At 43.9% G+C, this 233669-nt stretch overlaps 9 protein-coding genes and 1 long non-coding RNA gene across 18 annotated transcripts in view; 4 read left to right on the top strand and 6 right to left on the bottom strand.

Moving 5' to 3' along the window:
* Window positions 1–12947: 12947 nt before the first annotated feature.
* Window positions 12948–22099, bottom strand: si:dkey-219e21.2 (nuclear factor 7, brain). Its single transcript, XM_038995745.1, has 7 exons — window positions 22075–22099; window positions 19388–19527; window positions 18916–19014; window positions 17155–17436; window positions 16380–16508; window positions 13768–13873; window positions 12948–13480 (listed from the first exon to the last, which is right to left on the bottom strand). Exons 1-7 carry the CDS (start codon window positions 22097–22099, stop codon window positions 12948–12950), a joined length of 1314 nt encoding a protein of 437 aa, XP_038851673.1.
* Window positions 22100–25337: 3238 nt separating this feature from the next.
* LOC120049223 (macrophage-capping protein-like) lies at window positions 25338–42109 on the bottom strand. Its single transcript, XM_038995458.1, has 9 exons — window positions 42023–42109; window positions 33059–33252; window positions 30482–30636; window positions 29913–30074; window positions 27630–27779; window positions 26935–27021; window positions 26571–26703; window positions 26265–26356; window positions 25338–25912 (listed from the first exon to the last, which is right to left on the bottom strand). The coding sequence occupies exons 2-9, from the start codon at window positions 33249–33251 to the stop codon at window positions 25847–25849; spliced, it is 1038 nt and encodes a 345-aa protein (XP_038851386.1). The 5' UTR covers window position 33252; window positions 42023–42109; the 3' UTR covers window positions 25338–25846.
* Window positions 42110–51694: 9585 nt separating this feature from the next.
* On the bottom strand, window positions 51695–52734 carry LOC120049608 (DNA-directed RNA polymerase II subunit RPB1-like). Its single transcript, XM_038995911.1, has 2 exons — window positions 52612–52734; window positions 51695–52395 (listed from the first exon to the last, which is right to left on the bottom strand). Exons 1-2 carry the CDS (start codon window positions 52659–52661, stop codon window positions 51924–51926), a joined length of 522 nt encoding a protein of 173 aa, XP_038851839.1. The 5' UTR covers window positions 52662–52734; the 3' UTR covers window positions 51695–51923.
* Window positions 52735–57223: 4489 nt separating this feature from the next.
* Window positions 57224–78755, bottom strand: LOC120049607 (DNA-directed RNA polymerase II subunit RPB1-like). Its single transcript, XM_038995910.1, has 28 exons — window positions 78414–78755; window positions 77402–77534; window positions 77090–77226; window positions 76368–76544; window positions 75900–76181; window positions 75639–75800; window positions 75074–75294; window positions 74809–74941; window positions 74564–74688; window positions 74068–74278; window positions 73642–73851; window positions 73345–73513; window positions 73043–73137; window positions 72648–72851; window positions 72096–72318; window positions 71649–71832; window positions 70987–71158; window positions 70641–70746; window positions 69424–69629; window positions 68928–69191; window positions 68588–68795; window positions 68259–68464; window positions 65447–65629; window positions 63278–63481; window positions 62961–63147; window positions 62535–62648; window positions 61520–61669; window positions 57224–61360 (listed from the first exon to the last, which is right to left on the bottom strand). The coding sequence occupies exons 1-28, from the start codon at window positions 78498–78500 to the stop codon at window positions 60201–60203; spliced, it is 5913 nt and encodes a 1970-aa protein (XP_038851838.1). The 5' UTR covers window positions 78501–78755; the 3' UTR covers window positions 57224–60200.
* Window positions 78756–79167: 412 nt separating this feature from the next.
* Window positions 79168–81483, top strand: LOC120049609. The gene is made up of 3 exons (XR_005477124.1): window positions 79168–79573; window positions 79675–79728; window positions 81003–81483. It is a non-coding gene; the product is annotated as an uncharacterized LOC120049609 (long non-coding RNA).
* A 2330-nt stretch (window positions 81484–83813) lies between these two features.
* Window positions 83814–109890, top strand: LOC120049606 (zinc finger and BTB domain-containing protein 38-like). Of its 3 annotated transcripts, XR_005477123.1 has the most exons (3): window positions 94921–95156; window positions 100333–107447; window positions 107492–109890. XR_005477123.1 is itself a non-coding variant. In XM_038995909.1 (2 exons), exon 2 carries the CDS (start codon window positions 100349–100351, stop codon window positions 106076–106078), a length of 5730 nt encoding a protein of 1909 aa, XP_038851837.1. In that variant the 5' UTR covers window positions 83814–83890; window positions 100333–100348; the 3' UTR covers window positions 106079–109890. The 3 variants fall into 3 exon arrangements, 2 of the variants coding, with proteins under 2 accessions (XP_038851837.1, XP_038851835.1); XM_038995909.1 differs by lacking the exon at window positions 94921–95156 and adding an exon at window positions 83814–83890 and having other exon boundaries at window positions 100333–109890; XM_038995907.1 differs by having other exon boundaries at window positions 100333–109890.
* A 3762-nt stretch (window positions 109891–113652) lies between these two features.
* On the top strand, window positions 113653–185762 carry LOC120049605 (equilibrative nucleoside transporter 2-like). Of its 6 annotated transcripts, none has more exons than XM_038995905.1 (13): window positions 113780–113879; window positions 166754–166810; window positions 167910–167991; window positions 171597–171742; window positions 172097–172236; window positions 172449–172583; window positions 180889–180986; window positions 181194–181263; window positions 183339–183517; window positions 183681–183783; window positions 184075–184160; window positions 184410–184609; window positions 185038–185762. In XM_038995905.1, exons 2-13 carry the CDS (start codon window positions 166779–166781, stop codon window positions 185147–185149), a joined length of 1383 nt encoding a protein of 460 aa, XP_038851833.1. In that variant the 5' UTR covers window positions 113780–113879; window positions 166754–166778; the 3' UTR covers window positions 185150–185762. The 6 variants fall into 6 exon arrangements, with proteins under 6 accessions (XP_038851834.1, XP_038851830.1, XP_038851833.1 ...); XM_038995903.1 differs by having other exon boundaries at window positions 113784–113879; window positions 166720–166810; XM_038995904.1 differs by lacking the exon at window positions 113780–113879 and adding an exon at window positions 134127–134208 and having other exon boundaries at window positions 166720–166810.
* On the bottom strand, window positions 115425–119994 carry LOC120049604 (UDP-glucuronosyltransferase 2A1-like). Its single transcript, XM_038995900.1, has 6 exons — window positions 119146–119994; window positions 116955–117103; window positions 116712–116843; window positions 116376–116463; window positions 116055–116274; window positions 115425–115940 (listed from the first exon to the last, which is right to left on the bottom strand). The coding sequence occupies exons 1-6, from the start codon at window positions 119867–119869 to the stop codon at window positions 115658–115660; spliced, it is 1596 nt and encodes a 531-aa protein (XP_038851828.1). The 5' UTR covers window positions 119870–119994; the 3' UTR covers window positions 115425–115657.
* A 4984-nt stretch (window positions 185763–190746) lies between the features above and the next one.
* Window positions 190747–229755, bottom strand: LOC120049603 (serine/threonine-protein phosphatase PP1-beta catalytic subunit-like). Its single transcript, XM_038995899.1, has 8 exons — window positions 229623–229755; window positions 195554–195685; window positions 195199–195429; window positions 194723–194827; window positions 194283–194354; window positions 193097–193248; window positions 191777–191911; window positions 190747–191379 (listed from the first exon to the last, which is right to left on the bottom strand). The coding sequence occupies exons 1-8, from the start codon at window positions 229672–229674 to the stop codon at window positions 191275–191277; spliced, it is 984 nt and encodes a 327-aa protein (XP_038851827.1). The 5' UTR covers window positions 229675–229755; the 3' UTR covers window positions 190747–191274.
* Window positions 229756–233472: 3717 nt separating this feature from the next.
* LOC120049602 (transcription factor p65-like) overlaps window positions 233473–233669 on the top strand; it is a 19001-nt gene continuing 18804 nt past the window's right edge. For both annotated transcript variants that reach the window (XM_038995897.1, XM_038995896.1), the window contains exon 1: window positions 233473–233622. In XM_038995897.1, the coding sequence (XP_038851825.1) occupies window positions 233616–233622 (7 nt within the window). In that variant the 5' untranslated portion in view covers window positions 233473–233615. The remainder of the gene's footprint in view (window positions 233623–233669) is intronic.

Below are 233669 nucleotides of genomic sequence, written 5' to 3'. Positions count from 1 at the left end.
TTGTTAGACAAAGGGAAAATTGGGGTCGACTAAGAAGTCACTACAGAGTTCATAATTATAACAATTGACATGCTAATCCTTTACACATGAACGCTCACTCATTCGGGAACAATTGCAATCAATATATATATATTTACGCTCAGTGTGTCGTCTTGATCGCTGGAGAAAAGTTAGTTTCTGTTGGAGTTTCTTCTGTCTCTGTCTTGGTTATTGTGGATAGTTCAGAGTGACATTCGTTATAGAATGGGTGTTTCGGTGGTTGTCGTTCTTCGCGTTCAATGATACCGAATTCCTAGCTGCAGACTAGTAGTCAATATCAAAGACTTGTTCTTATTCTGTCGGTATAGTCTTTGAGTTTAACCACGTGGTGTGGTTAAACGATTCAGCACTGGTACACAACCTTCGTTCTCCTCCTATGGAGAAAAACATGGTCTCCTGATAATTTCTCAGAGTTGGGTTTTTATTCGGATTGCAGAGAGGGGCTGTCCCAGGATGTCTGACCCAACTGGCTCAGGGGCGGGTCCTCGGATTTAGTTCAAATCAAAAGGGATTTGTATTTTTCTTCATTAAACAGTCCAAAATCATATTACACAATTATACAAACAGTATCATACTCACTCATTCATTTTATACAACAATCAGATGTAAACCTCATATCTGAGGTTATTATATAAACAGCGGTATGGTAATGTAGCCACACAGTCTCCCATGAGTTTCCCACGTGGTGACAAACGGACATGTTAATAGCTGGAATCTACACCGATCTTTTATACTTTTTCCCGGAACATGAAATCTGTTCGTACCTCAAGCTCTGTGAGGTGGAAGAAATTTCCTTTGTCCTGAAAGTTTACCCTCTCTCTAATACTGTTTGGCCATGAGGAGATTCTCAGGAATTTACGACATCTCTCTGTGACCACAGCATGGGTTGAAGGAGGAAAGGGGGAGGCAGGGAGTGGCAGGGAGAGGGGAATGGGCTTTATGTACCTAAACAGGCAACGTCATGACACACCTTTGGTAGCGATTACAGCGCCTCGGGTCTTGGCACACCTGTATGGCACACAAGCTCTTTCAGGTTGGATGGGGAGTGTCGCTGCACAGCTATTTTCAGGTCTCTTCAGAGATGTTTGATCGGGTTCAAGTCCGGGCTCTTGCTGGGCCACTCAAGGACATTCAGAGACTTGTCCCGAAACCACTCCTGCGTTGTCTTAGCTGTGTACTTAGGGTCATTGTCCTGTTGGAAGGTGAACCGTCACTCCAGTCTGAGGTCCTGAGTGCTCTGGGGCAGGTTTTCATCAAGGATCTCTCTGTACTTAGCTCCGTTCATCTTTCCTTCGATCCTGACTAGTCTCCCAGTCCCTGCCGCTAAAAAACATCCCCACGGCATGATGCTGTCACCACCATGTTTCACCGCAGGGATGGGGTCAGGTTTCCTCCAGACATTACGCTTGGCATTCAGGCCAAAGAGTTCAATCTTGGTTTTATCAAACCAGAGAATCTTGTTTCTCATGGTCTGAGTCTTTAGGTGCCTTTTGGCAAACTCCAAGCGGGCTGTCCGTTGCCTTTTACTGAGGAGTGGCTTCCGTCTGGCCACTCTACCATAAAGGCCTGATTGGATATGTGATAACCTTCCAGAAGGACACCAAAGAGGAACTCTGGAGCTCTGTCAGAGTGACCATCGGGTTCTTGGTCACCTCCATGACAAAGGCCATTCTCCCTAGATTGCTCAGTTTGGTCGGGCGGCTAGCTCTAGGAAGAGTCTTGGTGGTTCCAAACTTCTTCTATTTAAGAATCATGGAGGCAACTGTGTTCTTGGGGACCTTCAATGCTGCAGAAATGTTTTGGTACCCTTCCCTAGATCTGTGCCTCAACAGAATGCTGTCTCGGAGCTCTACAGACAATTCTTTGGACTTCATGGCTTGGTTTTTGCTCTGACATGCTCTGTCAACCGGGGGACCATTATATAGACAGGTGTGTGCCATTACAAATCATGTCCAATCAATTGAATTTACCACAAGTGGACTCCAATGAAGTGGTAAAAACATCTCAAGGATGATCAATGGAAACAGGATGCAGCTGAGCTCAATTTCATGTCTCATAGCAAAGGGTCTGAATACAGGACAACGACCCTAAGCAGACAGCCAAGACAACACAGGAGTGGCTTCGGGACAAGTCCCTGAATGTTCTTGAGATCCAGCCAGAGCCCCGGACTTGAACCCGATCAAACATCTCTGGAGAGACAGCTCAAGGACAGAACTACATGTAATGTGACCTTGGTATGCACCATGACCATCACCACTATAAACTGTCAATAAATGGTTGGATAAAGATAAGCTAAAGGACATATACATGAGTCTAGGGCTGTCCCTGACAACAAAAAAATCCTGTTGAACCAAAAGTCCTGTTCTTTCGACCAATTTATTGAACATTTTTAAACTTGTATTTTTCCGTATATAGACATATGTTTGAATAAAAACAACTTTATTCATTGAGCTTGTCTGATGCTTAAAGCTTACAGTTTGATGAAATAAGACAAATGCATCGAGAGTGTGCCACGAGATATAGATATAAAGAAGAAAAAACCTTAACTGTTCTCGTGCTGGCTTTCACAGATTCTGATGTTACTCTCCAGAAGTTGCCGGTGGTAGGCTACACGTGGAGTCGGCAACCTTTCTCATGTGGAATGACAATTTATTTGACAATTTCTACCAATCTGTGTGCCAGTTATGGTTTTTATATGCACATTTTCATTAAACAGTCTTCATATCTAAAAAATCATTGCAATGTGTTTAATCAAAATTTTATCCAAATCTAAATTAAAATGATAAACCTAAAAAGTTACTTTGCCAAATATGTAAAAATAGCCTACATAGAGCCAAAAAATAAAAATATTGCTATTTGCACAAGGGATAAGAAGCAGTGCTTGACTTTGGCAGGAGCTCACCAGAGCTGAGTACTCTCACCTCAAATGTTCTACTGCTTGAGCTCCTGTTCCTCTTATTAGCTCAAAATTATTGTAGAGCTCCTGCACCTACATATAAACAGTACCAGCACCCAAAATGAGAACCGGAACCTATTTCAGTCCAAGTCAAGCACTGATAAGAAGTAATCAGGTAGGCCTATTTTATGAAGTTTCCACCGGATCAAATCATGACATTTTTCCCTTTCACGCTGAGTTGTTATGGAAAGGGAGATAGCTGGAAAGTTTTTCTAATGCATTGAGGAACTGTTGTAATTTTCAATGGATGTAAAAATAGACTTTGTTTGCTGAGCTGAAGAAAACATTACTTTGAGAAGCTCCACAGGTCATTAGCGGTGGGTCATTAAGCCAATCAGAAACACAATCAGATCCCCAAATGGACACATTTTTATGCACCTTTTCAGGTTGGATATTCGCCTGTAGTTTTCCTTACGTCCACCAACAGCAGTTAGGGACCGTCAACATAGTGACAAATTGTAACGGCAGTCTACGTCGTCCTCCTCCTCAGACGAGGAGAGGCGAGAAGGATCAGAGGACCAATGTGCAGCGTGGTAATTAGACATAATGAATTTAATCAAACAAAACAATACACTATACAAAATGACAAAACAAACTAACCGTCACAGTCCCGTGTAGCACACCAACACTGACACAGGAACAATCACCCACAAACAAACAGTGAGAACAGCCTACCTTAATATGGTTCTCAATCAGAGGAAACGTCAAACACCTGCCTCTAATTGAGAACCATATCAGGCAACACCTTAAACCCAACATAGAAACACAAAACATAGAATGCCCACCCCAACTCACGCCCTGACCAACTAAACACATACAAAAACAACAGAAAACAGGCCAGGAACGTGACACAAATCCAATTTTTCTAATTTCAATAGCTCTTTAACCATTACTCCTGACACTTTCAAAACAGGTTGTAGCTAACCCGATGGCATAGACACACATTACACACCCTTTAGTTTGTCCATTTTCATCTCACATGGTTTTACAGGAATTTTTCTAAATTTAGAATTTCAATAGCTCCTTGGTCATGTGACCTAGTGACTTCAAACAAGTTTCTGAATGTCCACTCAGTGGGCCTACACATTGCACACCCTTTAGTTTGTCCTTTTTCATCTGAAATGGTTTTACATACATTTTTCAAAATATAACATTTCAATAGCTCCTTGGTCATGTCACCTAATGACTTCAAACAAGGTTCAGAATGTCCACTCAGTGGGCCTACACATTACACACACTTTAGTTTGTCCATTTTCATCTCACATGGTTTTACATACATTTTTCAAAATGTAAAATTTCAAAAGCTCCTTGGTCATGTGACCTAATGTTCGCTGACTACCCTTCTATATTGCACACTCTTGTTTGTGTACTGTAAAATCACGCAGTGTAACGTACATTTTTCATAGTTTCAAATTTGCAGGAGCTCCTTGGTCATGTCAATTACACACCTAAGAAGCGTGCAGTGGATATACACCCATATTGCATAACCTCTAGTCATGTATCTTCTATATTGTTGTACATTAATATTAGTTTGACAATTAAGGGGTTCAGTCCAGTGTTGTGTTTACCCTTTTCTTTAATATTTATCTATAATAATTGGTAGTTCTAAGTACTTATTTCCCCTGTTTTTTTATTTTCTCACAGTATTTAACAGTGGTACGCAATAGGAGAGAGACAGATAATATCTCCTTTTGTCGTTAATATCAACCATAAAGGAAAAGGGCAAAGTACAGGAGTCATGCTATTAATTGTCCAAAGCAGGGATGGAGAGTGAGCTAGTGAGGTAGGCTGCAGTGGGTTTGCTGGTCAATACATATACTGAACATGTAACCACAGTAATGGTGGCCAGTAAATAAATTAATAAAAATGTAATATTGACAAATTAAACAGAAATTGTAGACCTTTAATTTTTTTCAACATGTCAACAGACACTGAACTTCAAATAAGTATGAAACATTTCAGTGTTAACTTTCTCTTTATCCCTGGTTGATGTACATGTCAGAGCCTCTTCAGTGTGGATGGGGTATAGCATACATTTTCAAAAACAAAGACAGCACTTCCAGTTTGTGTTCATTACTCTGTTGTACTCTTTTGTCTTCATTCCTAGACACAGCACATGGAACCACCGTTGGCATGCAAAACATTCAATCTAAAACAAACCAAAGCGTAACACGTTATAAATAATATCAAATATCAATGCAGTATGAAGAATGACGAATTAGCCATCCATTGTGTTATATCATAAATTGTCTTACATACCGTCACTGTTAAAAGATTATAAACATGTTAAATAAAGTTACTAACCCAGTCAGTCTTTGGGCCACATCCAGGTTCTTTATCAGTGGCACACATGAAGCAGTTGTTGGCTTTGTTGAACTCTGAAATCATAGGCATGAACTGAACATATGGCTGTCCCACACTACTACATAAAAATAAAGAATTTACATTTACTTTGAATTAAATGTCATTACATACCAGACATTTTTAGTATATCCTCAGCCATTTATTTTCGCAGTTTCTCTATGTGTTTTTGAAGGTTCCACATCAATTTGGGAGGGGATGTATGGGAAGTTCTGTGCAACTTCCTTGGCCATCTACACCAAAAAATAAAATAGAGTTTTGACCTAATTGTCACATAATAGCTAACCATTGTCGTATCTTTGGCTATGCCGGATTAGGTGATATGACATGCTATTCTATAAAATAATTTCTCTGTAATTAATATTACCTGATTAAACTAATCATGTAAATGTAAATAACTAGAAAGTCGGGGCACCACGAAAGAATGTTTATAGAGCTGTTATCTTCCGAATAAACTCTTAAAGACCTGGTAGTCTTTTACATCAGTAGCAGTCAATTATTAATCGTCACCTTATTCAGTCTCATCTGAAAGTTGTAAATTATTGGTTATCTTCACAAACCCTGGCTAACATGTTGAATCAGCAATCCAAAATTTGGTTTCATTATTTATTTACTAAATACCTAAATAAATCACACAGAATTACATATACAGAGAATGTATCATACATTGATTACAAATGATGTCATAAAGGATAACGTCCCTAGCGGACGGAACAGATATGATGGCTGGTTACACAAAGAAAGGTGGTTGGGTTTTGAATGAAAGAGCGGGAAGACTGAGTAACAAAGGGAGAAGCTATGCTATCGTAAATACAGAATCTTATGCATTCTAAATAACTGCCCATTTGGAGAAAAAGAAATGCAAGGAATATTTACTCTGAGCTGTGCTTCAATAGGTTGGTCGTAGATGGATGGCTGTGTTGCTCAACAGAGATCTTCCTTGTCCTCTGAAGAATGTCTCTGGTGGTAAACTGGATACGTTATAGTATCGTCGTTGTGTGTTAGACTGGATACGTCGTCCGTCCTTTCCTAGCCCACGTTTACAGTTGCTGCGGCTAACTCAATCGGCTAGGAGGTATCACTTCTTTCGTGAATAAGAGTTCAAAGTTCATACCAAGTTGCCATACTTTAAGCTCATGCTATATTCTGGCTGGTATAGTCAAAATTCATCCTTTCGGCGTGTTGATCGTCATCTTCACGTTGAAATTAGATTCTAATTTCGTTAGGTTCTTGTCGTTCAACCAGAGCTCATGCTGAGGTTGGCTTAGTTCTGTAGGTGATCTTGTCCTTTTAACGCAGGGACCGCAAGTCCTCACGTCCTTGGAACAGAATATTTCATTCTCGTCAACGGGTTTATAAAGTGGTGAAGAGAAGGGCGTGTTTCATAGTTTACAACCAATGTCTGTTCACTTGGGCGGGGCCTCTGAGTGAGCAGAGTTTACTCTATGACAAACCAATTCTCTCATTTTAGAAGCTAAAATTACATTTAATCTTTTCACAAAGAGTTTCATATTTAAACATTTAAATTGCACAACAATTCCATGTGAATCTGATAACTAGAATGTGTAGACTTTCCAAGATACAGTTTATGTCATACTATCATTAGTAGTAATGTCTCAGACAACAACTGATCTGACATCATATTCATTAAGTACCAACACATATTTTCAACTGATTGGACTACTGAGATATGGTTCCGTTTCCCACCTTTTGATGTTACCAGACTCTATGTTAACAAAGGCTTTCCAAGAGTCAACTCTATAAAGTAGAGAGAGAGAAAAGGGAAAGGTATTTATGGGGGTCATAAACCTCCCCCAACAGGCCAATGTCATGACACCATTCATTATTGAAAATATAACTATCAAACCTGCATTACAAAGACCACACAGCTGAAGGTGTCCTGCTGCATGGTGTGAGTTATTTCCCCTCCTTTCCACTTTATGTACACCCAGTCGTCTTTTCCATGGAAGGATCTTCTCATTTTGAAGTATTCTCTTTTTTATGAATGAATACACAAGCCAAATTTGTATGCTGTTTTCCTTATCACTATAATCTAGTAGTAATTTATTAGTAGAGGTAATGTCCTTTATGCCCCATTCCACACACAGCCTAAATTATAGGCACTGAACCATTTACAGGACAATAATAAAAGTAGCATATAGGATCCAACCCTATCACAGAGTGAATAAATGTAGAGTTGTAGACTTTAAGAAGAAAATATGAAGTGACAGTTTCATCAGTACGTGCTTAAAGAAAGTCATATCACAAAGATCACAGATGACAGTGCCCACCAAATCTATGACAATAGAGAATGAATTGTAAGCACCAAAGTGTGTTTGTCAAAATAATATCTGAAAATGTCAATTGTTGAACATAATACTTCTATTTGCAATAGCAATTTATGATATATGCAGCTGAGGAATATTCCATGTACCAACACTACATGTAGGAAGGACATAAGACATTCCCGTATACAGTATTTAAAAATATATATATTTCACCTTTATTCAACCAGTTGAGCCAGTTGAGAACATGTTCTCATTTACAACCGCGACCTGGCCAAGATAAAGCAAAGCAGTGTGATACAAACAACAACACAGAGTTACACATGGAATAAACAAACGTACAGTCAATAACACAATAGAAAAGTCTATATACAGTGTGTGCAAATGAAGTAAGATTAAGGAGGTAAGGCAATAAATAGGCCGTAGTGGCGAAATAATTACAATTTCGCAAATAAACACTGGAGTGATCGATGTGCAGAAGATGAATGTGCAAGTAGAGATACTGTGGTGCAAAGGAGCAAAATATATATATATAAATAAAATAAATAAATAACAATATGTGGATGAGGTAGTTGGATGGGCTATTTACAGATGGGCTACGTACAGGTGCTCTGCTCTGCTCTGATAGCTGATGCTTAAAGATAGTGAGGGAGATATGAGTGTACAGCTTCAGTGATTTTTGCAATTCGTTCCAGTCACTGGCAGCAGAGAACTGGAAGGAAAGGCGGCCAAAGTAGGAATTGGCTTTGGGGGTGACCAGTGAAATATATCTGCTGGAGCGCGTGCTACGGGTAGGTGCTGCTATGGTGACCAGTGAGCTGAGATAAGGTGGGGCTTTACCTAGCAAGGACTTATAGATGACCTGGAGCCAGAGGGTTTGGCAACGAATATGAAGCGAGGGCCAGCCAACGAGAGCATACAGGTTGCAGTGGTGGGTAGTATATGGGGCTTTGGTGACGAAACGGATGGCACTGTGATAGACTGCATCCAATTTGCTGAGTAGAATGTTGGAGGCTATTTTGTAAATGACATCGCCGAAGTCAAGGATCAGTAGGATAGTCAGTTTTACGAAGGTATGTTTGGCAGCATGAGTGAAGGATGCTTTGTTGCGAAATAGGAAACCGATTCTAGATTTCATTTTGGATTGGAGATGCTTAATATGAGTCTGGAAGGAGAGTTTATAGTCTAACCAGACACCTAGGTATTTGTAGTTGTCCACATATTCTAAGTCAGAACCATCCAGAGTAGTGATGCTAGGCGGGTGGGCAGATGCGGGCAGCGATCGGTTGAAGAGCATGCATTTAGTTTTACTTGCATTTAAGAGCAGTTGGAGGCCACGGAAGGAGAGTTGTATGGCGTTGAAGCTCGTCTGGAGGTTAGTTAACACAGTGTCCAAAGAAATGCCAGAAGTATACAGAATGGTGTCGTCTGCGTAGAGGTGGATCAGAGAATCACCAGCCGCAAGAGCGACATCATTGATGTATACAGAGAAAAGAGTCGGCCTGAGAATTGAACCCTGTGGCACCCCCATAGACACTGGCAGAGGTCCGGACAACAGGCCCTCCCATTTGACACACTGAACTCTATCTGAGAAGTAGTTGGTGAACCAGGCGAGGCAGTCATTTGAGAAACCAAGGCTGTTGAGTCTGCCGATAAGAATGCGGTGATTGACAGAGTCGAAAGCCTTGGCCCGGTCGATGGATACGGCTGCACAGTATTGCCTTTTGTCGATGGCGATTATGATATCGTTTAGGACCTTGAGCGTGGCTGAGGTGCACCCATGACCAGCTCGGAAACAAGATTGCATAGCGGAGAAGGTACGGTGGGATTCAAAATGGTTGGTGATCTGTTTGTTAACTTGGCTTTCGAAGACCTTAGAAAGGCAGGGTAGGATAGATATAGGTCTGTAACAGTTTGGGTCTAGAGTGTCTCCCCCTTTGAAGAGGAGGATGACCGCGGCAGCTTTCCAATCTTTGGGGATCTCAGACGATACAAAAGAGAGGTTGAACAGGCTAGTAATAGGGGTTGCAACAATTCCGGCGGATAATTTTAGAAAGAGAGTCCAGATTGTCTAGCCCAGCTGATTTGTAGGGGTCCGGATTTTGCAGCTCTTTCAGAACATCAGCTATCTGGATTTGGGTGAAGGAGAAATGGGGGAGGCTTGGGCAAGTTGCTGTGGGGGGTTGTTGACCGGGGTAGGGGTAGCCAGGAGGAAAGCAAGGCCAGCCATAGAAAAATGCTGTAAAATGAAGGCCTGCAAAGCTTACAGATTTAAGTCGAATAGCATGAGATGAAAGTAGACAAATATCAGAGTGTGCGATATGAAGGTATAGTCAGTGGATATTCTGAACCTTGTTTGAGGTCAGTAGGTCACATGACCAAGGAGCTATTGAAATTTTACATTTTGGAAAATTCATGTAACACCATGTGAGATGAAAATTGACAAACTAAAGGGTGTGCAATATAGAAGGGTAGTCAGTGGACATTCTGAACCTTGTTTGAAGTCAGTAGGTCACATGACCGAGGAGCTATTGACATTTGAATGTAAAAAAGGTTGTACTTTGTTTACGCTCCCTAACTAATTCAACTAGGAATACAAAATGCTGCTCACATTTCCACATGTTTATTAGCTTTGGAAAGCGAATTAATGTCCAAATCGTGAAAATAAGACATGTGCAATGTTGTGCGCAATTTTTCCAGCATCATGACACTTATTTGGAGTCTGTGGCTCAAGCGGTTTGAAAGCGCGAACATCCGTCGAATATCCAACTTGAAACTGTCTTTACCTCGGTTTCATATGCATACATTAGGAAGCCTATAGGCCTACTTCTATGCGTGTGCATCCTTACTCCGACAATGAAAACGGGAAGACTGGAATAATAATATTGAATACATTAACAAATTCCCAGGAAATTATAGGAATTAAAGGTAAATGTACTACTTGTGATATGTAATGAGGAATTGATATACACTTACAATCAAACACAAACAATTTACACAATTAAGTTGGCGGGAGAAAGCGCATTCTGGAAAGAGAAGTCCATTGTGCATCTGGGCATGGTCAATCGAGGTCTGCATTGGCCATGCAGCACTTACGATGGGCGATACCGCCTCAACAGAAGTCAGGGCATTCATTCATACTTCTTGCGCTTTGCGGAGCAGTGCCGAGCTGTTGTCAATGAAGTGAGTTTGTTTTCTAAAGGATGTACCGCCCTATACAGAGCCCTCCGCATTGTTACAAAATGTAGAAGGCGCATGGCGATGTGGTACGGAGCTCGATTTGGCCTATGTCTGCCTCTGGAGGCTCCGCAAATGCATCACACCCTCCATATGGAGCCTCTGAACACATTTTTGGATCAAGCATAAATTGTTTTTAGTCTAGGCCTCCGCAATGGATTAATCAGTGGTTCTCCACCCTGGTCCTGGGACCCAAAGGGGGGCACATTTTAGTTTTTGCCCTAGCACTACACACCTAAATCAAATCATCAAAGCCTTTTGATGAGTTTATCATTTGAATAAGCTGTGTAGTGTTAGGGCAAAAACAAAAATGTTCCCCCCTTTGGGTCCCAGGACCAGGATTGAGAACCAGTGGATTAGTTCACTGAGATGGGTGCAAATATATATATATATATACATTTGTTACTGATAGACTAAAACAATCTTGGTTTACCAACAGCCTAATGCCTAAACAATCGACCAGTCGACTAATTAGGGTCAGCCCTACTTGAGTCAGAGAGAAAATGTGATGCACACAAATATATCCATGTTTTGTAGACAAAAATATTCGTACTTGGTGACAATTTTGTATTTGCAGATTATGCCAGTGCATTATAAAGTTCATAAATATAGACATACATATTTATATAGGTAGATTGATACACAGTAATATATAGGTTGATTTAAACAGTTGTGGAAAAAGTACTCAAATGTCATACTTGAGTAAAAGTAAAGATACCTTAATAGAGAATGACTCAAGTAAAAGTGAAAGTTACCCAGTAAAATACTACTTGAGTTAAAGTCTGAAATTATTTGGTTTAAAATATACTTAAGTATCAAAAGTACATGAAATTGCTCAAGTATACTTAAGTGTCAAAAGTTGAAGTATTAATAATTTAAAATTCTTTATATTATGCAAACCAGACGGCACAATTTTTATTAGATTTTTTATTTACGGATAGCCAGGGGCACACTCCAAAACTCAGACATTAATTTACAAATGAAGCATTTGTGTTTAGTGAGTCCACCAGATCAGAGGCAGTAGGGATGACCAGGGATGTTCTTTTGATAAGTGCGTGAATTGGACCATTTTCCTGTCAAAATGTAACGAGTACTTTTGGGTGTCAGGGAAAATGTCTGGAGTAAAAAGTATATTCTTTTCTTTATGAACATAGTGAAGTAAAAGTTGTCAAAAAAATAAATAGCAAAGTAGAGTACAGATACCCCAAAAAACTACTTGAATACTTTAAAGTATTTTTAAGTACTTTACATCACTGGATTTAAAATAACTAGTTCTCCTCATTGTACATTTTCCATCTTCCATTTAGCTAGCTGTTTTAGTGTCATAATGCAATTTATATACATACAGTATTTTACAAAAAGGTTATAAAAACGTGGGGCTGTTCAAACATTTGATGTTTAAATCTAACTTGTCAAATGTGCTTGTTAACAGACACACGTTTTATTAGAGTGTGAAGTGCCTTCCTTTTTGATTCTATCCATTTAGTTATTTCAGATCTATAAGGGGCCGTCCAGAAGTGTCTAGGCCAAGGCTAGGGATTGATGTGGGAACAGGGCCCAAGCTCAACCCAAGTCTGTGATGGTCAGTGTCAACTGCTTCTCCTAATGTTTTCTCTTCTTCTTGGCACTTCCTTGATTAATTCATGTTATTGATTGGCCGGACAGTTAGTTTGATGCTGGAGAAGAGGAAAAGGGGGGGGGGGGGGGGGGGGGGGGGGGGGGGAGGAGAGGAGAGAGAGAGAAAGAGAAAGACAAAGAGAGAGAGAGAGAGAAAGAGAGAGAGAGAGAGAGAGAGAGGATAAAGGAGGGAAAGTAATGATTTAGGAGAAAACCCTTGAGGGAGAAAGTTGTTGAAGTAAGTTTCTGCAGAAGGTGCAGTTCGGACAGAATGTCACTGGAGCAAGCTGCTCATTACACACACACATACATACACTTGCGCGTAGAGGCACATGATGACACACCTGGTTTTTCAAGTCCAAATCAGACAGTGATTGAAAGTCAAAGGAAAATAAGCTAACAACAGAGCTGATGTTTGGGGAGAACCTACGAACCAAAGGAACCTGATGTCTTCAAAACGTAGAGACCTTATGCGGCGAGATGACGGTGATGAGTGTGCGCCCGTCCAGTGGGGAAAACACCGGGTACAGCTTCTCCTTGAAGTTGTCTGTAAATGTATAGATGTGTGACTTGGTTGCTGCGTTGTAGAAGGAGATCTGTCCTTCCTCATAGTCTAGATAGATCCCCAACCGGCGGGCCACCAGACCCAGGGGCAGGGGCGTCTCAGGCTTGGTGCAGGCGTAGAATTGGTGGGTGCTGCGCCACAGGGTCCAATAGCCCATCTGGGGGCTCATGGGGAAGCGGCCGTGGCGTTTGGCGCCCGCCGTGGTCAGGCCCACCCGCCAGTAGCCGTTGTTGGCTATTTCAACCTCCCAGTAGTGGCGTCCAGAGGCGTATCCCTCCCAGCCCAACACGCCAGGCCAGGCGTCAAAGCGCTGGGGACTAAAGGGCAGGTTGGACTCGGATATGCCCTCCTGGACCTTTCGGTGGTCGTCGGAGAGCTGAAGCCATGAGTGGTTGGTCATGGGGTCAAGGGTCACGTCAGCTTTATGGAGGAGGGGGGAGAGATTTGGTTGAGTTGGTAGCTTTCTGAAATGTGCTGCACATTTTTTACTTTCATAATTTTAAATTAGATTCTGTCATCTGTTTTCTATTCTATTCTACTTTTCTATGCTAGTAGCTATTACCATTATGTAAGCTGTAGTTCAAGGTTTGGCCAGAATGTATGGAAAATGCTTTATATTTAATATTCTATTCATTCTTATTTTCTGTGCTTTTTAATTTGATGAATATTTTAAATTAAAGTACATTTCCAAATAGAAGGATAGTTACCTGATGCACTGAGCATCCAGTTCCACACCGAGTTAGGGATGTATCTTGCAGTGCCTGCATTCCAGGTGCGCTGCTTTGCTGACAGCCACAGATGAGCAATAACACCCTGAAAATAGGAACACAGGCAAAGAATTGGCATTAAGCGTTTCATTTTCACCTTTATTTTTTACTGTGACTTGAAATGTACTGACCAAAGTGACGCAGACCAGATCAACAGATTCAAATGCATACATGTTCTTGTCAACCCTGACCAACAGGCAGATCACACCTACATAATACACTATGCTGATACAGAGGAAAAGTATGACGTAAATGACATGCTAGACTGGCAGTTTTCTCGACATTGTTTTATTGCACTATATCAAATGACCTGGGGCCTTATCACAACGAAGGTACAGCGGACGTGAAGTTTAGACAAGACAACGGTCAATCATTCACTGTATGGGTGATGAGATAGATAGGGCTGTATGGAGTTTGGTTTTGGGATGGCTGTCTTGTGATGTTCATTTAAAATGTTTTGTATTGTAACATATCCCAATATTATTACTAGATATTGAATTGAAAAAAAATACTTTGATATGGTGGTTTAAATAGTACAGAATGTCATTTAAAAAAAATACCTCTTATCTAATCCATCATGATCTTGCCAAAGAACTTTACTTTTGCTCCTAATTTCCCTACTATTATGAATAAAGAAATAGTACATTGAGCAAATATTATGAAACAGAAACATGGAGAAAATAGATTATGATTGGTTGAATCCTAGATTTCCTGTGGACCAGGTAGGGAGCTAATCAGTTCTATCTGATAAGCCCTACAGATCCTGGTGGAGCATTGATCTGTCCACCCAGTTATGATTTTACAGCTTTATTAGTGGAGTGGTATATCACTGGTTATGTAAGCTGCTTTCATAACACTTTAGGTAAGTAGGTGGGTAGAAATCAAATCAAGCTTTATTTATACAGCACATTTCAGACATGGAATGCAACGCCATGTGCTTTACACACACAAAAAAAGAAACAATGAAAATAAAAGCGGAAATATTTACTACACAACAAACATAAAACATATATTTTTAGCTTTGCTTTTCCTTAGGATGTGGTTTTTAGTTGTTCCGTTTGTCATTTTGTTTTTATATCTTAAGATTTCTTAAATATGTCCACAGTTCCAGCCCCACCCAGGTTCTCTGGCAGGCTATTCCAGAGGCTGGAGGCATAATAACTAAAGGCTGCCTCTCCATACCTCTGTCACACCCTGATCTGTTTCACCTGTCTTTGTGCTTGTTTCCAACTCCCTCCAGGTGTCGCCCATTTGCCCAATTATCCCCTGTGTATTATACCTGTGTCTTCTGTTTGTCTGTTGGCAGTTCGTCTTGTCTCGCCAAGCCTACCAGCGTTTTCCCTTACTCCTGTTTTCTCTCTTGTCCCCGTTTTCTTGTTTCCCCAGGTTTTACCTGCCCTGACCCTGACCCTGAGCCTGCCTGCCGTTCTGTACCTTTCGGACTCTGCTCTGGATTACTGACCTCTACCTGCCCTGACCCTGAGCCTGCCTGCCGTTCTGTACCTTTCGGACTCTGCTCTGGATTACTGACCTCTACCTGCCCTGACCCTGAGCCTGCCTGCCGTTCTGTACCTTTCGGACTCTGCTCTGGATTACTGACCTCTACCTGCCCTGACCCTGAGCCTGCCTGCCGTTCTGTACCTTTCGGACTCTGCTCTGGATTACTGACCTCTACCTGCCCTTGACCTGTTGTTTGTCTGCCCCCTGTTTTTGTAATAAACCTGTGTTACTTCGAACTGTCTGCATCTGGGTCTTATCCTGAGGTCTGATACTCTTGGTTCTAGGCTTTGGGATAGTTAAAAGGCCAGTGCCAGAGGACCTGAGGGACATACTGGTTTCATAACTTAAAAGCATGTCTGACATGTATTGGGGTGCACAATCGTAGATTGATTTAAAAACCAATAGAAGAATTTTAAAATGAATTCTAAAACTCACAGTCAGAGACTTTAAAACCGGTGTAATGTGTGCTCTCTGTCTGGTCTTGGTCAGTACCCATGCTGCAGCATTCTGTGTGTTTTGTAGTTGACCAATGGCTTTCTTGTGTAGACCAGACCGTAGAGCATCACAGTATTCAAGCCTGCTTGTAATAAAAGCATGGATGAGTCTCTCTGTATCAGCCTGAGAGAGAAAAGGCCACACCATGGCAATGTTCCTCAGGTGGTAAAAAGCAATTTGTCACATTCCTAATGTGTGACTCGAAATTTAGTACAGAATCTAAAATAACACCTAGGTTTTTAACCTGGTGAAGGTATGCATATTTGAGCATGTATAGACTATATGATTGTATTGCTGATTCTTAAATCAACAGAAATGTGAATGTTTAAGAGGGAACATTGCTAACTAATTATAATGGATTCAGGTGAGGGTACGACTTCAGAAAATAAAACGCTGTAGGCATAACATCACGAGTTGTGTTATGTTTAATGAGAAGACCCCTAATAAACTATGAAACTAATAAACTATTAAACTAGTTCGCCAATATATGATGTTGACCTCTTTTTTTTGTTCTTTTTTTGTGTGTGCGCCTGCGTGCGTCGGTGTCTGTAGCTCACCTTGCAGTCCTCCTTTAGCAGTGACCAGGTAATGAACTCCAGTAAGGGCAGGAGGTTGACCAGTCTCTTCTTCCTCAGGCCCAGCAGACGCAGAACCTTGCCGAGCTCATCGCCTTGCACCCCACAGCTCTGTGTAGACACAGACACATGGACGTTAATACCAAGTCATCTCTATGGGTCTTCTATTAGGCTCCCGAGTGGTGCAGCGGTCTAAGGCACTACATTTCAGTGCAAGAGGCATGACTACAGACATCCTGGTTCGATGTAGGCCGGCATTGTAAATAAGAATTTGTTCTTAACTGACTTGCCTGGTTAAATAAATGTAAATGTAAAAAAATGGTCCCGTGTGGCTCAGTTGGTAGAGCATGGCGCTTGCAACGCCAGGGTTGTGGGTTCATTCCCCACGGGGGGACCAGGATGAATATGTATGAACTTTCCAATTTGTAAGTCGCTCTGGATAAGAGCGTCTGCTAAATGACGTAAATGTAAATGTAAAAATGAATTACACTTTTTTGACCTTTTACCCCTTATGCTAAATGGTCTGTTTTTGGTAGCAAATCTGCAAATAGCAGATATGTTCCCACCTGGCAGTCATACGCCAGAGGCCAGCTCAGCACTCCCGACCCCGCCTTACCTCCAACCCCCACCTGGCCCAAGGCTGTTTAGGTTGTAGAAATGACTATCATTAGGGAACACGTATTTCCCCCATTTCTTTTCTCAGTGGTGTTCCTTTAACTCTTATATACATTTGTATCCTTGACCCCTGATCTCTCACCTCTGAGGCGCTCTGCAGCTCCTTGGCCCACTCCATGATCCTCTGCTGCACTTCCTCGTTAGGATCCTCCTCTCCATCCCTGTTTTCTTCCTCCTCCTCCACCTTCTCACTTCTCTCCTGTACCCAGGGGCTTTTCTTCAACTCCTTGTCGACACTTGTGAGCTCATTGGCCCACAGCAGAATGAGTTTCCTGCTCTCCTCCAGACTGCGTTCTGTTCTTGGGTCTTTCAGTTCCTCAGGGGTCTCTCCTTTACTGGTGCCTTCCCTCGCATCACTGCCACTCTGCAACAACACAAAACAGCAACAAGGTCAATATCATGCTGTACATTCTCAATAGTGTGTATAGCTATGTCATCTCAACCATCTTACTGTTGTCGTAGCAATACTGTGTTGTCCATTCATAGAGTACAGCATGTGATTTTGCGTATAATATAGCTTGATTCACAAAGAAAACAGGCACAAGGCGAACATCTAGCCATGCGTTGCAAAACTAGATCAAATAAATGCAAAATGGGATGGTTGTATGTGTTTTTCGTTTAAGTAACCCTGTTCCCACCTGGCAGTCATACGCCAGAGGCCAGCTCAGCACTCCCGACCCCGCCTTACCTCCAACCCCCACCTGGCACAATTGTAAAAATCTCCTGTCCATGTAATCCTGTAACCTCCCCTCCCACCCTGGAGGGGTATCTGCCTAAGTTACATGGTTTGACTATAACCCTGTATGTTCCAGCTCAGCCCCACGGGGCACTGGGATGGGTTACCAGAGCTGTAAAGGGTGATAAGAACCCCTGTATCAGTACCCTCCTTACCCATCACCTCATTTAGCTGTGTCATCTGTCTTGCTTAGCAACGCTTATCCAATATCGGTGAACCAACACTTGCACTTGACTTCCTCCCTCCCCCTTCTAGCTCTGACTTTGCCGATAGCTACTTTATTGAGGAATAATTTATATGACAGAGATATGTGGTTGTCCCACCTATCTTAAGATGAATGCAGTAACTGTAAGTCACTCTGGATAAGTGTGTCTGCTAAATGACTAACATGTCAAATGTAAAGGTAATAAACAAGCTAAGTTTGTCCCGCTAAGAACAATTTGGTTATGAGAATCAATACTTTTTCTTTTAGGAGGGAAAGTATTAAACGGTCCAACTGTCAACGTGTCAACCCAGGTGTTCAAGCTATATTAACATGGTGATCAACCCAAATGGGTAATTTCACCCTGTTTTACTCAAGAGACAGTTCTAAAGTCCCTTTGGGGCCAACAAATTCCTTTTTTTATATAAAAAAAATATATATTCCTTTCTCTGTAAAGGCACTAAATTAAATGTTGCATAATTTTTGTTAACGTGAACAATCCCTGACCTACAGACAGGCCTTATTCACTATCTAGGCTTCATTCAACACCTGTCTCATAGTTCCCCAATGATTGACGCCATCCTCACTAAACCAGGCCTACTGTTTCTCCTTCATCGCACTTCCCTGTGCATTTACTTGTCCTTTGCCCTCACAATCCATAATTCCAGAGGCATTTAGCAATACAAAATATGGGGCAAATGAATACTACCGCTAATAGAATCGTTAATGCTATCGCTAATACTATCATACTAACATTGGAAATCAATGTGCTTCCCTGGTCTGTCGGGGCTGTCTCAGTTACTGCTTTTGTTTCCTCATCCTCTTACCACATCCCTCTCCCCTTTTTATTTCTATAAATGTATGTCTCCCCTGTCCCCCACTCTCCCTCTCAGGGGTCTACTTACCTTACAGACGTCGGCCACCTGCTCCTTCCAGTGGTTGATGAAGCGGACACACTCCTGCAGGCTGCGCAGGTTCTTCAGGCCGTTTTGACGAGGATGTTGCTACAAGAGACACATACATACAGGATGAGCAGGCAAATGTAGAAAAAGAGTACAAACAAACACACATACAGGTAGAAGAGTACACAAATGAATAGAAAGACTTTTAAATGGACTGGATGCTCCCGAGTGGCGCAGTGGTCTAAGGCACTGCATCTCAGGGCTGGAGGTGTCACTACAGACACCCTGGTTCGAATCCAGGCTGTATCACAACTGGCTGTGATTGGGAGTCCCATAGGGCGGCGCACAATTGGCCCAGGGTCGTCCGGGGTAGGCCGTCATTGTAAATATGAATTTTTTCTCAACTGACTTGCCTGGTTAAGTAAACAAATAAAATGTGATGCTGTGAGTGGATGGAGGTTTGTGTGTAACCTACCCGTAAGCGGCATGTGGAGGGGGTGCAGCTCTTGGAGGGTTTGGTAGGGGCTGAGCTGTAGGCCTGGAGGTCTTCTTCAGGAAGGTTCCATCGCACCGCCCCGATGGAGTGACTCTGGGTAGAGCTCTCCAACTTCAGCTCTGGAGGTGAAACAGTGATAAAATGAGATTAGAGGGGTGGGGGGACACAGATACATTTCAGAGTTAATTACAGGGGACCCTGGCATGGGTGTGACATCCGGACTTTTCGGATTAAAACATTGTGAACCGACCCTTTTATGTACAGACCTGTGAATGGTATGAATGATTAGGAGACAGATTACTGACCTAGTTCATTAGAGGAAAAGTCTCTGCTCTTCCCTACACTGGCAGTGCTATATAGTACACAGAAAGTAGTAGATAGTGTTCTAAAATTGATTGATCTATGCTTGTTTTTAATGATTGCCCCACTATTGGACGGTTGTGGTGTGTTTCGATAAAGATTGAATACCAGTTTGGAATCAATTCTAGATTCATATTACAACAATAAATATCTACCAATGTAGTCACGTTTAATACGATGACAGGCAATTTCTGTACAGCACTTTGAGATATCAGCTGATGTAAGAAGGGCTATATAAATTGATTTGATTTGATTCAAAATAGTTCTAAACAAAGATTACTTGATTTATGGTCAACTAAAAAAGTCACATAAAAAACTAAATATATATATACACACACACGTCCTCAACTGCAGTGATGCCAATTTAACAATTTTGTTGCTAGATTTATCAACTTTTCAGACTACCCTGGCAACTTTTTTTTCAAACAGCACCTAGCAACAAATGTTGCTACTTTTAAAAATTGATTTTGAACTTTTAGCAACTTTTGAGAAGTGCATCAAATACTAAAATGCACGCATTTTCCTTCTAAATGACACAAAAACGATTTTCTCTGTCAAACACTCAGTCACAACACACGTGCCATGCTGCAAAGGTGCATTGTGAGTGACGTCAGCAGCAGGCGCTCAGCTCGTGCACAGGCAGCAGCAGGCCAGCAGCAATTTCAGCAAATTGCAAATCATTGTTGGCCGACTGCAGCAGCAGTAGTACGGGTTCGACGAGCCAAACCCAATGAATATAGTTGGTCACGAATGTTTGATCTTGAATAGAACTTACAACATCAATCAACATGTCTCAATCAAAATTGTACAGAAAAGAGTGGGAGTCTGTACCTGAACAAATGTCAAATCATATTTTTCGCTGAGATGGCCAGTCAATTTGAGTAACGTTATTGTGTATTTTACGTAATGACAGCAGTTTAAGTTAACACGCAATGACATCACAACATCATTTAGCAACTTTTAGCAACAAATCAACCTGCCTCTAGCAATTTACCCTGAAAATGAGTTGGCAACACTGCTCAACTGGCAGCTTCATTAAATAGTACCCGCAAAACACCAGTCTCAACGTCAACAGTGAAGTGGCTGACCTTCTAGGCAGAACACTTTTTTCCAATCTTCCTCAGTCCAGTGTCTGTGTTCTTTTGCCTATCTTAATCTTTCATTTTTAATCGGCCAGTCTGGGATATGTTTTTTTCTTTGCAAGTCTGCCTAGAAGGCCAGCATCCCGGAGTCGCCTCTTCACTGTTGACGTTGAGACTGGTGTTTTGCGGGTACTATTTAATGTAGCTGCCAGTTGAGGACTTGCGAGGTGTCTGTTTCTCAAACTAGACAAACAACAGCTCAAGACATCAGTCAAGAAGTTAAAGCTTGGTCACAAATGGGTCTTCCAAATGGACAATGACCCCAAGCATACTTCCAAAGTTGTGCCAAAATGGCTTAAGGACAACAAAGTCAAGTTATTGGCGTGGCCATCACAAAGTCCTGACCTCAATCCTATAGAAAATTTGTGGGCAGAACTGAAAAAGCATGTGCTAGCAAGGAGGCCTACAAACCTGACTCAGTTACACCAGCTCTGTCAGGAGGAATGGGCCAAATTTCACCCAACTTATTGTGGGAATCTTGTGGAAGGCTACCCAAAAGGTTTGACCCAAGTTAAACAATTTAAAGGCAACGCTTCTAAATACTAATTGAGTGTATGTAAACTTCTGACCCACTTGGAATGTGATAAAAGAAATAAAAGCTGAAATAAATAATTCTCTCTACTATTATTCTGACATTTCACATTCTTAAAATAAAGTGGTGATCCTAACAGATTTAAGACAGGGAATTTATACTATGATTAAATGTCAGGAATTGTGAAAAACTGAGTTTAAATGTATTAGTCTAAGGTGTATGTAAACTTCCGTCTTCAACTGTATATACACACACATATATATATATCTATATATATACACAAATACATATACATATATATATATATATAAATATACACACATATGTATATATATATGTGTGTGTGTATGTATATGTGTATATATATAGATATATATATGTGTGTGTGTATGTATATGTGTATATATATAGATATATATATATGTGTGTGTGTATGTATATGTGTATATATATAGATATATATATATGTGTGTGTGTATGTATATGTGTATATATATAGATATATATATATGTGTGTGTGTATGTATATGTGTATATATATAGATATATATATATGTGTGTGTATGTGTATGTATATGTGTATATATATAGATATATATATATCTCAGTAAGGAAAAGGGACAAATACTTACTAGACACCTTCAGAATGCTCTTCATTTCGAAAGTTGCCATCCTTAGTCCTGTATGAACATAAATCGACTCCTTACAAAATATTCCATATGACAGTTGAGGCCACCAAAGATTTAACTTATTTATCCATATCCACATGTTGAATTGTACAAAATTTCTAATTTGACGGAATTTGAAATGCAGAACTAAAAACAATGACAGGTGACATTGTTGAAGCTATGAAAAATGCTTCAGTAGATAAGGAAATATCAGAAATACAATCTTTATCACAATTAAAATGAAACATGACAATGGGTTTATCATTACATTAGATCAAATGACAAAGAATAAAACATTTGAGATAAAAATGAAAAAGAAACCAAAATCCTACCCTATGCGTGAAGGTCAGTCTGGTGCGTGTTCTTGGTAGTTGGTACAGCAAACACTCCCAAGTCTGCTGTTTTTGTTACAGTGCTTGCAGTTTGATCTTTGGACTTTTTTATGGTCCTTGGCACTAAGATGGAGGGGGGGACTTTTCTGCAAGGATATAAAGTATAATCAGTCTACCTCCCTAGCAATCACTGTTGGCTTTACCAAGGAGAGAGCGCGAGATATTATAGCGATAAGGGGTCACGAAGGTCACACTTTGATGCTATATTAGTGGATCAATCATTAGCAACTATACACTTATGCCTGTACAGAACAGTATCCCAACTTTCATGGCTAAATTAAAGTATTGTATTTTGTATGAATCTCTGCTCTATCCCTAACATAGTCTTATTTAGAGATGGCATATACATTTAGGATTTGAGTCATATTCTGGTATTGGAAAAGAGGGTCCCTTATCTTGTGTACACTCATACTTGATTCTCCCATGATGTGGCTTCCTTCTCCATTCATCCATCCATTTCAGCGACAAGTAATACGGTTGGTTAGAAACGAGGGAGAGCCACACAAACAAACACTCCTGCCAGCTCACACAATAATAGGCGTATCACAGTCCATTCATTTAATAGACCTTACACGCATCTTTACATCATCGGTGCCGCATTGTGACGCAAACTATAAGCTACCTATGATAGAGTAAGGTTTAATGTTGCTTTATGATGGGTATCTCTCTGTTGAATAAACAATCATATAGCTGCCACGTTGGCATTCCCTGATCTGAACTGCTAAATAATTGCCCTACTGTTACTAAGACCAAAAGGTAATAGGGAGCATACATTTTAAATCATATGGATTACAGTTGAGAATTTGCTTTGGCTCTTCGCATCATACTGACCAAACATCACACACCTGAATATTTCACTGTTGCCAGGCAAAGTGTCAGGAATGGCCCAGAAATTGATCAAGGTCTTGTGGATATGTTTTTCCATAAGTGAAAATTGTCTCTGTGTGTGTGTGTGTGTGTGCGCATAGCCGTGGGAAGGACTAGGAAAGGTACTACTTTGTGACGAAAAAATAAATACAAATCTTTAAAAAATAAGATTTTTCAGGGGGTGCTGCAGCAGCGTCAGCACCCGCGGGCGGCTATGTGTGTGTGAGATCTATCCATCTGAGAGAGCGGGAGTGCGTGTCGCTCATACGTCAATGGAATAAAGATCATTATTAGCCTAATAATCTCCAGAGTCCAATGTTCCAACTGAGACCAACGGTCACCTCCATTTCAGGACAAACACTCAGTCCCCAGTCAAAGACAGTCATTCAGAAAGTATTCACACCCCTTTAGTTTCCACATTTTGCTGTTTTACAGCCGGAATTTACATTTAAAAAAAAAGTTAGATTGGGTCTCATTGACCAACACAAAATACACCATAATGTCAAAGTGGAATTTTGTTTGTAGAAAATGTTAGAAACTCATTTTTAAAAATGAATCGCTGAAATGTCTTGAGTCAAACACCTTTCTTATGGCAAGCCTAAATAAGTTCACAAGTAAATATGTGCTTAACAAATCACATAAGTTGCATGGACTCATTGTGTTCAATAGTAGTGGTTAATATGATTTTTGAATGACTACCCCATCTCTGTACCCCACACATACAGGTAATTGTAAGGTCCCTTAATTGAGTCATGAATTTCAAGCGCAGATTCAACCTCAAAGATCTGGGTGTGAAAATGAAGCCTGCACAGCATAAAAATATTCTAAAACATGCATCCTGTTTGCAACAAGGCACTAAAGTAATACTGCAAAAAAATGTGGCAAAGAAATGAACTTTTTCTCCAGAATTCAAAGCATTATGTTTGAGGAAAACCCAACACATCACTGATTACTATTTATTTTTAAGCATAGTGGTGGATGCATCACGTTATGGGTATGCTTGTCATTGGCAAGGACTAGTTTTGGGGGGGGGGGGGTAAGAAATGTAATACAGCTAAGGACAAGCAATATCCTGGAGGAAAACCTGGTTCAGTCTTCTTTCCAACAGACACTGGGAGATTCACCTTTCACCCGTGTGGCTCAGTTGGTAGAGCATGGCGCTTGCAACGCCAGGATTGTGGGTTTGATTCCCACTGGGGACCAGTACAGGAAAAAGTATGAAAATATATCCAATCACTACTGTAAGTTGCTCTGGATAAGTGTCTGCTAAATCACAAGGAAATTAAATCAGGACAATAACTTAAAAACACATCAGTTGCTTACCAAAACTTCATTGAATGTTCCTGAGTGGCCTAGTTAAAGTTTTGGCTTGAAAATGGCTTTCTAGCAATGGTCAACTTCAGAGCTTGAAGAATTTAAAGAATAAAAATAGGCAAATATTGTACAATCCAGGTGGGGCAGTATTTTGTGTAGATCGTTGACCAGAAATTACAATTAAATCCAACTTCCCCCCCCCACATTTTGTAGTGTTACAGTCAAGGGTGTGATTACTTTCTGAAGGCACTGTGGATACACAGCTTTAGAACATGACATTAACATCGGCTCTCTTCGACAACCCCAACGTTTTACAGAAGGTTACTTAAATAAACTGTTGAGTCTACTGGTAGTTCCCTCAGGTGTAGGCGGGTTTAACCTGTTAAGTGTTTATCCAGGGAACTATGGGAAGAGGTTTAACAACCGAAGCAACGTCATCTCACCGGGTGAAAGGTGAAACACATTGATTATTTCAGTAATGAAAACAAGCAGGAGAGAATTGAAACAAGTAATTACAACTTAGTCAGTCATTGTTACGTCCCAAATGGTACCCAATTCCTTTTTTAGTGCACTATATAGGGTACCGTTTGGGACACAGACAATGACATGCCATAAAGTTGTCAGGAACCAAAGCACGAAGCCACACACTGTACGTGTTGTTTCAGTTTCCATTTATTTTCATAATCTGTAGCCTACTACATGTATTAGTAGAATATGTCCCGTTATTCTTAAACAAATGTAAAAAAAGTAAAAAAGAAAAAGACTAAACCAAACAAATTCAATTTATAGGATTTGTGGAATGTCATCTTGGCTTTAAATGAGAGTAGTAACAGTAACCAGTGAGTACACGTTTTCCTTCCCAGTCAGAACCAGAAGTAGTGACTTAGGTGTGACATGATGTCACATTTGGTGTGACATAAATGCTCTTATTATTTGGAGTTTATTTGACCTAAGCATGACTAAATAATTGTTTTCTGTGAGTATAGTACCTTACAAATATATACATATAAGTAAACCCATTTAAAAAAAGATATGTTTTTGAATTTGAGATGCTGTCACTCCCGAGAAGACTTAAAACATTGAGATCTTCTATTTTCCAGGTTGCAATTTCATAATATTTTGCGAGGGCGTCATTGAGACCCTTTTCCGATAGCCATTGTAGTTCAGTTCCAGTTTTTGAAGAACTGCTTGAAGATGATCGTCTCCCTCCCTTGTGGTAGTATCTCCACCTGTAAGAGAGTACAGAGATTTGACTACACGGTCATGACTGTATCTACTGCGTCACACACATAAACCACCCCATTGCATATGCATAAAACATTTATGATACTGGGTTCATGACCTGCTAGTTAGTGGTTACAAAACACAATGGACATTACAGTGTGACAATGGAAGAAGACATACATGGGATTCGGTTTGACTAAATGGAATTAAAAACGCGCAAAATTATACTGTTTTCAGGTATAATAAAATCATGATGCTATCATTTGCTGACGTTATGTTGCTGGGTGGAGTTAATGGCTGGACAATGAGGACATAATGTCTGGGTTTTTGCCATTTGTGAGATCCTGCTTGACTCACCTGCGTTTTCATCCTGGGGTAGTTCATCTGTTGGATGAAGTTATCTGCCATTTTTAGGGACTCCCTCTTCTCCTCTGCATTTGCTCCCATACCTGTCAATCAGTGGGATAATGGCTTCACCATGTTTTACCTCAGTCTGACCCATAGAGGTCTCAGTAAGGCCTCGACACAATAATGTATATTCACTTTATTCAATACAAACCCTGATTTAAATTAGTATTTCATGAGACATTGGATATCTCAGACATTCTAGGGATACATTTCACAGAGCAGAAATGTTAGTCGAGGTTCACGTGCTTTCCTCACCTTTCCAAACAAAGATCTTTCCGTTGGCCCCGTTATCCAAAATAAAGCAGTCGTCGCGCACCAGAAGGTCCTTGGCAAATGGGCTCTTTTCCGAGACATTGGTCAGTTTCATCTGACCTGTCGCATCGGACACCTGTGGAAGACAGCAACACAGGCCATGACTTTCAGTTCATTTGTGAACTAGTTTGCCCCAAAAATCTTGTTTATCTTGGAAAAAAAGATCTCCAAAGTATAGCTGTGCAGTCTATAATCCAAAATCTCTCAATTTCTGTTATTGGGGTGAACTATCCAACAGTAATGATGTGATGCAATAGAACAGTTCTGGAGAGAACTGTTTACCAATGGAATTGTACTGTCCAGCTACCTTGTAGAGGGAGGCGGAGTTGGAGACGTCTGTGCGACTGTCCTCCTCTGGAGTGCTCTCTGCCAGCTCTCGCATTGGTCCCAGCACCTGTCAGTCACAGGGCAGAGTGGAACATGGATTGTGGTGAGGTTTCTATCAGTGGAGGCTGCTGAGGGGAGGACGGCTCAAAATAAATGGCTGGAATGGAGTAGAATGGAGTGGTAAACAAATTAAAACCATGTTTTTGATACCATTCCATTTACTCCATTCCAGCGATTCTCCCCTCCACTGGTTTGTATATATTTTTAAAGTTAGATACTCAAATTATATCAGCAACCTCAGCCCACAAAACAAAGTGTAAGGAGACCAGTCAGTTAACAAAATTGAAGAAATAGTTGCATGACTAACTATCGACCCATTACCTTCCTATACTCGATTTCAAAGTCTCTAAATATGCTTAGACATTACAGGATTGACAAGTCTCAAGGTCACAGGAGTTTGTTGGCACCTTAATTGGGGAGGAGTGTCATGGTAATGGATGGAGCAGAATGGTATCAAATAGATCACACACACTGTAGCTTGCATGTGTTTGCCATTCCATTCGCCTCTTTCCGCCCATTATTATGTGCTGTCCTCCCCTCAGAAGCCTCCTGTGCATTAGGTCTGACTTTGTTTTCATTTGCTTTGGGAGTAAAGGACTAAGCCGGCGATTTTACCTTGAGCATCTCCGGCGTCTCCTCCCCCTCATTGATGTCAGTGATGCGTGCTTTGCCATGTCTCTCAGTGTCACGGATCAGGCTAGCGATCTCACGCGACTTCTGCTTCTCAAACATGTTGGCCTGCGAGCCGATCCAGGAAAATATGGTCTAAAGACATAAAGACGTTTTTTTATTGTCTCATCTGAAGTGAATCATATACAGTGCATTCAGAAAGTATTCAGACCCCTTGACTTTACCACATTAAGTAATGTTACAGCCTTATTCTATAATTGATTAAACACATTGTTTTCCCCTCATCAAGCTACACACAATACCCCATAATGACAAAGAGAACAGGTTTAGAAAATGTATAACTTAAAAACAGAAATACCTTATTTACATAATTATTCAGACCCTTTACTATGAGACTCGAAATTGAGCTCAGCTGCATCCTGTTTCCATTGATCATTATTGAGATGTTTTTACAACTTGATTGGAATCCACCTGTGGTAAATTCAATTGATTGGACATGACTTGGAAAGGCACACACCTGTCTATATAAGGTCCCCCGGTTGACAGTGCATGTCAGAGCAAAAACCAAGCCATGAGGTGGAAGGAATTGTCCGTAGAGCGCCGATACAGGATTGTGTCAAGGAACAGATCTGGGGAAGGGTACCAAAAGAATTCTGCAGCATTGAAAGTCCAAGAACACAGTGGACTCCATTCTTAAATGGAATTAGTTTGGAACCACCAAGACTCTTCCTAGAGCTGGCCGTCTGGCCAAATTGAGCAATCGGGGGAAAGGGGCCTTGTCTAATGAAATACTAATTTAAAATCAGGGTTTGTATTGAATAAAGTGAATATACATTATCGTGTCGAGGCATTACTGAGACCTCTATGGGTCAGACTGAGGTAAGACATGGTGAGACCATTATCCCACTGACTGACAGGTATGGGAGCAAATGCAGAGAAGAGGGAGGCCCTGAAAATGGCAGATAACTTCATCCAACAGATGAACTACCCCAGGATGAAAACGCAGGTGAGTCAAGCATGATCTCACAAATGGCAAAAACCCAGACATTATTTCCTCATTGTCAGCCATTAATTCCACCCAGCAACATAACGTCAGCAAATGATAGCATCATGATTTTATTATACCTGAAAACAGTATAATTTGCACTAGAGATCCTCTGTGTAGATGGGAAAACCTTCCAGAAGGACAACCATCTCTGCAGCACTTCACCAATCAGGCCTTTATGGTAGAGTGGCCAGACAGAAGCCGCTCCTCAGTAAAAGGCACATGACAGCCCACTTGGAATTGACCAAAAAGCACCTAAAGGACTTTCAGACCATGAGGAACAAGATTCTCTGGTCTGATGAAAGCAAGATTGAACTCTTTGGCCTGAATGCCAAGCGTCATGTCTGGAGGAAACCTGGCACCATCCCTACAGCTACAGTGAAGCATGGTGGTAGCAGAATCATGCTGTGGGGATTTTTTCAGCAGGAGGGACTGGGAGACTAGTCGGGACTAAGGGAAAGATGAATGGAGCAAAGTACAGAGATCCTTGATGAAAACCTGCTCCAGAGCGCTCAGGACCTCAGACTGTGGCAAAGGCTCACATTCCAACAGGACAACAACCCAAAGCACACAGCCAAGGCAATGCAGGAGTGGCTTTGGGAAAAGTCTCTAAATGTCCGAGTGGCCCAGCCAGAGTCCGGACTTGAACCCAAATTGAACATCTCTGGAGAGACCTGAAACTAGCTCTGCAGCAATGCTCCCCATCCAACCTGATAGAGCTTGAGGCTCTGCAGAGAAAAATGGGAGAAACTCCCCAAATACAGGTGTGCCAAGCATGTAGCGTCATACCCAAGACACGTAATCGCTGCCAAAAGTGCTTCAACACAGTACTGAGTAAAGATGTCTGAATACTTATGTAAATGTAATATAAAATAAATATAAAATAAAATAACATTTAAAAAATAAATGTTTTATACATTTGCAAACAATTCTAAACCGGTTTTTGCTTTGTCATTATGGGATATTGTGTTGAGGGGATATTGAGGGGAAAAAAAAAAAAAAAAATCAATTTTAGAATAAGGCTGTAACAAAATGTGGAGAAAGTCGAGGTCTGAATACTTTCCAAATGCACAGTACGATTTAGTAGGTCTACTTTACTGATCACTAATTAAGGAATGTGCCATTCAAGGCAACAATGTAATATAGTTCTCCAAGCCCTCACTGCTAAGAGCCTCCCGCAGGGAATTAGTAACACACACTCTCACCTCCCTCCCCCCGCTCACCTCTCCCAGGTCCAGGATGAAACAGTCTCCCTTGTTGAAGTTCTCCCAGCTCAGCTCCACCTCCTTGGCACGGATGTTCCGCTTCCCTTTGATCTGGTACAGCCTGTGAACCGGCCCTGACCCGCCTTGGGGGCGCCTGAAGCCAGACTCCACACCACCCTCCTACACGTGTGATTGAGGGAGAGAGTGAATAAAAGGAAAAAGGTAACAATATGAAAATGTTAGATTTTCTCAACATCTGTATCTAACCAGGAAGTCTAAGGATTTACTAGCTATCGCTTCAACGAGAGAGATGTGGAATGATATGACGAATCAGAAGCATGTGATGAGGTCATGAAAAGTAGTGCTTGTTAAGTCATGTCAATCACGGATTTGAAAAAAATAAAATAAAAAATCCATGACTCAGTGGGCCCAAATCTAATGTGGGAAACACATGGATTACAGGAAATCACGCATTGATGTCCAAGAGAAACACAAAAGTTTGCACAAATTCCCATGCAAGTACATTTCTTAAACAGATGGGCCCTGTGTTGTCAGTAAGTATGAACCAGGACTATTCTCCTGCTCACCTTGTAGCTGACCCCCCTGGGGAAGAGGTTCATGAACTCCGGGGACTCGTAGCCCTGGACCTGCCGGTGCTGGATGGGGTCACCACCCAGGAAGCTGTCCAGCTGGGTGGCCAGCATGGCACACGCCACCTGCTCATCGCGAGATGACTTCTCACCTGGAGGGAAAGGAAGTTAGGGGAGGGGTGAGTTCTGTGATTCTGAGGTGGGGTGACGGACACATAGCGGAGGGAGAACAGCGGTTTGTGGAAGGGAGAAACGGGAGAGTTAAAGAATCAGGAGGTCAAGGGAGCGAGAAAGATGAAGGAAGCCTGCCTACATAACAGAATTGAAAAAGGAGGAGGACAGAAAAGGAGAAAGGTACATGCATAAACCGAATGAGTGAGCTACAGGTAAATAAAATGTATACTACGTTATTATATTCTGTACTTATCATGTGATCTTGCAGACATTCAGCTTTGATCTAACTTTATTAAGCGAGCAGCCTAGAGCAGAGCATGTGCGTTAGTAGAGAATCCCGCCCATGCGCAGAAACGTCGGGACCTTTAGCCAGTGCAGAAAAGTGGACCACAATAATAAAGGCCATATAGGGGTCGGGCCAGGGTCATGTGAAAGGTGGGTGTAGGGGTCACAGAGGACAGGGAGAGGGTAGAGGGGGGGCTTTTAGAGAGGAGCACTGACAATCAGCTTAGTGTTACTCAAGCACCAGATACATGCTGGAAACAGCCACATTTGAGTAGTAAAAGCCCTAATGCATTTTTTTATGAACACACACAACCCAGCCCTTCTTCCTTAGGGAGCTCTTCTTTAATCCCCCCCATCCTTCTTCTGTCATCATCCTTCCATCTGTCAGTCTTAGTCTCCTCCCTCACATATTGTTGGGTCAGTGTCATATCATCACGATTAGCACACAGGTTATTCGCTTGTCAACCGCACAGAGGTTAATATGGTGTGGACACAGTGGGTTGGCTAGTACATTACATGACCAAAAGTATGTGGACACATGCTCGTCGGACATCTCATTCCAAAATCATGGGCATTAATGTAGATTGCATGGCTGTGTGCTCGATTTAACACATGTCAGCGACGGGTGTGGCCGAATCCACTTATTTGAAGGGGTGTCCACCTACTTTTGGCATGTAGTGTAGTTTGGATTTACAGAGCAATACTGGATACAAGCTTACACTCTTAGCAAATTATTTTCTAACTAGAACCTAAAAGGGTTCTTTGGCTGTTCCCATAGGAAAACCCTTTGACGAACCTTTTGGTTCCAAGTAGAACTGTTTTGGGTTCCATGTAGAACCCTTTCCACTGAGGGTTCTACATGGAACCCAAAATGGTTTTACTTGGAAACAAAATGTTTTTTTTCGCCTCGTAATCTTCAATTGGTAGTTAGTCTTTTCCCATCGCTGCAAATCCCGTACAGACTCAGGAGAGGAGAATGTAGAGATCCATGCATCCTCCGAAACACGACCCTGCCAAGCTGCACTGCTCGCTTAACCCGAAAGCCAGCCGCACCAATTTTTTGGGAGGAAACACTACAACTTGCAACCGAAGCGTGCATGCACCCACCCCGCCACAAGGAGTCACTAGCGCGCGATGGGATAAGGACATCCTGCCCGGCCAAACCCTCCCCTAACGATGCTGGGCCAATTATGCCCCGCCTCATGGGTGTCCCAGTCGCGGCCGGCTGCGATGCAGCCTAGGTTTGAACTTGGGTCTGTAGTGATGCCTCAAGCACTGCGATGCCTTAGACAGCTGCACCAATCGGGACCCAAAAAGGATTTTACCTGGAACCAAAAAGGGTTCTCCTATGGCACAGGTGTCAAACTCATTCCACGGAGGGCCGAGTGTCTGCGGGTTTTCGCTCCTCCCTTGTACTTGATTGATGAATTAACATCACTAATTAGTTAGGAACTCCCCACACCTGGTTGTCTAGGGCTTTATTGAAAGGAAAAACCAAAAACCTGCAGACACTCGGCCCTCCGTGGAATGAGTTTGACACCCCTGTCCTATGGGGACAGCCAAAGAACTCTTGAAACCTTTTTCTAAGAGTGTAGGAAACACCATCCATAAATGATAAAAGACTCTTATCCCAAGAGACAGACAGTTTTCCATTCCACTCATGTACACACTTACTAATGTACACAGAGATCCCCGTCCTCCCCCGTCCTCCCCATCCCCCATGATGACCGCAACTCACCCAATGAATAACAGATCGAGGAGTAGCACCCTCAAAGGCTCCAATAGCGGTTTCTATTGAAGTTCTGGCAAATATCAGTATGGATCAAAACATTGTCTTGTACTTCCATAAAGGTAAATGGTGGAGCATTCTATTACAAAGTTCTACAGCTTTTTATGCCCAATACCTTATTAGTGGGGCACAAAGTTTATCATGGCCACGTGAGTCTCTATCAGAGAAGGAGTGCTGATCTAGGATCAGTGTAGCCTTTTAGATCATAATGAATAAGACAGGGGAACCTGATCCTAAATCAGTACTTCTACTCTGTCAATAGAGACCCTGGTCAAGTAAAACTACTTATTTGACAAATAACATGCATCCATTTTCCTTCATCTCACCTATCCACATGTGTAGGTCGGCCCCCTGGTCCCCCCTGTGCTCCAACACCAGGTAGGAGTCGCCGTTGAAGAAGGCTCCAACCTCAGCTTGCTTCAGCAGCACCGCCTTCATCTTCTCCACCCGCCACACCTTCAGCCCCGGCTCCTGCGTCTCTGGCCCAAACTGTCCGGGTGCTGCCATGTTGGGGAACATTCTGTACGGGGAGAGGGAGAGGAGAGAGTGAGTCAGTGGAGGTGGGGGATGGATGTAGGAGTATGGGGAGGAGGGCTGCCTGGAAAGGGAGCATTCTGCACTGGGTAGAGGGAGATGGGAGAGCGGGTCAGGGGAGGTGGGGGATAATACACACAATATATAAGTCTAAAATATATGGATGAGCAGTGAAAGCGGCTAAGATGCAATAGATAGTAAAGAAGTAGAGTGTTTTATTGTTTGGGGTGGGGAAAGAGGTGTATTTCTTTGCTATGAAATGAGTGAGACAAATAGACATGGGGAGTTGTTGCCGCTAGAGGTGGCAGAAAGTCAACTAAGGGAAATTGCTTTTACTTGTCGTGGCAAGAATACTTATTTCCATATTGGAGTCCAGACAAGAAACACAGAAAGCGGCAGTGGAGGATGGGTGAGAACTCATAATCATGTCATGACATGAATAACTATTTCTGCAGGAACTCAGAAGCAGGAAAATAAAAAAGGTAGAAATGACTAGAAGAGAAGACCCCAAATGAGGGGTCAAGTTATTTTTATTTCAGCTTTATTTAACTACGTAAGCTAGTTGACAACAAGTTCTCATTTACAACTGGGACCTGGCCAAGATAAAGCAAAGCAGTGCAACAAACAGAGTTACACATGGAATAAACAAGCGTACAGTCAATAACACAATAGAAAGTCTATATACAGTGTGTGCATGTTGCTTGATAAAAGACCATAAGGGTAGATAGGCTACATCATTGTTCGGTAATACAATACCATAGCAGGCATACCGACCCATAATGCACTAGTCATTAATTGTACAAAAGAGGGTGTGTCTATAGGGCAGGTCTTATCACGTCTCACATGCCGACACTGAAAACGAAGTATCTTCCCCTCTCTCTCTCTAGCCACAGTTGCCAAAGCTATATTATACTTTATTGATTTGTAGCAGGGCATGTTTAAGCATTCCTGATGTTACTCAGACAAAAACAATCACTTAAGATTCCTCCGAACACCTGTGTCAATGTTACTTCCCTGTAACAATCGGATTCAATGAATTAGTCATATTCAAAGATAAATCAATGTTGAAACATTTGATAAAGGCTATACTCAAGTCACCAAGCCTTACACGCTGATTTTGTCTATACTGTAGGTGCACAGGGTCCCTTGCCAGGCATTTATTTTTCTATGAAACAGCAGGCAGGTGGAATCATTTGAGAGACAGGTAGTATTGATGCTGTCCATTAGAAATAATTCACCCTGAATCACAGCGCCATGTTGATTGTTTCTATGGTCTATCCACATTCAATGGGATATGTCACTGTAACGTCCTGACCAGAGTTCTTATGTGTTTTGCTTGTTTAGTGTTGGTCAGGACTTGAGCTGGGTGGGAATTCTATGTTGTGTGTCTAGTTCGTCTGTTTCTGTGTCCAGCCTAATATGGTTCTCAATCAGAGGCAGCTGTCAATCGTTGTCCCTGATTGAGAATCATATATAGGTGGCTTGTTTTGTGTTGGGGATTGTGGGTGGTTGTTTCCTGTCTCTGTGTTTGTGTTCTGCACCAGATAGGTCTGTATCGGTTTGCCACTTTTGTTATTTTGTATTTGTTCACAGTAGTTTTGTTAATTAAACATGTTGAGCACTGGCTACGCTGCGTGTTGGTCCGATCCCTGTTTCTAGTGAAGAGAGGGAAGGCCGCCGTTACAGTCACATTATACGCCAAACAAATAAGTGTACGGTGTAGATGGGTTAATAAGCATGCAGGTTCTGCCTACTATGTGGTGTATTACACCTGTAGTAAGTGCACTGGTAGACGTTTGAAATGGAGTAGGCTATGGAAAACAGAACAAATATAACACACAAAAGCCTTTAAGGGGGATCACAATGAAATAAAGGTTTGAGATCCACCTGTACTGTACATACACACACGCCATGCAGACTGACCTTTTAGTGTCCTATAAACTATTTAGAGCAAACAAAACTACAACATTCGGAGTTAGTACATTCTGGAAACCTTTTGGCCAGCTATGTGACACTCACCAAAGAGAACACCCAACTCTTACAGAACATGTGGTGCTGCACTATAATTACACTGTAGGTAACCCTAACAGTAGGTAACCCTAACAGTAGGTAACCCTAACAGTAGGTAACCCTAACAGTAGGTAACCCTAACAGTAGGTAACCCCCTAACAGTAGGTAACCCCCTAACAGTAGGTAACCCCCTAACAGTAGGTAACCCCCTAACAGTAGGTAACCCTAACAGTAGGTAACCCCCTAACAGTAGGTAACCCCCTAACAGTAGGTAACCCCCTAACAGTAGGTAACCCTAACAGTAGGTAACCCCCTAACAGTAGGTAACCCTAACAGTAGGTAACCCTAACAGTAGGTAACCCTAACAGTAGGTAACCCTAACAGTAGGTAACCCTAACAGTAGGTAACCCTAACAGTAGGTAACCCTAACAGTAGGTAACCCCTAACAGTAGGTAACCCCCTAACAGTAGGTAACCCCTAACAGTAGGTAACCCCCTAACAGTAGGTAACCCTAACAGTAGGTAACCCTAACAGTAGGTAACCCTAACAGTAGGTAACCCTAACAGTAGGTAACCCTAACAGTAGGTAACCCTAACAGTAGGTAACCCTCTAACAGTAGGTAACCCCCTAACAGTAGGTAACCCTGACAGTAGGTAACCCCCTAACAGTAGGTAACCCTGACAGTAGGTAACCCCCTAACAGTAGGTAACCCTGACAGTAGGTAACCCCCTAACAGTAGGTAACCCTAACAGTAGGTAACCCTAACAGTAGGTAACCCTAACAGTAGGTAACCCTAACAGTAGGTAACCCTAACAGTAGATAACCCTAACAGTAGGTAACCCTAACAGTAGGTAACCCTAACAGTAGGTAACCCTAACAGTAGGTAACCCTAACAGTAGGTAACCCTCTAACAGTAGGTAACCCTCTAACAGTAGGTAACCCTAACAGTAGGTAACCCTAACAGTAGGTAACCCCCTAACAGTAGGTAACCCTAACAGTAGGTAACCCCCTAACAGTAGGTAACCCTAACAGTAGGTAACCCCCTAACAGTAGGTAACCCCCTAACAGTAGGTAACCCTAACAGTAGGTAACCCTCTAACAGTAGGTAACCCTCTAACAGTAGGTAACCCTCTAACAGTAGGTAACCCTAACAGTAGGTAACCCTAACAGTAGGTAACCCTAACAGTAGGTAACCCCCTAACAGTAGGTAACCCTAACAGTAGGTAACCCTAACAGTAGGTAACCCTAACAGTAGGTAACCCTAACAGTAGGTAACCCCCTAACAGTAGGTAACCCTAACAGTAGGTAACCCTAACAGTAGGTAACCCCCTAACAGTAGGTAACCCTCTAACAGTAGGTAACCCTAACAGTAGGTAACCCTAACAGTAGGTAACCCTAACAGTAGGTAACCCCCTAACAGTAGGTAACCCCCTAACAGTAGGTAACCCCCTAACAGTAGGTAACCCCCTAACAGTAGGTAACCCCCTAACAGTAGGTAACCCTAACAGTAGGTAACCCTAACAGTAGGTAACCCTAACAGTAGGTAACCCCCTAACAGTAGGTAACCCTAACAGTAGGTAACCCTAACAGTAGGTAACCCCCTAACAGTAGGTAACCCTAACAGTAGGTAACCCCCTAACAGTAGGTAACCCTGACAGTAGGTAACCCTGACAGTAGGTAACCCTAACAGTAGGTAACCCTAACAGTAGGTAACCCTAACAGTAGGTAACCCTGACAGTAGGTAACCCTAACAGTAGGTAACCAGCATGCAAAATGGGAGCCAGACTGACAAAGAGGTGGCAGGTAGCCTAGTGGTTAGAGGTGGCAGGTAGCCTAGTGGTTAGAGGTGGCAGGTAGCCTAGTGGTTAGAGGTGGCAGGTAGCCTAGTGGTTAGAGGTGGCAGGTAGCCTAGTGGTTAGAGGTGGCAGGTAGCCTAGTGGTTAGAGGTGGCAGGTAGCCTAGTGGTTAGAGGTGGCAGGTAGCCTAGTGGTTAAGATTGTTGGGCTAGTAACGGAAAGGAGGCTGGTTCAAAGCACCGAGCCGACTGTTGATGTCAAAGGCACTTCACCCTAATTGCTCCCGTTAGTCACTCTGGATTAAAAAGCCTGTTAAATGTAAATGTATGTATTTATAATAACATAAAGGGAAATGGCCTGGGTATTGGGTAACCTTGAAAGAAGCCTGTCTGAAATGGAAACATTCTGTAAAATGTTCCCCCCAAAATAATGAAAATGCTCTCAATTCATTTCAGTTTTGCACTCACAGGGGCCAGTGAAAAACCCAGTACTGATAAAGTTTGATTGGCACAACGACATAGTATTGTGAGGCAAGATGATGGCTACTACAGGGAGTAGCTTCAGACAATAAAACTTCAATCTGCAGCTTTTTTAGTTAAAGGGAAATTGACAAAGAATGTGGCTGTTTGATCAGCTTCTATGGAAACTGCAACTCTGCCTCACACTCTCCCTCCAAACACTCACCTAGAGGTTAAAACTCCACTGTGTCTTTACCAATGGTTCTTACTGAGAAAGATAGCGGTGCCAACAAGCTAAAGCCCTCCTCCCTATCCTCAATCTTTAGATGAAATGTATCCGGTTGAGCAATTTCTCAAGAGCAATCTTTCACAATTGCATATTTCATCACAAGGCATTGAAATGCATGGTTACCAGGTTCAGAAATGCTTACTTAAAAAGGAGACATTTCACTTGTGGCCAGACAGTTTCTCCTAGCCACCATGCTTCTACATCTGCATTGTCTGCTCTCTGGAGTTTCAGGCTCAGTTTCTATATAAGCACCTGTGACAACTGCTGATGTCAAAAAGGGCTTATAAATACATTTGATTGTTTCAGTGTTGGTGAGCCACAGTGGTGTAAAGTACTTTAAATAATTTTTTACTACAGTCATTTTTTTGGGTATCTGTACTTTACCACTACATTCCTAAAGAAAATGTACTTTTTACTCCAAGCGTTTGACACCCAAAAGTACTCGTTACATTTTGAATGCTTAGTAGGACAGGAAAAGTCCAATTCAAGCACTTATCAAGATAACAAATCCATGGTCATCCCTACTGCCTCTGATCTGGCAGACTCACTAAACAGAGAACATCCCTGGTCATCCCTACTGCCTCTGATCTGGCAGACTCACTAAGCACACATGTTTTGTTTGTAAATGATGTCTGAGTGTTGGAGTGTCCCTGGCTATTAGGAAATAAAAAAATTAAATTGTGCCATTTGATACATAAGTATATTTTCACAATTGCATTTACTTTTGATACTGAAGTATTGTATATTTAAAACCAAATAATTTTACTAGGTGACTTTCACCTGAGTAATTCTCTTTACTTTCAGGTATTTTCCCCACCTCCGGGTAGCCACATCACAGGATACCATAAGCACAACCTCTTTCCTTATACTACTATAGCGGAGCCAATCACACTAAAACTTTAACATATTCACCTAAACCAATAAAATATCTCTACGTCACAGGTAAGGATGTAGGTATAAAGAAGTGCAGGTAAGGAAGTTCATGCACGTAGCAACAACCCAGTGAAAATAGAGCCTGTCCTTCAATGCTATCTATCAGCAAGGCCATTAGGCCCTCGTAAAAAACAGAAGCGCTCTAATTCCAATTAGCAAAACAGATCGAATATATTGGCCAGCTCCAAATAATCAATAAACAGAACAAAAACAAGCTGGTAAAAGTAACCAGTCAGAGAAAGATTGATAGATACAAAAATAGAAAAAGTAAATATTTGAACACACATGCTAGCCTATGTAGGACACATAGCCAAGGGGACACCAACCACCGCACATAGGGCTGCAGGTGTCCGGCGGTAGGGTTTAGGGTTACAACGCTTAGACAGCGTGGTGAAGAGGTTAAGACGAGAGAAACTTAACTGCATGATCCCCTCGGCTAGCTCCGGCACCGCACCTGACTCCAGCTCCATTCTGCCTGATGGCTGCTCGAGTGTTTGTGACTGTAAGTGGACAGAGGAGGCCTGGGCGAGGCAGAGTGTATCGTTGCTCCTCAGCTGGCCTGGTTAGATTATATGAGGAAGGCAACGTGAGCCCGGAGAGTGATCTGAGCAGCCTTGGCAAGGGCGCCCTATGGGGGAAGAGTCAGGTTCCTGACAAACGCTAAACACCACGGTGACAATGATGACTGCTGGGCTGGCTCCCCCATCTTCCCTCTCCCCTCTTCAATGCCTAACCACTTTGCATGGGCCAGAGCAGGGTAATGAGAGAGGGGAAAAGAAGATGCGTCTTGACACTGACAGATGTCTAACTGGTGCGACAGGCAATTTGTACACAGTCCCTGACAAATCAACAAATGAGCACCCTCCTTTCCTCATCTCATGTCTCTCATGAGCATTGATTGGACAGGACAGGACAGGACAGTACAATTGGGGTGCATTTACACAAGTCCAATTATGATATTTTTTCCACTAATTGGTCTTTTGGCTAATCACATCAGATCTTTCCACATCAGCTCTTTTTCAGAGCTGATCTGATTGGTCAAAGACCAATTAGTGTAAACACATCCTTAGTCTCCATTGCATCTCCCAACCAGATCAGTGATAAACAAAAATAAACAAGGTTACAAGCAAAGGAGACCATGTAAGATAATTGGGATGTAACCCAAGAGACAGGAACCTCCCAGCTAGCACATTTATTTCCTTGGAAGTTGTGGGAACGAACATTTTTGGTTTCCCATTATTTCTGGAAACAAAGCCATATGCTTCCTGACCGGTAAAACTGGACATTTTTTAAAGGTTCTGAGAATGGAAGTGAACATTTAGTTTCTTCTGGGAACATACATTTTTAGGTTGCAGGGAGGTTCTGAGAACATTTTGCCATGGTTTCCTGAAAGTTTTCCTGGGAGGTGTTATTAACGTTCTGAGAAGGTAATTAAATAAAGTTTTTAGAATGTTTCACTATGACTTTTAATAACACTGCTAGCTTAGTTGAACTGTTTTGAACTTCAAGCACTCGTAAGACACACAGAAATGCATTCGCTTAGGCATTAATCATGCAAATACAATTCCTTTTTATTTTGGAATGGCATCAGTGGGATTCAAACCTATGATCTTCTGTTCTCTGTCCATGGAATCAATCCATTGCACCACTAGGATAGATCTAGCATGCCAGTTTTTTAAAACTCATGCAAGCTGTTCATTTTAGTCTATTCTAACAGGCCCCGTTTCAAAGAAAAAACACTCATTAAGATCAGGTGTGAACACACTTAACAAGATAGAGGATAGAGAGAGTTTTGTTGATGCCGAGAACAGAATGTGTATGTTTTTAAATAACATCCTTAGAACTTTCTTTGAACATTACTAATGTTGTGTTTTTTCTGGAAAGTTTTCTTAATGTTATGAGAAACTGTAGGAAATGTTATACTGAAGTACTGACATTCTCACTTAAGAAAGATATGGTTCTTAGAACATTATGTGCTAGCTGCGTTTAGAACTTTATGAGCTATCTGGGTATCCTGTACCATTCCCAGAATATTGTGGGTAGTTTGTATGCAAAATAACCATAGGACAACCACGCTCTCACCAACATATGGTTCTCAGAACATTATGTGTTAGCTGGGCTAGGCCTTTGGCCCTGGGCAGCAGAGGGCATTTGGCTTCAGGTTAAAGAGCGAAACGGGGTCAGAGATAGGGTGCTGGGGTCACTGAGCCAATCAGGTCATTCATGCGTTCTTAATCAGAGGGAGTGACAATACACAGACAGACAGAGGGAGATATGAGTGTAATTATTCTTTTTTTGCCTTTATTTAACTAGGCAAGTCGGTTAAGAATAAATCATTATTTATAATGACAGCCTACCGGGGAACAGTGGGTTAACTGCCTTGTTCAGGGGCAGAACGACAGATTTTTACCTTGTTAACTCAGAGATTCGATCCAGCAACCTCCAACACTCTAACCATTAAGCTACCTGCCGCCCCTGTAGTGTAGTGACTGTAGTGACGCCTCTTGCACTGAGATGCATTGCCTAAGACCGCTGCGCCACTCGGGAGCCCAATTTGCCAATTGACAGTGGGTGTGTGTGTAGATTGACAGTGTGTGTGTGTGTGTGTGTGTGTGTGTGTGTGTGTGTGTGTGTGTGTGTGTGTGTGTGTGTGTGTATGTGAGTCTGCGTGCCAGTGGAGGCTGCTGAGGAGAAAAACGGCTAATAATAATGTCCGGAACGGAGCAAATGGAATGGAATCAAACACCTGGAAACCATGTGTTTGATGTACTTGATACCATTCCACCAATTCCGCTCCAGTCATTACCACAAGCCCGTCCTTCCCAATTAAGGTGCCACCAACCTCCTGTGGTGCGTGCTTGAGTGTGGGTGGAAGGTGTGTGTGAGGGAGATAGAGAGGGATGAAATTTAAGGGAGAAATAATTACATTGAGATAACAAGTGATAAAGGAATACGTGCAGAGCAGAGTCCATAAACAATATGTACACAGAGAGAGAGAAACAGAGAGGAGAATGAAGAGATAGCTAACAATATGATTGATAGAGATATCGAGAGAGTATGGAGGGATGGAGGGTGTTAAAGTCAAGGGTGGAAAAGGGAGGTAAGTGAAGTGTGACTAGTTTCAGTGTTCCCTCAGATTCCTCGGCTAATTTGAAGAAAGAATGCAAGATTCAGTACAAGTTGGGGAGAAAAGTTGGGGAGAAAAGAAAAAGACAAAGACAAGAAGTGAAATGTGAAGAAAAAAAGTACAAGTTATTTCGTAGATCTTACCTTGTAACTTTAGTTGAGGAGGTAGTGGATTAGGACACGTCTGTGGCGAGAGAGAGAGAGGAAATGTAGTCATGCAAAGGGTACGTCTACACACACACACACGCACGCACGCACGCACGCACGCACGCACGCACGCACGCACGCACGCACGCACGCACGCACGCACGCACGCACACACACAAACAATCTCAACCACACATTCTTCCTGTCTCTGTCTCATACAGTCATAGCCCAGCCCCTTGGTTTACAGAAAAAAATTAACTGCAGAAAAAGTAATGAGAGAGAAAAGCTAAGGAAGCAGAGAGTGAGAGAAAGGCTGAAAAGAGTAAGAACGGGGTGTGAGAGTGTGGCATTAGTGAGACAAAATGATCAGAATAGAATAAGAAAGAGTTGTGAATGACTTTGTGGCATGAGTATTTGTTTATCTTAATGATTAACTATTCAGCCACTATTCCTTCACCATAGCAACATAACCAAACTAACCAGTATTCATATGGCCTCTCCCATAGACACACCTTGTATGGGGAACACTTACCTGACTGAGTGCCCATTATATAGTGATATGACCTCCTACACAGTGACACACTGCATTATCACCAGCCTGGAAATTCTTATGTGGTTCTACAGGGACCTAATTACACTTTGACCCTTGGGGATTCCTTAATGATGATAGTGGGCTGGGCTGACGTTACTATTTCTTAACACTTACATTTTGACTTATGTGGGGCACTGATTTTTAGGAGTGGTGTCCAGCAAACTCCATAACTTGAACCTTGTTCCACATAGTACGTTTTTTGTAAAGTCAGTCCGGACAATGGTGTCTGCTAAATGTGTACATCTGTAGTTTCTCTCATTTGGTCAATATTGCAGACTGTTATATTGATATGTATTGATTTAATCAAGGCAATCTAAATTGGCACATTTTGAGGCCCGTCTACATCCTCAGTACTTCCCTAGAACATCCCATTTTGGTTGCGGTGAGGATGCAGGGTTTGATTACCAAATACACCAACCAAGATGGAAAAAGAGAAGTCCACATTCTAAATAGACTCAAGTGTGTGACTGTGACTCAGTGTACTATATCAGGTGACTGGAAAATAGTCATCTTTGGCATTCAATCAGTATTAGGCTCCAGTTCCATTTCAGCCTCTACACTTTGTGTTCACAGATCTCAAATAACTAATGGTCTCACCAAGCCCTCTCATAGGCTTAATGGAGTGTCTACCATGTTTCTTTCACCTATTCATATTTTCCAGATCTTTTGACACTGAATGTTTAGGGGCTAGGGTTAGCGGCTAATGTTTGAAATGGAACTAGGCCCTAACATCTGTAGCCATGGTGACAGCTGGCTCTATGTCACTAAACCACAAACCAAGGCGAAGATGTGTAAGGAAATGAAGCAAGCTCTCCTGTCATGCAGGGTTGTTAACTAGATGAGATTAATTGTATTGCAGTAGCTATGATATCTATAGTGATGTGCCCTGAAAAAGAAACCAATAGCCCTTATAGCGGTTTTATTGTATAGTCATATGGGGTTTATTGATCAAAACTTCAGATCCAGAATGTGTTCTCCCTAACCTCAAATACTAGTTTTACCCAGTAGAAGATAAGATCTATGGAATACTTCCTCTTATACATATCCACTTATATAAAAGGGATTTGTTAAATCACTCAGTTTACAACAACTCTTACAAATAAGACACACAACCTGTAGTAAAACTTTATTTTTTTCTCAAGTCAAAAAAACAAAACATACAGAGAATGACATATTGGATTGATTTCAATACAGTGGCAATTTATTTTAATCATTCCTTTTCCCCAGACACCCTGTCCAGTCTTTTCTCCAACTCAAGAAAACCCTGTCTCTCCTACAACACACACACACACAAACACACACACACACACACACACACACACACACACACACCCACACAACCAGGAGTCCTGGTATGTTTGAATTGATGACACAGGTAAATCAATGGGATATGATGGTAGTGGACAAAGTCACCATGTCATGAGGCGATGATGGGAGAGACCAACTGCATGGATTTCAACAGTGTATTGCCAATACCTGTATCCAATGCAGGTGGTACAGTCCAGTCAATTCAAAATCCCTCCTGTTGAAACACATTTGGTAGACAGGGCGAGTTGTACCAAATACGTTCCCGACCATGAACCAGATTAAGATCCCGACAACTCCAGACTGCATCCGAGTACCAGTCCCACCATGGAAGTCCACAGGGATCGAATTCCATTCCCTCAGGACTCCCAGTTCCATACAGTACTCCACCCCCTTCCCTCCCACCCACGCCGAGATTCCCAATCACAGGTACATACACTGGTAGGAAAAAGGACAAACACGGATTTCAGAAAATAATCAGTATCACTTGTGGATGAAGAGGGGGGAGGGAAAGCCAGCTAGTCCAATCAAATGCCTGTCCTATTGCTTGGAGGGAACACCAGAGGAAACTGAACAATCTGTGTTCCATAGTCATACAGGCAAGAGAATCAAACACTTGTCCACTTCATCAATCAAACTAGGCCTAGTAAAGTGTAAGAGCACCCGGAAGTGAATGTTAAGTTTGTCTATGCTTGGTCCGTGGTTTTCATAAACTTCAAGGATTCACTGACGCACTAATGTAGTGGGTAGGGGGATGTAGAGGCCAAAAGTGCTCCGAAATGGCTGGTCTCCTTTGTTAAAAATCACTGAACTGAAACTGACGCTTCTAGAGAAGTTTTGTCAACTCAACTGAGGGCCTATGTCGCCCTCCAGTGGCCAAGAGCGTAACTGAAAACACTAAGCTGAATATTGAATTTTCTACCTTAACTGTAGTAGAGCCACTTAGCGGAAGCCTCACGAATGGACTGCATGCAAAATGTTCCTTTCTACAACTGAACGAGAACGCGGCGGCCATCTTGGGCCAAATTGGAGCCGGAATGGCAGAAACTGAACAAGTCGATTGGGAAACAGAATGGAAGAGACCCTTAGGGGGAGAAATCGAACATACCCCCCTCCGTTCCCTGCCCCTTCATCCAAAGTACCTGAACACAGACCCTCTTTGCAAACAGCTCTTCTTACCAAGTCAGAAGCAAATGAGAAAAAAATACTTAAAAAAAAAATCATTGGATTCTCAATTTATCCTCTATACTGATTCACACAAGTAGTACGTTTCTCTTTTCTTTCTTAAATAAATTGATCGAGTATTGAACAAAGTATTGAGAACTCATTTACATTTGCTAATTAGAATTATGGAACACATTATTGAAAGGTGGGAGGGATTTCAAATAAGAGCGCTTCAACCTAAATCTGGATGATTAAAATGTATTAACAGGTTGCTACTCATTCATAAACAATGACAGAAGCAAGGACACCGACCAACTAGTATCCCTCTTCCAATTAGAAACGCCCCATTCTCTCCTAAAACCAAACAGAATCAAATAGTAATATTATCTCATTATTCCATTCTAAGTCTTTCATAAACCTCATACTTCCCAGTGTTTTAAGAAAGAAGTGGTTTGCTGGAAAAATCTGCTTTTTGCTGTTGTACACAAGTCTCATCTAATGGTGAAGAGCACAGGGATGCTGGTGGCTGTTTTTTGACATCTTTCAGGCTTGTCTTTGGGGTGAGGGTAAAGGGGTTTATTTGGAATGTCATAGAAAGGTGACAGTACGTCAACATCTCCCTTTCGGCTTTCTGCATCCATGACCTGACCATCTGTCGTCCTAGGCAGTCTTCATTGTGCTGCAAGGAATACAACTATTCATTATCACCTGCAGTATCATGGCAACCCTTTCTACTACTCTACTTCCACTGTTCTGAACTGCACATTTGTAATCTTTTATGCTGTTCATCTCAACGCTGGCCAGCCTTCTTTAGTTTATTTAGTAAATATTTTCTTAACTCTATTTCTTGAACTGCATTTGTTATGCAGATGAATGAGGACCCAAAAGCGACTTAACAAAAACAGAGTCTTTATTCCAAACTTAAACAAAACGGTACTCCTGGATATATCTTAGATGACACCTGCTCACACGCAGCATCTGATGAAGGCAAAAACACGACAGGGCGGAACCAGGACACGGAACAGCAAACATCAAACAAAGATCCGACAAGGACAGAAGCGGAAAACAGAGGGAGAAATAGGAACTCTAATCAGAGGGCAAAATAGGGGACAGGTGTGAAAGATTAAATGAGGTAGTTAGGAGAATGAGGAACAGCTGGGAGCAGGAACGGAACGATAGAGAGAGAGCGAGAGAGGAAGAGAGGGAGGGGAAGAGAGAGGGAAAGAACCTACTAAGACCAGCAGAGGGAGACAAATGGAAGGGAAGCACAGGGACAAGACATGATAATCAAAAGACAAAACATGACAGTACCCCCCCACTCACCGAGCGCCTCCTGGCGCACTCGAGGAGGAACCCTGGCGGCAACGGAGGAAATCATTAATCAACGAACGGTCCAGCACGTCCCGAGATGGAACCCAACTCCTCTCCTCAGGACCGTAACCCTCCCAATCCACTAAGTACTGGTGACCACGTCCCCGAGAACGCATGTCCATGATCTTCCGTACCTTGTAAATAGGTGCGCCCTCGACAAGGACGGGAGGGGGGGAGGGAAGACGAACGGGAGCGCGAAGAAAAGGCTTGACACAAGAGACATGGAAGACAGGGTGGACGCGACGAAGATGTCGCGGAAGAAGCAGTCGCACAGCGACAGGATTGACGACCTGAGAGACACGGAACGGACCAATGAACCGCGGAGTCAACTTGCGAGAAGCTGTCGTAAGGGGAAGGTTACGAGTGGAAAGCCACACTCTCTGACCGCGACAATACCTAGGACTCTTAATCCTACGTTTATTGGCGGCTCTCACAGTCTGCGCCCTGTAACGGCAAAGTGCAGACCTGACCCTCCTCCAAGTGCGCTCACAACGTTGGACAAAAGCCTGAGCGGAGGGAACGCTGGACTCGGCGAGCTGGGACGAGAACAGAGGAGGCTGGTAACCAAGACTACTCTGAAACGGAGATAGCCCTGTAGCAGACGAAGGAAGCGAGTTGTGAGCGTACTCAGCCCAGGGGAGCTGTTCTGCCCAAGACGCAGGGTTTCGAAACGAAAGGCTGCGTAAAATGCGACCAATCGACTGATTGGCCCTTTCTGCTTGACCGTTAGACTGGGGATGAAACCCGGAAGAGAGACTGACGGAAGCCCCGATCAAACGACAGAACTCCCTCCAAAACTGTGACGTGAATTGCGGACCTCTGTCTGAAACGGCGTCTAACGGGAGGCCATGAATTCTGAACACATTCTCAATGATGATTTGTGCCGTCTCCTTAGCGGAAGGAAGCTTAGCGAGGGGAATGAAATGTGCCGCCTTAGAGAACCTATCGATAACCGTAAGAATCACAGTCTTCCCCGCAGACGAAGGCAGACCGGTAATAAAGTCTAAGGCGATGTGAGACCATGGTCGAGAAGGAATGGGAAGCGGTCTGAGACGACCGGCAGGAGGAGAGTTACCTGACTTAGTCTGCGCGCAGTCCGAACAAGCAGCCACGAAACGGCGCGTGTCCCGCTCCTGAGTAGGCCACCAAAACCGCTGGCGAATAGAAGCAAGCGTACCCCGAACACCGGGGTGGCCAGCTAACTTGGCAGAATGAGCCCACTGAAGAACAGCCAGACGAGTAGGGACAGGAACAAACAGAAGGTTACTAGGACAAGCGCGCGGCGACGCAGTGTGAGTGAGCGCTTGCTTTACCTGTCTCTCAATTCCCCAGACAGTCAACCCGACAACACGCCCTTCAGGGAGAATCCCCTCGGGGTCGGTAGAAACCACAGAAGAACTAAAGAGACGGGATAAGGCATCAGGCTTGGTGTTCTTATTCCCCGGGCGATAGGAAATCACGAACTTGAAACGAGCGAAAAACAACGCCCAACGAGCTTGACGTGCATTAAGTCGTTTGGCAGAACGGATGTACTCAAGGTTCTTATGGTCAGTCCAAACGACAAAAGGAACGGTCGCCCCCTCCAACCACTGTCGCCATTCGCCTATGGCTAAGCGGATAGCGAGCAGTTCGCGGTTACCCACATCATAGTTGCGTTCCGATGGCGACAGGCGATGAGAAAAGTAAGCGCAAGGATGAACCTTATCGTCAGACTGGAAGCGCTGGGACAGAATGGCTCCCACGCCCACCTCTGAAGCGTCAACCTCGACAATAAATTGTTTAGTGACGTCAGGAGTAACAAGGATAGGAGCGGATGTAAAACGCTTCTTGAGGAGATCAAAAGCTCCCTGGGCGGAACCGGACCACTTAAAGCAAGTCTTGACAGAAGTCAGAGCTGTGAGAGGGGCAGCCACTTGACCGAAATTACGAATGAAACGCCGATAGAAATTAGCGAAACCGAGAAAGCGCTGCAACTCGACACGTGACTTAGGGACGGGCCAATCGCTGACAGCCTGGACCTTAGCGGGATCCATCTGAATGCCTTCAGCGGAAATAACAGAACCAAGAAAAGTGACAGAGGAGACATGAAAGGCGCACTTCTCAGCCTTCACGTAGAGACAATTCTCCAAAAGGCGCTGGAGTACACGTCGAACGTGCTGAACATGAATCTCGAGTGACGGTGAAAAAATCAGGATATCGTCAAGGTAAACGAAAACAAAGATGTTCAGCATGTCTCTCAGTACATCATTGACTAATGCCTGAAAGACCGCTGGAGCATTAGAGAGACCGAACGGCAGAACCCGGTATTCAAAATGCCCTAACGGAGTGTTAAACGCCGTTTTCCACTCGTCCCCCTCTCTGATGCGTACGAGATGGTAAGCGTTACGAAGGTCCAACTTAGTAAAGAACCTGGCTCCCTGCAGCATCTCGAAGGCTGACGACATAAGGGGAAGCGGATAACGATTCTTAACCGTTATGTCATTCAGCCCTCGATAATCCACACAGGGGCGCAGAGTACCGTCCTTCTTCTTAACAAAGAAAAACCCCGCTCCGGCGGGAGAGGAAGAAGGCACCACGGTACCGGCGTTGAGAGAAACAGACAGATAATCCTCGAGAGCCTTACGTTCGGGAGCCGACAGAGAGTAAAGTCTACCCCGAGGGGGAGTGGTCCCCGGAAGGAGATCAATACAACAATCATACGACCGGTGAGGAGGAAGGGAGCTGGCTCTGGACCGACTGAAGACCGTGCGCAGATCATGATATTCCTCCGGCACTCCTGTCAAGTCACCAGGTTCCTCCTGAGTAGAGGGGACAGAAGACACAGGAGGGATAGCAGACATTAAACACTTCACATGACAAGAAACGTTCCAGGATAGGATAGAATTACTAGACCAATTAATAGAAGGATTATGACATACTAGCCAGGGATGACCCAAAACAACAGGTGTAAAAGGTGAACGAAAAATCAAAAAGGAAATGGTCTCACTGTGGTTACCAGATACTGTGAGGGTTAAAGGTAGTGTCTCACATCTGATACTGGGGAGAAGACTACCATCTAAGGCGAACATGGGCGTGGGCTTCCCTAACTGTCTGAGAGGAATGTCATGTTTCCGAGCCCATGCTTCGTCCATAAAACAACCCTCAGCCCCAGAGTCTATCAAGGCACTGCAGGAAGCAGCCGAACCGGTCCAGCGTAGATGGACCGACAAGGTAGTACAGGATCTTGATGGAGAGACCTGAGTAGTAGCGCTCACCAGTAGCCCTCCGCTTACTGATGAGCTCTGGCCTTTTACTGGACATGACATGACAAAATGTCCAGCAGAACCGCAATAGAGACAAAGGCGGTTGGTGATTCTCCGTTCCCTCTCCTTAGTCGAGATGCGAATACCTCCCAGCTGCATGGGCTCAGTCTCTGAGCTGATGGGAGAAGATGGTTGAGATGCGGAGAGGGGAAACACCGTTAACGCGAGCTCTCTTCCACGAGCTCGGTGACGAAGATCTACCCGTCGTTCTATGCGGATGGCGAGTGCAATCAAAGAGTCCACGCTGGAAGGAACCTCCCGGGAGAGAATCTCATCCTTAACCTCAGCGTGAAGTCCCTCCAGAAAACGAGCGAGCAACGCCGGCTCGTTCCAGTCACTGGATGCAGCAAGAGTGCGAAACTCTATAGAGTAATCCGTTATGGATCGATCACCTTGACATAGGGAAGCCAGGACCCTGGAAGCCTCCTTCCCAAAAACTGAACGATCAAAAACCCGTATCATCTCCTCTTTAAAGCTCTGATAATCGTTAGTACACTCAGCCCTTGCCTCCCAGATAGCTGTGCCCCACTCCCGAGCCCGACCAGTAAGGAGTGATATGACGTAGGCGATCCGAGCTCTCTCTCGTGAGTATGTGTTGGGCTGGAGAGAAAACACAATATCACACTGGGTCAGAAAGGAGCGGCACTCAGTGGGTTGCCCAGAGTAACATGGTGGGTTATTAACCCTAGGTTCCGAAGACTCGGAAGACCAGGAAGTAACAGGTGGCACGAGACGAAGACTCTGAAACTGTCCTGAGAGGTTGGAAACCTGAGCGGCCAGGGTCTCAACGGCATGACGAGCAGCAGACAATTCCTGCTCGTGTCTGCCGAGCATTGCTCCCTGGATCTCGATGGCAGTGTTGCGAGAATCCGTAGTCGCTGGGTCCATACTGGTCGGATCTTTCTGTTATGCAGATGAATGAGGACCCAAAAGCGACTTAACAAAAACAGAGTCTTTATTCCAAACTTAAACAAAACGGTACTCCTGGATATATCTTAGATGACACCTGCTCACACGCAGCATCTGATGAAGGCAAAAACACGACAGGGCGGAACCAGGACACGGAACAGCAAACATCAAACAAAGATCCGACAAGGACAGAAGCGGAAAACAGAGGGAGAAATAGGAACTCTAATCAGAGGGCAAAATAGGGGACAGGTGTGAAAGATTAAATGAGGTAGTTAGGAGAATGAGGAACAGCTGGGAGCAGGAACGGAACGATAGAGAGAGAGCGAGAGAGGAAGAGAGGGAGGGGAAGAGAGAGGGAAAGAACCTACTAAGACCAGCAGAGGGAGACAAATGGAAGGGAAGCACAGGGACAAGACATGATAATCAAAAGACAAAACATGACAGCATTGTTGGTTAAAGGCTTGTAAGTAAGCATTTCACCGTAAGGTCTACACCTGTTGTATTCGGTGCATGTGACAAATAAAATTAGATTTGATATATCAAAAACATTAGCTCAATTTTTTCTTCCAACCAAAACAGCAACTGTAGATTTAGAAAAACTGAAAAACTAAAGATAAGTTTTAGTAAAATATGCAATACAGATCACCTCAACTCTTCTACTCTGTTTTTTTTTTTTTGGAAGCTTAAATGCTTTTTAAGGAGAGAAATACAATCCACTGGTAGATTTTTCAAGGCTTTTGGCAATACTCTCCCCTACAACTATACATCCAACAGTGAAGTTCAGAGAGAGACTGGGTGCTGGGAAACAGGGGGGTGAAAAGGAGGGAGGTTTTTGTCAACGTGGTAACCACATCTCCCTCCCCTCTGCTTTCCTCTAGGTACTTAGAACTCTGCTTCAACCCCCTGCATGAAAATTAATAACAGAAACAAAACTTCTAGCTCAAAAAGGCAGCCATTTCTCCTGGCTAAACTGTTCAAGTCTATCAAATACAATAGTAGGAAATATTTTTCGGGACCCCCCCACCCCCCAAGTTGGACAAGGCCCAAAGCCATATGACAAGGCCCTACGCCCTACGTACAATGGTCCCCAAAATATAAAATTCACAAGTGGGATGCCCAGGTTTTTTTTCTTCTTCTTTGTCCACCCAAACCACCGACACCTCTAGCAGAGAGGCTATCCTTCAGTTATCCAGCCCAGGGGCTTGGATTGGGGCAGGGAGAGGCTCCTCAGCCCCCTCTTCTCCTCCTGGCTCCCTCAGTTGTTCTCCTCGTCACTGTCGTCTGGGCTGATGGCCGGGCTGGTGAAGGTGAAGCTGGGCGAGGGGTTGCTGTAGCCCGGAGACAGGGGGCTGTAGGTGGACCCTTTGGGGCTAGTTGGTGAGTAGGTGGGTGAGGTTGGAGAGTATGTTGGGGAGGTAGGGAAGTACTTGGGGCTGGTGGGGGTGTAGGTGGGCGAGGTGGGCGAGTAGGTGGGCGAAGTGGGGCAGTACTTGGGCGTCGTCGGTGAGTAAGTTGGGAAGGTGGGTGAGTATTTGGGAGAGGTCGGAGAGTACTTGGGCGAGGTGGGGGAGTATTTGGGGGAGGTGGGGGTGTACTCTGGAGAACTGGGGGAGTAAGAGGGAGACGTAGGGGTGTATTTGGGCGAGGTGGGTAAGTAGGAGGGCGAGCTGGGGCTGTAAGAGGGGGAATTGGGGGTGTAGGTGGGCGACTGGGGGGTGTAGCGTGGGCTGAAAAAAAAAAAGTAAAAGTAACCAGTCAGAGAAAGATTGATAGATACAAAAATAGAAAAAGTAAATATTTGAACACACATGCTAGCCTATGTAGGACACATAGCCAAGGGGACACCATCCACCGCACATAGGGCTGCAGGTGTCCGGCGGTAGGGTTTAGGGTTACAACGCTTAGACAGCGTGGTGAAGAGGTTAAGACGAGAGAAACTTAACTGCATGATCCCTTCGGCTAGCTCCGGCACCGCACCTGACTCCAGCTCCATTCTGCCTGATGGCTGCTCGAGTGTTTGTGACTGTAAGTGGACAGAGGAGGCCTGGGCGAGGCAGAGTGTATCGTTGCTCCTCAGCTGGCCTGGTTAGATTATATGAGGAAGGCAACGTAAGCCCGGAGAGTGATCTGAATAGCCTTGGCAAGGGCGCACTATGGGGGAAGAGTCAGGTTCCTGACAAACGCTAAACACCACGGTGACAATGATGACTGCTGGGCTGGCTCCCCCATCTTCCCTCTCCCCTCTTCAATGCCTAACCACTTTGCATGGGCCAGAGCAGGGTAATGAGAGAGGGGAAAAGAAGATGCGTCTTGACACTGACAGATGTCTAACTGGTGCGACAGGCAATTTGTACACAGTCCCTGACAAATCAACAAATGAGCACCCTCCTTTCCTCATCTCATGTCTCTCATGAGCATTGATTGGACAGGACAGGACAGGACAGTACAATTGGGGTGCATTTACACAAGTCCAATTATGATATTTTTTCCACTAATTGGTCTTTTGGCTAATCACATCAGATCTTTCCACATCAGCTCTTTTTCAGAGCTGATCTGATTGGTCAAAGACCAATTAGTGTAAACACATCCTTAGTCTCCATTGCATCTCCCAACCAGATCAGTGATAAACAAAAATAAACAAGGTTACAAGCAAAGGAGACCATGTAAGATAATTGGGGTGTAACCCAAGAGACAGGAACCTCCCAGCTAGCACATTTATTTCCTTGAAAGTTGTGGGAACGAACATTTTTGGTTTCCCATTACTTCTGGAAACAAAGCCATATGCTTCCTGACCGGTAAAACTGGACATTTTTTAAAGGTTCTGAGAATGGAAGTGAACATTTAGTTTCTTCTGGGAACATACATTTTTAGGTTGCAGGGAGGTTCTGAGAACATTTTGCCATGGTTTCCTGAAAGTTTTCCTGGGAGGTGTTATTAACGTTCTGAGAAGGTAATTAAATAAAGTTTTTAGAATGTTTCACTATGACTTTTAATAACACTGCTAGCTTAGTTGAACTGTTTTGAACTTCAAGCACTCGTAAGACACACAGAAATGCATTCGCTTAGGCATTAATCATGCAAATACAATTCCTTTTTATTTTGGAATGGCATCAGTGGGATTCAAACCTATGATCTTCTGTTCTCTGTCCATGGAATCAATCCATTGCACCACTAGGATAGAGCTAGCATGCCAGTTTTTTAAAACTCATGCAAGCTGTTCATTTTAGTCTATTCTAACAGGCCCCGTTTCAAAGAAAAAACACTCATTAAGATCAGGTGTGAACACACTTAACAAGATAGAGGATAGAGAGAGTTTTGTTGATGCCGAGAACAGAATGTGTATGTTTTTAAATAACATCCTTAGAACTTTCTTTGAACATTACTAATGTTGTGTTTTTTCTGGAAAGTTTTCTTAATGTTATGAGAAACTGTAGGAAATGTTATACTGAAGTACTGAAATTCTCACTTAAGAAAGATATGGTTCTTAGAACATTATGTGCTAGCTGCGTTTAGAACTTTATGAGCTATCTGGGTATCCTGTACCATTCCCAGAATATTGTGGGTAGTTTGTATGCAAAATAACCATAGGACAACCACGCTCTCACCAACATATGGTTCTCAGAACATTATGTGTTAGCTGGGCTAGGCCTTTGGCCCTGGGCAGCAGAGGGCATTTGGCTTCAGGTTAAAGAGCGAAACGGGGTCAGAGATAGGGTGCTGGGGTCACTGAGCCAATCAGGTCATTCATGCGTTCTTAATCAGAGGGAGTGACAATACACAGACAGACAGAGGGAGATATGAGTGTAATTATTCTTTTTTTGCCTTTATTTAACTAGGCAAGTCGGTTAAGAATAAATCATTATTTATAATGACAGCCTACCGGGGAACAGTGGGTTAACTGCCTTGTTCAGGGGCAGAACGACAGATTTTTACCTTGTTAACTCAGAGATTCGATCCAGCAACCTCCAACACTCTAACCATTAAGCTACCTGCCGCCCCTGTAGTGTAGTGACTGTAGTGACGCCTCTTGCACTGAGATGCATTGCCTAAGACCGCTGCGCCACTCGGGAGCCCAATTTGCCAATTGACAGTGGGTGTGTGTGTAGATTGACAGTGTGTGTGTGTGTGTGTGTGTGTGTGTGTGTGTGTGTGTGTGTGTGTGTGTGTGTGTGTGTGTGTGTGTGTGTGTGTGTGTGTGTGTGTATGTGAGTCTGCGTGCCAGTGGAGGCTGCTGAGGAGAAAAACAGCTAACAATAATGTCCGGAACGGAGCAAATGGAATGGAATCAAACACCTGGAAACCATGTGTTTGATGTACTTGATACCATTCCACCAATTCCGCTCCAGTCATTACCACAAGCCCGTCCTTCCCAATTAAGGTGCCACCAACCTCCTGTGGTGCGTGCTTGTGTGTGCGTGCAAGGTGTGTGTGAGGGAGATAGAGAGGGATGAAATTTAAGGGAGAAATAATTACATTGAGATAACAAGTGATAAAGGAATACGTGCAGAGCAGAGTCCATAAACAATATGTACACAGAGAGAGAGAAACAGAGAGGAGAATGAAGAGATAGCTAACAATATGATTGATATAGATATCGAGAGAGTATGGAGGGATGGAGGGTGTTAAAGTCAAGGGTGGAAAAGGGAGGTAAGTGAAGTGTGACTAGTTTCAGTGTTCCCTCAGATTCCTCAGCTAATTTGAAGAAAGAATGCAAGATTCAGTACAAGTTGGGGAGAAAAGTTGGGGAGAAAAGAAAAAGACAAAGACAAGAAGTGAAATGTGAAGAAAAAAAGTACAAGTTATTTCGTAGATCTTACCTTGTAACTTTAGTTGAGGAGGTAGTGGATTAGGACACGTCTGTGGCGAGAGAGAGAGGAAATGTAGTCATGCAAAGGGAGCGTCTACACACACACACACACACACACACACACACACACACACACACACACACACACACACACACACACACACACACACACACACACACACACACACACACACACACACACACACACACACACACACACAAACAATCTCAACCACACATTCTTCCTGTCTCTGTCTCATACAGTCATAGCCCAGCCCCTTGGTTTACAGAAAAAAATTAACTGCAGAAAAAGTAATGAGAGAGAAAAGCTAAGGAAGCAGAGAGTGAGAGAAAGGCTGAAAAGAGTAAGAACGGGGTGTGAGAGTGTGGCATTAGTGAGACAAAATGATCAGAATAGAATAAGAAAGAGTTGTGAATGACTTTGTGGCATGAGTATTTGTTTATCTTAATGATTAACTATTCAGCCACTATTCCTTCACCATAGCAACATAACCAAACTAACCAGTATTCATATGGCCTCTCCCATAGACACACCTTGTATGGGGAACACTTACCTGACTGAGTGCCCATTATATAGTGATATGACCTCCTACACAGTGACACACTGCATAATCACCAGCCTGGAAATTCTTATGTGGTTCTACAGGGACCTAATTACACTTTGACCCTTGGGGATTCCTTAATGATGATAGTGGGCTGGGCTGACGTTACTATTTCTTAACACTTACATTTTGACTTATGTGGGGCACTGATTTTTAGGAGTGGTGTCCAGCAAACTCCATAACTTGAACCTTGTTCCACATAGTACGTTTTTTGTAAAGTCAGTCCGGACAATGGTGTCTGCTAAATGTGTACATCTGTAGTTTCTCTCATTTGGTCAATATTGCAGACTGTTATATTGATATGTATTGATTTAATCAAGGCAATCTAAATTGGCACATTTTGAGGCCCGTCTACATCCTCAGTACTTCCCTGGAACATCCCATTTTGGTTGCGGTGAGGATGCAGGGTTTGATTACCAAATACACCAACCAAGATGGAAAAAGAGAAGTCCACATTCTAAATAGACTCAAGTGTGTGACTGTGACTCAGTGTACTATATCAGGTGACTGGAAAATAGTAATCTTTGGCATTCAATCAGTATTAGGCTCCAGTTCCATTTCAGCCTCTACACTTTGTGTTCACAGATCTCAAATAACTAATGGTCTCACCAAGCCCTCTCATAGGCTTAATGGAGTGTCTACCATGTTTCTTTCACCTATTCATATTTTCCAGATCTTTTGACACTGAATGTTTAGGGGCTAGGGTTAGCGGCTAATGTTTGAAATGGAACTAGGCCCTAACATCTGTAGCCATGGTGACAGCTGGCTCTATGTCACTAAACCACAAACCAAGGCGAAGATGTGTAAGGAAATGAAGCAAGCTCTCCTGTCATGCAGGGTTGTTAACTAGATGAGATTAATTGTATTGCAGTAGCTATGATATCTATAGTGATGTGCCCTGAAAAAGAAACCAATAGCCCTTATAGCGGTTTTATTGTATAGTCATATGGGGTTTATTGATCAAAACTTCAGATCCAGAATGCGTTCTCCCTAACCCCAAATTCTAGTTTTACCCAGTAGAAGATAAGATCTATGGAATACTTCCTCTTATACATATCCACTTATATAAAAGGGATTTGTTAAATCACTCAGTTTACAACAACTCTTACAAATAAGACACACAACCTGTAGTAAAACTTTATTTTTTCTCAAGTCAAAAAAACAAAACATACAGAGAATGACATATTGGATTGATTTCAATACAGTGGCAATTTATTTTAATCATTCCTTTTCCCCAGACACCCTGTCCAGTCTTTTCTCCAACTCAAGAAAACCCTGTCTCTCCTACAACACACACACACACAAACACACACACACACACACACACACACACACACACACACACCCACACAACCAGGAGTCCTGGTATGTTTGAATTGATGACACAGGTAAATCAATGGGATATGATGGTAGTGGACAAAGTCACCATGTCATGAGGCGATGATGGGAGAGACCAACTGCATGGATTTCAACAGTGTATTGCCAATACCTGTATCCAATGCAGGTGGTACAGTCCAGTCAATTCAAAATCCCTCCTGTTGAAACACATTTGGTAGACAGGGCGAGTTGTACCAAATACGTTCCCGACCATGAACCAGATTAAGATCCCGACAACTCCAGACTGCATCCGAGTACCAGTCCCACCATGGAAGTCCACAGGGATCGAATTCCATTCCCTCAGGACTCCCAGTTCCATACAGTACTCCACCCCCTTCCCTCCCACCCACGCCGAGATTCCCAATCACAGGTACATACACTGGTAGGAAAAAGGACAAACACGGATTTCAGAAAATAATCAGTATCACTTGTGGATGAAGAGGGGGGAGGGAAAGCCAGCTAGTCCAATCAAATGCCTGTCCTATTGCTTGGAGGGAACACCAGAGGAAACTGAACAATCTGTGTTCCATAGTCATACAGGCAAGAGAATCAAACACTTGTCCACTTCATCAATCAAACTAGGCCTAGTAAAGTGTAAGAGCACCCGGAAGTGAATGTTAAGTTTGTCTATGCTTGGTCCGTGGTTTTCATAAACTTCAAGGATTCACTGACGCACTAATGTAGTGGGTAGGGGGATGTAGAGGCCAAAAGTGCTCCGAAATGGCTGGTCTCCTTTGTTAAAAATCACTGAACTGAAACTTCTAGAGAAGTTTTGTCAACTCAACTGAGGGCCTATGTCGCCCTCCAGTGGCCAAGAGCGTAACTGAAAACAATAAGCTGAATATTGAATTTTCTACCTTAACTGTAGTAGAGCCACTTAGCGGAAGCCTCACGAATGGACTGCATGCAAAATGTTCCTTTCTACAACTGAACGAGAACGCGACGGCCATCTTGGGCCAAATTGGAGCCGGAATGGCAGAAACTGAACAAGTCGATTGGGAAACAGAATGGAAGAGACCCTTAGGGGGAGAAATCGAACATACCCCCCTCAGTCCCCTGCCCCTTCATCCAAAGTACCTGAAAACAGACCCTCTTTGCAAACAGCTCTTCTTACCAAGTCAGAAGCAAATGAGAAAAAAATACTTAAAAAAAAAATCATTGGATTCTCAATTTATCCTCTATACTGATTCACACAAGTAGTACGTTTCTCTTTTCTTTCTTAAATAAATTGATCGAGTATTGAACAAAGTATTGAGAACTCATTTACATTTGCTAATTAGAATTATGGAACACATTATTGAAAGGTGGGAGGGATTTCAAATAAGAGCGCTTCAACATAAATCTGGATGATTAAAATGTATTAACAGGTTGCTACTCATTCATAAACAATGACAGAAGCAAGGACACCGACCAACTAGTATCCCTCTTCCAATTAGAAACGCCCCATTCTCTCCTAAAACCAAACAGAATCAAATAGTAATATTATCTCATTATTCCATTCTAAGTCTTTCATAAACCTCATACTTCCCAGTGTTTTAAGAAAGAAGTGGTTTGCTGGAAAAATCTGCTTTTTGCTGTTGTACACAAGTCTCATCTAATGGTGAAGAGCACAGGGATGCTGGTGGCTGTTTTTTGACATCTTTCAGGCTTGTCTTTGGGGTGAGGGTAAAGGGGTTTATTTGGAATGTCATAGAAAGGTGACAGTACGTCAACATCTCCCTTTCGGCTTTCTGCATCCATGACCTGACCATCTGTCGTCCTAGGCAGTCTTCACTGTGCTGCAAGGAATATAACTATTCATTATCACCTGCAGTATCATGGCAACCCTTTCTACTACTCTACTTCCACTGTTCTGAACTGCACATTTGTAATCTTTTATGCTGTTCATCTCAACGCTGGCCAGCCTTCTTTAGTTTATTTAGTAAATATTTTCTTAACTCTATTTCTTGAACTGCATTGTTGGTTAAAGGCTTGTAAGTAAGCATTTCACCGTAAGGTCTACACCTGTTGTATTCGGTGCATGTGACAAATAAAATTAGATTTGATATATCAAAAACATTAGCTCAATTTTTTCTTCCAACCAAAACAGCAACTGTAGATTTAGAAAAACTGAAAAACTAAAGATAAGTTTTAGTAAAATATGCAATACAGATCACCTCAACTCTTCTACTCTGTTTTTTTTTTTTGGAAGCTTAAATGCTTTTTAAGGAGAGAAATACAATCCACTGGTAGATTTTTCAAGGCTTTTGGCAATACTCTCCCCTACAACAGTGAAGTTCAGAGAGAGACTGGGTGCTGGGAAACAGGGGGGTGAAAAGGAGGGAGGTTTTTGTCAACGTGGTAACCACATCTCCCTCCCCTCTGCTTTCCTCTAGGTACATAGAACTCTGCTTCAACCCCCTGCATGAAAATTAATAACAGAAACAAAACTTCTAGTTCAAAAAGGCAGCCATTTCTCCTGGCTAAACTGTTCAAGTCTATCAAATACAATAGTAGGAAATATTTTTAGGGACCCCCCCACCCCCCAAGTTGGACAAGGCTGGGGGTACAATGGTCCCCAAAATATAAAATTCACAAGTGGGATGCCCAGGGTTTTTTTCTTCTTCTTTGTCCACCCAAACCACCGACACCTCTAGCAAAGAGGCTATCCTTCAGTTATCCAGCCCAGGGGCTTGGATTGGGGCAGGGAGAGGCTCCTCAGCCCCCTCTTCTCCTCCTGGCTCCCTCAGTTGTTCTCCTCGTCACTGTCGTCTGGGCTGATGGCCGGGCTGGTGAGGGTGAAGCTGGGCGAGGGGTTGCTGTAGCCAGGAGACAGGGGGCTGTAGGTGGACCCTTTGGGGCTAGTTGGTGAGTAGGTGGGGGAGGTGGGAGAGTATTTGGGTGAGGTTGGAGAGTATGTTGGGGAGGTAGGGGAGTACTGGGGGCTGGTGGGGGTGTAGGTGGGCGAGGTGGGCGAGTAGGTGGGCGAAGTGGGGCTGTACTTGGGCGTCGTCGGTGAGTAAGTTGGGGAGGTGGGTGAGTATTTGGGAGAGGTCGGAGAGTACTTGGGCGAGGTGGGGGAGTATTTGGGGGAGGTGGGGGTGTACTCTGGAGAGCTGGGGGAGTAAGAGGGAGACGTAGGGGTGTATTTGGGTGAGGTGGGTGAGTAGGAGGGCGAGCTGGGGCTATAAGAGGGAGAACTGGGGGTGTAGGTGGGTGACTGGGGGGTGAAGCGTGGGCTGGAGGGAGAGTAGGACGGGGAGGTGGGGGAATAAGAGGGGGAGGTCGGGGAGTAGTTGGGGCTGGTGGGGGTGTAGTTTGGGGAGGTGGGGGAGTAGGAGGGGGAGGTGGGGGAGTAGGAGGGGGAGGTGGGGGTGTAGTTGGGTGAAGAGGGGCTGTAGCTTGGAGAGGTGGGGGAGTAAGAGGGAGATGTGGGGGAGTAGGAGGGTGAGGTGGGGGAGTAGGAGGGTGAGGTGGGGGAGTAGGAGGGTGAGGTGGGGGAGTAGGAGGGTGAGGTGGGGGAGTAGCTAGGCGAGGTGGGGGAGTAGCTTGGGGACGTAGGGCTGTAGCTTGGGGATGTAGGGCTGTAAGAGGGGGACGTGGGGGAGTAACTAGGGGAGGTTGGAGAGTACGAGGGGGAGGTTGGGGAGTAGGAGGGGGACGTGGGGGAGTAACTAGGGGAGGTTGGGGAGTACGAGGGGGAGGTTGGGGAGTATGAGGGGGAGGTTGGGGAGTACGAGGGGGAGGTAGGGCTGTAGTTGGGGCTGGTGGGGGAGTAAGAGGGGGAGGTTGGGGAGTACGAGGGGGAGGTTGGGGAGTAGCCCGGGCTTTGGGGGGTGTATCCTCCAGGAGAGCGGGGCTCGTAGGCCGGGGAGGTGGGCGAGTAGTTGGGAGACATCGCACCTCCTGGAAAAGTAAAAACGTAGAGACATGAGAAATAAAGAAAACTTGTACACAGAACATCAAGCTTCAGTGTTATTCTTATAACATGGAAAAAGGTAATGCAGTCACTCCTGTGTCAGTTGGTATTTCGAACCAAACTGGTTGTTTTGTATGGTGACCAACCTGGAGAGGGGATGTAGGGGCTGGCTGGCCCTGGGGACCCAGGAGATCCAGGGGTAGGGGACCAGGCCGGGGAGTAGCCCGGAGAGAAGCCACTGGCGTCGGACGCTGCGCTGGGAGAGAAGCCTGCTGCTCCGGGAGTCATCCCGCTACCTGGGGGTCAGAAAGAGTCAGGGCATGAGTCAACGGAACAGTAGAGAGTCAGGGCATGAGTCAACGGAACAGTAGAGAGAGTCAGGGCATGAGTCAACGGAACAGTAGAGAGAGTCAGGGCATGAGTCAACGGAACAGTAGAGAGAGTCAGGGCATGAGTCAACGGAACAGTAGAGAGAGTCAGGGCATGAGTCAACGGAACAGTAGAGAGAGTCAGGGCATGAGTCAACGGAACAGTAGAGAGAGTCAGGGCATGAGTCAACGGAACAGTAGAGAGAGTCAGGGCATGAGTCAACGGAACAGTAGAGAGAGTCAGGGCATGAGTCAACGGAACAGTAGAGAGAGTCAGGGCATGAGTCAACGGAACAGTAGAGAGAGTCAGGGCATGAGTCAACGGAACAGTAGAGAGAGTCAGGGCATGAGTCAACGGAACAGTAGAGAGAGTCAGGGCATGAGTCAACGGAACAGTAGAGAGAGTCAGGGCATGAGTCAACGGAACAGTAGAGAGAGTCAGGGCATGAGTCAACGGAACAGTAGAGAGAGTCAGGGCATGAGTCAACGGAACAGTAGAGAGTCAGGGCATGAGTCAACGGAACGGAACAGTAGAGAGAGTCAGGGCATGAGTCAACGGAACAGTAGAGAGAGTCAGGGCATGAGTCAACGGAACAGTAGAGAGAGTCAGGGCATGAGTCAACGGAACAGTAGAGAGAGTCAGGGCATGAGTCAACGGAACAGTAGAGTCAGGGCATGAGTCAACAGAACAGTAGAGTCAGGGCATGAGTCAATGGAACAGTACAGTGGCAGGTGGGATGGACCATGCTGTACCCCCTGGATATTGTCAAAGTCCACCCAGGTTGAGCCTTACCAATGCTGGGGGACCAGGCACCATAGGCGGGGGTGGCTCCAGTGTTCCAGGGGGTCATGGCTGGGGACATGCCACTCATGGGGCTGGGCGCCGAGCCAAAGAACATTCCGGTGGCTGTGGAAAGGAAGACACATTTTAGACCACATTTCATATGCGCATACTTTATAATCTATCTTCATTGAGATGTATCCATATACATGAGTTGATAAATGCATGGATACTTTGAAGTCAAACAGACATTCTGAGAACATACATGTACACATTTCCTATGTTGTCTATGTTGTTCAATGAGTCAACACCAATACATTTCAACATACAATCGAAAATGTAAATCTGGTGATTAAAAATGTCCACAGGGTGAACAATTCCATTTCAATTCATGCTTAATTTTATTATTCACTGTGTGGAATATTTGTGGCCACTCACGTCCAGCCACGCTGATACCGGGGATGTTGGTGGGGATCTCCATGCCGTATTTGCACTTCTCAGCGTCCAGCAGCAGGTCAAAGCAGCCCGTCCCGCAGGGGGCCAGCTGGCCCAGCATAATGTTCTCAGACACACCCTTCATTGGGTCACTCTCCCCGTGGGATGACGCCTCCATCAGCACATCCACCTGGGACAGGGAGGGAGTGTAAGAACAGGAGGCCCCCTTTTCTCAAAAAAATTCAAAACTTACACCAATACCTCTGCAACATCCTCCCCCCGCCCTTCCACTTCTCCCTGTCCCCCCACGTGACTCTTACCGTCTCCTCAAAGGAGCACTTCATGAGAGGTCCCGTGTCCTGTCTGTTGATGCCATGACGTGTGATAGCCATCAGGTGACCGCGGCACGTCATGGTGTCGCAAAGCAACGACAAGTGGCGGTAGTTGACGTAGGAACCGTCAAAGGAGATGACGTGGTTCAACTCCCTCTCCAGCGCCTTACGTACAGCCTCAATACCCAGCACCTAGAAAGGAGGAGGGGAATGAGTTATGAATATCGCAAAAAATACTGACATGTTTACGCTATGCGGCAATTCATGTACTTTTCAGGTTTAGCAGTGGAGTAACATTTTTTATATATACAGTGCCTTCGGAAAGTACTCAGTAGACTTTCTCCACATTTTGTTACGTTAGAGCCTTATTCTAAAATGTATTAAATAAATAAAAATCCTCAGCAATCTACACACAATACACCATAATGACAAAGTGAAAAGAGATTTTTTTGAAATGTTTGCTCATTTATTAAAAATGTAAAACAGAAATACCTTATTTACATAAGTATTCAGACCCTTTGCTATGAGACTCGAAATTGAGCTCAGGTGCATCCTGTTTCCATTGATCATTCTTGATGTTTCTACAACTTGATTGGAGTCCACCTGTGGTCAATTCAACTGACATGATTTGGAAAGACACACACCTGTCTATATAAGGTCCCACAGTTGACAGTGCATATCAGAGCAAAAACCAAACCATTAGGTCAAAGGATTTGTCCGTAGAGCTCCGAGACAGGATTGTGTCAAGGCACAGATCTAGAGAAGGGTACCAAAAAGGTTCTGCTGAATTGAAGGTCCCCAAGAACACAGTGGCCTCCATCATTCTTAAGTGGAAGAAGTTTGGAACCACCAAGACTCTTCCTAGAGGTGGCCGCCCGTCCAAACTGAGCAATCGGGGAAGAAGGGCCTTAGTCAGGGCGGTGACCAAGAACCCGATGGTGACTGACAGAGCGCTAGAGTTCCTCTGTGGAGATGCGATAACCTTCCAGAAGGACAACCAACTCTGCAGCACTCCACCAATCAGGCCTTTATGGTCAAGTGACCAAGCCACATGACAGCCCGCTTAGTTTGCCAAAAGGCACCTGAAGACTAAGACCTTGAGAAACAAGATTATCTGCTATGATGAAAGCAAGATTGAACTCTTTGGCCTGAATGCCAAGTGTCACGTCTGGAGGAAACCTGGCACCATCCCTACAGTGAACCATGGTGGTGGCAGAATCATACTGTGGGGATGTTTTTCAGAGGCAGGGACTGGGAGACTAGTCAGGATTGAGGCAAAGATGAACAGAGCAAAATACAGAGATCCTTGATGAAAACCTGCGCCAGAGCACCCAGGACCTCAGATGGGGTGAAGGTTCACCTTTCAACAGGACAACGACCCTAAGCACACAGCCAAGACAATGCAGGAGTGGCTTTGGGAAAAGTCTCTGAATGTCCTTGAGTGGCCCAGCCAGAGACCGGACTTGAACCCGACCTGTAATCGCTGTCAAAGGTGCTTCAACAAAGTCCTGAGTAAAGGGTCTGAATACTTATGTAAATGTGATATTTCTGTTTTTTCCCCCTTCTAAAACCTGTTTTTGCTTTGTCATTATTGGGTATTGTATGTAGATTGATGAGGGAAAAAAAACAATACGATCAATTTTAGAATAAGGCTGTAACCTAACAAAATGTGGAAAAAGTCAAGGGGTCTGAATACTTTCCGAAGGCACTGTGTGTGTGTGTGTATATATTTATTTATATATATATATATATATATTTTTTTTTACTTTATTTGTTATCATTTAAGATTGTGAGTCAATGTCCCAGCTTGCAAGCTGTGAGTTTGGTGGCCATTAGACCTTTTGTTAGATTTTTTAGGCATGCCTGTTTGTAGTTTTCCTTGGCCCTGGACACAACAGAAGGTTGCTGTCTCCCTGGGCACATGTGCATCCAACACGGTCCTCAAATGCTGATTTCTCACATTAATGCACACATTTTGGTTACAGACCATGTACCTAGGCCTACGACCCCTAGTCTTAGCGAGTGCAACAATATTAGCAGGCTAGTTAATCGGTTTCGTAACGCCATCATAACTACCGTAGCAATCGGTTTCCATCATAGCTATCGGTAACTATCACAACTAGTGTAGGTATCGGTAACTATGGAATCTATCCGTACCGTGAAGATCTCTACAATATCGTTGGAGGTGGTCCTGACAGGGTCCACGTCCTTCTCACTGAGGACCCTCATCAGACCCACGCCATCTGTCTCCAGGATCCACTCCTGCAGGGCCTTGAACTCTCCCTCCTCTGTAATGATGATCTTCTTCTTGTTGTCGGTCTGGGGCAAGTGCATGTACACCTAGGGAGAAGAGACAGACAGGATGAAGATCAATAGCTGATGGGTTAACGATCTGGATAGGTTTCAGCCATATTGTTTAGGTCAACCAGTGTGTGTTAAGTCAGTGATAATGTAGTAACAGATAAGGGAGGTAGCTTAGAGTATTAGATGGTAATGTAGTAAAGGATAAGAGAGGTAGTAGCTAAGAGGTAGATAAGTGAGGTACGTCTGGTAAGACAAGGGGTGGGGGTGTGTGTCTATTTGTCAATAACAGCTGGTGTGTAATGTCTAATATTAAGGAAGTCTCGAGGTAGACCACACTATCTATATTTTTCGTAGCCGTCTATTTACCGCCACAAACAAAGCTGACTGCTTATGGCTTTATACAGCTCGTTGAGTGCAAAAGCCTATAAGCAAACAAGAAAATGCTCATCCAGAAGCGGCGCTCCTGGTGGCCAGGGACTTTAATGCAGGTAAACTTAAATCAGTTTTACCTCATTTCTACCAGCATGTCACATGTGCAACCAGATGAGAAAAAAAAACAACTCTAGACCACCTTTACTCCACACACAGAAACTTAAGCTGGCCCTCCATTTGGCAAATCTGACCATAATTCTATCCAAAAACTATAGCAGGAAGTACCAGTGACTCGCTCAATATAGAAGTGATCAGATGACGCGGATGCTACGCTACAGGACTGTTTTGCTAGCACAGACTGGAATATGTTCCGGGATTCATCCAATAGAATTGAGGAGTATACCACCTCAGTCACCAGCTTCATTAGTAAGTGCATCGGCGACGTCGTCCCCACAGTGACCGTACGTACATATCCCAACCAGAAGCCATGGATTACAGGCAACATTCGCACTGAGCTAAAGGCTAGAGCTGCCGCTTTCAAGAAGCGGGAAACTAATCCGGACGCTTATAAGAAACCTCGCTATGCTCTCAGATGAACCATCAAACAGGCAAAGCATCAAAACAGGACTAAGATTGAATCCTACTACACCGGCTCTGACGCTCGTCGGATGCAGCAGGGCTTGCAAACGGATACAAAGGGACACCAGCCGTGAGTTGCACAGTGAAGCGAGCCTACCAGACGAGCTAAATGCCTTTTATGCTCGCTTCGAGGCAAGCAACACTGAAGCATGCATGAGAGCACCAGCTGTTCCGGACGACTGTGTGATCACACTCTCTGTAGCCGATGTGAGCAAGCCCTTAAAACAGGTCAACATTCACAAGGCCGCGGGGCCAGACGGATTACCAGGATGTGTACTCAGATCATGCACGGACCAACTGGCAAGTGTCTTCACAGACATGTTCAACCTCTCCCTGACCGAGTCTGTAATACCTACATGTTTCAAGAAGACCACCATAGTCCCTGTGCCCAAGAAAGCGAAGGTAATTTGCCTAAATGACTCTCGCCCAGTAGCACTCACGTCAGAAGCCATGAAGTGCTTTGAAAGGCTGGTTATGGCTCACATCAACACCATCATCTCGGAAACCCTAGACCCACTCCAATTCGCATCCACATCACCAACAAACTATCATGGTCCAAACACACCAAGACAGTTGTGAAGATGGCACGACACAACCTTTTCCCCCTCAGGACACTGAAAAGATTTGGCATGGGTCCCCAGATCCTCAAAATGTTATACAGCTGCACCATCGAGAGCATTCTGACCGGTTGCATCAAAGCCTGGTATGGCAATTGCTCGACATCCAAACATAAGGTGCTACAGAGGGTAGTGAGTACGGCTCAGTCTATCATTGGGGCCAAGCTTCCTGCCATCCAGGACCTATATACTAGGCGGTGTCAGAGGAAGGCCCCAAAAATTGTCAAAGACTCCAGTCACCCAAGTCATAGACTGTTCTCTCTGCTATCGCACGGCAAGCGGTACCGAAGCGCCAAGTCTAGGTCCAAAAGGCTCTTAAACAGCTTCTACCCCAAGCCATAAGACTGCTGGACAATTAATCAAATGGCCACCCAGACTATTTACATTAACCGACCCCCCCCCTTTGTTTTTACACTGCTGCTACTTTCTGTTTATTATCTATGCATAGTCACTTTACCCCTACCTACATGTACAAATTACCTGGACTAACCTGTACCCCCGCACATTGACTCGGTACCAGTACCCCCTGTATATAGCCTTGTTATTTTATTGTGATCATTTTAATTTTATTTTTTTAACTTTAGTTTATTTAGTAAGTAAACTATGTCTTGAACTGCATTGTTGGTTAAGGGCTTGTAAGTAAGCATTTCACGGTAAGGTCTACACCTGTTGTAATCGGCGCATGTGACAAATAACATTTGATTTGATTTTGAGAGTATTAGATGGTAATGTAGTAAAGGATAAGGGAGGTAGCTAAGAGTATTAGATGGTAATGTAGTAAAGGATAAGGGAGGTAGCTAAGAGTATTAGATGGTAATGTAGTAAAGGATAAGGGAGGTAGCTAAGAGTATTAGATGGTAATGTAGTAAAGGATAAGGGAGGTAGCTAAGAGTATTAGATGGTAATGTAGTAAAGGATAAGGGAGGTAGCTAAGAGTATTAGGTGCTTAGATGTAAAATGGTGCCCTAGTGAAGTTAAGAAATCAGACCTGATGGTGTATTTTGAGTGTGTGTGTGCGCATGTGACCCCTCGGTTACCTTGCTGATCTGCTCGATGCCCTGCAGTGTCATGTCCGTCAGCATGTTGGACTCGATGCACCTCAGGAACACGTCGTCGTCCATCTTGTCCACCACTTCCTCATCCTCATGGAACTTGTTCTCGTCGCTGTTCATGATGCGAATTCGCAAGACCAGCTTCTCGGCGTTGTCGTCATTGAATATACAGTTCAGATCATCTCCGAAACCTTCAGGGAGAAAAGAGGTTGCATTTTGCAATAGGTTGTATAGGGATTATATGGTCCTTTTTACTTACAACACTTCATTATAGATCCATCAAGCGGTGTTTGCTTGTGTTCACTCATCCCCACCTGCATTGATCTTCTCTGCGATCTGCTCCATGGTCAGCTTGCGGTCAGTCATGTGTTTGCGGTCGAGCTCGATGCGGAGGAGCCAGGGGGAGATGCGAGTCACGTCAAAGTCAGGCATCTCATAGTAGACGTTGACCCACTCCTGGTCCTCCGTCACCACCGTGCTCTGGGGGTTAGGGTCATAGTAGATGGCTGTGTTGGCAGTCACCTGGAGAGAGGAGGTGAGCGTTGTTAATTGTTGTAAAATCAGTACGCAAAGAAAAGGAACAACCTAAGAAAGGAGATAGTTGGCCTAAAGTTGTTGACTGTGGTCCACCACATCACATTCTCCACTGTTCACCTTTCTGAGGGTGGTGTGTTCCAGCCGACAGAGGATATCCTTGGCCCTCTCGGCGTCGCGGGCCGCCTGGCCTAGCAGAAACACGGTGAGGGAGGGGGTCTTGGGCCTCTTAGAGATGTTGATCAACTCCTTGAGACGCGGCACACCCAGAGTGACGTTCTTGGCCGACACACCAGCGTAGTGGAAGGTGTTCAGGGTCATCTGGGTGGCGGGTTCTCCCAGCGACTGGGCGGCTAACGCCCCCACCATCTCACCCGGATGGGCCTAGAGGACAGAGAGGGAGGTAGAGAAGTAATTACATTAAATTATTATGATTTAATTAGATTACTGAAATAAAAAAATATCCCATCAAGCTCTAGGCTTGGTTTTCTACACCTTTACACTGTCCATTTCAATCTAATAACATCTTTAGTTCATAGCAGACAGTTTTGGTGTTGACCCTCCCCCTTCCAGTGGGGAAGGTCCCAGCATGCTGTGCGTGTATAGCTCTACTCACAATAGACTGGTTGAACTTGCTCTCGATCTCCCCCAGTAGCCAGTCGTAAGCCTCAGTGCTCAGTCGGAATTCATCTGTCATGCGTCGGGAGCTGAGCGTGGAGCGCAGGTGGATGTTGAAGAGGAGGGTGGCGTTCTGCTGGGCCTGTCTGCTCAGGTGGTCCTCGCCGTTCACAATCACCAGCTTCTTACTCAGCTCCTGGACACCTGCGGCGTGTAAAAGAGCGGGGAGACGTTTTAGAATGTCAGACCGTGTCATTTTATTTTATGATTATTTAGCATGGCTTAGTGGGCGAGTTAAAATTGCTTTTTGCGAGAGAAATTTGGTACCAAGATGGCAGATGTGTCAACAACATTTACTTAGTTACTGAACGAAGTGCAGCAAGTCTTTATTTTTTAGACTCTAGATAGATGCATTGTACACCAAAAGGTTAGTCATTGGAATGACAAAATTAATCGGGTAACCTCTTACTGTGGCATATCAAGTGCTATGGTCTTCTAACACGTCTTTGTCTTCATGACAACAAATGTCACTGTGACCGAGGCACTCGGTGCCCAATTCAGGCATGAGATACGTAGACTTAACGTGGATTTAAGTTAATAAAACATGGACTTAAGTCCAACTTTTTCTGACTTCAGTACATCTCAAGTCAACTTACTTCCAAGTCTGAATAGGGCCCTTGATGCACAATACTGTACTCCTTGTAGTGCAGTACTGAGTAAAGGATCACACCATCTCTCAGCACCCTAGTCTTCATAGCGTTAGGAATATGGTCGGGCACCAGAAGTTTTATATAGCCGTCTGTACGGAGTGCAGCTTGGGGGCAGGCCACAGGCCAGACTAGAATCACTTTGTCCACATGATTTGTCAATCATTCCAATGAATGACATGGTTGACAATGGGTGTGATCAACTTTCACCTATCACGGTCACTTCATGTGATGGTGTGATAGCTCAGAGGCCTATTCACAATCCAAGTGGCCATAGAAAATGAATGGCATCAACCTTTTACAACTTAGACCAGGGCTAATCAATACCGGTCTGCTTTGCGTTTCTAACTATAGTTATAATTGCACTCACCTGGTGTCCCAGGTCTGAATCAGTCCCTGGGTTAAAAACAGAAGTGTTCTGGCTCTGACTTTGACTATATGGCACATCTTTAGACGGTCTACAATATGGGTCTATGGTGGCTGCAGAGTGTATGATTGTGGTACCAACCCTCTACCACTCGTAGGGGGTTGAGGTCTGTGGGGGTGCGGGGGTTGATCCTGAAGATCTTCTGGGCGTTCCAGATCATCCTGGCCAGGTTGCATGGAAGCACCACCTAGTGGGGAGCAGGGACATAGGTCTTTACAATACTAAAGAAGTTAATGCATTGGGCTGAATCAGTGGGATATGCTTGCAGTGGTGACATGTGGGAGTGGGAGAGTTCCTGGGAGTACATGGAAGTGAATGAGTGTGCATGTGTGGAGATGTGTACGTGTGTGGAGAATCTGGAGATGCGCAAATAAGCCATTGTGTGTTAATATGCTTGTGTGCGCGTGAGTCTCAGTCTCCCTCTCACCTTGCTGTCCCCAGTGGGGAAGATGGCCCTCAGAATCTCTCTGTCATCCTTCATCTTTTCATACTCTCTCTCCAGGGCACTCTGCACCTGGGCATTGGTCATCACGTCCTTCACAACGTCCTCCTGCAGGGTGCGCCGCAGCGCGCGCTCATTGGTGCAGTCAAACCTGAACCTAGTGGTCAAGGGAGGAGATTTAGCGAGGGACGAGATAAGAGGGGAGACCGACAGACTGACAGTGGAGAGTTAAGCCAGTTGACCCTGGATGTGTGGCCTGTGGACAGTGAGCTGCTGTCCTTAAGAGCGTTGGCATTAGTGATAAATAAGATGGTCGTGGAGAGGTGGAGACTATGAAATCCAGTGTTTGGGGTTGTCGTTACACTGTCAATCATTACGAGAAGAAGGGCTTGTACTAGTTCAAGAACCTTAGTGAATCCTCAAATGACTAAGATGCAATATGACATTAACACAGAATTCAGTGAGAGCCCCAGTCTGGTCCCAGATCTGTCTTTCCCATACAGCCAACTCCTATGCTTGTTGCCATGACCTTAGGCGTTGGCAAGGCAGCTCAAACAAATCTGGTACCGGGGTAGGTGAGCCGAATTACACCACACCCAAAACTCTAGCAGTCCTCCCCGGCAATCCCACTTCCCTTCACCACTCACTTCTTCTCGAAGGCCTTGTTGGAGGGTTTGAGCGTGGCCATGTTCTGGAACTCCACAGCCTCCCCGGCCAGGCCGTCCTCTCCGTAGCGCAGCTGTACCACCTGGTTGATAGAGTTCCTCACGGTGGCGTCGTACTTCACCATCACAGACTCCATGGACTTGATCAGACGACGCTGGATGTAACCTGATGGAACCAGATGAGGAAAGAGGTTCGAAGAGCATTTCAACCACCGAGTCAACTAGCTATGTGATCACGTTGCTAGTCTCCTCTCCCTAATCGTGCCGGGGTCGTAACCTTCACCCCTTCATTAACCAGTGCTTCTAACCAGCTTAAACACGGCACCTAACTTCTAGCCCTTCCCCCCACCAGTCTGACCCTAACCCCTTCCCCTTCCCTCTCCCCGTCTCTGTCCCTAACATCTCTCATGCCTCAGCCCCTTCACTCACCAGTTTCGGCGGTCTTCACAGCCGTGTCAATAAGCCCCTCTCTGCCTCCCATGGCGTGAAAAAAAAACTCAGTGGGCGTGAGGCCAGCCAGGTACGAGTTCTCCACGAAGCCTCTGCTCTCAGGGCCGTAGTCATCCTTGATGAAGTGGGGGAGCGTGCGGTGCTTGAAGCCGAAGGGGATACGTTTACCCTCCACGTTCTGCTGCCCCACCACAGCAATAACCTGAGAGCCACAGAGAGAGAGATGATTAGACAAAGAAGACAATTGAAGTTAGTGGGTGTAAATTGAGGACTGTTTTCTGCCGTCAACCATACAGGAATAAAGTGCCAATGATTCTGTGCCAATCAAAAACCCATTGATGTCTGAAACAACCCTGGGTCGTGTTCGGTAGAGCAGACCCTAGTGAAACGTTTTAAAACATTTGTAATGGGAAACAAAAATGTGCATTTTTTATTGGATAGGTTGAGGTAGTCCCTGCCCGTTTCAAAATGTTCTCCCTACTGAACACAGCCCTGTTTTTTTTTTTTTTTTTTAAAGACCCCTGGGCATACCTGAGAGATGTTAATCTTGGAGCCTTTGGAGCCGGCCACCACCATGGACTTGAAGTTGTTGTACTCAGACAGGGACTTCTGGGCGGAGGAACCCGTTTTGTCACGGGCGTCGTTCAGGATGCGATTCACCTGGTTCTCAAAGGTCTGCCTCAGCGTGTTACCAGGGGTGGGCTCCAACTCGTTGTTGTGGGCCTTCTCAATGACCTGGAGAGGAATACAGGAAGAAAATGTGACGGAGTTAGATAGCGGAGCTTGGCTAGGGATCACATCTATTCTATTCTATATTTTTTCCAAGGAATTTTCAGTGGATTTCCCCATCATGAGTACAAGAGGAATTATTTTCAAGGAATATTCTGGAACTTTGAAGAAAGCTACCGATGGGAGAAGGGACTTACTTCTATTACATCCTGCTTGGCCTTCTTGATGGTGTTCTGAATGTCAAGGTAAGTCTTTGCGTCAGCAATAGAATCACCAATACCAATAGAGGCACCTAGAGAGTATATGAATATTAAGAACAAATGGAGGTAATATTGACTAAAATATCTGCATTTAGATTAGTTTAACCACAAAATGGAACCAGTTAATTTTTTTTACTTCAAGTGGTTTTAAAATGAGTTGCCTTTTCCTAATCTGACCATTCCACCCACTGATGCCCTCTTCCAGTGCCCACCCAGCTCAGCCCAACCCAGGTCCTTACCCTCAATGAGCAGCCAGTTATTGACCACCGTCTGGATGTTGGAGTAGAAGAGGCGGGTGACGTCGTGGCCCATCTCCAGGAAGCAGATGTGGACCAGGGAGCCAGCAGAGGTACCCAGGGACTTCTTACACAGGATGCCCATGATCAGCTCTCCATTCTCCACTATCACCTGGGATGTACACAATGACAGAAATAAGACCCTGGATTCTACACACACTAACAATACAAGAGGATTTTTTCCTATAAATCCTCATTGCATTTCAGGGTGTTTAGCCAGCTGAGTGTTCAGTATTTTACCTTGGTGTCCCCAGGGGAGATGTGTTTGTATGGCCCACTGTCCTCCTCGTCTGGGTGGGTGCTGTGTGTTCGGATGGCGTTGATGTGGCCCGGGATGATGAGGCTGAAGATCTGCTTGCCCGTCCAGAGCGGCCGGGGCTTCAGGATGGCTGGCTGGGGCACCTTGCCGTCCCACGTGGACAGGAACATCAGGAGGTTCATCACATCGCCCTGGGGGACAGATCATGTTCCAGAATGTGTGTAGGAAGATGAGTGTTTTTTCAAAGTGTGTGTGTTGTTTGTGATCGTCTTCAACAATCTTACTCCAACTTTTACAATTGTTCCATTTTTGTTCAACATGTACAACATAGTGCTGTGTATTGATGTCTAAAATTCCTGACAAACATTGACTTTGAGCTGATCGATCCCTAACGTGGCCCTCCTTACCCGCTCTAGGAAGACATCCCTCTTGGTGAACTTGCGCACCGCGGTGAGGGTGTCCTGCACGATGCCCATGACGGGCCTGTTGGACTGGGGGGTGACGATCATCCGAGGCACCATGGCAAGCTCCTGGATCTCAGCTCTCGTCTCCAGGGACTGGGGTAGATGCAGATTCATCTCGTCCCCGTCAAAGTCAGCATTGTACGGTGTGGTTACACTGTGGAGCAAGAGGGAGGAGGGGGGGGGGACCAGAGTGGTTAATGTCACCATCCAGGGTCTGTTTGATGTCATCTGTTCAATGATATGTAATGTGTCTTATGCGTTAACATTTGCTTTTCATTTGAGAAAATTTAAGTTGAGAAATTATATTTGCTCGATAATAGGTTCCTTATCAATTTTCTACCCAACATTCTTGTCAGTGTTTACTGTGGCCTGTAACTGGGCGTGGCCTGTAACTGGGCGTGGCTGACAGAAGGGATCATTCAGGACTTGATAGTAGTACCTGAGGTTCATTCGAAAGGTGGACCAGGGCAAGATTCGGACTCTGTGCCCCATCATAGACATTTTATGTAGCGTGGGCTGTCTGTTGAAGATAATGATGTCACCGTCGCACATATGTCTTTCCACCTGAGGGTGACAAAAATGAGTTTATAAAAGTGATATTGCATTACATCAAGTTCATGTCAATCATATTCCTTAGTAAACATTCCATGATAAATAACGACCATCTTGTCTTTTGAGGGTTACCTTGTAGCCAATCTGGAGGTGAAGGTCACTTGGTTTGGGGTGAAACCGCAGGTCGATTCTGTCCCCGTTGTCGCGGATGATATATTTGGCTCCGGGATACTGGCTGTTGCCTCTGCGCACCAGCTCCTGTAACCTGGAGACATATAGGACAGCCAGCATTATAACCAATACACAATTCTGTCAGTTTAATCAATGACTTTATCTCAATTAAATATAGGTAGATGTCAACGTTTCAGGGTGTGCCTGTCAACGTTTCAGGGTGTACCTGTCAATGTTAAAGGGTGTGACGATTTCTGGGAAGGTCATGTTGGCTGCGATGGAGCGCGGGACGCCCACTTGGTCGATCTGGAGGTTGGGGTCGGGGGTGATGACGGTTCGGGCGGAGAAGTCCACACGTTTCCCCATCAAGTTACCTCGGACTCGCCCCTCCTTCCCCTTCAGACGCTGTTTGAGGGATTTGAGTGGGCGGCCCGATTTTTGCATCGCCTGGGAGTTGAGATTAAGTCAGAGATCAGCACAGGCATATTCAGAACAGATTATCCTTTACAACTATCAGTAATCATTGAAAATGAAATAAACCCAGTTATTGAATAGTTGTCTGTCTTTTCAGTTTAACAAAATAACACTTTTAAAGCATCCAATAGTCTGAATTTATTTTTCTATGTGTTCTGAAATGTTATTTGGTGTTAGTTCTAATTTAATAGTCTTCAATTCAAACAAAAACAGTAAGAGTACATCTTTATAGTAACACGACAAATCGGCAAGGGTAAGAAGTACAGTAATGTTGTGCCAATTGGTGCCCTCTCAAGTGTCACTGCAGCTGTGCGTACCCTGGGCAGGCCTGGCAGCTCATTGTCCACCATGGTGGCCACGTGGAACTGCAGCAGCTTCACGTCCTCAGCGATGACGTGGGCCGCCGCGCCGCTCTGCTCGTTCCGCCGCAGCTGGTTGTTGATCTTGACGATGTCGGCCAGCTTGTGTGTCAAGTCGTCCTGGGCGAAAGAAACAAAAAGAACACAATGTGGTTAAACAGAGGTAAAACTTAAACAATCTCAAACTTTCTCTTTAACAGTTAGTCTTTCCAGGCTCACCTGGTTACGAGCAGAGCCCTGCATGACGACGGCGGGCCGGACAGCCAGTGGCGGCACGGGGAGTACTGTGACGATCATCCACTCGGGCCGGGAGAACTTGGGGTCCAAGCCCAGGATGACATCCTCCTCGTCCGAGATACGCTTGAAGATCTCGTAGACGCGCTCTGGGCTCAGCAGGATCTTCTTCTCCTGTGAGTCCTCGTTCACGTGCTTCCACTCAGCGTACAGCTCCAGGCCCGACCGGCGGATACGCGGCTGGTAGCGCCCACAGCCACCGTGGCCCTGGGAGTGTCAGGGAGAGAGTGTGTGTGCATGGGAGAGAGTGAGAGGGTGTGTGTTACAAGAGGAAACAGAATCAGACAGATGTTACTAAGGGAGATGAAGCAGACAAAGAGAACAAAAAAATACATGTTTTAAGTATCGATGGCCTACAAATGACATGTCGACAAGCATCACAGGTGAAAGTACCTTCTCCTTAGTGATGTCCTCACTGTCGTGCTCCTGCTGGTCCACTCCAAACTTGTTGTCCATCTCCTCTCCGCCCTCGCAGATGTTCTTGCCTTTACACAGGTCGTACACGTGGGTCAGACGCTTCCTGGGCTGCCCCTTGGACTTCTGCAGGATGTCTTTGATCTTTGGGTTATTCTAGAAGGAAGGAAAGACCATCACATCATCACATAATTTAAGGGGCGGCAGGTAGCCTAGTGGTTAGAGCATTGGGCCAGTAACCGAAAGGTTGCTAGATCGAATCCCGAGCTGACAAGGTAAAAATATGTTGTTAGGCCCCTGAACAAGGCAGTTAACCCACTGTTCCTAGGCCGTCATTGAAAAAAAGAATTTGTTGTTAACTGACTTGCCTAGTTAAATAAAGGTTAAATAAAAAAATATATAAAATAAAAATCAACAAGTCATTGGAATATGTGTAACGCAATTCCCAGGACTAATATGCAATCATTAGCGTGATTTATTCCATAGTGCTTATACCCATAAAATGACAATCAATTAGATATATCAGGAGTTAATGTAGTGCTATATATTGTGTGTATGCTGTGCTTGGAGGTATAGTGCTGGTCAATTTCCGTTAGCCTCACAAGAGAATCGAATGCTGGAGCGGATTAGTAAATGTTACAAATAGGTTGCGTAGCTGCACTGTAGGTAGTGATATGAGTTAGGAATGGAGGGTTACTGACCGTGTCGACCAGAAGCTTGGAGCACGAGTAGCAGACACATCGGAGGACCTTCATGATCTTGTTGACGAAACCCACGTGGAAGACAGGCTTTGCCAGCTCTATGTGGCCGAAGTGGCCCGGGCATTCTGTCATGTTGCCTGAATAGCAAAAACAACAATGCTTTGTTGACAACATCCCAATACAGTAGTGGTGACCTAACCTTACACACAACTGTTTGGGTTTGAGAATACATTTACAAAAACACTATCAAATTCAAAACAAGTGTTTTATTATCATTGAGATGAAAATTGACTGCCTGGTAACTTTCGGTACCTGCACACGTTTGACACCTTCCGGATCGTTCGATGACCCCTTGTCTGGGGTCCATCAGCCCACCAAGTTTAGGACGTCCTCCTTCTGTGGTCTCGGGGTACTTGATTCCCCCTTCTGTGACCGACATCCGTTTCTACAGTGACACATCCATGGTCAACATCAAATCCGGTTCCAAAATATGAACAGCCCAAGTACATACACAAAACAGTAAAGCTGTCACAAGTTTACGCAGACATTGGAAAATGGCTTACATATTTGTCAAACCAACCTCTTTCAGGCCACATGGGAATCTAATTCAAATAAATAACTGCTACAAAATCAGTAATTGAATCAAGATATGACAGTACCTACACTTCAATTAGAACATGGTGGTACACTTCGATCAGTTGCATTTCTAAACCAATATTGGTACTATCTGACAAATCACTTGTGTGAGGACCAACTCATTAGATGAAAATCAATTGGAGGCGAGGAAATTGACAATGCAATGATTAAGGACTGTGTAAAGAACGTATTATATTATACCAAACTAATAAAACAAAGTAAAGAAAACATGCATAACTTTGACTTTATTGACGTGACCTTTTATTACGATGTAGCTCCAACATATATAGTAGGTCATAACAAGAGGGAACATCTAGACTTGCTAATGTTTGTGCATTTAACTTTTAGGGAACAATATAGCAGAGCAAAATAGCCAAGTTCAGTAAAAGTAGCTAAAAATTGTCTTTGTTTACATGTAGAACTTTCAATATAAAAAGGGAGTTTGATTCATGATATGGCTTAGTTCAGATGAAAAATACTGTGTGTGCTGAAAGTTGGTCGAACTTCCTACAACATGCTGTTGCTAGCTCAAGCTCCAACATGGCTTAGCTAGCTAGGCTATCTGCAAACGAATTGCTACATCCATTTCATTGTCATAATACATTCTAGGTATTATCATGTACAGGTAAGATCAATGTGAGAACGTTCATAAAGTAAACGAATCCCCCCACCCCAAAGCAAAACCTACAAGCTCATCTGGGCTGATGATGCCGAATTGCACTCGCTTGATGAGGCGCAATGGGCATGCGCTGTCGCCGGAGGGCGGTCCGTGCATCCTGTCTATTCAAAGAGAAGCGTCCTCCCTCGGCACGCCGCTTTTGTAAGAAAGAACAGCTTTAAATGCCACCAGAACTCTGGCCAGGCCGCCAACGGTGACCGGAATGTCTCCGAAGGCGATATCACGAAGACCCACGTTGGTTATTGCCCTTGGAGTCTATTTATTTACGTTTTACTCCTATCCACTATGGCTACCAGCTGTCCCCTTCCCTTTTCCTGATCTACACTCCAGTGCGCTCTACGCGCATCTGAGTTTGAAAGCAGCCAACGCGTGTTTATATAGACTGGATACTTTGGTACAGGTTGACACACTCAACGAAGCAGGGGCTGAACAGTCAGGAGGCGGGTTATGGATCTGTGTAGTAAAACGTTAATTGGCTACATAAGATCATAACATGAATAATACATTTCATAAGACGCATGACCAATTGTAGCTTACGTTTTCTTCTTTAACCAATTGAAACATAAGGTAGGCTCTAAATTGATAGAAATGCTCACCATTGGTGAGAACAGAGCAGAGGCGGGGCTACAATGTAAATATGGTTGTAGTTCTATAAATATTCAATAAAATGCAGTGTGGTTGGTCAATTACGTTATTAATATACATTAATACACGGAGCTTAACCAATGGCTATAGAGATACGATGGCGTTGGAAAAACCCGCCTTATTTCCGATTTTTGCCGAACTTCACCGATTCTTATTTTTTCCTCTCTAAGCAAAATTTAAAAAAAATCCGTGTTGTCTCGTTCGTCTCGCTCTGGATCGACTACAACTCTTGGAAAAGAAGCTCGTTCACGAGGCCTACCTCGACCTTTCGGAAATCAAAGACATATTTAAAGTGTTTTTTAGCTTAATATCATTATTTTTAAACCAGTTAAAACTAGTTATTTTTCTTACTTTTTTAAGAAGATGTCGAAGTTACTGTTACTTTACAACAACATTTTGTTTTTTACGGGACTACGCGAGAATCCTCGGTCTCAAGTGGAAACCATGCCGGCGTGATCAGTGTTATTTTAAGTACTTCAACTGGGAAAATCCGACAAAAGCCTGCGGTGTTTAATACAATAACGGTGAAAGACTTTACCGTAATTAAAACGGGAAAGCTTGAAATACTCGTTTTTAGAGCAAATTTCGTTAATGTTATGTACATTTTATTTATATTCTGAAATAGGGACGAGATTGGAAGGCCACGTCTAAAACGAAGTGACACAGCTTGGCTTTGGCGGTAAGTGTCTTGCTAGTTAGCAAGCCAAAGTCTATGTAAAATCAGATGTCCACATAGTAGTACTAGAATGTTTGGTTGGTGTTCAAATGTTCAGCTTTAAAAATACAGTTACCTACCTACACGTTAGCCTAAATCAGGGGTCGACAACCTTGTTCCTGGAGTGCCGCAGAAAACAAGAGTTTGTTCCAATTAGGCACCACACCTGACCAACAACTAATTGGTCATTTCGGCGGTGCCCGAATTTAACACTCTTTCCCAGGTCGGCACTCCAGGACCAGGGTTGCCTACCCCTGGCTAAGTAGTTAGCACGATGTAGCTAATGTTAGTTGCTAGCCAGACATCTAACGTCGTTACCCCTTTGTGGGCACTGTAAAAACCCGCCATTGAATAGGCTATGTAACTAACGATGGAAAATTAGCACAAAAAAATATATATTTTTTGGCGCTGATTTTGTTTAAATGTCACCGAGTACAATAGAGACGCATTGGCTAGCTAGTTAGTGTTTCATTTTTAAATAGGAAAACATCTAGCTAATATACCTAGCAAGTTGCAAGCAAAATGGCATCCAGAGCGACCAGGTAACGTTAGTTAACTAGCCAACCTCAGTCACTAGCTACCCTGTTGGTCAGTTGTATAAATACGTTAGCTAAGTCTGTAAATTCATAGAAAAAAAGATGGCATGGAGTTTGTTAGTTTTGATACAGTTACGATAGTTGGCTACCGGACTGTTTAAGTTATTTGTACACATGTTGCGTAATCTTGCTAGTTAGCTGAGTTGGCATGTAACTTTAATTTATACAACATGGTCAAAACACTGCTGGACATAGCTAGTTGTCTGTCTGGCGCTCGGACGGAGCAGTTAGCTAGCAGCTCATGACATTCTCTGGTCGGTTTTTTTCAATATCGTTGCTATACATTTATTTCGTTGGATACTTGAATGTTAATGTTATTTTTTGGGGGACCATTTTGTTTCCCGTCTTAATTGCTAGCTACTACCAACTAACTTAGTACATTAAACGTTGAAACCTCGTCTCAACATGGCGGTGTTGTGGCTTGTGCTTCTTGTTGGCAAGAAAAATGGAGTCCTGTTAGCTACCAGAGAAACTGAAAGTTAGCTTTCAAGCAGACCAGTTGTTGGATATACTTTTAAATAGTAGATGTGTTGTATAACGTTGACAGCTTACATATTCAGGTACCATCTAAATTGAGTTCAGTGATTGTACTAACTAGGTAGCGAGCTATTTCTCCGTTTCACGAATTTCCTGTGTCACTAGGTACCAGAAGTGTTTTCACCATGGAAGGACCTGGTTGTTGCCACAAGACATTGTTCACAAAACTCTTGCTACAGAACATTACCACAAGACCAAGAGGTCTTCAACTGAAACTGTACTCCTAAAAGCTGATGTAACATATTGTAGAATGTTGTCCCCCTTTAACAATTTTTTTGTTTGTTCTTGCATGAGTGTGTAGCCAGGAGGACTTTTTAAAGACGAGAGCAAATAGATTTATTAACAGAGAAGTTGTTACAGATATGATCACATTGATTGCACTGCATCGGTTGGTTTTAAACGGCATGTCCATAAACCAATCAGTTTGCATTACCGATTTGCAAATACTTTTCTTAGTGGCAAGGCTCTTCTGTATGCTGCTCCTTTTTAAAGTATAGAATGGTAGTTGCAAATGTACACCCCGATTGTTGAGCAATGAACTGATTGTAACTGTATTTTGTTTAAAGTAATAAAGAAATCAAAGTTACTTATTGACTCTGTTTATGTGTTTGGGAATTGAATGGTGTTTGACTGTTGACATCATGAACATGCCATTTTGCTCTCATAATTTATTTGGCAGACTCTGTACATGACAGTTGTCAAGTTCCCACCCTCAAGCTGTTGTGGTAGTCAGATCAGCTGTATCCTTATTACTTCCAAATGCTTTGATAAATCTTTTTTTTTTTTTTTTTTTTTTTAACAGCCTGAATTCAAAATATATTAAATATCGTTTTTTCTCAACCATCTATACACTACCCCATATTGACAACATGTTTTTAGAAATGTTTGGTATTTTATTAAAAAGGGAATGCATCTAATTTACATAAGTATTCACACTCCTGAGTCAGCTGTGAGTCTTTCTGGGTAAGTCTTAAGCTTTCCACACCTGGATTGTGCAACATTTTCCCAATAAAAAATATCAAAATTCTTCAAGCTCTGTCAAATAGGTTTTCAAGCAATGATAAACAACCATTCTCAGGTCTTACCATACATTTTCAAATAGATTTGTCAAAACTGTAACTCGGCCACTGGAACATAACCTGTCTTCTTGATAATCAACTCCAGTGTATATTTGGCCTTGTGTTTTAGGTTATTGTCCTGCTGAAAGGTGAATTAATCTCCCAGTGTTTGGTGGATAGCAAAAACACAAGGTTTTCCTAGAGGATTTTGCTTGTGCTTAGCACCATTCCGTTTCTTTTTTTTAACCTGAAAAACTCTCCAGCCCTTTTGATTACAAGCATACCCATACTATGATGCAGCCACCACTATGCTTGAAAATTTGGAGTGTGGTACTCACTAATGTGTTGTATTGGATTTGACAATTTTTTTTGCAGTATTACTTTAGTGCCTTGTTGCAAACATGATGCATGTTTTATTCTGTACAGGCTTCCTTATTTTTACTCTGTCAATTAGGTGAGTATTGTGGAGCCCCTACAGTGTTGATCCATCCTCAGTTTTCTATCACAGCCATTAAACGCTGTAGCTGTTTTAAAGGCAAAATAGGTCTCATGGTGAAATCCCTGAGCGGTTTCCTTCCTCTCTGAGTTAGGAAGGACGCCTGTATCTTTGTAGTGATTGGCTGTATTAATACACCATCATAAGTGTAATGAACAGCTTCACCATGCTCAAAGGGATATTCAATGTCTGCTTTTTCTCTGGTCTTTGTGGTATGTGTGGGGTACAGAGATGAGGTAGTAGTCATGTTAAACACTTATTGTACACAGTGAGTCCATGCAACTTACTTTGTGAATTGTTAAGCACATCTTTACTCCTGAATGTACTTAGACTTTCCATAACAAAGGGTTTGAATACTCATTTTTTATTAATTTGTAAAAATGTTGATAAAACATAATTCCACTTTGACATTATGGGGTATTGTATGTAGGCCAGTGACATCTCTATTTAATCAATTTTAAATTCAAGCTGTAACAACGTGAAAAAAGTCAAGGGATGTGAATACTTTCTGAAGGCGCTGTAAAAGGCTACCACTGTACTGTTATACAAACAAACCATTATGAGTCTTTTGGCTCCCCCTTATGGTCTATGATGCCAATGGCATGCTTTGTAATGGAATTGCGCAACAACAGTTCATATGCGGAAATGTCCCCTGCCTGCTCTCAGCCTCCTACTGGCAACAAGACACTGGTGCATGGGTAAGTGACGGCCTTAACAGCTGTGTGCCAACAGCATAGTATATGAATGTAATACCTATTCTGCCTACATTCAAAACAGGTAACCTGGTCTAATATACTGTATTATGCCAACAGCTTAGTATATGTATATAATGCTTATTCAAAACAGGTAACCTGGTCCAAAATACTCTGTTAATGTTGGTTCATTAGCACCACCCCTCTTGCATGGTCCTAAAGTTGTCAATGGATTCTAATGTCTTTCTCATATGGTATAGGCCTATCTTAGTTCACATTTTATGTTGAGCCACATAGGCCCAGATTATGGACCTTATCACTCTGTGACTGAGTTGTAAATTGTGACTTATTTTCCTAGAGAGGGTGACTAATCTACCATGTGAATACTGATCTGTGAGTATGTCATTTGTGGGTGTGTGTAACACTTCAAATTTTAGACTAGTGTCCTCAGTGGGATGGGTGACGTACATGAGCGTACTTGGTTTTTGTGTGTTATATTCATTGAAGGGCTTAAAATTACCCTTGTCCAGAAGGAGTTCTCGTTTTCAGTGTTTGCCTGGCAATATGTGAGCGTGCGAGCCAGCGACAGAGCTGGGTGAGTAAGAGAGGGAGTCCTCTGTAGCACAGTGAGGGAGGGAGGGACGTTTAGAGATAGGGAGGGACCCAGGAACAGCAGGGGAGGAGATAGAAATGACTCCATTTTGACTCCGAGATTCTGGACCCCTGTTTAAACGTCTCCGACGGAAGGTAGGCTAAGAGCCGGAGGAAATAGTGGGGAGGGAGTGTTAGATTATGTAGCTTTTTATTCCTGCCTTTACCTCCGATGTCCCAGGTACACATGCACCTGTAGTGCAGGCCTATTACTAACTATTGGGCTTGGTTTGCTATGTGTGTGTATTCTTGTCTTTGTCTGCCACACTTTAAAGGTACGCATAAAGCATCTTAACTAAACACATGAGATTACATACTATGTAATACCATAGGTAAATGTGGTTCTATCAGGTCATTGACTTAATACTCACTGTTTATTCGCACTTGATTGGTCAGCCCTGTTACATGTGCCTGATGACTTCTCAGCCAGGTTTGACATCAGTAGGCCACCTGACCGGGTCACAACATGGGACTGCGGTTTCTTAATCAATTGTGAATTCCTTTCATTCAGGACACGTTGCTGTGCAAATCACTTCTGAAGGCGCCTTGTGGAAATTCAGTATCCGCAATTATTGAATTACACCCCGTGTCTAATCACATGATCAAAAGAGAAATTTAAGTTCGGATTCAGCCCATTCTGATAATATTAGTACCTAACAGACTAATTGGTCAAGCATAAATGTTTAGCTTCCAACTCCATAAAAATAAATTACGACGTTTCAGTTTATATACACTGGCCCGCTGTTTCGTAATAAAATGGATCATGACGTTTAGTAAGAGGCACGCTCTTGCTTGTTTAACAAATATAAACTGAACAAGCGAGCTGTTCTCTTGAAAGGCGTCCCAGACCTTCACAGGGAGCCCAGGGAATGTCCTGTCTCCTTTACTGTTTGTTTTGATGATGTCACCAAGTGGCTCTCTTTTAGACATCCCTAAGCATCCACCCATCAGATCCAACTGTCTCACGTAGGCATTTTTTTATAGTGATTCTTGCGTCGTTTGGCAAACATGCTAGTAATTTAAGATGCTTTGATATTTAAGAATCCAAGTCTGAGGGAACACTTTGTCTTCTTACAGGAGGCACGGAGAGCTTTTGGACGAGATTCACACAAGTGATGTTCCATTGTGTGAAGGCTTATGGAGCCTCTTTCTTTTCCGGAACTATCTGAGGTGCTAAATTAATTGCACTTGATCCCACCTCCCGTCACAATCGGTTTAGTGTTAATCTGGGCTCTGTGCGGTGCGACAAAGTCTGGCACAAGCAGCACGGTTGAGTCCTCCTATACTCCCCCAGAGGACTGCCTCTGACTCCGGGCATCTCCCCTTCCCTCTCTTGGTCTGTCTATCCTTCACGCCCTGCCCTTTTCCTAATTCTATTTACCTCTCCCCTTTTTTGCTGCCTCGCTCACACCCGCACCACCTCCCCTCTCCCTCACTGCCTCCCCTGTCCTTTATTCTCTCTTCTTCTCCCTCTCTCTTATGTTCTTCCTCCCTCTGTCACTCTCTCCCATACCTCCTCCCTTCACCCATATTCTCTCTCCATCTCTTCTCTGCCTCCCCCTCCCTCTCTCATACTGAGCTGTAGAGACTACCAGATGCTGGCTGCACGGACTCTCCCCTTGCCCAACCACTGTTTTCTCTCTCTGTTTTTTTGCTCTGCCTCTGTTATGTTTTCTCTGGCATGACGCCACCGCCTCTGACCATCTGCCTCTTTCTTTCTCGCTCTCTTTCTCCCGATGTCAACGATATTATCATAGTGTTTGTCCTTTTTTTTATCACTGGGGAATGATTTGATTTAGTCACTCCCCGCTTTCCCTCACATGCTCCCTTTCTCTTTCTTTTTCTGTTCCTCACATCCATTCTCTTTTTTCGGTGTCAAATTGAGGTGTGCCTGCTATTTAAAGAGGCATTGCGGAAGAGCTGGGGTGTTGACAGCGCTCTGAAAAAGTATGCCGTTTTAGGAACAGGAAGTATCATAAACCCGGATTGCAGCACTAAAGGTCCGCCCGCCACACAGTCAACGCACAGCTACTTCCTACTCGCCGCTGAACACCAGCAAATCAACCCTCCTCTCCTGCTTATAAGATAATTATGCCCCACTCCTCCCTCACCAATACCGCCGCTCCACTGCCCCCACCCTCCCAGCTCTCCTGAATCGAGCACATATAACAGGCTCTTCACTCCTCCACCAAGTTCTCTACACTCTCTCTTGTGTACACTCTCCTTCTCCCTCTCTTTGCCAGTACAGCATGCCTGAGTAGCTGCCTGGAGATGAAGAAGCTAATTAATTTGATTTAGCCGTTCTTTCCCTGGCAGTGGAAAATCCCCCCCCCTTCTCCCTCCTCCTCCTCCTCCTCCTCACCAACACCACCACCACCACAAACCATATCAGTCACCCCTCCCAGATGATTTTCCACCAATCTTTTCCAGTCTCTTTTAGAGGTGTTCCCTTTCCTTTCCTTTCCCCTTCTCCTCCCCTCCTTTCCTTTCCCTCCTCTCCTTTCCTTTTCCCTTCTCATCCTTTCCCCTTCTCTTCCTCTCCGTTCCTTTCCCCTTCTCTTCCTCTCATTTCCTTTCCCCTTGTCTTCCTATCCTTTCCCCTTCTCTTCCTCTCCTTTCCTGTTCGCTTTTCCTACTCTCCTTTCCTGTTCCCTTCTCCTCCTCTCCTTTCCTTTCCCCTCGAAGCAACCATGTGTTTTAGGTTTGCTCTTGGTTGTATATTCATTTAAATCACTATCCACTAGTCACCTCCATATTAAACTAAATCAATGTCCACTTTGCACCTCCAAATTAAACTAAATCGCTATCGACTATTCACCTCCAAATTAAACTAACCTAAATCGCTATCCACTAGTCACCTCTGTATTAAACTAAACTAAATCACTGTCCACTAGTCACCTCTGTATTAAACCAAACTGAATCATTATCCACTAGTCATCTCCGTATTAAATTAAACTAAATCCCTGTCCACTAGTCACCTCTGTATTAAACTAAACTAAATCACTATCCACTAGTCACCTCTGTATTAAACCAAACTGAATCATTATCCACTAGTCACCTCTGTATTAAACTAAATCACTATCCACTAGTCACCTCCGTATTAAACTAAGCTAAATCACTATCCACTAGTCACCTCTGTATTAAACTAAGCTAAATCACTATCCACTAGTCACCTCCGTATTAAACTAAGCTAAATCACTATCCACTAGTCACCTCTGTATTAAACTTAACTAAATCACTGTCCACTAGTCACCTCTGTATTAAACTAAACTAAATTACTATCCACTAGTCACTTCCGTATTAAACTAAGCTAAATCACTATCCACTAGTCACCTCCGTATTACACTAAATCACTGTCCACTAGTCACCTCTGTATTAAACTAAACTAAATCACTGTCTACTAGTCACCTCTGTATTAAACTAAACTAAATCACTGTCTACTAGTCACCTCTGTATTAAACTAAACTGAATCACTATCCACTAGTCACTTCCGTATTAAACTAAGCTAAATCACTATCCACTAGTCACCTCTGTATTAAACTAAACTAAATCATTGTCCACTAGTCACCTCTGTATTAAACTAAATCACTATCCACTAGTCACTTCCGTATTAAACTAAGCTAAATCACTATCCACTAGTCACCTCCGTATTACACTAAACTGAATCACTATCCAGTAGTCACCTCCGTATTAACCTAAACTGAATCACTATCCACTAGTCACCTCCATATTAAACTAAATCACTATCCACTAGTCACCGCCGTTCAGTGTTGTTCAGTTTTAATTTCCCTTCTTCACTGGCGCACGTTGTGTGACTCAACACTAGCTGTGGTTGCGCAGACAGAAGGCATGCCACCCTAATCCGCTGTGACATGCTGCATGTTCAATCACGTTGCTGGTTTGGGGCATCTGCCAAATTGATGCAGGTAATCATGTGACAGACATGATGTGTGCTGTAAATCATGTGCCATTATGCAATAGTATGTATTTGTGTGTGCGTTGAAGAGTTCCAAAATGTGTGTGTGCTTTTGCAAAGTTGCTTGCATGCAATTCTGCATGTTTGTGGGTGTGCAAGTGTTGCCCATGTAAGTATGCATGTGTAATTGATTTTCTAATAATTTTTTTCTGTCTGCTGGCCAGAGTGAATGCTCGCCAACCTGACCCCTTCGTGGGGCGACTCACTTCCTGTTCCCATTTAAGATGACCCCTGGCCTTTTAACCTGAGGTAAACATCTCTGGACATCCCATTTCAGCAGGTTTGTCTCTTTAGGGGTAGTTTTGGTTCTAGTTCTTCTCTAGGCTTCCGCCATGAATTCAAGACTGCTAGTCAAATACATTGAAATGCAGTAGTAGCCTCCTCGGTATCAGTATCAGCCACAGTACTGGCGGTTTCAAGCAGGACTCATGACAGATACTGTAGAGACCGGATTCTATTGAATACAAAGTCACGTGCAGTTAAATGTATGATGTCCGCTCACTGTTGAAATCAATTGCACTGTTGAAATTATTTAATGCTTTTCAGGTCCCTATTTTTCAATCTTTCTGTCAAACGTGACAATAACCATGATACATTTCGAGAAAATATATTTATGTTGTGTTTATAGATTGTAAACTATAAAAATAAATAAATATAGTCGCACACTCCATATAGATTGCCCAGCAAAACGGCCAAAAGGTATTTTTTCTTGTACTGTTTTCAACACACTTACTTCAAGACTGCTTTTGTGTAGTTGGGCACGAGTTTCTAAAACTAAATGAATGGTGAATGGTTTTACAATGAAACTCGTTCTAAACTCTTCGACCGAAAGTATCACTCCATAATGGCTCGGGTTTTCCAGCAAGATGGCTGCCTTGGCGCTTCCATCTTTGTGTATTCAGATGTGTGTGTCGCTTTGTAGCACAGCATGAAAAGATATGATCACGTTTGGGCAAACGCCCATGAATAGGGACGGCTGGACGACGGGACTCCCTCTGAATACAGAGTTTGTGGCCGGCCGCCACTGCAACAAGACAGGGCAAACACTCGTGGGACTGGTCAGCCACACTCCAGTAACGTGAGCATGTGTGCACACCCCTCACTATAATTACCGCCAACAGCTGCAATTACCCAACCCCCAAATCACACACACTCACCACTTTATGTGAAAAACACACACACTTTCCCTGTCGCAAGCACACTCATACTCTGTCACCTACCGACTCTCTCTCTCCATTGGTGAAAGGCTGTATTGGAGGGGAGAGAAAAGCAACAAAGTTCCTTGAAGAGCTGGAGAGGTTACAGCAGCATCACCCAATCCCAGCACCGTTCCCATGGAGACAAGTGTGCTGGTATACAGTCAGGTCCATAATTATTGGCACCCTTGATAAAGATGAGCAAAAAAAACCATATATAATAAATAATACAAATACTGAGCTGTATTGTACGCTCAATACAATTGAGAAGTTATATTATTTTTATACTAATACAATTGCTCAGAGAAAGAGATTTTGTTTAACAAGTAATATAAAAAAAAATCTCAAACATAGGGCTCAAGTTATTGGCACCCGTTTTCAATACTCCTGCACACTCCCCTTGCGAAGAAAACGTCACTGAGCCTTTTTCTCAAATGTTTTGTGAGATTGGAGAACACGTTGGGAGGTATCTTGGACCATTCCTCCATACAGAATCGTCCCAGATCCCTGATATCCATCGTCTGCTCTCTTCAAGCCCGGAGACTGAGATGACCATTGCAAAATGTTGATTTTTGTGGTCAATTAACCATTTCTTTGTGGATTTTGATTAGTGCTTGGGTTAAAATTGAGGAAGACAACTGATTAAATTGTTTATTAATCAAATGTGTTTTGTGTTCACATTTTTATTTTTATACTGATCAAAATACACATTTAGTAACGACAGTTTAAACTACATGCAGAGTAAAACTTTTGTATGACTTAATACAATTATTTTATCGTTAAGAGTGGGATAACGGTGCTTCTGCATCGATAAGCACACAAGTACTAAAATAAAGACTGCACTCCTTAAAGTTCATTTCACACCATAGCCTCCTGAATTTGGAAGATAACTTTTCTTTCGTTTTGATTTGGGCAAAAATGAAAATGTGGCACTGAATTGTCCACGCGCAGTTACAAACCTGCTAGAGTTAGCGGCAGGCGGATGAACAATATCCACCATCGGATGAAGCCTGAGCTGGAATGTGAAGCAAACTGAAGCTGTCTAGCTTTAGAAAACCCTGAGTAGATGTAGCTTGCTTCGTAGTATACCCCTCAGACGGTGCTATGGCCAGATGACGTAAAAGTAGAGCTCTTTGGCCACGCACACCAGTGGTGGGTTTGGCATCAGAAAAAACAGAAGCATATGCAGAAAAATACCTCATACCAACGGTAAAACATGGTGGTGCATCTTTGATGTTATGGGGCTATTTTGCTTCCACTAGTCCTGGGGCCCTTGTTGAAGACATGCTCCTGAACTTTGGTGACTACTAAGTATTTTTTTAACCTTCAGCTTTAGGCTGGATGTATCAATGTGTCGTTCATACATGCATAATCTATGAGCAGAATTACTGTTTTACCTCAATTAGCAACAAAATCCCTAGTTTGAAAGCGACTGTTTTTCTGGAAGATGTGTTGCACCATTTTCCCTAAATTTCCCCCACACGGGCCAGCCCCCTAGCAATTCAAGTCCTAGCCAATGAGCTTCAGCCCCTTTTTATTTATTTAACCTTTATTTAACTTGCCATTTGAGTGACACACAGCAGAGCAAGAGAGAGAGCATTGATGTACACATACACTACATTACAAAAAGTATGTGGACACCTGTTCGTCGAACATCTCATTCCAAAATCATGGACATTAATATAGTTGCCCCCCCCCCCCCTTTGCTGCTATAACAGCCTCCACTCTTCTGGGAAGGCTTTCCACTAGATGTTGGAACATTGCTGCGAGGACTTGCTTCCATTCAGCCAGAAGAGCATTAGTGGGGTTGGGCACTGATGTTGAGTGATTAGGCCTGGCTCGCAGTCGGCGTTCCAATTCATCCCAAAGGTGTTCGATGGGGTTGAGGTCAGGTCTCTGTGCATGCCAGTCAAGTTCTTCCAAACCGATCTCGACAAACCATTTCTGTATTGACCTCGCTTTGTGCACGGGGGCATCGTCATGCTGAAACAGGAAATGGCCTTCCCCAAACTGTTGTCTAGAATGTCTTTGTAATGCTGAAGCATTAAGATTAACCGTCACTGGAGCTAAGGGGCCCAGCACGAACCATGAAAAACAGCCTCAGACCATTATTCCTCCTAACTTTACAGTTGGCACTATGCATTCGGACAGGAAGCGTTCTCCTGGCATCTGCCAAACCCAGATTCGTCCGTCGGACTGCTAGATGTTGAAGCGTGATTCATCACTCCAGAGAACGCGTTTCCACTGCTCCAGAGTCCAGTGACGGCAAGCTTTACACTGCTCCAGTCAACTTGGCATTTTGTATGGTGATCTTAGGCTTGTGTGCTGCTGCTCGGCCATGGAAACCCATTTCATTAAGCTCCTGACGAACAGTACTTGTGCAAATGTTGCTTCCAGAGGTAGTTTGGAGCTCGGAAGTGAGTGTTGCAACCCGAGAACAGGAGATTTTTACGCTCTACGCATTTCAGCACTTGGCAGTCCCATTCTGTGAGCTTTTGTGGCCTACCACTTCACAGTTAAGTCAGTGATGCTTCTTGACGTGTCCACTTTACAGTAACAGCACTTACAATTTACCGGGGCAGCTCTAGCAGGGCAGACATTTGACAAACTGACTTGTTGGAAAGGTGGCATGCCGTCCTATGACGATTCCATGTTGAAAGTCACTGAGCTTTTCAGTAAGGCCATTCTACTGTCAATGTTTGTCTATGGAGATTGCATGGGCGTGTGCTTGATTTTTATGCACCTGACAGCAACGGGTGTGGCTGAAATATCCAAATCCACTAATTTGAAGGCGTGCCCACTTACTTTTGTACATATAGTGTATGTGCACTAGGGAATCACATGGGTAACTGGGATCTCGGGACTGTCCCGGGAACACTCTTCACATTTCCTGAAAAAATAAAATGAGAAGACCCGGGAAATTACATTTCCCCCCAAATCATATTGTATTGGTCACGTACACATGGTTAGCAGATGTTATTGTGAGCGTAGCAAAATGCTTATGCTTCTAGTTCCGACAGTGCAGCAGTATCTAACAAGTAATATCTAACAATTCCACAACAACTACCTAATACACACAAATCTAAGTAAGGAATGGAATAAGAATATATAAATATATGGATGAGCAATTTCAGAGCGGCATAGGCTAAGATGCAATAGATAGTGTAGAATACAGTATATACATATTAGATGAGTAAACCAGTGTCACCACTAATGCAATTCCACAAAATACACAACATTCACAGTCTCAGATTAGCAAAAAGTAAAACAGCACATTATCCGAACATGTTGTCCGTGAAGCCTTTAGTCTAACATATGTACTTCACACAAAGTTGCCATAAAACAAATAAACATGGCCACTGCCGGATTGCACACGCAACCCGCATGCAGCTAATAAACCCACCAGTAACCCCCTACACACCTATATAATGTATACAGCCTTTAAAATAACCTTTGCCTCTTTGAACTGTCATTGTGACTCTTCAGACAGTGACAAATTTGATATGCCTATGCACAATTCACTACATAGGCGTGTCTCTGTCACAGACATGAAGTCTGTTTAATAATTCAGAGAGGCATGAATAATGGTGATTGAGAAAGTTACAGACGCACAAATATCATATCTCCCAAAAAATGCTAACCTCCCTGTTATTGTAATGGTGAGAGGTTAGCGTGTCATAGGGGTATGATATTTGTGTGTCTAACTTTCTTACTCATCATTATTCACGGTTCATTCAGGACTATCCGTAATCATGGTAGCATCCACATTAATGTAGAAGTTTTTAGAAACATTATTATTTACAATAAGTGACAATAATTACACAATACATCATTTACCATTAATTTCTTTTGGGCACAAAATCATCTGAACACAACCAAAACAAACAGCAAATGCATCCAACAAGTTTGTAGCGTCACAAGCGTGATGTAATCACTGTGTACTAGGAATATGGGACCAAATACTAAACGTTTGACTACTTTAATGCACAAGTGGGGACTATGTACAAAAACTGCTGTAATTTCCAAACGGTTCACCCAATGTTGATTTAAAATGTCCTCAAATTAAAGCTGACAGTCTGCACTTTAACCTCATAGTCATTGTATCATTTCAAATTCCAAGTGCTGGAGTACAGAGCCAAAACAACAAAAATGGTCACTGTCACATTACTTTTAGAGATCACTGTATGTGACCTAATACGCAGTTTTCGGAGACCACTTTTGGCTCGTGAGCTTTACCTTCAGAACTACTGGCTAAAAAGCATACAAAAGTACCGGAGAATCTCTTTAAGGTCAATGGCATTATGAAGTTTACCAAGTACCAGGATATTTTAGCCAAAAACCTGGTTGCCTCTGCCAGGAGGCTGACACTTGGCCACAAGTGAATCTTCCAGCAAGACAATAACCCATAATCCACAAAGAAATGGTTAATTGACCACCATCAGTCTCCAGACTTGAACCCCATTGAAAACCTGTGGTTTTAATTTTAGAAAAAGGCTGTGTCATTATCCTCGCAAGGGTAAGGTCCTGGAGTACTGAAAACAGGGTTGCCAATAATTTAACAATAATTACTTGTTAAAGAAAATCTCATTCTCTGAGCAATTCTATTAGTATAAAATAATCTGGAGCATGCAATATAGCTCTCTCTCTCCCTCACTACCCCTCTTTCTCGCTCTACCCCCCCCCCCCCCAGAACATAAGATTCACACCGTTTTTGAATGGTTCCCATTTGTGTGTGAGTTTGTCAAACCAAGGGTATATTCACTAATGCACACCGTAGCAAAACTTATTACAACGGAAATGAGTTTGTTGTTGGACAAGTTGAGGTAGTTCCTCCCCGCTTCGTATTCTTCCGTTTGGTTTCTAGTGAATGCGACCCTGATGTTTCGAAGACGTTCTGACAACGGCAAGGGAAGATGTTATCATTTTGACATAAAAAACATGTCAAGGCCACGCAGATGTCTTTTGACTGTCAGTCAACCAATCGATCGTACAGCAGAGCAGGGTGGAGTTGGACTTAGGGTCACTCGCAGTGAACCCCAAACACACACCTGACTTTTTCGCCATCACTCGCTCCCCATAAACTTGAACCCTTTTAACAGAGGCAATAAAAACAAAGACAGTGTGTCCCTGCCATTCTCTCTCTGCCATTCTCTCTCTCTCTCTCTCTCTCTCTCTCTCTCTCTCTCTCTCTCTCTCTCTCTCTCTCTCTCTCCCCCCACCTCTCTCTCTCTCTCTCTCCCCCACCCCTTCACTCTCTCGAACTCTCTTTGATCTCTGCTTCCCTCTTTCCGGCAACTTCACTTCCATCGGCCAACCAACTATTGTCTGTAGTCTTCTCTCTTTCTCCCCCCTCCCCCCTCTCTTTCTTTCTTTCTTTCTTTCTTTCTCTCTCTCTCTCTCTCTCTCTCTCTCTCTCTCTCTCTCTCTCTCTCTCTCTCTCTCTCTCTCTCTCTCTCTCTCTCCTAGTGCCCAGGTTTTTTTTTTTTGTTGGCATCGCTCCTGTTTGTTTTCAGCCATTTTGGGGACTGGCAGTGCTCGTAACAAACTGCTTAAATGGCGTCCTCTGCCTTTCTCTCTCTCTCTCTCTCTCTCGCCCTCCCTATCTTGCCGGGCTTTGTGTATATAAAGTAGTGTGTCTGTGTGTGTGGTTGGAGAACAACACTTCCAAATAAAAAGAGGATTGGATTCGGGTGTGGGGGGGAATTCACTTGCTGGAAAAAAAAGGCAAAAATACTGAGAATCATGTGCACAACTGAAGTGAGAGAGAGTGGAGCAGGTGAGAGAGAGTGGAGCAAGTGAGAGAGAGTGGAGCAAGTGAGAGAGAGTGGAGCAAGTGAGAGAGAGTGGAGCAAGTGAGAGAGAGTGGAGCAAGTGAGAGAGAGTGGAGCAAGTGAGAGAGAGTGGAGCAAGTGAGAGAGAGAGAGCGAGGGGGAGAGAGAGCGAGGGGGAGCGAGCGAGAGAGAGAGCGAGCGAGAGAGACCGAGAGAGACAGAGTGTGAGAGTCGCTCCTGCCCTCTGTCTTTACACACTGCTGCCTGTGTGTGCGCCGTCTCTCCTTGCCTGCACTCTCTCACACACACACACTCACGCAGACGCACGCTCACACAGACCGAGGGAGAGAGCGGATAGAGCGAGCAAGAGAGAGAGGGAGAACACATCGCAGCAGAGATGCAGCAGGAGGTTTTCCGAGGTACGTTGTCTTGTTGTGTGCTTGCCTAGCAGTGAAAGGGAGGCTGATATGTTTCTCTCTCTTTTTCGTCTGCTTGTTTTTCTCAGTCACGCCATTGCCTGGTTGTTTTGTATGTCAGGAGAAATGTAATATTTGTTTTAAGTGTGTGTAAGGGTTGGTGTGTGTATCTGTGTACTGTGTGTGTCTGTGTACTGTGTGTGTGTGTGTACTGTGTGTGTGTGGTGCCAATAAGAGGCCTTGTCTCCCTCCTCCTCCTCGGTCTCGCTGGCGTACCACGCAGTTCTTTTTCAGGAGCGATGACTCGTTCAGAGATTGTGATGAAACTTAAAAAATCTCTGCGTCTTTCGCATCTGCATGAAACACTCCAGATTGGGGGGTCTAGCTAATGTGTGTCAGAGCAAGGCGGTAGACGTGAGCATGACATGGGCTCTGTGTTTTAGGGAAACCTTTTCTCACTGTGACTGGTCAGCCAACTTAACTCCCAAAATGACACAAGGAGTTGGTGAAAAACTTGCACATACACGTCCCTGATAGCGAATCTAGCGCCGAGGTTAAATTATTCTCGTCTCTCCTGTCTGTTCTTTGGTGTGTCATCAAAATATCCTTCTAGTGCCAGGTTGTTATTTTGGAAGCGGAAGGAGGTTCTTGCTAAGCCTTGGAGGGCATTTTAACATCACAAACCCATTGTTGTTTCCCTAACCAACCCTGCTTTCTTTTTCCAAAACAACAGTCCCTCTGCCAAATATTTCCACATTCCTGGTCACCATGGCCACCAAGCCTCTGCCTTCACTGTATGGGAAATATGACCTACAATGCCACGGGCTTTAGGGGTCAGAGGTCAGGAGTTATAGGGAGCCTCGTTGCTTAGCGCCAGTGGCAGTTGATGAATTTCCAGCCAACAGTTTTCTGTTTGACTTGTTGTTTGTATACTGGCTAGACTATGTCAATGGCATCCAATGGAAGACTTGAATACCCTGGCAATGTTGGTTTTGCGTACAATTTCCACTTAAGCCATTCCAATTGTCCAATTCTGAAATTGAGATTTCAGCGTGCAATGTTACGCATAAATCTCTTGTTGATATGAATGACTTCCGCACAAGTATGATTTGGCCAGAAGTTTGAGTTATGTATGCATCTATAAAGTCAGGATTTGTCCCTTTGCTGGGTGATGCACTCTAGTCGTACGGTTGAGAAATGAAGAGAGCAGAAGACACATTTCCGTTGTTCGCTGTAACTGTGGACAATAAAGTTGTATTGTTTTACGCTGCACACACCTATCGGACCTGCACTGTATCTTCAGAGGGACTGTGTGCAAAATTGAAAATGGTTTTGGGGAAATTACCCCAAAAAGGTCAGTGGGTGTTGTGTTTCCATTCTCTATTACAGGGGTCAGAATGATGATAATTATGTGCCGGGTTGAGAGCTAACGGACCATGGAGTGTGGCGTTTTAACATGGGACAGGCTCGCTGGTGCGTGGAGTGGCATGCCAAATTGTAGCGATACCACAGATTACACTGAGGGGGGAGGGGGGGCCATGTTGACACGCTGAGCAGGATCTGAAAGACAAGGAAACCATGAAATCTGGACCAGGAAGAGATGTGTTTGAAGTTACACTATCTACCCTTCCACCCCTCCTCTCTCCACCCCTCCTATCTCCACCCACCACTCCTCTGAACCACTCCCCGACCCATACCAACCTCCCTTCCTCCCCTCCTCTTCTCCTCCTCCTCCCTCTGCCCCATCTGGCTGGCTCCTCCATGTTTTCTGGGCCGGGGGGTTGTGGAGAGTTCAGTGTCTCTCCCTCTCTGTCTCCAACGACAGCCCCCTTTTCACGACCCAACTGGCGCCCCCCTTGCTGGCCGTTTCACACTGGGGAGAACCCAACCGACACCTTCCTATTTCCACAATCCCACTCCACTCGCTCACAGTGCGGAACGAGTAAACCCCCCCACACACTCCAATCCGGCCCCCCACATTTCCCCCCCGCGTGCTGGCTGAAACCCACCCACCAGTCTCTTGCAGTAACTAGTCTATGGCTGAGCTGTACATATAAAGGAGACGCGATCGGAGCCATTGCATACTAACTGATTAGGACTCTAGGTACTTTTAATAGTGGCATGGTCACTGTGACCCGAGTGTAGCATTTCTGTTTTTCCTCTTGCTGACGTTGTGATTCTGCCTTGTGTTCATCTACGTAGCTTAGTCAGTCATTTGTGCCACACAAACTGTACCTGCACTTGCTGTTCTGTTTTTTTGTGTTTTTGTTTTTTTGCAGCACCGTGGGTGAAAATAGATGTACAATCCTTCGGCGGACATGTTTGTTTGTGCGGAACACTGTGCTTCAGAAGGGCACTGTATTTTGTGGGGGCGAGGCTGGGTCCTTGGCACACTGAGGGTCAGATGCTTGCGTGTGTGAGGGGGGAGGGTGTGTATGCATGCGCGTGGTGCGTGATTGTGTTGTGTGTGTGTGTGTAAATCTCCCCGTCACGCTTGGCCAGACCGTTGTTCAGGGCCTGTTTGTGGAGAGGCAGTTGTGTGCGTCACAGCAAGATGAAGAGAGAGAGGGCGGCAGACACATTTTCCCATTTGCGGCGTAAACACCAGATGAAATCGTGACTTTTTTTGCCCTCACACCATGTCCGCCTACAAGTAGCTGGCTTCTAAATTACATTTTTTGTCATTTAGCAGACACTCTTATCCGGAGCAACTTGCTGTAGTGAGTGTATACATTTTTCGTACTGGTCCCTCATGGGAATCGAACCCACAACTCTGGTTTTGCAAGCTCAATGCGCTACCAACTGAGCCACACGGGACTAATAACAAGTGACAGTGTGTTGTCAGAGCAGACTGCACAGTAAACATATCCACATATTTCTCAAGAAGACACATCTACTTTAAAGGGAGACTTCAGGATTTTGGCAATGAGGTCTTTTATCTACTTCCCCCGAGTCAGATGAACTTTTATGTCTCTGTGTCCAGTATGAGGGAAGTTAAGCCGTATTTGGACGGGATATGTTTTACTGGGCATGAGCACAAATCATCACATTTGTAATTTTAGTCCCGTCAGAATCTGCCATGTCAGTCATTTTTACTTGGCATGTAGTTATTATTCCAGCCCTAAAAACCGAGAGTTTTTTTGCTAAACTCCCAGGTCCTCTGATAATACTAGTCCAAATTGATGCGTAAAACAAAGTGCTATGCCCGTAGCCTACAGATGAATGAACTGTTTTGTCATGTATCAACTTTCCTAGTGCCGTACTTCTCTTTTTAAAGATGAAGTGGACGATATTGTGCCAAGGAATTGATAAATTGCCAAATCCGTCAGGTAGTTAAATGTCTGCGTAGCTTAGTTCATGGTTGTTATTGATATTGATTATTATTCTGACTATCTTTGACCTGAAGGTCATTAGGCTATCCCTAGACATTTGAAGAGTCTCCAGGCTTCTGTCATAACGGTCAATTTTGAATGAAGAAAATAAAATGATTTACAGGGGCAGTTTGGTAAAACTAATCCCGTCCGTTTTGTGCTGGAGTAATAATTACATAACCGACATTCTATAGTAATACTAGTCTCGTGCGAATAGGGCTATAGAGGTAGATTGCCAAAATAGTCACTGTGTTTGCCTGTATATCCGGGTAAATACAGAGCAAGTGGGATTAGCAGCGTAGTTGTGCGACTTTACTGTGTATTTCGTTGTGTATCATTTCAGTGTATGGGTGGCGTGTCCCTTTCCCCCTTTATATCCTCTTCAAAGCTCCTCTTATTCTGTTCTGTAATTCAGTTCATTCCACCTATACAGACTCTCTGTCTGTTGCGGATTGCGCCCCTGCTTCACCCCATTGTTTTACGTATAGTTTTACACCCATTACATCAGTAGTTTGTTTTTGTGGCTGTGGGTGCTTGCTGGTGCCTGTATATATGACTGCGTGCATTTCTGCCAATGGGGATGTGTTTGTGTCTGTCTGTCTGTGCGCTATCTGCCTTTCCGTCGGCCTGTGCTGTGTGTATGTGTGTTCCTGTTTCCAGCCTGGCCCTCTCTCTTCCTTTCTCTCCCTCTCTCTCTCTCCCTCTTCCCTCTGCAATAACAGTGCTGACCTAGTTTCTGCCTGTTCAGGGCTGCCTGTGGAATTTTACAGAGGCCTTTCTGCCTTGCTGCTTGAAAACACAAGCAGAAAAGCATGACTGTGGACTTTTCTTTTTGTCGCATCATTAAGGCCTCAACATCCATCTCCCCAATCTGCAGACCCCACAGAACGGCCTGTGCTAAATAAGTCATTACAATAAAATTGCCTATTGCAGGCGAATCTGCGAGCTGGCGTGTATGAATAGATAGCAGGCGAGTGGATCTGCCGCAATCGCTGCTAGAATTAGAATGGAAATGGGAAGCGCCCCGTCGATCTTTGCTCGTCCTCTCGAGCTTAACTGCGACAGAACCGGATGCAGCGGGCGGAAAAACACCCCTCCTCCACTATCCTCCCCTACCCTGCCTCCCTGCCTCTCTCCCTGGCTTCCACTTTCCTTCCCTCCCTCTCTCTCTCCCTCTGCCTTCACCAATAATGGTTAGAGTCATGGCCGGCAGATTCTGACCACTACCAGGAATGGGCCAGCAGGCTGTGATGAGAATCACCGCCCTTTTCCCCCACCATGTCTGTTAAACGGGACCTATTTGTTTTAAGTCCACAGGGCTATGGGATGCAAGTCAACACTCTATTCCAGGGGAATCTTGATTAAATCTTGATTAAATCTGAACGCCTTCCAATTAGGCGACGTGAATGTTGTGACACAGCCAAGATGGATCCCTGGAATTTCTTTCCAGTCTCTGTGTGCTGAAATCTAAACCAGCATTGCCACATATTCCTTCTTCTTCTCTCTTTCCCTGCTCTCGCCATTCCTTTTTGGATTTTAACATCAGTTGACGTTTGTTGCGCTCTTAAGCAACTTTAAGCATTTCCTTAGCATCATTTCCTTAGCATCAATTCCTTAGCATCATTTCCTTAGCATCATTTACTTAGCATAATTTCCTTAGCATCATGAAGGAATCTTTTTGGATAGGAATGGGTATTTTCTTTCTTGTATAATACATTCAAATGTAGTGCTTATCCACAGCGACTTACAAACTCGCATGCAGGGATCCATTCTAGCTTTAACACTCATCTCTTCTTGTCATTTCTCAGGTTTTGGGGGCCGGTCATGGTGTCCTGGCTGGAGGTGTTGGACCCCCTCCACGCAGGCCTCTTCTTGCTACGCCTGAACGAGCAACGCCTGCCTGCCGGGCCCACCCTCTTCTGTGACGTCAACCTCATCGCCACCAGCGACGCCAAGTTGGCCGCCTGCTGCCAGTACTTCCGCCAGCTGCTACTGCCGACGTCTTCCCCACCGCCTACGACTCCTGTATTAGGCAGCAGCCACCCGCCATCTACCCCCTCTTCCAGGCTCATCCAGGGGGCTGAGCTGGACCTGCCTAACTTCCAGTCCAGTGTGCTGTCCAACCTGCTTGACTTCATCTACTCCTCCCGTGTTGCCCGCCAGGGCTCCAAGGGGACCAGGCGTCTGTCGGAGGCGGGCCTCAGCCTTAGGGTGCCCATCTTGACCAATCTGGTTGAGGAAGAAGAGGAGGCGGAACCAGGGCAGATGAAGGGTAAAAGCAGGCAGTGCCGAGGAGGGGAGGCCATGATGGAGGGGCTGATGAATGATGAGGCAGACGGCCCCGAGAACGCTAAGATCACCCTCAGCTTCCCCCTCAGCGCCGCCCTGCCCGCCGCCCTCACCGTTCACAACCACCGCCCCTCCTCAGCCACATCCTACCCCCGCCGCCGACATCCCTTCTCGGCCTCCAAGGCGTCCAACGAGGGGTCAGCGTGGAAACTGGATGCCACCACCACAGACAAACGGCGGCCCTTTAACCCCCCCCAGCGGGACAGCTCCCCGTCCTCTTCCTCCGACTCCTCTTCCCCTTCCTCCTCTTCCTCTCCTATGGATCTTACCGCACTGGTCAAAAAGGACATCAAATCCCTCCCACCTCTTTTCAAAGCCGGTCTGGACTCCCAGTTCCACAGGTTCCCCCCCAGGTCCTCCAATGGGCCTTTAAGTGGTTACCCAGGGGAGGGTCACAGACTGACCAATGGCACGGCCTCACCCTCAAAGACTGCACAGATCCTGTTCAACCTGAGCACCGTGGCCTATCGGGGCCAGGGGGGGCGGGGCACAGACAGAAAGGAGAAAACAGGGAAAAAAGGTGGGAGGGTGGGCAGCCCCCAAGTTGGAACAAACCTACGCCCGCCCAACCTCCACCTTTCTCCTCCTCTTCCTCACCCCTCTGAGTCTTTCACTCTTCCTCCTCACTCCTGCTCCACCCCCCTAGATGGCCCCAAGCCGGAGCTGATATGCGGGGTGTGCCACCGCCTCTTCAGCTCCGCCTTGTCTCTCACGGCCCACATGCGGCTGCACCGTGGAGGCCGGGCCCTCAGCTGCCAGCACTGTGGCAAAGCCTTCATACACAACAAGAGACTGCAGTCCCACGAGGCCTCCTGCACGCACGCTCTGAACCCGGCCCTCCCATCTAGCATCCCCCTTCTCCCCATCCTGGCCAAAGAGGAGCCCCTGGAGGAAGGGGAGGTTAGGGTGGAGGGAGGACAGATTGTGGGGGCAAGTGAAGAGGATATGAAGCCTGGCAAAGGGAAAAAAGGGCGAGGTCTCCTGGTTCGGCATGAAGGCGACGTGTCAGAGCTGGTGGGGGATGAGGACCACTTCGTCAAGGTGGTGGACGGCCACGTCATCTACTTCTGCTCGGTGTGCGAGCGCTCCTACATGACCCTGTCCAGCCTCAAGCGTCACTCCAACGTGCACTCGTGGCGCCGCAAGTACCCCTGCCACTTCTGCGACAAGGTGTTCGCCCTGGCTGAGTATCGCACCAAGCACGAGGTGTGGCACACGGGCGAGCGACGCTACCAGTGCATCTTCTGCTGGGAGGCCTTCGCAACGTACTACAACCTGAAGACCCACCAGAAGGCTTTCCACGGCATCAGCCCGGGCCTCATCTCCAGCGAAAAGACAGTCAACGGCGGTTACAAGCAGAAGGTCAACGCCCTCAAGTTCTACCGCCTGCTCCCCATGCGTTCCCAGAAGAGACCCTACAAGACCTACAGTGACTCCCTGGCCAACAGCCTGCTGCTGCCCCCGTCTGACCCCTCTGCCGTCCCCTTGCCTCAGCCCCTGGACTGCAGCCTGCCCGGCTCCCTGGACCTTCACAGCCTCATCAGTTGCTCTCTACCCAAGGGTGTGAAGCCTGACCCTGACGAGTTCCCTGCCGGCTTCCCCCTCTCAGTGGGCCTAGAGCAGGGAGAGATCCCCACACTGCCCCCCACCCTAATAGGTATGGCCTTAGGGAGAGTAGCTGACAGAGAGGCAGAGTCAGAGCAGGTAGATAGCTGTGGCAGCAGCTCCAAGGCATCCGTTCGTAACAAAGTCAAAACTCCAAAGGTCAGCGGTAGCCCAGAGTTGGGTTTGTCCTCTGTCATCACTTACGGCCACTCCAAGCCCTCCGTCATAGTGCATGGCACAGTGGCGCCATCCGTCATTGTCCATAGCAACCAGGTCACCTCTGGGGCCGGGAAAGGCCCCCTGAGCAGCCCCTCCCCTGAAGTTAGCAACAGCCAGACACTCCCCAAGGTCAGTACAAAGCCTGTTAAAATTCACAGGGAAAGTACGGAGAGCCATAGGAAGAGAGCTAAATTAGTGGACAGTTCAGATGCCACAGAGGAAGGGGAGAGGAGATCAGAAACAGGTAGGTCCCATCATAAGTCCCGCAAGGGGCACAGCAAGAGTGACAGCTCCTCAGCCAAACAGTCGTCCACAGGGTCAGAGGGCAAAGGGGCTGGGCCGCTGTGCCAGATCACGGTGCGGATAGGCGAGGAGGCCATGGTCAAACGCAGCATCTCCGAGACGGACCTCAAGAGGGACAGGAGCCCCCCTCCTTCCAGAGCCAAAAGGACGGACTCCTCCCCACATGACTCCAAGGAACCTCGCCACTCCCACCACCACCATCACAAACATCGCTCCCATCGCAGCTCTAGCGTCGAAGCTGAGGGGGAGAGAGGAGGAGATGGAGAGAGAGAAAATGGAGAGGGGGACAGCCGGAAGAAAAGCCCCAAAGCCACGGGCAAGGTCAGAGAGTACTACTTCCGCCAGGAGGTGCGCAAGCAGGGGGAGAGTGAGGACGATGAGGACAACCTCTGGAGGCCCTACTACTCATACAAGCCCAAGAGGAAGGCCCCTCATGCCCACAAAACAAAGAACTGGCAACGCAAACTCCATTACAAACGCTCCCTCCGGCTAATGAGGAGGGCAGAGAGACTCATGGACCATGTGAATAAGGAGGACCAAGAGGAGGAGGATGGAAAGATGGATGAGGTGGAGCAGGAAGTGGGGGAGGTGAAAGATCACATGGAGCAGGAGGAGGGAGAGGCACCTGAATTGTTCAGTACTTCCTCTATACCTTCAAAAGAGAAGGACAAAGAGGGGGAGGAAGAAATCGGGGAAGCCCACCTTAAGCCCGCTGATCCTCCCCTGGTCTCTCCCCAGCCCCCATTGTCTACCTCAGTCCCCCCTATGGACACAAAATGCCGGCCCTGGTCCGATGGGAGTGCGTCGGAGTGCGATACGTGCGGCCGCTGGTTCTCCAGTTCCAGGAAGCGGGATAAACACGAGCTTAGCCACCTGCTGGAGTTTGTGTGCCTCCTCTGTAGGGCCCCCTTCCCTTCCAGGGACCAACTAGAGGACCACCAGAGATCCCAGCACCCCAAAGCCCCCAACCCCTCGTCTGTGCCATCCCGAGCGGGGTGTCTGTCACGAGATGAGGGCATGGAGACAGAGACTGAGTTAACAGAGGTAGACAGGGCGAGAGAAAGGGTTATACTAGGGAAGGGAAGTCCAAGTCGCCTAAGCAGGAGGTCGTTGGCGAGACACACCTGTCCGCAGTGCCATAAGGTGTGCAAGACATCCTCAGCGCTAAACCGCCACGTGAGGCGCCACGAGTTAAGCAGCTCCCCGGAGAGAGAAAAGGAGGAGACGCAGACAGAGTCAAAAACAGCAGCAGCAGCAGAGACAACAGTTAGCACTGTTAGCAAAGACGTAGATACCACAAGTGACCATGTTCCCGTTGTTCACTCTGTCCCAGTTATCAGCTACCCTATCCCAGAGACACAGCATAGTAGCGAGGCCATAGAGCCGCTGCAGTGTGCGAGCCAGCCTAGCGAGGTGAAAGCAGAGCACCAAACTCCAACACTGTGCAGCGGCCTTGAACTCAAAGAACTTAATGAACTCACAACTCCCATTCCTGACAGAGAGCCCAGTCCTCAGATTATTCAGCCCCCTCCAGAGATCCCCACAGCCGACCGGCCGACACCATCTCCCTCTCTCTGCTGCTCCTCGGCCCTCCAGGGTGTGCTGGTCATGAGCAGCGGAGCTGAATGTCTGGACTACCGGACCCCCAGGAAGAGGAGTCTGGAGGGGCAGAACCACAGGAGGACCAGCCCTGCACCTGTCACTTCTTCAAATATGCCCCCGACCTTGCAGATGAGAATCAGCCATACTGCTGCTCCTTTGTCCGTTGCCATGACAACACTGCCCCTCCAAGGGGTCTGTGGTGTGAAGCAGGAGGGGGATATTGTGGGAAAAGGACTGAGGGAGGGATGTGGGATGGGCCTCCTCCATCATGCTGGTTTTAAGAACTCACCAGTGGCCCAAGATCTCAGGGTCCCACCCTTGTCCAGGAGCCCCAGTCCCAACCAAGCACAAGACCTGACCATGTCCTCGATTCTAGCCAGGGAGAGGGAGGTGGAGAGGGAAAGGCAGAGAGAATGGGAGAGGGAGATGAAGAGAGAGCTGGAAAGGGAACAGGATATGGAGAGAGAGTTGGAAAGGGGGAGGCAGAGGGAAAGGGATATGGACAGAGAGCTAGAAAGGAGGAAGCAGAGGGAGAGGGATATGGACAGAGAGCTGGGAAGGAGGAAGCAGAGGGAGAGGGAGATGGACAGAGAGCTGGGAAGGGAGAGGCAGAGAGAAAGGGAGATGGAGAGGGCTCAGCAGTCAAGGGGAGCATCACTACAGGAGCAGTCCAGAGACATGGAGGGGACCCTCCTGGTACCCAAAGAGGAGCCGATTAGTCCCGCACCATCCCCGATACACACACCAATTCAAACTACTATTAACAGCCCACCCTTGCAGAGGCGGCCCTCCAAGTCTCCCCGCCGCTTCCCCACTGCCATGGACCTACTGATGCAGGCCAACCGACAGGTTGCCCAGTCCCTGCGTGGCACACAGGGTCTCGAGAGATTTCAGTTGCCCCCTGGGTCGGTTAGTGGCAGCGACCGCCCTTCTGCCCATGCCCTGCTGCTCCCCCGGGCCCCCCCACCGTCCGAGGAAGAGCCCCTGGACCACTCCCCAGCGCCATCGAGAGACCCTCACAGAGGGGAGGTCACTGCCAGGGGATACCCCATGCAGGACTACCCGCTGCCCCTCATCGTCCAGGGTGGCTACCACTCTGGCAAGAAGCAGGAGGACAACCTGCTCATGTCCTACCCGACGGGGCCACTCGCCTTCGGGCCGCTGGGGAAGATGGTGCCTACCGGGGATCTTGCCAAACTGCCATTCTACCCCGACCCCTACCACCTGCTTTACGGGCCGCAGCTGCTGGCCTACCCCTACAACCTGGCCACCCTGCCCATGGCTTTGAACATGATGGCCCCCGGGGGGGAGAAGGTGGAGCCGTTGCCCTTCCTCCCTGCCCTCTTCAACTACGCTGCTGCAGCTGGTCCCTACGCTGGCATGGCGCCACACCACCTAGTGGGTAACCCCAGCCTCTACAACAGCAGCGGCGGTAGCAGCAAGAAACAGCGGGACAACAGCAGCGGAAAGTTGTAGAAGGTGTATAAAGAAACGACATCTGAGGAATATTTCAAAGCGGACGACCAGTCCCTGTAGTGGAGAAGGAAGGGTGCCATCGGCTCCTTTGTAGTGAGTACACTTGCACAGTCCCCTGCCTCTCTTTTGTAAAGTAGCGATCAGAGCCAAAGCGTTGAATCAGGAGGAGGGATGATGGGAAGTGGGGGAGTGAAGTAAGAGGAGGAGAGAAAAAAGACAGATCCATCATTAGAGACGGATATCCCCCTCTCCTTTCCTCTGGCTCTCCCCATTCACCTCTGGTTTCTGTTCTCACGTCTTTCAGTAGTAATAGTTCTAGAGCTTGATTAATTGTCCTCTCAAACTTGTTATGACAATATCTATAATATAAGAATAACAACAGCTAACAGGGTGTGTTTTGCGAATCATTTGTTTCGGTCCGCTTCCCATTCTGTTGACCGCATAATAAATACAGGGGAGGCTTTGTTTTAGGGACAGAAGGGATCAGCCAAAAAGGACATAATTCGACACAGTGGGAGTCGGAGCATTAAAATACACTGTGTGAGTGTGTGATATGTGTGATTGCTTTAGTAAACTTGTGCTCCAAGTGTCTGTGAGAGCTTTATATGAGCAGGTAACATGCACAGTATGTAGGAATTCTGTTTGTGCACGCTGAGGTGGGATTTTGCTTGTTTGGCGTGGATGTGTGTGTGGATGTGTGTGTGGATGTGTGTGTGTGGCTGTATGGCTGCCATCTGAGTGCTGATCGTTACATGGGGTTCTGAGGTGTTAGCAACATTCTAACACTAGATGGACTAGGCATTATAGGTCAGTGCATAGAAGCATTAGAAGGAATTCCTCTATTTCCAGTTCACAAAGCAGCAACTCTAGCGAACCTTTTGCCTGGAGTAGAATCTGTATTTGCGTCAATTACCGATCTTGTGAGCTAATGTTGCCTCCAGTAACCATAGTGGCCAGATGACTTTCAGTCCAGGTCACTAACCTAAGACCATAGTGGCCAGATGACTTTCAGTCCGGGTCACTAACCTAAGACCATAGTGGCCAGATGACTTTCAGTCCGGGTCACTAACCTAAGACCATAGTGGCCAGATGACTGTCAGTCCGAGTCACTAACCTAAGACCATAGTGGCCAGATGACTTTCAGTCCAGGTCACTAACCTAAGACCATAGTGGCCAGATGACTTTCAGTCCAGGTCACTAACCTAAGACCATAGTGGCCAGATGACTTTCAGTCCGGGTCACTAACCTAAGACCATAGTGGCCAGATGACTTTCAGTCCAGGTCACTAACCTAAGACCATAGTGGCCAGATGACTTTCAGTCCAGGTCACTAACCTAAGACCATAGTGGCCAGATGACTTTCAGTCCAGGTCACTAACCTAAGACCATAGTGGCCAGATGACTTTCAGTCCAGGTCTGCTTCGAGGTTCATGTTAGTTTTTACCTTGTGCATAACAGCTGGAAAACATTCCTAGAAAAGGGGGGGGGAAGACTTGACACTTGTAGCTGTTATGTACATGTACTGTAGCTGGCCACTGGGTGACAATCATAGGCTAGTGTAGACCATACACTTCCAGTTCTCCTTGTACTCATCTCATTTCTTCCAAGGATTGAAAATAATACAACAAGAATCAGTCAACCTTTTTATTCTTGTGGCCTTTTTCCTCCCCCTGATGCCCCCTGGTGTCCACCAAAGACCCACTCTATTTGCTAGGCCGTGTTGAAGAGAGGGGGAGTGTACAAGGAAATACATAGAGATGGAATCAGGGTAGGGCAATTCCTGTGATCCTAAGAGAGATTAAAAGAGAAACACAGAGGCCAGGGCGCACCTAGGTCAGTACCCTCAACGGAGCTTCCTACATCTTGATGTAGAATCAAAAAGACCCCTCCCCCTCTACTGAAAGGAGATAGAAAAGGACAAGGCGAATGGAGTCGGACGACGCAGTAAGATCACGCCACACTGAGGTCTGCTTGTCTCAGACAGCTTTTTGTGTTCCAATAGCTCCTCTCCTCCCTCCTTCTACGCTCTGGGGTAGAGAAGCGAGAGGTGACGTAATCGTCTCCCACAGAGCTGGTGTTGAAGGGCCGGGCTTAGCAGCATCCACTGTGCCGCTCTGAGTTTCCCAGAATCCTGTGGGACTTTTTCCTGTTCTGAGTCTTTCTCTGTGTGATTTATCTGTTACACTACATTTTTTGATTTGTTTAACTTTTTCTACCCCCTTTTGCTAGCTAGACAAAAGTGGATTCAGCAAAAGGGGGTTTGAGTACACTTATAAATATGAATGTAATTTTAGTCAAGAGGTTATTGAAGTACAAAATGCATTAAAGGTAGATGGATTTCAGTTTTTCTGACTTGAAAAATAACATGTGTAAAGAGCCGTTATGAAGTCTGGTATGCATATATACTGTACAGTCCTAGGAAAGTCAAGAAACTTGGGTTCTGTATCCACTAAAGCATGAGCAACACTCGCTTCCTAACAGTTTATATCCTCCTAGGTATCCAAAATCACTCACTTTCTCTTCCCCATAACTTTGTTTCTTTTTCCTTCCACATCCTGTCCTTTTCCCCCATTATCTCAGCTCTCAATCTCGGTTTTGTCTCGGTTGTATTTGTTCCGGAGTATAACCCCCTCAAAAAGAGCAGCTGCCACGTTTATTTCTCAGAATCAGTATGGGAGCTGTCCAATTATCCCCCTTCCTCCCCAAACAAACACACACTTTACAACACCTCTTTGAAGTGTGTAATGGGTATGTGTGTATGATGCCACCGCTGCGCTGTTAGTTTCGGGCAGGAGGACGAAAACACAGCGTGACCAACCGCAGGGGCTTGCGGCCTCCACTTGGGTGTGGTTACAAGCCTTTTGTGCGTCTCGTGTGTGTGTGTGTGTGTGTGTGTGTGTGTGTGTGTGTGTGTGTGTGTGTGTGTGTGTGTGTGTGTGTGTGTGTGTGTGTGTGTGTGTGTGTGTGTGTGTGTGTGTGTGTGTGTGTGCACATCTCTGTGTGTGTGTGTCTGTGAAAAAGGAAAACCAAAACAAATCTGCTTCTATGCAGCATATCCCTCGGGGTATAGGGACCTCCTGTATTTTTTTGTTGCCTTTTTCAGTGGTTTTGTTCCAGAGCCCCCCCTCCCTACCCAGCTGTAAAGACTCTCTCCATACTATACCTATCGGAGGCCATTTCACTATATGGACATATTTGTGTTTTGTAAAAAACATTTCTTATGCCATAGTTTTGCCATCATGGCAATCAATCATTGACCAAACGCCTGCAAATAGACATAAAGATTGAATTCTGGTGATGATATACACATTTACGGTATGTTTAGTAAGTTCAAATGAATTGTGCCTCCGCTTTGATATATTTAAACGTAGCTGTATTGAAATGGTGAGGATCTTCCAGATTTCAGACAAGGTGCCTTTTTATGGCATAAGAAATGTAAATGGTATATGGCTGAATTGATCAAAATGGCAAATAACTTGAAGAAAAACCATGTGGTTTAGTGTGCTATGAAGCTGGTCATAGTTCTAGGGGTGTGGCTAAACAGTTTGGTATTGTGTATGTTTAGGTAAATACTGTGCCATAGTTTTTAGAGTCCACAAATACGTTATCGTTTTCTTTCTTCTTCAAATATAAAATGTTTTAATGTTGCCTGATAACGTTGTCTCTGGATTTGATACAAAGGCTTGTAGCCACAGCTTTCCCAAAGTCCCTTGTTTGTTTACTTCCATGTTTCTTTAACTCTTTCCTCTTGTTCTCCTCTCTCCTCTTCGCTACAATCAAACAAATAAAGTATTAACCTGATGACCCAACAGAAAGAAAGTCTCATGTCTGATTTGAACATCTGCACTGAGATAAAACCGATATGCCCTATTATTTGAATCATTGTATAACGTGTTCCTCAACATTCTTTGTTCTCCACAAGGTGAAGTGGTGGTTGGTACTGTGTTTGTTGAAGCAAATTCAAAGTACATAACAATAACATAACAATAGCTTGTGTTGTACTACACCACCAAGTAATACAGTTAGCTGTTACTGTTGTTGTACTACACCAAGTAATACAGTTGGCTGTTACTGTTGTTGTACTACACCCTCAAGTAATACAGTTAGCTGTTACTGTTGTTGTACTATACCATCAAGTAATACAGTTGGCTGTTACTGTTGTTGTACTACACCCTCAAGTAATACAGTTAGCTGTTACTGTTGTTGTACTACACCCTCAAGTAATACAGTTAGCTGTTACTGTTGTTGTACTACACCAAGTAATACAGTTGGCTGTTACTGTTGTTGTACTACACCAAGTAATACAGTTGGCTGTTACTGTTGTTGTACTACACCCTCAAGTAATACAGTTAGCTGTTACTGTTGTTGTATAACACCATCAAGTAATACAGTTGGCTGTTACTGTTGTTGTACTACACCCTCAAGTAATACAGTTGGCTGTTACTGTTGTTGTACTACACCCTCAAGTAATACAGTTGGCTGTTACTGTTGTTGTACTACACCACCAAGCAATATAGTTAGCTGTTACTGTTGTTGTACTATACCATCAAGTAATACAGTTAGCTGTTACTGTTGTTGTACTACACCATCAAGTAATACAGTTAGCTGTTACTGTTGTTGTACTACACCCTCAAGTAATACAGTTAGCTGTTACTGTTGTTGTACTATACCATCAAGTAATACAGTTGGCTGTTACTGTTGTTGTACTACACCACCAAGCAATATAGTTAGCTGTTAGTTGTTGTACTACACCACCAAGTAATACAGTTAGCTGTTACTGTTGTACTACACCACCAAGCAATATAGTTAGCTGTTACACTTGGGGGGGGGGGGCATACTAAATCAACATATGCATGGATTTTCACCCTTAAACCTAATCATAATTCTACATAGTTTTTCACTAAAGGCAGATATTGGGTTAAATCCGGGAAAGGATAGGGTTATTAGGAGGTAGTTAGTGAAAGGATAGGGTTATTAGGAGGTAGTTAGTGAAAGGATAGGGTTATTAGGAGGTAGTTAGTGAAAGGATAGGGTTATTAGGAGGTAGTTAGTGAAAGGATAGGGTTATTAGGAGGTAGTTAGTGAAAGGATAGGGTTATTAGGAGGTAGTTAGTGAAAGGATAGGGTTATTAGGAGGTAGTTAGTGAAATGATAGGGTTATTAGGAGGTAGTTAGTGAAAGGATAGGGTTATTAGGAGGTAGTTAGTGAAAGGATAGGGTTATTAGGAGGTAGTTAGTGAAATGATAGGGTTATTAGGAGGTAGTTAGTGAAAGGATAGGGTTATTAGGAGGTAGTTAGTGAAAGAATAGGGTTATTAGGAGGTAGTTAGTGAAAGGATAGGGTTATTAGGAGGTAGTTAGTGAAAGGATAGGGTTATTAGGAGGTAGTTAGTGAAAGGATAGGGTTATTAGGAGGTAGTTAGTGAAAGGATAGGGTTATTAGGAGGTAGTTAGTGAAAGGTTTTGTTTGAGGTCTGAAGTGATTTCCAAGACCAATGTCTATTTCCGAGAACATGTAACTTTTTGAAACCCCTCTTAAGAGTGACACACAGTGGCACAAGAAGGTACTGCCAGATTTTATCCCCGTAACGTAAAACCGTTGAACTCTTCTCCAGTTAACTCTGTGGAATCCAGGTTGTCTGGTTATTAAAGGAGCTTTCCAGTAATACGCTGACGGGCAAAATGTTAATCAGGGCATTTGACTTGCACTGCAGGAGTAGAACAGTGCTGGAAGGGGTCTCAACCGCCAATCACTAAAGCAATTTACAGATTTATTTTTAGGTGCACTAAAGAAGTAATCTCATATTTTGCAAAAACTTGGGGATGTCAGAGCAAGATGTCGGGACACTGTGACGTAAAACCAATCAGACAAAATATTTTGACTCCTTCGTCTGGTGATAGCTTTCCCATTGCAGGGTATGAGAGGGGAGTACTCTTGTCAGCATCACCGTACCCTTCCTGGAAGCGGAGTGTGTCCTCAGATGACCATACAGGAATGCTGCCAACACGGCAACGTAAAGACACCCCAACACACTTAGCCACTGCTCTCTCAGCCAACAGTCAAGGTCTCAGTGGAACTGGGTAACAACCATCAGTCGACACTGATGTCTGTTTGACCATCGCTAGAGAGATAGTGGTGGATCACATCGGTCAGTTGCAATCTCATTATCAGTTGATAAAAATCATGCCAGGATCTGTTGTTCTGTAAGAGAATATTCCCTATTGAAAAGTTGGTCTCGGATGGCCTATGAGCTCATCAATATTTTGTCCTGCACTCTGTTGGTTTTCTCTATCACTGACACTTCCTCTTTGCCCCTCTTGTCTTTTTATTAGTCTCTCGCTATATTTTCACTGGTTTTCTGTGTTTCCCCTTGCACTTTCCCTCTCTCTCACCTACAAACAGTTACATTTGACATTTGAGCAATTTAGCAGACGCTCTTATCCAGAGTGACTTAAAGTTAGACATACATTTATTTATATAGCCCTTCGTACGTCAGCTGATATCTCAAAATGCTGTACAGAAACCCAGCCTAAAACCCCAAACAGCAAGCAATGCAGGTGTAGAAGCACAGCCAGTCTGTGCAGGCCAGTCAAGTTCTTCCACACCGATCTCAACAAACCATTTCTGTATGGACCTCGCTTTCTGCACGGGGGCATTGTCATGCTGAAACAGGAAAGGGCCTTCCCGAAACTGTTGCCACAAAGTTGGAAGCACATAATCGTCTAGAATGTAATTGTTTGCTGTAGCCTTAAGATTTCCCTTCACCTGAACTGTCGGACTGCCAGATGGTGAAGCGTGATCAATCACTCCAGAGAACACGTTTCCACTGCTCCAGAGTCCCAATGGCGTTGAGCTTTACACCACTCCAGCCGATGCTTGGTGATCTTGTGTGCGGCTGCTTGGCCATGGAAACCCATTTCATGAAGCTCTCAGTTAACAGTTCTTGTGCTGAAGTTGCTTCCAGAGGCAGTTTGGAACTTGGTAGTTAGTGTTGCAACCGAGGACAGACGATTTTTACGCGCTACACGCTTCAGCACTTGGCGGTCCTGTTCTGTGAGTTTGTGTGGCCTACCACACAAACTAGACGTTTCCACTTCACAATAACAGCGGTCACAGTTGACCGGGGCAGCTCTAGCAGGGCAGAAGTTTGAAGAACTGACTTGTTGGAAAGGTGGCATCCTATGACGGTGCCAAGTTGAAAGTCACTGAGTTCTTTAGCAAGGCCATTCTACTGCCAATGTTTGTCTATGGAGATTTCATGGCTGTGTGCTCGATTTTATACACCTGTCAGCAATGAGTGTGGCTGGAATAGCCGAATCCACATACTTTTGTATATATAGTGTATATGCCCTATGGTCTCTTTGAAGCACAGGAGGTTGGTGGCATCTTAATTGGGGAGGATGGGCTAGTGGTAATGGCTGGAGCAAAATGGTAGAATGGTATCAAATACATTAAACACATGGTTTCCATGTGTTTGATTCCATTCCATTTGCTCCATTCCAGCCATTATTATGAGCCGTCCTCCCCTCAGCAGCCTCCACTGCTTTGAAGGTAGGATTCTGGCGGACTCACGTAGCTCTGGCTCACTCCAAGCCAGGCGTCAGAGTGTCACGGTAGATCACTAGCCCCACCACTACTACCACAGGGTTAGTTCAAAGTGAGTGGAATGGATCAACTACTGTGTGGTTCTGGATACTGGTAGGGTGGCTCGTTGAAGATGATGTCAGGTGGACTGCTGCTGGGTTTATGTCTCACTTTGCTGGGATTGGAAGCTGAGGGACAAGGGAACGAACGCGGAAAGGTACGTCAAAATTCTCTCACAACTGAAAATGTACAGGTTTCAAATGAGGGCCAAGGTGTTTTTCTCATGATATTCCTTTTCTAGGTTCATTATCATTGGATTTGGGAAAATATACAATATTGGTTGTAGTATTGCCTTTACTGTAATCTCTTGTGTAAACGAAACATCTGATTTCTGGGCTAACTTAGATTACCTTTACTGTAATACAGAGAAATTGACTGGAGCAGTGAAAGAGACTTTGCTCTGTAGTCTGTGGGCGGAAAGAGCGTGTCAGTTCACCCTAACTCTACTCCACTGGTTTGAGCTCACCCACATTTAGCTGTATCACTATAAATGTATAATTATGACTGGTACATAAGAGAAGGCCATATGTTCAAATGATTTTGCCATACATTTGGCATAATGTTAAATATATGCACAAGTATAAGAGTGTGGGTGTTCTGTGTATATTGAGACTTAGGGGTGTGCCACTGGGATAAAAAACTGGTTGAATCACTGTTGTTTCTATGTCATTTAAAGCATTTTTTATCAATGTGATGACCTCAACGTGGAAAACTGATTGGATTTGCAAAAAGTCATCACCATAAGGGCATGTGTAAACCATAAACTAAAAGTACAGCTATCATGCTTGTAAACCAATCATAGTGTTCGATAACCATATGAATAGATTGTTCTTTATAAATAATGTTTTGTTGTTACATTTAACTGCTGAAAATGCCGTTATTTTCTTAGAAGGTAACATCAGAGGTCAGCCTGTGAGAGAAGTCGGAGCTCAGGGATGATAGACAAGTTTCCCCACTATTAATGCTGCATTCATAACCAAGTGGGAAGGTGGTATTTTAACAAATACAACTGGGAAAAATCCACTTGAATGCCCCTCCAACTCCTAATTACAAGTGGGAAACTCAACTATCATCCCTCAGCTCCGACTTCTCCCACATGCTGACCTCTGACGTCACCTACTAAGGCAGGGGTCAAAGTCATTCCACGGAGAGCCTAGTGTCTGCAGGTTTTTGGTTTTTAATTTCAATTAAGACCTAGACAACCAGGTGAGGGGAGTTCTTTACTAATTAGTAACCTTAATTCATCAATCAAGTACAAGGGAGGAGTGAAAACCCGCAGCCACTCGGCCCTCTGTGGAATGAATTTGACACGTGTACTAAGCAAATTCCCTCCATAACAGCATTTTCGGCAGTTAAATGTAACAAACCATTATTTATAAAGAACAATCTATTCATATGGTTTTGGAACACTATGATTGGTTTACAAGCATGATAGCTGTGCTGTTGGTTTATGGTTGACACAGCTTGTAGGCTATTAGCCAATCAGCATTTCTCAACAAGTTCAAAGCATGTGAATGCATTCAACTAGTATTTAAGACTTCACAAACGTGCACATGATACTTTCACTGCAATAATACCTGACATTAACAATATTTCAGGTGGTCACTCTTCTGTCTTCAGTCCTCCCTGTTGCACACAACAAGCTTTGATTCCCCATCACAACTGGATTTATGGCAGATTTAAGATGACATCGTCAACCCTGTTACAGTCAACTCGGCTAAACTTTATTTGGCAATTAATAATAGGCACTTACCATAGTATTTTTTTCCATTTAACCATGAGGTGGGCAAAACATTTTTTAAAGTAAAGTTCAACATGCATATTTGTGACAGAATGTTAAAATGAGGTGAAATAAAACATTTATTTTTCACGAAGTTACACTACTAAACAAGGTACTAATTTGGTGGAACGACCCTTTAACATTATTTCAAGGGGTCACTCTGTCTTCTGTCTTGATTTAGTTTTCTTGCAGCATTTGCGGAAGCAGAAAATGCATGTTTTAATGGATACAACTATGACAAGTGCCACTATGGTGAGCAGAGCAGCTGCCACATCTAGGCAGTGGTACTGGTACCAGCTCAAGTTATGTGCCTCCACCCTCAAGTGCTTAGCCCCTTTGTTACGCATCACAAATTCGATCCAGAACACAGCTGTATCCAAGGGTTTCATTGGTTGGTCGTGGTGGATTCTTGACAGCCTCATCATGCTTGCTTTATAACTGGTGAAAGGGGAATAGAGACAGTTATTTCACTGCACATTTTCAACAGTTGCCCAAAAGGTTGGCGTGAGGAAACCAGTTAGTGAGGAAACCAGTTGTGTATTTGTGACTTACGATGGATCATTGATCACACAGTTGAGGCCATCAACAAGGTCTTTGGATGTCATCTTGTTGAAGTCCACCATTACAGCAGCTCCCTTGTTTTTCATGTGCATGATATTGTCTGGCTGGTCAGCGAACAAGGGGATGCCCACCATTGGGACTCCATGGTAAATGGATTCATATAGTCCATTAGTCCCACCGTGGGTGACGAAGGCTTTGGTCTTTGGATGACCTTTTTCATACAACACAACGAGAGGAATCAGGGTTGTTGAACACTGTTGTACGCAAGGAATGTTTATATGTTTATGACTGTTATCAAGAAAGACATATCACCAAGTAAATCATTTTGTGGAATCCATTCATAAACTCTTGTGTTGGGGGCAAGAGTCTCTGGTTTCTCCCCACTGTATCTCCACAGCACCTATGGTGAGAAAACAGGAATATGAATGAGAATCTGCAATGAAACGGTACTTATAACCAGAAGCTATGTTTTTTTGAAGGGTCCCTGATGGCCAAATGCAATATCTCTGACAGAATTCTATGTAAAGGAAAACTGTTAGCTAGCTTGTTTGAATCGTACAAATGGATCAAATATCGGGATCAAGGAGACGATGACACCTCTACTTATAACAATGTTACAAAGCTATTTAAAAAAAGCAACAGACTAACCCTCTGGTGTATTTGTCCCAATGCAGTGGCTATGGTGTTTCCCCTCTCTTTAGTGAGGTTCTTGATCATGGATCCCAGGGAAAACACCACAATTCCATCATCTCCTGAACTTTGCACAAACTCCTCCATGGCCTGAAATTCAACACAATCTGTTTCCTTATGATTCAATGATATCAGCCCAATAGACGGACTTGGTTCAGTATCTTGTAAGACAGTTGATACGTTTGTGTTTAAAAGCCTTACTTTTGAAAGTGGTTTTGCAGGTTTGCAGTGAAGGCCTCCCACAAATTTAAAGTTGGGAAGGAAAGGTCGAGGATACTCAAAGTCCCAGTAGGTCCGTATCAACCAGATATCTGCCTTCCCCAAGATCTCGCATAAAGTTGTAGGTCTGCCTGATAAATGTCGAGATGCATTATGAATGAGACACAGTACTGCTGAATAAGTGGTCCACAAAACCTATACAATCTAATCAGTAATTATATTGTTACAACTTTTACAGCGGATTCTCTCTCTCAGAATGTAACAGTTATTGTACTAAAAAAGCCATTGTGCATAATAAGCATTCAATAACAAACATGTTGCAGATTTGCACACAGAACAGCTTTAGTATACTGTAGACCTAGCCCTATATACACTGCTCAAAAAAATAAAGGGAACACTTAAACAACACAATGTAACTCCAAGTCAATCACACTTCTGCGAAATCAAACTGTCCACTTAGGAAGCAACACTGATTGACAATAAATTTCACATGCTGTTGTGCAAATGGAATAGACAAAAGGTGGAAATTATAGGCAATTAGCAAGACACCCCCAATAAAGGACTGGTTCTGCAGGTGGTGACCACAGACCACTTCTCAGTTCCTATGCTTCCTGGCTGATGTTTTGGTCACTTTTGAATGCTGGCGGTGCTTTCACTCTAGTGGTAGCATGAGACGGAGTCTACAACCCACACAAGTGGCTCAGGTAGTGCAGCTCATCCAGGATGGCACATCAATGCGAGCTGTGGCAAGAAGGTTTGCTGTGTCTGTCAGCGTAGTGTCCAGAGCATGGAGGCGCTACCAGGAGACAGGCCAGTACATCAGGAGACGTGGAGGAGGCCGTAGGAGGGCAACAACCCAGCAGCAGGACCGCTACCTCCGCCTTTGTGCAAGGAGGAGCACTGCCAGAGTCCTGCAAAATGACCTCCAGCAGGCCACAAATGTGCATGTGTCAGCATATGGTCTCACAAGGGGTCTGAGGATCTCACCTCGGTACCTAATGGCAGTCAGGCTACCTCTGGCGAGCACATGGAGGGCTGTGCGGCCCCACAAAGAAATGCCACCCCACACCATGACTGACCCACCGCCAAACCGGTCATGCTGGAGGATGTTGCAGGCAGCAGAACGTTCTCCACGGCGTCTCCAGACTCTGTCACGTCTGTCACAGGTGCTCATGTGCTCAGTGTGAACCTGCTTTCATCTGTGAAGAGCACAGGGTGCCAGTGGCGAATTTGCCAATCTTGGTGTTCTCTGGCAAATGCCAAACGTCCTGCACGGTGTTGGGCTGTAAGCACAACCCCCACCTGTGGACGTCGGGCCCTCATACCACCCTCATGGAGTCTGTTTCTGACCGTTTGAGCAGACACATGCACATTTGTGGCCTGCTGGAGGTCATTTTGCAGGGCTCTGGCAGTGCTCCACCTGCTCCTCCTTGCACAAAGGCGGAGGTAGCGGTCCTGCTGCTGGGTTGTTGCCCTCCTACGGCCTCCTCCACGTCTCCTGATGTACTGGCCTGTCTCCTGGTAGCGCCTCCATGCTCTGGACACTACGCTGACAGACACAGCAAACCTTCTTGCCACATCTCGCATTGATGTGCCATCCTGGATGAGCTGCACTACCTGAGCCACTTGTGTGGCTTGTAGACTCCGTCTCATGCTACCACTAGAGTGAAAGCACCGCCAGCATTCAAAAGTGACCAAAACATCAGCCAGGAAGCATAGGAACAGAGAAGTGGTCTGTGGTCACCACCTGCAGAACCAGTCCTTTATTGGGGGTGTCTTGCTAATTGCCTATAATTTCCACCTTTTGTCTATTCCATTTGCACAACAGCATGTGAAATTTATTGTCAATCAGTGTTGCTTCCTAAGTGGACAGTTTGATTTCACAGAAGTGTGATTGACTTGGAGTTACATTGTGTTGTTTAAGTGTTCCCTTTATTTTTTTGAGCAGTGTATAACGTCAATGGGGAAAACACTGCTTCAATCAGAGCTCTGTCAAAGGAGTGCCTAACTTGATTTTGCTTATCCACTTAATCAAAGATATACACAAATAAACCAAGTTATGATATTACATTCTTCTTGTAGATATTCCAATCTTTATAAAAACCAAACCTGAGATTGAGCTTGTGGTGCAAGGACCCTTCCAACTTTTTGACAAATTTTCTGATCAACTTACCCTTGATCCCACTGTAGTATTTATCCATGGTCTGTAGGGAGTGTATAAAGAAAAAGCTAGAATGTATCATATATGTAACAAAATTGTGGACCCGCTCAAAAAAACTCATTTGGTCTGTGTACGTCAAAGGGGGGGCAGGAACAAAAGAGGGGGGCGCTGGTATCTGCCCGCAGTGCCTCTCCATAGCCATGCCAAATGTAAATCTCAACGAGATAATGAAAGGCACGTTAAGAGCATCTGCCATTAAGTCACTGCATGGCATCATTGGATCAGAAAGGACTGCGTCAAACTCCCACTGTCTCAGTGTGTCCATAAGCTCTTTGTTGTGGAACATGGCATCACACATGTTGAGATGTAGAGCTGTCATGCTTCCCAACACCTCCCGGATCTTCAGGCCCACCTGCAACATTGAGGCGTTCTGAGCCTCGTATATCCAGAAGTTTAGGAAGTCCTCCTGGAGAGACTCCAAATCACGTCTCTCAAAAGGAACATTATACACCTTGAAGCTGAAACCCTCTGGTTTGGTATAGTTGACTGTAGGTGAGGCAGAGCAAACCAGCACTGTGACACTATGGTTTCGCTCCACTAGTTCCTCCAGGATCACACGCATGTTGAGCCAGTGACTGAACTCCCCAGGAAAGACCAGCACATTACCACTGTGTGTGCCCTGACACCCACAGAGAATGAGGAGGGCCACGAACATCAACAACCTCCCAGACACCATTGTAGCGGAGTAGGTAAAGACAGAGAAGACCTCTATGTGTTCAACAACGACATACAGGTTTTGACTAGAATTGTGTAAGATCAACCTGACTATAAAAGAGTTATGTGTTCTCCTCTGTAGTCTCAAAGTCTATAGGCTACTATATGTCAGAGATAACCATGGTGCACATTTGCACACTGCACAGTTGTCTAAAATCTGCCACTGCCAATTTACCTTGGACTTCAGAACCTGAACCCTCTTTCTTCAATGAGGCAAAAGTGCATGTCTAAAACGACGTATACTCGTTAACCTTTCGGTTTTTGCAACTTTTTCCAGAGTAGTATAAAAGAACAGGGTTTCAAGTTTACAATGGGATTTTAGAATCGAAGTTTGATTAATCTTAATTTGCTTACTTCTGACCGCAAGAGCTGTCTGCTCAAAATAGTTTTAGGAAGGCACCTGTGCGACCAGTTTCTATCCGGTAGATGGCAGTGTTCCTTTCTCTATGGTGGCAATGCTTTTATGTTGATTTCTTTCCTTGACAGGCATGCTAAGGAAAGAAGCTAGCAGCAGAATGCTCAAAGGAATTAGCACGTTCATACATTCACATACGTGTCATTGTATAAAAAGACAATTATGGCAAATTGTGACTATTTAAAAACTCAGCTAACATCTGTCTTGAACCCGCTTTTGAAAATTGTGGTCCTCGAACGACTGGGAATTGTAGAGGATGGCGCATTTTCAACTTCGGCTGGAGGTGTCCAAGATTAAACTTGAGAACGAACAATGGTGTAAAGTACTTAAATAAAAATACTTTAAAGTACTACTTAAGTCGTTTTTGTGATATCTGTACTTTACTATTTTTTACAAATTTTCTTCACTTACATCCCTAAAGAAAAGTGTACTTTTTACTCCATACATTTTCCCTGACACCTAAAAGTACTCATTACATTTCGAATGCTTAGCAGGACAGGAAAATGGTCCAATTCACGCACTTATCAAGAGAACATCCCTGGCCTACTGCCTCTGACCTGGCAGACCCCCAAAACACAAATGCTTGGTTTGTAAATTATGTCCGAGTGTTGGAGTGTCCCCCTGGCTATCGATAAATAAATAAAAAACAAAAATTGTGCCATCTGTTTTGCTTACTATAAGTAATTTGAAATGATTTATACTTTTACTTTTGATACTAAAGTATATTTTTGCAATTACATTTACTTTTGATACTTACGTATATTTAAATACTTTTAGACTTTTACTCAAGTAGTATTTTACTGGGTGACTTTCACTTGAGTTATTTTCTATTAAGGTATCTTAACTTTTACTCAAGTACGATAATTGGGTACTTTTTCCACCACTGACAACAAAGCACTGAAACTGTTGGATGAATCTAACAAAAATAAGTTACAAAGTTTAGAAGCAGAACTGTCGACAGCGGGGGATCGACAATGTTCCATTTGTCGTTGTCATGTTGGAATTCCAGCTCCTGGTAAAGCTAGCTAGCTATCTTTATAAGAAAGAAGAAAGGTAGCTAGCTCTCGAAAACCTTTCTTCTTATCGATAGGGTTTTCAGCGGTTAGCTCCACCCATGGTTGGCTGCGTGTGAACTACAATTATGATGCTGTGTTTCAACGTTTAGAAACATCAATCATCACTAGCGAAACGGTTTTCGAAACTTATGCTGTTATGGATCTGTGTACGGTTCGTTCAATCACTATTTGAACTTAAACAAATACGACGGATAATCATTTGAACAGTGCAAAAGAGAACCTCACCCCCACATTTTTTCCTCCCCTTCTGTCAAGACCAGTATATTTGTATGTAGAGAGTGCCAATCGAAAATTGAAACAGCATGGGAAAGAGAACACTGAAAAGGCTTATTTCTCAGTGGAAAGTTTTGCTGGAGAAACTGAGGAACAAGGGGAATTTCCAACACAACACCAACATCACAAATAAGGGATCCGGGTGACTCATAGTGAAATGGAAACCCAAACCGGGGTGGTGGGAATAGTTTCCAATAGAAAGGAATTTTCATTTGGCAGGATTTGCAGAGGAGCTTGGGAAGATGGCTTTTGTAGACCTGAGGCCAGAGATCAAAATCAAGAGCATCATTATGGTGAGAAGCGGTTCGGACAGAGCTGGGGTTGCCCAGCATTCAAATCCTGGAATCTGGAAGATGAGTTAGATAAGTCAAAATGGCAATGCAATGTGGGTGTAGAGTAATTGTTTTTATTTGAAATGCTACCTCAGTGATGATTCATGTCGCAACCATAGATGTGTGGTACTGTGATACCAACGTAGTGTTCGTAGAGGACTGTCAGATTTATTAAAATGTTCTCATCTTTCTGTTCATTTTCTATTGAATAATGTTATATGACTCATGAATTAAATACATTTTAACAGATTAAATAAGATTATTGACATGTTTTAAATGTGTTTTTTTTGCATTTCTCCTGGTATTCTAAATATACTGTAGTTGATTAATATTGAGATTACAGTGGGAAGGCACATTTTAAAATAGAAAGACAATTTATAGCCTATGAAGTTAATATAATATTGTTTGACCAGTGACAGCATAGTTGCTTGCTTAATAGTTGTGCAAGTACATTTTAAATACATTTTAAAATCTTAATCTCAAATTCAAATCATAAAATTCTAAATTCATTTTGGTACTTGCACCACACCATACAGCATGACCAACACGTCAATAGCTCCTCCCCAAATAGGAAGTCATGCACAAGCATTGTTTACAATTTGCCAGGCAAAGGTAGAAGACAACGTGAATACGTGTAGGTTTTGACGACAATTCATCACATTATTGTTTTCTAAAAAAAGTTTAAGATTTATTAGCAAATGACAATGGAGAATGCTGGCCACTTTCAAAGTCAGCTAACCTCTCATGAACGCGGTAGTGACGGCAGCGGTCGTCGAAATAGTCCGACTTGTAGAGGACAGTGCCGTGGTCCTTCGCCAACAGTTGTCCAAGAGTAAACTGGAGAACGAAGCATTAAAAGTCAAAAACGAATCGAATAAAAAGAAGCTGCACATTTTGGAAGGAGAGTCGAAGGTGGCAAAGCAGCGTTCTGTCGCTCGTCGTCAAGAAGCTGATGGCAGGAAATGTAACTCGTGTGGATGGTTGGAAACTAAGTTGATTGCATTGGCTTTGTTACACGATTTATTTTTTGGCAAATAATCAAACATGTATTTTATGGTTTCTTCTGTTTATGGTAATTGTATAGATGAATTTGTCCACACAAAAGAAGATGGAAAGGGAGAGAAGACAGGTGCAGGGCTGCAATCTCAGGAGCCGGCTGGCCAATCCCAGGTTTGTATATGGGCATTTCCATGTAAAAGGCCCATGAGTACTAATTATGTGTAGTTAATAGGAGCACATCAAATTTGGTGTCAAATGAAAGCTAAAAGGCTATATGTTTTTTTAAATTAAGACATATATAAATGTTTCAACCATTTTCCATCCAAAAAATTAGGAATAAGCAAAGACTGATTTCTGGGTCAAACATGGAAAATGGATCTTACTACTAAGATCCATTTTTCTAACTTCCGGCGCCGACAGAGATGGCCGCCTCACTTCGCGTTCCTAGGAAACTATGCAGTATTTTGTTTTTTCTTACATTGGTACCCCAGGTAATCTTAGGTTTCATTACATACATTCGGGAGGAACTACTGAATATAAGAGCAACGTCAACTCACTATCATTACGACCAGGAATATGACTCTCCCGAAGCGGATCCTGTGTTTTGCCTTCCACCCAGTACAATGGATCTGATCCCAGCCGGCGACCCTAAACAACGACGCCGTAAAAGGGGCAAACGAAGCGGTCTTCTGGTCAGGCTTCGGAGACGGGCACATCGCGCTCCACTCCCTAGCATACTACTCGCCAATGTCCAGTCTCTTGACAACAAGGTTGATGAAATCCGAGCAAGGGTTGCCTTCCAGAGAGACATCAGAGACTGTAACGTTCTTTGCTTCACGGAAACATGGCTCACTCAAGAGACGCAAACGGAGTCGGTGCAGCCAGCTGGTTTCTTCACGCATCGCGCCGACAGAAACAAACATCTTTCTGGTAAGAAGAGGGGCGGGGGGGTATGCCTTATGATCAACAAGACGTGGTGTGATCATAACAACATACAGGAACTCAAGTCATTCTGTTCACCTGACTTAGAATTCCTCACAATCAAATGTCGACCGCATTATCTACCAAGGGAATTCTCTTCGATTATAATCACAGCCGTATATATTCCCCCCCCCAAGCAGACACATCGATGGCCCTGAACGAACTTTATCTGACTCTATGTAAACTGGAAACCACACACCCTGAGGCTGCATTCATCGTAGCTGGGGGTTTTAACAAGGCTAATCTGAAAACAAAACTCCCTAAATTCTATCAGCATATCGATTGTGCTACCAGGGCTGGTAAAACCCTGGATCATTGTTATTCTAACTTCCGCAACGCATATAAGGCCCTCCCCCGCCCTCCTTTCGGAAAATCTGACCACGACTCCATTTTGTTGCTTCCAGCCTACAAACAGAAACTAAAACAAGAAGCTCCAGCGCTCAGGTCTGTTCAACGCTGGTCCGACCAATCTGATTCCACGCTTCAAGACTGCTTCGATCACGTGGATTGGGATATGTTCCGCATTGCGTCCAACAACAACATTGACGAATACGCTGATTCGGTGAGCGAGTTCATTAGAAAGTGCATCGGCGACGTAATACCCACAGCAACGATTAAAACATTCCCAAACCAGAAACCGTGGATTGATGGCAGCATTCGCGTGAAACTGAAAGCACGAACCACTGCTTTTAACCAGGGCAAGGTGACTGGAAACATGACCGAATACAAACAGTGTAGCTATTCCCTCCGCAAGGCAATCAAACAAGCTAAGTGCCAGTATAGAGACAAAGTAGAGTCGCAATTCAACAGCTCAGACACAAGAGGTATGTGGCAGGGTCTACAGTCAATCACGGATTACAAAAAGAAAACTAGCCCCGTCGCGGACCAGGATGTCTTGCTCCCAGACAGACTAAATAACTTTTTTGCTCGCTTTGAGGACAATACAGTGCCACTGACACGGCCCGCTACCAAAACCTGCGGGCTCTCCTTCACTGCAGCCGAGGTGAGTAAAACATTTAAACGTGTTAACCCTCGCACGGCTGCAGGCCCAGACGGCATTCCCAGCCGCGTCCTCAGAGCATGCGCAGACCAGCTGGCTGGTGTGTTTACGGACATATTCAATCAAAACCTTATCCCAGTCTGCTGTTCCCACATGCTTCAAGAGGGCCACCATTGTTCCTGTTCCCAAGAAAGCTAAGGTAACTGAGCTAAACGACTACCGCCCCGTAGCACTCACTTCCGTCATCATGAAGTGCTTTGAGAGACTAGTCAAGGACCATATCACCTCAACCCTACCTGACACCCTAGACCCACTCCAATTTGCTTACCGACCCAATAGGTCCACAGACGACGCAATCGCAACCACACTGCACACTGCCCTAACCCATCTGGACAAGAGGAATACCTATGTGAGAATGCTGTTCATCGATTACAGCTCAGCATTTAACACCATAGTACCATCCAAACTCGTCATCAAGCTCGAGACCCTGGGTCTCGACCCCGCCCTGTGCAACTGGGTACTGGACTTCCTGACGGGCCGCCCCCAGGTGGTGAGGGTAGGTAACAACATCTCCACCCCGCTGATCCTCAACACTGGGGCCCCACAAGGGTGCGTTTTGAGCCCTCTCCTGTACTCCCTGTTCACCCACGACTGCGTGGCCATGCACGCCTCCAACTCAATCATCAAGTTTGCCGCCGACACTACAGTGGTAGGCTTGATTACCAACAACGACGAGACGGCCTACAGGGAGGAGTTGAGGGCCCTCGGAGTGTGGTGTCAGGAAAATAACCTCACACTCAACTTCAACAAAACAAAGGAGATGATTGTGGACTTCAGGAAACAGCAGAGGGAGCACCCCCCTATCCACATCGACGGGACAGTAGTGGAGAGGGTAGTAAGTTTTAAGTTCCTCGGCGTACACATCACGGACAAACTGAATTGGTCCACCCACACAGACAGCGTTGTGAAGAAGGCGCAGCAGCGCCTCTTCAACCTCAGGAGGCTGAAGAAATTTGGCTTGTCACCAAAAGCACTCACAAACTTCTACAGATGCACAATCGAGAGCATCCTGTCGGGCTGTATCACCGCCTGGTACGGCAACTGCTCTGCCCACAACCGTAAGGCTCTCTAGAGGGTAGTGAGGTCTGCACAACGCATCACCGGGGGCAAACTACCTGCCCTCCAGGACACCTACACCACCCGATGTCACAGGAAGGCCATAAAGATCATCAAGGACAACAACCACCCGAGCCACTGCCTGTTCACCCCGCTATCATCCAGAAGGCGAGGTCAGTACAGGTGCATCAAAGCAGGGACCGAGAGACTGAAAAACAGCTTCTATCTCAAGGCCATCAGACTGTTAAACAGCCACCACTAACATTTAGTGGCCGCTGCCAACATACTGACTCAACTCCCGCCACTTTAATAATGGGAATTGATGGAAATGTATGTAAAAATGTATCACTAGCCACTTTAAACAATGCCACTTAATATAATGTTTACATACCCTATATTACTCATCTCATATGTATTTACTGTACTCTATACCATCTACTGCATCTTGCCTATGCTGTTCTGTACCATCACTCATTCATATATCTTTATGTACATATTCTTTATCCCTTTACACTTGTGTGTATAAGGTAGTAGTTGTGGAATTGTTAGGTTAGATTACTCGTTGGTTATTACTGCATTGTCGGAACTAGAAGCACAAGCATTTCGCTACACTAGCATTAACATCTGCTAACCATGTGTATGTGACAAATAAAATTTTATTTGATACTACTACTATTACTAGAGGTTGACCGATTATGATTTTTCAACGCAGATACCAACTATTGGAGGACCAAAAAAAGCCGATACCGATTAATCGGTCGATTTTTATATATATATATGTAATAATGACAATTACAACAATACTGAATGAACACTTATTTTAACTTAATATAATACATCAATAAAATCAATTTAGTCTCAAATAAATAATGAAACATGTTCAATTTGGTTTAAATAATGCAAAAACAAAGTGTTGGAGAAGAAAGTAAAAGTGCAATATGTGCCATGTAAAAAAGCTAACGTTTAAGTTCCTTGCTCAGAACATATGAAAGCTGGTGGTTCCTTTTAACATGAGTCTTCAATATTCACAGGTAAGAAGTTTTAGGTTGTAGTTATTATAGGACTATTTCTCTCTATACCATTTGTATTTCATATACCTTTGACTATTGGATGTTCTAATAGGTACTTTAGTATTGCCAGCCTAATCTCGGGAGTTGATAGGCTTGAAGCCATAAACAGCACAATGCTTGAAGCACAGCGAAGAGCTGCTGGCAAATGCAGGAAAGTGCTGTTTGAATGAATGCTTACGAGCCTGCTGCTGCCTACCACCGCTCAGTCAGACTGCTCTATCAAATCATAGACTTAATTATAATATAATAACACACAGAAATACGAGCCTTAGGTCATTAATATGGTCAAATCCGGAAACTATCATTTCGAAAACAAAACGTTTATTCTTTCAGGGAAATACGGAACCGTTCTGTATTTTATCTAACGGGTGGCATCCATAAGTCTAAATATTGCTGTTACATTGCACAACCTTCAATGTTATGTCATAATTAGTTACAATTCTGGCAAATTAATGACGGTCTTTGTTAGGAAGAAATGGTCTTCACACAGTTTGCCACGAGCCAGGCGGCCCAAACTGCTGCATATACCCTTACTCTGCTTGCACAGAACGCAAGAGAAGTGACACAATTTCCTTAGTTAAAAGAAATTCATGTTAGCAGGCAATATTAACTAAATATGCAGGTTTAAAAATATATACTTGTGTATTGATTTTAAGAAAGGCATTGATGTTTATGGTTAGGTACACATTGGTGCAACGACAGTGCTTTTTTCGCGAATGCGCTTGTTAAATCACCTGTTTGGCAAAGTAGGCTGTGATTCAATGATAAATTAACAGGTACCACATTGATTATATGCAACGCAGGACAAGCTAGATAAACTAGTAATATCATCAACCATGTGTAGGTAAGATTGATTGTTTTTTATACGATAAGTTTAATGCTAGCTAGCATCTTACCTTGGCTCCTTGCTGCACTCGCATAACAGGTAGTCAGCCTGCCACGCAGTCTCCTTGTGGGGTGCAATGTAATCGGCCATAATCGGTGTCCAAAAATCCCGATTACCGATTGTTATGAAAACTTGAAATCGGCCCTAATTAATCTGCCATTCCGATTCATCGGTCGACCTCTAACTACTACTACTACTAATAATAATAATACAAAGAGAATCGCAAAGATCCTGTAAAAACAAACAAAACCAATGTAGAGATCTGGCCGGTCTTGGGCAATCGTCTTCCACAGCTTCAGATGATAAGGTGCTGTTCAGCTGGGCAGTAGTTTAAGTGGAAAAAGTGGAGTGGGTGTTTTCTTAAACTACATCTAGCAGAAAAAGTCTAACAAGGTATTTGAAATGCATCAAAACACAATGTTACCACTACCAACTAATATCAACATTTAAATGTAGTTTTGCAGAAATCATTAGCCTGTAAGTTTAGGAAATATATTGTTATACTTTTACCAAAACACCACATATCTTCAAGTGGGAAGATTATGAAAGTTTACAGAAGTAACAATTAAAGGTAGAGCTACCAATTAGTTGTAGTTTACTGATCATTTGGTTTATGATTTATTAAGTGATTAAAACGTATCACTATGTTTCCAAATCGGTAACTGAATGACCAAAAAATTATTAGCAAAATGACTGCAACTGAATTGGCTACAATAGGAAATCATAGTAGACACAAACCACAGTTGTGTCTCCTGCTACTGTCCTACCTTCCGCTGACATACTGTTATGTTCAGCTCATAGTGTCTCCTGCTACTGTCCTCCCTTCCACTGACATACTGTTATGTTCAGCTCATAGTGTCTCCTGCTACTGTCCTCCCTTCCACTGGGATACTGTTATGTTCAGCTCATAGTGTCTCCTGCTACTGTCCTCTCTTCCACTGACTGTTATGTTCAGCTCATAGTGTCTCCTGCTACTGTCCTCCCTTCCACTGGGATACTGTTATGTTCAGCTCATAGTGTCTCCTGCTACTGTCCTCTCTTCCACTGACTGTTATGTTCAGCTCAGTGTCTCCTGTTACTGTCCTCCCTTCCACTGGGATACTGTTATGTTCAGCTCATAGTGTCTCCTGCTACTGTCCTCCCTTCCACTGGGATACTGTTATGTTCAGCTCATAGTGTCTCCTGCTACTGTCCTCCCTTCCACTGGGATACTGTTATGTTCAGCTCATAGTGTCTCCTGCTACTGTCCTCCATTCCACTGGGATACTGTTATGTTCAGCTCATAGTGTCTCCTGCTACTGTCCTCCCTTCCACTGGCCTACTGTTATGTTCAGCTCATAGTGTCTCCTGCTACTGTCCTCTCTTCCACTGACTGTTATGTTCAGCTCATAGTGTCTCCTGCTACTGTCCTCCCTTCCACTGGGATACTGTTATGTTCAGCTCATAGTGTCTCCTGCTACTGTCCTCCCTTCCACTGGGATACTGTTATGTTCAGCTCATAGTGTCTCCTGCTACTGTCCTCCCTTCCACTGGGATACTGTTATGTTCAGCTCATAGTGTCTCCTGTTACTGTCCTCCCTTCCACTGACTGTTATGTTCAGCTCATAGTGTCTCCTGCTACTGTCCTCCCTTCCACTGACATACTGTTATGTTCAGCTCATAGTGTCTCCTGTTACTGTCCTCCCGTCCACTGACATACTGTTATGTTCAGCTCATAGTGTCTCCTGTTACTGTCCTCCCGTCCACTGGGATACTGTTATGTTCAGCTCATAGTGTCTCCTGTTACTGTCCTCCCGTCCACTGACATACTGTTATGTTCAGCTCATAGTGTCTCCTGTTACTGTCCTCCCTTCCACTGGGATACTGTTATGTTCAGCTCATAGTGTCTCCTGCTACTGTCCTCCCTTCCACTGGGATACTGTTATGTTCAGCTCATAGGGTCTCCTGCTACTGTCCTCCCTTCCACTGGGATACTGTTATGTTCAGCTCATAGTGTCTCCTGCTACTGTCCTCCCTTCCACTGGCATACTGTTATGTTCAGCTCATAGTGTCTCCTGCTACTGTCCTCCCTTCCACTGACATACTGTTATGTTCAGCTCATAGTGTCTCCTGTTACTGTCCTCCCTTCCACTGACATACTGTTATGTTCAGCTCATAGTGTCTCCTGTTACTGTCCTCCCTTCCACTGGGATACTGTTATGTTCAGCTCATAGTGTCTCCTGTTACTGTCCTCCCTTCCACTGGGATACTGTTATGTTCAGCTCATAGTGTCTCCTGCTACTGTCCTCCCTTCCACTGACATACTGTTATGTTCAGCTCATAGTGTCTCCTGTTACTGTCCTCCCTTCCACTGACATACTGTTATGTTCAGCTCATAGTGTCTCCTGTTACTGTCCTCCCTTCCACTGGGATACTGTTATGTTCAGCTCATAGTGTCTCCTGCTACTGTCCTCCCTTCCACTGACATACTGTTATGTTCAGCTCATAGTGTCTCCTGCTACTGTCCTCCCTTCCACTGACATACTGTTATGTTCAGCTCATAGTGTCTCCTGTTACTGTCCTCCCGTCCACTGACATACTGTTATGTTCAGCTCATAGTGTCTCCTGTTACTGTCCTCCCGTCCACTGGGATACTGTTATGTTCAGCTCATAGTGTCTCCTGTTACTGTCCTCCCGTCCACTGACATACTGTTATGTTCAGCTCATAGTGTCTCCTGTTACTGTCCTCCCTTCCACTGGGATACTGTTATGTTCAGCTCATAGTGTCTCCTGCTACTGTCCTCCCTTCCACTGGGATACTGTTATGTTCAGCTCATAGGGTCTCCTGCTACTGTCCTCCCTTCCACTGGGATACTGTTATGTTCAGCTCATAGTGTCTCCTGCTACTGTCCTCCCTTCCACTGGCATACTGTTATGTTCAGCTCATAGTGTCTCCTGCTACTGTCCTCCCTTCCACTGACATACTGTTATGTTCAGCTCATAGTGTCTCCTGTTACTGTCCTCCCTTCCACTGACATACTGTTATGTTCAGCTCATAGTGTCTCCTGTTACTGTCCTCCCTTCCACTGGGATACTGTTATGTTCAGCTCATAGTGTCTCCTGCTACTGTCCTCCCTTCCACTGACATACTGTTATGTTCAGCTCATAGTGTCTCCTGTTACTGTCCTCCCTTCCACTGGGATACTGTTATGTTCAGCTCATAGTGTCTCCTGTTACTGTCCTCCCTTCCACTGGGATACTGTTATGTTCAGCTCATAGTGTCTCCTGTTACTGTCCTCCCTTCCACTGACATACTGTTATGTTCAGCTCATAGTGTCTCCTGTTACTGTCCTCCCTTCCACTGACATACTGTTATGTTCAGCTCATAGTGTCTCCTGTTACTGTCCTCCCTTCCACTGGGATACTGTTATGTTCAGCTCATAGTGTCTCCTGCTACTGTCCTCCCTTCCACTGACATACTGTTATGTTCAGCTCATAGTGTCTCCTGTTACTGTCCTACCTTCCACTGACATACTGTTATGTTCAGCTCATAGTGTCTCCTGTTACTGTCCTACCTTCCACTGACATACTGTTATGTTCAGCTCATAGTGTCTCCTGTTACTGTCCTCCCTTCCACTGGGATACTGTTATGTTCAGCTCATAGTGTCTCCTGCTACTGTCCTCCCTTCCACTGGGATACTGTTATGTTCAGCTCATAGTGTCTCCTGTTACTGTCCTACCTTCCACTGACATACTGTTATGTTCAGCTCATAGTGTCTCCTGCTACTGTCCTCCCTTCCACTGACATACTGTTATGTTCAGCTCATAGTGTCTCCTGTTACTGTCCTCCCTTCCACTGGGATACTGTTATGTTCAGCTCATAGTGTCTCCTGCTACTGTCCTCCCTTCCACTGGGATACTGTTATGTTCAGCTCATAGTGTCTCCTGCTACTGTCCTCCCTTCCACTGGGATACTGTTATGTTCAGCTCATAGTGTCTCCTGCTACTGTCCTCCCTTCCACTGGGATACTGTTATGTTCAGCTCATAGTGTCTCCTGTTACTGTCCTCTCTTCCACTGACATACTGTTATGTTCAGCTCATAGTGTCTCCTGTTACTGTCCTCTCTTCCACTGACATACTGTTATGTTCAGCTCATAGTGTCTCCTGCTACTGTCCTCCCGTCCACTGACATACTGTTATGTTCAGCTCATAGTGTCTCCTGCTACTGTCCTACCTTCCACTGGGATACTGTTATGTTCAGCTCATAGTGTCTCCTGTTACTGTCCTCTCTTCCACTGACATACTGTTATGTTCAGCTCATAGTGTCTCCTGCTACTGTCCTCCCTTCCTCTGGTATAACTTATGTTCAGCTCATAGTGTCTCCTGCTACTGTCCTCCCTTCCACTGGTATAACTGTTATGTTCAGCTCATAACTTTATTTATTTTCCTTTCCAGTGGGGGTCAAAGCAAGAGTGTGAAAACAGTCTGGACAACCCCCTCACTCTCCCTGTCTCTCTTCTGTCTCTCTCCAATTGGCTCTTACTGACGCCTACCCATGAGTCCCCTCTCTTTCCATTTACTATAACCAGCCACCTCACCCACTGAGCACCAGGTTTCCATGGACGTTGAAATGTAGTTGAAATTTGGTCAATCCACATCTGAACCAATCATAGACATCTGTTTCACAAGTTTGGACAACAGTAGGGAAAAGTAGAGTATAGGTCAGTACAGTTGGAGAGCTCCTGTAAAATATTGTACATATTTAGTTGATTTAAGTGTTATTTTTTAAATTGTATTATGTTTTTGTGTGTTTGATAACTGAATTGAATTTCTAGTGAATATGTCTAGTTGCCTTGACCAGTGGAATGGCAGGTTGATTTGTTTGCTTAGCTACCTGACTACTGTTTGCATTACAAAGATGCATTCAGCACCGCTTCTAGTTTCACCCAGCCAAAGTGAGAGGACTGCAGTGTGGAGATGGCAGAGGGCTCCCTTGTAGTGAGGGTGGCTTTATACACTGGACGGACGTGTGGTGAGCTTTTAGCGCCGTATCGGACGCAGAAGAAGCGTCACCCAAGTGGATGTTACATATCACTAGTGGAGGAGTCGTCCTGTGGCTACCGAGGGCTGGGGACTGAGAACAACGTCAGGACCGGCTAGCCAACTCCATCATCTAACCTGTCCCTCCCTAGTACCATCTAACTCGGCTGCCAGACGAATAGAAGCCTTCACCAAGAGCAGGCACCATCTGAAGCTGTCAAGAATTCACTCTCATATTTTTTCTTAATTTTTCTTACTGCAGTTTTGTGTTCTGTTACCGATTTGTACTGTGATGTCCAAACTTGTGAAACATAGACGTCCATGATTGGTACAGATTTGGTCAAGCCCGGACCAACCAAATGTGGTAGCCAGTATTTAGAATAATACTCAAAAGGATATTATATTTTTGTACCATGAAGAGAATGACATTCTTAATTATGCATTTCTGTGTAGTACTAATCATAGACCCATGATGTCATTCTGTCACCATAATTGTGTTATAGGGTGTTAATCCACTTAATTTACTGTAGTTCAATAACTAAAATAGATTTTTTTTCAAAGTGAAGGTGTCATGTCATTGCTGACATCCCATTCTTTCTGCAGACATCATTCTGTCTTAATTCAAAGTAGATATTTAAGAGTTCTTGGAAAATTTTGTAACATAAAAAAAAAGAGATTTTACTCATTCTGTTACCAAACTTTACATCTGCACTGCTCTTCGTGTCAATTCGTTTTTTGTAAAATTTTCAGTGGAAATTGTTAAAAGTTGTTACCATGGAGAAGGATGGAATGAAAGTACTTCGCATCAAGAAGGAAATAAATGATGACACAGAACATGACACACCATCTCCAGTGACAGGTGAGTGTGACAGTTTGACGTATAACAGTTCTATGTTTGAGAATAGTACATAACCTTTTGCCCAGACTGTACATATGAACCTTTTTGTAGTGAACTTCAAACGTTGTATTTACTGTAATGGCACCTGTGTCTGTTTTCAGATGAGCAGCTGTGTCCCAAAGTGGACATGTTGTTTGATAAGGAGTGGAGCCAAAGCCTGTGGCGAGACGACAGAATAGACAGTAAAGACAGAACAGAGGAAGAAACTCCAGGATCATCAATGACCCAGCATCAGGTCAGTCCACTTTCCATCAGAGTTTAAAAATAAATCTTAGTTAAGGCCTATGTGATACAAACACACATGCTGTTGAGATGGTTGGTTGTGAGATATACAGATCTATTGAGCCATGTTTTGGTCATAAAAAAAACAACTAATCAGAGACATGACAAAAGATGGGAAAGGGAAGTAAAATACAACAGTCAAATAATCAAACCCAAACAATGGAAATGTTCTTCAAGAAGTGAACCCGTCCCAGTCATCTTAGTGTCTCCAAAGGTCCAGCAGCATCTGGAAATGAACAACAAACTCAACCCTCTAAGAAGACAGCTAGGACCGATACATAAAAAAAACCTCATGAAGCTTTTGGAATGTACAGAAGTGGCGTGTTGTATCGACATAAGCCTCTGATTACCAGGCAGGCTACCAAGTCCCTCTACGTGTTTACTTACATAGAGTTGGTCGTCTTCTTACAGAACGGAGGTCTACTACAGTGCAGTAAGCTGAATCCCTCCACTCCCATCCTCAAAGTCTTCTGTGATCCTGAACGAGACACGTATCCCGACTACCGACTGAAGAGGGAATCTCTGAATTATCTGTTCTCCTTGGCCCTGACTGGTCAAGACAGACAGACGGCAACATTCAAGATCCTCGTCTTTATTTACTGGTTGGCCCACGGGACCTCCTATAAAACTGTCTCGGAGACTTTCGGAATCCCTCTGTCCAATGCTACCAGCATCGTCCGCGACGTTGCAGACAAACTGGTCAAGCTCTCTCTGAAGATTGTGAACAAGCCCTCTTCAGGCGAGCTGGCTGTCACGGTGCAAGGGTTCGGCAGACTGGCCCGTCACCCGGTGTTTGAGAAGGCTGTGGGGGCCATAGGTGGGTGCCACGTCAGGGTCAAGATCCCCGGTGTACCGCAACCCCAACAGCGTCCAGGTGACCAGCCCCTCCCTGAGAAGGCCCTCCCCACCATCAACTTCCAAGGGGTCTGCGACCACACGGGCAGCTTCATCGACGTCTTCGCGGGGCTGCCTGGGTCTATGACCGACGTGAGGATCCTGAGGCACAGTCCCCTTTACAAATGTGCCCTCTACCCTCCACCCGGATGCTTCCTCCTAGGCAACGGCGGGTACCCTTGCCTACAGACGCCTGTGTGCCTCATCACACCCTATTCAAAGTCTGACCAGAACCCGGTGCACGTCCAGTTCAACCAGCACCACGCCATGGCTCTCTCCTCCATCGAGAGGACCTTCAGCATCATGAAGAAGCGCTGGCACATGATCTTCCTGCAGCCTCTTGAACTCCACCCGAGCTTCATCCCCAAAGTGCTAGCGGTGTGCACCGTGCTACATAACATCTGCCTTAGGTCGGGAGACTTGCTGGAGCCAGTGAAGATTGAGGATGGAAGCAAGGTGACAGAGGCTCTGAAGGAGTGGCTAACGTCCAATGAGACCAGCGGAGAGGTGTTGAGGGACAGTTTGGCTAAACAGATCTCTACAATGAAATGCATGGCCACTGTGAAAGATGAGCGAGGTACATCTGCACCAGAAAACATGACGGCAGTGCAAAAAGAACACGCTTACAACATAGTGGTGATGGAACATTGATTTGGTGATCACAATTGATGGGTCGAATAAGTCACCATCAGTCACCGATTACACCACTGGCTAGCTGTGATACTTCATGAGCCCATAAGTGGTGGTGGAACTGTTACTACTGACATTTTTCACTTTTTCACTAAAACAATTAAGCATAGTCACCTCATATGCCAGTGTTTCTATACCAAAAATCATCCACTTTATTTCAAATATTATTTCCTTTATACCGTACACAGTATAGTGAAACACGATTTGGATTATGTTTTTGTGAGTGGTGTAAATGAGTGGGGCAGGTATTTGAACTTATTGCTCTCTTTTTGATCAATTCAGTGATTATTACAAGTGTTTTCTACGCAATGAGTTATACTGTATACTCTAGATGACTGATAGGGGGCGCTACCACCTTGCCTCCATCTTGGCACTCCCTTATTTAGCATCAAAATTAAGTGAAAAAATATATGAACATTTTCCTTAAAGTACATTTATTTTTTTAGATTACTAATGTTACCGTCCCCACTACAACAACAAAAATACTTAAATACATGTAATTTTGTCCTTGAAACATTTAGTTAAACTACTGTAGAATTCCTTTCATTCCTATGGAGGACTGCTCCTACTAGGGGTGTCATATGGCCGACCGGTGGCTTCAAAGCCTCTCAATGGCCAATACATTGCATTAGTAGTCCTTGGTTTATATACATTGTTTCTACTTGTTACATTTTCTTTTTCTGTTGAGTTGAAAATAAAGCAATATATCTACCTCCAAATCCTTTGTAATGCGAATGGATAAATTTTTTCTTGTGCCTTAGCCTTTCTGCCCTATAATACTATAGTTTATTCAAATGTGTGTGTGAGAAGTTTTTCCTGAATTTTCAATGCAGTAGTTTCGGCTTAGAAAAACTGAAAGGTTATGTTACTTCCCAAAGGTACCGCCAGGAGGCACTGAATGAATTAGCGTTATTACTGTATGGATACTCAAAGCAGGGGGGGTTTAAATCTGTCTTCAGGGACCCGCAGCTGTTTCATGTATTTGAACTATTCCATAGCTAGCTCACCTGATTCAACTTGTCACCTAAGCATCAAGCCCTTGAATAGGTGAGTTGGGTCAAGGCTACAACAAAATTGTGAAACATCTGGGTGGGCTCCCCAAGGAGAGGTTTGAAAACCCCTACCCTATAGTCAGCAGGCTGTGGTATGCAATCAAGTCTTTGATTAAAGCATTCTTCATTGTGTCACCTAAAGGGACATTTTTACCTTAGAGAAAAATACGACATGAAAGGTTCATGGTGCCAGGCTAATTTCAACCACCAATGCACTCCGTGATAAAACAGACCAAAGCACTCTTGCATCCTCAAGGCATATATTATTTTGGCAACTGATTTCATTGTTTCATTGATTCTCATTTATTATTTGGACTTTTCACAGAGAAGGAAAAGGAGAGTTGTAAATTATGCGGATGATTGGATTAAAGAGGATGAGGACATCCTAGAGCAAACCCATGGAAGTGCAAGTGTTTGGCGAGTAACCATATTTAGTTTTGTGAAGTGCATATGTTCAGTGCTCACTTAATAGCACTCAATGAATAGTCAAAACCAAATGATTCAATTATTTTACAAACAACAAATCATTCTTCTCCATGTTTTTTGCAGATTGATACTTCAGTCAATCCACTCAGTGATTTGTCAGATTTGAACAGAGACGCTTTCCACATTTTGCAGCCAAGAGAATTACATGGCTAGGATAACAGAGTTGGAGAGGCAGATTAGGGTCTGTTAAGGACAAACAACAGAATTGTTGGGGAATACCAATGCCAACAGTGGTGGAAAAAGTACCCAATTGTCATACTTGAGTAAAAGTAAAGATACACTTTTACTTAAGTAATTTTCTATTAAGTTAAGTCACCCAATAAAATACAACTTGAGTAAAAGTCTAAAAGTATTAGGTTTTAAATATACTTAAGTATCAAAATTAAAAGTACAAGTATAAATCATTTCACATTCTTTTTATTAAGCAAACCACAATATTTTTTTTTATTTTAAATTTAAGGATAGCCAGGGGCACACGCCAACACTGACATAATTTACAAATTAAGCATTTGTGTTTAGTGAGTCCGCCAGATCATAGGCAGTAGGGATGACCAGGGATGTTCCCTTGATAAATGTGTGAATTTGACAATTTCTCTGTCCTGCTAAGCATTCGAAATGTAACGTCCATTATTTTCTTTAGGAATGTCTCAATTTACATCAACATAGCTCAGGCAGTAGGAAACTCTCATCCATTTATATGCAGATGATAGTCTTATACTCAGCTGGCCCCTCCCCGGATTATTAAACACTCTACAACAAGCTTCCCTAGTGTCCAACAAGCTTTCTCTGCCCTTAACCTTGTTCTGAACACCTCCAAAACAAAGGTCATGTGGTTTGGTAAGAAGAATGCCCCTCTCCCCACAGGTGTTATTACTACCTCCGAGGGTTTGGAGCTTGAAGTAGTCACCTCATACAAGTACTTGGGAGTATGGCTAGACGGTACACTGTCCTTCTCTCAGCACATATCAAGGCTGCAGGCTAAAGTTGAATCTAGACTTGGTTTCCTCTATCGTAATTGCTCCTCTTTCACCCCAGCTGCCAAACTAACCCTGATTCAGATGACCATCCTACCCGTGCTAGATTGCGGAGACATAAGTTATAGATCGGTAGGTAAGGGTGCTCTCGGGCGGCTAGATGTTCTTTACCATTCGGCCATCAGATTTGCCACCAATGCTCCTTATAGGACACATCACATCACTGCACTCTATACTCCTCTGTAAACTGATCATCTCTGTATACCTGTCGCAAGACCCACTGGTTGATGCTTATTTATAAAACTCTTAGACCTCACTCCCCCCTATCTGAGATATCTACTGCAGCCCTCATCCTCCACATACAACACACGTTCTGCCAGTCACATTCTCTTAAAGGTTCCCAAAGCACACACATCCCTGGGTTGCTCCTCTTTTCAGTTCGCTGCAGCTAGCGACTGGAACGAGCTGCAACAAACACTCAAACTGGACAGTTTTATCTCAATCTCTTCATTCAAAGACTGCTTTGTGTGATGTATTGTTGTCTCGACCTTCTTGCCCTTTGCTGTTGTCTGTGCCCAATAATGTTTGTACCATGTTTTGTGCTGCTACCATGTTGTTGTTATGTTGTGTTGCTGCCTTGCTATGTTGTTGTCTTAGGTCTCTCTTTATGTAGTGTTGTCTCTTGTTGTGATGTGTGTTTTGTCCTATATTTATACTCTATTCATTTTTATTCTCAGGCCCCCGTCCCCGCAGGTGGCCTTTTGCCTTTTGGTAGGATGTCATTGTAAATAAGAATTTGTTCTTAACTGACTTGCCAAGTTAAATAAAGGTGAAAAAAAAAGATAAAAAAAGTGAAAGTTGTACAAAAATATAAATGAAGTACAGATACCCAAAAAAACTATGTAAGTAGTACTTTAATGTATTTTTCTTAAGTACTTCACACCACTAAATGCCAATAAGAAACAGAATAATACAACTAATCTGGATGGACAATGAGCAAGAGTACAAGCAAGTCAGGACGGTTAACGGTGAAGGTACAAGACACTGTTGACAAAAAGGAGAACCGTTGAGGAAGTCCGAGTAATGGCAGAGGAAATGTTTTTCCCAAATGGACTTTCAATTAAAAAAAGACGACTGAAGGACTATCATAGAGAAATCAGATGGGTATTCTCAAGTAAACAATTCAAGCACTGTGGAAGAACGTTATGAGGAAACCAAAGTCTGAGGTCTTTGACTCTATCTTTGATAGGCACACATTAGAGATTTTACCTTTGTAGAACTTCAGTTTGGTGGTAGTTAGCCTTATTTATTAAGTGCGTAGTTCTTGTGTACACAATTACCATGTCTTTGATTCATTAGATTATATTCGGCTATATAAAATATGTGAGTGGAACTCTTCAGTCTACTGTGCTATATGTAGGCTAATCAAACTGCAGCCTACTTGTTTTGTTTTTTATTGATCTCGAGTAAAGTTTATCTGCTGCTGTTTTGGATATGTCATACATTTTCATATTCCCGTATTGTGTGTTTTGGCTATGTATGGGGAGATTGAAAGCACAACTGTTCATTCAATGCACTCCTCACATTCTAAACTCAGCAAAAAAAGAAACGTCCCTTTTTCAGGACCCTGTCTTTCAAAGATAATTCGTAAAAATCCAAATAACTTCACAGATCTTCATTGTAAAGGGTTTAAACACTGTTTCCCATGCGTGTTCAATGAACCATAAACAATGAATGAACATGCACCTGTGGAACGGTCATAAACAATGAATGAACATGCACCTGTGGAACGGTCGTTAATACACTAACAGCTTACAGACGGTAGGCAATTAAGGTTACAGTTATGAAAACTTAGGACACTAAAGAGGCCTTTCTACTGATTCTGAAAAACACCAATAGAAAGATGCCCAGGGTCCCTGCTCATCTGCGTGAACGTGCCTTAGGCATGCTGCAAGGAGGCATGAGGACTGCAGATGTGGCCAGGGCAATAAATTGCAATGTCCGTACTGTGAGACGCCTAAGACATCGCTACAGGGAGACAGGACAGACAGCTGATCGTCCTCGCAGTGGCAGACCACGTGTAACAACACCTGCACAGGATCGGTACATCCGAACATTACACCTACGGGACAGGTACAGGATGGCAACAACAACTGCCCGAGTTACACCAGGAACGCACAATCCCTCCATCGGTGCTCAGACTGTCCGCAATAGCCTGAGAGAGGCTGGACTGAGGGCTTGTAGGCCTGTTGTAAGGCAGGTCCTCACCAGACATCACCGGCAACAATGTCGCCTATGGGCACAAACCCACCATCACTGAACCAGACAGGACTGGCAAAAAGTGCTCTTCACTGACGAGCCGCGGTCTTGTCTCACCAGGGGTGATGGTCGGATTCGCGTTTATCGTCGAAGGAATGAGCGGTACACCGAGGCCTGTACTCTGGAGCGGGATCGATTTAGAGGTGGAGAGTCCGTTATGGTCTGGGGCGGTGTGTCACAGCATCATCGGACTAAGCTTGTTGTCAGTGCAGGCAATCTCAAAGCTTTGTGTTACAGGAAAGACATCCTCCTCCCTCATGTGGTACCCTTCCTATAGACAATGCCACCAGCCATACTGCTCGTTCTGTGTGTGTTTTCCTGCAAGACAGGAATGTCAGTGTTCTTCCATGGCCAGCGAATAGCCCGGATCTCAATCCCATTGAGCATGTCAGGGACCTGTTGGATCAGAAAGTGTGGGCTAGGGCCATTCCCCCAAGAAATGTCTGGGAACTTGCAGGTGCCTTGGTGGAAGAGTGGGGTAGCATCTCACAGCAAGAACTGGCAAATCTAGTGCAGTCCATGAGGAGGAGATACACTGCAGTACTTAATGCAGCTGGTGGCCACACCAGATACCGACTGTTACTTTTGATTTTGACCCCCCTTTTGTTCAGGGACACATTATTCCATTTCTGTTAGTCACATGTCTGTGGAACTTGTTCAGTTTATGTCTGTTGTTGAATCTTAATTTTGTACAAATATTTACACATGTTAAGTTTGCTTAAAATAAACGCAGTTGACAGTGAGAGGACGTTTCTTTTTTTGCTGAGTTTATTAGTGATGGGTCGTTCGCGAACGAGTCGGCTCTAAGACCCGGCTCTTGTAGGTGAAAGTTGGGAGCCGGCTCGCATATCAGAAGAGCCGAATCTATTTATAAAAATAAATAAAAATTAAGATATGAATAATCAAAAGATTTACATGAATAGAATTAACTAATTCAAGGAAATTAAAAATAAATAAAATAATATAGGCCTAAATGCTCAAGCGCACACATTCGGTCTGACTGTCTGCTCAGAGTAACAGCCTCACCTGTTGTTCCAGTCAATCAGACACGCAGTGTCAACCAGTGAACCAAAGATGCGTGAGGGAGGGCCGAGCCAACTCACTCACAGTCACACACTTAGCAGCCGAGGAGAGAGAGGAAGGACAGCTGTGAAAACAACAGCTAGAAAATGAGTCGGAAGCACAGTAGCATTTGGATGCATTTTAGTAATGTAGATAATGTTAGAGCACAGCGTAGAATTTGCCAAAACAAAATCTAATATAAAGCCGGTTCTACGCACAACCTGCACCGGCATATGCAAACTGTGCACCCAACTGTGAAGCTAGCTGTAGCGGAGCTTTGAGAAACTAGCGGGCCTGCTAGTGATAGTGGTGGAGCCAGCACCTCCACACGTGGAAATGTGTCCAGTCAGTCAAGTAGGCCTACTCTGCGACCCACAGCAACACAGTCTTCTATGGACCAGTTTATGCCAAAGTCTATGTCTGTAGCAAAACAAGGCCAGATTGATATTGCATTGGCTAAAATGATTGGCAACAATTTCCAGCCATTTTCGATCATGGAGATCAGAGGTTTTAGATATTATAGCAATAGTCTAAATCCAATGTACACAATTCCAAGCAGGAAAACCCTTTCAAAATCACTTATTCCACAACTGTACGAGAGCACACAGGCTTCAGTGCGGGAAAGAGTCCAAAAAGCTACTGCAATTTGCCTTACAACTGACTGCTGGACAACAAGGGTAACCACTTCTTACATGTCGGTTACATGTCACTTCATTGAAGATTTTTCAGTGTCTAGCTGTCTTCTGGACTGCTTTGAGTTCAGCGACAGACACACCTCAGAGAACTTGGCAGAGGAACTGTTGAGAGTGGCCAGAGAATGGCAAGTAGATGGAAAAGTGGTCTGTTGTGTTAGCTAACATAACCAAAGCCATGAAAATTTTAAAATGGACCCATCATCCATGTCTTGCCCACACAATCAACCTGATTGTAAGAGATCCTCTGAAGGTGATGAAGCCCACTGTGGACAAAGTGAAAGCAGCTGTGGAATACTTCCACAGAGCACAGTAGGTGCTGAAAAACTAAAGTCTACACAACGCCAGATGGGCATGCCTGAGCTGAGGCCTTAACAAGACTGCACTACAAGGTGGAATTCAACATTTTATATGTTGAAGCGGTTTCTTGAGTCAAAGGATGCCATCATCTCTACCCTGGTCATTGTCAATGCACCTGTTGATGCTCTGACCCAACAGGAATGGGAGGAGGTGTGCAGAGTCCTGGAACCATTTGAGCAGGTCACTGTGGAGAACAGTGGAGAGAGGTAGAGTAAGCAGTTATTACTACATCATTATTTAATCCAATATTATATATGTACAGTTGAAGTCGGAAGTTTACATACACCTTAGCAAAATACATTTAAACTCAGTTTTTAACAATTCCTGACATTTAATCCTAGTAAAAATTCCCTGTCTTAGGTCAGTTAGGATCACCACTTTATTTTAAGAATGTGAAATGTCAGAATAATAGTAGAGAGAATGATTTAACCTCTAACGAGTCTCCCTCCCGGATCCGGGATCCTCCTCATCAAAAAAGCTGACTAGCATAGCCTAGCCTAACGCGTCAGGGATATCATATAATATAATTTCATGAAATCACAAGTCCAATACAGCAAATGAAAGATAAACATCTTGTGAATCCAGCCATCATTTCCGATTTTTAAAATGTTTTACAGCGAAAACACAATATATATTTATATTAGCTCACCACAATAGCCAAACACACAACGCCATGTTTTCACCATGTTTCCACCGCATAGGTAGCTTTCACAAAACCCACAAATAGAGAGAGAATTAATCACTAACCTTGAACAACTTCATCAGATGACAGTCTTATAACATCATGTTATACAATACATTTATGTTTTGTTCGAAAATGTGCATATTTGAGGTATAAATCGTAGTTTTACATTGCAGCCACCATCACAAATAGCACCAAAACAGCCAGAATAATTACAGAGAGCAACGTGAAATACATAAATATTCATCATAAAACATTTCTGAAAAATACATGGTGTACAGCAAATGAAAGAATAACATCTTGTGAATCCAGCCAATATTTTCCGATTTTTTAAAAGTGTTTTACAGCGAAAACACAATATAGATTTATGTTAGCTCACCACAATAGCCAAACACACAACGCCATTTATTCACCGCCAACATAGCTTTCACAAAACCCAGAAATAGAGATAAAATTAATCACTAACCTTTGGACAACTTCATCAGATGACAGTCTTATAACATCATGTTATACAATACATTTATGTTTTGTTCGAAAATGTGCATATTTAGAGCTACAAATCGTGGTTTTACATTGTGAATACGTAGCCACAATACACCATATTGTCCGGAGATATTTTGGACAGTCACCTAATCTAACCAAAGAACTCATCATAAACTTTACTAAAAAATACATGTTGTACAGCAAATGAAAGATACACTGGTTCTTAATGCAACCGCTGTGTTAGATTTTTAAAAATAACTTTAGTACAACATACAGCATGCAATATTGTGAGACAGCGCCCTACAATTCTCCGCCTTGTTGGGGCCAACATAAAACACAAAAATACGAAATAACATCATAAATATTCTCTTACTTTTGATGATCTTCCATCAGAATGTTGTGCAAGGAGTCCTAGTTCCAGAATAAATCGTTGTTTGGTTTTAGAATGTCCATTTCTTCTGTCGAATTAGCAACTTTGGCTAGCCATGTGGAGGGCACATGTCCAAGAAATCGTTGCGCCTGGAACGAAAAATTCCAAAAGTCCCAATAAACGTTGAATAAACTGGTCAAACTCGGTTGAAAATCCTACTTTTGATGTTTTTCTCATATGTATCCAATAAAATCAGAGCCGGAGCATTTCGTCGTGTATACGTGACGCATTTCAGAAGACAATGTGGAGTTCCCCTGTGCGCAGTTGAAAACTGACAAAAGAGCGGACCTGTCACTCCAAAAGCTCTCATTCGGCCTCACATCAAGCTAGACAGCCCATTCAACCTTCTACTGCCTGTTGACATCTAGTGGAAGGCGTATGAAGTGCATACAGAACCATAAATATAAGCCAGTTGAATAGGCAGGCCCTGACACAGAGCCCCATTTTCAGAATTTTCACTTCCTGTCTGGAAGTTTGCTGCCAAATGAGTTCTGTTTTACTCACAGATATAATTCAAACAGTTTTAGAAACTTCAGAGTGTTTTCTATCCAATAGTAATAATAATATGCATATTGTATGATCTAGAACAGAGTACGAGGCCGTTTAATTTGGGCACGATTTTTCCCCAAAGTGAAAACAGCGCCCCCTATTAAGAAGAAGTTTTAAGTTGGGTGAATTCTTTCCCATTCCTCCTGACAGAGCTGGTGTAACTGAGTCAGGTTTGTAGGCCTCCTTGCTCGCACACACTTTTTCAGTTCTGCCCACAAATTTTCTATAGGATTGAGGTCAGGGATTTGTGATGGCCACTCCAATACCTTGACTTTGTTGTCCTTAAGCCATTTTGCCACAACTTTTGGAAGTATGCTTGGGGTCATTTTCCATTTGGAAGACCCATTTGCGACCAAGCCTTAACTTCCTGACTGATGTCTTGAGATGTTGCTTCAATATATCCACATAATTTTCCTCCCTCATGATGCCATCTATTTTGTGAAGTGCACAAGTCCCTCCTGCAGCAAAGCACCCCCACAACATGATGCTGCCACCCCCATGCTTCACGGTTGGGATGGTGTTCTTCGACTTGCAAGCCTCCCCCTTTTTCCTCCAAACATAACGATGGTCATTATGGCCAAACATTTCTATTTTTGTTTCATCAGACCAGAGGTCATTTCTCCAAAACGTACGATCTTTGTCCCAATGTGCAGTTGCAAACCGTAGTTTGGCTTTTTTATGGCGGTTTTGGAGCAATGGCTTCTACCTTGCTGCGGCCTTTCAGGTTATGTCGATATAGGACTCGTTTTACGTGGATATAGATACTTTTGTACCTGCTTCCTCCAGCATCTTCACAAGGTCCTTTGCTGCTGTTCTGGGATTGATTTGCACTTTTCGCACCAAAGTACGTTCATCTCTAGGAGACAGAACGTGTCTCCATCCTGAGTGGTATGACGGCTGCGTGGTCCTATGGTGTTTATACTTGCGTACTATTGTTTGTACAGATGAACGTGGTACCTTCAGGCATTTGGAAATTGCTCCCAAGGATGAACCAGACTTGTGGAGGTCTACAATTGTTTTTCTGAGGTCTTGGCTGATTTCTTTTGATTTTCCCATGATGTCAAGCAAAGAGGCACTGAGTTTGAAGGTAGGCCTTGAAATACATCCACAGGTACACCTCCAATTGACTCAAATTATGTAAATTAGCCTATCAGAAGCTTTTAAATCCATGACATCATTTTCTGGAATTTTCCAAGCTGTTTAAAAGCACAGTCAACTTAGTGTATGTAAACTTCTGACCCACTGGAATTGTGAAGCAATGAATTATAAGTGAAATAATCTGTCTGTAAACACTTGTTAGAAAAATTACTTGTGTCATGCACAAAGTAGATGTCGTAACCGACTTGCCAAAACTACAGTTTGTTAACAAGACATTTGTGGAGTGGTTAAAAAACAAGTTTTAATGACTCCAACCTAAGTGTATGTAAACTTCTGACTTTAACTGTATATGAGCAGTAGATGAGAATTTAGTATCAGACAAAATATGAACCTGAACTAATATGTAACTGTTCTCTCTTGTCAGCTATGTGACAGCCTCAAAAATGATACTCCTGTGTAAGGGTCTGTAGCGAATCACAGCCAGCCGCCAGAGAGAAGCAAATGTAACCACAGGACGTGACAGAGTTGATGGACACCCTGTGTTCATCAATGGACAGAAAGTTTCACAGAATGGAATATAATCACGTGCTATCAGAAACCGCTGCACTTGACCCCAGGTTTAAGAAGTTAGCCTTCAGTGATGCCAGAGCGATTGCTGAGGCTCTTCAAAGATTAACCTCAGCACCAGGGAGGGACAGCTCCAGCAGTCAGTTGGCTCAGGCACCAGGGCAACAGGAAGAAGAGGGATCAGATGGAGCAGAAGCACCAGCAGTAGTGCCACAAACGTCTGCTGTTTGGATGCTGTTTGACGAGAGAGCAACTGGGGATGCAGCACGAAGGAATCCCTCAGCAGATGCCATAATGGAGGTCCGATCCTATTTGGAGGAGCCCCTCCAAAGATCTGCAGATCCTCTGAGCTGGTGGAAGAACAAGGCCTCTGTCTACCCATGGCTTACTAAAGTCATGACAGGGATATTCTGCATAGTGGCCACATCCGTTCCCTCTGAGAGGGTCTTCTTGAAAATTGGACAAATAATTACTGAGAGAAGAAACCGCATCAGCCCCTCGAAAGTGAGGCAGCTTGCATTTCTGAATGCAAATCTCTCATAAAAGCAAAATATGGTCAGCATTCCTGTGTGCTGCTGGTTATAACATGGCAATAAAGAAGAGAGAGAAAAGAGGGACCAGTTTAAAGTTTTAAGTGGGATGTGGCAGTTTTGCACATTGTTATTTATTTTTCTTTGATATGGTGCATTATTCTATTATTATGTTGTTCAGATTGTATTCGTTTTGAATTGTTACATTTATTTGCACTTTGTTTATATACATTAAAAAGTTATACTTTAAATGCACATGTGTAAAAGCATCGTTTTTTTACATTTATTTAAATTTGTGGGATGCTGCAGTTTTGCCAATTATTTATTTTTCTTTGATATGGTGCAATATTCTATTACGTTGTTCAGATTGTATTCGTTTTGAATGGTTAGATTTATATGCACTTTGTTTATATACATTTAAAAAGTTAGACTTTAAATGCAAATGTTTAATAGTATTATTTTTCATAACAAACCAATGCATTTTTAAAAACATTGTGGTTAAGGTAGAGTATGATTTCATTTAATAATTTAATTAGAATTGTCTTAACACCAATCATAGTCAAACTATCGCAAACGATTTGACTTGAAAAAATACAAAACATATATTTTTTGTAAAGAGCCAAAAGAGCCGAGCCGAACGACCATCACCACCTTCTATTGGCGATGTCCGAAAAACTAGTAGTGCGCTATGATGACATATGGGGAAGGGCATCCGAGCAGTGAGCTATGTTGTATTTGGTTGTATGTGTAACTTCTTATTTATACCTCAGTGTGTGTAACGCCGAGTAGGGGAGATGATGAAGATTAGCCTACGTGCTATGTAAAATTGTTACAGCAGCACAGCCATTCGTAACTATTTGGCTCTCGCGGTTTTTGGAGCGAAAGGCTGCATTTATCGTGTTACATTTTATCCTACATGTTATCGCTTTAGTATTAGCAACAACTTCGTCTTTTTTTTTGTTGCGTTGCAATAATGAAAACACAGTGATCTGACTGCCGCACTTCTCATCTCTACAAGGTTAGTAGGCGTGACATGACTCTTCTTGCCTACACCACGATTTGACATGAAAGGCGGGAATTAATTGTTACATTGTTAAACTTAATTGTAGCAATGAATTGTTTTACAATATAATCATGTGAACGGGCATCAGTCCATACTTTTGGCAGGTTTTCTTTATTATTGGTCGTTAGGTGATGCGACACGACAACACCGCTCTTGTTCGCCTGGCTGCGCGGTTTCTGTGACGGATAAATGGGCCTCTGCTCCCTTATAATATTGCTAGAATAACGTCGCTTGCTACAACGGTCAAATGGGTTGTTTAGTGAAATTAGATGATTGGAAATGTGCGGACGGGAATTTTTTCTTCTCAAAATCACATTCCCAACGTCTTTAGGCTGAGCACTTCCTCAAAATTCATATGCCAACGGAGGCAGGTTGTAATTCACACATGGCTAATTCTTATATTACAGCCTGCCTCCGTTGGCATATGAATTTTGAGTAAGTAATTTAACAACCCATTTGACCATCACTGACAGAGAGGCTGCTGCCTATATACAGACTCGAAATCATTGGCCTCTTTAATAAATGGATCACTTGTCACTTTAATAATGCCACTTTAATAGTGTTTACATATCTTTCATTACTCATCTCATATGTATATACTGTATTCTATACAATCTATTTCATTTTGCATATGCCGCTCATATATCGTTCATCCATGCATTTATATGTACATATTCATATTCCACCCCTTTACTTAAATGTGTGTGTATTAGGTAGTCGTTGTGGAATTGTTAGATTACTTGTTAGATATTACTGCACTGTCGGAACTAGAAGCACAAGCATTTCGCTACACTTGCATTAACATCTGCTAAACATGTGTATGTGACCAATACAATTTGATTTGATATATATTTATAATTTATGCTTGCTCTGGCAATGGGGTCCAGAGCTACTGAGAGTGTGGCACAATAGCGGAGTCTGGAAGCCAAATCTAGCTCCATCCATCCCCATGCGCCTCCCAAATGTAACAATGGCCTTCTCCCATTTGACTGTCTCCCCATCTCATTTCATTACTGTCTGAATAAAATGTCAAACTACCTAAAATATATATATACATCTTTCAAAAGATATTAGCATACTTTCAATTTCATCCCTCAAAAAAGTAGTCCAATTTTGAGTGCTCATTTAATGTTCAAAGCATCTGACCTGTGTGTTTATTTTATTTTCCAACCTGGACATAGCCCTAAACCATGTCAAAATATGTAGAATAGCAGGAAATTAGCTTTAAAATATTAAATGTCCTCCCTTCTAGGGTTTGTGCCAGTGGGCAAGGAAATTCACACAGCAAAAGTTGGCAGCCCTGAAAATGCATGTGTTGATGAATTGCAGGTGGCCAGTCCACCTGATTTATCAAAGAAAACAAGCAAAGCTAACCTAGGTTTCCTCTTTTTATCTGAGGATTAATTGTCGGAGTAGAGAACACATGATTTTGTATGACTCAATATGGGTCAAAATTCAACAAAGATCCAGTTGGTAGAGCATGGTACTTGCAACGCCAGGGTTGTGGGTTCGATTCCCACTGGGGACCTGTACGAAAAAAATATGAAACTGTAAGTCGCTCTGGATAAGAGCGTCTGTTAAATAACTAAAATGTTTAAAAAAAAGAGAAAAAAAAGGAGCATATGAATTTCAGGTAAAATAACAACCCAATGTTTATTTTCCAGGACAAATTAGCTAGCCACAGCAAGCTAGCTAAATGTCCATGAATGTTTCATGTGTGTTTGGACCTATCCCCAAATTAATATAGTTGGTTCACAGTTGATTTAGATATTTTAACCTGTGTGTCATGAACATGTCTGGTGGAGATAGACAAAATCAACATGCACAGGATGGTGCACGCGCGGAGCCGGTCTGATCAGCATGTTACACCTCGTTATTGAGAAAAGTGGTATGCAGCAGCATCATATGTACGCAACAAAAGTTCAACATTCACCTTCTGCAATAATTTCTGTCAAGCCGTCTACACATACAATTTGATGCATACATTCGATAAATCGAAAGTATGCACCATACAGAACGCACTGCAACTGCTTCTGTAACGCAATGCTGCAAGGCAAACGCAGCTTTCCATTGGAAATGAACGTACAGTACCAGTCAAAAGTTTGGACACACCTACTCATTCAAGGGTTTTTCTTTATTCTTACTATTTTCTACATTGTAGAATAATAGTGAAGACATCAAAACTATGAAATAATACATATGGAATCATGTAGTAACCAAAAAAGTGTTAAACAAATCCAAATATATTTTATATTTGAGATTCTTCAAAGTTGCCAACCTTTGCCTTGATGACAGCTTTGCACACTCTTGGCATTCTCTCAACCAGCTTCACCTGGATTGCTTTTCCAACAGTCTTGAAGGAGTTCCCACATATGCTGAGCAGTTGTTGGCTGCTTTTCCTTCACTTTGCAGTCCAACTCATCCCAAACCATCTCAATTGTGGGTTGAGGTCGGGTGATTGTGTAGGCCAGGTCATCTGATGCAGCACTCCATCACTCTCCTTCTTGATCAGATAGCCTTACACAGCTTGGAGGTGTGTTGGGTCATTATCCTGTTGAAAAACACCCCACACCAACACACCTCAATGCTTCACGGTGGGAACCACACATGCGGAGATCATCCGTTCACCTACTCTGTTTCTCACAAAGACACAGCGGTTGGAACCAAAAATCTCACATTTGGACTCATCAGACCAAAGGACAGATTTTCACCGGTCAATGTCCATTGCACATGTTTCTTGGCCCAAGCAAGTCTCTTCTTCTTATTGGTGTCCTTTAGTAGTGGTTTCTTTGCAGCAATTCGACCATGAAGGCCTGATTCATGCAGTCTCCTCTGAATAGTTACTTGAACTCTGTGAAGCATTTATTCGGGCTGCAATTTCTGAGGCTGGTAACTCTAATGAACTTATCCTCTGCAGCAGAGGTAACTCTGGGTCTTCCTTTCCTGTGGCGGTCCTCATGAGAACCAGTTTCATCATAGCGCTTGATGGTTTTTGCGACTGCACTTGAAGAAACTTTCAGAGTTCTTGACATTTTGACTGACCTTCATGTCTTAAAGTAATGGTGGACAGTTGTTTCTCTTTGCTTATTTGAGCTGTTCTTGCCATAATATGGACTTGATCTTTTACGAAATAGGGCTATCTTCTGTATACCACCCCTAACTTGTCACAACACAACTGCTCAAAAGCATTAAGAAAGAAAGAAATTCCACAAATTAACTTTTAGAACGTTAATTAACCTGTTAATTGAATTGCATTCCAGGTGACTACCTCATGAAGCTGGTTGATAGAATGCCAAGAGTGTGCAAAGCTGTTATCAAGGCAAGGCTGTTAGCTGATCCATCGGCCAGTTTCTTGGACCACTATACCCATTTTGCCAATTGGACTTGGACCCCTCTGCTACTTGGAACCCTACTAATTCCACGACTGGTCTACCGATGTCACCGCACGAGGAGGCAAAAACAGACTTTCCCCCACGCGACGTCCCTCTAAGGCCATTCTGCTAACTTGCTAGCCCCGGCCTGCTATCTACTAGCTTGCTAGCCCCGGCTTGCTAACGGTCTGAATCGCCATGTCCCCAGCCAGCCCAACCACTCACTGTACCCATACGATTCACTTGGCTGCGCATGCCTCTCCCTAATATCAATATGCCTTGTCCATTACTGTCCTGGTTAGTGATTACTGTCTTATTTCACTGTAGAGCCTCTAGCCCTGCTCAATATGCCTTAAACAAGCATGTTGTTCCAAATCAAATCAAATTTTATTTGTCACATACACATGGTTAGCAGATGTTAATGCGAGTGTAGCGAAATGCTTGTGCTTCTAGTTCCGACAATGCAGTAATAACCAACGAGTAATCTAACCTAACAATTCCACAACTACTACCTTATACACACACAAGTGTAAAGGGATAAAGAATATGTACATAAAGATATATGAATGAGTGATGGAACAAAGTGGCTAGTGATACATGTATTACATAAAGATGGCAAGATGCAGTAGATGATATAGAGTACAGTATATCATATACATATGAGATGAGTAATGTAGGGTATGTAAACATTATATTAAGTGGCATTGTTTAAAGTGGTTAGTGATAGATTTTTACATAAATTTCCATCAATTCCCATTATTAAAGTGGCTGGAGTTGAGTCAGTATGTTGGCAGCAGCCACTAAATGTTAGTGGTGGCTGTTTAACAGTCTGATGGCCTTGAGATAGAAGCTGTTTTTCAGTCTCTCGGTCCCTGCTTTGATGCACCTGTACTGACCTCGCCTTCTGGATGATAGCGGGGTGAACAGGCAGTGGCTCGGGTGGTTGTTGTCCTTGATGATCTTTATGGCCTTCCTGTGACATCGGGTGGTGTAGGTGTCCTGGAGGGCAGGTAGTTTGCCCCCGGTGATGCGTTGTGCAGACCTCACTACCCTCTGGAGAGTCTTACGGTTGTGGGCGGAGCAGTTGCCGTACCAGGCGGTGATACAGCCCGACAGGATGCTCTCGATTACTTTCCACCTCCCACATATGTGATGACATCACCTGGTTTAAACGTCTCTAGAGACTATATCTCTCTCATCATTACTCAATGCCTAGGTTTACCTCCAATGTACTCTCTTCCTACCATTCCTTTGTCTGTACATTATGCCTTGAATCTATGCTATCGTGCCCAGAAACCTGCTCCTTTTACTCTCTGTTCCGAACGTGCTAGACGGCCAGTTCTTATAGCCTTTATCCGTACCCTTATCCTACTTCTCCTCTGTTCCTCTGGTGATGTAGAGGTTAATCCAGGACCTGCAGTGCCTAGCTCCACTCCTACTCCCCAGGTGCTCTCATTTGTTGACTTTTGTAACCGTAAAAGCCTTGGTTTCATGCATGTTACCATTAGAAGTAGAGGTCGACCGATTATGATTTTTCAACGCCGATACCGATTATTGGAGGACAAAAAAAGCCGATGCCGATTTATTTAAAAAGAAATGTTTTTTTTTATATATAGTATATATCATACACACACACACACATTTTTGTAATAATGACAACTGCAACAATACTGAATGAACAATGAACACTTTTATTTTAACTTAATATAATACATAAATACACACACACACACACAGCTCTGAAGTGACAATGATACTGAAGAGTCTGCTTAGGAGACAAATACTCTCAACTGTTAAAAATAGAGTTTAAGTTACCTGTGATGAATGTTGAAAACAAAAACTGTCATTTCTATATGCAGGAAATCCTATTTTAATAATGGGCATGGTAAGATTTGACGACCAAAGTGCGAGTCATAATTCCCATGACACCTTCTAGCAAAATCTGAAAAGCGGTTCCTTCATTTATTCCATAGGATATTTTTAGATTCACTTAAAATAAGGTCTGTGTTTCGTGTAGGCTTACACCACCTTGCCAATTTTATAACTGTGTAGATATCCATAGGACAAGGTAACTCTGATCAATATTGGCTAAATATAAGCGAAGGTCATTTTTTTTGTAGAGTGGATTTATGAAAATATGTTGACAAACGTTACCTTATCCTAGTGAGATTTACACGGGTATCAAAACGTCGAGGCGGTTTAAGCCTGCACGAAACACAGACCTTATTTGAAGTAGATCAAGACATTCTCTATGGAAGACATGAACGGTAAAATAACGAAGGAACCCCTGTCAAGTTCAGCCGCAAGTTATTACAGGAATTATAACGCGTCGACTATTTCTCTCTAAACCATATACCTTTGACTAATCCGGAAACTATCACCTCGAAAACAAAACGTTTATTCCGTTCCGTATTTTATCTAACGGGTGGCATCCATGAGTCTAAATATTCCTGTTACATTGCACAACCTTCAATGTTGTCATAATTACGTAAAATTCTGGCAAATTAGTTCGCAAAGAGCCAGGCGGCCCACACTGTTGCATATACCCTGACTCTGCGTGCAATGAACGCAAAAGAAATGACACAATTTCACCTGGTTAATATTGCCTGCTAACCTGGATTTCTTTTAGCTAAATATGCAGGTTTAAAAATATATACTTGTGTATTGATTTTAAGAAAGGCATTGACGTTTATGGTTAAGTACATATTGGAGAAATGACAGTCATTGATTGATTGTTTTTTATAAGATAAGTTTAATGCTAGCTAGCAATTTACCTTAGCTTACTACATTCGCGGCACAGGCAGGCTCCTCGTGGAGTGCAATGTAATCAGTGTTAGAGCATTGGACTAGTTAACTGTAAGGTTGCAAGATTGGATCCCCCGTGCTGACAATGTTAAAAATCCGAGGCAGAACGTTCCTAGGCCGTCATTGAAAATAAGAATGTGTTCTTAACTGACTTGCCTAGTTAAATAAAGATTAAATAAAGGTGTCAAACGACCACCCCTCATCACGGTCAAACGCTCCCTGAAACACTTCAGCGAACAGGCCTTTCTAATCGACCTGGCCGGGGTATCCTGGAATGACATTGACCTCATCCCGTCAGTAGAGGATGCCTGGTTATTCTTTAAAAGTGCCTTCCTCACCATCCTAAATAAGCATGCTCCATTCAAAAAATGTAGAACCAGGAATAGATATAGCCCTTGGTTCACTCCAGACCTGTCTGCCCTTGATCAGCACAAAAACATAATGTGGCGTTCTGCATTAGCATCAAATAGCCCCCGTGATATGCAACTTTTCAGGGAAGTTAGGAACCAATATACACAGGCAGTTAGGAAAGCTAAGGCTAGCTTTTTCAAACATAAATTTGCATCCTGTAGTACACTCAAAAAAGTTCTGGGACACTGTAAAGTCCATGGAGAATAAGAGCACCTCCTCCCAGCTGCCCACTGCACTGAGGCTAGGAAACACTGTCACTACCGATAAATCCACAATAATTGAGAATTTCAATAAGCATTTTCTACGGCTGGCCATGCTTTCCACCTGGCTACCCCTACCCCGGTCAACAGCCCTGCGCTCCCCACTGCAACTCGCCCAAACATCCTCCACTTCTCCTTCACCCAAATCCAGATAGCTGATGTTCTGAAAGAGCTGCAAAATCTGGATCCCTACAAATCAGCCTGGCTAGACAATCTGGACCCTCTCTTTCTAAAATGATCTGCCGAAATTGTTGCAACCCCTATTACTAGCCTGTTCAACCTCTCTTTCGTATCGTCTGATATTCCCATAGATTGGAAAGCTGCCGCGGTCATCCCCCTCTTCAAAGGGGGAGACACTGTAGACCCAAACTGCTACAGACCTATATCTATTCTACCCTGCCTTTCTAAGGTATTTGAAAGCCAAGTTAACAAACAGATTACTGACCATTTCGAATCTCACCGTTACTTCTCCGCTACGCAATCTGGTTTCAGAGCTGGTCATGGGTGCACCTCAGCCACGCTCAACAGCCTTGGTTTCTCAAATGATTGCCTCGCTTGGTTCACCAACTACTTCTCCGATAGAGTTCAGTATGTCAAATCAGAGAACCTGTTGTTTGGACCTCTGGCAGTCTCTATGGGGGTGCCACAGGGTTCAATTCTCGGGCCGACTCTCTTCTCTGTATACATCAATGATGTCGCTCTCGCTGCTGGTGATTCTCTGATCCACCTCTACGCAGATGACACCATTCTGTATACCTCTGGCCCTCCTTTGGACACTGTGTTAACTAATCTCCAGATGAGCTTCAATGCCATACAACTCTCCTTCCGTGGCCTCCAACTGCTCTTAAATGCAAGTAAAACTAAATGCATGCTCTTCAACTGTTCGCTGCCTGCACCTGCACGCCCGTCCAGCATCACTACTCTGGATGGTTCTGACTTAGAATATGTGGACAACTACAAATACCTAGGTGTCTGGTTAGACTGTAAACTCTCCTTCCAGACTCACATTAAACATCTCCAAACCAAAATTAAATCTAGAATCTGCTTTCTATTTCGCAACAAAGCACCCTTCACTCATGCTGCCAAACATACCCTCGTAAAACTGACCATCCTACCGATCCCCGACTTCGGCGATGTCATTTACAAAATAGCCTCCAACACTCTACTCAACAAATTGGATGCAGTCTATCACAGTGCCATCCGTTTTGTCACCAAAGCCCCATATACTACCCACCACTGCGACCTGTATGCTCTCGTTGGCTGGCCCTCGCTTCATACTCGTCGCCAAACCCACTGGCTCCTGGTCATCTACAAGTCTCTGCTAGGTAAAGCCCCGCCTTATCTCAGCTCACTGGTCACCTTAGCAGCACCCACCCATAGCACGCGCTCCAGCAGGTATATCTCACTGGTCACCCCCAAAGCCAATTCTTCCTTTGGCCGCCTCTCCTTCCAGTTCTCTGCTGCCAATGACTGGAACGAACTGCAAAAATCCCTGAAGCTGGAGACTCTTACCTCCCTCACTAGCTTTAAGCACCAGCTGTCAGATCAGCTCACAGATCACTGCACCTGTACATAGCTCATCTGTAAATAGCCCATCCAGTCTACCTCATCCCCATACTGTATTTATTTATTTATCTTGCTCCTTTGCTCCCCAGTATCTCTACTTGCACATTCATCTTCTGCACACCCTACCACTCCAGTGTTTAATTGCTATATTGTAATTTTTTCGCCACCATGGTCCCTTAACTCTCTTATCCTACCTCATTTGCACATGCTGTATATAGATTTTTCTACTGTATTATTGATTGTATGTTTGTTTATTCCATGTGTAACTCTGTGTTGTATGTGTCAAACTGCTTTGCTTTATCTCGGCCAGGTCGCAGTTGCAAATGAGAACTTGTTCTCGACTAGCCTACCTGGTTAAATAAATAAAATAAAATAAAAAGGGTGGGTACTCTGAAGAATCTCAAATATAAAATATATTTGGATTTGTTTAACACTTTCTTTGGTTACTACATGATTCCATATGTGTTATTTCATAGTTTTGATGTTTTCACTATTATTCTACAATGTAAAAAATAGTAAGAATAAAGAAAAACCCTTGAATGAGTAGGTGTGTCCAAACTTTTGACTGGTACTGTACATTCATTTCCAATGGAAAGCTGCGTTTGCCTTGCAGCATTGCGTTACAGAAGCAGTTGCAGTGCGTTCTGTGTGGTGCATACTTTCGATTTATCGAACGTATGCATCAAATTGTATATGTAGACGGCTTGACAGAAATGATAGCAGAAGGTGAATGTTGAACTTTTGTTGCGTACATATGATGCTGCTGCGTACCATTTTGATTGGTACTGTACTTCCGTTGTACCTAAGCGCAATGACGCTGTCCGTGTGATCGAGGCGTTAGGCCATGCCCTCATGGTCGTCATTCAGCCAGTCAGCCTTTACAAATGGAATCTGTCACATCATCCGCCTTGACGGAGTGCTTGGTCACTCCTTCATGGAAATCATCACCAAGGACATGTAAGCTATCTTTCAATATTCATAATGTTGAATGGAAATTGCTGTAGGCCACCATGCGACATTGCTGCTTTCTAGACACCTCATGGCCAAGATTGACGCAATCGAGGATTACTCCTACTCCCTGATAGGTGATAAACTGCGTGGCCTTTATGCCACCTCTTCTTGGTGACCAGACAGGTTTAGTTTATACTGGTTTCTGCCAAATGATTTCGAACTGGAAATGTTCAGCACTGAAAATCTACAGTTCTACTGAGAAGGGCCCAAATTATTATTTTTGAGATCACAATTTTCCCCACAGATAGATTGTGGCTTCCATCAATGTAATTGTCTGCATAATTTCCAAATCCCCCATATATTTTTTGGGATATATGTATTCCCTTATTTTCCCCTAACCCTACCACCCCTCACCTAATTGGAGCAAACTAATCGACAACAGGCTTCTACATCCAGCTTATACATACTATATACATTTTACGGACACAGTATATTTTACAATAATTATCTTTTGTTTGTTTTTAGTCCCATCCTTCAGCTACCCGCAACCTCTCATCTATCTGAACACCATCCAGTTTTGATGTCTATTTGCCATATATTTTTGAACTGTGCTGTGATGTTCCACAACAGTTCTGAACCTTTTCTATTCTCATAGTTTCTACAGATTGTAAATTAAAGTTAAACCTTTTTGCTAAGAGTATTATTGATCGATTGACTATGACTTTTTAAATCACCAAGCAGTGCTATTTGCAGAGTTCATTGAAAGGGTCGGACCAAGGCGCAGCGTGCGTAGAGTTCCACATTCTTTAATAGTGAAACTTACAACAAAGAATCTAACAAACGTGCAGTATTGCAGTGCACAAGGCAACTATACAAAAACAAGATCCCACAACACAAACGAGGAAAATGGCTACCTAAATATGATCCACAATCAGAGACAACGATAAATAGCTGTCTCTGATTGGGAACCATATCAGGCCAACATAGACATACAAAAGCCCTAGACATACAAAAACTAGCAGACCCACCCTAGTCACACCCTGACCTAACCAAAATATATAGAATAACAGAGATATCTAAGGTCAGGGCGTGACAGTACCCCCCCTCCCCCCAAAGGTGCGGACTCCTGTCCTCAAACCTGAACCTATAGGGGAGGCTCCGGACTGGGGACCGTCGCTGGAGGCTCCGGACTGGGGACCGTCGCTGGAGGCTCCGGACGGTAGACCGTCTCAGGAGGTTCCGGACGGTAGACCGTCTCAGGAGGTTCCGGACCGTAGACCGTCTCAGGAGGTTCCGGACCGTAGACCGTCTCAGGAGGTTCCGGACCGGGAACTGTCGCCGGAAGCTCTGGACTGGGAACTGTCGCCGGAAGCTCTGGACTGGGAACTGTCGCCGGAAGCTCTGGACTGTGGAGGCGCACTGGAGGCCTGATGCGTTGGACCGGTACAGGTGGCACCGGGCTGATAACACGCACCTCAGGGCGAGTGCAGAGAGGAGGCACAGGACGTACTGGACTGTGGAGAAGCACTGGAGACCTGATGCGCGGGACCGGTACAGGTGGAACCGGGCTGATGACACGCACCTCAGGGCGAGTGCGGAGAGGAGGAACAGGACATACTGGACTGTGGACATACTGGACTGTGGATGCGTACTGGAGACCTGATGCGTGGGACCGGTACAGGTGGCACCGGGCTGATAACACGCACCTCAGGGCGAGTGCGGAGAGGAGGCACAGAATGTACTGGACTGTGGAGGCATACTGGAGGTCTAGAGCGCAGAGCTGGCACCACCCTTCCTGACTGGATGCTCACTCCAGCTCGGCAAGTGCGGGAAGCTAGCACAGGACGCACTGGGCTATTAATGCGCACTGGAGACCTGATGCGTGGGACCGGTACAGGTGACACCGGGCTGATGACACGCACCTCAGCACGCCCACTCTGCAGCGCTCTCAATGCTAGCACCTCTCTCCGGAATCTTGCGCCGAGCTCCTCATCCGACTCCCTGACTGGCTCTGGTTCGCTCCTCGGCTCTGCCGACTGCTCCATGTGCCCCCCCAAAAAATTCTTGGGGTTGCCTCTCGTGCTTGCTCCGTTGAGCTATCTCCTCATATCGTCGCCGTTCCGCTTTCGCTGCCTCTATCTCCTCCTTAGGTCGGCAATACTCCCTGGCCTGCGTCCAGGGTCCTTTTCCCTCCAGGATCTCCTCCCAAGTCCACTCCTCCTGTACACGCTGCTTGGTCCATTTTAGGTGGGATCTTCTGTCACGTTCATTGAAAGGATCGGACCAAGGCGCAGCGTGCGTAGAGTTCCACATTCTTTAATAGTGAAACTTACAACAAAGAATCTAACAAACGTGCAGTATTGCAGTGCACAAGGCAACTATACAAAAACAAGATCCCCCCCCCCAACACAAACGAGGAAAATTGCTACCTAAATATGATCCCCAATTAGAGACAACGATAAACAGCTGTCTCTGATTGGGAACCATATCAGGCCAACATAGATATACAAAACCCCCTAGACATACAAAAACCCCTAGACATACAAAAAACCCTAGACATACAAAAACTAGCGTACCCACCCTAGTCACACCCTAACCTAACCGAAATATATAGAAAAACAGAGATATCTAAGGTCAGGGCGTGACAAAATGTTGCAATTCTTCAGCCATTTCTGAACCTGCGGCCAAAAACAAGCTACATATGGACAGTACCAAAACAAATGATCTAATGACTGCCTCCTCACAGCAAAATCTGCAGAGCTGGTATGGTTGTATCCCACATATATATAACATTATATTGGTTGCAAGAATTTTGTATAATAATTTAAATAGAAAAATTCATACGTTTTGAATCCAGCTTCGTTTTGTGTATCAGTTCATAAACCATGTGCCATGGGCTCAAACTGGCTAGATTTACATATAGGTTATTTTGATTGTCTCCCTGTATAGCCTAAATATATAGATACAGTATATATAAATATATATAATGAGCCATTTGAGTAAATTTATTAGAAAAATCTATCAATGGAGACGAATTGAGAAAATTCCACCTTTTTATCATGCTAGATATGAAAACAGAGACCGTTTGAACAGATGGAAGGCCTAATCTTTCTGTTTTTGTTATGACAGTAACAACTAGGCCAGTTGGTGCTCAGAGACACTGATATATTTGGTAGTGGAGCTGTGGTTTACTAGAAGCTGGAATGATAAGGTGTGGGGGGAGTAAATTGACATTTACACATTGCTATGACACATGAATGGCTTGGGAAAACTGGAAAATAACTCTTTGTAGTCCTGCTGTTCAAATGTCCGCAATAAAAATAATTTCAATTTGATGGAGGGCTGTTCTGTATAGAAAACATCCTGCTTCAAACCTGCTTAATCGTGGCTTTAAATAACTGGAATTAATGACATTTACCCTACTAATAGGCTACGGTCTGTGGTTGCTAGGCTGCCAGTGTGTCTTCTAGAGGCGTTGAAATGGTGCCTGGGGCTGCTTTAGGGCAGTGACAGAGCCTTTCGAGGAAATAGCCCAGGCTCACCTCTGCACACATATTATTTATTCAGGAGACAAATGGTGTCCTGTTCATGGGGATCCTGAGCGCCCTGCTTCCCTCACCACAGAGCAGCAGCATATTTCCAACCCCACTCTGATGGCTCTGGGCTGCTACACCTCCACTCTATCTACCTACCTCCACTCCACCCACCTCCACTCCACCTCTATCCACCCACCTTCACTTCACCTCTATCCTCTATCTACCCACCTCTATCCACCCACCTTCACTTCACCTCTATCCTCTATCTACCCACCTCCACTCCACCCACCTCCACTCCACCTCTATCCACCCACCTTCACTTCACCTCTATCCTCTATCTACCCACCTCCACTCCACCTCTATCCACCCACCTTCACTTCACCTCTATCCTCTATCTACCCACCTCCACTCTATCTACCTACCTCCACTCCACCCACCTCCACTCCACCTCTATCCACCCACCTTCACTTCACCTCTATCCTCTATCTACCCACCTCCACTCCACCCACCTCCACTCCACCTCTATCCACCCACCTTCACTTCACCTCTATCCTCTATCCACCCACCTCCACTCCACCTCTATCCACCCACCTTCACTTCACCTCTATCCACTATCCTCTATCCTGTCTCCCCAGATGTAGTATCCGGCCTCCCCAGATTTAGCATCCGGCCTCCCCAGATTTAGTATCCTGCCTCCCCAGATTTAGAATCTGGCCTCCCTAGATTTAGTATCCGGCCTCCCCAGATTTAGTATCCTGCCTCCCCAGATTTAGAATCTGCCCTCCCTAGATTTAGTATCCGGCCTCCCTAGATTTAGTATCCGGCCTCCCCAGATTTAGTATCCTGCCTCCCCAGATTTAGTATCCGGCCTCCCCAGATTTAGTATCCGGCCTCCCCAGATTTAGTATCCGGCCTCCCCAGATTTAGCATCCGGCCTCCCCAGATTTAGTATCCTGCCTCCCAAGATTTAGAATCTGGCCTCCCTAGATTTAGTATCCGGCCTCCCCAGATTTAGTATCCGGCTTCCCCAGATTTAGTATCCGGCCTCCCCAGATTTAGTATCCGGCCTCCCCAGATTTAGTATCCGGCCTCCCCAGATTTAGCATCCGGTCTCCCCAGATTTAGTATCCTGTCTCCCCAGATGTAGTATCCGGCCTCCCCAGATGTAGTATCCGGCCTCCCCAGATTTCTTTCTCCGTTTTTTACTTGATGATTTTGGTCACTTTTCTGATATTTGTTTCTGTGACATTGTATATGAAAGGTAAAACAAATCTAATGGCATTTCCCAAACGGTCCATTTTCAACAAAGAAAGGACTCATTTGGTCATGGCAAAATGCTCTGCATTTGAAGGGAAATGGAGGGTTGGAAAAGCTAATGAAAATCAGGAAAGATGAGTGGAGCTGATGATTAGTAGACCATTGTTATGTTTTACTGTTCAAGTGTTGGACAAAGCGTTTTTCCTATCACCCTTTCAAGTCAAAGTCTCATCATATATCCAAAAGTCCATAATTGTTTTTATAGAACACATATTGTAACAGATTATATTTAGCTTTTAAACATCAAAGTACCAATTCATCTTCTTACACATTATTTGCATAGCTAAGTCATAATACTAATCCCTGACATCACTTTGCAAGCTGAACACCTTCTTCGCCCGCTTTGAGGATAATACAGTGCCACCGACACTGCCCGCTCCCAAGGACTGTGGGCTTTCGTTCTCCGTGGCCGACGAGAGTAAGACATTTATGCGTGTTAACCCTCGCAAGGCTGCCGGCCCAGACGGTATCCCTAGCCATGTCCTCAGGGCATGCGCAGGCCAGCTGGCTGGTGTGTTTACGGACATATTCAATCTCTCCCTATCCCAGTCTGTTGTCCCCACTTGCTTCAAGATGTCCACCATTGTTCCTGTTCCCAAGAAAGCAAAGGTAACTGAACTAAATGACTATCGCCACGTAGTACTCACTTCTGTCATCATGTGCTTTGAGATGCTAGTTGAGGATCATATCACCTCATATACCCTATACCCACTTCAATTTGGATACCGCCCCAATAGATCCACAGACGATGCAATCGCACTGCACACTGCCCTATCCCATCTGGACTAGAGGAATACCTATGTAAGAATGCTGTTCATTGACTATAGCTCAGCCTTCAACACCATAGTACCCTCCAAGCTCATCATTAAGGTCGGGGCCCTGGGTCTGAACCCCGCCCTGTGCAACTGGGTCCTGGAGTTCCTGACGGGCTGCCCCCCTCAGGAGGTGAAGGTAGGAAACAACACCTCCACTTCGCTGATCCTCAACACTGGGCCCCCACAAGGGTGCGTGCTCAGCCCCCTCCTGTACTCCCTGTTCACTCATGACTGCATGGCCATCTCTGCCTCTAACTCAATCATCAAGTTTGCAGATGACACAACAGTAGTAGGCCTGATGACCAACAATGACGAGAGCCTACGGGGAGGAGGTGAGGGCCCTGGCGGAGTGGTGCCAGGAAAATAACCTCTCCCGCAACGTCAACAAAACAAAGGAGCTGATTGTGGACTTCAGGAAACAGCAGAGTGAGCACGCCAATATCCACAGTGATGGGACTACAGTGGAGAATGTGGAAAGTTCCTCGGCGTACACATCACTGACAATCTGAAATGGTCCACCCACAAAAACAGTGTGGTGAAGAAGGCGTAACAGCGCCTCTTCAACCTCAGGAGGCTGAAGAAATTTGGCTTGGCACCTAAAATTTTTACAGATGCACAATTGAGATCATCCTGTATCACCGCGTGGTACGGCAACTGCACCGCCCGCAACCGCAGGGCTCTCCAGAGGGTGGTGCGGTCTGCACAATGCATCATCGGGGGCACACTGCCTACCCTACAGGACACCTACAGCACCCAATGCCACAAGAAGGCCAAAAAGATAATCAAGGACATCAACCATCCGAGCCACGTCCTGTTCACCCCGCTACCACCCAGAAGGCGAGGTCAGTACAGGTGCATCAAAGCTGGGACAGAGAGACTGAAAAACAGCTTCTATCTCAAGGCCATCAGACTGTTAAATAGCCATCACTACCCGGCTACCACCCGGTTACTCAAACCTGCACCTTAGAGGCTGCTGCCCCATGAACATAGACATGGAATCACTGGTCACTTTAATAATGGAACACTAATCACTTTAATAATGTTTACATACTGCTTTACTCATCTCATATGTATATACTGTATTCTATTCTACTGTTTTTAGTCAATGCCACTCCGACATTGCTCGTCCTAATATTTATATATTTCTTAATTCCATTATTTTACTTTTAGATTTGTGTGTATTGTTATGAATAGTTAGATACTACTGCACTGTTGGATCTAGGAACACAAGCATTTCGCAACACCTGCAATAACATCTGCAAAATATGTGCTTGTGACCAATAAAATTTGATTTGATTGTGAGCTTTGATTTCATTTTCACCCAAAACATTTTTGACAGTAGCCAATGACAAGGTCTGTGAACGTAGGAGCAATACTTGGCATTCTTTTTGAGATTCCATCGAACTTCCCGAAGGCCTGTTGTCACATATTACTGGCCACCGTGAAACCTTCATCTACTGTACGGAGACCTTGCCTGTCTATGACCTTATGTGACTTGGCTTGACTTTACTGAAATGGCAACTAGCTTGAAAAACTGCTTGAAAAATTGTTGACAACTCAAAGGACAACTTCACTGAAATGACTCCTTCATGCCACAGAATCAGGTTGTTCTGTTCAGTTTATTCTCTTAAGAAGCCTCAGGATACTGAGGATACATCTCATGTTTCTTTCAGGAATTCTAACATTACTCTAATAAACCTTTTTTCCGACTTATTCCTGGACCCTTATACTCTTCGCCTCTAGTCTGAGTCTAGACTGAGACTACAATTCTCACAGTCTCCAAGTTGCTGGTTTATCAGCAAAAAAAATTCTCTGAAATTCTTAAATTGCCACAGGGGCAGTGCTTGTGTACATGCTTTTCTTTTGATCTTTTGACTATCACCCCCTCTCTCTGGATGATGAGGTAGAGCAGGTCTCTCTCTCTCTCTCTCTGGATGATGAGGTAGAGCAGGTCTCTCTCTCTCTCTCTCTCTCTGGGTGATGAGGTAGAGCAGGTCTCTCTCTCTCTGAGTGATGAGGTAGAGCAGGTCTCTCTCTGGATGATGAGGTAGAGCAGGTCTCTCTCTGGGTGATGAGGTAGAGCAGGTCTTTCTCCGGGTGATTAGATCGAGCAGGTCTCTCTGGGTGAGGAGGTAAAGCAGGTCTCTCTGGGTGAGTAGGTGGAGCAGGTCTCTGGTTGATGAGGTAGAGCAGGTCTCTCTGGGTGATGAGGTAAAGCAGGTCTCTCTGGGTGAGGAGGTAGAGCAGGTCTCTCTGGGTGATGAGGTAGAGCAGGTCTCTCTCTCTGGGTGATGAGGTAAAGCAGGTCTCTCTCTCTGGGTGAGGAGGTAGAGCAGGTCTCTCTGGGTGATGAGGTAGAGCAGGTCTCTCTCTCTGGGTGATGAGGTAAAGCAGGTCTCTCTCTGGGTGAGGAGGTAGAGCAGGTCTCTCTCTGAGTGAGGAGGTAGAGAGGTCTCTCTCTGGGTGAGGAGGTAGAGCAGGTCTCTCGCTCACTCCTTCATAATGCAGCATTGTCCACGATTTACCCAGTTTTATCAGTTCTGCTTGACTGCTTCAAGCTTGTCGTCTAAGCTCTTAGAAAAAAGGGATCCAAAATGGGTATTCATTCGGCTGTCCACATAGGAGAACCCTTTTAGGTTCCATATAGAACCCTCTGTAGAAAGGGTTCTACATGGAACCCAAAATGGTTCTACCTGGAACCAAAAAGGTTCTACAATGGGTTCTCCTTTAAGGTTGTAGATTTTTTTTTAAGGTGCTAAGAGATTATAGTTAGTAGTTAGATTATAATTACTTTGACCAGACAGATTCACAGCATGGCCAAGCTATAGGCCTACCGCATGTCTATTACTATATCATTTATCATTGACTTTCAGGCATTTGTATGAGTTTCAAAGGAAATGTATGAATAAACAATCTTAAAAATTACAGTTGGTTCTTAGTGAAAGCATGCCTCCTGGCAGAAATGTTGCTCTTGGTGAAATTACATGAAACAAAGCAATGAGTGTAGGGGTTGAATGCATAAATACTTTCCATGTTCTCACACACTCACATTCTGAATTGAAATATCACTCACCACTTTTCGCTCTGTTCCTGTTACATTTGTGTTAGTGGGTCGGAGTGCGGATCCTATGCATTTGTGTGCATTGACGACCAAGAATGTATACAAGGAGTGGGCTCTGAATTCTTGCTTAATCTACAGACAAAGGGAGTACAGGTATTTGGGCCTCCTCTTTGACTCCAATGCCAAGCGTTTTATAGACCGTACCTTTAAATAAATGGAGTGTGAAGTTGTGAACTGGCAGAGCGGTGGATATCTCAGCACAGCTAACAGTACAAGCTACAATCCAGTGGGTCTCGGACATACAGCACTGTAGTGTAGTGTGAATTGCGCCATCTCCTCCTTGCAGCAATGTGCTAGTATGTAGAACATGTCCTGTATTTGTATTATGCAAATAACGTGCTTAGAGCTGATTAGACAAATCTACTCTCTATCTTTTTTAGGTGTTGATCGTGTTCCCCACTCTTTTGCCCCTAGTTTCAACCGATCTCCCTAGCACAGGATGAAGGGTCGGACCGACGCTCCGCGCGATAGGTGAGTGTCTACCTTTTTACTGACTCGACAATCATGTTAATTTCGTTAATTTTAGTCGTTCGTTTGACCTGCATGATCGGAATATAGATCATGCTGCAGACTGCATTGAGAATAAAAATATGTTTAGAACTGTTAATTGATCGCATTGATCACATTGAATGTTATGATGGACACAGCTTTGTAGAACCAAAACATACTCTGCTCAAAAAACGCGAACTCAAGAACGAATCGTTTGGGGGTCTGCAGTTCGCGAACGATGTTGTGCTGATCACTCTCACGGCAGTCAAGCAATGCAGTACGACAATAGTTGTTCACAATCTAGTCCGGTTTCGTCCACAGCTAGACCTACTGTCAAATGTAGTGTAACGACCCTGGGTTTATAAGCGCGGAAATCGACACTGCTGCACGAGCATGCTTTTGCGGCACAGTCGATAGCGCGCCGGACCTCGGGTAGAAGGTCGAGGGTTCGAGACCTGCTCCCTGCTGTTTCATTACAGTATCAATAAATAATCTTATTTGTTTGCCTAGCAATCAACAACTCTACATTGTTTAAACCAGACGTTTACAAGTCTCGGTCACAAATGACAGCTCCAATAAGCCCCTTATGGTGAACGAAATGTGAACGAGAGGCTTGTAGAAACAATGACTCTTTCAAGTTTTCAGTTCATCGTTCGCCGGTAGGGGGTCCTGTGGGCTCTTGACATTACTGACTCAAATTAACGAAATTAGTCGAGAGATTTCTTCTGTTGACTTAACGAGTCGAAAAGAGCCAAACTCCCCATCACTACTACCCATGGTGCCTCTTGCTCTCACTCTGAACCCCAGTCGTATTTGGGGTGGGGGATTCGAATGCGTGGCATGCCTCTAAGCAAAGCTATGGTACTGAAAAGTGACTTTGTACTGTTTTCAATCAATGAATGTAGTGAATAGATTACATTTCCAATGTACTTTTATAAAATCTGCTAATGATCTTTGGCTGGTAGCACTTTATTTCACGGTACATAAATTACTTTCTATTTATTAAGAAATTACATGGTAAATACACATCAATAACCTATGAATTACTTGCTTGTTTTTAATATTTCCCTCCCTAACCCAGGGGCTGGTTGGCGGGGATTATCTTCTTCATCCTGGGCCTCGGGACGCTACTACCATGGAACTTCTTCATGACCGCCTCCATGGTAAACCTAACATGCGTCTATAACCACAGGTCCAGGATCAGATAGTTATTTAGTCCCTTAAAGGCTACAGTTAGGATATAGGGTAAATCTGATCATAGATCTGTGGTTTTGGGCAACTTTAGACAGATCTAGGATCAGATCTACTCTGGCTCAGGTTCAACACTGTATGTATGATAAATACACACAAATCAAATCAAATCAAGTTTATTTTATATAGCCCTTCGTACATCAGCTAATATCTCGAAGTGCTGTACAGAAACCCAGCCTAAAACCCCACACTTGTTGAACCTTACCCAAAGTAGAACATTGGCTTCTTAGGGAATTCACTTGAAAAGTAAGTTGTTTTTGAAAATCAGGCGGAACTGTTATTTTATTTTACCCTTTTCTTTTACCAGGTAAGTTGACTGAGAACACATTCTCATTTACAGCAATGACCTGGGGAATAGTTACAGGGCAGAGGAGGAATGAGCCAATTGGAAGCTGGGGATGGTTAGGTGGCCATGATGGGCACATTGAGAATTTAGCCAGGACACCGGGGTTAACACCCCTACTCATCCGAAAGAGGGCACCGTACACAGGGCAATGTCCCCAATCACTGCCCTGGGGCATTGGGATATATACAGTGCATTCGGAAAGTATCCAGACCCTTTGACTTTTTCCACATTTTGTTATGTTACAGCCTTATTCTAAAATGGATTACATTGTCCCCCCCATCAATCTACACACAATACACAATACAATACTCCTCCACTCAATTGAAAGCAAAAATTCATTTTTTAATTTATTTTTCAATAAAAAAAAATTAAAAACCTGAAATATCACATTTACATAAGTATTCAGACCCTTTACTCAGTACTTTGTTGAAGCACCTTTGGCAGCGATTACAGCCTCGAGTTTTCTTGGGTATGACGCTACAAGCTTGGCACACCTGTATTTGGGGAGTTTCTCCCATTCTTCCCTGCAGATCCTCTCAAGCTCTGTCAGGTTGAATGAGGAGTGTCGCTGCACAGCTATTTTCAGGTCTCTCCAGAGATGTTCGATCAGGTTCAAGTCCGGGCTCTCGCTGGGCCACTCAAGGACATTCAGAGACTTGTCCCGAAGCCACTCCTGCGTTGTCTTGGCTGTGTGCTTAAGGTCATTGTCCTGTTGGGAAGTGAGCCTTTGCCCCAGTCTGAGGTCCTGAGCGCTCTGGAGCAGGTTTTCATTAAGGATCTCTGTACTTTGCTTCGTTCATCTTTCCCTCGACACTGACTAGTCTCCCAGTCCATCCCGCTGATAAACATCCCCACAGCATGATGCTGCTACCACCATGCTTCACCATAGGGATGGTGCCAGGTTTCCTCCAAACGTGACTCTTGGCTTTCAGGCCAAAAAGTTCAAGCTTGGTTTCATCAGACCAGAGAATCTTGTTTCTCATGGTCAGAGTCCTTTAGGTGCCTTTTGGCAAACTCCAAGCAGCTGTCTTGTGCCTTTTACTGAGGAGTGGCTTCTGTCTGGCCACTCTACCATAAAGGCCTGATTGGTTGAATGATGCGGAGATGGTTGTCCTTCTGGAAGGTTCTCCCATCTCCACAGAGGAACTCTGGAGCTCTGTCAGAGTGACCATCGGGTTCTTGGTCACCACCCTGACCAAGACCCTTCTCCCTTAATTGCTGTTTGGCCGGTTGGCCAGCTCTAGGAAGAGTCTTGGTGATTCCAAACTTCTTCCATTTAAGAATGATGGAGGCCGCTGTGTTCATGGGGACCTTCAATGCTGCAGAAATGTTTTGGTACCCTTCCCCAGATCGGTGCCTCGACACAATCCTGTCTCGGGGCTCTACAGACAATTCCTTCGACCTCATGGCTTGGTTTTTGCTCTAACATGCACTATCAACTGTGGGACCTTATATAGACAGATGTGTGCCTTTCCAAATCATGTCCACTCAATTGAATTGTAGAATCCAGTTGTAGAAACATCTCAATGATATTCAATGGAAACAGGGTGTCGTTGAGCTCAATTTCGAGTCTCATAGCAAAGGATCTGAATACATATGTAAATAATGTATTTCAGTTTTTTATTTCCAAACATTTCTAAAAACCTGTTTTCGTTTAGTCATTATGGGGTATTGTGTGTAGATTGATCGAGTAAAAAATGTATTTAATCTATTTTGGAAGAAGGCTGTAAAGTAACAAAATTTGGAAAAAGTAAAGGGGTCTGAATACTTTCCGAATGCACTGTATATTTCTTTTTTTTTACCGGAGGAAAGAGTGCCCCCTACTGGTCCTCCAACACCGCTTCCAGCAGCATCTGGTCTCCCATCCAGTACCAACCCTGCTTAGCTTCAGAGGCAAGCCAGCAGTGGGATGCAGGGTAGTATGCAGTTAGCCCTAAGAGTCAGATGCTGTTTGTATGTGTGTGTACACAACTGTATGTGTGGCAGGTAGCCTAATGGTTAAGAGCATTGTTCCAGTAGCCGAAAGGTTGCTGGTTCAAATCCCCAAGCCCACTAGCTTAAATATCTGTTGATGTGCACTTGAGCAAGGCACTTAACCTTAATTGCTCCTGTAAGTCGCTCTGGATAAGAGAGTCTACTAAAATGTAAATGCGTATTGTTTAAAGAGGATTTGCTGAGTTGTTGGTGTCAGACGTTTTGTCTAAGATGGATTTAGTGTGACTGGCAGAGTTGGGTAGATTACTTTTTAAACATATCTGTTAGTTACTAGTTACCTGTCCAAAATTGCAATCAGTAACGTAACTGTTAGATTCCCCAAACTCAGTAACATAGACTGATTACTTTCAGTTACTTTTGGATTACTTTTCCTTTAAGAGGCATTAGAAGAAGACAAACAGGATCCATCAAATGCATTGGGTGTGTCATCACAGTGGTCTCTGACTTGTGGTCAGACATGTTCAGGTTGGAACAAACTTAAACTTGCGTCTTTTTTTCAATGCTGAATTGAATGTAAGAAACCAGAAAGGTATCATAATGTATTTTTTACGCAAACATCCTTGCTGAATTTAAAAAGTAATCCAAGAAGTAATCATCTAGTTTTTCAAAAGTATCTGTAATCTGATTACAGTATTTTTGCTGGTAACTTAACTGATTTGTTAGTTTTTTTGTTGTAATCAGTTACTTCCCAATCCTGGTGACTGGCCCCCTGGTGTTTTGTAGTCTTGCGTCACTAAGTACCGGTATGTTGAAGTTAACCGCTCGTCGTGTGTTTAGAAGCCATGAATTTTCCACGTCGCTGTGTGGTCAACCATGTGACCAGGTTGTGTGTGTACAGCCTCTTAGGACTAGCTCTCTGAATATTAAAATGTCAAACCCCACAACTCATCCCCTAGGGTAAGCTGTGATTCTTGGTATACCCTACACGTTTGTAGAACTACTTAAAGAATAGGCATATTTGTATAGGAATGAGTGACTTGTGACAAACAACATCGTATTGAACGTTGATGTAAACTAAACTGTGTCATCTCGTGAGTCCTGTGTGGCTCGGTTGGTAGAGCAAACGCCAGGATCGTGGGTTGGATTCCCGCTGGGGCCCACCCATACTAACGTTTTGATAAAAGCGCCTGGAAAATGGCATATATTATTATTTCTCTCTTTCTCTTCTGTCATTAGTATTTCAACAGCCGCCTTAACAAGACTGAATGGAGCAACGGCACGATGGTCTCCCACAAAGAGTACTACTTCAACAACTGGATGACTCTGCTGTCCCAGCTCCCCCTGCTGCTCTGCACTCTGCTCAACTCCTTCTTCTATCAGCGGTGAGACAGCACTTCTTCTCTCAGGTTTACAAGTCATCCAAATGCCCTTCCAAGAAACACCCTTCAACTGCACACTTAGCTGATGAGCTTGTGTGTGTGTGTGTGTGTGTGTGTGTGTGTGTGTGTGTGTGTGTGTGTGTGTGTGTGTGTGTGTGTGTGTGAACAACCCTTTTGAATTGGCCAATTTATTAAACTGCAAATAGGTGAAAAAGAAAAGTCTATACAGTGGATTTTAGAGGGGCTTTACTCAATAGATTAAAAATATGTCACACACTGTCTGGGTAGTGTAATTTACTACGCTCTAACCCAGTGAGATTGAGAACTAACGTTTTGTGTGTGTGTGTTTGTGCGTAGGATATCGGAGATGGTGCGGATAGCGGGCAGCCTGGTCTTCATCTTCATCCTCTTCATCCTCACTGCCATCCTGGTCAAGATCCCCATGGAGGAGGACCGCTTCTTCTCTGTTACCATGGCTACCATCTGGTTCATCAACTGTGAGTAGGACATAATTGTGTGTGTGTGTGTTTGAGGGGGGGGGGGTCATTGTGTGTGTGACTGGGTATTGTGTGGGTGGGTGGTGGGGAATCATGTTGTGTGTGTGGGGGTGGAATTGTGTGTGTTTGAGTAAGTGTTTGTGTTTGACTGGGTATTGTGTGTGTGAGCACGCTATATCATTAACCCTGTCTCTCTCTCTCTCGCCTTGTAGCGTTTGGAGCGGTGCTACAGGGCAGTCTGTTTGGCCTGGTGGGCCTCCTTCCTCAGAAGTACAGTGCTGTGTTCATGAGTGGCCAGGGGCTGGCCGGCACCTTCGCTGCTATCGCCATGCTGGTCTCCATAGCCAGTGAGTCACACACACAAACAAATATCTAGAACCCACAAATATACAAATAACTACTTGTAAATAAACATGCAAAACTCACGTCAGAGATGCTCAGTGGCAAATCATTCAACTGAGGCAAATGTGGAGTCTTATGCTACACTACATCGTCGAACATCTCATTCCAAAATCATGGTCATTAATATGGAGTTGGTCCCCCCTTTGCTGCTATAACAGCCTCCACTCTTTTGGGAAGGCTTTCCACTAGATGTTGGAACATTGCTGCGGGGACTTGCTTCCATTCAGTCACAAAAGCATTAGTGAGGTCGGGCACTGATGTTGGGCGATTAGGCCTGGCTCGCAGTCGGCGTTCCAATTCATCCCAAAGGTGTTCGATGGGGTTGAGAGCTCTGTACAGGCCAGTCAAGTTCTTCCACACCGATCTCAACAAACCATTTCTTTATGGACCTTACTTTTTGCACGGGGGAATTGTCATGCTGAAACAAGGAAGGGCTGTCCCCAAACTGTTGCTACAAAGTTGGATGCACAGAATCATCTAGAATGTCATTTTATGCTGTAGCGTTAATATTTCCTTTCGGTGGAACTAAGGGGCATAGCCTGACCCATGAAAAACAGCCCCAGTGTCATATTAGTGTGTATAGGTGGCATGGAAGTCAGACGCAGGAGAGTAAGACGGAGTGTAAATGTAGACTTTTACTAAATGTCCACTCAATATGCTCCAAGCACGAAAATATACATATATCAAATAAACATGGGTACGAGGACCCGTCGCACACCTATACAACAAGAAAACAATACTTGACATAAAACAATCTCTGACAAACACTTGAGGGGAAACAGAGGGTTAAATACACAATAGGTAATGAATGGGATTGAAAACAGGTGTGTGGGAAGACAAGACAAAACCAATGGAAAATGAAAAATGGATCGATGATGGCTAGAAGGCCGGTGACGTCGACCGCCGAACACCGCCCGAACAAGGAGAGGCAACGACTTCGGCAGAAGTCGTGACATTACCCCCCCCCTGACGCGCGGCTCCAGCAGCGCGTCGACACCGGCCTCGGGGACGACCCGGAGGGCGAGGTGCAGGGCGATCCGGATGGAGGCGGTGGAATTCTTTTAACATGGAAGGATCTAAAACGTCCTCCACCGGAACCCAGCATCTCTCCTCCGGCCCGTACCCCTCCCAGTCCACGAGGTACTGAAGGCCCCTCGCCCGACGTCTCGAATCCAAAATGGATCGAACAGAGTACGCCGGGACCCCCTCGATGTCTAGAGGAGGCGGAGGAACTTCACGCACTTCAGCCTCCTGGAGCGGGCCAGCCACCACCGGCCTGAGGAGAGACACATGGAACGAGGGGTTAATACGGTAATTAGTGGGCAGTTGTAACCTATAACATACCTCGTTCACTCTCCTCAGGACTTTAAACGGCCCCACAAACCGCGGACCCAGCTTCCGGCAGAGCAGGCGGAGGGGCAGGTTTCGGGTCGAGAGCCAGACCCTGTCCCCTGGTGCGAACACCGGGGCCTCACTGCGGCGACGGTCTGCGCCAATTTTCTGGCGCCTTATGGCACGCTGAAGGTGGACGTGGGCTGCCTCCCAGGTTTCCTCAGCGTGCCGAAACCAATTGTCCACCGCAGGAGCTTCGGTCTGACTCTGATGCCAAGGAGCCAGAACCGGCTGATACCCTAATACACATTGAAAAGGAGTAAGGTTAGTGGAGGAGTGACGTAGCGAGTTCTGGGCCATCTCTGCCCAGGGCACGAACTTCGCCCACTCCCCCGGCCGGTCCTGGCAATAGGACCGCAGAAACCTGCCCACATCCTGGTTAACTCTCTCCACCTGCCCATTACTCTCGGGGTGAAAACCTGAGGTAAGACTAACCGAGATCCCCAGACGTTCCATGAACGCCTTCCAGACCCTTGACGTGAACTGGGGACCCCGATCAGACACTATATCCTCAGGCACCCCATAGTGCCGGAAAACATGTGTAAACAGGGCCTCTGCAGTTTGTAAGGCCGTAGGGAGACCGGGCAAAGGGAGGAGACGACAGGACTTCGAGAACCGATCCACAACGACCAGGATCGTGGTGTAACCCTGTGAAGGTGGAAGATCAGTCAAAAAATCCACTGACAGGTGCGACCACGGCCGTTGAGGAACGGGTAAAGGTAGAAGCTTACCTCTAGGCAGGTGTCTAGGAGCCTTGCACTGGGCGCACACCGAACAGGAGGAAACATAAATCCTCACGTCCTTAGCTAAAGTGGGCCACCAGTACCTCCCATCAAGACAGCGCATCGTCCGACCTATCCCAGGATGACCAGAGGAGGGTGACGTGTGAGCCCAATAGATCAATCGGTCGCGGACAGCAGACGGAACGTACAGACGACCAGCTGGACACTCAGGAGGAGAGGGCTCTGCACGTGACGCCCGCTCAATGTCCGCGTCCAGCTCCCACACTACTGGCGCCACCAAACACGACGCTGGGAGTATGGGAGTGGGATCCATGGGCCGCTCCTCTGTGTCATACAGCCGAGACAATGCGTCTGCCTTGACGTTCTGGGAGCCTGGTCTGTAAGTAAGCGTAAACACAAAACGAGTGAAAAACATGGCCCACCTTGCCTGGCGAGGATTCAGTCTCTTCGCCTGCCGGATGTACTCCAGATTGCGGTGGTCAGTCCAGATGAGAAAAGGGTGATTAGCCCCCTCAAGCCAATGCCTCCACACCTTCAAGGCTTTTACGACAGCTAACAGCTCTCGGTCCCCCACATCATAGTTTCGCTCCGCCGGGCTGAGCTTCTTCGAAAAGAAAGCACAGGGGCGAAGCTTCAGTGGCACACCCGAACGCTGAGAGAGCACTGCTCCTATCCCAGCTTCGGATGCGTCCACCTCTACTATGAATGGCAAAGAGGGATCCGGATGAGCCAACACAGGCGCCGAGGTAAACAGAGTCTTCAGTTTTCCAAAAGCCCTATTCGCCTCGGCCGACCACTGCAAGCGCACCGGGTCCCCCCTTTAGCAGTGAGGTAATGGGAGCTGCAACCTGACCAAAACCCCGGATAAATCTCCGGTAGTAATTGGCAAACCCTAAAAAACGCTGCACCTCCTTTACCGTGGTTGGAGTCGGCCAATTACGCACGGCTGTAATGCGGTCGCTCTCCATTTCCACTCCTGAAGTGGAAATCTGATGCCCTAGGAAGGAGATGGATTGTTGGAAGAACAAGCATTTCTCAGCCTTGACATATAAATCATGCTCCAACAGGCGACCAAGCACCCTGCGCACCAGGGACACATGCTCGGCGCGTGCAGCGGAGTATATCAAAATATCATCGATATACACCACTACACCCTGCCCGTGCAGGTCCCTGAAGATCTCATCTACAAATGATTGGAAGACTGATGGAGCATTCATCAACCCATATGGCATGACCAGGTACTCATAATGACCTGAGGTGGTGCTAAATGCCGTCTTCCACTCATCACCCTTCCGAATACGCACCAGATTGTACGCACTCCTGAGATCCAATTTTGTGAAGAAGCGTGCCCCGCGCATTGACTCCATAACTGTATTGATCAGAGGTAGCGGGTAACTATATTTCACCGTGATTTTATTGAGATCTCGATAATCAATGCACGGGCGTAAACCGCCATCCTTCTTCTTCACAAAAAAGAAACTCGAAGAGGCGGGTGAAATGGATGGCTGAATGAACCCCTGACGCAGGGATTCAGAGATATATGTATCCATAGCCACTGTCTCCTCTTGCGACAGGGGATACACGTGACTCCTGGGATATGCAGCGTCTACCAGGAGATCTATCGCACAATCCCCCCGTCGATGGGGTGGTAATTGAGTCGCCTTCTTTTTACAGAAGGCGAGAGCCAAATCGGCATATTCTGGGGGAATGCGCACGGTGGAGACCTGGTCTGAACTTTCCACCGTAGTAGCACCAACGGAAACCCCTAAACACCTACCTGAGCACTCTCGCGACCACCCCGTGAGAGCCCTCTGTGGCCAAGAAACAGTGGGGTTATGATAAGTTAACCAGGGTATGCCTAGCACCACAGAATACGCAGGAGAATCAATAAGGAAAAGACTAATCTTCTCCTTGTGACCCTCCTGCGTTATCATAGACAAAGGTGCGGTGACCTCCCTGATAAACCCTGACCCTATTGGTCGACTATCTAATGCATGAATAGGGAAAGGCATATCCACAGAAACAATAGGAATCCCTAAACTATGAGCTAAATTTTTATTAATGAAATTCCCAGCCGCGCCTGAATCTACTAGCGCCTTATACTGGGAATGCAGGGAAAAATCCGGAAAAGTGACGGAGACAAACATAAGTGCAGCAGAGGGCTCTGGATGGTGCCTACTCACCTGGGGTGATGCCAGAGTGCCCTGCCTGCCTTCTCTATTCCCAGAGGAACCAACCCGGCACCGACCAGCAGTGTGATCTCTGCGATCATAGATGGTGCTCGAGCGGGAACCCCCTCCGGTCTCCCTGCGCACCATCCCTCCCAATTCCATAGGTTCGGGAGAGAGGGTGCGGGAGGATGGAACAACCAGACCCCGATCTAGACGTCCACGAGTAGCCAGCATGTTGTCCAGCCTGATGGACATGTCCACCAGCTGGTCGAAGTTGAGGGTGGTGTCTCTACAGGCCAGCTCCCGACGGACGTCCTCGCGTAGACTACAACGGTAGTGGTCGATCAGGGCCCTGTCGCTCCATCCAGCGCCGGCAGCTAAAGTCCTAAACTCCAAAGCAAACTCCTGTGCACTCCTCGTCCCCTGCCTCAGATGATAGAGGAGCTCACCCGCTGCTCTGCCTTCGGATGGGTGGTCGAATACCTTCCGGAAATGGCGGATGAACTCCTCAAAATGGTCCAACGCCGCATCCTCTCCACACACAGCGTTGGCCCACTCCAGGGCTTTCCCGGTGAGGCATGAGACGAGGGCGGAACTCTTCTCACGGTCTGATGGTACTGGAGAGACCGTGGCCAGATACAAGTTCAGTTTTAGGAGAAAACCCTGGCAGCTGGCAGTATCTCCATTGTATCCCGTGGGTAGGGATAAACGGATCCTGTTCTGTTCAGGAGGAGAAAAAGCGTTCAAAGGAAATCCAGGTTGTGGTGGTGGAGGTGCTGGAAAAGCTCCCTGTCTCTCCCAGCGGTCCATATTCTGGACAATGCGATCCATGGCAGCGCTCAGACTGTCAATCTCCTCCGCTTGTTCCATAACGCGTTCCTCTACCTCCATGAGCGAAGTGCTTCCTCCTGCTGACTTCATAATAGGGTCAGAGATTCTGTCATATTAGTGTGTATAGGTGGCATGGAAGTCAGACGCAGGAGAGTAAGACGGAGTGTAAATGTAGACTTTTACTAAATGTCCACTCAATATGCTCCAAGCACGAAAATATACATATATCAAATAAACATGGGTACGAGGACCCGTCGCACACCTATACAACAAGAAAACAATACTTGACATAAAACAATCTCTGACAAACACTTGAGGGGAAACAGAGGGTTAAATACACAATAGGTAATGAATGGGATTGAAAACAGGTGTGTGGGAAGACAAGACAAAACCAATGGAAAATGAAAAATGGATCGATGATGGCTAGAAGGCCGGTGACGTCGACCGCCGAACACCGCCCGAACAAGGAGAGGCAACGACTTCGGCAGAAGTCGTGACACCCAGACCATTATTCCCTCTCCACTAAACTTTACAGTTGGATCTATGCATTCGGGCAGGTAGCGTTCTCCTGGTATCCGCCAAACCCATATTTGTCCGTCAGACTGCCTGATGGTGAAGCGTGATTCATCACTCCAGAGAATGCGTTTCCACTGCTCCAGAGTGCAATGGCGGCGAGCTTTACACCACTCCAGCCGATGCTTGGCATTGCGCATGGTGATCTTAGGCTCGTGTGCGACTGCTCGGCCATGGAAACCCATTTCATGAAGCTCCCGATTAACAGTTTTTGTGCTGACGTTGCTTCCTGAGGCAGTTTAGAACTCAGTATCGAGTGTTGCAACCGAGGACAGAAGATTTTTACGTGCTACGCACTTCAGCTCTCGGCGGTCCCGTTCTGTGAGCTTGTGTGGCCTACCACTTCACAGCTGAGCTGTTGTTGCTCCTAGAAGTTCCCACTTCACAATAACAGCGGTCACAGTTGACCGGGGCAGCTCTAGCAGGGCAGAAATTTGAAGATCAGTTGGAAAGGTGGCATCCTATGACGGTGCCATGTTGAAAGTCACTGAACTCTTCAGTAAGGCCATTCTACTGCCAATGTTTGTCTATAGAGATTGCATGGCTGTGTGCTCATTGTTATACACCTGTCAGCATCAGGTGTGGCTGAAATAGCCAAATCCACTAATTTGAAGGGGTGTCCACATACTTTTGTACAGTCGTGGCCAAAAGTTTTGAGAATGACACAAATATTAATTTCCACAAAGTTTGCTGCTTCAGTGTCTTTAGATATTTTTGTCAGATGTTACTATGGAATACTGAATTATATTTACAAGCATTTCATAAGTGTCAAAGGCTTTTATTGACAATTACATGAAGTTGATGCAAGAGGCAATATTTGCAGTGTTGATTCTTCTTTTTCAAGACCTCTGCAATCCGCCCTGGCATGCTGTCAATTAACTTCTAGGCCACAACCTGACTGATGGCAGCCCATTCTTGCATAATCAATGCTTGGAGTTTGTCAGAATTTGTGGGGTTTTGTTTGTCCACCCGCCTCTTGAGGATTGACCACAAGTTATCAATGGGATTAAGGTCCTGGGAGTTTCCTGGCCATGGACCCAAAATATCAATGTTTTGTTCCCCGAGCCACTTAGTTATCACTTTTGCCTTATGGCAAGGTGCTCCATCATGCTGGAAAATGCATTGTTTGTCACCAAACTGTTCTTGGATGGTTGGGAGAAGTTGCTCTCGGAGGATGTGTTGGTACCATTCTTTATTCATGGCTGTGTTCTTAGGCAAAATTGTGAGTGAGCCCACTCCCTTGGCTGAGAAGCAACCCCACACATGAATGGTCTCAGGATGCTTTATTGTTGGCATGACACAGGACTGATGGTAGCACTCACCTTGTCTTCTTCGGATAAGCTTTTTTCCAGATGCCCCAAACAATTGGAAAGGGGATTCAGAGAAAATGACTTTATCCCAGTCCTCAGCAGTCCAAACCCTTTACCTTTTGCTGAATATCAGTCTGTCCCTGATGTTTTTCCTGGAGAGAAGTGGCTTCTTTGCTGCCCTTCTTGACACCAGGCCATCCTCCAAAAGTATTTGCCTCACTGTGCATGCAGATGCACTCACACCTGCCTGCTGCCATTCCTGAGCAAGCTCTGTACTGGTGGTTCCCCGATCCCGCAGCTGAATCAACTTTAGGAGACGGTCCTGGCGCTTGCTGGACTTTCTTGGGCACCCTGAAGCATTCTTCACAACAATTGAACCGCTTTCCTTGAAGTTCTTCATGATCCGATAAATGGTTGATTTAGGTGCGATCTTACTGGCAGCAATATCCTTGCCTGTGAAGCCCTTTTTGTGCAAAGCAATGATGACGGCACGTGTTTCTTTGCAGATAACCATGGTTGACAGAGGAAGAACAATGATTCCAAGCACCACCCTTCTTTTGAAGATTCCAGTCTGTTATTCGAACTCAATCAGCATGACAGAGTGATCTCCAGCCTTGTCCTCGTCAACACTCATACCTGTGTTAACGAGAGAATCACTGACATGATGTCAGCTGGTCCTTTTGTGGCAGGGCTGAAATGCAGTGGAAATGTTTTTGGGGATTCAGTTCATTTGCATGGCAAAGAGGGACTTTGCAATGAATTGCAATTCATCTGATCACTCTTCATAACATTCTAGGGTATATGCAAATTGCCATCATACAAACTGAGGCAGCAGACTTTGTGAAACTTAATATTTGTGTCATTCTCAAAACTTTTGGCCACGACTGTATATAAAGTGTAGGTGTGTATATTTGCTTTATATAGATGTATATTTGAACATTATCAATGATTGAATGTATGAAACAGAGTGCCCATCTTTCCAACCAATAGAGGATCACAGTGGAAATAGTCTCTAGACCTTTTTGTGTATATATCTGTACATCTTCAAATTATGCTATATGTATCTTTTGCCTGGTGTAACATTTTATGTATTTTGAGTTGTCAAATCAAATAAAAAAATCTATAGACAAATGAATATGATGTGGCCTTTGCAACTCCACTTGTAAGTAGTTCTCTGACCTCTCCTTTCTCTTTCGTGTGTGTGTGTGTGTGTGTGTGTGTGTGAGACAGGTGATACGGACTCTGAGACGGCTGCGTTGGGTTACTTCATCACGCCGTGTGTAGGAACCCTGATCACTTTGCTTAGCTACCTCCTACTGCCTCGCCTGGTGAGTTGCTCAGCTTTACCGGACTAGAATGTAATAGAAGACCTGATAGATACCACAGGTTGGGCCTCAGAACAGACCCTGTATCCCCCAGGCCTGTAGCTGACCATACTGCAGTATGGCATAACTTTGTTTTATCTGAGTTATCTGTGTTCAAGTTCAGGGAATGTTCAGTCTGTCTCATTTGGCCTCTGGTCTGGTCTCATCCAGGAGTTTGCCCAGTTTTACTTGGACAAGAGCAGGAGTTATGAGGTGGAGACCGCAGATGAGCTGCTGAAAGGTGAGGCTGCTGAACGATGTGAGAGACACCCATTCATAGTGAAAGATGTGGGTTATTTTGTGCTCATATATCTCACCAATGACCATCCACTGCAGTGCAGATTGTCACTGCTAGTACTCTCCTTTACACTCGGGGGTTGTATGCAAAGTTCCCTTTAATTGGTTTCGGCACTGAGCAATTATTTTTGGTCTGTTGAGCGCAAACTTGAACGTTGTGAAAATTCTGTGCAAATTCCAGTGCGCGTTTACAGTGAACACTGAGGCTGTACCCGCTTTAAGTTACAGTTTTAACAGTGGCCAAGTAGGCTACTGTGGCTGTTTGATCATAATGTAGGCATACCAGATTGGCCTACCATAAGAAACAATGGAGAAAATGCATCCCATAACATTTTAACATGGAAATAGCTGTTCTATCATTCAGCTAACTGTAGCAGCCAATGTCTGGTGTTTAATGTAGGCCTACATTCCATGAGACTTGTGAAAAAAACATGCAGGGCTTGGCATTAACCTGTTTATCCACTGGTCTTTCAGACATGGAGGTGACTGGAAATGTTGTTGTGTTGTTTGATGCAAGAAACCACTTCACAAAATATAATGTATTATTATTCCTATATCATTATTACAGAGAATCAGACAAATTATGCTACCCTCTGCCTATTGGCTACTTATTCAAGCCTGTCTCAAAATACAACACTTCCCCTTTAAGACAAAAAAAGCTCTTTACTTGACTCGCTTTTCAAAGTTTTGTGCTCTTGTAGGAAGCCTTAACTCCCCTATTGCTGACTATACATCATCTATAACTGGGCTAATAACTCACTAACTAACAAAGGATATTAACAAAATGTACACACATGGCTTCATGCAGCTCACGCTTTGATCTCAAAATAAGCGCATCTACTCACGACCGCTCATGCTGTCCAGTTCAAAGTGAATGGTACAGATCCATATATGGCAATGGTCTATTTGCATATAGGCCTACTGCAGCTCTGATTGGTTATAACGCGGAGGTCTGTGTAGAGTACAGGCTGAGTCGTGCGTGTCAATGCAATAGAATCCTACACCGATGCGTTCTCCCTACAACAAAATCTCTTTCATGCTAAGTCTTGCATAGATAGTTTCATTTCGGGATGTTGCATTGAAAGTGGCTAATATTGCGTTGATTCGATCACAATTTCCACAGTAAAGGGAAACGTTGATAGTGTTAACTAACAGGGAAAACTCGAGAAGGTTGAGTGTAGTTAAATCTCGAGCTTCTCTCCATGGGCTGATATTTCTTCTGCTTTCTTCTGTACGGCAGTCCCGGTGGAACTGAGCGGCAGTCCCGGTGGAACTGAGCGGCAGTCCCGGTGGAACTGTGCGGCAGTCCCGGTGGAACTGTGCGGCAGTCCCGGTGGAACTGAGCGGCAGTCTCGGGCTTAGGAACATTGGTTGTACATATCCAAACATCTCAGAGTAGGAGTGCTGAACTAGGATCAGGTCTCCCCCCGTCCATGTAATCGTCTTCATTGTGATCTAAAAGGCAAAGGCGATCCCAAATCAGAACTCCTACTCTAAGAAGCAAGATGCATACAGGCCATAGTCTGAATGGAACTGATTCAACAGATCATTATCCCATTAGCCCAGTTTATTCACATTTATCCAATTAGTGCAGCAACCTCTCCCAGACAAAGAGATGCCCTGTGGGACATTTACAGATCAGACACTATTAAACCACCCCATCACTCTCCTGTTAACGTCAATAGATGTTTCCATGGAAATTAACAAAGGTCTAGGAAAGCCAGGGCTGCTCAATATCGGTCCTGGAGGGATCAGGGACTTCTAATCAGGGACTACAGTAATTCAGCTATAGCTTGGTCCAGTTTTTCCTGATGAGGTCATGGGGTGAGGAAAAACTCCTGGCCCTATTCTTAACAGATAATGTAGTAGTCTGGTGGGCTCCAGAAACTAGTGTCCGTCCCTCCCTCCCTTTATAATGACATCTGCCATCACTCCCACACACATTTACCTCTGCCTGTTGATTGGTCAGTGTTAGGTCAAGTCGACCTATTTTCCCTGAAATCTTTCTCTTTCCTCCAGTGACAGAGAGTGGCACGGCGGTGAACGGCAAGCTGTATGGCTCATTGGCCAATGGAGGTGCCAGTGGCAAGGAGGTGGAGGAAGAGGGGGCTGGGGTCAGTCCCAAGCAGGCCTTCTTAACCCTGGAGCAGGCTGAGGTCAGGGACAGGAAGTCCACTGTCATGGAGGTGTTTAAAAAGGTATAAATATATGGCTGTGGTGTATAGTTGAGGTCCAATTCCCTACCCTTTTCTGAAGTGTGCACTTGTTCACTCCCCAACATGCATTTAAAAGCACCAGAGTAGTTTAAGCATGGGAGAGTTTCCACTATATTTCTTACCTTGACCCTCACTCTCTCTCCAGATATGGGTGATGGCTTTCTGTGTGGTTTTTGTCTTCACCGTCACTCTCGCTGTGTTCCCTGCCATCACTGTGGATGTCAAGACCATATATCCTGGGAAATGGGGTATGTATACACTTTTAGAAAAATCGGTTTCAAAAGGGTTCTTCGGCTGTCCCCATAAGAGAACCCTTTCTCGTTCCAGGTAGAGCCCTTTTGGTTCCAGGTAGAACCATTTTATACCTGTAACCAAAAAGGGTTCTTTTAAAAAGTTATCCTACGGGAACATCCGAATAGCCCTTTTAGGTTCTAGATAGCACCTTTTTTTCTAAGAGTGTAGATATGTATACTGTATGTTTAATATGCATGAGATGTAAAACTCAGATGAAGCACCTCTCTCCCTCTTCCTCCCATCAGAACCTTATTTCATCTCTGTGTGCTGCTTCCTCATTTTCAACGTGTGTGATTGGATCGGCAGAACCGTCACCACCCTGGTCCAGTGGGTAGGTGTCTGATCTCATTTCATCTCTGTGGATTAATGTCATTTTATTACACATTTGATAGGATCACAATGGATTTGATTTATGTAACAACTTTCGAGGTTTCTCAGTGTTTTATAATCCTTCACTTTCTTTCCCAGCACGAAAGTTTTTAGTTATTAGTATTACATTTAGTTATTATTATAAAATTATTTTATTGTGCCTATCCAACCTTGTATATCAGTAACATTTCTCTCTGTATGTGGACCGCAGCCCCCCAAGGAGAGTCGTCTGTTCCCGGGGCTGGTCGTCTCCAGGGTGGTGTTTGTTCCTCTGCTGATGTTCTGTAACGTCCAGAGCCGTTCCTACTTCCCCGTCCTCTTCTCCCACGACGCTGCCTTCGCTTTCATCATGATGCTGTTCTCCCTCTCCAACGGCTACTGCGTCTGCCTCTCCATGTCCTACGCCCCACAGTGAGTAGAAGTAACACACACACGCACCATACGTGACAGTCCGCTGTCATAACATTATGCCAGTTATTCACGTATTGACTAATCCAATCTACTTGTCATGGTTTGTCACTCTTGTTTAGTCACCTTTGACTTAACAAGTTCTTGGCACCACTTCTCTCCCACACACAATCTGGAATTCTCTTTCACTCACCTGACATACTCTTTCTCTTACCCGACTATGCCAACTTCCTTGTTGCCACTGTAACACCACAACAAAAGCTACTCTATATTTGGGGTGTATTCAATAGGAACCAAACGGGCAGAAACCGGAAGGGGCCTACCCGAATTTGTCCAATAAGAAATGCTTGTTTTTTATTTTTCCATTACAAATAATTTTGCTACAGTGTGCTTATGAATACACGCCTGTCTCTCTCTCCTTCTCCTCCGAGGTTGGTGGCTCCTAAAGATGCAGAGACAGCCGGGGCCCTGATGACTTTCTTCCTGGCCCTGGGCCTCTCCATCGGGGCCGCCCTGTCCTTCCTGCTGCGACTACTGGTCTAGACACACACACACACACACACCAGAGGACCACCACCATCAGTCACCGCCATCCGTTGTCAAGTGACAACAGCCACCTCCATCCGTAAAGTGACGGGACACGCCATGACATCATCCACTTCCATCGTCATACTTAGAAGGACCCAGGCTGGGAATAGAGCTGCCTGCATCAAAATTATATTAGTACTGACCACAACAGATATTATACCAGGGATTGAATATCATCTCACCAGCTGCCTGACATGCACAACACGTATTGAAATAACTGAGATATGAAGTGTATTACGCTACATGAATGCTAGCTAGCTACTTTACAACTGGTTTACAGTGGTTAGTTGTAAAAGACTCTGGTTGCCTCTCATCGGACAACAATGAATGGACACAGTCGGTGCCAAACAGTTTTAAACTTGGGCCGTCATTTTTGAGTTGGACCATTTTAAGGAGTTTTTTTTGTATAATGTTTGTTTTCCTGTTGTTTTCTTAAGGCACTAACCTTAGTCAAGAACTGTAGCTAGAGGAGTTTATGGAGAACTAATGGATTGTTCCACAAAGTAGATCATGTTCTCATGGAAGTCTTATTTTCATAACGACATCAGATTAAATCAGGATTACTAGCTCTGATGAGTAAGTACTTATATTTTTCAACAAAGCCTTTGATTTGATTGAAAAATGTTGATTTATTTTGGATATCATGACGATATGAAATAGTACATTATTTTTGCACGGAATACCCAATGAAATGATTTCCCTTAGTTTGCGTTTGGTTACAGATAGGTTTCTTCATTATGTTATTTGCACATCAGTACAAAGGCACTACTTTACACAGACAACATGGACATTGGTCTGTGGACATCAGCACACTCATGTCATTCTAGCCCATTGGAGTGGAGAGGACCACTTGGGGTGTGTTCAATAGAGTGAAATGTAGTTCATAGAAAATACTCTATTCGCTTCCTGTTTATGTCAGGATAGTGGCCCAGTAGGACTGGTTTTAGAAACAGGATATGATGCAGTGTAATGATAGGAACAGAAGACAGGCAGGTTATGGGAACCAGACCACATTCCACTCCTCCTCCTTCCCACTGTTCTCCTGAGGGTAGCGTTCAGTCTGACCATAACAGGGTTTCCCAAATACGGTCCTCGGGGCCCCAAGGGGTGCACGTTTTGGTTTTTGTCCCAGCACTACACAGCTGATTCAAATAATCAACTAATCATCAAGCTTTTGATAATACGAATCAGCTGTGTAGTGTTAGGGCAAAAACCAAAACGTGCACACGTTGGGGTCCCGAGGTTCGATTTTGGGAAACACTGCCCTTCTGTGCAGCTAACCTACCTATTAACCTGTTGCTGTCTAGTCACTTTGTTTGAACAGAGCTTTGGCTTTAGGTATAATGTACAAAGGTGTGCTGTGACAGATTTGTCAAAACAAAAGGGATACACTCCCTGCTTTGTTGTAAACTGGGTGTTGGTCTCTAGCTTTTGGCTTTCTGTCATAACAAATGTTTCACTTTTTGTCACCATGAAAAAGTGGCAGCTATTCTGTTTCGATTATGTAAATTCATTGGATTTAAGTAACAGCACTTGTTTTTGTTTCGCTGTTGGTCATTTACTAGACTAAACTATAGTCTTTTGAACACAGATGAAGAACAAGAATAGCTTCTAGCTGCCCCTGGTTGACGAGCCAGCTAAGGGTAAGGTGTCTGTATCTGCCAATATTTGAGTTCATATTACACAGACAGTGGGAGTAAAACACATGACAGTAAGACATTTTTAAATACATTACCATAACATTAAATCACAATTCCATAATTCTCTGCCAATTTTTATTCCATGAATGTGTCATGGCCACGATGACTTAATGGAGTCAGATTATACATTATACAGATTATACATTTAACGGTGTGCCATTAAACATTAATCGACAACCATTTCTAAAGCTGTGCATTAAGTCAAGTTATAGATTTATATGTCTATAAACTATTTTTTGCCCATTCCGTTTCCATTCCAGATATGAACACATTGATTAGAACCTTACCAACTCTTGTATGAACTTTGTGTTTGCTCTATTTTGGTTTCTAGACTTTCCTTCATTCCTCTACTATAAGTATCCGTTGTTTTAAAATCCTTTTTATGTTTCCCTCTCATGAAATCTTTGTTTTTGATTTGATTGCTCAACGTTAAAGAGTGTTTTCTGAATGGAGTGAGAATTAACTGTCATACTGTATGTAGAAGACAAACAAGGTACCTACCTGTACGTGGTGTTGTTGAGGTTGAAACAACCGTTTGGTTTCAGAAGGGCTGATGAGGGGAATGGCCATGTTCAAATACTCTACAGATGCACCCTTCCTTACTTTAGGAAATCACTGGCCTATCACAATTGCATAGGTGTTAGCAAGGACTCCAATACACAGCTTTCATCTATTCTGTCATGTTAGATCAGTGATCGAGGTAGGAAGGACGCGTTTTTGAACAATACCCGTCTATCTGAACCTGTGGTGTAGTGGTGACTGGGGAAGTGGGTATTCTCATTTTGCCCCCAAAAATTCAAACGGCCCGCCCAGGGAAGGAAAGGCGCCCTGTGTGAAAAATGCTATGAGAAATAGTCATACAAACCACGTTTCCATCCAGTTTCATACCATATAAAAATCACGACAGCTGTGATGAAAACGGGTAGTTTTATTTTATTTTAACGGGTAGTACAATTTTATAAATACCGACATATCATTTGTTAATTCGCACATGGGATCTTTTTGTGTCAGTAAAATTAATTATGCGAGAAATGGTGGTGGAAACGCCTTTATGCGCAAATATAGATATAATAAACATAATGATTCACGCGATGATATGGTGTGTGGTCCTCCCGCTACGACTCTGGAAACCATGCAGTTTATTAGGCTACAGATTAAATAAATTATTAACTTTACAGGGTAGTGAAAGTGCATGGTAATCTTGATGCTCCTTTTAAATAAATATCGATGGTCTGATTCTGGTGACATGGTGATCGATGCATGACTGATTTAGCCATAATCTCATCACTAGTCTACCCGCACCGTATCTACCAGCTGTTGGCCACGTGTCAACACCAGAGTAGGTACAGTTGCTATTTAACAGTTTTTGTGACAAAACTATCGATAGAGTTGAAAATGCGATGTAAACACATTGAACATTAGATTTTTAACACTTAATCACGCACTGACTTTTAACCTCAACAAATCCATTTGATGGAAACGCCACTGGTGGGAAAATGCGTATATTTTCTTTATGCATATTTAAAATATTCGCATGAAAATTTGTCGCCAACTGGATGAAAAACTAGCTATACTCTCTGAATGACCTAAAATGATCAATCCCATCCTGGTCTTTCGCAGTCAGGTCAACCCAAGCTGTACTGTGCAAGTAGGCTAATAGTAGGCCTACTATTGAAACAGATACAAGAGTCTGTCAACTAAGAAATTCACAAGTTTAAGTTTTTTTAAAGGAATCTGAAACTTTAATAAAAGAAACAACCAAATTGGATGCTCTAAATCCATAACAATGCTTAAACCACATCACCAGACCACTTTTGAGGTCTGGGAAAAATCGAAGAAATATAGATTTTTGTGTAGTTTTAGAAAGGTGTTTTCCCCCAAATTGCATTTTGGAACATTGCTGTGCCTGAAACGTGAATAAATAATAGTTCAACATTTAAAGATTAACATACTGATCGGTTTCATCAGCCATACATGCTGACCAGACCAGACACGTTGCAAAATAAATTTAGACATCCATGTTATTCAATTATTGCACCCACACTGCTCACGCGGGCCAACGAGTGTCTGCGACGCCAAGGGCTAAAATAGAACTCATTCCTATTTCTGATGCAGATCGCGCTGAAAGTCATCTCATTGGTTTATAGAAGCAGGTACCCACGTGCAATCTTCTCATTGGTTATACCCACGTGGGTGATTGAAAGACGAACTTTGTTGCTGGTTGTCGTGGTAATAAAATGAAAGTTTAGATGGATCACCATATAAGTTCAAAGATGAAAATGCCTGGAAGGAGGAGAGATGACTAGAAACGATTCGGTTGGCCGTTTTATGTGTGGATTAATTGTTGGAGTAGAGGTCCTTGTGCATTTCAGGTAATATATCAACTAAATGTTTATATCCCAGGACAAATTAGCTAGTGTAACAGTATAACTTTAAACCGTCCCCTCGCCCCGACACTGGCGCGAACCAGGGACCCTCTGCACACATCAACAACAGTCACCCACGAAGCGTCGTTACACATCGCTCCACAAAAGCCGCGGCCCTTCCAGAGCAAGGGGCAACACTACTAATAGGTTTCAGAGCAAGTGACGTAACTGATTGAAACGCTACTAGCGCGTACCCGCTAACTAGCTAGCCATTTCACATCCGTTACACTAGCAACAGCAAGCTAGCTAAATAGGACAAATTAACGTTAGCTAGCAAGTGCAAGCTAGCTAGCTAAATTGCCATACATGTTTAATGCTTTTCGACCTGTCCCAAAATTAATGTCATTGGTTCAGTTTGTTTTGATATTTTAACCTGCGTGTCGTGATCGCGTTTGGTGTGGGGGGGGGGGGCAAAATAAATGTATGCTCGATAGCGCACGCTCGCAGCCGGTTTGGGTTCCGTGTTATTAATTGATTCGGCGTATACCTCCCCCACACTACTTTGGTACGCATCAGGGGTTTAAGAAGTGAGTATACGCAATGCCCACTGAAAAATACGTGGGTATACCAGCGTATACCTTCCAATACACCACTGGTCTGGGACCGGTTTCCCAAAAGAGACATGGGATAGGATCCTGTGGTTCTAATAATGAACTTTAGTCTTCAGATGCTTTTGGGGAACTGGGCTCTGGAGCATTACTAAGGTTGCATCCCGATTCTCCACCCTTCCCCCGAAGTGTGCACTTACAACTTTCTCGCATGGATGTTAACGACTGTGGAACGGTAAACTCCCTCCAACCAAATCTTACACCAGTCCTACGCTGTTAAATCCATGGAGTGTGCAAGTGCACATTTCTGGAAAAGGTTGGAGCATCAGGACCAAGGAGTCAGGATTCAGGTCATGACCATGTCTGAATGATTTAACATGGTATTGTTATCAACACAGATCGTATCGATAGATCACTGTTGACAGCCTAGTGCTGCGTAATTAAACATGCGCAAGAAGAGTGAAATATAGGGAAGACCAGAGTTAACTTTTTGTGTAACAACTTTTTATGATGCGAGACCAGAGAAAAGCAGAGTAGTGATTGAATTATTAGTTTTAGATAGTGAAACGACAGCGATTGTTAAAGTACTTCATGCAATAAGGTTTTGAGACCCTGGCTATGAGAAGAAAGAGTCTTCTTGGACATTGTTACACTGTAGTGTTTAATACATACAATTCAACTTTGTTTTATGTAACTCCAATCAGTTTGATTGTGGCTGCGAACAGGGATTTGATTCGTCAGGATCAAAAATGTATTATGTGCTACTACCGCGAAGGGAACCATTTGTATAGGTTTTGAGGGATTTTAGTGTCTGCTGTTGGAAATAGCTTTGATTTGGTGACATTCAATTGACTTTTATATTTCTGTGTGATTTAGTCTTTTTACAATACTTTCAAGTGTTTTATTTTTCACTGCATTGAAAGCACATATTTCAATGAAAAAGACACTGACCAACCAAAAAAAGTTCCCCCCCCCCCATTTTATTTATTGAAAACCCAGTAATTGTCATTAACACCTGTTCTTACTTGACAGGTGGGGTGGGGTGAAATGGTCAACTGGGGCTAGTAGTTGTCATTCTGTCATAAGCCAAAAAGCAAGAATGAAGAAAAACACTCCAATATGCAAACAGAATGACCACCTTGTGTCGTCATTGTTTCCTTTAAATGGGTGTGGTTGGTTACACAGGGGGAGCGGTGCGTGACACAGAACAGTTCAGAGAGGGAAATGACAACAAATAGACACAACGGAGGTGGGGGGGCAGTGGGTCATGAAATCAAAAACTTTGCTTTGCGTTTTATCTATGTTTATTTATTTCTGCTACGTGTTTCTCCATTGTGAAAAACTGATGAGGGACCGTCACTCATCCCCGACATCTCCCTCCCTTCCGCTCTCTCTCTCTTCCTTGTTCACCGTTTCTTTGGTGGGACCACGGTGCGGGGCGGGGTGACGGGTCGGCCGGAGTTCATCCCTCCATACTGGTACTTGGCCTTCTTCTCAGACGGCTTCAGGATCTACAGAGTGACGGTGGACATGGACCATTAAGACTATACATCTAAATCCCAATCCAAGGCATATTTCACCTGTCAAATGATTCTTTAAATCAATAAAACCAGTAGACAAGAGACTGCACAGTGTTGGATTCTATCAAAGCTAAGGGCTGTTGTTTGGCCCCAGCCGTTGCAGAGTGATAGTACTGATAATCACAACATAGCATTGACAAGTACCTCATTGAATAAACAGTGTAGGACTACAAACGTCTGTGTGTAGAATGATACACTTTTGGGACTTATCCTGAGAATACCCTCAGTCAGTCTACCCTAATGACAACCAAACAACTTATTGTCTGTTGTTGTCAGTGGTTGCATTGACACTAGTGATATTATACCGACGTTACATTAGTAACGTTACCTGAAAGGAGCACATCAGGGTCTCGTCAACACTCATCATGCCGCCGGCATTGTCAAACTCTCCACAGTAGTTAGGAGCTGAGAACAGAGTCACCAGCTGCCGCTTGGCAAAGAACTCATAGCCATCCTCCACCACCTGGGGAGACACACAGTCAGCACATCAGTGGAGTGGGGGGAGACACACAGTCAGCACATCAGTGGAGTGGGGGGAGACACACACAGTCAGCACATCAGTGGAGTGGGGGGAGACACACACAGTCAGCACATCAGTGGAGTGGGGGGAGACACACACAGTCAGCACATCAGTGGAGTGGGGGGAGACACACACAGTCAGCACATCAGTGGAGTGGGGGGAGACACACACAGTCAGCACATCAGTGGAGTGGGGGGAGACACACACAGTCAGCACATCAGTGGAGTGGGGGGAGACACACACAGTCAGCACATCAGTGGAGTGGGGGGAGACACACACAGTCAGCACATCAGTGGAGTGGGGGGAGACACACACAGCACATCAGTGGAGTGGGGGGAGACACACAGTCAGCACATCAGTGGAGTGGGGGGAGACACACAGTCAGCACATCAGTGGAGTGGACCATCGAAGTCATGAAGTGTAACTATATCAGTGTGTAGCTATAATTAAGCAATAAGCGATAAGGAGGTTTGTGGTATATGGCTAAGGGCTGTTCTTATGCACAATGCGACGCGGAGTGCCTGGACACAGCCCTTAGCCATTAAGGCCTGAGGAGGTGTTGTTAGTCTAAAAGAAATGTGAGATAATGTCTAGATGCTTTTTATAGTGGAGATCAAGTTTATAAAGTGCCTGGCTGGGCTGATGAGACAGTGGATTGCGCAGTCAGATGGAACAGAGTAAATAGGCATTTTAAAGTCATAGATTTAGCCGGTGGTAACTTGTGGAATAGACACCGGCTGGAATGCGGTTTTAACCAAAACAACATTCAGGATTAGACCCACCCGATGTTTAAATGGCCACTATACCACGGCTAAGGGCTGTTCTTATGCACAACGCAATGCAGAGTGCCTGGACACAGCCCTTAGCCGTGGTATATTGGCCATATACCACAAACACCTGAGGTACCTTATTGCTGTTATAAACTGGTTACCAACGTAATCAGAGAAGTCAAAAGAAAAATTGTTAAGTATCTCAACAGCAATGGAGAAGTGTTTTAAGATTTGATACTTTAGGTTTATAGGAACTGGAGCTGTCAATTGTGTGTGTAGCAGGGTTTGGGTGGATGTACTGGACTTCTCTAATGTCTTGTTTCGACTACAATGACAGGTCAGTTGATTGTTACAGTACCTGGTGGGCTCTGCAGATGAGGTCCAGATCGTGGCGGTTGAGGAACTTGCTGACCACATCAGCCCCAAACGTGAACGAGACCCCGCGGTCGTTCTCCCCCCAACCCTGAACATCTTTGTCTGGGTCCGACCACAGCAAATCGCACAGCAACCCTGGAACACACACACACACACACACACACACACACACACACACACACACACACACACACACACACACACACACACACACACAACCATAACAGGATCTGAGACGTGTAAAATGGCCTTACGGTCCAGTAGTTCACATCACTCCCATATAAGGAGATGTTTGCTAGAAAGGTCTGATGAGCAGATACTAGATCCCTTGGGTTTTCTGTGACTTATTCAATGATTCTGAGAACCTTATTTAGATGTAACTATACATAGGTCTACTGTATTGACATAACAATGGGTTGATCACATACAGTCGTTAAAGTGATGTTTAAACAACTCATCTAAATGGTAATGTCAATATTCATTTGGTTTGGAGAATCAGAAACTCTTTAACAAAGAATTAGCTAAACTGCCCAAAATCAGTACAATCTGGGATGACCCCTACTGTCCGCTAAAGGATATGACACATGTTATTGTAAACAGCTTGGAGAGGAGTGTGTGTGTGTATTACTATCCTCGTGGGGACATTTCGCAGGCCCACACAAGGACAAAGGCTATTTTAGGCTTAGGTTTAGTGTTACAATTAGGGTTAGGGGTTAGGTTTAGGGGTTAGGTTAGGAGTTGTTTAGGGGTTAGGTTTAGGTTAGGATAAGTGGTTGTTTAGGGTTAGGATAAGGGTTGTTTAGGGTTAGGAGAAATAGGATTCTGAATAGAAATCTATTTTAGGTCTGAGAAAGGACAGTAAAATATATCTCTGTGTGTTTGTGTGTGTACAATTTGAATGCACAGAGATACCGTGATGAGATCCTGAGGCCCATTGTGAGGCCCACTTCTTTTAAGGTATCTGTGACCAACTGATGCATATCTGTATTCCCAGTCATGTGAAATCCATAGATTAGAGCCTAATGAATTTATTTCAATTGACTGATTTCGTGATTTGAAATGTAACTCAGTAAAAGCTTTTAAAATTGCTGCATGTTGCGTTTCATATTTTTGTTCCGTATATGTGTATGTACATGTGCATCCATCCATCTGTGTGCATGTGGACCTACCGGTGTCAGGGACGTCTGTGGGTCTCATGATACGACGGATCTGCTCCATAGACTGCAGGTCTGGAGAGAGGCCTGGTAGGAGACAGAGGAGTGCAGAGACAGAGACAACAGCACTCAGTCATCCAAAACGCATAAAAACCACACACACTTTCAAGGTTAGTTTCCCTGCCAGGACCAGCACGTTGTAGGAGAGGCACTGCTGTGCACAGAGCCTTTAACTCTTTATTTCACTTAATCATAGTCATGACTCATGTCTAATGCCTGCTTGCGTTAGGTATCAAATAGTTACAGTATATATAATAACTATGTAGTATGTAATCATTCTAACGCTACATCAACTTTCATATTCACTTTCTGAGCAAGACAAAACTCTCCATGCTCTTTTAACAACCATATCATTCATAGACAGGGAGTTTGAGTGACAGCTCTTCCAGCAGTACCTCCATGGCAACAGAAGATTTTCTCATCTACGATGGCAGCGATGGGAAGGCAGTTGAAGCAGTCAGTAAATGTCTTCCACAGCTTTATGTTGAATCTGCGCTTACCTAGAGAAACATTAAGAGATGAAGTTTAAATATACTTCATACAATCATCTGGGGTCTTCTAGACTCATGTGAGACAGTGTGTGCAAGTGTATTCATTTGCAACTTTACTCGTCACAGAGGCTGTATGTGTTGAATGGCAAATAAACATGAATTAGCGTGTGTGCCGGGTGGGTATTTAGCTCAATTACTTGTATGATACACTAACAAGTGCATGAAGCAATGTATTGATGTGTGTGTGTGTGTGTGTGTGTGTGTGTGTGTGTGTGTGTGTGTGTGTGTGTGTGTGTGTGTGTGTGTGTGTGTGTGTGTGTGTGTGTGTGTGTGTGTGTGCGCGCGCAGAGTGTGTGTGTGCACGCATGCATACTACTCACACTCATCATAGAAGCCATAGATGCGGTTTATGGAAGCACACTCGTGGTTGCCCCTGAGGAGGAAGAAGTTCTCAGGGTATTTGATCTTGTAAGCCAGCAGTAAACAGATGGTTTCCAGGGACTGCTTGCCTCGGTCCACGTAGTCCCCCAGGAACAGGTAGTTGGCTTCGGGCGGGAAGCCCCCGTACTCAAAGAGCCGCAGCAGGTCTGTGTACTGGCCGTGGATGTCACCTGAGGGGCGGGGGGTTACTTAACTACCATAGCCTATCCATCCACAGAGGCCAATGAATTAATAATAGGTTTTGAACTGGACAACTCATCATCAGCCACCATCACCATCCTCATCACCACCTACCACAGATTTTGAGGGGAGCCTCCAATTCCAACAGGATGGGCTGGCTGAGGAAGATCTCTCTGGACTTTATGCAGAGGCCTCTCACCTCAGCCTCTGACATCTGCACGATCTTCCCTGGGCGACATCCCCGCACTGACAAAGACACACAGAGACACAGAGAGAGACAGTTAGATTTGATGGCAGAGTGTGCTAGAACTTAAAACGCACATTTCCCTCGTCAATGGAACTTTGTCAGATGTTTCCAAACCTCAAAAGTAGAGTAATGTCAAGATGAAACCACATCCCACGACATTGGTTGTGGTTCTGTCTTGACAGACTACCCTAAAAGGTCTAAAAACATCTGACAAATTTCGCTTTGAATGTGTCCCCATATCATCTGTGGTGACAATTCACTTTTCTGCCAGGTGCAACAGACCTACATTTTGTATGTGAGGGTGTTCCTTTATTGCTACTCAGAAGTCAGAGTGCAGTACTACCAAGGCTGAAGTGACGACTGGAGGGAGGTGGAGTGGGGGAGGTGGTGGGGGGACAGTGAACTAGTCCAGTTCAGGATACGAGCGCAGGCACAACACTATACTAAGCAGGTACCCCCTACTACCCCCGAGCACGCAACCCTACTTCCTTTTACTTACTTTTCAAATCTGTGTTTATAACCACAACAGGAACACATGGTGAGTCAGTCTGGCCCAATGTCCCGAGGGTGAGGTTTTCATGAAACAGCCAAACAGGGTAAATATGGTAAATACTGGTACTGCCTGTATATAACCATGTTATTTTTTACTCGTTATTGTTATTCACTGTGCATTTATTTCTCATGGCACTATCTTAAACTCTGCATTGTTAGAAAAGGACCCGTAAGTAAGCATATCACAGTTAGTCTACACTAGGGCTGTGGCAGTCACAAAATGTTGTCAGCCAGTGATTGTCAAGCAAATAATTGTCGGTCTCATGGTAATTGACCGTTAATTAATATAAACACATTTAGTATCTCCTGGCTTCCACACATGGATTTATTAGACATTTTTAAATGTCTATTAAATCTATGTAATATAGCCTACACCTTCACAATAAATCCTTTATTTATTTTAGACAGGTCTAAAGAAGCATGATATGAAGAAAATGTAGTCTATTTCAGAAGAAAATAATAGCATACTCTGATTTGTCCTTATGTTAGGTCCTGATGTGGCTATGCCAAATGGCTGTGGGCTATACTAGTTCATTTAGCACACAAGATTTGCTTATAAATCCGTGGTATTATTTTATAGTATGAAGAATACAATTGAACGAAGCTGAATAAAATATAAATATTTTCTCCAAATGATTTTAAGGCGGATGAATGTGCTTAATTTCAAGAAGTTATTTGGCCCCTTTAATTATGATACTGTTAGGGTTTGTTCCTTGCGTCCTTCTTTGTCAATCATTGGTGAAATTAGCATTATGACAATATCTTTAATTAAATCATTCAAAACCTTTATTAATGCAATTGCAGACAGAAGTTGACAAACAGGAACATAGCACGCATGTTTCTGAGTAAGTTCTGCCCCCACCAATGGGTCTCCAGTGGTTTCATTAAACCCTAAGTCACGCCCTGGTGATGTCACTGCCCTAAGTCGCGCCCTGGTGACGTCACTGCCTATATCATCATCCTCTACTCCTGGGACCAAAACCATGCCTACAAAGCTGTATAAACAGGGCCTTTAAACACTTAGCAGTAAATGTCCCCTTCCCCCAAAGTTGACCCATTGTGGAATGTTTACCTAGTCTTATCTCCTTCACTCCCCTGCAGAGTTCTGTCTAAGGGCCTCTTTATAATGAGGCAGAGAGAGAGAGAGAACTAAAATACAAATGTAGAACAATACTAAACTTCTACAATGACTATATCTATTGTTAATCAGTAGTCTAAAACCCTATAAATGTAAGGAGGGAGGGGTCTTTTAACCCCTCCCCTTCTATTAATAAAACATAAGCATAATACATGTTTTTCTAATACATCAAACATTTGGGTACAACCCTTTTTATGACCCCCTAGGTGAACCCGACAATATAAAACCTTATTAAACATATAGGTCTATGGGCTAGGCTACATCAGGTGTGTGACTATGATTAGAAAAAGCTGCAAAAGAAAGGCATTGTTTCTTACACTGGGCATTATTCACTAGTGATAATATAGAATTCACAAGTGATAGGCTAATATTGTCACCCATCAGACTATTCTTGATTTAGTTTTGTCATTACATATACTACATAATATGTGTGAAATTAGTTATGATTTAGAATGGACCATTTATCATGCACCGGTCTCGAAATAGGGGAAACAGGGGCAGTGGGAAAAAATACATGTCATCTATGCACTTGGTTCATTTTCATGCCAGCCAGGTAGACTATACTCCTGTTGTAAAGAGAAGCAATGTGCTTAATATTAGGAAAGTTGAGAAATAAATATAGTAGGCCTAGCCTATAGAACGCTGATGGGATCCTCCTCTTTTTATTAGCGGCCATCACTCTGTTCTCCCACAATTGCATAGCCTATAGAAATGTTGCGCAACATGAGCTCATGGACTCTCATGAAGTGTTTGATTAGATTTTTGCTGAGTACCAGGCAGTTAGCAAGTTTACTAGGCTACTAATGACCAGTAGCAGCATCAGAGCTTGGAGAAGCCTAATTACCGTGACTAAACGGTCATGTGGAATTTGACTGCCTTCATGACTCGTGACCGACCGCAACAGCCGGTCACAGCAACAGCCCTAGTTTACACCCATTGTTTATGAAGCATGTGACAAATAAAATTGGATTTGATATGAGGGCCTGGGTTGTGTCAACACAGTGGTCCCAATAGACTGACAGTATGCAGAGTGCCTCCACAACGCCAGCCATTCAGAATAAGTGAGGCCTGGGCTGGGACTGTGTAAGTGTCTCTTCTCATATTATGATCGCTACAGAAAGGCCTACTAACACTAGTAACAAAAGCACTGGCTGTGGTTGTTAATTAACATGAAATAACCGGGTCACATTCATTTAGTCAGCTACATGTAGACAAAGGTGTCCCTAAACCATTCTAAATGAAAAAGGTTCATTGAACAATGGGCGCAATTCATCATACATTTGAGAAAACAACTAGATTTCTTCAGTTATAACTAAGAGAAATGGTTATCATAGCATGCATTTGAAAAGAAGACATGCACAATGGATTTATTGCCAAACCCCTTTCTAAACATGTACTCCTTTTTGCATTGCTAGCTATTTAATGGCAGACTACGGATGAGGCATAGGTATGGGCAGAGAGATTCCGACAAGTTACTGAGACACTGCCTAGCACCACTTGCACTGTCGACTGGTACTTTGTACGACCTGGCTATTTCTGCACCGAGACCTTAAACCAGCTGTATAGACATTCACTGTTCTCCTCCAAAACACACATGAAAAAGTGATCTAAGCCCATCAGATAATATATCTCGTATCCCAAAGAGAGTCACGTTAACAAGAAGCCAAGAGGTGTTATTATTAGTAGCCATAGCATTCAGCAGTCTGATCTGTTTGATTTAGAGGGGGTCTCAATCTGAAAAATATAGACACACCCCTTCTGACTTCCAGCACATACACACACACACGCACACCAGTGAGGATGAAACCTGAGGCGGCTGGGGTCAGAGGGGTGTGTGTCTGTCTGTGTGTGTGTGTACGTACGTCTGTGTGTGTTGCTCTCAGATCTGCCACACACACGCTCCACCTATCCCTCAGAGCGGTGCTGACGTGTTTGCAGGTCTGTGTTGTATCAGCTGACAGAGAAGCGACTGAAAGGCCCAATATAGGAGAGGAGAGCATCACACCAGACACCACAGCCAGACACTACCACACCGCAACACTGGAGGGGATCGCCTTACAGCCCGTTATGGAAAAGTCTACACGATAGACATGCGCACAGACAGCCTGCCAGCCAAAGTCTTGTGACCTTGACTTCAGATGCAACCACTGGGAGGATTCATGGGAGGTATCAACCCACTAATCCTGCCCCCTTTTCACTGCACTGCAGCGGTCAACGGTGAGGGGTGGAACAACAGGCGGTCACCATGGCAACACACCAGGCAGGTCATCGGTTTTTGGCAAGGTGTTGATGGGCGTTGGTTGCTAGTTTTAAGGCGGAGCTGATTGTCAGACACAGAGGCTCCTCCTCTCCAGCTACTGACTGATGTGGGGAGCAGACTTCCTAAGCCCAGGATGTTTATGAACAGGCGTCACCACTTGTTTGGTAGAGTCAAAATGCGCACTGTAGAATAAAGTGTAATTTTGTCAAAAGTTACTTGAATTGAAAAGACATTATCGTTTCCTGTGGGTTTGTATGGCTTCATATGTGAGGTTGGTACGGGCTTAAAGTGTGGTTTCTCTTTGGTTCTGTGGGGGGAAAAAGAATCCCTCGCTCCACCTTCCAATTCATCACTCCTAATTCGGCCCTGTTCTGACAATTTGTGTGCACACTGCTAAAGGGGGTAAGTGGAGAATAGCGGTACACAAGCTGACCCTTCCAACAGCAGTACAACATGTTCTGCTCTGTACTTTTCCCTCTGCCAGGTCAGATCACTCTCCTATCCAAACCCTCTCTCCTTCTATCCTCTCCTCCACCCCTTCTTTCCCCCTCTCATCTATTTATCTGACAGCTCTTCTGAAGCAGTAGGCTGTGACATCACAGGACAGCCCGGCCCTGGCCCCCCCCTGACACACAACATTCCACAAGGCCAGCCCACACACGCAGACACACACACACACACACACACACACACACACACACACACACACACACACACACACAACAGCAAACCTCCTGAGGGTTAAGTTTGTCCTGTCTGGGCCAAAAGGGAGAGGAATCAAGTTCCTACACTACATCCTGATGTAACAAACCCAACCAAAGAGAGTTGTGTCACAAAGCATTCCCTGGAAGACGATGAGCCTAAACAGGACAGTGTGGAGGGAAACTAAAATAGGGTACATATCAAAGAACCTCAGCGCAGAGAGACAAACGTGAGCTGGGTTTATTTGCGCTGTTAGAGACAGGGCTGAATTCATTGGAGGTAGAGCTTATTTTTTGTTTTGATATTTAGCAAAGTAAAAGGCTGTCTAAATTTGGATAAAATATAACTTAAGAGATGTATCTGAAAATGGGATGGTTTTATGCAATAAAAGAACATGTGGAAGCTAAAAGACTGGCTCATTGTGTGGGAAACGTCGTATTTACAGCCATAGCATTCAGCAGTCTGATATGTTGTCGTTTTCTAGACAACACAAATGAAGTCTTGTGGTGGTTAGTTACAGGGGAACTTGTAGTCTATTTAGAAGTTATCTTTATTTAGCTTCTTTGGCTGAGTGTTATTATTAAGGAAAGAGGTCAGGTGGGTCGAGAACTTTTCCATTCATTTAAAAGAGCAGGGTTCAGCTAATGTTGGCGTTGAAGGGGAGAGAAACTGAATAACAGAGTCAGACCGTGCTTCTCCCAGGCATGACCATATATGGGCGCTGTTTCAGAGGAGAGGAAGGAGTCACTCAGGACAAAAGAGGACTGCGGGAGAGCACTTCAAAAAGTCTCCAGCCACGGCCAACTGATGCTAAGTGCACTAACACCAGCTAGCCACCAGCTAGCTAGTCAGGTTCACTTAACAACTTCTGACAACAACAACAACACAAGTCTCCCCCTGGCAGCCATGATGACAGAGCTACAACAATACATGCCCTGTTAGCTGCTGCAGCCAGCCATTCACAACATTAGCCCATTCATGAGGGCAACAAGGGCAGCTCAGACTGTCACACTGACAGACATACCACACTGACTGGGACTGTTTTAACAGAGAAGTTAAAGAGGAAAAGAGAGAAATTATTAGCTTTTTCTCCATACTACATCCAATTCAGATATAAATCTTTCAAACTCACTCAGATCAAGGCTCCATATGAGTTAACACAACTCGTGAATTTTAAGCAGGTGAGGGGTGTGCTTTGTCAGACCACCAAAGGTGTAATGGCCCAACTATGGTAATGACCTCAGTGATATTTCGCCAGTCTCCATCTTCATGCATCTCGCTTTCTTCCTACCAGGCACCGGGCCAGGTTTCCCCCCTCCACTCCCTCCTCCATCCCCATGTCCCACAAACAGGGGGTGGAAACCAGTGAACCCACAGTTGACACGCAGCAACCTGACTCTGGGTCCGAGTGAATGTCAAGCAGAAATCCCAACTGCCTTCCATGGCATTTGACACGTTTTTCTTCAGAGCACTTTTTTGTTCTTCAAGAATGCCTGTGAATGGCAGTCATTGTGTAGCGAGAGAGGGAGACAGAAAGAGAGGGAGAGAAAATAGATAAAAAGGAGAGAAAGTGAAAGGGAGAAAAATAGAGAGTGTGATGGATGGAGAGAGAGAAAATAGAGAAAGAGCAGTTTATCTGAAAAGCTCTCAAGCTGAAAAGCCTCCATGAGCACAGTGCAGTGCCATGGTTGGTGCCAGGGAGAGACGCTCCACGCTGCCCTCCCCGCGCCACACACACACGCACCACCATTGTTGTTTCCATAACAGTCAGTGGTGCACAACACTCACTGTCATTGCTCAACATACATACTGTACATACACTACCGTTCAAAAGTTTGGGGTCACTTAGAATTTTTATTTTATTTTTTAAGCACATTTTTTGTCCTTTTTTAAAATAACATAAAAATGATCAGAAATACAGTGTAGACATTGTTAATGCTGGAAATGACTATTGTAGCTGGAAATGGCAGATTTTTTAATGGAATATCTACATAGGCGTACAGAGGCCCATTATCAGCAACCATCACTCCTGTGTTCCAATGGCACATTGTGTTAGCTAATCCAAGTTTATCATTTTAAAAGACTAATTGATCATTAGAAAACCCTTTTGCAATTATGTTAGCACAGCTGAAAACTGTTTTTCTGATTAAAGAAGCAATAAAACTGGCCTTCTTTAGACTAGTTGAGTATCTGGAGCATCAGCATTTGTGGATTCGATTACAGGCTCAAAATGGCCAGAAACATAGAACTTTCTTCGGAAACTCGTCAGTCTATTCTTGTCCTGAGAAATGAAGGCTATTCCATGCGAGAAATTGCCACTACTCCCTTCACAGAACAGCACAAACTGGCCCTAACCAGAATAGAAAGAGGAGTGGGAGGCCCCGGTGCACAACTGAGCAAGAGCACAAGTACATTAATGTCTAGTTTGAGAAACAGATGCCTCACAAGTCCTCAACTGGCAGCTTCATTAAATAGTACCCGCAAAACAACAGTCTCAACGTCAACAGTGAAGAGGTGACTCTGGGATTCTGGCCTTCTAGGCAGAGTTGCAAAGAAAAAGCCTTATATCAGACTGGCCAATAAAAAGAAAAGATTAAGATGGGCAAAAGGACACTGGACTGCCTTGAACAAAAGAGATCTCAGAAAACCTAAGATTAAGAATTGTTGACTTGCATAAAGCTGGAAAGGGTTACAAAAGTATCTCTAAAAGCCTTGATGTTCATCAGACCACGGTAAGACAAATTGTCTATAAATGGAGAAAGTTCAGCACTGTTGCTACTCTCCCTAGGAGTGGCCGCCCTGCAAAGATGACTGCAAGAGCACAGTGCAGAATGTCCAATGAGGTTAAGAAGAATCCTAGTGTCAGTTAACTTACAGAAATCTCTGGAACATGTTAACATCTCTGTTGATGAGTCTACGATATGTAAAACACTAAACATGAATGGTGTTCATGGGAGGACACCATGGAAGAAGGCACTGCTGTCCAAATAAAACATTGCTCCACATCTGAAGTTGGCAAAAGAGCACCTGGATGTTCCACAGCGCTTCTGGCAAAAATATTCAGTGGACAGATTAAACTAAAGTTGAGTTGTTTGGAAGGAACACACAACACTATGTGTGGAGAAAAAAAGCCCAGCACACCAATATCAAAACCTCACCCCAAATGTAAAGTATCACGGTTTGGGGCTGCTTTGCTGCCTCAGGGCCTGGACAGCTTGCTATCATCGACGGTAAAATTAATTCCTAAGTTTATCAAGACATTTTGCAGGAGAATGTAAGGCTATCTGTCCACAAATTGAAGCTCGACAGAAGTTGGGTGATGCAACATGACAACGACCCAAAACACATTAGTAAATCAACAACAGAATGGCTTCAACACAAGAAAATACACCTTCTGGAGTGGTTCAGTCAGAGTCCTGACCTCAACCCGATTTAAAATGCTGTGGCATGACCTCGAAAGCGGTTCATACCAGACATCCTAAGAATATTGCTGAACTGAAACAGTTTTGTAAAGAGAAATGGTCCAAAATTCCTCCTGACCGTTGTGCAAGTCTGATCCGCAACTACAGAAAATGTTTGGTTGAGTTTATTGCTGCCAAAGGAGGGTCAACCAGTTATTAAATCCAAGGGTTCACATACTTTTCCCACCCTGCACTGTGAATGTTTACACGGTGTGTTCAATGTGTTATTGTGTATGTTATTAGACTGTGTTTGTCTATTGTTGTGACTTAGATAAAGATCAGATCAAATTTTATGACCAATTTATGCAGAAATCCAGGTAATTCCAAAAATGAGGACATGGGCTCTGTTTTAAAATACAACTTTTCTGTTATAGGACAGTGGTTCCACATGTTTGTGACACTCAAGTTGTGTGGGAAAAGTATGTCTATTTTAGAAATACATAATTTCTGACCAAATTAAACTCAAAATATGCTATTCTATTCTTTTGAAAATAAATTGTATTGGTCTTATGTTTCTTAGGACCTGCTTAATTAATTAATAATGGTTTTCTTTGTCCAGCCAGCTCATATAATTAACAGAACATTGGCTAACAACATTGCGCAGCCAACCTTTTATTCACCATAAGAGGAAATACAAAGTCATTATTTACAAATGATTTACAAGTAGGCTATGGCAAGCTGCTAACTTACTGTTGTGAATGTAAAGAAATGAAAGCAGTGGCGCTGACCACCACTAAGTTGAATGCAACAGGACAGAGGTGGGTTGCTGAATTGGCTGATTTCAACTCCACCATAAAGTACAGACCTGCTAAGGCAAATGGAAACGCAGATAGCCAATCAAGGATGCCATTGGATACGGAGACGTTCATGACACAGTGTACAGAGGGAGTAAGTCAGGACACTGCCAGTGCTACAAAGCAGCAAGAAGAGCCTACTCCACTGTTCAGCTCTATCACATTCAACGCCATCCAAGAACGAGACACTACTCAGCACAGCCAATCTCCAGAGATGAGACACGGGAGACTCAACACAAAGACCCAGTGATTGGAAAAGTGTTTGAGTACAAGATAAGAAACCAGAGGCCAAGTGCAAATGTATTCACACAGTGAAGCGAGAGCTCTGCTCAGAGAATGGAGAAAAAAAATTGAGATCAAACCAGATGGAACACTGCACAGGAGAAGTGATTCCACTCGTTCAATGCAGATCTCGCCGTCATTCTGGTTTGATCAACCTTTATTGCCTCGGTGTGTGAATCTGGGAAGGCGATACGCTACTTTGTTTTATAGAGGAGACGGTACGCAATTCCGCCAAAATTAGAGGTGCTGGTACCACGCTCAGGACTTAGTCAAGCACTGCCAACAAATCCCAGTTCCTGTTGCATCATGCTGATGGCAGTGAGGATTTGGCGTAAGCAGCATGAGTAAGGCCCCATCCTGCCTGTTGTCAACGGTACAGGCTGGTGGCGTAATGGTGTAGGGGATGTTTTCCTGGCACATGTTAGGTTCCTTTGATACCAATTGTGCAACATGTCCATGCCCCGAAGAATTCATGCTGTTCTAGAGGCAAAGGGGTGTCCGACCAGGTCCTAGATGTGTGTACCTAATAAACTGGCCACTGAGTGTAAGTGGTATAGTTGAATTGGTCATTTTTGGGTTCCCTGTGCAATGCCAACAAGTAGTTGAAGGTACAGTATAATTTACCTGTATAGTTGTAATATCGGGACACCATTTTTCAAGAGGAGGAGAATGCAAGATATATGTTAAACTTTGTAATTTTGAGCTAATCATACAGTATATTTATAGAAGTGTGGTTGTGCTGGGTTTGGGCCAACGGAGGGGGCTGCTCGTTCCAGCGTTTTTTTTTCACGAGCTCTCACTGCTGTAGTTCTCACGCTAGCATATCAGTTGAATGAGTGACAAGCCAACAGTAGCTGTACTAAGAGCAACCAGATATAAACTCATTGGTTTAAACTTTTTTTCCCAAGGTGAGCGAGTTGTAAAGCACATTATAAGAAACAGTAAGTTAAGAGGAGCGTAGTTATGCTATTGTTGTATTGTGTTCGTTAGGTTTTCATAGTTAAATTAGTTAGATGTCCGCTAGCATAGAAGCTAACAATAACTAATGGCAGCTTCGTTGTCATGGTAACGGAGGCCCAGTCCAAATGGAAACAGGATATAAACAAAAGCCTAAACATTGTTTCTTGCTGTGTATTGAGCACTAGCTGAATAATGAGATGATTAAATGTATCTGTGAGATGATTAAATGTATGTATGAAAATAGATACTTGTAATACGTGTTTATTAATTGTTTTAATATGTTGACTATTTATTTAGTAATTGTATAAGAATAGAGAGAAATAGTAAAGGCGTCTTTTTGTAGGCACCAACTCCGCCATGGTTCGTTGGACAAAGCCTATGAGGAAAATTAAATGTTGTTTTTGGATGATTTTTGTATAAATGCCAAAAACACAGGCTTAGAAGATCTTATACATTTGTGTAATGAAATAATCTTCATCAGCAAACGTCACTTTCTGTATATTTAGAAGAATTTATGTAATAGTAAAAAACAAAGGCTTCATAATTCATGAAGGTAATGTTACCGGACTGCTATTATCTCATAGAACAAAACGTATTAGATCTCCTAAGCCTGTGTTAACCTCTGACCTTATTTTCAGCGTTTATCCCAAACCCCTATTCTTTCCTCATTCATTTTCCCCATAGGATGGCAGAACGAACCAGAGGTAACTTTTTTCTGGGTTTTAGGACTACAAGCTGGCGAAATCTATAGAGAAGTCTTTTGAATGAGTCACAAGCCAACAGTAGCTGTACTAAAAAGAGCAACCAGATATAAACTCATTGTTTTAAACTTGATTTCCAAGGTGTGAGGCTCAATCGTTCTACTGACCACACCCAATTACAAAAGGGCAACATATTTTAGAACACGCAGCTGTCAGGTTACCATGACAATGGTTGCACAACAGGGTCAAAGTTAAATGTCTCTTGGTCCTACCAGGCAAAAGCAATCGCTATATAAAAGGTGAACACCGACAAGGAAGAGAAGAAGAAACATTTCCCAATAATTTTTACAAGCAACATACCGTGAATCGTATGTAAAAGCAATACTTATGAAGCTAAGGAGAAGCAGCTACTGGGGGGAACTGAAACAAGCACAAGACACGAGGAAAATGTATGGAGAACTAAAACTAACTCAATCCGATGGTATAGGAAACTGTTCAATTAGCCTGCATTTTGCCCTCAAATATGCTTTCCTAGCTAGCATGTACTAATTACTGGAATTCCAATGACTTTCCCACATGCTCACAATTCCTGTACAAAGCCAGCCCCCCCAAAATGCACAGATAGAACACAGTGGCAAGATAATGTATTGTATATGTACAGTATGAAGAAGAGGGTACTATACTGTCAGAGGCCAGTGGCTTAGGGACGGACAGACAGTAAAAGAGATGGAACAAATGTCAAACAACCTCTGTGCTTGTGTGAGTGGCCATGACAGACCACAGGCATGGGACTGATATAAACAATTCATCACACAGGAAGACGCACGCACAGACAGACAGACACATAGCAAATAAGCTTATCTTAGAAAGCATGGCGTTACAGGTAAGGAAACACCAACATAAAGTGTCTTAATAGGGCGTTGGTCCAACACGAGCCAGAACAGCTTCAATGAACCTTGACATAGATTCTACAGGTGTCTGGAACTATGTTGGAGTGATGCGACAACACACCATCCTTCAGTGAGAAATTCCATAATTTGGTGTTTTGTCAATGGTGGTGGAAAATGCTGTCAGAAGGTGCCACTCCATAATCTCCCACAAGTGGATTGAGATCTGATGACAAGGCCATGGCATATAGCTTAAATCATTTTCATGCTCATCAAACCATTCAGTGACTCCTCGTGCCCTGTGGATGGGGGCATTGTCATCCTAAGAGGGCATAGCCATGGTAGCCAAAATAATGGCCTGCGCAGCATATTTATGCATGACCCTAAGCATGATGGGATGTTAACTGCTTAATTAACTCAGGAACTACTCCTGTGTGGAAGCACCTTTTCTCAATATTCTATCAATATTCTACCTTTTTTCAATTTCTATCCCTCATTTACTCAAGTGTTTTGGTTATTTTGGCAGTTACCTGCACAATGATACCGTGGCTTTCTTTACCTCTACACAATAGGGCCAGAAGTAATTTCTGATCAGGAAAACTCCAGTCATAAAACGGGAAGGAAAGCAGACTATAAACTTGTGTCACTAGATTACTAGGCAGCTATGTAGTAGAAAGACAGGCTTCCCCTGCTCCTGCCTACCACCAGTTTGCCACCTCGCGGTAAAACATTTTAGTGGCCCCTCTCTTGATGGCGGAGACAAAAACGTAAATTTTAAAGTTATTTTTGCCATGGAGCAGAGAAAAAATACATTTTATAACAAATTTGCAGCAATTCTACAAATTTTTCCATGGGGCAGAGATACATTTTTTAGCAGTTGTACAGCTAATTTCCTGAAAGTCTACCTATTTTGCCATGGGGTGGAGAGACATTTTAGTAGTTTTAAAACACCCATAAGGGCGGAAATGCACTTATTATTAGTTGAAAGACAATGTCCATGGCTTACCCATGATGTTGTACAACGATTTAAGTCAATAAGTCATAGATATATTTGGGTTTGAAGTGGGAAATCTGAAGTGGTAACTTAAGATATTTTCCATGCCAATGCCGTGTGCCATAGGGGAACTATGATATGACGTGCTAATACTTTTCAGTCTACGTTTCTTTTCAGGGCTAGGTTTTATTTGAATGTTACCACCCACCGGCATGGCATTGTTCATTAATCAGAAACACCTGCAAAGTTCTTCCTCTTCACGAGTTACGATAGAGCTGAGAAATATAATGGATCATCTTTGTCAGCCAAGCCTACACTTGGCTGCCTGAGCCATGGAGCAAATTAAAATAGCAGGTGCAAACTTAAGTTTTTGCCACTGCCTTGATTGGTGCAGCTAGAAATCATGTGTCTATCCTATAATATAAAGGCACCCGAAAAAGAATATTCCACAAACGTATTTATCTATTTTGTTCTGTTGTTACATTTGTATTGGTGTTTCGTTTCATGTCCGATGCGCTCAGGGTGTTTTTAGATATAATTTGCGGCATTCATCATGAGCAAAGTCATTGTGGCCTATCATTTCAATTCCCCTAACCAAGGCATGACTTGGCATTGCTGTTGCGCAGCCAAATAGTCTGCCAGCAGCCAACCAGCAGCCTACCTTGTCCATTACAATGTAGAAAGATGTGTCTCTAGTCCAAACCGTTCAATAGTTAAGCTATCCATATTACCAGAGTTTCATCTTATTATTTATATTTCTATGGCGGATTCACAGATGCAATTTATGGAACATGCCAAAACTTTGGAGATAACAATAGATAGCAAAGTCAAAAGATTCTGGTTTCCCCTATCCATCTGCGGCAAAATTTTCCCTAAATACTTATGACAAATCCAGCTCCAGAATAAGCCATAGCCTCGCCAGCTGGCTAATCTGTTGAATGCGGTGTAACACATAACATTAGCTAGCTAAAAAAGGTAAACAGCTGTCAGTTGTTTACCAAATCCCCACAATGTCCCACCCCCAATTCGTGAATAGGTATTAGCAGCAGGGGTTGGAACTGAAATCATTTTCCAATCGTTTCATTCTGAACAGAACCATTTTTTTTGTTCCGTTCCACTGTTCTAACCAGCAAAATAATGTTCTGAACCAGTTCGTAAAAAGTTACGTTTATATTGTTCCTTTCTGTTCCGTTTTTAAAACTTTGATATCATTTACTTTTTTATAGTTAGCTTAACATTAAATTACTTCACCAATCAGTGCGGATAGAGAAGCTTGCTATATTGTGGGCAAGCTATTTACATCCATTGGACAGACGAGTGTAGGGCGCGAGATGCGACTGAAATCTTACGAGTTGGGAGAGCGCGAGAGAGGCTGGATGAGGATGCTTGGCTTGAAGAGCTGGGCATTTTGTTGTTATGACATACAGTACCACTCAAAAGTTTGGACAAACCTACTCATTCAAGGGTTTTTCTTTATATTTAATTATTTTCTACATTGTAGAATAATAGTGAAGACATCAAAACTATGAAATAACATATGGAATCATGTAGTAAACAAAAAAAGTGTTAAACAAATATATTTTATATTCTTCAAAGTAGCCACCCTTTTCCTTGACAGCTTTGCGCACTCTTGGCATTCTCTCAACCAGCTTCACCTGGAATGCTTTTCCAACAGTCTTGAATGAGTTCCCACAAATGCTGAGCACTTGTTGGCTGCTTTTCCTTCACTCTGTGGTCCAACTCATCCCAAACCATCTCAATTGTGTTGAGGTTGGGTGATTGTGGAGGCCAGGTCATCTAAGGCAGCACTCCATCACTCTCCTTCTTGACCAGATAGCCTTTACACAGCCTGGAGGTGTGTTGGGTCATTGTCCTGTTGAAAAACAAATGATAGTCCCACTAAGCGCAAACCAGATGGGATGGCATATCGCTGCAGAATTCTGTGGTAGCCATGCTGGTTAAGTGTGCATTGGATTCTAAATTCTAAATAAATCACTGACAGTGTCACCAGCAAAGCACCCCCACACCCCCACACCACCTCCTCCATGCTTCACGGTGGGAACCACACATGCGGAGATCATCCGTTCACCTACTCTGCGTCTCACAAAGACATGGCGGTTGAAACGAAAAATCTCAAATCTGGACTCATCATACCAAAGGACAGATTTCCAACAGTCTAATGTCCATTGCTTGTGTTTCTTGGCCCAAGCAAGTCTCTTCTTATTATTGGTGTCCTTTAAGTAGTGGTTTATTTGCAGCAATTCGACCATGAAGGCCAGATTTAACGCGGTCTCCTCTGAACAGGTGATGTTGAGATATGTCTGTTACTTGAACTTTGTGAAGAATTTATTTGGGCTGCAATTTGAGGCTGGTAACTCTAATGAACTTATCCTCTGCAGCAGAGGTAACTCTGGGTCATCCTTTCCTGTGGCGGTTCTCATGACAGACAGTTTTATCATAGCGCTTGATGGTTTTTGCGACTGCACAAAAACACAAAGTTTTTGAAATGTTCCAGATTGACTGACCTTCATGTCTTAAAGTAATGATGTTTCTATTTGCTTATTTGAGCCGTTCTTGACATAATATGAACTTGGTCTTTTACCAAATAGTGCTATCTTCTGTATACCAAAACCTACCTCGTCACAACACAACTGATTGGCTCAAATGCATTAAGGAAAGAAATTTCACAAATTAACAAGGCACACTGGGTAATTGAAATGCATTTCAGGTGACTACCTCATGAGCTAGTTGAGAGAATGCCAATAGTGTGCAAAGCTGTCATCAAGGCAAAGGGCGGCTACTTTGAAGAATCTCAAATATAAAATATATTTAGATTTGTTTAACACTTTTTTGGTTGCTACATGATTCCATATGTGTTATTTCATAGTTGTGATGTCTTCCCTATTATTCTACACTGTAGAAAATAGTACAAATAAACAAAAACCCTGGAGTGAGTAGGTGTGTCCAAAATCTTTTAAAAATATATTTTCCTTTATTATTTTCCACTAACCCTACCACCCCTCCCCTAATTGGAGTAAACTAATGAACAACACCACTTGGCCTTCTACTTCCAGCCTATACATACTATATACATTTTACAGACACAATCTATTTTACAATAGTTATATTTTGTTTGTTTTTATTCCTGTACTTCCTTTACCCTCAACCTTTCCAATCTATTTCTTAACACCATCCATATTGGATTTCTATTTGCCATATACGGACACAGTAAATTTGACATTTGTTATCTTCTTGTAATTGGTCCCACCCTTCAGCTACATTCAACCCCTCCCATCTATCTCTTAAAACCATCCATATTGGATTTCATATATTTTTCAACTGTGCGGTGATGGTTCACAAAGGTTCTGAACCTTTCAATTCTCATAGTTTCTACAGATTGTAAATTTAAAGGTAAACATTTTTGCTAAAAATATTATATTATTGATTGACTATGACTTTTCAAATCACCTTGTATTGCTATCTGCAATGTTAGCTCCAGGTAAATGTTGCAATTCTTCAGCCATACTTGGACCTGTGACCAAAAACAAGCTATATATGGACAGTACCAAAATAAATGATCTAATGACTCTGTCACTTCGCAGCAAAATCTGCAGAGCTGGGAAGGTTGTATCCCCCATATATATACCATTCTATTGGTTGCAAGAATTTTGTATAGAGCGAGTCTGTAAAAAAATGCACGGAATGTAAAAGAACAATTTTAACCAGTTCCCATGCTTTTAAAATAACAGTTCTGTTCCGGAACAATATAGATCACTTTCGTTCTCGGTTTTGATTCTGTTCATTTATTTATTTTCCAGTTGCTTATTCGTGGAGCTGGCCCTGTGTGTGTGTGTGTGTGCGTGTGTTTAGTGAGTGAGTGAGTGAGGTGCGCATGCGTGTGAATGAAAGACAAAGGAGAAATAGATCCATAGTGAGTTATAGTGAACCATGAGAGACAATAACCACAAATATACAGTATGCTGCTGCCATGCATGTGTGTGTGTGTGCGCCACCATAGGGGCATGTGGGTAATTACTCAGAGGGTGACAGCTGCATCTGTTGACATTTAATGAGGGATCAGTAGGGGGGGGGTTGGGGGGGAGTGATGTACCAGTGATGCGCTCAATACAGAAGTGGTAAGATGAAGTGGATGCTAAACTACAGGACTGGTTCGCTACCACAGACTGGAATATATTCGGGGATTCATCTGTTAACATTGAGGAGTTTACGACATCAGTCACCGGCTTCATAAATGTTTTTTGTAAGATTGTATTTTATTATATATTTTTTGAACAATACAAAACATACACATACAAATGACAACATACAGACACACACAAACATCCACAACGTCACCCCTGCCCAGACCCACCTATCTCCATCGCCTGCATGGCCTCAATCTGCACCATTTTGTTTGTCTACGTCACCAACGCACTTAAAACATTTAGATAATAAAATAATTTGACCTTTCCATTCGATGGAGGATTGGTTGATTTCAAGTTTTATGTATTTTCAAGATGATTGACGAGAAAAGTATCGTCCAACCCATCGGGTATCTCATCTCACTGCACCCTCATAAGCCATGTCTTGAAATATGCAGACAGGTGGATTAAAAGTACATTTACATTGTAATACTTCTGACAGACAACTTTTTAACTCTGCCCATAACTTTTGGACTTTATAGCATTCCTAGAAGGCATGGATTATTGAGTCATTGTTAGTTTTACACTTGCTGTAGAATTTGTGAATTTTGTCTCGTGTAATAAATTCTATACATTTGTATATACTGGTTTATACCGGCTTCATTAATAAGTGCATCTACAACGTCGTCCCCCACATTGACCTTAAGTACATACCCCAACCAGAAGCCATTTTATTTCCCCCCCCCCCCCAAGATGGCATAGCAGTGCAGACGTGGTTTGTCGTCCTCTCCTTTACTTTTTGTATTTTTCGTCTTTTTTGTATATATTCCAATTTATTTTTCAATCTCTTTCTCCATTTTTAAATTAAATATACCTTCCGGTAATCCGCCTCACTCAATGTGACATGGATCCGCTATTTTTTTTAGACCTTATAGCCAAAACTTTCATCAGAAGCTAGCCAGCTAATTAGCTACTAGCTATTTAGTCATTGTTAGTCACTGCTAGCAGCCTTTACCCTCTGCTCAGGCACCAGCCGTTTTTTAGCCTGGATAATACCTGCCAGCCTCTGACTGTTTTTCTCCACTACAATGCCGGATTCCTGCCGTAAACCCTGGACCATTGATCATCACAGCTAGCTAGCTGCCACTGAGTGACGCAGCCCCGACGCTAGCCCGGAGCCAGGCGCATCTCCCGGCTAGCAAACGAAATGACCACAACTACAATACCTCTTTCGCCATCTGGCCCGGTCCCTTCGTCGACACGGCGCCCCGCCGTACCACCACGACTGGTCCGCAGACGTAATTCCATCTGCTGTGCCTTCAACTGGCCTTTGCCGGACGTCGGAGCAGACGCTTCTATCTACCCCAGCCTGCTAACTTTAAACGGCGTGTCTCCCGCGTGCTAGCGTAGCAACAACTACCCCGTGGCTTCCCTGTTCCATCTATTGCTGTACACTGGACCTTATGATCACTTGGCTACATAGCTGATGCCTGCAGGACTGTTCATTTATCACGGTACTCCACTTTGTTTACCTTTGTTTATCTGTCGGCCTTAGCCCCGAACTCAGGCCCTGTGTTTAGTTAACCGACCCTCTCTGCCCATTCATCGCCATTTTACCTGTTGTTGTTGTCTTAGCTGATTAGCTGTTGTTGTCTTACCCGTTGTTGTCTTAGCTAGTTCTCCCAATCAACACCTGTGATTGCTTTATGCCTCGCTTTATGTCTCACTCAAATGTCAATATGCCTTGTATACTGTTGTTTAGGATAGTTATCTTTGTTTGTTTACTGCGGAGCCCCTAGTCCCACTGTACATGCCTCAGATACCTCCTTTGTCCCACCTCCCACACATGCGGTGACCTCACCCAGTATAACCAGCGTGTCCAGAGATGCAACCTCTCTTATCATCACTCAGTGCCTGGGCTTACCTCCACTGTACCCGCACCCCACCCCTTGTTGCACATTATTCCCTGAATCTATTCTACCACACCCATAAATCTGCTCCTTTTATTCTCTGTCCCCAACGCACTAAACGACCAGTTTTGCTAGCCTTTAGCCGTACCCTCATCCTATTCCTCCTCTGTTCCTCGGGTGATGTGGATGCTAACCCAGGCCCTGCGTGTCCCCAGGCACTCATTTGTTGACTTTTGTAATCGAAAAAGCCTTGGTTTCATGCATGTTAACATCAGAAGCCTCCTCCCTAAGTTTGTTTTACTCACTACTTTAGCACATTCCGCCAACCCTGATGTCCTTGCCGTGTCTGAATCCTGGCTTAGGAAGGCCACCAAAAATTTGGAGATTTCCATACCCAACTACAACATTTTCCGTCAAGATAGAACTGCCAAAGGGGGAGGAGTTGCAATCTACTGCAGAGATAGCTTGCAAAGTTCTGTCATACTTTCCAGGTCTATGCCCAAACAGTTCGAGATTCTAATTTTAAAAATGAATCTCTCCAGAAATAAGTCTCTCACTGTTGCCGCCTGTTATAGAACCCCCTCAGCTCCCAGCTGTGCCCTGGACACCATATGTGAATTGATTGCCCCCCATTTATCTTCAGAGTTCGTTCTGTTAGGTGACCTAAACTGGGATATGCTCAACACCCCAGCAGTCCTACAATCTAAGCTAGATGCCCTCAATCTCACACAAATTATCAAGGAAACCACCAGGTACAACCCTAAATCCGTAGATATTATCCTGACCAACTTGCCCTCCAAATACACCTCTGCTGTTTTCACTCAGGATCTCAGCGATCACTGCTTAATTGCCTGCATCCGCTATGGGTCCGCGTTCAAACGACCACCCCTCATAACTGTCAAACGCTCCCTAAAACACTTCTGCGAGCAGGCCTTTCTAATCGACCTGGGCCGGGTATCCTGGAAGGTTATTGACCTCATCCCGTCAGTCGAGGATGCCTGGTCATTCTTTAAAAGTAATTTCCTCACCATCTTAAATAAGCATGCCCCTTTTAAAAAATGTAGAACTAAGAACAGATATAGCCCTTGGTTCACTCCAGACCTGACTGCCCTTGACCAGCACAAAAACATCCTGTGGCAGACTGCAATAGCATCGAATAGTCCCCGCGATATGCAACTGTTCAGGGAAGTCAGGAACCAATACACACAGTCAGATAGCAAAGGCTAGCTTTTTCAAACAGATATTTGCATCCTGTAGCTCTAAATCCCAAAAGTTTTGGGACACTGTAAAGTCCATGGAGAACAAGAGCACCTCCACCTCCTGAGGCTAGGTAACACGGTCACCACTGATAAATCCATGATAATCGAAAATTTCAATAAGCATTTCTCTACAGCTGGCCATGCTTTCCTCTTGGCAACCCCAACCCCGGTCAACAGCTCCGCACCCCCCTAAGCTACTTTCCCAAGCCTCCCCAGCTTCTCCTTCATACTTTCCCAAGCCTCCCCAGCTTCTCCTTCACCCAAATCCAGATCGCAGATGTTCTGAAAGAGCTGCAAAACCTGGACCCGTACAAATCAGCTGGGCTAGACAATCTGGAACCTCTTTCTAAAATTATCCGCCGCCATTGTTGCAACCCCTATTACCAGTCTGTTCAACCTATCTTTCGTATCGTCCGAGATCCCTAAAGATTGGAAAGCTGCCGCGGTCATCCCCCTCTTCAAAGGGGCTGACACTCTAGACCCAAACTGTTATAGACCTATATCCATCCTGCCCTGCCTTTCTAAAGTCTTTGAAATCCAAGTTAATAAACAGATCACTGACCATTTCGAATCCCACCGTACCTTCTCCGTTGTGCATTCTGGTTTCCGAGCTGGTCATGGGTGCAACTCAGCCACGCTCAAGGTACTAAACGATATCATAACCGCCATCGATAAAAGACAGTACTGTGCAGCCGTCTTCATCGACCTGGCCAAGGCTTTCGACTCTGTCAATCACTGTATTCTTATCGGCAGACTCAATAGCCTTGGTTTCTCAAATGACTGCCTCGCCTGGTTCAACAACTACTTCGCAGACAGAGTTCAGTGTGTCAAATCGGAGGGCCTGTTGTCCGGACCTTTGGCAGTCTCTATGGGGGTACCACATGGTTCAATTCTCGGGCCAACTCTTTTCTCTGTATATATCAACGATGTCGCTCTTGCTGTGGGTGATTCCCTGATCCACCTCAACGCAGACGACACCATTCTGTATAAATCTGGCCCTTCTTTGGACACTGTGTTAACTAACCTCCAAACGAGCTTCAATGCCATACAACACTCCTTCCGTGGCCTCCAACTGCTCTTAAAACGCTAGTAAAACCAAATGCATGCTTTTCAACCGTTCGCTGCCCGCACCCGCCCGCCCGACTAGCATCACTACTCTGGATGGTTCTGACCTAGAATACGTGGATAACTACAAATACCTAGGTGTCTGGCTAGAATGTAAACTCTCCTTCTAGACTCATATCAAACATCTCCAATCCAAAATCAAATCTAGAATCGGCTTTCTACTTCGCAACAAAGGCTCCTTCACTCACGCTGCCAAACTTACCCGTGTAAAACTGACTACCCTACCGATCCCCGACTTCGGCGATGTCATCTACAAAATAGCTTCCAAAACTCTACTCAGCAAATTGGATGTAGTCTATCACAGTACCGTCCGTTTTGTTACCAAAGCGCCTTACACCACCCACCACTGCGACCTGTATGCTCTAGTCGGCTGGCCCTCGCTACATATTCGTCGCCAGACCCACTGGCTCCAGGTCATCTATAAGTCTTTGCTAGGTAAAGCTCCGCCTTATCTCAGCTCAATGGTCATGATAACAACACCCACCCGTAGCACGCGCTACAGCAGGCATATCTCACTGGTCATCCCCAAAGCCAACACCCCCTTTAGCCGCCTTTCCTTCCAGTTCTCTGCTGCCAGTGACTGGAACGAATTGCAAAAATCGCTGAAGCTGGAGACTTACATTTCCCTCACTAACTTTAAACATCAGCTATCTGAGCAGCTAACCGATCGCTGCAGCTGTACATATTCCATTTGTAAATAGCCCACCCAATCTACCTACCTCATCCCCATATTGTTGTTATTTACTTTGCTGCTCATTTGCATACCAGTATCACTACTTACACACCATCATCTGCTCATCATCATCTGCTCATCTATCACGCCAGTGTTAATCTGCTAAATTGTAATTACTTTGAGACTATGGCCTATTTATTGCCTTACATCATGCCATTTGCACACACTGTATTTAGATTTTCTTTTTTTTCTATTGGGTTATTGACTGTACGGTTGTTTATTCCACGTGTTGTTGTTTCTGTCACACTGCTTTGCTTTATCTTGGCCAGGTCGCAGTTGTAAATGAGAACTTGTTCTCAACTAGCTTACCTGGTTAAATAAAGGTGAAATAAAAAATGATTACAGGCAACATCCACACTGAGCTAACGGCAAGGGCTACCGGTTGCAAGGAGCAGGACACTAATCCGGATGCTTATAAGAAATCCTGCTACGACAAGACATCAGGCAGAGCGTCAATACAGGACTAAGATTAGAATCCTACTAGGCCGCCTCTGACGCTCGACGGATGTGGCAGGGCTTGCAAACTATCACGGATTACAAAGGGAAACCCAGCTGCAGGCTGCCCAGCGTCGCGAGCCTACCAGGCATTTTTCATAATTAATAAACATTAGTTCAAAAACACTCTAAAAATCCAGTGTTTCTATGTCAAACGGTTATGTTATATTTCAGTCCTCTGTGACGTATATAACGTGTAATATTGGGATGCAAACTGAAAACGGAATACATTTCAACTCTATATCTGACATGGTACAAGTTTCTTATTTTTTTAAGCCCATAACCATGTGTGTGAGGTGTATACTTTTGTTTCAATGCAGATTTGTTTCAGAGTACCAAGAAACACTGTGTGACCCTGATTTAGCCCAATGCATTAAAAAGGTTACAGGTTAACATTTGCAGACGGAATATCAGGACGTGTACTCAGAGCATGTGCTAACCAGCTGGCAAGTGTCTTCACTGACCCGGCCTGTAATACCAACTTCTTTCAAGCAGACCACCATAGTCCCCGTGCCCAAGAACGGCAAGGTAACCTGCCTAAATGACTATCACCCTGTAGCACTCACATCTATAGCCAAGAAATACTTTGAAAGGCTGGTCATGGCTCACATCAACACCATCATCCCAGACTCCCTGGACACACTCCAATTCGCATACCGCCGCAACAGATCCACAGATGACACAATCTCTATTGCACTCCACACTGCCCTCACCCACCTGGACAAAAGGAAAACCTATGTAAGAATGCTGTTCATTGACTACAGCTCAGCATTCAACACCATATTCCCCTCCAAGCTCATCACCAAGTTCAGGACCCCATGACTGAACACCTCCCTCTGCAACTGGATCCTGGACTTCCTGAAGGGCAACCCCAGGCGGTGAGGGTAGGCAACAACACATCCGTCACACTGACCATCAACAAGGGGGCCCCTCCGGGGTGTGTGCTTAGTTCGCTCCTGTACTGCCTGTTCACCTAACACTGTGTGGTCGTGCATGACTCCAACACCATCATCAAGTTTGCTGATGACACACCGGTGGTAGGACTGATCACCAATGATGATGTGGCAGCCTATAGGGAGGAGTTCAGAGACCTGGCAGTGTGGTGCCAGGACAACAACCTCTCCCTCAACATCAGCAAGACAAAGGAGCTGATCGTGGACTAAAGGAAATGGAGTAGCGAGTCACTGGTCTACACACAATGTTGAGTCAATAGGTATTCAAGCCCTTTGTTATGGCAATCCTAAATACATTCAGGAGTAAAAATTTGCTTAAGTCACATAAAAAGTTCCAACAATAGTGTTTAATGACTACCTCATCTCTGTACCCCACAAATTCAGTTCTGTAAGGTCCCTCAGTTGAGCAGTACATTTCAAACACCGATTCAACCACAAAGACCAGGGAGGTTTTCCAATGCCTCGCAAAGAAAGGCACCTATTGGTAGATGAGTAAAAAATGTAAAAAGCAGACATTGAATATCCCTTTGAGCATGGTGAAGTTATTAATTACACTTTGGATGATGTATCAATTCACCCAGTCACTACAAAGATACAGGCGTTCTTCCTAACTCAGTTGCCGGAGAGGAAAGAAACCACTCAGGGATTTCACCATGACTTTAAAACAGTTACAGAGTTGAATAGCTGTGAAAGGAGAAAACTGAGGATAGGAGAAAACTGAGGAAGGATCAACAACATTGTAGTTACTCCACAATACTAACCTAAATGACAGAGTGAAAAGAAGGAAGCCTGTATTCCAAAACATGCATCCTGTTTGCAACAAGGCACTAAAGTAATACTACAAAAAAATGTGTCATGAAAACAAAGGATTGTGTTTGGGGCAAATCCAATGCAACAAATTACTGAGCACCACTCTCCATATTTTCAAGCATAGGGGTGGCTGCATCATGTTATGGGTATGCCTGTAATCGGTAAGGACTGGTGAGTTTTTCGGGATACAAAATACATGGAATGGAGCTAAGAAAAGGCTAATTCCTAGAGGTAAACCTGGTTCAGTGTGCTTTCCACCAGACACTAGGACATGAATTCACCTTTCAGCAGGACAATAACCTAAAACACAAAGCCAATTTTACACTGGAGTTGCTTACCAAGAAGACAGTGAATGCTCCTGAGTGGCTGAGTTATAGTTTTGACTTAAATCTACTTGAAAATCTATGGCAAGACCTGAAAATGGTTGTCCAGCAATGATTAATAACCAATTTGAAAAAGCTTGAAGAATTTAGAAAATAATAATATGTTATGTTGCAAAATCCAGGTGTGGAAAAACACTTTTGAGACTTACACAGAGACTTACAGCTGTAATCTCTGCCAATGGTACTTTTACAAAGTATTGACTCAGGAGTGTGAATATGTAACAGCACCAGTCAAAAGTTTGGACACACCTACTCATTCAAGGGGTTTTCTTTTTTCTCTACGGTGTAGAAAAATAGTGAAGACATCAAAACTATGAAATAACACATATGGAATCATGTAGTAACCAAAAAAGTGCTAAACAAATCAAAATATATTTTATATTTGAGATTCTTCAAAGTAGCCACCCTTTGCCTTGATGACAGCTTTGCACACTCTTGGAATTCTCTCAACCAGCTTCATGAGGTAGTCACCTGGAATGCATTTCAATTAACAGGTGTGCATTGTTAAAAGTTAATTTGTGGAATTTAATGCGTTTGAGACAATCAGTTGTGTTGTGACAAGGTAAGGTTGGTATACAGAAGATAGCCCTATTTGGTAAAAGACCAAGTCCATATTACAGTTGAAGTCGGAAGTTTACATACACCTTAGCCAAATACATTTAAACTCAGTTTTTCACAATTCCTGACATTTAATCCTAGTAAAAATTCCCTGTCTTAGATCAGTTAGGATCACCACTTTATTTTAAGAACGTGAAATGTCAGAATAATAGTGGAGAGAATGATTTATTTCAGCTTTTATTTCTTTCATCACATTCCCAGTGGGTCAGAAGTTTACATACACTCAATTAGTATTTGGTAGCATTGCCTTTAAATTGTTTAACTTGGGTCAAATGTTTTGGGTAGCCTTCCACAAGCTTCCCACAATAATTTGGGTGAATTTTGGCCCATTCCTCCTGACAGAGCTGGTGTAACGGAGTCAGGTTTGTAGGCCTCCTTTGTCGCACACGCTTTTTCAGTTCTGCCCACAAATTTTCTATAGGATTGAGGTCAGGGCTTTGTGATGGCCACTCCAATACCTTGACTTTCTTGTCCTTAAGCCATTTTGCCACAACTTTGGAAGTATGCTTGGGGTCACTGTCCACTTGGAAGACCCATTTAAGACCAAGCTTTAACTTCCCGACTGATGTCTTGAGATGTTGCTTCAACATATCCACATAATTTTCCTTTTTCATGATGCCATCTATTTTGTGAAGTGCACCAGTCCCTCCTGCAGCAAGGCACCCCCACAACATGATGCTGCTACACCCGTGCTTCACGGTTGGGATGGTGTTCATCGGCTTGCAAGCCTCCCCCTTTTTCCTCCAAGCATAACGATGGTCATTATGGCCTAACAGTGCTATTTTTGTTTCATCAGACCAGAGGACATTTCTCCAAAAGGTACAATCTTTATCCTCATGTGCAGTTGCAAACCGTAGTCTGGCTTTTTTATGGCGGTTTTGCTGAGCGGCCTTTCAGGTTATGTCGATATAGGACTTGTTTTACTGTGGATATAGATACTTTTGTACCCGTTTCCTCCAGCGTCTTCACAAGGTCCTTTGCTGTTGTTTTGGGATTGATTTGCACTTTTCGCACCAAAGTACGTTCATCTCTAGGAGACAGAACGCGTCTCCTTCCTGAGCGGTATGACACCTGCGTGGTCCCATGTTGTTTATACTAGCGTACTATTGTTTGTACAGATGAACGTGGTACCTTCAGGCGTTTGGAAATTGCTCCCAAGGATGAACCAGAATTGTGGAGGTCTACAATTTTTTTCTGAGGTCTTGGCTGATTTCTTTTGATTTTCCTGATGTCAAGCAAATAGGCACCGAGTTTGAAGGTAGGCCTTGAAATACATCCACAGATAGACCTCTAAGTGACTCAAATTATGTCAATATGCCTATCAGAGGCCATGACATAGTTTTCTGGAATTTTCCAAGCTGTTTAAAGGCACAGTCAACTTAGTGTATGTAAACTTCTGACCCACTGGAATTGTGATACAGTGAATTATAAGTGAAATAATCTGTCTGTAAACAATTGTTGGAAAATGTACTTGTGTCATGCACAAGCTAGATGTCCTAACCGACTTGCCAAAACTATAGTTTGTTAACAAGAAATGTGTGTAGTGGTTGAAAAACTAGTTTTAATGACTCCAACCTAAGTGTTTGTAAACTTCTGACTTCAACTGTATGTCAAGAACTGCTAAAATAAGCAAAGAGAAACGACAGTCCATCATTACTTTAAGACATGAAGGTCAGTAAATCCAGAAAATTTCAGGAACTTTCTTCCAAATGCAGTCGCAAAAACCATCAAGCGCTATGATGAAACTGGCTTTCATGAGGACCGCCACTGGGAAGGAAGACCCAGAATTATCTCTGCTGCAGAGGATACGTTTAATTAGAGTTAACTGCACCTCAGATTGCAGCCCAAATAAATGCTTCTAAGAGTTCAAGTAACAGACACATCTCAACATAAACTGTTCAGAGGAGACTGCATGAATCAGGCCTTCATGGTCGAATTTCTGCAAAGAAACCACCACTAAAGTACACCAATAATAAGAAGAGTCTCTGTGAGACGCAGAGTAGGTGAACGGATGATCTCCGCATGTGTGGTTCCCACCATGAAGCATGGAGGAGGAGGTGTGATGGTGCTTTGCTGGTGACACGGTCAGTGATTTATTTAGAATTCAAGGCACACTTAACCAGCCTGGCTACCACAGCATTCTGCAGTGATACGCCATCCCATCTGGTTTGCGCTTAGTGGGGCTATCATTTTGTTTTTCAACAGGACAATGCCCCAACACACCTCCAGCCTGTGTAAGGGCTATTTGACCAAGAAGGAGAGTGATGGTGCTGCATCAGATGACCTGGCCTCCACAATCACCCGACCTCAACTCAATTGAGATGGTTTGGAATGAGTTGGTCCGCAGAGTGAAGGAAAAGCAGCCAACAAATGCTCAGCATATGTGGGAATCTAAAATATAGAATCTAAAATAATTTGTTTAACACTTTTTTGGTAACTACATGACTCCATATGTGTTATTTCATAGTTTTCATGTCTTCACTATTATTCTACAATGTAGAAAATAGTAGAAGAATCTAAAAAAAACTTGAATAAGTAGGTGTGTCCAAACTTTTGACTGGTACTGTATGTAAATGAGATATTTCTCTATTTCATTTTCAATAAATGTCTAAAACCATGTTATCATTTTGTTATTATGGGGTATTGAGTGGAGATGGGTGATAAAATTAATTTCATCTATTTGAATTCAGGTAGTAACAACAAAATTTGGAATAAGTCAAGGGGTATGAATGCATTCTGAAGGCACTGTATGTACATCGATTGCCTAGTCAGCCCTACCTATATGTATGTCACGTGTGCTCCCTCTCTGACCTCTAGGTCACCAAGCTGCTCGTTATGGCGCACACCTCCTTCCCCAGGCGTTATTGTTTCTGTTTCATGTCTGTGCATTGTTCGTGTTTCTTGTTTTGTATTATGTTTCGTTCATTCATTAAACGTATTCACTCCCTGAACTTGCTTCCTGACTCCCAGCGCACACGTTACAGAATAACACCTCACCTAATGGAAGCATCAGGGAGTTATTTATTTATTTTTGTGTTGGAGGTGATGTCGGGTCCGGGTGTCTGAACCGGAGCTACCTGGGAGGCCTCAGTCGGTTTGTCGGACTTCCATGCCTCGGCTGGCTCGACGGGCTCCCATGCTTCGGCTGGGTGTACAGGTTCCTGTGCCTAGGCCGAAGCAACCGTGGAGTTTTCGGCCGGATCGTCGGGCTCTCACGCTTCAGCCAGTTCGTCAGGTTTCTGCGCCTCAGCAGAGGCAACCGGTCCGCTCCTGATCCCAGGGATCGTCCCTTTGGATGGCGTCCTGCGGCTGGAGCCGCGTGCCGGGGAGGGGGTACTGTCACGTATGCTCTCTCTCTGGTGCTCTAGGTCGCCATGCTCCCGCTCCTCAGCCGGATCGACATGTTCCTGCGCCTCAGAAATGTGACCGATCCGCTCCTGATCCCCAGGATCGTCATTTTGGTCAGCATCCTGCGGCTGGAGCCACACATCGGGGAGGGGGTACTGTCATGTGTGCTCCCTCTCTGGCCTCTAGGTCACCAGGCTGCTTATGTCGCACACCTGTCACCATCGTTACGCGCATCAGCGCATAATGACACTCACCTGGATTCCATCACCTACCATATTTGTCACTCCCTTTGGTTCCTTCCCCAGGCATTATTGCGTCTGTTTCAATTTCATGTCTGTGCGTTGTTCGTGTTTCTTGTTTTGCATTATGTTTTGTTCATTCATTAAATGTATTCACTCCCGATTCCCAGCGCACACGTTACAATGTACATATATTCCTCAATTACCTCGTACCCCTGCACATCGGCTCGGTACTGGTACTCCCTGTAAATAGCCATTTTTACTCGTTTTTTCAGTGTGTATTTATTCCTCGTGCTATTATTTCTCTTTTTTGTTCATCTTTAACTCTACATTGTTGGAAAAGGACCCGTAAGTAAGTATTTCACTGACAGCGTACACCTGTTGTTTACAGAAGCATGTGACAAATACATTGATTATATTTTGACATATGATTGAGACGTGAGAGCAGCTAGCTTATAACAATGAACAGACCAACTGGAGCTGGTGTGTGCGTGTGTGTGTGTGTGTGTGTGAGTGTGTGCGTATGTGTGTGTGTGTGTGTGTGTGTGTGTGTGTGTGAGAGAGAGAGAGAGGACGGGGTTCTATCAATGGCCTGACTTTCTGACTGCACCCCTAACTAAGGCTTGAGTGTTCTGTGTTTTTGCTGCCAACAGCAGAGAAAGTGGGCCAGCAGCAGCTCCATAACATTCTTCCTGCTAACACGCGCGCGCACCAGATCCGGCCAATTTCCCCCTCCGAGTTTCCTCAGTGCTGTGGAGGTCTCAGATTACCTCTGGTTCAGTCTCAGGCACAATTGGCTCGGCAAATATCCATCTTCTCCACTACTGTCTCACACTCTCTCTGTGGGACACTGTCTCAACTTCAAACCAAGCCAAAGATGATTATATTGGCATATCCATAACATGGGGTCTGTCGGTTTCATCGTATGCGTGTCTGCTGGTGTGTATATATTCAACGTTTGTCCATCACTACTTCGGTTCATTTACAGAACACACAGGAAGAACAATGTCTTTGAGTTTGACTTTCGTTCCTAAGAGCACATACTGTAGCCTCACCCATCTGGAAAACCTGTGTGCTTCCGTGAGACATCATGCCCAACTAACTCTACTCATAACTGGCTGTGTGGGCACAACAATAGGTTACCTACAGGATCAGGAGCACATAACCCTTTACACTCGTAGTTCTATGTCTCATTAATAATACAAGATCTCAGAATAACCGATTTTTTTTGCCAAGTACTTCGTCTTAAACTTTAGGAGAAAACTGCCAAAATTCTAAATGTAGCCTACTTCAGAACAAACAGGCATTTTCCAAATGGCTGAGACCTAAACTCAGTGCACTTACAATGTACCTTACAGCGTGAAAGTGCCTACTTGTGAACAGAGCAGCCTGTACATGTCTCTGTGGCTGGTACAACATAATTGCCATACTAGAAGCAGAGCAGAGCACTCCTTGAATTCCTTATGATTACTACACTAAATAGAAATGTAAAACGCTGTAAAGTGCTGAAATAAAAGATGCCAGAAATTTTCCACACGCACAAAAAGCTTATTTCTCTAAAATGTTGTGCACAAATTTGTTTAAATTCCTTTTAGTGAGCATGTATCCTTTGCCAAGATAATCCATCCACCTGACAGGTGTGGCATATCAAGAAGCTTATTAAAACTTATTTGGGATTGGTGTCCCGTCCACCGATTAGCATGAGGTTGTAAGTGTGAAGAAAATTTCCCAGGACATAGACAGAGTTGCAAAGAAAAAGCCATATCTCAGACTGGCCAATTAAAAGAAAAGATTAAGATGGGAAAAAAAACAACACAGAAACTAGACAGAGATATGGCTTTTTCTTTGCAACTCTGCCTAGAAGGCCAGCATCCCGGAGTCGCCTCTTCACTGTTGACGTTGAGACTGATGTTTTGCGGGTACTATTTAATGAAGCTGACAGTTGAGGACTTGTGAGGCGTCTGTTTCTCAAACTAGACACTCTAATGTTCTTGTCCTCTTGCTCAGTTGTGCACCGGGGCCTCCCACTCCTCTTTCTATTCTGGTTAGAGCCAGTTTGCACTGTTCTGTGAAGGGAGTAGTACACAGCGTTGTACGAGATCTTCAGTTTCATGGCAATTTCTCGCATGGAATAGCCTTCATACTCAACTAGTCTAAAGAAGGCCAGTTTTATTGCTTCTTTAATCAGAACAACAGTTTTCAGCTGTGCTAACATAATTGCAAAAGGGTTTTCTAATGATCAATTAGTCTTTTAAAATTATAAACTTGGATTAGCTAACACAACGTGCCATTGGAACACAGGAGTGATGGTTGCTGATAATGGGCCTCTGTACGCCTATGTAGATATTCCATAAAAAATCAGCCTTTTCCAGCTACAATAGTCATTTACAACAGTTACAATGTCTACACTGTATTTCTGAACAATTTGATGTTACTTTAAAGGGAAAACATTTTTTTTGCTTTTCTTTCAAAAACAAGGACATTTCTAAGTGACCCCAAACTTTTGAACGGTAGTGTGTGGGAGTGTATATATATGGTAATTTCCCAACTTTTTGTCCTCTAAGGCTGCCTTTACACAGGCATCCCAATTCTGAAATGTTGCCCAATTCTTGCCAAAAGAGCTTATCTGATTTGTCATAAGACCAATTAGTGGCAAAAGATCAGAATTAGGCTGCCTCTGTAAACGCAGCCTAAGTGACATAATGCCAATAGGCAACTGACTCAGTAACTGCAGTGCAGTATTAGCATTGGCCTATATGGTGATAAAGGCAAGCATTTGTTGAAGGGTTCTTTGCAACAGATTAATTGGTAAATCAAGTTGGAAAGTCCAACAATTGTCTTCACTCTACATCCATCTAGTTACTATAAACTGTAGGAGTATCTCATTATATTATCATATATATTCAATCAAGTGTATGCTTATATGTTATGCTTTACCTATAGTAGAGAGGCTACTTAAGAAAAATACTAACTTACCTAATTATGTAGGTTAGACTTGTTCACATTTCTGCACATCAAAACAAATCGATATCTAGATCGATTGATTGTGGTTCCACCTCTAATTATCCGTGAGTAGCCTAAAGAGGAAATTGACCCAATACTCAGTTTTTCCTAAAATAGCCTAGGCCTACATCCTTTCATTCAGCCTACCAATAACAGTATAATTCCAAACCAACACTTTAGAGTTTTGCCACTTTGTAAACATTGAAGCAACAAAACTCATATTTTGTCAGACTGTAACAGTTTCAAAGGACGTTATTTTAGCAGCACCGAGTGTCAATATAGTTGGCAGAAATGGGGGATTGGTATACTTCGGGAGTTAGATGAACTCATGGATACCATGTTTATGTCTCTGCATCCAGTATGAAGGAAGTTAGTTTCCCGAGCCAATGCTAGCTAGCGTTAGCACAATGACTAGAAGACTATGGTATTTGCTAGCAGGCACAGCAAGCGGTACCAATGCACGAAGTCTGGAACCAACAGGACCCTGAACAGCTTCTACCCCAAGTATTAAGACTGCTAAATATACTTAACAAAAATATAAATGCAACAATTTCATTGATTTTACTGAGTTCATTTGGAGGAAATCAGTCAATTTAAGTCAAACTAATTAGGCCCTAATCTATGGATTTCAAATGACTGGGAATTCAGACATATATCTGTTGGTCACGGATACTTTTAAAAAAAGAAATGGGCCTCAGGATCTCTTCATTATATTTTTGTGCATTCAAATTGTCATCGATAAAATGCAATTGCGTTCTTTGTCGATAGCTTATGCCTGCTCATACCATAACTCCACCACCACCATGGGAACTCTGTTCACAAACCACTCGCCCACACAACGCCATACATGTGGTCTGCAGTTGTGAGGCCAGTTGGACGTACTGCCAAACTCTCTAAAACGACTTTGAAGGCGGCTTATGGTAGAGAAATTAACATGAAATGATCTGGCAACAGCTCTGGTGGACATTCCTTATATTTTTATTCAGTGTAGGTAGTTAAATAGTTAACCAATATCTACCAGGAATATCTGCATTGACCCTTTTTGCACTAATCTCTTTTGACTCATCACATATGCTGCTGTTACTGTTTATTATCTATCCTGTTGCCTAGTCACTTTATCCCTACCTACATTATATATACACATACTGTATGTACCTCAACTACCTCATACCCCTGCACATCGACTTGGTACTGGTACCCCGTGTATATAGCCAAGTTATCGTTATTCATTTTGTATTTATTCCTTGTGTTATTATTTTTCTATTTATTCCTAGTGTTATAATTGTTCTATATTTTTCTACTATTTAAAAATAATAATAATCTCTGCATAGTTGGGAAGGCCTGTAAGTAAGCATTTCACCAGGGTATTAGCAACATAAACGGTCGCTTAGGGCCCCAGGCCACTAGGGGGCCCCGACCCAAACCCCCCTCCCTTTTTTCGCTGACAGCCACTCAATTAGCTATGTCAGCTACCCATTTTTTGATTGGTAGTTAGTCTAGCGAGCTATCTAAACTTGAAGTAATCGTGGCCGAATACCAACCGGGCATGAAGGGCACTTGCCCAGTGGCCCTGACCTGTTTTGCAGTGAGTTGGGGGGCCCTCCAACCAAAACTTGCTTAGGGTCCCCAAAAGGCTAGAGCTGGCACTGCATTTCACTGTTAGTCTACACCTGTTGTTTATAAAGCACGTGACAAATACATTTTATATGAGTTACTTCAAGTTATTGCGATAACTCTAGTTAGTAACTTCCTTTAAACCGCAAACAGAGACAATTGTGCTAACAGAAACGTTTTTTCAAACTGCATGCAGAGACATAACAATGGTATCCACGAGTTCATCTAACTCTGGGGAAGTAGATAAAGGTTTTCATTTCCAAAATGTTTAAGTATCCTTTCACTACGGCTAAACCTATACCTTAAACTCCCGGGGCTTATTCATTACGCCGATTCTGTTGCAAAACGTTTCTTAAACGAAATCAAACGGAACGAAACGCGGAAGGACCTTCCTGAATTTGTCCAATAGAAACACTCGTTTTAGCAACTGTTTGGCTAGCGATTACACCCCGGTCTCTCCTTCCCTCGAACCAGGGCCTCCACTGCAAGGACAGTGTTTTAGACCGCAACGCAATGGCCAGCCCCCTGATTTGAAATGTGATTTAAAAAATATAAAAACTATGATACACTCACCCTCTAATAGTCGGGCGATCAGCGAGTCTACGTCCAATTCCCCCTCCGCCATTTCTGTAGTGGGTGGTGCTCACAAACAGCACTCTCTCTCCACTGCTTACTGATGCCACAGTCCCTGGCAGGCACCACATGAACACCGCCACCGACTCACAGCCAGCGGAATGCACGTTCCCGGGTCTCTCTGCCCGAAGGTGTTTTGTACTGGGAAAACACTGTAGACGTATACTATAGGCCTATAATGCCACAGGTTCAATGGTAATAACACAGCTAAGAACATGTAGGACTAATCAAAATAGGTGTCTGCTAGTGTCTGTGTGTTATAGATCAATAACAAGTATGCAGAAATAGCCAAATGAACCTATTGATGAAATCCAATAAAGGCCTATGCATAATGATGATTAGCCATGGCCATATTTCAGGAAAGGGAATTGCAATTTGCAATTTCTTAATTCATTGTGTAATGCTTATAATGTTTGAGGATTTTTTTTTCACATATAAAACATCTCAGTAGTCTATATGTAAATCACTTCAAATGGGTGAATTTATTTGATTGAAATGACTGGAAATCTTATAAACTGGCTGGTTTTTATTACTCCTGCAATGGGATTCTTGATTCTCTTGGAGTTGAGAACTGAAAGTCTCGCGTAATTGGTCAGATGCTCGATTAACGGTGCCATTATGTTTATGTAGTCTGTCCACGAGAGATTTTGGAGACTCTAGAGGGCGATGGGTCAACTGTCGATTCCAAATTTGGCTTTTGGTGCCTCCCTCTGGCCACATGGCGCACTGCATGATCCAAAAGCCGGAATAGTTCACCAGTATAAAGGTGGTGACTTTATCCTTTACCTCTATCCAAGACAGTATAGGTTACCAATCTGTGTTATATATACTGAACAAAAATATAAAAGCAACATGCAACAATTTCAACGATTTTACTGAGTTACAGTTCATATAAGGACATAGTCAATTGAAATACATTCATCAGGCCCTAATCTATGGATTTCACATGACTGGGCAGGGGCACAGCCACTGGGGGGCCAGCGCCAGTCAATCAAAATTGTCTGTAAAAAGGCTTTATTACAGACAGAAATATCCCTCAGTTTCATCAGCTGTCTGGGTGCTGGTCTCAGATGATCCCGCAGGTAAAGAAACCGGATGTGGAGGACCTGGGCTGGTGTGCTAACATCTGGTCTGAGGTTGTGAGGCCGGTTGGACGTACTGCCAAATTCTCTAAAAAACGTTGGAGGCGGCTTATGGTAGAGAAATGAACATTCAATTCTCTGGCAACAGCTCTGGTGGACATTCCTGCAGTCAGCATGCCAATTGCACACTCCCTCAAAATTGACACATCTGTGACATTGTGTTGTGTGACAAAACTGCACATTTTAGAGTGGCCTTTTATTGTTCCCAGCACCTGTGTAATGATCATGCTGTTTAATCAGCTTCTTGATATGCCACACCTGACAGGTGGATGGATTGTCTTGGCAAAGGAGAAATGCTCACTTACAGGGATGTAAACAAATTTGAGCACAACATTTGAGAAAAAAAAACCTTTACATGTTGCATTGATAGTTTTGTTCAGTATACATAGCCTACATGTACAACAAACTAAATATAGTTTATAGGCAATTGGCCTTTTTATGGACAAATTGTTTAAGGAACAAAATAATGAAACCACATGCCGGTAGACCACTGGCCTCCAACTGGGCATACACTGGTTGAATCAACGTTGTTTCCACATCATTTCAATGAAATGACGTTGAACCAACAGGGAATAGACGTTGAATGGATGTCCGTGCCCAAGTGGGCGAGTTCTGTAGCTTTTAACAGTGATTCCCAAAATGTTTCACTCAGGCCCCCCTTCCAGCATTGTCTATTTCTATGGGCACAAGCGCTGTTCATGACACAAACTGTTCACACCCTTCTTGTTGGCGGAGAGACAATTTTGCAGGTTTAAAGCTTATTTCCTGCAATTATACACATTTTGATATGTGGTGCAGAAAAATATTGCAGTTTTAAAGCAAATTCTCTTGCAATTCTATACATTTTGCCATGACTACAAAATCTATGGGCTAAACAACCTAGCTAAAAATGTTAGCTGACATAGGCTAGTTGATCTGGACATTTCTGACAAGTTATAAATAGCTCTCTAAGGTATGCAATGACTGACAGGGCAAGAGGAAAACTGGTGATACACACCCAATTTAAAAATTGCACCTTGTGCATTCTATTATTACAACTTTCGAGAGTAAGTTGAAAGCCGGACTGAGTTCCTTAAAAAATATATACAGTACCAGTCAAAAGTTTGGACACACCTACACATTCAAGGGTTTTTATTTATATTTACTATTTTCTACATTGTAGAATAATAGTGAAGACATCAAAACTATGAAATAACACATATGGAATCTTGGTCAAGTAGCCCTTACACAGCCTGGAGGTGTGTTGGGTCATTGTCTTGTTGAAGAACAAATGATAGTCCCACTAAACGCAAACTAGATGGGATGGCGTATCACTGCAAAATACTGTGGTAGCCATGCTGGTTAAGTGTGCCTTGAATTCTAAATAAATCACAGACAGTTTCACCAGCAAAGCACCCCCACACCATCACACCTCCGCCTCCATGTTTCACGGTGGGAACCACACATGTAGAGATCATCCGTTCACCTTCTCTGCATCGCACAAAGACAATGCAATTGGAACCAAAAATCTCAAATTTGGACTCATCAGATCAAAGGACAGATTTCCACCAGTCTAATGTCCATTACTCATGTTTCTTGGCCCAAGCAAGTCTCTTCTTCTTATTGGTGTCCTTTAGTAGTGGTTTCTTTGCAGCAATTCGACCATGAAGGCCTGATTCAATGCAGTCTCCTCTGAACAGTTGATGTTGAGATGTGTCTGCAGCAGATGTAACTCTGGGTCTTCCTTTCCTGTGGCGGTCCTCATGAAAGCCAGTTTCATCATAGTGCTTGATGGTGTTTGCGATTTCACTTGAAGAAACTTTCTAAGACTGACCTTTATGTCTTAAAGTAATGATGGACTGTCGTTTCTGTTTGCTTATTTGAGCTGTTCTTGCGATAATATAGACTTGGTCTTTTACTAAATAGGGCTATCTTCTGTATACCACCACTACCTTGTCACAACACAACTGATTGGCTCAAACTCATTAAGAAGGAAAGAAATTCCGCAAATTAACTTTTAAGAAGGCACACCTGATAAATTAAATGCATTCCAGGTGATTACCTCATGAAACTGGTTGAGAGAATGCCAAGCGTGTGCAAAGCTGTCATCAAGGCAAAGGGTGGCTACTTTGATAAATCTCAAATATAAAATATATTTTGATTTGTTTAACACTTTTTTTGGTTACTACATGATTCCATATGTGTTACTTCATAGTTTTGATGTCTTCACTATTATTCTACAATGTAGAAAATAGTGAAAATAAAGAAAATACCTGGAATGAGTAGGTGTGTCCAAACTTTTGACTGGTACTGTATATATTTGTTATATTTGCGTATCCTCTTGGGATGCACCTCACAGTTTGGGAACCACTGGACTTTACAAGATAGTAAAATACAATGGTTTGGTAGCCTATGTTGAAATATTTATTCTCCATCAACTCAGTTTGAACATATCAACAGAATAGAAATACTGTAGATATGCCTACTTTATTGTAAAATTTGCGCAACATAGTGGCTACAAAGACGCAGTTAAATTGCACTCAATCTCACAGTCGGTCCTTGTGACTGTTTTTAACTTTAAATGTGTTATGACTGCTACGAAACCAATATACATTTTCTGTTCCTTTACGTCATTTGGGTATTTCCGCCCCATTTTAGGGGGTGGTGGCAAGTTACATTGGAGACTTCAAGGCGGAGGTGGCTAAAGAGCGATCTGTCACGACAAGTTTACAAATTTACCTGTTTTCAAGGGACAAACACCCTAGGGGAAAGGCTATTCCAATAACCAACGTGGCAGAAGTAGAAGTCGGAAATGGATGGTAAGTTTGTTTACAAACTGATCCTCAAAGTAAATGCATTTTCGAGT

This window comes from Salvelinus namaycush, chromosome 6, assembly GCF_016432855.1.
Source record: "Salvelinus namaycush isolate Seneca chromosome 6, SaNama_1.0, whole genome shotgun sequence".
Lineage (NCBI taxonomy): Eukaryota > Metazoa > Chordata > Actinopteri > Salmoniformes > Salmonidae > Salvelinus > Salvelinus namaycush.
The sequence above is the reverse complement of the archived record's forward strand: the minus strand, read 5'-3'. Positions and strand labels throughout refer to the sequence as shown.

Bases quoted from the DNA above. Each gene is read 5' to 3' on its own strand.
- si:dkey-219e21.2 (XM_038995745.1), bottom strand. From the start codon at position 22,099: ATGAAGAGCATTCTGAAGGTGTCTA. The intron at 16,509-17,154 runs GTGAGAGATCAG...GTGTCTACACAG, and splicing joins AGCTGCAGAGCGCCTCAGAG to AGCTGTGGGGTGCAAGGCGA. The intron at 13,481-13,767 runs GTAACTATCCTT...TCCTCCATAAAG, and splicing joins CTGGATGCTCAGTGCATCAG to CTGACGTGACCCTTGACCCC.
- LOC120049223 (XM_038995458.1), bottom strand. From the start codon at position 33,251: ATGTTCCCCAACATGGCAGCACCCGGACAGTTTGGGCCAGAGACGCAG. The intron at 30,637-33,058 runs GTGAGATGAAGG...CTTTCCCTCCAG, and splicing joins CGACCTACACATGTGGATAG to GTGAGAAGTCATCTCGCGAT. The intron at 26,704-26,934 runs GTAGCTGGACAG...TGTCTTCCACAG, and splicing joins ACTCCGCCTCCCTCTACAAG to GTGTCCGATGCGACAGGTCA.
- LOC120049608 (XM_038995911.1), bottom strand. From the start codon at position 52,661: ATGGAGCTGGAGTCAGGTGCGGTGCCGGAGCTAGCCGAAGGGATCATG. The intron at 52,396-52,611 runs GTTAAGTTTCTC...TTTTTTTTTCAG, and splicing joins CTAGCCGAAGGGATCATGCA to CCCACGCTACACCCCCCAGT.
- LOC120049607 (XM_038995910.1), bottom strand. From the start codon at position 78,500: ATGCACGGACCGCCCTCCGGCGACAGCGCATGCCCATTGCGCCTCATC. The intron at 70,747-70,986 runs GTGAGAGGGAGA...GCTCCCCACTAG, and splicing joins TCCCCACTGGGGACAGCAAG to GTGGTGCTTCCATGCAACCT. The intron at 69,630-70,640 runs GTTGGTACCACA...TACACGCCGCAG, and splicing joins CCCCCTACGAGTGGTAGAGG to GTGTCCAGGAGCTGAGTAAG.
- LOC120049606 (XM_038995909.1), top strand. From the start codon at position 100,349: ATGGTGTCCTGGCTGGAGGTGTTGGACCCCCTCCACGCAGGCCTCTTC.
- LOC120049604 (XM_038995900.1), bottom strand. From the start codon at position 119,869: ATGGTGTCTGGGAGGTTGTTGATGTTCGTGGCCCTCCTCATTCTCTGT. The intron at 116,464-116,711 runs GTTAGTCTGTTG...TTCTCACCATAG, and splicing joins TGGGACAAATACACCAGAGG to GTGCTGTGGAGATACAGTGG. The intron at 115,941-116,054 runs GTAAGTCACAAA...CCCTTTCACCAG, and splicing joins TGTGTGATCAATGATCCATC to TTATAAAGCAAGCATGATGA.
- LOC120049605 (XM_038995901.1), top strand. From the start codon at position 122,956: ATGGCAGGAAATGTAACTCGTGTGGATG. The intron at 123,174-133,825 runs GTTTGTATATGG...TAAAATTTTCAG, and splicing joins AGCCGGCTGGCCAATCCCAG to TGGAAATTGTTAAAAGTTGT. The intron at 134,209-134,666 runs GTCAGTCCACTT...GTCTTCTTACAG, and splicing joins CATCAATGACCCAGCATCAG to AACGGAGGTCTACTACAGTG.
- LOC120049603 (XM_038995899.1), bottom strand. From the start codon at position 229,674: ATGGCGGAGGGGGAATTGGACGTAGACTCGCTGATCGCCCGACTATTA. The intron at 195,430-195,553 runs GTAGGTGGTGAT...CCCGCCCCTCAG, and splicing joins GGCTCCCCTCAAAATCTGTG to GTGACATCCACGGCCAGTAC. The intron at 194,355-194,722 runs GTACTGCTGGAA...GTCTCCTACCAG, and splicing joins AATCTTCTGTTGCCATGGAG to GCCTCTCTCCAGACCTGCAG.